This window comes from Tachypleus tridentatus, chromosome 8 (assembly GCF_004210375.1).
Source record: "Tachypleus tridentatus isolate NWPU-2018 chromosome 8, ASM421037v1, whole genome shotgun sequence".
Classification (NCBI taxonomy): Eukaryota; Metazoa; Arthropoda; class Merostomata; order Xiphosura; family Limulidae; genus Tachypleus; species Tachypleus tridentatus.
In genome coordinates, this window is record NC_134832.1 from 36,534,993 (window position 1) to 36,823,350 (window position 288,358).

At 33.6% G+C, this 288,358-nt stretch overlaps 4 protein-coding genes across 16 annotated transcripts; 1 reads left to right on the plus strand and 3 right to left on the minus strand.

Annotated features, from left to right (window-relative positions):
• Nucleotides 1–354: 354 nt before the first annotated feature.
• Nucleotides 355–131,915, minus strand: LOC143222181 (laminin subunit beta-1-like). 3 transcript variants are annotated; one of them, XM_076448259.1, is made up of 32 exons: nucleotides 131,649–131,915; nucleotides 99,355–99,423; nucleotides 86,287–86,524; nucleotides 83,308–83,482; nucleotides 82,440–82,568; nucleotides 82,005–82,268; nucleotides 81,018–81,138; nucleotides 76,002–76,190; nucleotides 75,287–75,466; nucleotides 74,631–74,740; nucleotides 73,856–74,071; nucleotides 60,851–61,009; nucleotides 59,116–59,236; nucleotides 58,643–58,770; nucleotides 57,662–57,851; nucleotides 56,485–56,628; nucleotides 52,101–52,332; nucleotides 51,589–51,752; nucleotides 48,990–49,214; nucleotides 45,817–46,016; nucleotides 38,315–38,411; nucleotides 37,890–38,081; nucleotides 33,272–33,452; nucleotides 32,192–32,376; nucleotides 31,303–31,538; nucleotides 29,621–29,809; nucleotides 25,194–25,382; nucleotides 23,325–23,488; nucleotides 21,818–21,959; nucleotides 13,999–14,175; nucleotides 6,309–6,465; nucleotides 355–1,991 (listed from the first exon to the last, which is right to left on the minus strand). In XM_076448259.1, exons 1-32 carry the CDS (start codon nucleotides 131,731–131,733, stop codon nucleotides 1,852–1,854), a joined length of 5,388 nt encoding a protein of 1,795 aa, XP_076304374.1. In that variant the 5' UTR covers nucleotides 131,734–131,915; the 3' UTR covers nucleotides 355–1,851. The 3 variants fall into 3 exon arrangements, with proteins under 3 accessions (XP_076304374.1, XP_076304376.1, XP_076304375.1); XM_076448261.1 differs by lacking the exon at nucleotides 131,649–131,915 and adding an exon at nucleotides 130,724–130,742; XM_076448260.1 differs by lacking the exon at nucleotides 99,355–99,423 and having other exon boundaries at nucleotides 131,649–131,808.
• Nucleotides 69,563–70,467, minus strand: LOC143222182 (uncharacterized). The gene is made up of 2 exons (XM_076448262.1): nucleotides 70,165–70,467; nucleotides 69,563–69,843 (listed from the first exon to the last, which is right to left on the minus strand). Exons 1-2 carry the CDS (start codon nucleotides 70,327–70,329, stop codon nucleotides 69,688–69,690), a joined length of 321 nt encoding a protein of 106 aa, XP_076304377.1. The 5' UTR covers nucleotides 70,330–70,467; the 3' UTR covers nucleotides 69,563–69,687.
• A 42,167-nt stretch (nucleotides 131,916–174,082) lies between the features above and the next one.
• Nucleotides 174,083–241,962, plus strand: LOC143222183 (uncharacterized). Of its 2 annotated transcripts, XM_076448263.1 has the most exons (11): nucleotides 174,083–174,222; nucleotides 174,693–174,876; nucleotides 176,507–176,686; nucleotides 190,028–190,109; nucleotides 212,313–212,483; nucleotides 213,592–213,685; nucleotides 225,571–225,611; nucleotides 232,108–232,493; nucleotides 235,856–235,942; nucleotides 238,425–238,630; nucleotides 239,243–241,962. In XM_076448263.1, exons 3-11 carry the CDS (start codon nucleotides 176,515–176,517, stop codon nucleotides 239,405–239,407), a joined length of 1,404 nt encoding a protein of 467 aa, XP_076304378.1. In that variant the 5' UTR covers nucleotides 174,083–174,222; nucleotides 174,693–174,876; nucleotides 176,507–176,514; the 3' UTR covers nucleotides 239,408–241,962. The 2 variants fall into 2 exon arrangements, with proteins under 2 accessions (XP_076304378.1, XP_076304379.1); XM_076448264.1 differs by lacking the exons at nucleotides 174,083–174,222; nucleotides 174,693–174,876; nucleotides 176,507–176,686 and adding an exon at nucleotides 187,582–187,793.
• Nucleotides 241,963–261,965: 20,003 nt separating this feature from the next.
• Nucleotides 261,966–270,206, minus strand: LOC143222184 (uncharacterized). Of its 10 annotated transcripts, none has more exons than XM_076448272.1 (5): nucleotides 270,049–270,201; nucleotides 268,579–268,741; nucleotides 268,236–268,398; nucleotides 266,914–268,057; nucleotides 261,966–263,524 (listed from the first exon to the last, which is right to left on the minus strand). In XM_076448272.1, exon 5 carries the CDS (start codon nucleotides 263,504–263,506, stop codon nucleotides 262,832–262,834), a length of 675 nt encoding a protein of 224 aa, XP_076304387.1. In that variant the 5' UTR covers nucleotides 263,507–263,524; nucleotides 266,914–268,057; nucleotides 268,236–268,398; nucleotides 268,579–268,741; nucleotides 270,049–270,201; the 3' UTR covers nucleotides 261,966–262,831. The 10 variants fall into 10 exon arrangements, with proteins under 10 accessions (XP_076304387.1, XP_076304385.1, XP_076304383.1 ...); XM_076448270.1 differs by having other exon boundaries at nucleotides 261,966–263,550; XM_076448268.1 differs by having other exon boundaries at nucleotides 261,966–265,034.
• Nucleotides 270,207–288,358: the final 18,152 nt, after the last annotated feature.

The following is a 288,358-nucleotide window of genomic DNA, read 5'->3' on the forward strand; positions in this document are numbered from 1 at the left end:
TGTTATTTCTTAATTGCTTGTGTTACATGGTGTAATGCCAGAATTAATTCAGTTTGCACTGCATTCATCATGAATTCAGATAGCTCATTTTGTAGTTTAAGCTGAAACAAACAATCCAAAAAGCAAGCTGTGGTCTGTTAGTAAATGCTGTTGTTTGAAATAAATTATTTTTCTTTATGAAACTGGTTCCTGAACAGAGTTCAAAAAGACAAATAATGTTATACTAGCTTGTTACTGTTACTTGTACATTGCACTTTTCATCAAGACAAAATACACATGAAAAGCTTAATAAAGTGGCCTATAGGAAACAACTGCTTTAAAAGCAGTGTTTGTTATATTTATAAACAAGTCAGCTGAACAAACAATTACTTTTTATTAAATGGCTGAGAACACAAGTATTATTATTCACACTGCTGTCTAAAATGTTTGTATCAAAACTAAAATTTAAACCTTTAGCAGTAAAGCTACTAGTAACCAGTAATATTCATAAAAATGACTGAGCTACTAATGTGTTTAAAAGCTTTATATTATGAAATAAAAAATTGTTTGTCATATTTTAAATAAAATCTCTTTGAAACATGAAACCAAACAATTCTCCTTTAAAAACTGAGCCTACATATAAAAGAGGTAGTACCTACACTTTTAAGATTGATTTCAGTTTTCTCTAGTACAATAAAACAAATTCAGTGGAATGAATATATGACAGGGGATACATACAAAATACTGTATCAACATTGAATAGAATTAGAAATTACAACAAAGATTTATTCTAGCTTATTTCTATCAAAACACTTAGGATTATGCAGTAAGTTTTAACACTGCTGTTTTAAGCAATGTACACTCATAGTTGCACCCACATTAGTATGAAATGCACTTCATGAAATGAGCATTACAAACTTTAAATAATGCTTTTACTCATATATGTCATCACAGTAGTAGTAATTATGGAAATTGCATAAGTTACATTTTAGAAAAATTATCTTTTTTTAGAAAAGGTAGTTATGAAAGTATAATGAACAACATGCACATTATCCAAATATCATCATATAAAGTTTACTCTGAATATGTATATGTCAAAAATTTCAATGATTCTTATGGACACAAGCAACAGCAAAGGTTCATAGTAAAGTAGAATATTTATCTCTGTACTTTCCAAGCAAAAGAGAAGTTCTTTTATCCACTGGAACAAACAGTTTTAATGAACTCAAAATCAGGAAGGGTTTTTTCACACACACAATACATATGTATACTCGCACTTGCATCACTTAAAAAATTACATTTAATAAGAAAAAATATAATCTTTAGACTGGAAAGTGATTGGACATTTTTTGCTAGCCTCTTTTCTTAATAAACTATTTATTGTAATACTTCCTTATTTTAGTAACATACTTAATAGTAAAATAATACATAGATATGGGTGCATGTGCTGTCTAATAATGGATGAAAAGGAACTTCATAATTATCTGAAAATGCACAAAGATAGTTATTTCTTCTTACAAGTTGTTTACAAGCACATAAACTTATTCCTTGTAGGTCAAATCTTTTACAACATACAATTTATGTCAATGCAGTACTTAACTCGCATACAGCTAAACTTGAGGTGATAAAACACTGAGATAACCTGCAGGTATTATGGTGTTTTCTTCACAGATATGAAATAATGAAACTCCATTCAGAAAGTTTTAAGCTAGATTAGACTTGAAAATTAACATTACAAGCAATATACAACACATAATGCGTAAGTTGATCAGAGTCTCTTATGACTGAAATTTTCAAAGACCATTTCAACAGCTACAGCTAATTTGACCATCCAATAAGGAATTATTTATGTACTTGTCCTTTTTTTATTTTTTATAATTGGCAATCACGGTAAAAAGCAGATCTTTCTTCAATTGTCATTAAATGGTCCATCATCTGTTTATTTAAATCATCCAAAATTTTGGAGTAATCTGTCAGTTTGTATTCATTCTTGCCAAACTCATCATCCATTGCTAAAAAATATAAAATAGATTTATTATAAAACACCAATCGTCACTCTATATAAAAAGTAATAATTTATATAAAGAACTAAACCTTCAACCTTCTTTCTGTGTAACAGTAACAAAAGTACTTTATGTAGCATCTTAACTATTTTCTGAATTCATAAATATTCCTCATATTTTTTAAGAAGTTTAATTTTTTCACTTTTGTTCTCTGACAACTAAGGTGAATAATAAAATGAATCGTAAAAGATACCAGCAATATAATTTTATTATTATTATTATTTGAGTGCTTACCTTACAATAGATACTCCAATACAACTGTTAATTATCTATTTAAAAATCAAAACAGTTTTTGATTCAGTAAATATTTAATGGATACAGTTCAATGTGTGCATTTAATTATTTTAATGTAAATCATATCAGAAAAAAATCCTTTTTCATACTTCTGTGAAATAATACTCTAAATTAAAGAAAATTCTTCCAATGGCAGTAGATACTGTTAATTATTATTATTATTATTATTATTATACAAGTCCTTTAACATATTTTAATGTTGTACATTTATTTTGGGGCCTACATTTGTCTCAATATAGTCTTTCAATTTGATGCATATGATGTATATTGTGGGATGTGTATTGCATAATCCTGTGTGTTATCTAAATCTGTAGAAGATTCTTGAGAGTAAGAATCAACAATACATGCTTTACAAATACAGTAGCATGTTTTTGAACATTGGTGAATGTTAAAGAGTCTTGCCTTAAACGAATATGCTGAGAGGCAGTAACTAGTACTGGTCAGTTACAACCAGTATGCTACAAGCCTCAGAACCTATATGTGTGATTATCACATATCAATCAGAAAACTACAGAATTAAACCTGGAAACATTTCAAACATTACAAAGCATTGAACTTCAGTGAATTAACCTTGGACATAAGTATTCCTACAAGGACATTAAATATCTTCATCTTTAAATAGTCAGCTATCTGGGGCCAAACAAGCTAGCTAACTTAAGCAAGGTGTAACAATATCAACTCAGAATTAATTTGCTCAGACCAGATAAAAAAACTGGTATTGTTTGTAAGCTTGTAAAACTGTTGTATATACATCATTATTTGCAATAACCATTAAAATATATTTGTGTTAAGAAAGAAAATAGAGTATATCAATCTTGTTGGCAAATATAAATTTGATATACAGAGATTCATTTAACTTTTAAATCAATATTTCTAGCAATTTGAATTTGTAGTATGTAAAGCACATAGTATAATCAATTGGAGACTTATCTAAACAAATTATAATACACAACATAATAGATTGGGGGCTCGTCTGGGAAAAACTATAATACATAGCAGTCTCCATATACTTTCTGCATTGAATCAAAATGTTTCTTCGATGGGAAACTTTACATCAGGGTTGCTAACTCTCCTTGTTAGCCTGAAAATATCCTAAAAAGGTCAAAACGTTGTTCTGTACTTTATTTTAATTGAAGTTTTAATACTCATACCAGCTGTTTTTAAAATAAATCAAGGGTTTGTTAATTTTGGAAGTGCTGTATACCTGAATTTACGTTAGGTTCAGTATTATATTTAGTTATGTAACACTATTTTGTACTTAGTGGCTGAAAAGAAGTTACAAGTATTTTATTTTTAATAGTTAAAGTAGGAGTGTATTGTGATAGATAAATAGAAATAAACCTGTAGTTATGCACTATAATGATTTTACAGCTTGAATTTGCTTCTTGATATAATAAATATTTCACTGATGCAGAGCTGTTACAGGGTTTAGGCTAACTTCATACCAAGTTAAAATTAGCAATCTGTAAGGCCACATTGATGACAGAATGCTATATCATTTTGTCTATGTTTTCAGAGGATTAAAGACAAATTTAGGTTGGCAGAACTTTAAATCTTATTTATTTATGTTGTTTTTGATAATTTACTTTAGACTTTTGGCTTAGTGAGTAGCAACACTTCAAAATAATCAACTCATGTTTAAGTGGCATGGCCTGTGTAAATTTACTGTTACATTTTTATTTAAGACCTACTCTTGTTTCAGTACATTTTTTGTTTTTTTCCTATGTCTTGTATTGCTGGCTGTGTATTGTGCAAATCCTGCCTGCTCTCATAATTTGTAGAAGGTTCTTGAGTGCAAAAATTAACAGTAGATGTGTATGTAATACTAGTGACTGACAGTTATTGTTACCAAACAAACTTTAGTGAATGTCCTAGAGTCTCGTGTGACTGGTACGTAAAAAAAAACATGCCAAGATACAAAAAGTATTATTATTATTGGACAGTTAATCAGTGTTAATCTATAGACCTAAGAAGCTAAGACTCTGATTAACTGGAAAACTAAAGAAATGGACCAGAAGTGTTTATAAATTTCAAACATTACAAATCATTCAATTTCAGTGGATTAATTTTGGATGTTAGTGTTTCTACAAGGACACTGGATGTTGCTGTCAGTGAAAGTTTATGCTTGTAACCAATGCAGGCCCAACCAAGCCAACTAGCTTAAATCTAGGTGTGACAATATCACATTTATTTTGCTTGTCAATCAAACCTGGATCGTCAGTCAAATATTCAGTTCTAAAACAGATACAAGAATTATTGTTGTCCAAGTTTGTAAAATCTCTTGTATATAATATCACTTGTAATAACTACTAGTAATAACAATTATTGTAAATTGTACTGTTTTTATATCTGTATATTAAAATATATTTGTTAAAAAAAGAAAATGTATCAATCCTGTTGGCAAATAATATTTTATTAACTTATAGATTCAAATTCAAATGTTGGGTTATTTGAAATAGTAATAGGTTAACATATGTAACAATGAATTTGAAACTCTTCCAAAACAAATAATAATACATAACATTTTTTATCTTTAATTAGAATCATGATTTGGACTTTAGTTTTATAGCCAATGTGCACATTTGTTTCCAAAAAACTTGCATAACACAGATTAAACATTAATTAATTTTGTATTTGAATTTAATTTCAGGTGTTAATATTTTGCTGTGTGACTTATACTGCTGAATTCTTAGCATTCTACTTGTTACATTGGTTGCATTTCTTGCATATATATTAACTACAATAGTAAAGACAGTGATGAAACAAAATGGCAATCATGAAAATCACCCACTTAAAACCACCTTTAAAATGTCTGAATATTAACAATGACTATTTTTCACAGTATTAGTTGAGTAGAACTAAAGCTTATTGTATTATAAAGCTACCTAAATTGCTATATGCATGTTTATGGAGCAAATTAAAATTTTCACTATTTCAACAAATATTTATCTAAGTGCGTGAGCGAACAAGCGATCTTTCCAGACATCGTACAGAAAAAGACAAACATTATTACTCTAATTTGTTCATATAACTCTTCCATCTAGGGTTCCAATAGAACCTTTCTTGTACAAAAGGAATATTAAATACTAAACTGAATCAGGTATGTGCATGTACTACAATTGATATTACTGATGAATAATCATATAGCTAGTAAAAAAAGAAACAAATATGTAAAATGAGAATTGTTTTCATTTTATAATGACAAGTAGGGATATGTAACTTAACTAATTATAGAAATGTTTAATGCAGCAAAAAGTATTAAAACAAGAAAGTCAAAACTAAAAACTTTATTCTTTCTTTTGGCCAGACTAACATAATTACAGTAATTTGCCAAAGAAAGGATATAATTTTCTTAATTTTAAGTGACTCAGTTTTTGTAGTTTTTACTTTCTTGTTTCAATACTTTTTATATTACTATAGCTAGCTAGATTGTGTGTGCATGCGTGCACGTGTGTGTGACATACACACACACACATGCACATGTATCTTTATAAAATTAAAAATTTTTTTCTATTATGTGCTCACGTGTGTATGTGTGCACGTGCAACTTTTTATAGTTGTTTCCCAGTGGCTCAGCAATTACTCTCAAGTCTTATAATTCTACAATTTTTAGAGATTCTACATATTTATCTCTGTAATATGTTTCTCCCATATGATGGGAAACATTTTAAAATAGATGAGTTTAGAATCAATATTTTGATCAAATTACATTTACTTATACCTTCTGAGAGTTGTGATTACTGCCACTCTTTTCCTTAATAATAACCATATTTTCTTATTTGTTCTTAAAAAAAAAATTCTGGAAGATAGGAAAGTTAAAACATTTTGAAGTTTTGTTTTCTACTTTCATACATAGATATAAAAAACTTATTTCCATCCCTTACCACCTACACTACAAGCTGTGTAACCTGTTTTCTAAAAAGTCAGGTTCCCAAAAAAAACAGTATTCTCCAATTTTCAAAAGTTTCATACCTTGAAGTTCCTTTAACTTGCTATTTGCATCTTCAGCTAACTTCTTTGCTCGTTCTTTCAATTTTTCTGCCCTCTCTTTAGCATATCCACTCTTTTGGGTTTTCTCATGAAGGTCTTCAGCTGCTTTGTTGTACTTTTCATCCAATTCTTCAGCATTCTGCATGAACAAAATTGCTATATTTAAAACAATTTTTATATTACTAATATAGAAACAGGTCTAACTCCCATTTATTTTTATGTTTCATATTGGAGGATACCTTGACATCTACACCAGCAGAACACTACCACCCTACTATGAACTGTATGGTTTTATAGTTATTTTTATTTTTGTTTATTTCATTAACCCACAATTCACCACTCCAACACTTTGAACTGGAAAATGGTGAGGATTCTCAAATTTCCCAGAAGAAAAGGAGATAAAGTGCAGTGGAAATTCCAGAGAAGGAAAATGGGAGGATATACAAATGTGTTGGTCAAATTCTGGCTAAAAACATCAATAGTTAGAGCAAGAGGTCAATAAATCAGAGAACGTAATCAATGAATTTTGTGGTTAAGGAACATAGCAAAAGCCTCAATATGAGAAGTACCCCAACTGAAATCAAAATCTTTGACAACCAAAAAGGATTGAGAGATCATGCCATTAGATAACTGTTGTCTGGACAGAAATCTAATCCATGACAAGAACAAAAGCATCCAGAACATGATATGCAATAATAGGAATATCAAGCATGTGGGCCCAAAAAGCAGATACAATGCAGGTGCTGTAGTGAAGTCAGAATGGGTCATTACTAGGTCATTTCTGACCAGATGAAGAAAATGAACCAAAACAACCTACAGCAAGAAGCTCCAAGACATTGATTAACAGTCAACTTTAACTGGTAGATTACTGTTTAGAGTGAGTTTACCAGCTAGATGACCAAAGAAGATTGATTGGTTGGCATTTATCGGCACAAAGCAATTGGGCTATCTACACCAAATAACAGGAAAGTCAAAATGTGAAAATTGGTGCTCATATACTTGGTGTTGGGCTGTTGATGATCACTGCCAACAGCCCAACACCAAGAATCAGGAAAATCATTCTTCTGCCAGATCCTGTTAAAAACAACCAGAAGAATAGCAAAAAAGGCAGGAGAGAGATGGCGTAGCATCTCATAATAAACATCAAATCCAACTGATGTACTGCCAGACCAATAAAGAGCAAGTTTGAGTTCCACCAGTGTAAAGAGGTGATTACAGTTTTTAACATGATCAGCCCAAAAGGAAAGAGGTGATCATTCTGCCTGAGACCTGAAAGCCATGAAGGTAGGAGAAAAAACAGAAGTGTTGGATGCACAAGAAAAGGTCTCTCTGAGAGTTTCAGCAATGTTCTGTACACTAACAACTTCTAGTCATTGGAGAGCAAAATGGAAAAGGGATGGAAGTCATACTTCCCCTTAACCTTCCAAATCTTGTCCAAGATGATTTTGAAACTGGTGACAAAAAGAGATGTTATTTGTAAACTTAGTCCAAGATCCTTTTTGGTTTTGATGCCTGACATGCCAAGCATGGGCATGAGCCTGCTACTAAATGATGCAGTTAAAAAGAGAAGGATACTACTGGAAGGTATTGCAGGCCCATTCTGAGCCTTCTGTGCCTCCTAGCATTCAAGATTCCACCAAATACAAGGATTATGCAGAAAAGGTGTTGAGGTCATAGGAATAGATTGAGTAGCTGCTTGGATGATACAGTCAGTCACTTTTAACAGTCATTTTTCGATGGGAGTCAGGATCAAATTCCAAGAGAGTAGTCAAAGAGGACCAGTGGGCCTGGTCAAACATCTACCAAGACACACAGATCAGGTAGCATCAATCACAGCCTCTCTCCCTCATAATGACAGAAAAATGATTACTGCCCTGTTATTGACTGTGAAATCTGCAAAAAAAAGTGAGATAAAGGTGAATGGAAGCAGACAGAAAAATCATTGGTAGTAAAAGACTTACTAGATGCATTAAAATAAGAATAAGAACCAATACTGAAGAGAGAAAAGTTGTGATCCAAGAGTATACACTCAACAGTATGACTTCTCCCATTAATACCAGCACCACCTTAGTGGGGATTGTGTCCATTAAAGCCACCCAGGATTATAAGGGGAGATGGCAACTGTTCAACAAGAGATTCTAGGTATGATTGACCACAACTGATGCAGTAAGGGTCCAGTTCACACTTATTAGAATCGTGGTCTTTACCAGTGCAACGAGTACAGTACACAGAACCATGACAAGATGCCTTCAAGAGACAGATAGAGAGAAGAAACAGTGATAGTGTGGCCCAAGGAAACATGGGTGGCTACACCCTCCAAGGGTGTATCAAGTAGCAAAGACAGGTTGGGTTAAACAGTAGTGCCACCGCTCCATAACCTGTCATTCCAGTATAAAGAAATCTGCTGAAAGGTAACTGTAGAGGCACGTTTCGGAAATCTTTATTGTAAGGAAAGACACAGAATAACAGGAATCAATCAAGGCCTTAAATGTTATTCAGATTAGAAAGGAAACCTCAACAGTTCAACTATAATCAAATTTGCCATACTTAGGTGGAGGAGAACCCTTTGGTTTGCAACCATGCTATTTTCCTTTATTAGAAAAAGGTTTGTAGACCTCCATGGATCTTGCCCTTGGTCAAGTGGGGAGGTCATTACCAGCAAATGTAGATTCCAAGACTAAGGGTGCAAATAAATAATCATTCTACATCTCATAGCGACACAAGGCAAATTTGAGCAGAAGCCAGAGCCATAAAAAGTGGGCCCAGTCATTGAAGGAATGGTGGGGACAGAGACAGGGGTAGATGTTGACTTGTCAACTTGCTTATCCATAAAGAGCAAAAGACTCTGCACATGGTTTAAGAATGATTTTGTTAGAGGCGTAAAAAATCTATTTTGAACTCCCACTGCGGCCATAGAAAGTAGTGCAGCAGCATACATCTTTGATGAAGTTAGGAACAATAACTTCCGATACTTGGAGTAAGAAATATTAACCATTTTCAAACACTGCACCTCTTACTTCTCCACATACCTAGGGCAAGAAAGAAAGTAAGAGGGATGTGAACCACCACAACTGATGCAGTAAGGATCCAGTTCACACTCATAAGCATTGTGGTCTTTACAGTGCAACGGGTACACTTCACAGAACCATGACAAGATGCCTTCAAATGATCAAATTATTGACATTGAAAACACCCAGAGGGTTGGGAATTTATGGTTCAGATAACTCACCTTGATAATAGTGGGAGGGCATGGTAATGTAACATCAAAATTAGAACAATGGTAGGCAGTAATTCTGTCCTTATGAGTGGAGATACTTCTCATTGTAGAAACTCCTTGGTAGGAGAAATCAGCAAGGATCTTCAGCTCAAGAATGTTCTTCAAACCCTTCTCAATAATAATCCCCTGTGAGGAATTCAAAGTAACATGGAGAGTAATTACAATGGATATATCTCCAATGTTGTGTGAATTCAAGAGCAGTTCACTGAATATATAATTAAATATATAAATAAAATATATAAGTAAATAATTACTTGCAATGTTCCTCTTTGTCATTAATAAATCTAGATAAAAAGCCCACCACTAAAGGGTGAGAAATGATTGAGGTAAAATAGGGCATATTGAAATTGAGAATGTGGCAGAACAAACCTAGTACAAACCATCAACAGTCTCCATTTGATGAGAGGATGACAAATACCCTGAATAAAGATGAGGAACAGATGCAAAGGCCTATAGAGACAGAAAATTATGTACCACATTGGAGAGTTACAGGCTGGTGGCAGGGTTACAAGTCATGTGTAACAGAAAAGGGTAACAGGGACAAAAAAGAAGAAAAGAAATAGTAGAACAAATCTCTATGATAAAACCCATGGAACTGTAGAGAAAGATTTCCAAAAGGTTAGAATAAATTTAAACTCCCACTGGACCACAACTCTCTGGTTAATCTCCAGTACTATCGGTAACATGCCCAACAACACTGAATGAAACAATAAGATGAAAAATCTCTAAAAGAGAAAAGAGATAAATAGATAAGGACCAGGATGGGAAAGAATAGAGGCATGTTTTGGCTCTAACTGTGACAAATGTGCAATCAAAGAGGAATGGTTCGAGTTTTGATTAACAGATTACACATGTGATTCAAAGTCTCCAATAGAGTATAGAAAACATTACCAAAGAAAAATAATGAAATCCCAAAAAGATAGAGAAGGCAAATATATCCGGAATAAGGTCACATCATGAGCCAGCAAAACCTAACTACAGTGAAACTACACATGTAAAAAAAAGAGCCAAAATGGAGAGGTGGTTGTAAGAAATCATGGAAAACCTTGGAATAGAATAAAACATGACATACTTGAGAAAATATCTTGAAAAATGCCACATTTGGCCTAACTGATTCTGCAGGTGGGGGTAGGAAAAAAGATATCAAATTCTCGTAGTGTGAAAAGACTGTTAAATCTTCATTGGCTCAAACAGATTCAGAATGAGTGAAGCAAGTTCAAAAATGAAAACTGATCCACATAACAGTCATTTTCATGATGGATAGCAGAGAAATCAATTGAAAAGCCTCAAGTCTGTGAGGCCTGAATTTGAAGCCTGTGAAAATAGTGCTGGAAGTATAAATGGGAACATGAACCTCAGAAATCATTGTAGGTATACAAAAATCAAACAAAAGTGTTTGACATAAAATATGCAAATGTGTGAAAGAATAAAGACTAAGAAATTAAATTAAATTAAAAGATTGTTTCAATGTAAAAGAAAAATAATGAAAAAATTCCCCTTTGTAGAAATTGTGTTCTAATAACTTAATTTTCAAAGAACATAAAAAGTAAAAAAAAATGTCAAAACACAAGTAATGCCAAACAAAAAGTAACAGGTCATTAGAATAGAGTAAGTCACATGCATCTCGAGAGTACGTTGAACTCTCATTAGTGAAGGGTTGACAATGATTTGCATGAGAAATGCTTTGAAATCATTAAATTCCAATCAAGGGGAGATAGAAGGCTTGTGGTATGCATGAAAAGTATTTGCATATAGAGGGCAGTACTGAATGATAATATGTATGTGAGTGTAGGTAATGTACTGTATTGAAAAATCTTGTGTACAAGGCCTCCTCATGTATCATTTCTATCGAAAACTGGTCTTGTAGCCTGCTCAATAACTACAAATTTTACCAAATATACACATACACAACTGTTAACCAAATAAGAAACGTTCTCATAAAAAGAAACTACTATTATTACAAAATCAAAAAAAACAAATTGTTTACAGAATTTATTTGATAATGTATGTCTTTTGAAAAACAAGAGAAATGTATTATACCAATGTTAATATGTTTTACAAATACATTACCAGCCAACAATCTTTTAGTCTCTTTGCTTCTCTGTTTTCCTTTTGTTAATAATCAAACATTACAACACAACTTATACGTGTTTTTGACTGACCTCATAATCATTTTGTACGAGTTATATTTTTCATGTTATGACATTTATACAAAACTGGGACTTTTAGCAAACATTACAACTTTTGTACACAAATAATCAGATTTTTTAGTGAAATTATTTTATTAAAAATTTGTACTAATCTGAACATAAAGTGATTTCCAGGTTAAGATTAAAAATACATTTATCTATCTCAAAAATTTCAAATTTCATTTACATAATGTGTACAACCTCAAATAAATTTAAAACTTTTCTTTGCAGTCATGTTCTCTACCCAACTCTTTACAAGGTAAGTTAATTTGACCAATAACAGAAATAAATAACTTCAAATAAATTTTCCCTTTTTCTTTCTAGAATGACTTCAAATTGTAATATCAAACTAAATCACTTTAAGATCATAAGGGTGTATATCTATTTATACCTAAATTTTATTGACTTTTGAACCATGTCTGACTATTATTCTGGTTTTTTTTATTATAATACTCTTATTTGTTTTAACTAATCTAACATTAACTAACAAAATTGTTTCCTATTTTTATATTTTAGTTACTTTCATAATAAATACACAATACATGTGAAAAACAAGAAATAAAGTACTTACCTTGGCCTTTTTTTTGGTTTTAATTCTGTTTTATTCCTATGCTTTTTATACTAATTGTGATACTGAACTAAATGACTGTTTACTTAAATAAAAAATGTTCCAAAGATCACAGAATAATAACATGCATAAAAATAGCATATATCCAACAAGTATCACAATTTTTCTGGCTTTCAACTATGAAAATAAAAAATCCATTAGAAATTGAGCTGAGCTTGTAGATGCGTTTCCCATGGGAATAAAACTGACAACTGTGTGAACATAATAATTATAGCATTTGATTAGGTTAAAACTTGCCTTTCTGTTGGTTATGAATAATACGATATTGAATGTCAGAGAGAAGTTCTGGCAATTTATGCAAAGAGAGAATGTAATAGGTGGGCATGGCAAGAGGGGTCTGATTTTTAATTTGAAGTTTCTGTACTCAAGTAAGATTGAAAACTATACAAATTATGCTTTACCCAAGTTATAACAATATTATAATTAGTAATTTAAATTAAATATCATACTTCTTGAATGTTCATGATGTGCCAAAAATACATTGGTCCAAAAAGTCTTGATAAAACTGAAATAAAAACCCTTATAGCCCAAACACTTTCAAAAGGTGGATCTTTCTTCTTCAGGGGCAATCTTGGAATTCTTGAACAGGTGATAAATAAATTAAAGAAGAAGGGATTCCTAGTTAGTATTAGATATACATGACTGTTTCATTTAAATTTAATATGTAGTTATTATTTAGATAGTTTTGAAGCATAAGTTACATTTAATATTATTTGAAGTAATAAGTTAATCACAGGTTTGCTTAAATTACTACTTACTAATCATTTGTCATGTAGCTCAACTGTTGTGAAATAATGTAAAGTAACTAGAACATTCTAAATTTTTCTTCTTGCTTTAAGGGAGTATTGTTATGTCATAACAGCTTGTAATTTGTAGAACGTTCTAGACCTAAACATGCACAGGCAACCAAGTTGAGCGAAAGAAGAAAGTAAGTGAAAATGAAAATAAGACTAAATTAGTGAGATATAGATCTAGACTGTGTTTGTAAGTTTAGCCATAAATGGCATGTGCCAACTTTTGAAGTGTTATAATCACAGATTGTATATTGTTATAACAGACTAAAGAAGAACAGTTTTTCTTGTCAGTTAGTTTCCAAAGTAACTGAATCATCCTTCATTGACTGTGGCAAAAAAAAAAAAAAAGAGAGAGAGAGAAAGACAATTATTTAAAGTTCTGAATACCATTGTGGTAATCCCTAGTGTAAACTTTTTTGTACATATTTGACTTGTTTTAAATATGTTATTTCCAAACGAATGTATTGCATGCTGTCTGTTTATTGTTGAAACTTATCACCTATAAGTCACAGACATCACAAGTAAAGAATCATGGCCTATATAAGCATCTGACAAATAAAATGCCAATTCTCATACTAGAGGAAATTTGTTTTTTCTTGTTGTTTTTAAATAATATTGCTTTACATAATTTATAAGTTTAAACTTATAAACAAAAATTTGTATGCTTTATTTATTGGTAAACTATGATAAGAAAGTAGTTTAACTTTTGAGTGTAACTCACTAAACATGCACTCAAAAGGATGCTTGTAGTGAGAGGGTTGAGAGTAACAAGTAACTTATTTACCTCTTCTGCTTTTTTAGCTAATTTTTCAGCTACCGAAGTCTCTCGTGTAGCTTTCTGTGCATCAATTTCATTCTGTACAAACTTTTTCTTCAGATCATCTAGTTTATCTTTCAAGACTTCTACATCCTCCATGGACTTGTTAGCTATCTCTTGTGCAGCACCAGTTTCACTTCCAATCTAAAAATGTATAAATATTTTTTCTAATTACTATTTTCAGTGTGGATCATATTTTTTAATAATCTACCTACAGTTCTATTATTGAGGTTTATATATTTTTATCTTTGTACGGTTTAATTACCGATAATAAAGAAACAAAAAGTCACCAGTAAAGTTTTACCTTCAAAAGCCAAACTAGAAAAACATTCAAAATTCAAACACTAATACTAAAGTTCAATTATTTAAAATATAGTGTAAGGTCAAATATTTGTAATACATTGTATTTAAAGATTTGTAAGACTGGTAGAATCAATCTTTATGAAAATAAAGTTTATTTTGAGGCTTTTAGAAGCACTCACCAACAACAAGCTTTGAAAGTTCAACCTATTTGATATAAATTAAAGTAATCTTTGTGTACTTCAAACATTTTATAAAGAGTAATTAAAATACAGAAGAAAAGGATGAAGTAATTAAAAGACAAAAATTAAGGAAGAGTAAGATAATGCAACCATTGTAATAATATTATACAGTCATGTGAAAAAGTTAAGACACCCTATGAAAGCCTGTGTATTTTTGTAACATTTTTGGATATATATATATATATTTAATCTCAATTTCAACAATACTGAGAGATTATAGGAATACAATTAAACAATTAAAACTGAAGAAAAGACTTCTCAAGATCTTCTGTAAACGTAATTCTACAAAAATGCAAGAAGGAAATTAGCAGTCTCAATGGGTATTTGCTAACAGTGTATGGTTTCTTTGGGGTTCAGATTTGTCAGAAAGAAACTTGCATGTTAGGGCTTGAATAAAATGAAAGGGATAGCCATTGTTTATTACAATATTCTGTAAAGTAGGGGTTTCAGTATGAAGAGAGAGAGATATAATGGATGTTACATACTCTACTGAGAAAACTGAGTATAAAGTTACATTTAGCTCTAAGTTTGTGGGAGTGTACATATGTAGCTTCTTGCACAACCAACAAAACAATGTATAGAAAAATATACTTTTTCCAACCTATTGGTTTGATTTGTTTTAAATTTCACACAAAGCTACACAAGAGCTATTTGTGCTAGCCATTCTTAATTTCAGTGAAAGACTAGAGGGAAGGCAACCAGTCATCACCACCTCCCACCAACTCTTGTGCTACTCTTTTACCAATTAATAGTAGAATTGATTGTTACATTTAACACCTCATGGCTGAGAGGGTGAACAAGTTTGGTGGGATGGGAATTCAAACCCATGATATGATCCTCAGATTGTATTCTCAAAAAAGCTTGTAAGTATTGAAACTTTAATCAAAATAAAGTACAGAACAACATTTCGACCTTCAAAGGTTACCCTAAAGATAACCTAAAAACATCAAAACACTTCGACCTTCAAAGGTTAACCTAAAGATAACCTAAAAACATCAAAACACTGTTCTGTACTTTATTTTAATTAAAGTTTTAATACCCATACCAGCCACCTGGAGAATACATTTTTACTTCAAGTGGGTTCCTTGTCATCATGATCCTCAGATTGCAAGTCAAGCACTCTAACCACCTGGTCATGCTAGGTCATTGAAATAAAGAAATTAAAACTTAAATCATATAAAACTTTTAACTGTAATGTAAATTGTAAGGCTGATTTCATAAACAAACATTCATCAAAACTAGCTTAATTTGTTTTTATTGTTTTTTTTATACATCAAACAGATGTTTTGAAATTGTTATCTAATATGCCAATATACCCATATTAGAATTACCCATATCTAGAAAGGGTAAATTACCATTTTTCAGCTTCACAAGTAAAATTAATCTTAGAATGTTTTGAATTTAAATAAACCAAGAATTATTTAATGTCAATACAGCTTTAAGAGAGTAAAATCTATCACCAACAAACTTCTATTTAGAGCTGGTTTGTATTCAGTGGAACATGTATATAACGAAGAATGCTCATAGTTGCAAGGGAGTATATAAATGAAAGTCAGCCCTGCTTTTAATATAACTGAATGTTCAAAACAGTGACTGTCCTTAAGGGTAAATCTAAGTAATTCTTCCAACTATTAGCAATAAAAACTTCTGTATGTTTTATTTTTGTGGAGAAAAGTTTCTATAAGATTATTTGTATAATTTCCTTTATATAATCAATTCCATATTTATTCCATATTTTTTTTAACTTTCTCCACAAAGGTTCAGTCGATTTGACTAATCATGTGACCTTTTTTGTATTTCTATAAAGACTATAGATTTGATACAATTAGCTTTTGATACAACGTGTAGATCTTCATGAAATTTCGCAGTCTTTCAGTACACATTACAAGTCTTTCATATACTAAGAAAACTTATTTTTTAGTGAAGTATTTTTTAATAAATTTAATTAAAGTGATTTTTCATGTTAAGATTAAAAATACTTTTCTTCATCTCAAAAAATCCCATGTTTGGTTGGTTGATTGTTTAGCATTTATTAGCTCAAAACTATCTGTGCCAGCATGACCAGGTAAGTTAAGACGTTTGACTCATAATCTGAGGGTCACGGGTTCAAATCCCCATCGCACCAAACATGCTCATCCTTTCAGCCATGGGGGCATTATAATGTGACAGTCAATCCCACTATTTGTTGGTAAAAGAGTAACCAAAGAGTTGGCAGTGAGTGGTGATGACTAGCTGCCTTTCCTCTAGTCTTACACTGCTAAATTAGGGACAGCTAGTGCAGATAGTCCTCGAGTAGCTTTGCACAAAATTAAAAAAACAAACAATCTGTGCCAAACAACTGGTAAAGAGGTAAGAAAGTAAAATCATTAAAATATGTAAAAACGAATCATGCTAAAACAAAATATAGTCCAATTTTCAAAAATCTTAAGAGTTAAAAAAGACCAGTGGCCCTTAAACATTTTAAAACAACTGAGGTGGACAGTATGACTATTGCAAATGACACTGTTCAAGGGTGAACCTATGGTAAAAATTTATTTAAAATGGTGTTGTCATTCTTCATTGTAATGATGGCATGACAGTAAAATGTGGGCTATTGTGACATAAGTGTCACACAGACCACACATTGGTACATCAGTACCAGATAAAAGAAAGTGATGAGATAAAAAAACTGACAGGTGTGCAGCCTAGACAAAACAACTTCCTCCCACCAAACCTTACAGAATCAAGATGTCCAAAGAACAATAGAAGGTTTGATCTGGAAGAGCTTGTTATCACATTGCTCACTCCAAGTCGACTGCCAACTGGCAAGGAGCAGAGCCGTGAATACAGGACCATAGTCCATGTATGGATCAGGCACAGTTGTGATAGTACCAGAGCAGACGGATTTAGCTTCACTGTCAGCAAGTTCACTCCAACAAATACCAATGTGGCCTGGTATCCAGAAAAACTGGCTAGAAATAGACAATAGAAAGAAATGGGCCATTCAGTTTTGAATATCAATGAGAACAGAGTGAAAACAAATGTGAATGATTCCAGGGAGCTAAGCAAGTCAGTACTAATTGTGCAGTTCATGTACTGCATAGCTTCGATATGATCCAGGGCAAGAGAAATGGCATACAATTCAGCAGTGAGCACAAACTGTAGAGGGGACTCTGTGTGCAACAACCAAATCACAACAAACCATGGTAAAACCCACAGAGTAACTTGATTTCAAACCATCCATGTAAATGGAAATAAAAAAATGGTTCGAAAGGTGTTTGTCGAATAAAAAGCAATACCTCCTATTGGGAGTATCTGCCTTTTTTAGATGGCTCAAAGAAAGGTCACATTTGGGGATGGTAGTTAGTCATGATGGGATGAGCTGATAAGTGGATACGGCAACGTCATTCAAGGACAGATCCAATTCATCCAACCGCATCTGGATATGAATACCAGAATACTGAGGAATAAAAACACAACTCTAGGTGGAATGCTATGGCAAGGATCAAAGTTTTTAAACATACAGTAAAGACAGTTGCAAATGGCAAAGGTATAGGGGAGGTTCATGACATTTGGTATACATGGTCCAACATCTTCAAGGCCAAGGTCCTGACAGAGCCACAGACCATAGACCCATAGTCCAGTTTTGCACAAAACATTGATCCAATCCCCAAGACATGGAAGAGAAGACGCAGAAGATGTTCAGTGCCCTTGTACACTTGACACGTAGCTGCTTCATGTGTGAAATAAAGGTCAGTTTACGAGTCAAAGATAAGCCCCAAGAACTTTACCTCAGGGACCATGGGAAGTACAACTTCTCAGAGACAGAGCTCAGGATCTGGGTGAATACACCGTTGGTGGCAGAAGTGCATGCAAATGGTTTTGGAGTAAAAAAAGGTAAAACTGTTTGCTATAGTTCACTTCAGTATGTGATTGAGGGCGGTCTGTAGCTGTCATTCAATAAACCTGATGCTCAACAACTGACATGAAATGTGGAAGTCATGGACATAGAGACCATTTGCAACTGTAGATGGAAGTTGTCTACTGATGGCATTAATCTTTATAGTGGAATCCTTCAGAACTGAGTCTTGAGTGTTACACTTTTCAAGTTCCTGTGGGAAAGAACAGGAAAGTGTCAAACCCACACAGACTTGGAATCATTGGTTCATTAAAAATTGTTTAATAAAAATAGGTAAACAGCCATACAATCCATGCATCCCAAGCCTGTTTTTTAACTTTCCTTGCCATGTGGCAGGCAAGATTCCACTGAGGACAAGAATACTGTGGGAAATGTGTTAAGGTTTTAGGAATACACTGAGCAGCTGCCTGGACTATACAGTCAGTCACTGCTAACATGCAATCATCTATTGATGGCTTACAGACAATAGCAGGATCATGTTCTGAGAGAGCAGTGAAAGAGGGCCAGTTGATCTTGTCCAACTTCCATCATGGCAGGCAGGTCAGTGGCACTGATCACAGCCAGTGTCTCTCAAAATGATATGAAAAGGATCACTGTAAGAGAAAAGTGAAGGAGAGCAGATACGCAGATCAATAGCAGTAAAAACACTGACTAGGTACATCAAAATAAGTATATAAACCAGTATTGAAGAGAGGTAGGTTATGATCCAAGAGCATATGCTCTATGGAACAACCCCTCCCATCAATACCAACACCACCCCCAGAGGTGATTATGTCAATTAAAATCCCTCAAGGTTAAAAGGGGAGATGGTAACTGCTCAATGAGGGTATCAAGGTCTGACTGATCATAGGTTTCTTCAGGTAGCCAAATACTTCATTATTTAATTAGTGGTGGGATGAATTGATTAATGAGATTTGCACTGTCCCTATCTACTATGTAGCAAAACCATAGTGTAGGCACAAGCTAATTAACTGGCAATGCCACCCCACCATGTCCATCACACAACCTGTTTTTTCTGTACAAAAAAACTGCCAAAGGGTGATTGTATCAGCAGGTTTCAGAAAGGTTTCATATAAGGAGAAACAGATGGGGTGGTAAGAATCAATCAAATACTTAATGTCATATATATTTGAATGAGGGAACCTCAACAGTTACACTGGATCAGAGTGACCATTTTTATTTACATGGAGAAAGAATGTGAAAGGGAGGCCCTACTGTTTTTGACCATATTTTTTTTCTTTATTGGACAAAGGTCTTTTGATCTTAGGGATCCAGACCTGGGTTGAGAGGCAGATCTCTGTATGGACAAATATTCCAGTGACTGAGAGTGTGAATGAATGGTCATTTTACTTCTTGGAATTGCAGAAGAGGATGGACATGAGGAAACACTTGAACCCAAGGCCAAAGGAAGTAAAACTGAGCAGTCACTGAAAAGAGTGGCAGGGAGAGAGATGGAAGTCAACACATATCTGTCAACTATTTTAAGCATGGAGAACAAAAGATTCTTCAGATATTTTGCAAACGACTCTGCTGGAGTACATCTACAAAAATTCAAAGCCAAAGTGGTGTGCTGGTGTTGGATTCCTCAACCACCACGACTCTCTCCTCTCCTTCATAGGTTGCTATGCACAACAAACATGTGGGTGAATGTTTAGATCTGAGAGAAGGTAAATTGAAAATACAGAACCTTTTCTGGAAGATTCCCTCACTACATACAGAAATCCACCTTAAGGGGTAGAGAAGATGCCTAAAGAAAATGTGTCACACTATAGGAAATTCATTATTTTTTAAATATTGCCTGAACAAATGATAGTTAAATCAGGTTTTAAAGTATAAAATCTATTCAGAGTTAAAAAACTGTTGCTTATCTCTGGTGTGTTCCAGGATCATCTCTGTAATATTACTTACATTTGCACAAATGTACACCATTTACTCATGCAAGCCTGCAAAAACATGGGAATATCAAGCAGAACTGGTTAAAAAAAAAACTACAAAATCCACCAGAATCAACAATTCACACAAATGTGAAAACAACAACTACTCCATCTTGATTACAGATTTCAAAGTCATCTCCTTTGAATCATCCAATATTGACCTTTAAATTAAAGAAAGTTTATCTATTATAAATGATCTTTCAGCATTAAATAATAACACTGCTTCACTATAATTGAATCTGTTCTGAATAACTTGTATAACATTGCTACAATTGTTGCACTATTTTATTCTTTCTTATTTATTTGTTTCTCTTTTAGTTTACTTCATCCTTTCATTCAATATTTTATTTATTCTTTATAAAATGTCTAAACTTCTTAAATATTTGTACCCAATTGAACATATCTTACTGAGGATGGAATAAGTATATTTGAAAGCATTCAAAAATTACATTTTTACTGTACACCCATGTATCAAATGTTTGTTATTGTTGCTGCCATCATTCTACTGTTCATCCTAAAGTTATTAATCAAATTTATGATTCTTTTCATGAAAGGTACATTCATAATGAGGCTAAAAAAATTCATATTTAATGCACTTGTAATCAGTTATATATGGAAATCAGGCACATCAATTAAACGGTATAAAACTTTAAACAAATGAAAATTATTTTGTAAAAGAGCAACAAACATTTACATTGTACATTTGTTTCACTGTCAAAAGATACATACAACATAGTGCATTCCACTTTCTCCTGTAAAATTATCATTTGAAGAGTTTGCATAGTAGTACTGTTTTCTTACAAAGATTACATTGATTATCAACATTGATGGTAGGCTGCATTTTGATCATATACGTAATAAAAACTATGTAAAATACATTAATAATTTCCATGTACCATTTTTAAATTAATGTCAAACATTTGAGAATTATATTAAAAAAAAGTATTGAAATGTTTACAACTACTTAAAATTCAATCAATCCTACTTCTTAATTAAAAATAGCCCAGCATGATGGCCAGGTGGTTAATACACTCAATTCGTAATCTGAGGGTCATGGATTCGAATCCCCATCACACCAAACATGCTCGCCTATCAGTCACAGGACATTATAATGTCACGGTCAATCCCACTATTCATTGGAAATAGTCCAAGAGTTGACAGTGGGTGGTGATGACTAGCTGCCTTCGCTCTGGTCTTACACCGCTAAATTTGGGATGACTAGTGCAGATAGCCATCGTGTAGTTTTGAGCAAAATTCAAAAACCAAACCAAACCTTAAAAGGTATATAACAATAAAAGAGAATAAGTCATTCCCAAAACATATTAAAACACAAAACAATGCAGCTTAAAGGTAGTTAATTACAGTCTTTCACACTTCACTTCTTATAAGAGTATAAAAAAGGTCCATCTTACTTGTGCCAAATCTACTTCAGCAGCACCAATGTCCCCTTTAGCTCCATCAATAGCTGCTTTTGCCTTTTCTTGTGCCTCTTCAGCTTCATCTAACAGCTGCTGTACTAGCTGGGCATTACCTAGTATGCCATCTGCATTGATCCTAAACACAAGTTATTTAATTTTGAACTGAAAAAAGCAAATTTGCATATTTTTGAAGTTTGTAAGTTGAAACTGGTTGAATATTTCAAGTAATTCAAATAAAATCCTAAAACACAAATCATTCAAGCAGTTTACTTTAATAACCAGGAATAATTGCTCTTCAACACAATTTCCACACAATTTATTACTGTACTATTTATTACACATAATTCTGTGTAAAGGCTACAAGTTACTGATAAGCATATGGTCACCAAACTTCTCATTAATTTTAAACATTATTTTAACCCTAGTAATGGCAGTTGGGGCACAGCATCAAAATGATTTTTAATAAGCAAATCTGCTGATAATAAGACTCAATACAAAGTTTTGGTGGAATGAAACATCAGAAATATATTTGTATGTACCTGAGCATATTGTACTACAGAGGTCAGAGGTAAAAAGCTGCTCACATGTCTCAAACAATGGTAAAAAACATAATGAAGAAAAATAATCTATGAAAGTAACACAAGTCACGTATACACAAACTGCTTGGACAATGTATCCAGGAAAGATAAACCAACTGTGGAAAGCTGTATGAATAGCACCCTTGATAGAAAAGAATGACAAAGTGTGTGTCCCTTCATAATCATTATAAGAATTGTGTCATTTTCTAATTGTTTGGGTTAAAGAAATATTCCAAATGGTATTTGACATACAAAACTTTTCAAAGGAATTCATTAACATTTCTGGATACTGTTCCAATAGAAAGTTAGGAATCAAAATAGTGGATATAAAAGGTTAGATGAACTCTATATACTACCAGACTAAAGTTGTTGATCCTACACACTACACAGATGTGCTGATTTTATATGAAATTGAAGCCCATGGGTTATGGATTCACCAAGACAAGTCTTCCAGTCATGCATACAATTCAATGTCCCACACTTCAAATAACTGAAGAAAGAAATGAATATTTATCATATTTCACATAAAGATATACTGGTCAATTAATCAGACACAATGCCTATGGATTTCATAGGATTGTACTGTTGAAACAAGCAAGGAAAGATCACTGCCCTTGTACACTAAATGGACTATGATGAGCCCACAGGAAGGAGCACTGTGCTTTGTACATTATATCATTACAAAATTTTGCAATTGAAGCTATACTGCAGGCTATTGTTAAGATGCACAGCCATCAGATTTAGCAAAACTGAGCATGCAACTTAGATTATAACAATGAGGTATGGGTCCAAAATATCCATGTTAAAAACAATATAAAACACATTTTACATATATGCAACTTGAATTTTTAAAAATTATGTAAATTAATAAATACACTGTTTTATTTGCAATTCAAGAATATATTCAACTTTAAGATACTTACTTTGCTTGGTCAGCTCGTTCCTTGAGACCTTTAGCAAGAGCCAAGTCATCCGCAGTGGCATTCAAAATAGCATCAATATCTGTTAGGCTCTTAATAGTGTGATTAATCTGCTGGGCAAGCTCTGTAATTTGTTCTGGTTGGAGGGAAATCTTCAAGTCTAGACACTGGTAAGAAGTTAAACATTGGCTTTAATAATGTACTAAAATGCTCTTCCAGCTTTAAAAATTATAACTGATCAAATAATTTTCTAGCTGCTAGAAGTATACTAGAGAAAAAAAATGGCAGATGATAAAAGTACTGATTATTTGTGGATTAACAAACATTGTTAAAGATATCAAATATAAAGTAGTTACTGTAGTGTACTCTGCAGTATGTGCTGTTGTTGTGCTCTATCAGATTTAATGACTAGAAAAATGATGGATTATGAAAAGGTGTGATTGGGTAATACAAGAGCCATTAGGTTTGAGAGCTTTAACAGCAATGTTTTATTCTTAAAACAGTGTATTGGTATTACTGTACTCTTATCTGTTGAATAGATTAACCCTTCCGTGATGGACTACGTATAACAAACGCAAGTATTTATGCTATAATTTCTGATGCAGTACATTTACCTTCACATAATTTGGTGGATTTTTAGTAAAGAATAAGTCATTTGCACACAAAAAAATCAGATTTTTTTCTAACAAAGAATTTTTACTAAAGGTTTCTTTGTGATAATATTGAGTCTATTTTGTTACCAATCTCAGTGTGAAGCATTTTTCATATTATAGTAAAATTTTCATCCCAAAAAATTAAAATGTTATTTTTCCAATCTCTAAAACCTCATAATATATTTTGAATGTTTATTTTCAGTAAAGGTTTATATACTGTCTGTTATTTTCTCTACAATAATTATGTGAGGTCTCTCAACCTGATCAACCTTGTAACCACTATAAAAAAATATTTGGAAATACAAGTTATGTTTTTTTCATTCTGAAATGACTACAGATTATAACATGAAAACACAAATGTTTAGTCAGTGATGATGAGAAAATCCACTTGTAGAGAAAAATATATTTGTAAAAAATTTTTATATAGAGGAGCGAACAACATTTCGACCTTCTTCAGTGATCGTCAGATTCACAAAGAAAGAAAGAGGTAACTGACTGATAGCTGACCACATGTTTGAAGGGAGTTGTGTAACAACTAGTCATCATCACCCACTGCCAACTCTTGGGTTACTCTTTTACCAACAAATTGATAATGAATTCTCATAATGCCCCCATGGCTGAAAGGACTATTTTAGTCCTCTTCCAGGTTAAATGGATATTTGGCATTTGTCCACCTAAACCTCTTATGGGCAAATTGGCCAGATCACAGACTAATCCATCCCTAATTTATACATGCTGAATAGAATGAGGGCAATCACTCATTAGCACCCACTGGCCACAGTTACTCTTAACAAAATTAATTATTATTATTATTATGGTTATAATGTTCCCAAAGCTGATAATTTGGAGCGTGTTTAACTGTATATCATGCATTGAGCCTTTAATGTTGCCATCTGCAATTCTAATTCCCAGGTTAAACCTAACCCAGATTTAACACCTTCATTAGCTCTAATACTGCTCGCTTGTACAACTGTAATGGTTAGTAATGTTATTTTCCAGGTTTAATACATCTACAAAACATTTTCATATACAAGGTACATATTTCAGATATAAGAAACTTGAAAACATCTTAGAATAATATGCAAAATATCATGTGATATTTTACAATAAAAATGGCAATTCATATAGCTGCAACACACCTAAGCATGAAGGTTCATCTTATGTCAAGATTTTGTGACAATTTTATCTAGATAATTAACAAATACATATTTTTTTTTACCTCTTCTGCCAAAGCCTGTATTTCTGCAGGTCTAGCTCCTTGAGCAGAAAGAAAGTCTTCAATTCTGTCTAAAAGTTCTTCAATATCTGCAGTTGCATTTTCAGAAAAGTTTCTAGCTGATTGAGCATGAGCATAGGCTAGCTTGGCCTCTTCTAGAGCTAAATCAGCATCATTTTTAGCATCTCTTACCTAACAAACAGTCAAAATACCATTTTGTTAAAATTTTAAGGTTTTAATATAAATGATGAAAATGTAATAACGTTTATGTTTTAATGTATGCATCATCATGTTCCGTCCACTCACTTGTAAAAATGTTATAATATAATCATGAGGATTTTATTATAATTAATTATGTCTTAGTATAAACAACATATACACAAAATAACTTGTTTGAAAAGTGTACTACTCCTTATTACTGAAGAACACAGAGCCAAATCTCAATAAACTCATGGTATGTTAGGTACTTATTAGTAGAATATTAACAATAAGCTTATTAAAAAGGAGTTTTATTATTTCAACAAATGCTCAAATGTTAAATATTTCTTAAAATATCCTTATGAGTTGAGGTGAACTGACCTACCTCAAAAATCATTTTGTACTTTTCATAGATTCCGTATTATAACTTTTATTACAGTACGAGAAACTTCACATAACTTTTCAGAGTTTTCTAAACATTACAAGCCTCTTGTACATAAAAAAATTTTGATATTTAAATTAAATATTCTTACTAAAGGTTTGTTCACATATATACATACATACAAACAGATATATGCAAACACATACACATATTTTACTATTCTCAGTACAAAGTTGTTTCCTAAGTAGCACTCAAATTACTTTTCTTCATCTCAAAAAACTCAGATTTCATTTGTCTAACCTCTAAAGCCTCCTGAATAAATTCCAAACATTCTTCCCAGTAAAACTTTATACTTTATCCATTATTTCTTCTACCTTAACTCTAAACAAAGGTCATCAATTTGACCAATGACATAAAAAAGATGAGAATTTGAAATAAATCTAAATTACCATTCTTCTTTCTAGAATGACTTCAGATTTTATTGTGAAACTGCATTTGTTTATTCTAAACAGCTTTAAACTTGTAACAAAATATATCTACCTGTACTTGAATTTTATTGCATTAATGCCCTTTGAACCTTGTATAACTACTACTTGCACTATTGTAAGTTATAAATCAATTCTCAAAGTACAGCTTATGTTATGCTATTGAATTACATTAGGCATGAGCTGCTCATGAACACAGATTATGAAATTCTTGGTTTCATTGTTTAGGCAGAGTATTCATGATGAAACTTTGTAGAATGGACAGCAACTGCCTGTTGTGGAGACACAAGTGTAGAGGACAACGTTTTGAAAGTCTTCCGCCAGCAGGCGAAAGGCGGTAGACTTTCAAAATGTTGTCCTCTACACTTATGTCTCCACAACAGGCAGTTGCTGTCCATTCTACAAGGTTTCATTGCAAGTCATGAAAACCTTTTACTCTATTATTATTTTACCTAATCCAACATTAACCAATGTAAAACAATTCCTGTTTTTACATTTTAGTTATTTTGATAACAATAAATAAAACTTACACATGGAAAAGATAAAGTACTTAACTAGTCCTAATCTTTTTTTCTTTCTTTTTTTTCTGTCAACTTTCAATGGCACTTCCCATCAAACAACTACATATTTACTACATAGTACTGTATAGTGGCATGGTAATGTCCAAATAATGTCTAGCATATGCATAGTAATAACGTACCTTCATAACATTGTGCCACTATATAGCAACTACATAATAACATTGTTTTATTTATGTAGTCAGAACATAACTTTACAACACAGTGCTATTAAGTAGTAATAATTTAAGAATATTAAATTTCACATAAAAAGAAAAAGAGTCCATCATTTGAGTACATCACAAAAGGTAGAAGTAGTGGAGAAACAAACAGATACATAGGAGAATTTGGACAAAACCTGTACCAAGCTATCAGAAAACCCAGACCAGAGAAAGAAAAGTAAGAAAAGACCAGTTTGCTGTCCTGAGTGTTTTAGGGAATAACTTTAAGGATTCTGTATGAAGAATGTTTGAAAAGTTGGAGACTTTCCACCTCTGGTCTGGCTCCAACATTGAAGAGAAGGAAGAATAAGCAAAATTCCAAAACCTTCCACTGTACAGAATAATTATCAGTATGTAAAATCTGAGTATTTTCAGTTTTAATCAATACTGTAGAAATGATAAAAACAACCTATTTAATAATTTTTTAAACATTTTCCATTTTATATAGTTTTGTCACAATAAGCCCAGTTAGTTGACTGACTATGCAATGAAAACAATAGTATTCAGAAAGCATCAGTTAGATAATAACAAAAAAAAAGACTATTTATAAGAAATCAATGATACATAAAGTTTGTATTAGATAATGTACTTTAATACATTATACTTGACCTCACTACCACATTTATATGTCACAGGAATATTCTTAATTTTATAAATTTTGCAGTGTTAAAGGGCTAAAATCTTAGGTTTGATATATTTGACAATGTTTCTGTAAATTGCAATAATGAGTTTATTTTTCAATAAAGGCATGTAAACAAATTCACCCCAAATGCCAGGATGATGAAGTTGAAATGCAGATGGCAGAAACTCTTGTTAACCATGCACCAAGCAAGTGTGTTAGATACCAGTTCCTGATTAAAAATACTTTCAAATAAAGTAATACACTCATATTTGTCAAAACTGCAAACTAATTTACACATAAAATATAGCAACTAAAATGCACAGAATATAATATAGCCAAATTTGAAATGCATTCAAGACAAAAGTAAAATAGAGAATACAATGACATAACTGTTAATTCATAAACCAAATTTGTCAGAGCTTCTCACTGCATAAAAAAAAATATTCATTTTTGGCATAAATTTAGGGGCAACTTTATTAGTAAATAATGTTTATAATGATTAACTTATTAACATTGTTTTGGCATATAATAATATTGTATTCCTTGGCAGAAAAATGAAAATACAAATCGAAAATACAAACCTCAAACATATTGATTTGTAATTTTATTGATAGCTGTATTGGTCTGTCAAATTGAATTGGTCTTTTATATTTACTATCATAAGCCACTTAGGAAATCTCACCTACTCCCACAGCAATAGCCTGATACAAAGTAAATATAGACTGTACTGGAATTATATATAAATTTGTTTTTGTAATTTTTTGTATATAAAAAACTACAATATTTATTTTTGCTACTTGTAATGTTGTATCAAAAAATTTTGCAAATGGCTATACTGAAAGTATTTGTGTTGAACTGAAAGGTATAAACAAAATACTACAAAGAGGTAGAAAACAATAAAAAGTAGCATCAAGTTACCAAAAAGGTAATGGAAAGGTGCTTAAAATGTAGCAGAATGGTAATAAGAATGTACCATGTTGGTATTTTAATATACAAAATTGCTTATATAATGGTAGCTGTGTTACATAATATTGCACCACAGTAAATAAAAAACAAACAAACAAATTCACTAGATATTCAGTACCAAACCATTGCATTATCAATACATATTTATTACATGCATTTACCAAGTTACACCTACTTTTTTATACTTATATTAAATTACACAGGCAATTTCCTGTAACTACCACTATTTTTCTAGCTTTTTAACTAGGTGATAAGAGCCATCACAAGTTCATCTAAGCTAGTCAATGAGTTTCTTTTAGAAATAAAGCTTGTAATGAAAGTGAAATTAGTTATTCTCTGTACCAAAAAACAATGTAATAGAATACATCATTTGACAGATGAAAATTTTGGCTTTATACTGATTTTAAATAATATAGTATTGAAAGTCAAAAATAATTATTGACAATATCTGAAAGACAGGATGTGACAGGCTGGTTGTTTATTTCATGGCTCTGTAACCATAAGCTTGAAGGCTGTGAAAGTTGTGTTTTGCCTGAGCAATGATAACGTTTTAATAAGTAATTTACATTAAAATTTGTACTTATTTGAAGGGTCATAAATTAATTAGAGATGAGAGGATGCCTAGAAAAAAATGTCATAATTCTCATAATAGGGAACATTCAGGATGGGTATGATTTACAATGGCACAATGTTATTTAGTTATTTTACTTGCAAAGTATTTCACACAAACCATACTTAACCTGCATGTAACTTCCTATACAAGAAATAAAAAGGGGTATTAGATTAAATACAAATTCTATGAGCTTTATGTGAGTTTGTTTCACTGCATACTATTATTTTTCAAATAGACCAGGATTATCAATGTATCACTGAATACCTCCAAGAAAAAATAGTTTAAACTATATGCATGAAAATGAAAAAATAATGAAAATTCAAGCTAAGGGCATAAAATTACTGCAAATGTTTGTTGGTTGAGACTAGTTTGTATATATTTCTTACTTTCTCAAATAAATCTTTTGCTGCACCTTCTTTCTGATTAAGAATTTTCTCAGCTTCTTCAGCTAAATCTAGAGCATTATCAGCTTTAGTAACAGCTCCTTCTCCACAGCTAATTCCACCACACTTCTCACAGCCAGCTCCACCACAAAGTGAGTCACACCTGTCCACATTTCCAGTTCCATCACACACCTGTATGTAATATACTGCATTAACTCTTGCATGGTTTAAGTCAACTTAAAAATGAATAAACATTTAGTTATTATCATAAAAGTACTTGAAAAATAAAAAAACTATGTTGTATAGACTGTATTGCATTAAAGATTCAAAGAAACTCTTCCATTTATAATAATTTGCATCAACACTTAATCTTAAACTATTAAAACATAAAGCACAAGTTTTATGTATAACTACAGAAAAATCTGAAGGATGCAAAATGTTTACTATAAAACTTTGCTGCAATATCCTGCTTGAAGTTTATAAAAAGAAAATTTTATTTTTTTAGGTTGAACCTAGATGTTACTCATGAAAAACAGAAATTGTAATACATAATGCTTCATACATATAGACTAAAATTGGCATATATACAAAAAAAAACTAAAGCATATGAAACAAAGTCTCAGTTAAAATGGCAAGAAAAAAGAAAGAAACCATTGATGATATAATGTTATATTCATATTAAAGCATTATAAAAAATTCTAGTTACTTTTATGTGAAACATAACCAGATTTTAACATGGACATAAGACCAGTTCATTCTTGCGATTTTTGTGCAGCAGTGTGAAAATAAAATACAAGACAAGACAGAAATATATTTCATAATTATAGTAAGACAGAAATACTCTTTATGCCCAAGCTTAATTATGTTCTTTCAAATATTTACAACTATTCTTGACTATGGCAAATTACTTTCCTTAGATGCCAGAAATGCTGAATAATATGTTTGTAATCTTAAATAAAATGTTTCAATGTATAAATAAGTATTCCAATAATATTCTTGCATTAAATTGAACAGGGAAAAAGTGAATGTGAAAAGCAGAAAGAAGCTTCAACATATTATAGATGAATCTAATAGTTGAATGTTAAGAAAAACGTGAGGTTTACAGTAAAACATACTTGTTAAACAAAATACTGTAGCTTTCTGGTCTAACTTTCCATTAACTTCAGACAACTTAAAACAATGTTGCAATGTTGATTAGCTAGTTTTTTTTTGTACTTCAGAATGTAAAGTTTCTGTTCATTATATACTGTTCATTAATGTATCTCAGTGCTCTGTTGAAAGCATTCCATATTTTTTACAACACACTTCAAAGACCACACAATTGAAAACAGACCTTATTATCATAAATGTGCCCTTTGTCAGGTGAAGCAGATAAACATAATTAATAAAGAAATAGCATTTTTAGTAATTTTAACCTTTTTATTAAAGATGTTGATTATCAATTACTGTCAAATGTGAACCAAAATTAAGCTAAATTTTTTAAGATATGTCAAATAAAAAAAAGTATCCAAATTCTCATGACTTTCTTAGCATTCCTTACTTTAACAGTTAGTATTGTACAACTAGTCAAGCAGTTGATGCTACATTAATTTCACTTTCACATTTTAACTCCTAGAAAATGTGTAGTTTTAATACTAAATATTGATGATCAGTGTGCACCTTTTGTGATGTGCAGCATAACTTACCATATTGTTGATATCAGTGATACCACCTTCTAGTCTGTCTATTTGATCTGCTATATCATTCAGAGCTGCTTCATTTTCTTCAAAACTTTTATTATAACCACCTTGGGCCTGCTCTAGGAGATTTTCTGTACGACGTCGCTGACGTTCAGAATCATAAATAAGAGGTATTGTATCCTTAACCTGACCCTCAGCAGCCCTTGACCTTCGTTGGGCATCCTTTGTTATATTGAAGGCACCTTAGAAAAATTGTAAACTCTAAAATAATTATTCTAATTAAAATAACAGTAACAGCAACTGTTATCTTAAGAATTATCTAAAAAAATTCAAAGTACAACAAAACAAATACAGAGATAGCCACTGATATACACACTTAAGACGTGATGAAAAATTTCTATTACACTAGCAGGCCCCAGAGAATTATAGTTTGTGACCACAGAATTATGAGAATGCAAAAATCACAGTAATAAATATATAAATCTCCCATAAATAAATACTAATTATTGTACATAAAGCAACAAACAAAAAAATATATACAATACTAAAACACACTGAGTTTGCATGATTTATTTCAATGCAACCATGTTTTATAAAGAAATGGTTAAACCTTTAACTACACACTTTAAACATTTCTTTGCACAGGTCACATTTTACTTAGTTACATTTGAAATTTAATTAAACCACTATTATTAATGTATTGTAATGAAATTAGCATGATCATGTGCATTATAATTCAAAATTTTGTGTTACCTACGTTTTAATTCCTTTTTATTTCCTTAATCATAGGGGAAAAAAAGTATAGATCCTTGATGTCAAAATCAGAAATACACCTACAAAGTAGATACAAACCTAAGCATTTCTCATTATTAAGTTTATCTTGGTGAATTTTTACCTTCAACATTAGCTTCTTGAAGAGCTGTTGCATTGTCCTTGAGGTCTTGTGCATCAGATGTTAGGTCTCCAGCTCTGTGTCGCAAGTCTGCTAAAGCTAAATTTGCATCATAAATTCTATCTGTTGTATTTTTTAAGTGGTTTTCCACATCTTTCAGCTCAGCTTTACTATCTGTTAGGTTCTTTCTGGAAACATATGATTGTAGGGTCTTAACTTTGTTCACTGAATATTATTTTTTTTTTAACACTAAAAATAAAAACCACAAAATTTTGGATACTGATAAATGCAGTATTACACCTTCCATCTTCATTTTAAAATCTGTGCATAATGGTTGGCATATTCACTTAACATCATAAAGTTAATTACTTTATCTCAAACAGCATGGTAGTAGTACAATTTTTTTTTTAATCAAGGTTGATGAGACGATACAGATTTTAAATTACTTTGAAACTTTAATTGAACTGACAAAAATTATACTTCTAAAATGCCTTAAAAATGACACTAAATACAAAAAATTAAATTTTCTTTGTTCAATTATTAAATTCAAATATTAAAATAAAAATGATTGCAAAAATTAAATGATATTGTACCTTCAAATTGAAAAAAAATTTGAAGCCAAGTAAAAATCACTGCTTTTGATTCTCTGCTCACAATTAAAATACCTAATTAATTTAAGATTTAAATCTAACTTTCATATTTGAAATATTTATTCAGTAATACCAAGTCTTTTCATATTAAGTATGTAACTTTTGCATAAATTGCATTATCTTTTTCATTGGTCTAGGAAAACCTTTTAGCAATGCTATTTTAGAGTAAAATTTTATTTCATTGTCAACAATAAACCACAAGTTAATGTTGAGTAGCTCCTTTTGTGCTCAATGCTTTACTTCATAAAATAAAATCCCAGCATTTAAAAAAAAGAAAAGAAAAGAGTTCAGTGCATTTGCATATCCATGAAATACATATAGACGAGTCATCATAACTTTATCAAACAACTCGCTAAATATACTGTAGAAAAATGTTTTAGCCTAAAAATGGTGTGAAAGTTCATCTAAAAACAAATGTATGTCAAAATCTTACTTTAATTCATCTATTAGCTTCTGAAGTTCATCAATATCTGCCCCTGTCACATTAGCGCTATTTAAAATCTCTCTCACTTCTTCCAATTTTTTCTCCATCTCAGAAAACTCATCTGTGTAAGCACCTGTAGCTCCAGTGTCTTTGATATTTTTAGCTTGATCTACCAGTCTCAAAGTACGATCTGTTTAGTTTATGAATATACATGTAGATTAAATTCATGGAATTGTGAAATTCAAGTATTTCACATGATCAATAAGGAGCATTTGATATTTCAACTTATAAACCAATTTGTCCTTAATTTCTACTTTTAAATATGAGTTAAAACAGTGGTTCTTAAACTTTTCACTTTTATGGACCCCCTCACAAGCTCACAGACCTCCATGCTCAGATAGGTATATAAGCTGATTCTACAGTGTATAAAAATGGTACTAATGTAAGTAAGTATACAAGTTAAGATTTTCAAATAAAATGCTAATTTTTGTTTAATGATGATACTATTGTTTATTGTTGTTAACTATTACATAGAAACTTGATTTTTTACATTGGCTGAGAATGAGTCATAGGTTTAGAACAATTCCAAAATAAATTATCACCATTATCCCTTCAAAAATTAATATATTGTGTATAATCTTTGGCATTATCAATCTATATAAATTATGAAATATCCACTGAAGTAAATATACATGAATTTTAAATTATTGTAAACTTTTTTTATGTAAGGTATTCAGTAACAAAAAACTATCTAGCAGCTTAAACTATACTGAAATTATTAGAAACATTCTATAAGAAGTAAAATTTTAACCAGCAATATAAAAGACTAATCATCAAAAGTCAGATGAAACTATTATTATTTACATAAAAAATTCACAAGTAGCAGCAATGATAAACTAAAGATAGATTTAGTATAATTTTATTATAACTCTGAGTATGGGCTCAGTCCCTGGGACTGAGCTCATAACCATTTTGCACATGTTGATATTTATATTATTACTTCTAAATAAGTAAGTTAATGTATACAAAATGATACATTAAAGTAAGCATTACAATGCTTTGATAGGCAAAATATCAGATTATTTGATAACTTTTATTAAATCAAGATTTGTTAAGCAATGCTTTTCTCATGCCTTTTTTCTTTTCACATGCTGTTTTAACCAACATGCAATACAATTTTCAATTTAAGATTCAAAATACTTTCTAAATTCACCAACAAAATCCTTATAATATGCAGATTGTTATCAAACGTTTTTTTATGAGAAAAAAAAATCATATTTTAGGTTATTTTCACTAACACATCTCTGTACAAGTTCATGTAATTTGACTGATCTCGTAACTACTATAAAAAATTAAAATGTAAATTATGCCTTTTTTGTTCAAGAATGACAAGTTGCAACATAAGAGTATAAATGTTTAGACCAAAAAACTAAAATTTCATAACATTATGCATTTAAATATATTTATTAATTTTTATTATACTGATCTTTCAGTCATGCATAGCTAACAATACAGAATTTATAATGATGCAGTGCACATTCATTCATGTTATCATATTCAATAATATAAAACTGATCTCTAGTCTTCACAAAGTAACCTATCTTGGCTGTGTTTTAGTAGACTAATATTATGTAAAATACAGTCACCTTTCAATTATTATACATGTATATATAGATCATTACTATTTACAAACAAATACTTATTTTTCTCAAAACATAGGACAGTAAATAGAGAAATAAATGAAACAATTATCTTTTACAGTCATGACCTTTGTTTTCAGTTGCTGCTTGTTTTGGACAGCTAAGTCTAGAAGTTAACACATGGAAGATGTGAAATACAAAAAAAATTTTTAAGCTTTATATATTTGAATAACCAAAAATCATAAATTATTATATTCATACCATAATTGCATTATAATTCATCAAATTCACTAACAAAACTTTATTTGGGTCTAAAAAATATGAAATTTACCAGCATAAAGGTTTGTCTTGAGAAGAAAGAAGACAGTTATATTTCAAAGTGGTTGAAAAAAATCACTAAGGAGACATTCTGAGCTTTAGATTGATTACTCACATGTCATGTATAGAAGTAAATGTGTGCACATTGGGACTAGAATACTTTGGTCCAATTAAGCAATTGCCCCAGTTATGTGAAGCTGCTCATTAAGATTTAAAAAGGTACATATATGTAGAGTACATTAGACAAGTTTTTTTTTGTTTATTCAGTTACAAAAACATATACTGTACTGTATTAAGCTTTGGCTTACTGTACAAGATCTGAAACAAATGGTGCAAATATACAAAAATATTTATCCTAAAAAAATTTAATTTCTGCACATACATGCATTTGCGTTAGTGTAGTTCTTAATGCTTACTGACACCGGAGAAATTTATCGAGTGTACCCTGCTGTGCTTTCTTAACTGACTACATCTGAACAAAATCAGTGCAGATATTGCACTGTCTACATTGCCTTCTTTCATAAAATAATGTTGTAATCCATCATCAAATTTCCCGGCTTCCAAGTGAGTCACTCATTCAAACTCAGGTGTGTCATCCTCATCACTTTCCTGGTCTTCTGAAGTTTTTTTGTGTTTTGCTGCAATTTGATTAACACTTGCATCTTCACAATCTCCATTCTCATTGTAACAATGCAAGCTGTTATCAATACATGCAAACTCTTCAGAGTTTTAGACATATTGCACTTCTTAAATGGCTTCATTTTCACTATAATTATTGGGCAACTCCAGGACAGTGTTTAAAACCACAGTGAGCAAAGCAATTCTGAATGGTCTTGGTGTTTATTCCTCTCCACTATCAGCAATAAACTGTACTGTTTGTAAAAGATTAATCTTTGCACTTACTTCCTTAGCTGTTGAAGATGATGTCAGCAAATTTTCTTCAATTTCTTACAGGATGTAGCATACCAATTTTCCATGATACAATGTCTTCAAGTTTTTTATGATTCCCATGTCCATAGGACTAAGGGTGTGGTATTAGGTGCAGAAATTCCAATTGTCAAGAAGCAGCAACATTTTTCTTGACTTTAACTGCAATTCAGCATTCCAATTCTTTAGCCATTTCTCAAAAATTACAGATGTCATCCATGCATTTTGTTTGCATGGTACAGAAATGGTAAACTATCATTTCTCATCCTATTAAGACACAGAGGCATAGAATTATTCCTAATAACCAACAGCTTATGCTTATCAATTCATAACATGTTTGAACAGCACAACACAGTCACATGATCCATTGCTTTCTTTGAACCAGAAAGCATGTCACGGCACAGTAAAGTAGCCTTATTTCATCAGCATTGTGGATGTCTTTTCCATAGAATTTCTGAAGCAAATTTGGCAATTTTATTGAATTCCACTATTTAGCACTTAAAACATCAGCACTCCCTCCTTCTCAGTGTGCTTTCTTATATTGAATGCCTAACCTAGATTTCCATCAAAACAACCAACCATCTGCAGCTTTGAAATCATTGTGACCTAGCTTTTTAGTAAACTCCTCTAACTTACTCTTTAGCATTAGACCACTTACATGCACACTTCATCCTTTTATGATGGAGAATCACTGACTGAGAGTCTCCTCAACAATCAACTGAAAAGATCAGAGGGTACAAGCTACAATGTGAAATTATAAAAGTTACCCTAGATTTTAGGGGTGACTGCTGAAGTAGGACCCACATAGTGGTGCAGATACACTGTCTATTAGTCTTAACCTCCATCCACTAGTCTCACATAAGAAATAAAGAACAGTAATAGATATAGAATTAGAAATATAAATTGAAATAGAAGTTAGGAAAGCAAGATGTGGGTGCTCAAGCCCACAATGTCCCCACATCTGTATCACCCTTCACTGCCTGCAGACAGTTGTGGGGAAGATGACTGCTGCTCTCATAGGTAAAGAATTAGTTGAAATAAAAATATAAATTAAAAAATAATGTAAAATACAAAAATTGTAATTATAACCTTCAGTTTGATACCAAACTTCATAGCAAAATTCATGAAATAGTATCTCAATAAACTTTTAAATGCAAGTCAACAAAGATGAGAGCATGGTCTTTCACCTATGACCCATCTGGGAAGGGATAATTCGATCTCCAATAACTAAAACTACAAAAATACAACTATAATATGTGGCACAATATCACTAACATTTATAACTATGTAATACTGCAAGATTGTGGGATGGATAATAAAAATGTCTTTCTTTTTAAGTTTAAATATCTGTCTAGATAGGCAACTCAAAATGTCATAAAAAGAACTTAGAACTAAAGAAAAGAAAACCCCTTTTTTGGGAAAGTTAAAATGAGGTATTAAACTAGAGATTTTCATGAAAAGCTTTACAAAAACTGCGAATGTCTTAAGGTTTATGCACGATTAAAAACAGACTCACTTAAATTTAAAATATTCTAAGAAATAACATACATATAATTTACAGGTATTAATTAACTGTCTAATAAGTCATTTGTGACAAACTATAAAAATTACTTTAAATATTAAACTAATCCATAAAAAAAGAATTTACCATTCTCAGTTACATATAAAGGCCAGTTATAATAACAGAAATCATGCAGGCATGAAAAAGTGACCATGAGAAAAGGACTTGTGCAAATTAATACCTTTCAATTCCTGTATAATTAGATCCCAGTTGTCAAAACATTCTCCACATGGATCACAGTAAGGTGCTCTACCAGTGTGACCTCGTGCACAGTGATCACACTGGTCACCAGCTATACCCTCCAAACACACACATGTACCATTGTCTCTATGGCACTGAAGTGTAGCTGACCCTTCTGGATTACATTCACATCCTGTATGGAAAAAGTTAAATAATATCAACACCACCTAAAAAAGTCAAAAATAATAAATAAAAAACAAAAGAAACATAAAAAATTTGATACAATCAGTAAAGTTCTTCAAATCAAGTTACAGAACAAACTGAGAACAATAAAAAAAACTACATCTATCCCAGTTTCAGAAGCAAAATTAAACATATTTCATGGATGACTTTTACTGAACAAAATTCTGAAGAACTCTTTCTTACGATAACATTGGATAGCTGGATTTCCCCAATAATTTGCTTCACATTCATTACATCGTCTTCCTCCGTGTCCTGTTTTGCATTGACATTGTCCATCAAACTGAAAAGATAATTCAGATTTACAAACATTTGTTCCAGAAACAATAAAAACTCAGGTAAACAGATATAAGAAAAGTACACATAACTTAACCATAACAATTAAAGTTTCATCTTGAATACTCTGCCTAAACAATATATCAAAGAACAATTACATTAACATATGATTGCTGTTTTGTTAACAACTGATGTTTGAAAATGACTGCATAAACCAAAAGTCCACGTAAAAGTTATGGCAAATTATAAATTTTGCTTTTAAAGTATGACTTCTGTAGCTATTCCCCCATGTATCTGTGTATAGCACCTAATATTTAATATATATTTAAAGTCTATGTACAAGATGAATCCATAATTGCTTTCAAAGGGGGAGTCCAACATCTACAAATGATTAAAGCAAGATTTATGAAGATGTTGATTATTACATGCAACACATATACAACCTCTACATTTTCAAATGTAATGCACAAAAACCATCCTATGCCCCATATCATGGTGCTATACAAATAGCAGCAGCAAAATAAAAGATAGATTTCCATAGATTTAGTATAATGTTGTTATAATTGGATCTCTTTTTATTCCTTTTGAAGCAGTTTTGCATCATTTCTTTGTAGATCACAGTCTCAGAGAGTCACAGTCACAATCCCAAACAACTCTCTGCAAACCATACTGTCATGCATAAACATCTTTATTTACACTTTGTTTTGATATGCATAAACCATGTATGCGTTATATTACAAACATTGTTATCATTCTTTATCTTATAATATCTCCAATACAACTCTACACCTTCAAAATTTTATATAAAGTTTAAATAAAGACTGTTTGCACATTGGTTTTCCTAAATTTTAACTGCTAGACTAGAAGGATAACAACTAATCAAAAGCACCTACCATATGCTTGAGTAGTTGAATTTGACTACTACTCTCACAGTTCATAGTGTGTGTTTGCTGCAATTGATCATGAATAATTATATTCACCATCCAATCATACTAACCACATGGCAATGCCTTGCCCACTGTAGTTTCTAATGTCAAGAATTTGTGCTCCAATTCTTTTATACCTAAGTAGCAAATTTCTTGTGGAGTCAGCACTTTTTGGGATGTATATCAAAATCCAATTTTTTTTAAACAACATACCTACAACACAAAAACTCATCAACTAAAATGTACTTAATTGTAGCATATTTGAAATTGCTCCAAGTTAATTTGAAATTTAGAGTTGTATTGTTATATAAAAAATAATGTACTAAAATGGTTGGTTGGTTGATTTAGTGTTTTATGGCACAAAGCAGCTAGGCTATCTGTGCCAAACATCTGGTAAAAAGTTAAAAGTAAATTTAGCAAAATTCATAAAAGGAAATTAAGGTAAAGCAAAACAAAGATAAAAAAAACACATAACTAGCATTAAACCAATATTTACATCTAGTTTACAATGTTAAGAGAAAAACTAGAATAATTCAAGTTGTAAAGGACTTTCTGTAGCATAACTAATTATCATAACTCACCAGGAAGACTAACAGGTAAGTATAAAAACCACTCTAAGTCGCATGAAGTTGGCCTTTCCAGTCCTGGTTCCAAGTTATTTGACATTATGGCCATTTTCAAAAAGAAAAGTAATAAAAAGGTTTCAAAAGATGTGTAGCAAAATTATAATAACAGCTTGCCAGGATGAGCAACAGGTAGTTCAAACAGCAGCACTAGTCACCTAAAGTTGGCCATTCCAGTCCTGGTTTTGTGTTATTTAATGTTACGCCCAATTTCTAATTTCAAATCGAACTAGATGAACTGTGATTTTTAAAAGGGAGCCACATTAAAAAAGGTGTAATGTATAAATTAAAAAACTTAAATGGCATTAAATAGATTAATGGCCTTTAAAAAACTAAAAACATTACCAAGGTGGACAGTGTCACCATCACCAATAACACTGTCTAATGTCATGGACAAACCTTGGGACAGAACATATTTAAAATGGTGCCATCATTGAGAGTCGTAACGACGACAAGAAAGTAAAATGTGGCTTATTGTGATCCGAGTGTTAAACTACACACTGGTGCATCCGTTCTAGATGTAAGAAAACAATGAGTTAAAAAAATGTGACCAATGCTTGGTCTAGTTAGAGCAACTTCCTCTTTCCAATCCTTACGGAAGAATGACGGTCAAAGTCCAATGGAGAGTTTTATTTGGAAAAGCTTGTTTTTGCGTTCCTTACTCCAAGATTTGAATACAGGACCATAGTCCATGTACAGGACAGGCACAGTGGTGATAGTGCCAGAGCACATAGACTTAGCTGCAGTGTCGGCGAGTTCGTTCCCGCAAATACCAACATGGCCCAGTATCCAGAAAAACTGGATAAAAGTAGATGTTAAAGAGAAATGAGCCAGTCCGTTTTGAATATCAGAGAGAACAGGGTGTTAACCAACGTGAGGCAATTCCAGGGCCAGTAAAGAATTAAGCGAGTCAGCATAAATAGTGCAATTGGAGTGCATCTATGTGATGTAGGGCAAGAGAAATGGTGTACAGTTCAGCAGTGAACACAAACACTATAGAGAGGATTCTGTATGCAACCACTGAACAACAACAAACCATGGCAGAGCCCACACAGTCACCTGATTTCCGAACCATCTGTATAAATAGGAATGGAAGGATGGGTCGAAAGATGTTCAGCAAATAGCAGACAGCATTTCCAATCAGGAGTGTCTACTTTTCTCAGATGACTTAAAGATAGGTCATAATTGGGGACCGTAAGAAGCCATGGTGGGATGGGCTGACCAGTGGATAACGCAACTGTGCCTGAATACAAAGGCCAAAAGGAGCAATGGCAGACGGTCTGTTCTAATAAAGTATTGCCCACTGAGGAAGGAAAACACAACCCCAGGTGGGATGCTCCGACAAGGAAAGAAGTTTCAAAGCATATAGGAAAGACAGTTGCAAATGGCAGTGGTGCAAAGAAGATTTATGAGACTATGTATAAGCTCTGAATTGGGGAAGTGCAGAAAGCCCCAGTGCAGAGCTGATAAGGCCAATGGTCTGGCAGAGCAATAGATCAGTGATCCATAGTAGTTTCAATCAAATAAGAACACAATATATCTTTAGCATAGAATGTCGATCCACTCCCCAAGTGGTGGAAGAGAGAACACGGAGGATGTTCAGTGCACTTGTACTTGTACTACATTTAACCTGTAACTGCTTGATGTGTGGTATAAAGGTCAGCTTATGGCCAAAGATAAGCCTCAAGAACTTTGTATCAGTGAAGTTGTGCTGCCTGTGGTCCCTGAGACAGAGTTCAGGATCAGGGTGAATACCCCATTGGTGAAAAAAGTGCAAGCAAACAGTTTAGAGAGAGAAAAGTTAAAACAGTTTGCTGTGATCCACTTCAGCAAATGATTGAGGGCAGTCTGTAGCTGCCACTTAATATTCCTCACGTGAGAGAGAGTTGTTCAGTGATAGCATTAATTTTTATACTGCAAAGTGTGACGCTCAGAACACAGCCCTGAGAAAGTGTCAAACTCATAGAAACTTGGAATCTCCTGTCCATTAAAAATTTTTAATAAAAATGGGCAAATGGCTATGCAACCCAAATATATGGAGGTCTCGCAAAATGCCATACCTCAATGTTGAGAGGCTTATGATACATAAGCCTTCTCAATGTCAAAGAATATTGATACAAGATGTTGTGGTTTGATTGACGTTTCAAGTCAAATCAGGTGGTCCATGGTGGAGCTATTGTCGTCAGAACCCACATTGGGTGGGCAAGAGGTTGTTTGATTCAAGGACCCAAACAAGACGAGCATTAACCATCCTCTCTAAGGTCTTACAGAGACAGCTCCTCAAAGCAACTGAACAGTAGTTCCAAGGAATCTTGGGATCCTACCCATGCTTAGAAAAAGGTGGGACAATAGCCTGGTACCAGGCATCAGGAAAAACATTCTCCTTCCAGATCCAGTCAAAAACAACCAGAAGAATAGCAAGAGAAGCAGGAGATGGATGGTGCAACATGTCATAGTGTACATCATCAGGTCCAACCAATGTAGTGCCAGGCCAATGAAGGGCCAGTTTGAGTTCCACCAGTGTAAAGGGACAATTATAGTCACAGAGACAATCAGCTCGAAAGTAAAGAGGTGATTGCTCTGCCCGATGGTTAAGAAGGTGGAAGAAGAAGCAGAAGTGCTAGATACCTGGCAAAAGCTTTCACCTAGAGTATCAATAATGCTCCACGTATCAGCTACATCCTGGCCATCAGAGAGCAAGATCGAGAGGGGGACAGAATTATATTGTCCACTGATCTTTCAGTTCTTGTCCCATATGACTTTGGAACTGATGGTAGAAGATATGCCAGTTGTGAACATAATCAAAGATTCCTTCTGGCTTTGACGTCTTACCCACCGAGCATGTGCACAGCCCTGCTGGAAAGGGATGCAGTTCGAAAGTGTGGGATATCTACGAAAAGTATACCAGGCCCATTTTTGATCCTTCTGTGCCATATGGCAGGCAGGATTCCACCATGGACAAGGATATAGTGGAAAATGTGTTGAGATTTTAAGAATACGTTGAGCAGCTACTTGTATAATACAGTCAGTTACTGCTGCCACATAGTTGTCTATTGATGGCTTACAGACGATGGCAGGATCAATTTCTGCAAGAGCAGTGAAAGAGGGCCAGTTTGCCTGATCCAGTTTCCACCAGGGCACATGGGTCGAGTGGCATCAACCTCGGACAGTCTCTCTCAAATTATAGGAAAATGATCACTGCCTCATGGATTATTGTCAACCCTCCACAAAAAATAGTGAAGGAGAGCAAATTGAGAGATCAATAGTAGTAAAGGACTGACTTGGTGCATGGAAATGAGTAGAAGAACCAGTATTAAAAAGAGAAAGGTTGTGATCAGAGAGCATACACTCTACAAAGAAACCCCTCTTATTAATATCAGCACTTCCACAGAGGGGAAGATGTCCATTAAAGTCCCCCAGAATGAAAAAGGAAGATGACAACTGTTCAATGAGAGCAAAGTTTGATTGATCATAGGTTTCTCCAGGCAACAGGTAGAGAGAACAAACAGTTATGGTATGACCCAAGGAAACAGATGGCTACAGCATCCAAGGATGTATCAAGTGGCAAAGACAGGGTGGGCACATGCTGATCAACCAACAGTGTCACCCCTCCATGCACTCATCCATCACACAGCCTGTCATTTCTGTAAAAAAGGAAAACGCCAAAAGGCGACTGTATCGACAGGTTTCAGAAATGTTTCCTGTAAGGAAAGACATACAGGATGGTAAGAAGCAATCAGTGTTTTGATGTCATGCAGATTAGAACATAAACCACAACAGTTCCATTGTATCAGGGTGGCCATTTTTATTTATGTGTAGATGAATTGGATGGAGAACCCTTCTGTTTACGATCACATTGTTTTTCCTTACTGTCCTTATTTAAAGAAGGTCTATCAATCTCCATGGATACTGCCCTGGGTCATTTGGGCAGGTCTTTGCTGTTGGAAGAGGATTTCAGTGACCGAGGACATGAATGAATGATCATTTTGCATCTTGGGGTGGGAAAAGGAGATGTATCCAAGGAAATGCCTGTACCTGGCACCAAAGGATGGGGATCTTGGTGTTTGTTAGAATGTATGTAAGTTACAGAGATGGGTGTTGAAGTTGATTCAACAACCTTTTTTAACCATGGGGGTGAAAAATCTTTTCATTTGTTTGGAGAATGATTCTTTAGGAGATCTCACTGTAGTTGTGGAACAAAGTGCAGCAGCATACATCCAAGATGAGGTGGTGGACAGCTATTTTCGAGCCTCAGGATAAGTAATGTGCAGCATTTGAAAACAATTCATAACCTCTATTTCTTCCAACCATTTAGGGCAAGAATGAAAGTGGGATGGGTGAAAGCCATTGCAACTGATGCAATGAGGGTTTGTTTCACACTCATAGGCATCACGGTCCTTGCTACTGCAATGAGCACTCATCAAGGAACCATAACATGACGTCTTCGAGTGCCCGAACTGCTAACACTGGAAACATCATAGAGGGTTTTGAATGTATTGCTATATTCTGCAATTAAAGGTAACCTGCCTTGATGGTGACAGATGGACATGGTGACGTAAATGTGAGAATGAGGACATTGGTCGGCATCATAATTCCATCTTTGCAAGCGTATATGTGCCTCACTGCAGAAACTCCTTGGGTGGAGAAACCAGTAAGAATCTCTCAAGTCCCTCTCAATAATAACTCCTCGTGATGAATTCAAAGTAGCACGAGGTGTAACCTCAATAGGTACATCCCCAATTGCCTTTGAATGCAAGAGGAGTTCACTGTGTTGAGATGTAGATCTTTCCACCAATATGTCACCAGATCAAAGCTTCTTTACTGACTTTGGAGAGCCAGCAAGTCCCTCCAGTCCCTTCTGAATGAAAATGGAAGACATTTGCCCTAAATGTTTGTCTGAAAGTGAATGCAATAAGAAAATGAGATACAACAAGTGGTACAGAATCTTCAAGATGTGGTTATTTACTTATAGACTGTTTTTTCACTAGTTTAAAGATTTTTAATTGTAGTATCCATAATAAAGGAAGGGAAATTTCAGTGCCTACTGACCCCAACCGCCATGGAGCCCTACGATGGGACGCACTATAATGTCAAACAAGGACACTGCCAGGGTTTTGTTAGCCCTATACCCAAACACCAGCATCATATACAATGTCCAGAACACCTGTTGAGAACATCCAACACTGGTACTTGGTTGACCTTAGCCCTAGTGGACCAGCCGATTGACCCAAGGGGGACCACCCCAAGGCTGCCCATCTACAGGAATTCAAGGCCAAAGAGGTGCATTAGGATCCTCTCCTCCCCTTCACGAGTTGCCACACACGGCAAACACATGGGTGGATGTTTAGATCCCAGAGGAAGTAAACTGAAAGAACAGAACCTTCCCTGGGAGGACCCATCACCACGTACAGGAATCCACTCCGAGGGATGTACTAAAATAACAATTTTGAATTATTAATGAAAAATATAGGATAAAAAGGAAAGTTGACAATGATGTCATAACTTTCTTAGTTACATATCACAGAAAAGAGATAGTAACAGGAAGGAACAAAAAATCAGGAAACAGAGATAGGGGGTAATTCTTTCAATTTAAGAATTAGGAAGTTTCCAAGGAAACTAACAAAATAATTCATACAGACACTTAAAAGCTTTTCAAACATAAGCAGTAATATTGAAGTCTAAAAGATATAAATAATAGAAAGAAATAACACACTAGTAAAAGGTTCTAGTTTCTCTAAAATTAAAATGTAAAAAATAGCATAAAAACAAACATATCTCATAATATCAAAAAACTGTTACAACAAACAGAATATTTAAAAATATCCATTTATACACAACATTTTTATTCATTCTGAAGCTTTACCTCATTGCATTGTGGTGCATATGATCCCAGTGGATCACAATCACAAGCCTCACACCCATCACCACTTGCCAGGTTCCAATGATTGGGTGCACATTCATCACAAGCTTGACCTACAACATTAGGCAAACATGGACACTGGCCTATTGTCTGATCACAAGTTCCAGCAGTACTATTTGTGCCCAGTTTGTTACAGACACATTCTAGAAAAGAATCAAGTCATAGTTTTACACAGGATCTCTTAAAGAAGCATAAATAACTAATTTGAAAATAAAAATACTAACTGCAGCTGGAACTTTAAAATTAAAAATTTATTCTTAATATTCTTGCAGTTGTTTTTGAAATCCTTACACTTTAGATATATGAAATGACTACTAAAAATAAGAGTTATAATTTAGATAGTTATATAGCACTACTATTAAATTTAGTTATTTTTAGAAGCAACAGTTTATCACAAGTCTGTACATAACTGTTTACAAATCATACATTATGTAGTTCTATAATGATGAACTGATGATTGTTACATTATTGCAACATATTACTAGAACTTTTTAATCTTCTCTGTTTTAATGGAGTATTATTGCATCATAATATCTATTTGTATGTGCAATGTTCTAGACCTCTGTTCACGCATAGATGCATATCCAAAATGTAGTTCAAAATATAGATCTAAGCTGTGTGATTGTGAATTTAGCCATAAAGAGCATATAGTGGTGCTTTTTAAAGTAAATGTTTTCAAAGACTGTATGTGTTATAATAACAGAATCTAAAAGAATAATTCACCTTTTTTTTTTTAAAGTAACTAAATTTTATTAAAGAGACAGTTATTTAAAGCTATGGATACAACTGTGATAGCCAATAGTGTAACAAGCATTTGTATATGCTTTTGAATTGTTTTAATATATTATTTTAAAACAAGTGAAGTGCACGATATTTATTTCTGAAATTTAATCACCAACAAGACAAAATACCTACTGTAAAAAAAAACAAAAAACAGCCTATGCATGAAACTTGACAGTGATTTTTAATATAGTACAGTATTGATGCATCTCAAGACAGCTTGTATGCGCATTAAAACTTTTATTAAAATAAATAAGAAAACAATATTTTTACATACTTAGGTCATCTTCAGGTTAACAAAATATTACTGAATTTATCTGTTTGAAATGCCCTTTCAGAGCAATTTTTCCATATAAGCTTTAATAACAAGAGAATATTCATTAATTTCTACATTTTATAATATGCTTTAACTCTTTCAATGTGGGCTTGGTTGATCTGATCAACCATATGACCTCATTGTATTCGTTTAGTCTTATTTTGATACTAGTAATTTTTAACATGGTACATATATCTATACAAACTTTGGCACACTTTCAGGAAACATTACAAGTCTTCACACAAAAAAATTCATATGTTCAGTGAAGTACTTTTAATCAGCTTATAAAAAAGATTTTTCTATTAATATAGTACTTATTTTTACTCGTTTGCATGCAAAGTGATTTTCATGTTAAGACTGAAAATACTTTTCTCAATTTCATAAATCTCAAATTTCCTTTGCATAATTTCTAAAACCTCCCAAATACATTTAAAATAATTGTTTTATGTAAAACTTTATATTTGATCTGTTATTTTCTCTACTTTAACCCTATACAAAATTGGTGAATTTGACCAGCCTCATAACCACAAAAAAAGAAAAATATAAATTACCCTTTTGTTTATTTCTAGAATGACTCAAAATTGTAACATCAAATTACATTCATTAATCCTTACTAGCTATAGACTCATAACAGTACACATCTAGTTATACTTGTATTTTACCATTTCATTGCCCTATGAACCACGTCTAATGACTATTATTCACGAGATTAAAAGTTGTAAATCACTTGGGAAAGGTGGAGTTCCCATTTCCCTATCAAATTAAATTACCTATGAACTGCTTGCATGCACACCTTGTGAAAAAAATATTATATTATTAAGAATTATTTTACCTAATATGATCTTAACTAGCCCAGAGATCCCAATTTTTACATTTTATTTATTTTTATAACAGCAAATAAAGAATAAAAAAGAACAATAAATAAATTACTTACCCAAATCTTTTTTTTTGCTATTGCAATGACACTTAAACCCCCCCTTTTTTTTTTATTCTTATGATAATAATGCACTAAATTTTTACTCAATTAAATAATACACCAAAGGAAATAGAATAACAACTAGCAAAACAGCAGACAATTTCTCCTAAGTACCACAATTTTTCTGTATTTTTAATTACGTGACAACAGCCATTACAAACTCATCCAAGCTAGCTGCGACCTTTCTCATGGGAATGAAGTTTTTGTAATAACACAAAAAATTACAATTCTCTCTCCAGAAAACAATATAACAGTGATTATTTTATAAATGAAAATCCTATATAATTAAGAGTAAAAGAGAACCTATTTACAAATCCTGAAATATGTATGTAGCAGGTGGGTATGGAAAAAAAGGTAAATTTTTTTATTTGATGATTCTGTAACCAAACAAGATTGAAGGCTATAAAAATTATGGCTTATTTGAACAATAGAGATTTTACAGTAAGCAGCTCACATTAAATTTCATACTTACTGGAGGGATGCTGAATAAAATAAAGTGCCTAAAGAAAATGTCATTTTTCATACAAGGGGATATTCAGGATCTTTTAAAATATTGCCTTATAAAATTAAGAACTTAAAACTTGTGTACTATTAAAGTATGGGTTATTAGCTATAATTTCATGCTACACTAATTGGTATACTATAAACAAAAAGTAGTTTAATTAGATTTTGAATGTAAGACACTAAAACCTTGTGACATGCACAAAGAAGAATGCCCATGGCAATAGGGTTACTTTTCTTTTCTACAAACTATCCATCTATTTGCAACTAACCTTTTTTTTTTTTTTATACTGTATAATGAGCATACTACATTATTTAAGTCAATTTAATAATTATATCCTATTAGTAGCACCAAATATCTTGATTTTAGGTATTTTTGATGAAAATAAAGTTCACATGCATGTTCAACAAATTATTGGCCAATTCGTTTTTTTCCAAATCATTAATTACTTAATTGTTTATTTGTAATTACATCATGTAGTTATTTTCAAAATCTTAAGCATCAGAAATTTGTCCCCGGTTTAAAGAAAAGCATATACATACCAATGCACTGTTGTCTGGTTGCATCTCCATAAAACCCAGGTTTACAGTGCTCACAGTGATATCCTTCAGTGTTCAACTGACAGAGCAGACACTCTCCTGTGTTAGCATCACAGTTTCCAGGTAAGGTTTCATCGATGTTATTGTTGCATTCACATTTAAAGCATTCACCTCCAAGGGCATTTGGATTTCCATAATAATTGTTGGCGCATCGGTCACATCTTTCTCCTGTAAGAATAATGCCCCAAATACTACTAAAACAATTTAGATGGGTTGAAAATTTTCAAACCAGAAATAAGTAACTGACATTAACCACACTTGAAAAAAACCATAAACCACTAACTGTATTGTAATCATTCAGCTGACCCACTTCTGTAATAAAAGAATCACTGTCTGCTTGGTGAACATTGCAGAAAATTAACATTTTCAACCAGTTATTAAACTGAGTAATTTTATAAATGCACAGAATCCTAAACAGAGAAAAAAGTACTACCTTTTAACACTGAAGGATTAAATAAACTATATGAAAAAATTTGAGTATGCATATTTTCCTCCGTTTCTGCAGTTAGTACAGCAAAATACTACTTTCTTTAATGATTAACACAAGATAATTCTTCTTCTTATGGGTATACAAGCTGCTAATTCTCCTTCCAATGGTTACCTAGGAAAGTAGTTTCTCTTGCAATGATCATGACGAGAACGTTATTCTTCAAGCATATTGCATTAGAAATAATATTTTTTCCTTTGCACTTAATCCTTCAGTTTCTTTGTAATTCTAATAATCCAATACATAAAAGCAGAGTCAAAATAGTTTGGCTCCTCATTTTTAATCCTTAAATGGTGGCCATCATCAACTAATGCTACTACCTACAATATTCCCACTGTTTAAGGGTTAAAAAAAAACCAAAAAAAACACACACACACACATGCACTACTGATACTAGTTATTTCATCCACATGACTGCTACTTAACCTATTGCCAGGTCTCAACTAGTGTCTTAACTGTTTTATTACAGGCTCAGTTGATTCAATGAAGTTTATCACCCTAAACTGTCCTCCAAGTTTACATACAATAACTTTTAACATGTTTTGCATATCTTGGCAAAGTTACACTAACTTTCAGTAAACATTACAAGTCTTTTGTACACAAAAAATCAGATTTTTTAATGATATACTTTTACTAAAGATTTGTTTATGAACAAATTGTTTTTACTAGTCTGGATACAAAGTGATTTTTTTCATTTTAAGACTTGAAGTATCTAAAACCTCCTAAATAAATATCAAATGTTTTCTTCAGTAAACTTTTATTTTATTTAAGCTACCCTATCTTCAAATGCATTTGATCAATTTGACTGACCCTCATAACCATCATACAAAATATGAAATAAATCCAAATTACCCTTTTCTTCTTTCTAGAATGACTGCAAATTTTAAGAGGAAACTTTAGTTGCTTGTACTAAACTGTTTAAAACTCAAGATAGAATACACCTGTTTCTGCTTTACTTTATTTTATTTCCCTTTGGATCATTGTATAACTGATAATCCCACCACACAAGTTGTAAATCACTCATGCAGCTCATATTACTGTATCAAATTACGTAATGAACAACCTGATCATGAGCATGCATTATGAAGATTTATTATTTTATTTCATTTTATCTAATACATTTCTAATTCTCACACTTTATAACAATAAATTAAGAATACCCATGAAAAACAAGAAATATAATACTTATCCAAGTATTTTGTTTTTACTGCCAACTGTTCATGAAACTTAATCTTATATTATACACACATACATACATACATACATATATATATGACACACACACACACACAGAGGAACATTTATGGCACTACTATGATAAATGATTTTTATTTAGTTAATCATATAATGCACATAACAAAATTAATAATAATACAAAAATTATTTTCTATAATTGTCATAATTTTCTGGCTTTCTAGTTATGAAGCAAGAGCTTTTAAAAATTCACCTAAACTCATCAATATAATTCCCATGAGAACCAATCTGAAACTGAACAAACAGACAAGATCTGTGCAGAAAACATAATATGCCACTTGACAAAATAGAGCAACTTTATTTGTTGTAAATAATATAGTATAAAACAGAGATATGTTGGCAAGTTGTGAAAGAGATGCAACAGGTTAGCATGACAAGTAGGTTGATTTTCCAGCTTATGAGTCAGTAAACAGATAAGAATGAAGGATATAAAAATTCATGCTTTGTCTGTGTAGTATGTATTTTATAACGAATGTTTGTTAAAATTCCATATGTCTCAGAAAGATGTGAATAGATTAGAAAAGAAGGAGATATTTAGAGAGTAAATGTCACAATTCTCATACTTACATTAGAATGGGATTTTTTAAATTTGTTTTTACTATTTCTTTATAAAATTAAGAACTTGAAACTTAAATAAATAAAAACATTATTTATTTATTACATTGTGATGCAAAATTTATTCAAATATAATGATAATAAAACAGTTAATTAAATCTTGAACACAACCCCCTAAACAGTCATGACATGCAAACACTGACCTGCCAATAGCCACAGAGATAAAGAATAGTGTTTACTCTGTACCTGCATATCCTAGATCACAAGCACATAAAACATTCTCAGTTCGAGAGTCAAGGTCACATCCTTTAGAATGGTATATTCCACTATCTGGTGTACCAGGACAAGGGCAAGGCCGACATGGTATTTCAACTCCAATTCTTGGATTACCATAAAAGTCAGTTTCACATCTATAGTAACAAAATATGAAATGTTTGCAACTGTGAGAAAATAAAGTTAACATTTTACCAAATATTTTTCAAAGTTAAATAACCAATAAAGTCAAGTACTTTACAACTTACTTATTCAAATATGAATATTATAAAAAAAAACTGTACTTATATAAGTTTGATTACTGAAAATAGCTTCTATTCCAGAATGTATTCTTGACAAATACAACATACAAGACAAGTCATAAGGTAAATATTATTCTCTAAATCATTCAAAATATCCATTTTACTGTAAAAACCTATTTTAAACAAAATAAAATTAATGTTTAACTATCATAAATTAAATACACAATATTTACTTAGACTTACTTGTCACAATTTGGACCTGCTGTAAAATCCCGACAATCAATGCAAAAACCTGTTCTTGGGTCACAAGTGTCAGCATGACCATTGCAGTCACAACGTTGGCAGGTTGGGTAGTTCCAGTATCCAGGCTGACATTCATCACACTGTTGTCCATAAGTATTTGGTCGACACTTGCACTGGCCCATTTCAGAATCACATAAGTTGTCCAATGACCCAATACTGTGGCAATCACAAGCTAAAAGAAAATAAAAAAGCTGCGTAGTTTTTAACTATTGTAAAGTGACTAACAGGTCTTCACAATTTACAGATAAGTGTACTAGTTACTTTTCAAATTGACATTTCTCCTGGTGTAGAGTGTAGAAACATTAATTATATAGTTGATAAGATATACAGCACATTTAATTTCACTGTTTTCCACATTCTGTCTTGGTTGCCAAATTCAGGTAACAATTCATGTCGCAAACCCTGAAAAAAGCATTTTTAACTTTATTAAGTGAAATGTATTAATATTATTTAAACCAAAACCCTCATAATTTTAGTTGTTTTTTTTAACATTACATTCCTTTCACAGAAAAATGTCTTTCAAGTAACCTAAATGTTTTCAGTCAAAATTTCACTTTTAACAAAGCTTATGCAATATTATAAGGAATGTTACAATAGGAATTTTTTTGTTTTCTAAATTTTAATTACTATGTTTCAAAGGAAACCTTTCAAAAAATATTTGAACTACAGTTTTAGTATGATGTTGTTCAAATGCTTCGAAAAATCTTGACTTTAGCAGCAATTTGGTCTTAGCTACATAAGCTTGCAATGTACAAGAGTATGTAAATAGTAGCTATGTGTATTTGACCTAAGCAACACGTGAGATCTAAAGTCCTACAACTTTATTCACTGGAAAAAGAGAAATTTTACAATCCTTGATAGCTGCCACACCCACCTTCTATACTTTGCCTTGAAATTTACAACATACATGTAGTTAGCTCATAAAAGTACATATAATCATTAGAAAGAGCTCAGTTTACACTATACAACCATGAATTTTTTCTTACAACGCAAACATAACTGGTGTTTGATCAACTATAATGCACACTATGTTATAGTTAGAGAGAGTTAAATTGTATTTAGATCTTAGTTTCATATTTTAGTTGATTATGAATTGTGTGTTTTAAAAATAATTCTTTAACAGTTTAATGAGTTTTATAAATGATAGACAAAAATTTGAAAGAAACAAGTGAACTTTACAAACTGCTCCATAAAGCCTAATTTCATGTGGAGGTAATACACCCTTGTGCAAATTAATTGAAACAAGATGGAAAATTACAATTTTTTCAAATTTTTGCATTTTATTTCTGAGAATCCGAAAATTATTCACAAATTAATACATGACACGACTGCCTTTATTTTTCACAAGATCATTAATCCGCTTTGGCATCGAGTCCACAAGTTGACTGCAATCTTTACTAATTTTTGGATCGTGGTACCACACTTCAATTATGGCCTCAATTAGCTTATCTTTCATAGTACAGTCTTTTCCCTGAAGTCTTTCTTTACAAATCACCCAAAGATTTTCAATAGGATTTAAGTCCAGTCCAGTCCAGCACCTTTATTTGCATTGTAGTCATAAAATTCTTCACAAGTTTCGATGTGTGGCATGGAGCCAGATCTCGCTGAAAAATGCCAGATCCATCTAGAAATCTCTTTTTCAATTCTGAAACGACTCTTCTCTGCAAAACTTTGATGTACTGTGGTCCTCACATCATTCCTTCTACGATATGCAAGCCTCCGAGCCATAGTAGCTGAAAAAGCCCCAAAACATCTTCTTCAAGGGATGTTTTACGAACTGATTGATGTGAGATTCTCGAAGTTTCTCACCTGGAGATCTGCAAACATGCAGTCTTCTTTGACCCTGTACGAAGAAATGACTCTCGTCACTGAATAACACCTTCCTCCATTGTTCTTGCGTCCAGATTTTGTATTTCAGACCCCATTGATACCGCTTTTTTTCATTGAGTTGGTAAGAAGTTGTTTTTCGACTGGTCTCCTTGCTCTTCTAACCCAATTTCAAATGACGTAATATTCCTCCAAATCTCAAATATCCCAAAAATAGATCGACTATACTGCAAAACACAGCTAATGTTGCTGACTGTGTGAAAAAATGACTATTAAAGGAAATCAGCAGGTCCAGCGAGCCTACACTGGCTGCCATGCTGAAAATATTGTAAAATAAGCATTTGTTTCAATTATTTTGTGCAAGGGTGTAGGACCTATGTGTCAACCAAACTTTCATGTTCAATGTTTTTTAATCCTGGTATCAGGATGACTGTGTATCCACTGTTTCTTTACTCACTGTTGATTTCATGCTCTGCTGTCTCATTCACACAAAAACATGAAAACTTTGTACAACTAAGCAGTTGACCCAGAAACATACAAAAGACTTTTAAATCTTCACAAAATAGCCAACCATATTACTTATACTTGACCTTATTAAGAAGATTTTCATGTGTGTCCTTCAAGTGAACCAAATGAGCAATAGGAACAGGTGCATATATGTTACCATTGTAAAAAACACCTTTTAAACTTCTTTTGAAGGAATCAATAAGCAATCGCCACTGACTTATAGACTACAGCTTCTAGCATTGGTATTAATTCAACAATATTATTCCAATAAACCTTCTTGCAAAAATATGGTACAAACTCTTTTTCATGATTTCTGGACAACTAAAATGATGTTCCTGGAGAAAGCAAGTTCTTAGTCCAAGTCTCTAGAGTCCTTTGGAAGATCCAAATCTCTCACCAAATCATTAAGTTCAGTTTGTTAAAAAGTTGTGCTTCATCAGATGTTTCAAGTTGAAAACAATCCCCATCATCATTTCTATTGACATCAGATAAAAAAATTTATCAAGAATCTCCAGTGAAATAAGTACAGGTACATGAGGTCCTTGAGCAATAGCTCTTATAGCAGACTGAAGGTTCAGATAAGAAATCTCCCTTTTATATCAAGTGTTGTAGCTAGCCTTGTACATTACATGAGCAAAAATTGCAGTTATGTCTGTGGTTTCTATAATTATTCCAGACCACTGAAATTACAAAACCCAAATATTTTTCTTTCTTTTAGTCCATTGTCTCAATTCTTCATCACAAATCATGTAAACTTTGCATGAAGTCCACAATTTGTCTTGGTCCTCAAGTTTTATTCCAATGTATGCATGATACTCTTTTAACAAATTCTGTAATGTTTTGCATTTGTTTCTTTACAACAAAATTACCACAAATATAAAAGAATATGTTTGGGGTCATTTACCCAACTTATTGTTGCTATAGCAATCAATAAATAATATTAGGAGTAAAAAATAAAGTCAACAAATACAATCCAGAAAGGACATGTCATGCAGCCTGTTAACTAGCAATGTGTTTCTCTTGGATTATAGAATGAGTGATAAGGCTATTATATGATGAGCAGTCTAGAGAAATCTATAGCCAGTGGTTATCAACATTTTAAGCATAACAAATAGTGACTCGATTTCAATGAAAATGATTCACTTATATAAATATATATGTAATGTTTTGTGAAACAAATCTGTACATGACTGAGAAAAATGGATATCATTTTCCCATTTAGCATACAGGAATAACTGTAGAACATGTAAACTTTAAGACAATAAAACCATGGCAGGCCTGTGTAGAGTTAGTGATAAAATGTAAACATTTACATAAAAAAATTTGACATTCATTTATAAAGTTCTAGAGATTATACATATTAAATGTGGAAACAGTAAGATAAAAAAAGTATTTTCATACTTTACTTAAAAATCACCTTGCAGGTGAACTATTCAGAGTCCAAGTGCAATTAACTACATTAGATAAATTATCTTTTATTAGAAATAGCAGAGAATAAAAATTAAATGTTTTACTCTTCTGAAACTTATCAAATTTTTAACAATTTTTTCCACTAGTTTTATTTTTGGAATGAAATATGATGAGAGAGATGTTTGAATGCCAAGAACCTTGGCTGCTGAGTCCTGTATGGTTAAATCATATACAACAGTCATTTTCTGACAAAGCATAAGGTAGATTTGACATTCTAATTTGCTTGGCTAGTCCACTTGTTTGAACTTGTTACTCATACATGAAATAACAATAAATCACTATTTTCATCACATTTTTAAATGTTGATGTTTACTCTAAAAATCTGATAAGAATAATTTTAAATAGTTTATTTTTTATTTTATAAGCTATGTTAGAATCACAATCAGAAATATGCGTTTTAATATGTGCAAATTACACACAATAAGTAATCAAACTAAAAAGAGAAGAAATGAAGCTGTTAGTTTGTTAACACTATTCTAACCATTTTATAAATTTAAAAAACAAAGTAGAAATAACTTACATCTACAACCAGCAGAACCAAATCCAAATGTACCTGGGGCACAGCGGTCACACCTTCGACCTACAACATTTGCTTTACACTTACACTGACCTCCTAGTTGGTCACAAATATTACTGAGTGATCCAGTTTGGTCACAGGAGCATTCTAATAATGCATAATAATTCTTATTACAAATAATATAAATGTGTGTACTGCAACATATAATAATTAACAAAAATGCCTTAAGCACAAGCACACTCCACACCTGATGAAAAAAACAATCTAAAAATGTTTTTTCTCTCACAAAATATTTAGTCTTATGATGTTATAAAAAATAACATGTAATGTGTAATTTTTACATTTTATAAAATCCTGCTCTTTTAATCAGCTGAGAAACTGCTGCATGATTTTTAAGCTATCTTTGTCAAGCTTTATATGCAAAATCAATTGTAAAACTTTAATTATAAAACTTTTCAATTACAACAATACAGTGGTAGTTATTTTAGATTCTAAATCACATAAACTTCCTTAAAAAAACATAACAGTAAAATAAGGTAGTTTCAGTTTTTCTCAAAACTAAAACTATTAAAAAGAGTAGGTCATTTCACCTTTTTTTTGAAGAAATTTAACAGTATTAAAACCGAGAACAAGTAATCATAGATTTTTCTGAAATGCAACATATTCATTCAGCTTAAAATTCATCTTATCTATTAATTACTTGCAATATTTTAGAAGATACTCAAAGATGAGTTGCAGAAACATATTTATAACAGTATTGCACATAACTTTCTTTTGCATTCTATATAAAAACATGCTAAACTAAAATATCTTAAGATTAATTTAGTGCTGTTACAAAGTTTCAAAATAAATGTTATAAGCAGGAGCCTCTTCAACTCTAAAAGTCAAATCAGTGCTTAAATTACAAATAACTTACATTTACATGATTTTAAAATCTGTAAGTAAGCTTCTTCATTAAACGAATATATAAAAGACTTAATTTGCTTCATTTTATAAAACATTGATGAGGAAAATTTTAAAATATACATATTTATACAAGACTTTCAGTATTATATTCTTTCAAAGTCTTCAGTTTCATCTGAAAATTAATCTTTATGGAAATCCATAATAATTGGTCAAAAAACTACAGCTATATTACCTTAATTGTAAATATTATCATATGTTAAGAACTATATTTCACCTTTTCCTCCACCATACACATAGAATCCAATGCTATACAGATATTTCTTACAAACATCTGGAAAAGACGGTCGTACTACTGTGAAGAACGCCTGTCCACAACGGAAGCGTTCAAACTCTTGTCGGCGGTATTCATCAAGTTGAGTACCTTGAAAAAATGGAATACTGTCGATGCGGGGAACAAGCGCAATCTAATTTTAAAAGAAACATTTACCAGAAGCTATGTATGAAAATGCTTTTACAGCCATTCAATGTTTAAAATCTGGAAAGGTGAAATTTATTTTACCACCAAATGACACGCCCAGATAAAATGATTCAACTATGTGGTACTCTTTGATAGATTATTTAGGCAGAGTATTTGTGATGAAACTTTGTAGAATGGACGGCAACTGGCTGTTATGGAGACAAGTGTAGAGGACAACGTTTCAAAAGTCTTCCGCCGGAAGATGAAAGGCATAAGACTTTTAAAATGTCATCTTCTACACTTGTGTCTCCATAACAGCAAGTTGCCATTCATTCTACAAAGCTTCATTATATAGTACTCATTATTTCCAAATGAAAAGTATTATGAAAGAGCAGATTATTTTATTATGTTTTATAATATACACCTTTTAGTTATAAAGTTTACTACAGATGTTTACTTCTTTCTTTGCATTAGCATTCATTACTTTAACAAAAAGTTTCTAAATACCTTTTTTTGTTCTCTTTTAAGTAGATTGACAGAGCAATATCTCTTATATAAAATAGTCTGTAAGGTTATCTGTATGTCTGTGATGCTGTAGTTGATCAAACCAAGTGGACTAAAACAAATAATGTTTTATAATGTAACAAACTTCAAACTTCTGTGAGTTTTGCAAGAAAAGTTTTAATAATTTGTTGTTAAAGTTTAAATATTTTAAAATATGTACATATGAACCTAAATTAAATTCAGACAAACCTAAACCTGTAGTTAAAACTTATCTTGAAAAAAAGTTTTACTTACTGAATCTACTAACACTGTTGCTTTGGGGTTGTCAGTTTCCTTGTCATAGTGCTTAAATTCAATATGCACTTTATAATCCAGTCCTTTCTCAAGACAAGCAGGTGGATAAACAACAGCAAACCTTTCCCCTGTAAATAAAGTATCTAAACTTTAATTACATTGGCAGTGAAATTTGTACTGAAATTTTATTTTAAAAAATCAAACCTTCACTTTACTTATAAAATATTTTATGAAATTTTTATCTGTTTCACATATAACAAGGTTTCTAAATGAATCAAAGAGAACTATTTTTAACATCCAGCATAGATGTTATTCAGCTTATACAACTTAAACAGTGAAGCACTGTCACTAATGAATAATTATAATAAAAATACTAAAATTGAGCCTAGGTTAATCAAATGTATAGAAGTAGACAGACATAAGTGTATATTTTAAAGAAATTAAACAATCTAACTTCAACACTGCATTCTTACCTGATGGCAATGTAACAGTTTTTATGTCATCCTGAGGGATGGTATTAGCACATGGACCAGTAGGGTCAACTGGTCCTGGTCTTTTGATCAAAACCTTTGCTTCTTCCCATTTTCCTGGTAACTGAAATAAATTTTTATAAGCTTTTATATAATGGGATACAAAATCTTTATTAAAGAAATCTAGATTTATTCACCTTTAGAAACTATTTTAACTAACACCAACCTTCTAGACTAACATTCACTAATACATTTCTTTATAGAAAATCATTCACTAATACATTTCTTTATGGAAAATCATTCACTAATACATTTCTTTATAGAAAATCATTCACTAATACATTTCTTTATAGAAAATCATTCACTAATACATTTCTTTATAGAAAATCATTCACTAATACATTTCTTTATAGAAAATCATTCACTAATACATTTCTTTATAGAAAATCATTCACTAATACATTTCTTTATAGAAAATCATTCACTAATACATTTCTTTATAGAAAATCATTCATTAATACATTTATTTATAAAAAAAAAATCTTTGCAATGCAACTAATCTCATATTCTTTTATTAATGATCTATCTAATCCTTTGCTAATCCTCTTAGAGAACCCAATCTTACACTGACTAACCACCTTAAGTAAACATCAGCTTAATTATAATTTTTAAAAAAATTTCTTCATCTCCTTAAGAGTATCTCCTATTAGCAATCTTTGACAAAACGTGAGTGACAAACTTTCACAACAATCCTCATTTCACAACTGTATAAATTGCCTTAAAAAATACACTATAGAAATTAAGCTCTGACCAGCTACCTAAAAGATAAACACTTGTTCATGGATCTTAGAAGGTTCTCTGTTAAATCCTCTATATACACTTTTATTAAATAGTATAGAAAAATCCCAACTTTAAAAACAAAATGTGGATATTATGTATATACAAGAATCTTATAAACTTTTGCTGTTGACCATAAAGAAATGTTTGATACTTTAGCTAAAATGTTTTATTTTGACTTGAATTAAAATGTATATTTCATATCGAAAGGTAAAACACCTAATAATTCAGGAAATAAAATAGCATAAAAATTAACTATAAATTTAAAATTTTAATCAATGTATTGAAAACCTATTAATGCCAGTTTAATTATGAAATTTAATGCTGCAAACACATTATATGGCATGTACTTTGTTCCAAATATTTCAAACACTTTTAAACAGCCATTCTCATTTATTGTGTTGTAACAATTCTGTTTCATTATTATCCTCCAATTTCTATTAACAAGGCTGTTTTAATAACACTTCAATATTGACTCTAAGGTAAATTAACTGTGTAGAAGTAGACTGACAGATAGATAATTATCTATTGTAGAGAAATTCAAACTATTCAACTTTAACACTGTGTTCTTACTTTGTAGTAATGTGGCAGTTTTCACACCATCCTGAGTAATATTATTAGTGATAATTAATTGAGAAGAATTCATTGGTTATGCCATCATTTAAGCTCAACAGTACTTTCACCAGTTTCTATTTATCTTGCATTATGTAATAAATAATTATTTTTAAGTATATAATAATTAAAATGTGTAAAGCACATAAAACTACCACAGACTTTCCCAACAAATTGGGTTCTTTAGACTAGATACAGTATGTTTTTAATTTTTAAATTAACAATATGTATGCATGACACTCTTTTTGTAACATTGGACCATTGGACTCGAGAGAAAAACTTGCATTACCTGTGGTTCATATCTAATGACAATGTCATATTCCAAAGATTCTGGAACATTTCCAACATCAAACACAAGCTCAGATCCTTCATGTACTCTCATGAATCCTAATCCTGTCCATGTAGATTCTCTATCCCCAGTTGGCTCACGCACCAGAACTTGGCAATGCTGAAACATTAACAGAATTGTACAACAGTTAATTTGCTATAACAAAAAAATATGTGATATGTATTCAGAAGAATAAACTGCTTAAGCAAACAGATTATTCCTAACCTAAATTTTGTAATATCTGTTCTCATGTAACCATCTAACCTATAGATGATAATTATAACAATCAACATCCTACCACCAAAGTTAACATTTTTCTTATCTGTAAATGTATTTCCAACAGATACCTCTATAAACAAAATAGCTATCTTCTTCAGCTTTTGTGTGCATTTTGCCAGGAAATTGCAACTAAATGAAAACTTCCACCTAGTCTCATCTGAAATTGTGTGAACTTGCACTACTGCATGAATCCTCCACCAACAGGATTGCAACACACTTCCACATGCTATGGCTCCCCCCTTTTTCATGCACATTAATCCTCATTCTTTGATGAAGCAATGAAGAAATATGCACCAGAAAATGGGAAGGATGAATGAGAACGTGTGAAGATATATATACATGAGAGATACATTTTACATTTGCAAGGAAGAAATATGCTAGCTTCCCGAAAGAAAAAAAAACCAAAAAACTTCTTCACACTAAATAGCATGAATTCCACATTAAGATGGTGAAGGGACAGATGTAAAGTTTACCGAGATGCGATCTCTTCAGAAAGCATCAGAAGGAAGCTCACGGGGTATGACATATCATGGCAGGCAACACCAAAGGGCCACATCTGTGGGAAACCACATCTCACCCACTTAGAAGAGGCAAAGAAGCCATAATTTTGTCACATGGATGAGTGGAATAGGTAAAATGACCATCCAAGAACTCACACACAAGCCATAGGGCAATTAGAATGTGCAATGAGGTTGAGACTCAGACTATTTTTTGTGCTCACATCCTCAACCAGATTCAATAGGTCAAAAACAGACATGATTCCATACAGTGCCCTCCTTCTACTGCTAGCATGGAACCTGTAAAGACGAACAGTAGAGGAGGGCACTGTATGGAATCATGCCTGTATAAATACTTATATAAACAAACATCGACTTGACAGCCCTTTACCTGCTGTTAGAGTAGGGTATGCAACTGATATATCGATGTTATATATATATGTGTTCACCTCAACTGTACAATCACTTATTACAGTCTGTAGGATAGAAATAGAAGAAGACAAAAGCAAGGCACATAAAACCGTCCAATAGGACAAAGAAGAGGAAACATCCTAGAATTAGTGTATCAAAAATCAAAGAAAATGAATTCCAGCCACAGGTCATGAACATAGCAAGTAAAACCCCTCATAATACCAAAAAATAGAAGAAGAGCTGATGCTGAGGTGAAGTGATAAAGTGAGGAATGGGAAGATGAAAAAAACAGTGGGAGGGGCAGAGAAAATAAAGAGATTGATTGATTGATTGATTTAGTGTTTTATGGCACAAAGCAGCTAGGCTATCTGCACCAAACCTCCAATAAAAAGGTAAAAATAAATTAAATGTAGTAAAATACAGAAAAGGAAATGAAGGTAAAACAAGACATCATTGAAAAACAGAAAAAGCATAAAACCAAAAGTTGACACCTTGTTTACAATGTTAAGAGAGAAAGCAGAGTAAAAGAAGTTGTAAAGTAATTTCTCCAGCAAAATGGTAATGATCATAACCTGCCAGGAAGACTAACAGGTAAGTACAAGAACCTCCATCAGTCACCTGAAGTTGGCCTTTCCAGTCCTGGTTCCAGGTTATGTGTCATAGCAGCCATTATCAAAATGTAAAATAATAGAAGTTTTAAAAGACATATAGCAAAATCGTAATAATGAGTAGCCAAATGTCCAGTAAAAAGGTAAAAGTAAAGTAAATGTAGTAAAATATGTTAAAGAAAATAAATGTAAAAACAAAACAGCAATTAAAAACAGAAAATTGCATATAACCGATGTTGACATCCAGTCAAGAAAGTTGTAAAGAACTTCTGCAGCAGAATGGTAATGATCATAACCTGCCAGGAAGACTAACAGGCAAGTACCAGAACCATCATCAGTCGCCTGAAGTTGGTCTTTCCAGTCCTGGTTCCGGGTTATGTGTCATTATCACCAGTACCAAAGGGTAAAGTAATAAAAGTTTAAAAGACATGCAGCAAAAATTGAAATAACAACTCACCAGGATGACTAACAGGTAGTTCAAACTGATAGTTCAAACAGCAGCATTAGTCACCTGAACTTGGCCTTTCCAGTCCTGGTGTCGAGTTATTTAATGTTCTGCCAATTTTCCAATTTCAAATTGAACTAAAGAAAATGAAACTGAAAAGGGAACCACAATTAAAAAGGTGTAATGAATAAACATCCAACACTTAATTGGGATTAAAAAGATTAATGGCCATTAAAAAAACTAAAAACTTTATCAAGGTGGACAGTGTCACCATCACCAATAACATTGTCCAATGTTACAGATAAACCCTTGGAAAAAACATGTTTAAATAGTACTGTCGTTGAGAGTCGTAACGATGACAGGAAAGTAAAATGTGGCGTACAGTAATTTGAATGTTACACAAACTACACACTGGTGCAACAGTTCCAGATAAAAAAAAAAATGATGAGTTAAAAAACTGTGACCAATGCGTAGTCTAGTTAGAAAAACTTCCTCCTTCCGAACCTTACGGAAGCTAGATGGCCAAAGCCCAATAGTGTTTTATTTGAAAAGGCTTGTTGTCGCATTGCTCACTCCAAATGGACTGCCAGCTGGCACAAAGCCGAGCCTTGAAAACAGGACCATAGTCCATGTACGGAACAGGCACAGTGGTGATAGTGCCTGAGCAGATAGATTTAGCTGCCGTGTCTGCAAGCTCGTTCCCGCAAATACCAATATGGCCTGGTATCCAGAAAAACTGGATAGAAATAGCAGTTAACGAGAAATGGGCCAGTCGGTTTTGAATATCAGCGAGAACAGGGTGCGAGCCAACGTGTAGAGATTCCAGGGCCAGTATAGAACTAACAGAGTCAATATAAATAGTGCAGTTGGAGTACTGCTCAGCTTCAATATGATCCAGGGCAAGAGTTATGGTGAACAGTTCAGCAGTGAACACAGAAGCTGTAGAGGGGATTCTGCACGCAACCACTGAACCGCAGCAAACCATGGCAGAATTACCTTATTTGGAACCATCTGTATAAATTGGAATGGAATGATTGTTTGAAAGATGTTCATTAAATAAATAACAGTACTTCCAATCTGAAGTATCAGCCTTTTTCAGATGCCCAAAAGAAAGGTCACATTTGGGGGCTGTAATAAGCCATGGTGGGATGGGCTGGCCTGTGGATTCTGCAATGTTATCCAAGGACAGACCCAATTCATCCAATTGCACCTGTATGCAAAGGCCAAAAGAAGCAATGGCAGATTGTCTGTTCTGAAGAAGTACAGCCCACTGAGGAAGGAAAACACATCCCCAGGTGGGATGCTTTGGTAAGGAACGAAGTTTCAAAGAATATAGTAAAATAGTTTCAAAGAGTGAAGGTGCAGAGAAGGTTCGTAAGGTTCAACGTATAAGCTTTGAACTGGAGAGGTGCGGAAAGCCCCAGTGCAGAGTCGAAGTCCTTGGTGATGAATGAGGTCCAGCGTCTTTAAAGCCGAGAATCTGCAAACTCTCCATTGATCCACAGTTGAGTTTTGATCAAATAAGAGCACAATATACCTTTAACATAGAACATTGATCTGCTCCCCAACTGCCAGTAGAGAGGACACAGAGGATGTTCAGTGCTCTTGTGCATTTGACCCATAGCTGCTTTAAGTGTGGTATAAAGGTCAGCTTACAGTCAAAGATAAGCCCCAAGAACTTGGTCTCAGTGACCACTGGCAGCAAAACTTCACTGATATGAAATTCAAAATCAGGGTGAATACCCCGTTGGTGGCAAAAGTGCATGCAAACGGTTTTAGAAAGAGAAAACTTAAAGCCGTTCACCATAGTCCACTTCAGTACACGACTGAGGGCAGTTTGTAGTTGCTGCTCAATATATCACATGTTCGACGATTGACATGAGATGTGAAAGTCGTCGACACACAGCCCATTCGCAACAGTGAGAGGGAGTTGTTCAGTGATGGAATTTATCTTTATACTGAAAAGTGACACTCAAAACACACCCTGAGGGACTCCAAGTTCCTGTACAAAAGAACGGGAAAGTGTCGAACCCACATGAACTTGGGTTCATGTTCTCCTGTCCATTAAAAAATCTTTAATAAACATGGGTAAATGGCCACGTAACTCATATGTATGGAGGTCTTGCAAAATGCCATACCTCCATGTTGTGTCATAAGCCTTCTCAATGTCAAAGAATATTGATACAAGATGTTGGCGTTGGAGAAAGGCTTCTCTGATTGATGTTTCAAGTCGAATTAGGTGGTCTGTGGTGGAGTGCTGTCGTCGGAACCCACACTGGGTGGGCGAGAGGAGGTTGTTTGATTCAAGGAACCAAACAAGACGAGCATTAACTGTCCTTTCTAAGGTCTTACAGAGACAGTCCATCACAGCAATTGGACGGTAATTTGAAGGAATCTTGGGATCTTTCCCTGGCTTAGAGAAAGGTAAAATAATAGCATTGCACCAGGCATCAGGAAAAACATTCTCCTGCCAGATCTGGCTAAAGACAATTAGAAGGACATCAAGAGAAACAGGAGATAGATGGTGCAGCATGTCATAGTGTACATCATCAGGTCGAACAGATGTACTGTTAGACCAATGAAGAGCCACTTTCAGTTCCACCAGTGTAAAGGGACAATTATACTCAAATAGACAGTCGGTTTGAAAGGAAAGAGGTGAACACTGCCCAAGTCTTGATGGCCAAGAAGGTGGAGGAACAAGCAGAAGTGCTAGGTACCCAGCAAAAGCTTACACCTAAAGTATCAGCAATGCTCTGGACATCAGTCACCTCCTGACTATCAGAGAGTAAGATCGAGAGGGGAACAGAATTGTAGTTCCCACTGACCTTTCGAATCCTGTCCCATATGACCTTGGAACTGGTGGTAGAAGATATGCTAGTTGTGAACTTAATCCAAGATTCCTTCTGGCTTTGACATCTTACCCACCTAGCATGTGCATGAGCCAGTTGGAAAGCGACGAGATTCCAAAGTGTGGGATATCTACGAAAAGTATCCCAGGCCCGTTTTTGAGCCTTCCGTGCTAAGTGGCAAGCAGGATTCCACCACGGACAAGGATATCGTGGAAAACGTGTCGAGGTTTTAGGAATACACTGAGCAGCTGCTTGTAAAATACAGCCAGTCACTGCTGCCACACAGTCGTCTATTGATGGCTGACTCACGATGGCAGGATCAAGTTCTGCGAGAGCAGTGAAAGTGGACCAGTCTGCCTGATCCAGCTTCCACTGGGGCACGCGGGTATAGTGGCATCGACCACGGCAAGTCTCTCTCAAAAGTATAGGAAAATGATCACTGCCTAGTGGATAATTCTCAACCCTCCATGAAAAATGGGAGAATAATGAAGGGGAGCAAACTGAGAGATCAATGGCAGTAAAGGACTAACTACGTGCATGAAAATAAGTGGAAGAACCAGCATTGAAATGAGAAAGGTTATGATCAGAGAGCATACGCTCTACAGAGCGACCCCTCCCATCAATAACAGCACTTCCCCAGAGGGGATGATGTCCATTAAAGTCCCCCAGGAGGAGAAAGGGAGAGGGCTACTGTTCAACGAGAGCACCAAGGTCTGATTGATCATGTCTCTCCAGGGGACAGGTAGAGAGAACAAACAGTAATGGTATGACCCAAGGAAACACGGATGGCTACGGCCTCCAAGGGTGTGTTGAGCGACAAAGACAGGGTGGGCACATGCTGATCAACCATTAGTGCCACCCCTCCATGTACTCGTCCATCACACAGCCTGTCATTTCTGTACAGAGAAAACTGCTGCATGGTGACTGTATCAGCAGGTTTTAGAAATGTTTCTTGTAAGGAAAGACATATAGGATGGTAGGAAGCAATCAGTGTTTTGATATCATCCAGATTAGAACGTAAACCTCGACAGTTCCATTGTATCAAGGTGGCCATTTTTTAATGACGGGTAGGTGAAGTGGCTGGAGAACCCTTCTGTTTACGACCACGTCTTTTTTCCTTACTGTCTTTAGTCGGAGGAGGTCTATCAACCTCCATGGATCCTGCCCTGGGTCGATTGGGCATGTCTTTGTTATTGGAAGGGGATTCCAGTGACTGAGGACGCAAACGAATGATTGTTTTGCCTCTTGGGGTGGGAGAAAAAGATCTATCAGAAGAAATGCCTGTATTTGAAACTGAAGGATGTGGAAGTTGATTCAACCTTTTTAACCATGGAGGTCAAAAGCCTTTTCATTTGTTTTGAAAACGATTCTCTTGGAGGCACAGAGAGATCTGTCTGCACTCCCACTGTAGTTGTGGAATGAAGTGCAGCAGCATTTGTCCGAGATGGAGTGGCGGGCAGCAATTTCCCGAGCCTCAGGATAACTAATGTTACGTGTCGTTTTCAAATGCTGCACCTCTTTTTCTTCCAACCATTTTAGGCAAGAACGAAAGTAGGAAGGGTGAGAACCACTGCAGTTGATGCAATGTGGGTTCATGTCGCATTGATAGGCATCGTGGTTCTTGCCACCACAACGAGCACACAGGGCTTACCCTGGACTAAATTTTTCTGTAGCCAGGCTATTAGCCAAATGATTTTTTTGGTAGCCAGTTTTAGCCAGATAGGTTTGATCAGTATCCAACCCTCCAGCCAGTCACATACGATAAGACAGTCAAAGAATAAATGACAACTAAGTTCTTATTATATATTTTATTTCAATGAATTTAGCATTTATCAAATTTATTATAAAACAACAGTTACAAAGCTCAAAGCTTTTCACACACAAATCATTACAATAATGACATTGGAAGACGAGTCACTAAATTGAAAGTAACTGTTATTACATGCTGCAAAACAGGGGTCTCTCTGGGCTTGCAAACCAGGGAGAAGTTTTGGTCTAATTTTACAAAATTATGGAAAAGTTTACAGTCAATAGCATTCTTTTCTTCTATAATATAATCTGTAAAAGATGACTTTTCCTTGAGCTTACGAAGGGTGAGGTTTGGTCTGTTTTGGGAGACCACTTCTCCCAAGTCTCTCTAGTGAGAGCCCTGCTTAATAAAATATATATCATCACTCAAACATCACCAAACTAAACTTGATAAGTTTCAGTAACATTCATGCTGAAAATTTAAACACAAATTCATGACAAAATAAAAATATATATACATGCCTTGAAGCATGTCATTTTGTTGTGCCTTACTACTCATTTACAGTTACAACTGGTGCCTTTGTTTCAATGATTATATTAGAATATGTCTGTTCTTTCTTGTACTCCAGATCTTAAAGGCACATTTAAAATCAAAATTTCCAGTGTTTGGACCATCTATTGACACACACACGATATTTTCCAGGTTTCTAGTACTTACTGAATTCCTCAGACACATTTTTATCAAATTCTGCTTACTAAAACCTCTCTCACAATCAGCTGTTGAAACTGGAGCTACCAGCAGTCTCTCTGCCAGTTCTACACAGAAACTTTTAATGTCTGTTACAGACTTGCTTCCACTTTCAAAAGTAGATCTAGCAAATTTTGAAAATGATTTCAATTCTTGTTTTGTTCCCTTGTCACCAAAGGTTGACAAATAATCATTGATTGTGTCAATGTCTGCTGAAATGTGTGTCTTTGAGCAGTGGGTTGAAGAAATTTGTGAGGGAAGTCAAAATAGCTGCATCATCATTATCTGAAAACCTGTCATTCAGACTTATCATATTTTCTGTGAACTTATCACATATGTTTTCTGCCTCAGGCCTTTGAACTGCACTGTCTCTTATGGTATGCCCACCAAACTGAAAAGTGTACAATCTATCTGAATCTAACAGAGGCTCAGCTGGCACCTCGTTCAGAAATTTTGACAGCATTTCACCAGATTTGTTTTGTTTCATTTCCTCCAGACACTCCAGTGGGTGAACTTCAGAGAAATTAAGATTTTTCCTCTGAAATGTTTTTGACAAAATGGCTAATGGCTTCAAACAATCAGCCAAGTAATGTGACACATACAGAAATTTGAATGAAGTGATGGTTTTATACAAGCTAAGAGCTTTACCAGAGGTCTCTTCCACAAATACAGACACAAGGCTGGAGTAGTTGGAAAGCAGTGCATCTACTGCACCTTCAAAACTTAACCACCTGGTGTGAAAGATCTCTTTAAACCTCTTTTCTTCTGTATTGATAATGCTCTGCACTGCAGTCAAAGCTGCCATATTTTTTGGCGAGTACTTAAAAAACTTAAAGATGGAATTCATAATATCCTGGTACTTGACAAGATATGGTATGCTGTCAGCTCCTGTGGCACAACTCAAAGCTAGTCTGTGTGCAATACAGTGTGTGGCTAGGACACCTGGTACAAATTGCTTTAGTCTAGTAACTACTCCAGACTTTGACCCAACCATCACAGCAGCAGCACCAGAGCTGACACAACAAATTTTTCACTTCAATACCCTTCTCTGATAACATACTAATGACTTTTGTAAAAATGTTCTCAGCATTAGCTTTGTAAAGTTCACAGATTCCAAGGAAATAGGTCTGTGGTGTCACTGTACCGAACTGATCCATCTCTTGTACACGAATGTAGCTGACAAGATTCTGCTTTACTGAAATGTCTGTACTTTCAATCATGATGCTGAATTTTCCATTTTTGGCTAGTTTGTTTTTTTAAATTTTCTCTCAACACTTCTGCCATACAATCTTGAAAGTCACTAATACCAGTGTTGTTCTCATAGGTAATATGTTGGTCTACTACCAGATGCTGGAGCTGTGTTGCACCCTGGAATTAAAACAAAAAGAATAAATACATAAATAAATAATTTGTGGGAGTAGTAACTCTAGAACATGAATACATAAATCAGTAACAAATTTCATCAAGAACAACGGAGAAATTCCACTTGTAAAACATTAGCTGATAATCCTTCGACAATTTAAGAACATAAAAACTGTATTATATACATAATAAATAATTTGCGAGATTAGTAATTGTGGAACATGTATACATAGATCAGTAACTATAACAAATTTTTCTTTAAGAACAACAAATAAAATCCATTTGCAACAAGAACAGAAAAACTGTATTGTATACATTATAACTTACCTGCATCATACATAGTCTGTTTAGATCTAGAATTAAGGAACCTGGTAGGTCATGCTTTGCTGCAAAATAAACATTGTGCATTGCAGCAATGATGGCAGTCTCACTTTTGTTTGTGGCCGAGACTGTGGCCTTAGTCATCGCTGTAGACAGCTTGGACGCCTCCATTGCATTTCTGTGGTCTGAAATAAATGATAAAAAAATGAATTACCTCATGCATCACAATATCTTTTTTAATGTAATAACACTGCTAAAGTATTAGGAAATAAATTGACATGGGCATATAAAATTATTAAATATAATAAAAAAATAAGTTTAACTATCCAAATAAGTCTCAACATTTACTCAGTCAATAAATACCTTTTGTTTTCTGATGCTTGGTTAGGTTGTCTTTTTTCATCACTGCACAACCAGTTGTGAAAGTGTTTGAGTTCTGTACTTTAATGCACAATGTGCAAAACATTTGCTTTGTAGAGGCTTCATATTTGAGCCAGTTAAATTCATTCAACCATTTTTCTTGGAATGATCGTGAACTGTCAGTTTCAGGTTTGGATTTTTTTTTTATGGAGGCATTAGACAACTTTCACTGTCTAAGGGGCGTTTGGCCTACAAAGAAGCCATTCTGAGATCTGATGAATTCGCTGCATATTGGCTCAATTTATGGAGAATCTTTCCACTAATTAACATTTAGTTTTTTACAAGTATGTGTTTATTATGGTACTGATCCAGTAACTGCTTTTAATTAAACTCACTGGCCAAGCCATGCACCATTAAATAATGTAATTACAGGTGTGAAAGCCATCACACTCTTCGTGGTCGTCCTTTAATTATAGCGCCGCTAATCAACCACATATAAATGAGTTATTCGTGTCAAATCATTAGGTCACTGTTTATTGAACAATTTTCACACGTTTGTCGATCCTGACCATGACCTTGTATGAATGCAGACGGGTTATTAATTTCTATCTGCTTACCACATACTTGCATTAAAAAAACGTTGATGTAGTGAACCAGTCTAGCATTTCATAAACAAACAGTGTTTCGCCAATATATTCGCCAGTTACAATTTTTCTTCGCCAAAAAACAAAAATAATAGCCATTGGCAAATATGGCGAGCGACAGCGTGAGCCCTAAGCACATGTCAGGGAACCACGACATGATGTCTTTGAGTGGCTGAACCTCTAACAATGGAAACATCGGAGGGGGTTTGGAATGTATGGCCATACCCTGCAAATTAGATAACCGGCCTTGATGGTGGCAGGTGTACGTGATGATGTAAATGTCAAAACGAGGGTATCTGTCGGCAGTGTAACTCCATCTTTGCGAGTGGAGATGCGCCTCATTGCAGAAACTTCTTGAGTGGAGAGACCAGAGAGAATCTGCGACTCGGGGACATTCTTCAAATCCCTCTCAACAATAACTCCTCATGATGAATTCAAGGTAGCATGAGGGGTAACCTCAATAGGTATTTCCCCAATTGCCATTGAATTCAAGAGGAGTTCACTGTGTTGGGTTGTGGATGTTTCAACTAATACGTCTCCAGATCGAAGCTTCTTTACTGACTTTGGAGAGCCAGCAAGACCCTCTAGTCCCTTCTGAGTAAAAAGGGGGACAATTGCCCCAAAGGTTTTTCTGAAAGAGAATGTAATATAAGAAAATGAGGTACGTGTGTTACAGATGTTGAAGATTGCTGCTCAGAGTCTTCAAGACGTGGTCGCTTACCCATTGACTGTTTTTTCACTATTTTATTTAAAATTTTTTGAAGGAGGATCCATAGGAAAAAAGGAAAATTTCAGTACCCACTAACCCCACCCACTATGGAGCCCTACGGGGGGACACACTACAATGTCATGCAAGGACAATGCAGCAACACCAGGGTTTCGTGAGCACTATACCCAAACACCAGCATCAGGCACAATGTCCACAACACCCACTGAGAACTTCCAACACTGGTACTTGGTTGACTCTAGCCTAAGTGGGCCAGCCAATTGACCCAAGGGAGGCCACCCAAAGGCTGCCCATCTACAGGAATTCAAGGCCAAAGTGGTGTGTTAGGGTTGGACCCCTCAACCACCAGGATCCTCTCCTCCCCTTCACGGGTTGCCACGCATGGCAAACACGTGGGTGGATGTTTAGATCCCAGAGAAGGTAACCAGACAGAACAGAACCTTCCCTGGGAGGTCCCACAGGAATCCACACCGAGGGGAAATAGAGAGAGAATGAGCCAAGAGAGACATGGGGGAAGATGTGTGATGACACATGACAATGGCTGCTCACAGATTGAGTGAAAAATACTGTACAAGGAACTAGTGGGAAGAAAAAGGAAAATGTAATGAAAGGTGAAGAGAAGAGGATTGGGAAAAGATACTAAGATAGAGAAATAGAATATAAACGTTAACTGAAAGTGAGACCAACAGCAGGAAGAGGAGGAAAGGTAACAGCAGAATAGTATGTATGTGATAGTCACTGATAATAGGGGTGACTAATAAAACTACTGTTAGAGGTAAGAAAAAAAAAGAATGTCCTGAAATATGGAATGAAATATAAGAAGGAGATTGATCCTGAATAAGAATAAGAGTAAAAGGTAAGGTCAAGAATGGAGTATAGAAAGTGTTTTGTTTGTTGAAACATGTCAAGTCAATACAGTGCTGAAGAGAAGAAATAAAAATTCATGAGCAAAAAATGTAGGGGAAGCCACTGTACATGGAAGTACTAGTGGTGAGTTCTGTTGCATGATGATGTCACCATGCAGTATCAAAATTTCACATAGTTATTTTACATGACATTAGTTGGGAGTTTTATACAAGGCTAATTGTTTCAAATCTCACTGGCAGAACGCATGGAAGAGCTGAGGACATTAGTTATTCTGTATGAAGAAGCAAGTATTTTTTTTTAAGAAAATATTTTCCCATGAACTAAATGTGTTGCAATTGTTTATTAACTAACATCCTGGAAGGATAGAATTAAGAACTATATTTTTACAAGTAGTTTTATAGAATATGTAACAGATTTACCATTATATTTTTATTTTAATGCCTATGTTTGTTCAGTGTGGTTTCCATTTTTGCATGTGACATATATTCTTGACAGTATTTTGCAAGTCTCACCTGTTCTTGAAACGTGTAAAAGATTATTGAGTAAGAATCAACAATATTTATTTTATGAAAATGCTCATGTGTTCAAACTTTTGGTTTACATGCTAGGGTCAAGTCATTTATATAAGAAACAGCTAATTGAGAGACAAAAAAAAGAATATTATTGGATAACTACTGTCAGGGTACTATATGCCTCAGAAGTTGTAATTGTGATTAATACAATATTAATTGGAAAACTACAGAATTGGATCAGGATTATTTATAGATTTTGTACATTGAACTTCAGGCATTAGTATTTCTATGAGTATAATAAATATCTTCATCGCTGGAAAAAGTCAACTTGTAACCAGTGCAAGGCCAACCAAGATAGCTAGCTTAAGCAAGATATGACAGAATCAACTCAATTTGCTGATCATGAACCTGGATTGTCGAAAAATATTCAGTATTGTTGTATACAGGAGTTTTACAAACTTACAAACATTTGTAATTACCATTAGTAATTGTTATTACAAACTTTTTTTTTGTATATTGAAATATATGTTTTGAAGCAAAATCATATTATTGCAAGTACATATATAAAGATAAATCATAGTACTTACAGGACAGACTCTAGCAAGTTCTGCTTCATAAACCATATAATCCAGGTTTCCAATAAAAAATCCAGATTCTGGCTGATTACACCTACGTCCCCTTAAGTGACGTCTACAACGGCATTGGCCAGTTACTACATCACAGTTGTTATCAAAAGAACCACCAGGATCACAATCACAAGGTTGACATCCTTCTTCATTGGAACTCAATCCCCAATGCTCTGGCTGTTGGGAGACATAAGACAGAAAATAAGCATTCCACCAAAATTATACATATTATTTACATAATCTGTAAGATAAACAAGTGTTTCTTACAGCACAACTAGGAGGTTTTAGCTATGTATTCAAAAAAAGCTTCCTTAATCAGAAACAATTAAAAAGGTTTTAACTTTGGAGATACAATCCCCTTTTTAAAAAAATCATTTGCTACCAGTAGTTTACCAAAAAAAATCTAGATTTAGGAGACTATATATTAAGGATGTTTTGCTAATTTGCATGTAGCACAACTAACTACAGTAAGTTCTGTTTACCAAAATTACTCAGATTAACAAAATGTTCACACAAAAAGTACTTAGAAAATAATTATACTGAACTGTAGAGACATTTTACAAATTTTTGAACTAAAAGACTTGAGATAGAAATTTCTCCTCTACTGTTTATTCACTTTCTTTAGTTATTGAAATTATTTCTATCCACTTTCTTCAGCTCATCAAATGTAAAGTTTTCATTACATAAAGTTAGTGTTCCTAAGTTATTATGTTAAAAAATAATTTCATAAACTTACTAAACATTGATTACAATCCCTTCCAACCACATTTCTCTTGCAAGTACATTCTCCAGTAAAGACATTACAGCCATGATTACCAATGGTACCAAGTGTGTTGCAAGTACAAGCTAAGGAAGGCAAGACATATTAATTCTAGAACTATATATTAATTCTAGAAGTTAGAAAATGTAGTTCTTCATTCACAATGCCTTTCAACTCATTGTTTACTTCTTTTTACTCGCATTAAACAAGTTTTATTTATTAAATTTAAGAAAATTCACATCATTCATGTGGCACATTCAAAGCTTTTCACAAATAAGACTGTATATTAATTAATGTGAAAATATTTTCCTTAGTTTAACACTGACTTTTTTGTTTTCCAAAAAACAATACTGTTCTTATTTTCAAGAACCTGAACATATTGTGAAAATATATCTTAAAATATGATGGTTCACTTAATACAAGGACAGATAAATTCCATAGTCTGCTGTGCAAATTTCAAGCAATATTAAATTTGAAAAATAACTATTTAGTTATATATATTGATTTCAACTGTAAACCACAACCATTACCAATTTATCAAAAACAATACAAATGGAGAGTTTCTTAGTTACTCATTTACCAGAAACAGACTGCTAGACTGCAAACTTTGACAATAAAACATTTCTACGTACATTCACAACCAAGTGGATTGTCAGAATGGAAATTCCAGTATCCATTTTTACAACTATCACAACGGCGACCCCCTACATTTGCTTTACAATGACAAGCACCTGCTACAAATCCTGCTGCAGGATCAGTTCGAGAGTCACAAATCCCATCATCCAGGGATCCACGAGGATCACAGTCACATGCTACAAAAATAACAAATTCACTTGGATTAAGAAAACATTCAGAGTTCCATGGAATACACAGCTTTTAAATTTCTCATATCTAAGTCTTGGTTGTTAAGTAACTAGACAAAGAAAGTAATTATCAAATTTAAAAACACACACAAGTAAAAAACAACAGTTTTGAATACATCCTGAACTATTCAACTATTCTTTAAGTCATTCTCTTTTTATTCTTGGTTACAATACATTCCCTGATAAATGAAGTAAGACTCATACACAAGTTGCTGTTGTTTTTTGGTTTTTTAATGTAAGCTGCAATTAATACACTTATTTGTATAGTTTTTCAGTATAAACCTAATTCTTAACATTGTTTATTCCTTTTATAGTATTAATAATTGAGCTTTTCTATACATGAATTTTATAAACTCCTGCCAAATGATGATAATGATACTAAATTTATGGAATCTGAATTTATAAACTAAACACAATTACACCACATGTTGTAAGAACAGTCTGAAGCATAGATCAAAACACACATTTTAATTATGATTCTTACCTTGACAAATACTAGGGTCCCAGATATCTAAGTTAGGGTCCTGGTAAAAGAAAGGTTTACACTGTTCACAGTTTCTACCCATGGTATTATGTTCACAATCATCACACACACCACCACTTACTCTGCCTGTTACTTCCCACACAGCTGGATCAAAGTGACATCTAGTGGCATGTCTATTGCAGTTACATTCTGAGAGATAAAAAATATTAATACAAAATATTTCAAACCTATCCACCCTTAACAATGTTAAATATGGAATTAACAAGTGCTTCTTGGATTAGAAATAAATATTTTGATTAAAATTGAAAAAAAAAATTCTTCACAGATATTTCTATCTAATTGCTATTTTTCAGACTTTGCTAATAGTTTTAATAATCAGTTAAACTCATTTAGAATTTTAGCACACATAAACACAGTCAATTAACTTCATCACGTTGTACACTCAAAAATGTAAACTGCATTCTAGGACACAAACATGTACCAATTACAGTTAGAAATTGATAGAATCTTAACTTTTATCCTAAGAGGTGTATTCTATTTCATCACAAGCTCAATATTTATGATTCTTAAATTAATACCTTAACAACAAGTGATGGATTTGTCTATTAATAAGTGTGAAGCCTTTTTCTACACAATAATAGAATACAAACATTATAGGTGTTTAGTATCATCTACTGGAAAAATAATTCCTCAAAATACTTGAACAAGCATTAAAGTTATATAGTATAAAAACAGAATACAACTTCAAATGACTAACAAAACAAATACAATTAATCATCCCATTTAAAAACAAATTAGTTTCAAACTTATTTTTAAAAAATGGATAATTATAAGCCAGTAGAGAAGGAGAACAATATGATGATTATTCTGCTGAATTAGCACAAAATTAAAAAAGACATTTAAAACTAGAAACTAAAGTAAGACAAAAATATATATTGCTGGTGAGACATGGATTATGCTAGTAACCAAAAGACATGAACCAAAATAATGAATGCAGGTTAGCTTAGAAATTAATAATAACTTTGAAATTAAGAAGTTTAAAATATTAAAAAAAACAAAAAGAATATGCAGAAGTAATATAAAAAGAGATACAGAATAACTATAAAGAAAAAATAATGAACCAAAATAATGAATGCAGGTTAGCTTAGAAATTAATAATAACTTTGAAATTAAGAAGTTTAAAATATTAAAAAAAACCAAAAGAATATGCAGAAGTAATATAAAAAGAGATACAGAATAACTATAAAGAAAAAATAATGAATGCAGGTTAGCTTAGAAATTAATAATAACTTTGAAATTAAGAAGTTTAAAATATTAAAAAAAACAAAAAGAATATGCAGAAGTAATATAAAAAGAGATACAGAATAACTATAAAGAAAAAATAATGAACCAAAATAATGAATGCAGGTTAGCTTAGAAATTAATAATAACTTTGAAATTAAGAAGTTTAAAATATTAAAATAAACAAAAAGAATACAGAAGTAATATAAAAAGAGATACAGAATAACTATAAAGAAAAAATAATGAACCAAAATAATGAATGCAGGTTAGCTTAGAAATTAATAATAACTTTGAAATTAAGAAGTTTAAAATATTAAAAAAAACAAAAAGAATATGCAGAAGTAATATAAAAAGAGATACAGAATAACTATAAAGAAAAATTAATGATAAAATTGTATTTTTCTATTTTAAATTATTCTTGAAGATTACCTAACCTTTAGAAAATGGTTTAATCTTTATTTATCACTGGTGAAAAACAAAAACTACAGAAAAACTCCAAAACTGATTATTGGTGAAATAGATTTTTTTTTAAATGTAATACTTGCTTGAATATTGATATTACTGATAAAGAAACCCCAGTAAGTGTTGAGCTTTCTCTGAATTCCTAAATGGATTTATACAAAAACTGGTAGATAGCTATTTTTAAAAATGTAGATTAATCATCTAGACACTTGGGGGAGAATAAAATAAAAGTGTAAGTATTATCTAAGTCTAGAGGCTGAAATGACCATTCTAATACTTAAACTATACTGAATCTAATAAATAAGTATTAATAGCAAATTAATAAACTGGCAAAATGAAGTAACCTATTAACAGGATGTTAAACTGGATTCAGGAAATCTTGCTCAACAGTATATAATATGTACTAAATAGCTCAATCAAGGAAATTGAAAAGACAAAATGTGAAAAATTATTGCATGTTTACTGATATAAAAGCCCAAAGTAGTACATGCAGTAGATAGATTCTTCATTTGTTAATAAAACAATGTCTAGTACAAAATGGAAATGTTTAGGTAGGTTTAATTAACTGTGTATCAAAATCCTTTCTTAACTGCACAAATAAAATTATTCAGGGTGTGTATATGCAATCTAGAAAAAGATTCATAACAGGGTTTACACTTAAGAATACAAAGTATATGCAAAATCAATCTAATAAAGTTTTACTGTGTATTACCAACAAAAATCACCCCCCCCCAAAAAAAAAACACTGATACAAATTTTTGAGTATGAGATCATATTCATTTTAGCTAGAAATTCACAGATAAATTATTTTCATCTTGTTTGATCAAGAATTAGAGAAAAAAAATTCAGTTCTTTTTTTATTTATTTAGCAAATTTTGTAGGAAGAAAGAAATTAGAAAATTAATTTAAAATATTATATAGCATTGTGCAAAAGTATTAAGACAGTGTCAAAAATTAGATTTCAGGTTACTTTCAAAAGAGCAATGGAAAGTATATTACAAGTGAAACATTTTATTAATCTTCATATTTTGTACAAGAGAAACTCAATGAAAGTGTTTGGTTCAGTTAATAGTTAATATTTTGTCTGTGTCCCTCTTTTGGTTTAATAGCTGCAGACAATCTTTCAGGCATTGGTGCAACAAATTTAATCAAAGTGTCCTTTGATAATTTACTCCAAGTGTCTCTGATACACAGTCATAAAGTTTCTTTGTAAATAACATTTTATTTGTAACGTTTTTGATCTATAAAATCCCAGATCTGCTCAACTAGGTTGAAATCAGGACTATGTGGGAAGCCATTACATCATTTGAAAGACTCCAGCAGCTTATTTCTTAGCTAATTAATTTTTACATAGGTTGGATGAATGTTTGTGGTCATTATCTTCTTGGTAGTAAAATCCTTTACCAATAATACACAAGACACTGGGTATACCATGAAAGATCAATATCTGATGGTACTTGCACTGGTTCATTATTCCAACTATTTTGCAAATAGTCCCTGTTGCCTCATATTATATTCTCTTGTCCTAACACTTTTGCACAGTACTTTAATTACCACATATGCTACCTCCCTGCTAACTTCTTTCTATATAGTGAATGCACTGCAGGGAGTTCCATGACAGTTATTTCAGACCCTAAGTTTTATCAGTATGTCCAATGAAGCAAAATCTTTACAGCATGCCCTTGGTACAAGTATATGGGAATTCTAAAGAATGATAAGAATTGTCACCTTGATTCATTCAATTGCCAACAGGATTTAGTGAAGCATTACAATAGTGTTGAAATTTCCGTTCTGTAATGGCATGGAATAATTAGCCCCATAAAATGGAAACAATAACAAAATATTCTCTTATTGTAACACTTTTGCACAGTACTTTATTTACCACATCAAACTTCATTAACACAATATATATTAGAACTAAACAGATTGTCTAATTTAATATAATGAAAACTGCAATGCATCAGAAGAAATGGGATAGTGTGCATAACAGACGCAAGGTGTAGTATACAAATGATACTTATCTGCTCTAATAGCATATACTTCATATCTAGGAAATATTTTCCAATTTTCCCAAGTTCTAATTTTGAAACGTACTAAATGCAATTGAGATTCAGCCAGAAGTGTTTTTTTTTTGTAGTTTGTTTGATTAAGGAACATGTCTACCATTTCATCAGGTTCTGTTTTGAGCTTATGTAAAAATGATACTTAAGTGACTGTTAGATATGGAACAGAAAAACTTGTTTAAGTGCTTGTCTTCTAACCAATCAGCTGCAGAAAGAATGTATTTTGTAATTGCAAGGTTTGGGTCTTTTTGAGACAAATTCATTCAGATATTTGAAAAGAACAGACTCATTTCTGTACTGAAGACTTGCTGGAAAAGTTTCATATATTATATATATCCTGATTTTTTATCTATTCCTTTTGTTAATCTTACGAGTTAATATTACTTTAAATACAATTTATTATACTTTTCTTCATTTAATTCACTACAATGCAATAGTCCATCCAAATGATGGACCAACTTTTAGTTTTATTTAAAAAATAAAACATTTTATATTATTCAAAATTCAACATCACTGACTAAATCTTTCAACAAACCACATCAAAATCCTCTCATTTTCATAGAGATCATGCAGATATATTTTTGAATTACCTCAAAGATAAACTTAATTTGGGTTTGAATTTATTTAGAAAAGGATTTAGAGGCATACCTCAACAAGGGTGATATTTATGTACATTTGTTCTTAGTCATAGATTTTGAATTAACATATGTTACACATGCTTTTCCAGATAATGTTGTTTTGAAATAAATTACACAAGGCTCCTAAACCTCTAACAGATGAAAAGTTAACTAAACTAAACAATAACTATCTTAATTTAAAAACATTTTTAAATGTATGTAACATAAAAGTTGAATGTTTTAATTATTCTTAGAGATGTTACTGATCAAAAACACAAACTATTACTAAATAAATCCACTTCCACCATACGTTTTCCACATCATTTACAGCCCAGTATGTTATCAGTCCAAACAGAAAATAACTTATATTGGATACATAAATATCTCACTATGTTGGAGTAAATAAAGAACACACAAAAAAAAATTAATTTATATTAACTTTCTTGAACTTTCCACTTTCACAGTATATATGAGATCTTATATAACAACTAATTTCTTAAATGTTCAAGAATCATAGACAGCTCCCTGTTAATTATGAAAGAGGCTACTATTAACACTACTAAGTCTATAAAAGAAAACACAACATATTTCACCTTTACAGGCATTGGTCTCCAAACCTACAGCAGGTCTCCATGGTAGGTCATTATAAAAGTCGTCACATTGTTCACAGTTTCGTCCTTTTGTATTATGAGTACATTCACATTTTCCAAAGACCTATTATTAACAGAAAAGCTTATAATAATGATACAAGATGCACAATATTGAAATGTACTTATATGTATGTTTAGTACTACATTCACAAACATATGAAGCCTTATACATTATAATACTTAAAATCAAAATATTACAATTTTCTAATCACTTGAATGTAGTTAAAGCACCAAGCTAAATTGCAATTCATTTCAGGAATTTGAAAAACTAAAATCTGATTTAAAGTATTCATTTGTTTTGATCCGATTAGTAACTGACACTCACAAAAATATATATATCGTAATAACCAACAACTGTTTGATATTTTCAATTTAAATACCAAAAGTTAGCAAAGCATTAGAAATGCTCTTCTTAATTTTTCCATTTTAGGTTCAAAATCTGAAGCATATAAAAAAAACGGCAATCTGCAATTTATACGATATTTATCACAAATTTTAGACCTATTAGTGTGTAATAGTTTCATTGCAAAATTAATCAGTACAACAACAACATAATAGTTTGAAGTTTTGAAAAATATTCCAGTTAATGCCAAGTGTTACATTGATGAACAAAGATTGACATTTGTTTACTCAAACTGTATAAAAAAACTTCTTCAAAGCAAGTGATCATTATGGGTCTAACTTGATAAACATTAAGTCAGTTAGTGAATAGTTTATTAAAAAAAACTAAATTCTACCATCACAGTAAAGATCAATGACCTTTTTGTATTTCCAGAATAAAATCAGCAGCATGACAAAGTCTACTCCTTTGTGAAACTTATAATTTTATTAATCAAAAGCATGATAGAGCTCTGAGCTACAAAATACCATTTTCAGGTTCACTATAAAAAACAATTTTTCTTAAAATTCTGTAACCAGATATACAGTTACCATATCAGGTCTTGATATTTGTTCACCTTCCTCTATGCATCTACTAGCATGGCCATAACATGAACAACTCCCTCTGACAACCATATCATAAATAGCGTAGTAGTATTTTTCTTTGATCTCTTCTCGGGAGTCCAACAGGTTATCACCAAGAGTATGAAGCTTTGTGAAGTTGATTCTCAGGTTTGTCATCTTAAGCAAGTTTTGTACTTCAGGACTGTAAGGATCATGTACTCTAATGTGGGGTGGAAGAACTCTGAAAATGACCTATGATAGAAAAAAAATGAAATCTATATATAATTACAAACATATTTATAATAATTCTGATTTTTCTCACTTTCCCAGCTTTCAACAATGAGCAATTTTTATTTCAGGGTTATATGTAGTATATATAACTCTGGCATAAAAGTCATTATTTAATAGTACTCAAAGACATACCTCTCCTCCTGTGGATGGCTCAACACGAGAGTAGTATGAATCACATATAACATCAGTAATTCTCTGTCTTGGTTGTGTTGGAATGCCAGGAAAAGATTCATGACAGTCATATGCAAAATACTGGTATACCTGTTAGAAAAAAAAAAAAAGTTATATAGAATAGTGTTAAACACAGACTGCAAACACTGAGGTGATTATGTAGGCATACAGGTCACAAAATATTTAGGGCTAACACTATTTAATAACTTCCAATCAAAAATAGGATAATTATACAGGTCAGAACTAGAAAGGCAACAAATTCTTTATGCAAACTATGTAAAACAAAGTTACATGTCTATCATTTTCATAACTCAATGAACTGTCATCAATTATTCACTTATAATGTTTAAATATATACCTACAATTATATGTATACAAGAAAGTTTCAAAATTTTATGAAACAGATTACATCAAAAGGAAAAATAGAATGAATTTTGCACAACATACCCAAACCTTAGATGAAATAATTAAATGTAATCTTCTAGAGAGAGAAAGAGAAAGAAAAAAAAATAAAAATGCATACACAAAACAAACATCCAAAAATGAAGCACAAATCAGAAAGTTGGTCATTATGTAATATGTCCTGGTTTGTTTGTTTTTTTGAGGTACTGCAGGAAGTAAGATCCAAATTGTGTAGAGGGTACACCATCTATGCAGCTCAAAGTTTTGTGATTTGTGTCCCAGTTTTTAAAGAAAGTTTGTTTTGTGACTGCAGTTTGTTTTGTTCTTTGTTTCTATCTTTCTCCAAAATATTACATTTAATTAATTACACATGTATAAAAACACACAAAAATTTTAAAAAAAAAATTAAAGCTTCATATTAACTAACCTCCCACGATTGTCCAAAATCATGTGACCTTTCTATAAGCATAGCTGCTGGTCTAAAAGTTTTAAAAGTGATAATAAGATGAGTAAAATGAAATTCTGCCTCCAGATCCAGCTGAAGTGTAACATTTTCTACTCCATTTTCAGCTTGCCACCATTCAGTCCATTTTCTCCCTATTCTATAGGAGTTATAACAGCTTAGTTACTGTATTAGAATTACATGTTTATACCAATTAAACTATTTACTGGAAAACATTCACCTTATATTTGTTTTCTCAAATAATGAACATAGTTGTGCATTTTACTACTTTATAATCCAACAACTCAACACAAAAACAAACTTTCATCTTTCCCTAGAGTTGAAATCAACTATGGAAACTTAATGTCAGTCTCTTTTCCATGGACCTAAGGTAAATACGGACAAGTAAAATATTGAATTTTATCTTGTGGTGTGACCACGGAATTAAAACAGCCTTTACTTGACATTAAAACTGAATATTTAAACTTCTTTTATTTGTGCTTCAACCATAAAATGATAAGCTTTTACTTTGTACGGGATTTCTTAAGATAAGATTGTGCTGTTGGACCCATGGGTTCGTATGTTCAAGCTGTCAGGATTAATGTGGTGACCGAAAACAAGGGAAACCCAGTGATCGTGATAATGAAAAAAAAGAAATCAAGTAAATTAAAGTTTTCTAAGCATTTACACTATAGTATCCAATAACAAAATCATTTTCTTAGCATCAAATGAAGTTTTAACTCTTATTAATGAAATTACAATATTTAACAATCAATACATTGCCCCAGATTTCTATCACAATTTGACATTTGGTATAAAAATAGAGTATTTTATCTACTATTAATATTATTGCATAAAGGTTAGAATTTGATAAGAAAATTAGAGTCCAAATTTACTGAATTTACTTTTACAATCCGACATTCAATAAGAGTATAATTTCATTCTTTACGATAGACTTTGTAGAAATTGCAAATTATAAACCCAAGATTAAATAAGCTTTTACCACTTTTCTTATCTAAGAGAAATATTAAACTCAGATAAAAACATAAAATCTACTAGCCATAAAATTCTATCTTATTCTTAAATTATGGACAGAACCCTGAATATAAAATCCAAGATGAACACACCAAAAATATAACAAGACAATAAAAATGAGACTGATTTTTTGGGGTAGTCAAGTTATTCACAAATACTATTTATGAAAATGAAACATAGCACTGACAATTTCAAACACTGCAGAACTTTACTAAGCTAAACAAATGAATTCTTTTTCTATTTTTTCTCTCTTTGTTTTTAAATTATTTCACCTGTTTTAGACTTGTCATCTCTGTAACTGCAGTAGCTTAAAATTTTATCTCCTAAATTCTTTGTGAGTTAGCCTATTTGTTGTTTTCTTTTTTTCCTGCAGCTACTCTTCTTTCTATAAGGAATAAGTTCATCTTGAATATTTAAAAATTCATCTTTAAAAATTGCCCACATCTGATTTGTCTCCAAATGATGCAGATAATTTTTGTCAAATCCCTTCAAAATGTTTTTGTGAAATTTGTAACCAAAATATCATTATTCATTATTTCCACATGCAGCAAAACATCAAGTCTAATGGAGAAATGATAATTTGCATTATTTCTAGTACGTTCCTTGACTGGTTGGTGAAAAAAGCCATCTTAAACAGTTTCCAAAAACCTTTCTCACTCTTGGTTTGACTCTAGCATCTCCCAGTCTATACATCTGAAATTAAAGTCCCTCATAATTATGATTTCACTAACAGCTGAAATCTTAATCTTGTTGTAAAATTTCTCACTAACTTCATCAATATCAATTGGTAGTCTGCAACAAAGTTTTACTAAAAGCTTTTTCCCTTTGCTAAATTCTTCTCTTCCTCTTATGCTTTTTGCATTTAGTTTTTCCTGGCCTTCACCAGTCTAGTCTCATTTAAAACTTTCCTTACAGATGAATTAATAGCCTTAAACAAGCCAGCCCTTACTCTATTTAAACATAACCCATCTATTCCAAAAAGCTATTTTCTTCCATTGAACCAATTCCACAAGTCAAACCAGCCTATCTGTTCATCCTTACATACTAACGTAAACCTAGCATTTATCCCTAGTGACCTGCTTATAACATCATCTCCAGAACTATGTCTTGGCAGTAACCCTGACAAAATTAAGCAAGTTATAACAGTTTTCTTTAAATGCCTTTATCAACCCTTTGTACTTATTATCTCCTCTGATCTACCTTTCCCTACATCACTGGCCCCTACATACACTACAAAAACTACATCTGTGTTAGTTCCCTTTATTATATTGCCTGTTCTGTCAGTTATATCTTCAACCTATACTTCTATGTAGTAAAATCTGATTATTTACTTCATATTTACCCTACAGACCATTCTGTCCACATGTTTTGTCAAGGAAACACCTATAACCTCCTTATCATCCACATCCTTCTCTGACTCTTATTTTCCTCCTGTCCAATAGTTCCTCATATGCAGAAGCCAAAGGCTGAAATTTGTTACTGAACAGAACAGGCTCATAATAACTAAATTCACTGCTTTCTACTATAACAGTCCTCAATCTTCTTGAATGTCAATGTTTACAGATATATCCCTTGCATGTAAATGCTTAAGATCCTTCTGAAATCATGCTGCCATTTTCTACAGTTTATGCTTTTCTTTATTTCCTCTATTTTGATTAGGGCAACCTGCAACCTACAATATACAAACGCTATATAAAAAGTGCACTTCTTCAAAACTAGCTTCCTTAAAAGTATTTGCCAATCCTAAGTTCCCAAATAAAACTCACTCGCTGCACCTATTACACCTCACACACTGAACCCTCAAACTCCTACACTAGTCTTAATCATTGTCTTTATATAAATAAATAAAAAATTAAGGCAAAACACAATACAACATGGAAGTCAAATTAATCTTATAAAATTCATGCCAACTCGAAAACAGAACTTTACCTAGAAACAATGTTCTCTATTCCATGATACAAACGTGGTTCATTTTTACGAGAAGGTCTAGAATCACAATAAAAACACTTTTTTTTTTCCTTTAGGTGACTAACTATACAATAACGTTCCACATGGTTCAACCCACAGGTTGAGGAGGCCTTTATTTTATCTGCTCTTCCAATCAGTAGGTTTCCTGTGGCTGGGTAACAACTTGATTCATCACATGCGTGTGGACCCTGAGAATAAACTTTTAAATAGAAAACAATTAAATAAGTATAGTGAAATTAATTCAAATTATTATATAGTTATTAAAAACAATTTCCACTAATCAGATTAAAATTTAAAGATTACAGGCAGTGAATCTTTTTTTTTTTAATAAAACTTTAGCAACTATATAACATATATATCCGGAAAAAAAAAGGGGGGGGGAGCAATAAAGTTTGATTTCACAGTATCTCCCTGAACGATTGATCCAGACGTTATGTATCTAAACAACCAACACTGGAAATTTGTTCAGTTAGATTTTCACAACTTGATGTTATTACTGTTTGTCTGTTTTTGAAATTAAGCACAAAATTACAGAATGGGCTATCTGTGCTCTGCCCACCATAGGTATCAAAACCCGGTTTCTAGCAGTGTGAGACTGCAGACATGCCGCTGTGCCACGGAGAGGTAGTTATTATATGTAACATTAATTCTCTTTACTACCTACTTTAGGTACCTGTCCAATTATTATGATGCCAAATTCGTAAAAATGTTTACTGTAGTGTTATACCTAGGCTTAATCATACGTCCCGGTTTTGGGAGGGTCTGTCTCGGTGTCCCGTCCGGTTTACTAATTTATCCTGGTTGACACTGAACTGTTTCGTGATGTCCCGGTTTTTGATGAAAAGGCGTAAACTCCAAAAAGGATAAACGGAAAATGTTAAAATCTGCATAGAGTCCTCACTTGATGTTGACAAAAAATAATTTTTAAGTTTTCATTTTATTAGTTGATGGGTAGAGAGAGCCATAGTGTTGTAGCATGCAAATTTTCAAAAATATTGCATCAGACGAAATTCACTGACAGCTGATACGGTACCTGCACAAGTATAACGATTCATCAGTGGCCTGCTATTGGGGGTAAGTGCATAATGGCAGCTGCACAAGCGGCAGCATATGCAAAGCCTACTTTGGGTCCGGCATGATCAGATAAGGCACTCGATTCGTAATCTGACAGTCGCGGATTCGAATCCCTGTCGCACCAAACATGCTGGCCCTTTCAGCCATGGGGGCGTTATAAAGTGACGGTCAACCCCCCTATTTTGTAATTGCTTTATTTATTGCAGTAATTATATTAGTCATACGGTGCATGCTGTATTATTTTCGTTCTTTTATTTTATAAATTAATCTTAGTCATAATGTCCAAAGCTGGTAAAAGAAAGTACACATTCAACAGTGAATTGCAAAAATAATATCCATTCTTGAAAAAAAATTGTGGCAAGGAAGGCAGAGTCAAATGTTTGCAGTGTTCATCTGATTTCGCTTACACATGGTGACCGCTCAGACAAAAAAGATCATTTAAAAAGTGCTAAACATACAGCTAGTCTAAGTAGCTGCTCAAAATTCAATAGTTGATGTGTTCTTCAACAAAACTGTGCCTGAAAAGGGTGACTTAACAACTACCAAAGAAGCAATTTTTGCTTATCACAGCTGATTGCTCTTCCAAACTGATAGCAAAAAGTTATTTGAACCAAAGCTCCGTTCTGCCAGACGAAGAATGAGGCTATTATTTTGAATGCAATTGTTCCTTTAGCAGCGGAAAAATTGGAGAGACTTAATGGAAGTCCAATTCGTTTCACTTGCAGCAGACGCTTCAAACCGAAAAGATGCCAAAATTATGCCTGTCATAGTTCGATATTTTTGCCGGAGGAAGGAGTGAATGTAAAACTCATACTTTCAATCGGTTCCTAGAGTGACATCAGAAATTTTGACAAATTGCTTGGAGTCCACTTTAAAAAACATGATTTATCAAAAAATTGTTGCTTATTGTGGTGACAACTGCAATACAAAGGGAAAACACAATGTATATAGTTGACTGAAGAAGGAACTTGGCAGAAATACTGTGGGTGTTGCTTGTGGTGTTCATGTTGTACATAACTGTCTCCAAACTGCAGTTGATGTCCTTCCTATTGAAGTGGAAAGCTTGGTGGTCAAAATTTACAAGTATTTTTATGTGTACATTGTGCGTGTTACACACCTAAAAGAATTCTGCGAGTTTGTAGAAAGTAAGTACAAGAATGTTCTGCAATACGGAGATACGCGATTTGTCTTTGTTACCAGTTGTTGAGAGAATTTTCCAGATTTATAAAGGATTGAAGTCACATTTTTGTTCACAATAACAGTACCCATTGTTGATTTTTTAGAGTAAATGCGGAGAAATGTATCTGTAGTTTGTTCATGGACAACTAGCCTTGTTCAATAAAGTGATTTTGGTTATGGAGAAAACAAAAGAAACTGCAAGTGATGGTGTTACAGAACTTAAGTTGAAAACCAACCTGAAAGAAAGACGAGATAACTTTATTGCCTTCGGTGGCAAAACAACAACAACAAAACTCAATGTGCTAGAGGAAGGGGGAGGATGCCAGGTAGACTTAAGACGGAATTTACCAGTTTTTTTTTTATGATTGCTGCCTGTCTTATACTTAACTGTGGGAAAACAGTTTTTGGTGGTGAGGAATACTTTGTATAAAAAACTGCAGCTGCTGAAAAAATTAACGAAACACTTAGAAATGCTGCAATTAATGTTGAGGATCTGTTTAATGAAGTTGTTTTTCATAAATCTTTCTGTTCATCAAAATGCGACGAGTGGAAAGCAAAAGAATAGGTTGTGAAGAAAAATGGGTAGAACCTTTCAACCACTTCAAAGATCAAAGTATTTCTGTACCTAATCTCAGACAAGTTATGGAGTAAATTTTTTGTTTACCAGGCACTTCTACCCCTGTTGAAAGAGTATTTTTAGTGATGAATAACATTTGGTCTCAAGAAAGAGGTCTAATGAATGAATCAACAGTAAAAGAACTATTGCATTAAAAACTCAAAATTGACTTGATTTGCAGGGAGTTCTTTGAAAATAAAACTTAAATATGTTTTGAAGAAAGTTCATTCAAGTGACAAATTTTGTCACAAAAAGTGTTCAGTGAAAAATTAATAATGAAATTTTAAATATTCCTTGCTTTGCTGAATTTAAATAAATGTTAGAGATATAAACTACCAGTATTTTTTTTTGTGTGTGTGTGGCAGCATCAAAGCTTAAGGGGAGTTAGGTTATAAAAGAACTTCTTTATTATACCAGTGCCGGTACTTGTAAAAAATTGAAAACTGTCCTAGTTTGAGGCTTAGAAATTATGGTAAGCCAAGCTATACCTTAACATTTATTTACTTTAGAAAATATGCTGCTAACGTCTATAATACGAAAAATTCTAACACTTATGAATGGTTTCGTGTCTTAAATATCAAAATATTTCTGTCTGTTAAAAGTATCATTCCAATTACAAGTCTATTATTGCCATTGTTAAGTGTCTAAATCATCACCTAAATCGTCACTGGTTTTAAATGACAATAATAAAATTAATGGCTAATTATCTTGACTTTGGGGATAAGCGTATAAGCCACTAAAAACGATTATCTTGTTTAATTTCTCTAATGCACATTAATGTATAAAAGACATCCTAATACAAGAAATAAACGCCCTTAAACACCAAGTTCTATTACTTGTCTCTATTTATTGGACATTCAAATTTTCGCTTTACAACTTCTTCGAGAGGGTTTCACTTAAACAGGAACTGTAACAGTACAAAGTTCAATACAAAAGCTTTTTGGTGTTTTAAGGTCGTTTATTTTTTAATATTACAATGACTGTCTGCCAATAGTTTTAACACAGATATTTGGCATTTAATGTTTATACATTTTGCCGATAGATGGAACTGTTTAAACCCATACTGTAGAGAATATGTTATAGCCTAGTGTTTTCCAACCAGGGTTGTTTTGACCCCCTTCATCTTTTTTCTTAAATAAATAAATACTGTGATGGGTGCGATAACATTAAAACATTTCTAACACTTTAACTGCAATACTTTTCAATAACCTCACAACTGTTTAATTAAATGCTATTTAGATAATCAAGGATTCGGAAATTCGGTGTTTCGTGGATTTGAACCGCAAACCTCGGAATACAAGTCGAACGTCATAACCACCTGCCCATGCCGGGCTACGAAGAGTAAGTAGTAATTCAATTTCTGGAGACAGAATATGATGAAATATAAATTTATAGTAATGTTAAAGATTTTGTTTGTTTGTTTTTTTGCATTGAAAATATTTTCAGCTCTTAACATATTTAAGTGATCACAGAAGTACAGGGTGTTCGGAAAGTCTGTGCAGTGTTGTATGTTAATAAATATATACATGCACAGTGACTTTCCGAATACCCTGTATATAAAAAGAAGTTTCCCGGTAAACTGTCAGTCTTTAATCGGCGAATTATAGTGTGTTTTGTTTTTATGTGTTCTATTACTGCGCTTACTTGTGCATAATTTTGGCAGTAGTAATTATTAGTAAACAGAAAAATTCCGTATTGCATCGATACAAATCGGTAAGTGTTGCCATATATCTTCTGAAGTTTGCGTGAATAAAGAGGTTTATTTCTTTATGTTTTATATCAAATCTACATTTGGCTATCTTCTGTATTCACCGAGCGGAATCGAGCACCGGATTTTAGTAAATATGATCCGTATACTTACCACTGTCTCATTGGATGACAACATTGAGGAACAGATTGTAAAATGCAAATAAGTAAATAAATAGATAGATAGATATAAACCACTACAGGTTCTAATTAACCTAATGTGAAGTTTCCAAACTTGTCGATAACCTTTATTACTGTTGCTGTTGGTCAGCAAAATCCGCCAAAAATTTCAAGTGATATTTGATGTTTTCGATTTGAATTTTATGATTGAAAAAAAAAAATCACAAAAATATTGATTCCTATTTGAAAGGTTATTTATTGAATTTTGCGCAATGCTACATTATAACGCCAGCATGTTTGGTGTAACGGGGATTCGAACCCGGACACTTGGATTACGAGTCGAGCACCCTCACCATCTGGCCCTGCTGTATTTTGTCTAACAATCAAATACTTTTGCTCATGAATAGGTGATTTAATAGTTTCCAAGTTCGTTATATTACAAAGAGTCTGTATTTCGAGAGACAATTTTCTGAAGTAATTTATTAAATTTCATAACTTGTCACCCGATTTAAAGACTTGCAATGTTAAAACCCAAAGTTCGGTTCCACGAGATGGACACAGCAGAAAGCCTAATGTGGTTTGCTCTAAAAGTAGCAAACAAATATCGTAACTTGTGTTTACACACTAATAAGGATATGCAATTTAGTATATATTTTGCAAATCTTCAAACCAAGCATCTTAAAAACCAAACATATATGCATCGTTAATGTAATTGTTTTATGAAAAAGAATACGCATATACGTTTGTTTTTGAATTTCGCGCAAAGCTACACGAGGGCTATCTGTGCTAGCCGTCCCTAATTTAGTAGTGTAAGACTAGAGGGAAGGCAGCTAGTCGTCACCACCCACCCCCAACTCTTGGGCTACTCTTTTACCAACGAATAGTGGTATTGACCGTGACATTATAACGATTATAACGGCTGAAAGAGCGAGCATGTTTGATGTGACAGGGATTCGAACCTGCGACTCTCGGATTACGAGTCAAGCGCCTTAACCAATCATGCGTAAAAACACTGAAGTTATTAGAGTTATTATATCTATGATAATAGCAATGACTTGTTTCATTAAACAATTTGTTTAAAGCATAGTAAAAAACAATCTACTGTTATAAAAGCAGTTTAGTTGTTCCTTAAAGTGAATAAATTTGTTCGTTGAAACAGTTTTATGAAATTTTAATGATTTTATATATTTTTGATGAGTTAATGTAAATTTTTAAAAGTGAGTATATTATTATGAATTATCTTTCTTAGGAACTTGATATAAATCTAGACTTTCATACTGGTAAATTTCATGAACAAAACCCAATTAAAAATATTGTAAAATATTAAATTTGTGAAAACTAGAAACTTATGATCAGACATCATCGTTGTTGGTCGCCTGTTTTTGCCATTGAGCGATAAAAACAGAATGAAATTGGGAAACAAGATCTTTAAATATTATAAAATATACAGACATCTATATGTAGCAGCGTAGACTAACAACACCGAGTTTCACTTTACTTCGCTGTTCGACCTATTATTTCCTGAGGATATTCATAATCATTATAATCCGAACCAGTAATTGCTTAACATTACAAAATATAAACACGGTCCGGTGATAGAGAAAGTCACCGGAAATAACATCGTGCAGAACCGGATGTCTAGTAATCGTACGTGGGTTGTGTTCTTGAAACAGCCTTGATTATGTCAGGGTGTGGGGAGGGAAAGCTTTTAAATGCAAGTTTAACAACTTACATTTCTTTACTGGAATTCTTTACTGGTTTAGCCTTACTAAACCGTTAACCTTAGAAATATCTATAATGCACTGGGACAAAGATTTTTATCGTCTGAAAAATGCATTTGTATACTGCTTTTTTTTCGGAGTTGAGTTTTGTGATATTTTGTGGTGCGAGACATGAATAAGAAAATACTAACAAGAAAAGCACTGTTTTATAAACAGTTTCTCATCTATAAGATATTACATGAATTTTAGGAATGTTAAATAGTATTTCTCCTATTACAGTTGATAGTGGGAGCAGCACCTACCGTTACAACACGCATCATGACATTACTTAAATATATCCATAAAAATATCCATTACATCAGTACAATATCAGAAAAGTGTCAACATCTTCTGAACAGGTCAAAATGACTAGAAATCTGGTTCATTCTAATGCAAGATAAATGTCGTATGTTATCCCCTTTTGTATCGACCGAACAATTTCATATCCGAAGAAAAACAAAACAGTAGTAGTACGTCACAAAAGATGAATAGTATCAACTTTAAAAATAATTGTTTAGAGATGTTTTATCCTCTAAGCCTTAATAATAAATATAATAGTGTTCTTGTTTTTAATTTTTGATCAGTTAAACCCTGATTATAATAAAAATTTCATACTCTTCCAGCAAGATGTTATCCTCGAATTATTTTATTGGAATAACTTAAACTAGTTTTGTAGTGCAAGAAGTGTTGTCCATGTAATTTTGATCATAACAGATTATTTCATTGTTACTGTAATGAATGTGTTATTCTTGAAATTTTATTGTAATAGAGTATTGTATTATTGCTGCAAGAAGTTGGAGAAACAAGTAGAAAAATGGAAACCAGATTCAAAGAACATAAAAAGTCACCTTCACACGTTTTCGAACACTGCAAGTCAAATAAACACAACATAACCATAGAAAACACTCAAATACTAAAAAAAAGAAACAAACATAAACAAACGCAAAATTAAAGAAGCCTTACTTATACAACAACTCAAGCCCAAAATAAACCAATACAAAGGAACACCTTTAAACCTATATTAAAATATAATAAATAATAATAATAAACTAAATAATATAAAATTATATATTCAAACATTCAGTTACACAACTTTCAAACATGTGGTCAGCTTTCGGTCAGTTACCTCTTTGTCTTTGTGGACCTGACGATGACCGAAGAAGGTCGAAACGTTGCTCTCTCCTCTACGTAAAAAATTTTCTCAACCAAAACAAGCCGTTTTTACATATATTTTTTGCTGGAAGTGTTACTATACGTTTTTATCATAGATACTGTGTTGTTGCCGCTACTGCTGCAAGACTTTTCTTAAAATACATAATTGTTGTAGCTTTAAGATGTGCTATCCTTTGAATTTTGATCAAAATAGGTTAGTGTTGTTGCTGTAGCAATTTTTATTCGTTGATAGTTCCAGAAACATTAAGCATTAATTTCCCGTGTGTGTGTGTGTGTGTGTGTGTGTGTGTAAAATGACACACTGCTGATTAGAAATGCGCTTTACGCAATAACTAATACCCACTTATGAAATTGGCCTTTAAGTCATATCAGCAGTTTATTTATATAATATTTCCAGTGTATAGAAAAAGAAACCGAAAGAATAACATTTTAGGAGCTAGCAAAATATGGGCATTTACTAATGACCTAAAATGGTCCATATTGTCTGAGTGAAAAGTTAGACCAATACAGTCTGATATGACAGTGATTATGACGTGTTATATCCTTACCATATCGTAATTCCCAAGATGGTGGTTATCAACGTATCTCAACAGTTTCTCAGCGTCCTGAAAATGTGCTTGTACCTTACTCTCTAAATTGCATTCGCGCGCTCTTCATTTCAACAAAGACGGGTGCAAATATACTATAATAGATATTTTGTACAATATATTTAAAGCTAAGATATTTTAGAAAGGTCGTACGATAACATTACAAGTTTATCGAAACTATTAATGTTTTGCCGGTCTTCGCTAGTATGGAATTAAATGTTGATCAGAGTACACAGAGATTTAGACTAAGGCTATTTTGAAGCCTTACTTTGTTTCAGTCCATATCGCTACATTCGATTATGATTTTACAGCTGAAAATTCTCTTTTTATTCCTTTGTAGTGTAAAACATAAATAAGAAAAAATTATAAATAACTTCTCTATAAACTATTATATAATAGTTTGAGTGTTAACTAGTATTTGTTCTGTTTCATCTTATACATAAATTATACTTGAACGTTGTTGCTGTAGGAATTGCTATCCTTGAAGATTTTTATTATTACTGTATTTTTTTTATTGTAGTTGTTTTAATAAATGCTATTCTTGAAGTTTTAATGATAGTAGGTCGTTATTCTCTTGTCCAATGTTGCCAGTAAAACGTAGTAATTTCTGTACAACAGACTCACGAAGTTGTGGTTAATTTAGATGCTTATTAAATTGTTATTTAACCACAAAATGTGACAGCAAATTTAACATACGTTTAGTTCGCAACGTATTTACTATGTCTTTCCAAAACGTTTTTGATAATTGTACTTAGTAAAAAGGAATATATACGTTCTAGAAGTAAAATAAACTTCTGTCTCTCTGAATATAGACATATTTAATGAAATAAAAAGGATTACTGTTAGTTTAGTTTGAAATATGCAAAATAAGAAGAAAAAATACCTTTACTTGTTTGTTTTTATAATTTCGCGCAAAGTTACACGAGGGCTATCTGCGCTAGCCGTCCCTAATTTAGCAGTGTAAGACTAGAGAGAAGGCAGCACCCACCGCCAACTCTTGGGCTACTACTTTTACCAACGAATAGTGGAATTGACCGTCACATAACGCCCCCACGGCTGAAAGGGCGAGCATGTTTGGTACGATGGGGATTCGAACCCGTGACCCTCAGATTACGAGTCGAACGCTTTAACCCACCTGGTCATGCTGTGCCTACCTTTACTACGGCGCAGTATTTCTTATTATGCATGCATACGTTTTCTAAAGTTGATGGATATTTTGTTCCTACAAAATGTTTACTTAAGGCACTTTTTTTGCAACAAACAAATAATTAATAGTTTTTTTTTTCTATTTTATGACTCTCGGTCGCAAAAAACCGACCCAAATTTAGAGAGGGAAAAACATCAGACCCGAAAAACGGATTGGAGGCGTTAGACTACGTAATAGTAATCCAATAATACAATTTTTTTCCTTGCGATTAAAAAATATACTCGTAGGTGAAATCAGAATATGCCTCGCCACGCACGTAAGCATAGAAAGAAAGAAGACTTGTTTGTAGATGCTGCTTACCTCTGGATTTATGCTCGAATAAAGCAAATGTTAACTGGAAGTGAAGGAATAATGTTGAAAGTGGAGAAAGAATAAAAAGAAGTACAAGTGCCCTGAAAGATCAAAATCGAATTAGATTAGAAGAAAACAAGGTGTATGATATTGATACTAGATAATATGGAAAGTCTGAAGCATCTAAAATTATTACTGCTATATACAGCTGTATCTGGTATATCCTTTATGGATTTTAAATATGAAAAAAAAAGAAAAGATTCTGAATAGTAGTGTCAAGTACATTATTTTTAATAATCAGCGCCTTCAGGGACGTATTTCAACACTGGCAACATTGGTCGTTTTTTCATTACCGGAGTCTTACATTACCCTGAAAAATAGGTATATTAAATAACAACACTAAATTGATTGGATAATAAATTATATTTGCCCATTCATTTTTAGATTAACCGATAAAAACTATTGTGTGCATATGTAAACGACTTAAGAGGTTTAACATTATTTTATAATTTTTTCATCTTCTATTAAAAATAATTATTGTAACTTAATGTTAAAATACTTAGTAAGAATGTGTGCCAATGTGTGTTAAAACCGACATTTAAAACGCTCGTTTTAGTAAAGAATATACACAACTTGAGATGTGTCATGTGCATTGTCAAAAATAAAAATATCCTACCAAAAGGATGAACATTGTCTTCAGTGTTAGCGTCATCTTCTCTTCCAAACTTGTCGTATATTTCACTATACAAATTCCCCCCCCACCACCACCACCAAAGAAGCATTCCCAAGTCTAGATGGTAATATCGAAAACAGGATTATATGGCTGTCGCTATCTGACAAAGTATTATTATCCAAGTTGTTATATCTATCGGCAAAAGAAGGCCTACTGTAGGAACTTCGAGTATTTAATAAACTTCTTAAAAGAACTATCATAGTGTGTTCTGTTATAATACGAACGGCGAGATGATTCAGAAGATCCTAAATAGTATCGTCTTCTGTAATGAACAGAAGTGGATATTTTTTTCTGCTTTCTTAGATGTGTATTTTACAGACCTTCTGTGGATGTAATCTATTTCAGTGGTTCCTTTGAAATTTAGATTATTTGATGCAGTGGACGATTCCTGTCTGTCTGTGTGTGAAAGTTTTCTTTCATGAAAGCCAGCTAATCTGCTTCTACTGTGTGAAACAAAGCCGTCTCCACGAATTTGACTTTCGCCTGAATGTCTTTCTATACGTCCTTGAAAATTTTAATCCGGAAGCATTTCGGGAAAACTTTGTATTTACCCAGGAGCTCCGCTCCTAGAAAATGCACTAGTAGTCTCGATGTCACCATGCCCGTGTCGAGTTCAAGAGTGAATTGATCCATCACTTAGCTGAATCAGTACGTTTGGTACTATCAACACAAGAACCTTGATGCATCGTACCAGAGTCAAAGTAAGCATTGTCAGCTTCTATAGCTGCGATAACAAGTAATGATGAATAAAAATATTACAGTGATATAATTGTAGTAAGTGATTACAACTGCTAAGAGTAAATCGGGAAATATCTTTTCCTGCCCAGTGGGTTATGAAAAAGCACCAGTTACATCAGACAATAAATCAAGTCTTCAAGATACGAAGGAAAAGTACGACTACGTCACTATGTACTTTACTTAAACATGCAGCGTCTTGGAGATTTAGTAAAAATGTTAAACTTGTGTTAAAAAATATTGGTGATAAAGGTAGTGCATAATAACGTTGTTAACAGATTTCTGCAAATATATTTTAATACTTTTAATGTATAAAAATCACTTGTTTCACAATACTAAAATGTATAAACTGATTTTGACGCTTTTCGACAAGATTTGTGTTTTGATGAAACAAATGTATTTTATAAAAACTTTGTTCAGAGGAATAAAATATGTAATACACACACACACACACACACACACACACACACCAATATGTTACACTTGTTTTATTAAATCATTTGCTAAAAAGTTTCAGTTATGCTGTTTCAACAAACAGTAAATACTTTATTACAGCTTCCATTTATTAAATGAAACTTTAGATATCAATGTGCAGATCTTATTTATTGTTGACTTGTAACAACATAGAATAAGTAACGAGTTTCATAAGTACCTGAAAATCGCAGGCAAAATGAAATAAAAATAAAATAAAAATAAGGTCTTGAAATGGCCGATATGTGCAACTGCGACATGGATCAGGTTCAACGAACTCTTGGAAATATAAACAAACTGTAATCTGAGAAGGTCTGGATTACTTCCTCGTCTATTGAGAATATCTGTTACACTAATAAAGCTAGTTACGTTCGTTTCATTTACATCGAACTCAAAATCAGAATCAGTGAATTCATAGTTAGCAATAATTCAAGCAATACTTCACCCGATATATCGTACTATCAGTGTAATACATTTACAAATACTATAATTCAGTTCCCCTGTCAGTAATGTTTGTAGAATAATGAGCCAATGCTACGACATCTTCGTTTCTTTTATGACAGAATAAATCAACGCTTATAATTTTTCATATTATTAAATTAGATCAACACTTTTCAATAGAATATATTTTAACTTCCTAAGATTGAGTATTGTACGTAACACACTGTTCATTTATTTACGACTTTTATTCCATTAATATAGTTATTAATTTGTGGAATAATGCGAAATCCCAACAAACATTCTGAGTAGAAGGTTACTGAACAAAAATAATTTGTAAAATAATATTTTAATATTACACACATAATCTTCTCAGTTGTATACTTAACAAATTAGTTTGTTTGTTTCTTTACTAATCTATACTGCTACACAACTCATACAAAGTAATATTTCAAAAGAACCAACAATCATGATTTGCAAAATTCCTCTTATTTCCATACCATCCTAAGGCACACGTTCACTCATGACATTAGACAAACGTTGATGGTTCAGAGCGCTTCAATGTAAAAGAACTAATGAAGGTGGTTGAATACATACACACAAATTACTTTTAAAATAAGATTTTCCTATATTTGGTGTGACGGTGATTCGAACCCGTGACCCTCGGATTACGAGTTGAGTGCCTTAACCACCTGGCCATGCCGGGCCTTATAGTTATGAAACCTTATGTTTTTGTTTTCTATTTCACTAATTTCATTTATCGGGCACTAATGTCAAATAGATTAGATGAAATGAAATTCTAATATCTAAATTTTACTTGATTCAAACAAACTTAAAAGCTGAAGCGATTTTTATGCGTTTAAAAAGATACATCACTACATAATAGTAAGATTTCTTACATTCATCAGCATTATATCTCCCTTGGAATCTCCTGTCAACATGACCCCTTTGCCGCCTGCTGGAGGACTCTACAAAAAAATTAAAATAAATATAACAAGTAAATCTGCGAATAACTTAAATTTCTGATGTAAACTACTTTTTATATTTTTTTCACTTTCGTTTAAAATTAAGTACAAAGCTACACAATAGACTATCTGCATGTTGCCTGCCACAGGTATCGAAACTCAGTTTTTAGCGTTGTGAGTCCACAAACATATCACTGTTCCATCATAAATTGGGGCTTTCGCTGCAAAATAAATGAATGTTGTTGTAGAATACTCCGAAATGAATAGCTGTCGTTTAGTGCTGATTCCCAGCTATTATGTGCATAAAAACCTCTAAAAAGGTGGTACATTTATAAAAATGTATTAATTACATTGATGTTTTGTAAAATATCACATAATTATCAACACGTACACTTGTTAATAGCATTCAATCAGACAACCAAGCAACAATTACACTTTCAGTTAACGATTGGTCGCAGAGCTATTTTCAACAAGTTTGTGCTTGTGTTTGTTTTCCTTATAGCAAAGCCACATCGGGTTACTGCTTAGTCAATTAAGAAGAATCAAGCCCCTGATTTTAGCGTTGTAACTCCCTAGACTTACTGCTGTACAACTTTTAAATAAGTGTTTGTTTGTTTTTTCATTTATTGACCAACAGAGTCTTATACGCAAAGTTTCATATTTCTCTCGTCATTAATCTCTGAAAGAATTTTAAATGTTGTTCAATATCATTACCTTACATTCCAGTGACCATGATAAGTATTTAATTCTAATCAGGTATTTATATAATGTCTGATGGATTTTGTGAAGCAGATTATTTAGGGTATATTTATTACTTGAAATTTGGATTGGTCAGGGCTTTCTTTTTGTTTATTTTTGAGTTGGGAAGTACCATAGAAAGATTGTAAACACTGCTTTCAATTACATGCTTAAGTTGCATCTGGGTACTATTAAAAGAGAGGTGGTAGTTTTTATGGTCGTAAAACTGTTTAAAACTAGCAGAAAACTGCAAAACATTTTCGGTCAGATTAATATCTTTATTGCAACAGTACTTCTTTAAATACGGCATTTGTAAAATAATTCTAATCGCAAACACCGAAATCTGCAAGTTCTTTTGTCTTAGTCCGAAAAATTTAAGCCTTTATTAAGTCCTGCCTATATTCCATAAAGAGATAAATTAACAATCAGCTGTGTACGTTTTTTTATTTCAGATTAATAAGGAATAAACTTTACAGTATTTAATATTATCAATAAATAAACTTGTAAATTTTATTGTACGACCTAACGTTATACCTTTATGGCGACGTGAATAGGGCTCCGGACTCACAATCTGAGGGTCGCAGATTCAAATTACCTTATCACCAAACATACTCTTTCAGCCGTAGGTGCGTTATAATGTTACAGTCAATTCCACCATTTGGTGATAAAAGAGTAGCACAAGAGCTGGCAGTGGGTGATAACTAGCTGCTAAATTATGGTTAGTATCGCAGATAGCTCTCGTATAGCTTTGCGCAAATTTCAGAATTTGAAATGAAGTTTGATTGATTGATTTAGTGTTTTATGGCACAGAGCAGCTAGGCTATCTGCACCAAACGTCCGGTAAAAAGGTAAAAATAAAAGGAAATGAAGGTAAAACAAAACATCATTGAAAAACAGAAAAAGCATAAAACCTATGTTGACACCTAGTTTACAATGATAAGAGAGAAAGCAGAGTTAAAGAAGTTGTAAAGTAATTTCTCTAGCAAAATGGTAATGATCATAACCCACCAGGAAGACTAACAGTAAGTACAAGAACCACCGTCAGTCACCTGAAGTTGGCCTTTCCAGTCCTGGTTGCGGGTTATGTGCCATAGCAGCCATTATCAAAGTGTAAAAATAATAGAAGTTTTAAAAGACATAGCAAAATCGTAATAATGAGTAGCCAAATGTCCAGTAAAAAGGTAAAAGTAAAGTAAATGTAGTAAAATTGTAAAAGTAAACGAAGGTAAAAACAAAACAGCAATTAAAAACAGAAAATTGCATAAAACCGATGTTGACATCCAATCTATAAAGTTGTAAAGAACTTCTATAGCAAAATGGTAATGATCATAACCCACCAGGAAGACTAACAGGCAAGTACCAGAACCACCGTCAGTCACCTGAAGTTGGTCTTTCCTGTCCTGGTTCCGGGTTATGTGTCATTATCGCCAGTACCAAAGGGTAAAGTAATAAAAGTTTAAAACACATGTAGCAAAACTGGAACAACAACACGCCAGGACGACTATCGGGTAGTTCAAACCGATAGTTCAAACAGCAACGTTAGTCACCTGAAGTTGGCCTTTCCAGTACTGGTGTCGAGTTCTTTAATGTTCTGGCCGTTTTCCAATGTCAAATTGAACTAGAGAGAATGAAACTGTGAATAGGAAACCACAACTAAAAAGGTGTAATGAATAAATATCCAACACTTAAATGAGATTAAAAAGATTAATGGCCATTAAAATAACTAAAAACTTTATCAAGGTGGACAGTGTCACCATTACCAAAAATACTGTCCAATGTTACAGATAAACCCTGGGAAAAAACATGTTTAAAATATTGCCGTCGTTGAGAATCGCAACGATGGCAAGAAAGTAAAATGTGGCTGATAGTGATTTGAGTGTTACACAAACTACACATTGGAGCATCAGTTTCAGATAAAAGAAAACGATGAGTTAAAGAACTGTGACCAATGCGTAGTCTAGTTAGAACAACTTCCTCCTTCCGAACCTTACGGAAGCTAGATGGCCAAAGCCCAATATAGGGTTTTATTTGAAAAAGCTTGGTGTCGCGTTGTTCACTCCAAGTGGACTGCCAGCTGGCACAGAGCCGAGCCTTGAATGCAGGACCATAGTCCATGTACGGAACAGGCACAGTGGTGATAGTGCCGGAGCAGATAGATTTAGCTGCCGTGTCAGCAAGCTCGTTCCTGCGAATACCAATGTGGCCTGATATCCAGAAAAACTGGACAGAAGTAGCAGTTAATGAGAAATGGACAAGTCGGTTTTGAATATCAGCGAGAACAGGGTGTGAGCTAACGTGTAGCAATTCCAGGTCCAGTATAGAATTAAGCGAGTCAGTATAAATAGTGCAGTTGGAGTGATGCTCAGCTTCAATATGATCCAGGGCAAAAGATATGGCATACAGTTCAGCAGTGAACACAGAAGCTGTAGAGGGGATTCTGTGCGCAACCACCGAACCACAGCAAACCACAGCAGAGCCCACTGAATTACCTGATTTGGAACCATCTGTATAAACGGAAACAAAATGATTTTTTGAAAGATGTTCATTGAATAAATGACAGTACTTCCAATCTGGATTATCTGCCCCTTTCAGATGACTGAAAGAAAGGTCACATTTGGGGGCTGTAATAAGCCATAGGTGGGATGAGCTGACCTGTGGAATCTGCAATGTTATCCAAGGACAGACCCAAGTTATCCAATTGCGCTTGGATGCGAAGGCCAAACGGAGCAATGGCAGATCGTCTGTTCTGAAAAAGTACAGCCCACTGAGGAAGGAAAACACATCTCCAGGTGGGATGCTTTGATAAGGAACGAAGTTTCAAAGAATATAGTAAAATAGTTTCAAAGAGTGAAGGTGCAGAGAAGGTTCATGAGGTTCAACGTATAAGCTTTGAACTGGAGAGGTGCAGAAAGCCCCAGTGCAGAGTCGAAGTCCTTGGTGATGAATGGGGTCTAGCAACTTTAAGGCCGAGGGTCTGGCAGAGCCATAAACCACTGATCCATAGTCGAGTTTTGATCAAATAAGAAAACGATATACCTTTAACATAGAACATCGATCTGCTCCCAACTGGTAGTAGAGAGGACACGGAGGAAGTTCAGTGCTCTTGTGCATTTGACCCGTAGCTGCTTTAAGTGTGATATAAAGGTCAGCTTATGGTGAAAGATAAGCCCCAAGAACTTGGTCTCAGGGACCACTGGCAGCAAAACTTCACTGATATGAAGTTCAGGATCAGGGTGAATACCCCGTTGGTGGCAAAAGTGAATGCAAACGGTTTTGGAGAGAGAAAAATTAAAGCTGTTTGCCATAGTCCACTTCAGTACACGATTGAGGGCAGTTTGTAGTTGCCGCTCAATATATCTCATTTTCGACGACTGACATCAGATGTGAAAGTCGTCGACATACAGCCCATTCACATCAGTGAGAGGGAGTTGTTCAGTGATGGCATTCATCTTTATACTGAAAAGTGTGACACTCAAAACACAGCTCTGAGGGACTCCAAGTTCCTGTAAAAAAGAACGGGAAAGTGTCGAACCCACACGTACTTGGAATCTCCTGTTCATTAAAAAAAAATTTAAATAAACATGGGTAAATAGCCACGTAACCTATATGTATGGAGGTCTCGCAAAACGCCATACCTCCATGTTGTGTCATAAGCCTTCTCAATGTCAAAGAATATTGATACAAGATGTTGGCGTTGGAGAAAGGCTTCTCTGATTGATGTTTCAAGTCGAATTAGGTGGTCTGTAGTGGAGGGCTGTCGTCGGAACCCACACTGAGTGGACGAGAGGAGGTTCCTTCATTCGAGGAACAAAACAAGGCGAGCATTAACCATCCTTTCTAATGTCTTACAGAGACAGCTCGTCAAAACAATTGGACGGTAGTTTGAAGGAATCTTGGGATCTTTCCCTGGCTGAGAGAAAGGTAAAATAATAGCCTGGCACCAGGCATCAGGAAAAAACATTCTCCTGCCAGATCTGGCTAAAGACAATTAGAAGGACATCAAGAGAAGCAGGAGATAGGTGGTGCAGCATGTCATAGTGTACATCATCAGGTCCAACAGAGGTACTGTCAGACCTATGAAGTGCCATTTTCAATTTCACTAGTGTAAAGGGACAATTATACTCAAAGAGACAGTCAGTTTGAAAATAAAGAGGTGAACACTGCCCAAGTCTTTATGGCCAAGAAGGTGGAGGAACAAGCAGAAGTGCTAGATACCCGGCAAAAGCTTTCACCTAGAGTATCAGCAATGCTCTGGACATCAGCCACCTCCTGACTATCAGAGAGTAAGATCGAGAGGGGGACAGAATTGTAGTGTCTACTGACATTTCGAATCCTGTCCCATATGACCCTGGAACTAGTGGTAGAAGATATGCTAGTTGTGAACTTAATCCAAGATTCCTTCTGGCTTTGACGTTTTACTCACCTAGCATGTGCATGAGCCCGTTGGAAAGCAACGCGGTTCGAAAGTGTGAGATATCTACAAAAAGTATCCCAGACCCGCTTTTGAGTTTTTTGTGCTAAGTGGCAAGCAGAATTCCATTACGGACAAGGATATCGTGGAAAACGTGTTGAGGTTTAAGGAATACACTGAGCAGCTGCTTGTATAATACAGCCAGTTACCGCTGCCACACAGTCGTCTATTGATGGCTGATCCACGATGGCAGGATCAAGTTCTGCGAGAGCAGTGAAAGTGGACCAGTCTGCTTTATCCAGCTTCCACTGGGGCACGCGGGTATAGTGGCATCAATCACAGCCAGTCTCTCTCAAAAGTATAGAAAAATGATCACTGCCTAGTGGATTATTGTCAACCCTCCATGAAAAATGGAAGAATAATGAAGGGGAGCAAACTGAGAAATCAATAGCAGTAAAGGACTGATTAAGTGCATGAAAATAAGTGGAAGAACCAGTATTGGAAAGAGAAAGGTTATGAGCAGAGAGCATATGCTCTACAGAGCGACCACTCCCATCAATAACAGCACTTCCCCAGAGGGGATGATGTCCACTAAAGTCCCCCAGGAGGAGAAAGGGAGAGAGAAACTGTTCAACGAGAGCACCAAGGTCTGATTGATCATGTCTTTCCAGGGAACAGGTAGAGAGAACAAACAGTGATGGTACGACCCAAGGAAACACGGATGGCTACGGCCTCCAAGGGTGTGTTGAATGACAAAGACAGGGTGGGCACATGCTGATCAACCAATAGTGCCACCCCTCAATGTACTCGTCCATCACACAGCCTGTCATTTCTGTACAGAGAAAACTGCTGCATGGTGACTGTATCAGCAGGTTTTAGAAATATTTCTTGTAAAGAAAGACATACAGGATGGTAGGATGCAATCAGTGTTTTGATATCATCCAGTTTAGAACGTAAACTTCGACAGTTACATTGTATCAAGGTGGCCATTTTTAATGACGGGTAGGTGAAGTGGCTGGAGAACCCTTCTGTTTACGACCACGTCTTTCTTCCTTACTGTCCTCAGTCGGAGGAGGTCTATCGACATCAATGGATCCTGCCCTGGGTCGATTGGGCAGGTCTTTGTTATTGGAAGGGGATTCCAGTGACTGAGGACCCAAACGAATGATTGTTTTGCCTCTTGGGGTGGGAGAAAAAGATCTATCAGAAGAAATGCCTGTATTTGAAACTGAAGGATGTGGATCTTGAGGTTTGTTGGAATGTATGAGAAGAACAGAGATGGGTGTGGAAGTCAATTCAACCTTTTTAACTATGGAGGTCAAAAGGCTTTTCATTTGTTTTGAAAACGATTCTCTTGTAGGCACAGAGAGATCTGTCTGCACTCCCACTGTAGGTGTGGAACGAAATGCAGCAGCATATGTCTGAGATGGAGTGGCGGGCAGCAATTTCCGAGCCTCAGGACAACTAATGTTACGTGTCGTTTTCAAATGCTGCACCTCTTTTTCCTCCAACCATTTTGGGCAAGAACGAAAGTAGGAAGAGTGAGAACCATTGCAGTTGACGCAATGTGGGTCCATGTTACATTCATAGGCATCGTGGTCCTTGCCACCACAACGAGCACGTGTCAGGGAACCACGACATGATGTCTTTAAGTGGCCGTACTTCTGACAGTGGAAACATCGGAGAGGGTTTGGAATGTATGGCCGTACCCTGCAAATGAGATAACCTGCCTTAATGGTGGCAGGTGCACGTGATGATGTAAATGTCAAAACGAGGGTATTGGTTGGCAGTGTAACTCCATCTTTGTAAGTGGAGATGCGCCTCACTGCAGAAACTCCTTGAGTGGAGAGACCAGCGAGAATCTCTGACTTGGGGACATTCTTCAAATCCCTCTCAACAATAACTCCTCGTGATGAACTCAAGGTAGCATGAGGGGTAACCTCAATTGGTATTCCCCCAATTGCCATTGAATTCAAGAGGAGTTCACTATGTTGGGTTGTGCATGTTTCAACTAATACGTCTCCAGATCGAAGCTTCTTTACTGACTTTGGAGAGCCAGCAAGACTCTCTAGTCCCTTCTCAGTAAAAATGGGGGACAATTGCCCTAAAGGTTTTTCTGAAAGAGAATGTAATATAAAAAAATGAGGTACGTGTGTTACAGATGTTGAAGATTGCTGCTCAGAGTCTTCAAGACGTGGTCGCTTACCTGTTGACTGTTTTTTCACTATTTTATTTAAATTTTTTGAATGAGGATTCATAGGAAAAAAGGAAAATTTCAGTACCCACTAACCCCACCCACTATGGAGCCCTACGCGGGGACACACTACAATGTCATGCAAGGACAATGCAGCAATGCCAGTATTTCGTGAGCGCTATACCCAAACACCAGTATCAGGCACAATGTCCACAACACCCATTGAGAACTTCCAACACTGGTACTTGGTTGACTCTAGCCCAAGTGGACCAGCCGATTGACCCAAGGGGGCCACCCAAAGGCCGCCCGTCTACAGGAATTCAAGGCCAAAGTGGTGTGTTAGGGTTGGACCCCTCAACCACCAGGATCCTCTCCTTTTTTCCACTGGTCGCCACGCACGGCAAACATGTGGGTGGATGTTTAGATCCCAGAGAAGGTAACTAGACAGAACAGAACCTACTCTGGAAGGTCCCCTCACCACGTACAGGAATCCACACCGAGGGGTGAAATGAAGGACGCAAGCGTGCGTATTTAAAGATAATCACGCATTTTTAGGCCAAAAAACTCAATATTATCATAAACCACAATGGTGGTTTATAATAAGGAACACAAAAATTTGTTTAAAACTAATAGAGCATTCAGGCAAACCACTTTAATAAGCAAGCTCCTTCTTAAAATAATGCTCAAAGCCTTCCTTTTAAATAGTTAAATGATTTAATGATTGTACACAATCAAAATTATTATTTCACAATAATTCACAGCTAAATTGGCTGAGTATTTTGTACCAAAACCTGAACGGTTATACTATATGACACTCTGTGGATATCCATGACCTATCTAAAAGTATACATGGTTATAAATACACAGTTGATTGCGATGTTTTTAGGACTGCTTTTGTACTCAACACTTGATAAGCAGGGGCGTAGATTTTTTACACCCGATGGGGGGGGATGATTTTTGGAACCACTTATGTGGACTGTTCAATTTGAAAATTGGTAATCTCTGATTACGTGAACCTGAAAGCTGTAACAATCAGGAACAGAGTAATCTTGTTGCCACGATACTTGCATGTGTACTTAGGCCTACTGACTGATACTTACGAACTATCGTTTAGATGGAAAAGCTTAGAAGCATGCCTTTATTAAAGATGTACATTTCGGCTGCTGAAAAAGCCTACATCTAGGCCTAATTATGTAATTCGATTGGTAAAAACACGAGAATCACAAGAACAAGCACACAATTTGTAGGCCTGTGATGCAATGATACAATTTAACAGATCAAACTGTAGGTGGGATTGTATTCACCATACCCCCACCTGAAATGAAGGGGGGATATATCCCACTCATCCCCCCAGGATCTACGCCCCTGTTGATAAGCACGTGCTTACACGAAAATTCAGACAAAACCATGTGACTCAGTAAATAATCACATTAAAGAATATGAAGTTTTATTAAAACAATGTTTTAGATATATTAGTTTAATGTTGGAAACCTAAGATTCAGTAAGTAATACTATTATGCTCAGAAAAAAATTAAAACAAAGAATTACTGGAAAAAAGTTAAAATTTGTTGCATTTAAAAAGGCTGCTTTTTCTACTGGTAAAATTGTTTACGTACTTAGTGGGAGTTGTAACTTATACATTTGCTCATTACAGTGCATTAAAAAAGACAACATAGAAGATAATTTAAAATTGATATTTTAAAATATACAAATATGGATCGCAAAAAGTAAGCAAACAATGCTGACAGTTACTCAAACTACAAATCTCTATTACGACCACATTATAAAATTATTCCAAGTAATATCTACTGTACTGGAGGATCACACAGGAGTTTTGAATTTTGTAAAAATCTGAGAGAGTAGTTTTAAACTTAATTCGACCTCCTCAGTTTTATCATGCTGCAATATTGTCGAAGTTCTTCAAGGTCCGCCATAAAAATTTCCAGGGTTTTCCTGAAGTGCGCGTTAGTTGGAAACTACAACTCGTGTATTTTCTAGTTCATTTGTTTGGAACTGCAACACGAAATGTACAAAGTTTTGCTGTTGCATGTTGTTATTCGAGTTTGCTGTGTCTTTGTGGATTTCCACAAATATATTTCGATTACTGTAGTAATTTTCCTACTTACGAGGGTGGTGATTCTTAAATTTAGCTGACATAGTAAATGCGGTTATTGTATTTGTGATGATATAATCATTGCCATAAAGAGGGTCCTTTAAAAACAACTTTGGATTTTGTTAATTGTAGTTGCGTATCACTACATGCATTTGTTCTTTATTATCCGCAAGTTCAATATGATGGTTCGGTGGGGGGGAAAAAATGAATGCATCAAACTGTTGAGAAATATGCAACATTCAACTGAACGTATATACGCGTTATGCAGTTTAAATTTATTCACCATAAATGTACATGAATACTACAACAAACAAGATTAGTAAAAGCTGTTAATTTAAAAAAAAAAGGAGGGAATAAGGGTGGTCAAGAAAGTATAGAAACAAATTGAATCAAAATGCATATGCTATATTTTCAAGCTTACAACTAGGGACTTAAAACAAAGCAAAAAAGTTGGAAATAGTGTTATTTTTTCATTCTACAAATCAATTTTTGTGGAGTCGAAATAAGGATAAGTAGTGTAGACATGGAATCAAAAATGGGATTTGTAGCTTGAAAAAATAATGTAGACACTACTTCCAGTTTTCTTAGCTAACTTTTAAGAGTTTCTAATTGTAGGCTCCAAAATATAATTTTTGCACTTTATTAAAACTTGTCTTTGTAGTTACAGACGATTCTTATTTTTTTTTAATAAGATTTTTCACTAATCTTTTTATAATAGATTTAATCTGAATATACCACACAATGTGGCACATTATCGGTCTCATAAAATACACTGCTATCATCATTTATTCGGTAATATTATGACTGAAAACTGATTAATTGCATATTAAGCACTACAAAATCGATTACTATTTTATAATTCCTTTGTGACTGTAAAAACGGAAGTGTTACATATAACTTCGTCAATTTTAAAGTCTTTTTGATCTCTTTTGTTATTCTAAATTTAAAAAAAGTTAAAGAACGATATTAAATTATGAAATAAAATAACATCTGTAAAACAATTAAAAGTTAAGATACTTCTTCTCTTTAAAAAGAAACAAAACCAAAATAGTAGTCTAAATTATATATGCCTGAATGTGTGCGTGCTTTTTATAGCAGTAGTTATCGCACCCCTTCTGCGTCCAAACGATACTGCTTCACTCTGATTGGTTGCCTCAGAGAGAGCGCTGATGTCAAAGATAACCAGGTGATAATTCTAAAAATTCTCACAAGAGAACGTGTCGTCATGGGTGCGTTGCTCGGTCGCTACGACAGTAAGTCATTATGTAATAGTTCAACAACGTTTCACTAGAAGGCGAAACTAACTTATGGTTGTCTGTAATTATAGTTCGATAACAGACAGGCGCCCATGATGGATGACTACTTAATGTTACCACAAAAAAAGTGTTTTTCTTAAGTCACATTAGACTATCGGCTGTGTCCAATTTTTAGTATGATTTAATTAATTATATTCTTGTTGAAACATTTATTGTATGTCATGGCGGCCTAAAAACACATCCTCTTCTTTGCGGCCTAAACGCGCGTTCTCTTCTTCGTGGAACCCCGCTGGTACAGCAGTAGTCTACGAATTTAAAATGCTAAATGTAGGGGTTCGATACCCTTCGGTATAATTTATTAATTAAATCATACTAAAAAGTGGCACTTAACGCTAAAATTTAGTCGATTAAATTTCCTGCCCTAAAAGTACTATATCTAACAGAAGTGATTAAAGATTTTCAGTGATATAATAAAATGTCAGAAACAATATTTAACGTAACGTGATCACAATTATATACGTTTGCTTTTTACCCGACACACAATACCTGTCTGTGGGTTGAAATCATCCTAAAAAGGGAAATATGCAATATTTGAAACTGACTTTGTGCAGCAAAATAATTTTCACGTTTTACAAAAGGTGAAGTCCTGAAAGAGAAAGCGCTTTTCCTTATTATTAACTAGCCTTACAAGGATAAAACGATAATTAAAAATTTTCAGTACCAAGTTGTATTCCCTGTCTCAATCTGATGCATACAATATATTACTATACGTTTAAATCACTCTAAAAATGGCGATATCATGTAATAAAGCTTTTACTTTTATACGACATTTTACAGTGTCAATAAAATGTTTAATGCATAATTAAAAGTTTTACTAGTTTATGACAAAATATTTATACATTATACTTAATCTTTCAAGAGTTTTAAAAGGGTTCACTTCCTCATATGAACAATGTCAAAATATTATTTAACATAACATGTTTGAATTGATTACAACTCAGAAAATCATGTCTAGAACGAACAAACATTTTCACAATACAACATTGTCCAATCATCAAGTGATTGAAGTTAAATAAGAATTAAATGTTTGTAACAAAATCATCCGTTACAATGATAATACTCTAATATTCACTTTACACAAGTGTTACTTCAGAAATCATACAAAACATTTAAAAGTTAAATCAGCCGTTAAATTTACTTATAATTTAAATCCGATCTTCAATATACAAAAGTAATGTGCTTATGAGAAAATGGAGACCACTAAATGTACCACTTGAGTGATGGGCTATAATTTATCAAATCGTTGTTTTTAAAGCATTTTTATTCTGAAATACTGAAAGTCGCCCACGAACTTCCCATGGGAGGTGCCAACAAGATATGCGACAAAATTGAGACATTTCTTTTGACCAAAACTGAGACAAGATGATTCTCAGTTTCGTAAAAATTGTCATACATGACAATTGGTCGGAAAACTAATCAGAAAATTCCCGTTTCTAGTTCGAAACCTATCAGCTTTTGAAGAACCAATAAATCGCGTAATTATTGATTGTGTTAAACCAAAAAGATAACTATGGTGTTTAAGCACTTTCACGTGCTATGTAATTTCATGGCCGTCAAGTTATTTCTTTTCATTACGTTATGTTCCGATTCTTGAAAGTTTATAATTCTTTGAGAATGCATTATATTTAAATGTAATGTTTCCAATGTATATAATATAATTAAAAATTGTCTAACGTTAATTTATAATTCTTTGAGGAGGGAGGTATAAAGGATTTACTATTATGTGTTTATTTTACCATTTAACTTTAGTATATATTTAGAAATGCATATAGGTATTGTCAAAGTCCTGCCTATTCTTTAAATTTGTAAAATTTTCTCGAGCATAAAAGTCAATGTAATTCAAATAATAGTAATTGTCAGTATTGTTGCTAAATGAATTTTAGCTGAAGTTTATAAATCGATGCACCACAAGAGAGTAATAGAATATTGTTAGTTACTTACAGTCAGTACAATACAAGCTTTGAAAGCTATAATTATGATGAACGATTATTAATCGGAAAACTACAGAATTTGACCAGGAACTTTTATAGATATCGAACAATACAAATTTCAGTTAATTAACTTCGAACGTAAGTATACTCTTCGAAAAAAAGAAACGCAAAAGGGATATTTTTGTTATTTTAAAGAGAAATATATGTAATAACGTTACAAGCTCAGAGTATGTGATGTTACACGTGTTAAGGCACTGATTGTCAGACTAAAATGACAATAAAAGTTGTACACTTTGGAAACGGAGGAAAACATCGGATTTTTCGCCAAAATGCATGCGTGTCCAATAAATTTGTTTGAGAGATCTGCATGTTCTGCAAGTGCGACATGTGCAAAATCCCTATAAAAGTGACGGGTTCTCGGTTTTCATAGCTCAGTGTTAAGCCACTGACACGCAATACAGTTACGCCAAGACTGACTAAAGCACAACGCAACAACGCCATCGGTCGCTTGGAAGCAGGCGAATCTCGATCAGATGTTGCCAGAGCTGTGAATGTCAACCCAAGCACCATCACAAGGCTATGGAATCGTCACCAACAACATGGATCAAATCGTGACCGTCCACGATCTGGCAGACCTCGTGTGACCACGCCCGCACAAGATCGCAACATCCGGTTACGTCACCTTCGGGATAGGACCACCACTGCGCGTCTACTGCCTTAACCATACCAGGGCTGCGTAGGATTTTTGATCAGACCGTACGCAACCGTCTACGAGATTCTTAAGCCCCATCTGCAACCCATCATGAACGTCAACGACGTTTCTCAACATGACAACGCCCGTCCTCACACAGCCCGACTCACCACTGTCTTCTTGAGACACAACAACATCAACGTTCTTCCCTGGCTCTCCAGATCACCAGATTTAAACCCCATCGAACATCTTTGGGACGAGTTGGATCGACGTCTGCGACAGTGACAACATCAACCGCAGACTCTACCTCAGCTTGCAGCAGCTTTGCAGGCTGAGGGGACAGCCATTCCACAGGATGTGATTCGTCATCTCATCGCTTCCATGGGTAGGAGATGCCAAGCAGTTATTGATGCTCACGGGGGGCATACTCGTTATTGACGTTGAGTGACGTTAAACTTCAACTAGTGAGCGTGGACTTCGCCTTTGCAGACTTTGGATGTTCAGCAGTGAATGTGCAAAGTTTCACACATGTCATACAGAACTACCCGGAATAAACTTGTTAACAATTTGTCTCATATTTTGCCTTTTGAGTTTCTTTTTTTGAAGAGTATATTTCTACGAGGACAATAAATATCTTCGTCAGTTAAAAAGGCAGCTTATGAGCGACGTTAGGCCAACCAAGCTAGCTAGCTTAAGTGAGGCATCACAATATAAACTCAATTAACTTGCTATTCATGGGCCTGGACCGTTGATGAAATATTCCGTTCTAGATCAGATAGAAGACTCAGTGTAGTTTGTAAGTTTGTAAAAATCTTGTATATAAACCAAAATTTTAGTAACTCTTTGTGATAACAGTTACTCTAAAGTGTATTGTCGTTTGTATACTAAAATACATTTGTGTTAAGAAAGAAAATTGTGTGTATCAGTTTTATTGGCAAATATAAATTTAATACGTATTGATATTCAATTAACTTAATTAAAATTAAAATCTCCGGCTATTTGAAATCTTAATAGTAGCGTACTAGTATATGTAACATAATAAATCAGAAGCTCGGTCCGAGATAAATTTCATGTAATAATATTAAACTCCGATCTAGCACTCGCATATTTGTCATTTAAATATAACACGCGAAGTTAAATACGTAATCTTAACTTCTTGAAGATGTAATCATTTAAAACACAAAGGAATCAGAATCATTTGTCTTACAATGTAGACAAATTTTATATGATATTGAAAGTAATGAATACACTGCTTCTTTCAATGTTTCACAAATAATATAAAATATTTTCATGCGACAGTTATAATAACTAATAGTTATGCTTGTAACAAATATAATAAAGGAACGACATACCGATTACTACTATTTAAAATACCAGATCTTTCAGACTGTTTAAAGTTAAGAAACTAATAGCAAATCGAACGTATACAATCTGGAAACAGAAATTTAAGAATTGCAAATATCGGATACAAACAGTATGGATACTTACGTCAAGACAAGCTTGTTTGGAAGGCGTCAGGTGGTCACACATACATTAGATCCTTCTTCGACTATAAACTTGAGTTTGAACTTAAGAAAGTTGTCGTATGTTTAAATTAACAAGTTTTTCGTAGATCTGTACGAGGAGAACTCCAATTATCTTGGCATATGTGCGTTACCTTTACCTAGCCCGAGATCTTTTTTCTTTTTACCGGAAGAAATAACGCTATAATGACAATATCTACACCAATTTGCTGTCGAAAAGTATCAACGATCACAAAACTATTGTAAAAACGTTTCTCTTCTCTATTAGAAATCTTTTATTCTTTAATATAAAAACTTGTTTCCGTTACTGATAGCATGAAGATTATTATGCTGTCAGAGGGCTTTATCACTCAGACAAAAGTTGTATAAATTGCGAGAAAGATGATACTGATATTCCATTACGTACCGTACCTAACTGATTACACCTTCAAGAAGTCAGACTCTATGAATGTGCGTTATATTTAAGCAACAAATACGCCAGTTCTAAATTATATAATTTTTTTTTTCACTTGCAAAGTGTATTGTGCAATGATAGACAGCAAATCTATGCGTGATATTTTACTAATCTTTACTCATACGTACTGAAAATAAGTTTCGAGCTGTAAGGTAGTAGTGGTATGTGGAGATTAGAACGAAAGGAGACAGGAGTTTGGTTTCCAAATGATTTGTTTCGTATTTTTTGTTGTTAAATGAGTAGACTTTGGTTACTTGTACCTTATATTTTCTTTATGGTAATATACTCAAGTATATATGGCAGGTATTATTACATTGAAATGTCAGTATTTTATAAACTAAGAAGTTTTGTTAATACCATATTAGTATACTTTGAAAATTTATTTACAAATGATTCAGCAAGTTTGTTAAAGATGTGATTTTATATACATATAATGGCTATTTTACATCGGGTTATGATGGAACGCGAGTTTTATATACGAAATAGAAATTTGTTAGAAAGTAATATTCATGATATGTAATTTAACCATGAAAGACTAAGACTGACATTTATTTATAAACTAAAGAAATCTTAGTAAATAGTATCATAGTGTATTTTGAATCTCTTAAATGTTTCAGTAGGAGTTCCCGAGATTTTACTTACGTATACTAAAGATATTATATTAGTCTATGATGAGAAGCGAGTTTCATACAAGAAAATCGCAGGACTCGTGATTTTTATGTGAAAGATAATTCACAGAAATGGCCTTTGTCATGCTTGCCAATGTATCGTTATGTCCAAATATATACATTCACCGTTTCAAAAACATTTGCTATGATGACTACCTAGGAATAGAGCAGTGCCAAAGTTTGAATGTAATTTTACTGAACTCGTACACAACATTTAATTTTATGCCTATTTAGTGGCATATAAAGAGTGACGGCTGCAAAGCTTCACGAGTTTAATTTGTATGGTATTATGTGAATAAACTGTAGAAAATACTAAGATACACTATTTTCAGTATTAGTAACGAATTGTCTAAAGCATAATAATAGTGAGGGCCCCTAAAACAGCGACAGCCGCTTCTTTCTTGATAGTATATTTAGAGAATATTATCTTCGCTCATTGCATAAGTGACCGCGTGATTATATTTGACAAGTTAAAGATCGAATGACTCACGCTATGGTTTGAATGTTTTGTAAACCTTTAATATAAAAAGTCAGTAAAACATTCAATTATTATTTTTAGTTGTAGCAAAATTAATTACGATGATTGTAATATAATTAAATCTAGTCCTGTGATTTGTGTATTTGTAACCTTAAAAAAAACATTTGCAAAGTTTGTAATATATACGTGTTAAATCTTTTTTGAAAAAGGTAACGCCAACGTGGTATTTCCGAAGATAGTTTAGACAATTAGTACGTTCTGTGTGTAATTGTTATTATATTGATTTTCAGTGCGATAAATCCTAATAGAAATGTTTATACAAACAAAAATCATCCTGCGTTCGATTTAAAATACACTTATTGCTGCTGTTAGATAAATCAAAATTGGCCGTTGTCAAACGATTTAAAATCTTTGTCTGGTGTACAGAAATAATGTTTATAAACATGATACAGTTAAACTAATAATGAAATCTCACACATATACAAGTAGAATTGATCTTTCATTTTGTTCGAAGTCAACAGTGTGACAGTATGTCGGGAACAGTATGCAATAATTGTATGGCAACTCAGATATTAAGAATATACAGTTAGGGTTTTATTTAACTGTGTAATTAATATACATAAATAGAGACAATGTTTCATCATTGATAATTGCTTTGTAGAAGGTCCCAGCATGGCCAGGTTGTTAAGGCGCTCGACTCGTAATTCGAAGGTTGCGAGTTCGAATCCCCATCACAAACATCCTCGCCATGGGGGCGTCATAATGTGACGGTCAACCCCACTATTCATTGGTAAAAGAGTAGCCCAAGAGTTGGCGGTGGGTGGTAGTGGCCAGCTGCTTTCCCCATATGTTTACACTGCTGAATTAGGAACGGCTATAGTTTTTGTATTTTAATTGAACTGCGCAAACCTACACGAGAGCTATCTGCGCTAGCCGTCCCTAATTTAGCAGTGTAAAAGCAGCTAGTCATTACGACCCACTGCCAACTCTTGGGCTACTCTTTTATCAACAAATAACAGGATTTGTAAAGTGGACAATATATTTAAAATTGTTAGATAGATAGATAGCGATAGTGTGCTATAATTGACTTATTTGATAAAACTTTTCTGTAGACATGAAATATATTGTAAATACATAGATAACGACAATGCTTTATAATTAACTTTTAATTTAATAAAAGTTTCCGTAAATATACTATAAATGTCACACGTTTAAGTAGAATAAAACTTTTATTTTATTTTAAGTGTACTGAAACTGAGTAATAAATTAATCATTTAAATGTTATATAAAGCACTTAAATCTCAGTAATCAGTCTAATTGAACATATTTAACGATCTTCAGAAGCGAATATTAGAGTTTCTTATTAAATTTATATAATGATTATAGCAATTGATGTTTTGTATTTATAAATGACAAACATTGAATTGTTACGATAATTTTTAATCACTTGGACTTTTGGACTTGCTTGCCAGTTACTGCGGAATAGAACTGATCATTCTAATCCTACGGTTTTTCTAACTGTATATTTTCTAAGTAAAGATGATTTGTGGCTTTGAATATCAATGACAGTCTTATAGGCACTATGACAAGTGTGAATTTTATATATAATCACAGAATACTATTTTGTAATTAATTTTTAAAGTGAAATAATCAAATAATACCAATGATATTCTTGTGTATTTGAAAATTAAGTTTAAATGTATATAAAATTTGGTTGGTTGATTGGTCGGTTGGTGTTTTATGGCGCAAAGTAACTAGGCTATCTGCGCCAAACATCCGGTAAAAAGTTAAATTAAAATTCACAAAGAAATTAAGGTAAAGCAAAACGAAGTTTAATTAAAAACATAAATAGCATTATATCCAATTTTTCTATCTAGTCTACAGCGGTAAAAGAAAAACTACAGTAATACAATTTGTAAAGGACTTTATGTAGCATAATTGTAATTATCGTAACTCGCCAGGTTGACTAACGGATAAGTTAAAAAAAAAACAGCGTTAGACACTTCAAGTTGGCATTTCCAGTTCTGGTTTCGAGTTATTTGATTACGGCCATTTTCTAATTTCAAATCGAACTAGGTATACTTTAATTCTTAAAGGGGAATCACACTAAAAAAGGTCTATTGTATAAATTTAAAAAAAACTTAAATACCATAAAAAGATTAATGGCCTTTAAAAAACTAAACACATTTCTGAGGTGGGTAATGTTACCATCACCAATAACACTGTCTAACGTTACAGATAAACCTTGTGACAAAACATGTTTAAAATGGTGCCATCGTTGAGAGTGGTAACGACGGCAAGAAAGTAAAACGTGGCTTATTGTGACCCGAGTGTTACACAGACAACACATTGGTGCATCAGTTACAGATAAAAGAAAATCAGTTAAAAAACTAGCCAATGCATAGTCTAATTAGAACAATTTCCTCTTTCCAAACCTTACAGAAGCAAGACAACCAAATTCCAACAGAGGGTTTTTATTTGGAAAAGCTTGTTTTCATGTTGTTCATTCCAAGTCGACTGCCAACTGGCACGAAGCCGAGACTTGAATACAGGACCATAGAGTCCATGTATGGAACAGGCACAGCAGTGATAGTGCCAGAACAGATATATTTAGCTGAGGTGTCAGTGAGCTCGTTCCTGCTAATACCAACGTGGCTCGGTATCCAGAAAAACTGGACAGAAGTAGATGTTAAAGAGAAATGGGCCAGTCGATTTTGAATATCGGCGAGAACAGGGTGTGAAGTAACATGAAGCGATTCCAGGGCCAGTAGAGAACTAATCGAGTCGGTATAAATAGTGCAGTTTGAGTACCGCTTAGCTTCTATGTGATCCAGGGCAAGAGAAATGGCATACAGTTCAGCAGTGAACACAGCTGTTGAGTGGATTCTGCATGCAACCACCAAACCACAACAAACCATGGCAGAGCCCACAAAGTCACCTGATTTCGAACCACCTGTATAAATAGGAATGGAAGGATGGTTCAAAGATGCTCAGCAAATAGACAGTATTTCCAATCGGGAGCGTCTGCTTTTCTCAGATAACTTAAATATAGGTCACATTTGGGGACTGTATGAAGCCATGGTGGGATGGGCTGACCAGCGGATACAGAAATGGCAGATCCAATTGTACCTGAATACGAAAGCCGAAAGAAACAATGGCAGATCATCTGTTCTGAAAAAGCATGGCCCACCGAGGAAGAAAAACAAAACCCCAGGTGGGATACTTTGGTAAAGAACAAAGTTTTGAAGCATACAGTACAGACAGTTGCAAACGGCGGAGGTGCGTAGAAGGTTCATAAAACTGTGTATAAGCCCTGAACTAGGGAAGTGCAGAAAGTCCCAGTGCAGAGCCAAAGTTGTTAGTGATAAACAGGGTCCAGCATCTTCAAGGCCGAGGTCCTCGCAGAGTCATAGACCAGTAATCCCAGTCTAGTTTCGATACATCTTTAGCACAGAACATCGATCCACTCCAAGTGGTGGAAGAGACAACACAGAGGACATTCAGTGCTCTTATACATTTGACCCGTAGCTGCTTGATGTGTGGTAAAGATCAGCTTAGGGTCAAAGGATAAGCCCCAAGAACTTTGTCTCAGGGACTGCAGGTAGCTCAACTTCACTGATACAGAGTTCAGGATCAGGGTGAATACCCCGTTGGTAGAAAAAGTGCATGCAAACGGTTTCAGAGAGAGAGAGAGAGAGAGAGAAGTTAAAACCGTTTGCTGTGGTCCAAGGAAACACGGATGGCTATGGCCTCCAAGGTTGTGTGGAGTAGCAAAGACATGGTGGACACATGCTGATCAACCAACAGTGCCACCCCTCCATGTACTCGTCCATCACACAGCCTGTCATTTCTGTACAGAGAAAACTGCTGCATGGTGACTGTATCGGTAGGTTTCAGAAATGTTTCCTGTAAGGATAGTAGGAATCAATCAGGGCTTTGATGTCATCCAAATTAGAACGTAAGCCACTACAGTTCCATTGCATCAAAGTGGCCATTTTATTTACGTGTAAGCGAACTGAGTGAAGAGCCCTTCTGTTTAGGATCGCTTCTTTTTTCTTTATTTTCTTTGTTCGAGGGAGATCTGTCGACCTCCGTGGATCCTGCCATGGGTCGATTTGACAAGTCTTTGTTGTTGGAAAATGATTCCAGCGACCAAGGACGTGAACGAATGATCATTTTGCATCTTGGAGTGGGAGAAGATGTACCCGAGGAAATGCCCCTACCCAGAACCCAAGAAAGGGGGATCTTGCGGTTTGCTGGAATGTATGTTAGGGAATGAGATGGATGTTGAAGTTGATTAATCAACCTCTTTAACCATGGAGGTCAAAAGACTTTTCATTTGGTTTCAGAACAATTCTTTTGGAGGCAGAGAAATCTGTCTGCACTCCCACTGTAGTAGTGGAATGAAGTGCAGCAGCATACCACCGAGACGAAGTGATGGACAGCAACTTTCGAGTCTCAGAGTAAGTAATGTTTTGAATCGTCTTCTAACGCTGCACCTCTCTTTCGTCCAACCATTCAGGACAAGAACGAAAGTAGGACGGGTTAGAAACCTTGCAATTGCCCCAAATTTACAAAAAGAATTGTTTTTCTGTACTCTGTTGTTATAATAAAATATGCAATTATTACACTCTAAACGTCACAACCATACTATTTTCATGGCTAAATTAACGATAACTCATGTCTTTCTTTTTAAATTTCTTATCGCATTTTATACGGATATTTAAAAATAGCTCAACTAAGGCCTAGAAATATTTATTAATTACCAGATATATGAAAACAATGCTTATACTTAAAGGAAAAAGAAAAATGATAAGGTTCGAATAACAAGATATTAGTTCACAATTAAACTCCACAACAAATGACAAATCAAATGTCATACAAACATTCTCGCCCTTTCGGTCGTAGAGGCGTTATAACGTGACGGTCAATCCCACTACTCGTTGGTAAAAGAGTAGCCCAATAGTTAGCGGTGGATGGTGATGACTAGCTGGCTTCCCTGTAGTCTTACACTGCTAAATTAGGGATGGCTAGCGTAGTTAGCCCTCGTGTAGCTTTGCGCGAAATTCAAAAAACAAACAAACAATACACAATTCGGCTAAACGCAATGACAAGCGTTACAAAATTTTATTTTTTTCAGAAAGCAGTAGAACGAGATTCTTTTTCGTAAAGGATGGGGTATTGGATAAATTTGCACAAAAATAAACAATCATAATTTCCGCAGGTGTGTCACTGGAGAGTCTCAAAAACCCCAACAGAGCTCAGGAGAATTGATATACCTTGAAATTGTACTTAGATAGTCACAAGAATTTTTTTTTTTAGTCTAGCAAAACACACACACGATATTCGTCAAACACCAAAAGTTCTCATGCAGACTTGTGTACATAATGGCACTAAAGATTTATATGAAGCTGGCTTTGAGTTAATACTAAATTGTTAGTGGTCGGAGAACGAATGCTGTGTTGAAATAACAGCGAGAATCATCTTTACTCAAGCTATCAAGTAACTTGTATTACATGTAATATGCAGTAAATTTCAGGGCAAAAGGGACTCAGACGTTCTATATATGTATAACCCTATCACACAATAAAAAAAAACCCACAAGAAACGTGTGGTATAAGACAACTATTATGATCATAGGATGGCTTCCGAGTTTTTCCCAAGTGCAAACTTTCAATCCATAGCTATGTGATCTCTCGACCGATTTCAGATCTAATTACAGTTTTCGGCTCAGGAGGTCAAACGCTTTCAAATGATGCTTTGGTCACACCCAAGGTTTCATAGCATATTTATATGCAAAAACGGCTCGTTTGGGTTGAGAAAACACTTTACATAGAAGAGCGAACAACGTTTCGACCTTCTTCGGTCATCGTCAGGTTCACAAAGAAAGAGGTAACTGACCGGAAGCTGACCACATGTTTGAAAGGGGTTGTGTAACTGTGTGTCGAAATGTAGAGGGCGGTATTAGATGTTTGAATATATAATTTTATTTATTATATTAATATAGGTATAAAGGCGTTCCTTTATATTGGTTTATTTTGGGTTTAAGTTGTTGTATAAGTAAGGCTTCTTTAATTTTACGTTTGTTTATGTTTGTTTCTTTATTTAGTATTTGAGTGTTTTCTATGGTTATGTTGTGTTTATTTGACTTGCAGTGTTCGAAAACGTGTGAAGGTGACTTTTATGTTCTTTGAATCTGGTTTCCATTTTCTACTTGTTTCTCAATATAGAAGTCGTGGCAGTTTTCACATTGTATTTTATAAATAATGTTGGTGTGGTGTTTGTCAGTGTAGTTTTACATAGTATGGACCTCAGTTTTGTGCCGGGTTTTGAATAAATTTGGTATTAATTGGAATGTCATATTTTGTTACTAATTTTGCCAAATGTTGGTTATTTGTTTGCTGATGTCGGGAATATATGGTATACAGCAGTATATGGTTTCGTGGTTTTTTGATTCGTGAGCTGTATTTACTTTAGTTGGTTGATTTTGCTTTCTGTCTAGGTGTGTGCGTATAATGTTTTCTACGGTTTGTGGAGGAAACTTATTGATGTTGGTGAAGTATTGTTTTATTTTGTCTAATTCATCGTTAATTTTATCTGGTGAGCATAGTTTTATGGCTGTGTTTATTTGGTTTCTTAGTATGTTGAGTTTTTGTTTTGTTTCATGTGCTGAGTCCCAAGGAATGTATAGTCCAGTATGGGTGATTTTTCGGTGGATTTCTGTTTGAAATTGTGTATCAGTTCTTGTAATTTTGAGGTTAAGAAATGATATTTGATTGTTTTCTTCCTGTTCACATGTGAAGTTGATGTTGGGATGTATAGAGTTAATGTGATTGAAAAAATTAAGTATGTGTTCTGTAGATTTGAATCCCGCAACCGTGTCATCTACATATCTATACCAGTATAGTGGTGGATGTAATGCTGTGTTAATTGCTTGTGTTTCAACTTGTGTCATAAAAATATTGGCTAGAACTGGTGATACTGGGTTGCCCATGCTTAGGCCGTTTGTTTGTATATAGTTTTGGTTGTTGAACATGAAGTTTGTCTTTATCGTGGTGAATTCTATGAGGGTTGCTAACTGGTTACTGGGAATTTCTGTAGTTGGGTTAGGGTCTCGGATATAGAGTTCTAAGGCTAGCTTGCAGGCTTCAGTGGTTGGAACTTCTGTAAAGAGGGATATAACATCGAAACTGGCCATTAAGGCTTTATGATTAAGTTGATTTAGATTAGACTTGAAATTAAAAGAGTCTTTGATAAATGAGCTGGCTGATGTTACATATTTGGAGAATGCCCATGCTATGTATTTACCAAGGTTGTAATTAAACGATTCATATGTGGACATTATTGGTCGTAATGGACAATCTGGTTTATGAGGTTTGGGGATGCCGTATATTTGTGGTGTGCGTGAATCGGTTTTACGTAGGTAGGAATAAAGTGTTTGTGAAATTGTGTTGGCTTTTTTCATTTGTAGTAGTAATTTGTTCAGTTGCGTCTCGTGTGTCTTTGTTGGATTTGTGTGTATTGGTTTAAATTTGTTCGTGTCTGATAGGATGTTATTCATTTTTTGGATGTATTCATTCGTGTTCATTATGACTATAGCGTTACCTTTATCTGCTTTTAGAATTTTTATGTTTTTGTCTTGTTTTAGGTTTTTTATGCAATTAATGTCTATTTTTGTAAGGTTGTTTTTCAGTTTTCTGTTTTGTGAAATTATGTTGATGGTTTTGTGAGAAAATTCTTTGAAAAAAATCGTTTAAGCTGTTGTTTTTAGGTGTTTCTGGAAAATATAAATTTGTAATAATTTGTTGCAACAGCCAACCTTCCCAGGTAAAATTACAAATTTATATTTTCCAGAAACACCTAAAAACAACATCTTAAACGATTTTTTCAAAGAATTTTCTCACAAAACCATCAACATAATTTCACAAAACAGAAAACTGAAAAACAACCTTACAAAAATAGACATTAATTGCATAAAAAACCTAAAACAAGACAAAAACATAAAAATTCTAAAAGCAGATAAAGGTAACGCTATAGTCATAATGAACACGAATGAATACATCCAAAAAAAATGAATAACATCCTATCAGACACGAACAAATTTAAACCAATACACACAAATCCAACAAAGACACACGAGACGCAACTGAACAAATTACTACTACAAATGAAAAAAGCCAACACAATTTCACAAACACTTTATTCCTACCTACGTAAAACCGATTCACGCACACCACAAATATACGGCATCCCCAAACCTCATAAACCAGATTGTCCATTACGACCAATAATGTCCACATATGAATCGTTTAATTACAACCTTGGTAAATACATAGCATGGGCATTCTCCAAATATGTAACATCAGCCAGCTCATTTATCAAAGACTCTTTTAATTTCAAGTCTAATCTAAATCAACTTAATCATAAAGCCTTAATGGCCAGTTTCGATGTTATATCCCTCTTTACAGAAGTTCCAACCACTGAAGCCTGCAAGCTAGCCTTAGAACTCTATATCCGAGACCCTAACCCAACTACAGAAATTCCCAGTAACCAGTTAGCAACCCTCATAGAATTCACCACGATAAAGACAAACTTCATGTTCAACAACCAAAACTATATACAAACAAACGGCCTAAGCATGGGCAACCCAGTATCACCAGTTCTAGCCAATATTTTTATGACACAAGTTGAAACACAAGCAATTAACACAGCATTACATCCACCACTATACTGGTATAGATATGTAGATGACACGGTTGCGGGATTCAAATCTACAGAACACATACTTAATTTTTTCAATCACATTAACTCTATACATCCCAACATCAACTTCACATGTGAACAGGAAGAAAACAATCAAATATCATTTCTTAACCTCAAAATTACAAGAACTGATACACAATTTCAAACAGAAATCCACCGAAAAATCACCCATACTGGACTATACATTCCTTGGGACTCAGCACATGAAACAAAACAAAAACTCAACATACTAAGAAACCAAATAAACACAGCCATAAAACTATGCTCACCAGATAAAATTAACGATGAATTAGACAAAATAAAACAATACTTCACCAACATCAATAAGTTTCCTCCACAAACCGTAGAAAACATTATACGCACACACCTAGACAGAAAGCAAAATCAACCAACTAAAGTAAATACAGCTCACGAATCAAAAAACCACGAAACCATATACTGCTGTATACCATATATTCCCGACATCAGCAAACAAATAACCAACATTTGGCAAAATTAGTAACAAAATATGACATTCCAATTAATACCAAATTTATTCAAAACCCGGCACAAAACTGAGGTCCATACTATGTAAAACTACACTGACAAACACCACACCAACATTATTTATAAAATACAATGTGAAAACTGCCACGACTTCTATATTGAGAAACAAGTAGAAAATGGAAACCAGATTCAAAGAACATAAAAGTCACCTTCACACGTTTTCGAACACTGCAAGTCAAATAAACACAACATAACCATAGAAAACACTCAAATACTAAATAAAGAAACAAACATAAACAAACGTAAAATTAAAGAAGCCTTACTTATACAACAACTTAAACCCAAAATAAACCAATATAAAGGAACGCCTTTATACCTATATTAATATAATAAATAAAATTATATATTCAAACATCTAATACCGCCCTCTACATTTCGACACACAGTTACACAACCCCTTTCAAACATGTGGTCAGCTTCCGGTCAGTTACCTCTTTCTTTGTGAACCTGACGATGACCGAAGAAGGTCGAAACGTTGTTCGCTCTTCTATGTAAAGTGTTTTCTCAACCCAAACGAGCCGTTTTTGCATATAAATTTCTCAACAAGTGGGTTTCTCGTCATCACTGATTATTGTTTTCATAGCATAATTTATTCCAATCCTGTCTGAAAGAATTTCAATTTGAGGGTAGGATGGTAGAGATCCTGATGAGTAATAATTGTATTTGGTATATGCGCGCTGCATGCTTGGTTTTGCTGGTGCACAAGAATATGGCTAATAAAAAAAAAAGAAAAAGGTCTCGTAGGTTAATTTACTACCTAAATTCCTTAATTCCTACCAAAATGAATTGCCCCGACTATTGAGGATTCCCTCTTTTGTCACAATTGGAGCTATTATCTACAACAGAAATACCAAGGACTAAAAATCCATGAGCGTTGGACCTACCTGAACAATGGAGTCTGAAAAGCATAACCACCTAAAGATGACCTAAGAAGGTCGAAATGTATTTTAATTAAAGTTTTAATACCTATACCATCCGTCTTGAGAATACAAGTCTGTTTTTAAGTCTGACTGTTCTACAAAACATATGGAAATTTTAATATATTGCTTCAAAATGATTTTAGATACTAAAATACGTATGTATTATTACAAAAGGTTATTGATTTATCAGTTCAAGCGAAGTTTGTGGTCATTGCAAATGTTTTACTTGTTAACAACGCTGTATAACTCGAGTCAGCGATGGTTGAAAATTTTCATGAACAAGGTTTGATACCCTTACATGTTTCACCACTTTTACATAAAATTATTCAGCCATATTTTTCATCTGGCAATTAGTGGCTTGTTTTATTTTATTCACATTATTAAAAAAGAACAAAACTCTTGGGAAACAATATATAAACAAAAGCAGAGAAAAAAATTGTACTGATAATAAATAAGATAAACTAAAAATTGTTATAAATAATGCAGATTTAAGTTTCATTACCAGATCGACGTATGTTCATAGTATCGTGTAGTAATACTGCACTGCAGGATAGTGTAATAAATACAATGTAATTACTATACTTATTCAAACACTTGTTTAGTACTGCAGCCAAGCCCGCAGGGCAGATTTCCGAACTGGGAAGTCAGTACCCTGAGCCCTCTGAAAACGTAACATCATAGCTTTGTAATTAGGAATAAAAAATTGTAAACAAATTTTTCAGTACCCCGATTGCTCCGAAAAAAAGAAACGTATATTTGACTTTTAAGAATAAAAAACCGTAAATATAAATTTTTTATTGCAATTAGTGTTTTCACTTTTCTAACTCATATAACAGAAGACAAAATAAAATGCAATTAAGCAATAAGTTTTCACGATTCTTCTGATAAGCAAAAGCATTGATCATCTTTTCCATTTTGTTCTTCATAACAAAATTTATTTCCCGTTCAATATTCAAAATGGCGACATAAGGCACTCTTTCTTGTCCAATGGTAGAACGAAAGTAAGTTTTGATTCGACGTAAAGCAGAGAATGATCTTTCAGCAGAACAGGATGTGACTGGAATAGTGCTGAATATTTGCGCCAACAGAGAATAAGTTGGAAAGAGTTGAGAGATGCCATTCTCATAAATCTATTTTGTCTGATTATATCCTGAAGACAAATGTGGAAGGCCAACCACAAATCTTTCTGAAGATAATCGATTCTCGTTCAGTTCATAAAAATCACAAAGTAATGAGACATTATCTGGAGCATCTTTTTCTGGTTACATTATGACAGAAGAGAGAAGACAAAGAATATTTTGATCATTTTCGTCGAAACGAGATTGAATTTGCTCTTTAAAAGTTTGATGAATGGGAAAGAAGATGGCGTCTCTTGCATTGGAGGTTGGACTATCCGTAGACAACGGGTGGTAGCTTACATTAGTTTGGCCCTGGATCTGTCCTCTTCCACATCAGTAACATAAAAAATGCTTCTATAAATAGGCAGGAGTTTGGGTGTTTTGCTTATATAAAAGCTGTTTTGAATAATTGGTGACCTATCAACATGTCCGACTTCGGCGCAGTTAATGAAAACTTTCCTTGTAATTGTCCTGTGCAATCATAAAATAATTATTTATGACTATGTACTGTACAGACGTGTGTAGAAAGTTTCACTGCAGCATCCACTAAAAGTCAGTCGTAAATCTTGAGCCAGCCGGAACTGTCAAGAACACAATTACCATGAATGAATATTTTATTTGTTTCCTCACGTTTGTATTCCATTTATTGCCTAAACTCGATTTATTTTTTGAATAGAATTTCCGGAATACGTGTTTTACGAGTACTTTTAAACTTATCGTCTGGTGGGGTATCATTAGGCCTGGGCACCACATTTCTAGCTGGAGATCAACGAGATCTTCACTCTAAAATTCACCGTGTGTATACTCTACAGTAAACGCGAATACCTGGACATGGAGGCGCGCGCACACACAAACCAAGTACATGCGAAATAAACAAATACTGTAAATAGTCGCACTATAACTACGTTCCTATCTATTATCCTCACCATTGAAGCTACTATATTCTTTCGTCAACAATATCTACGTGCCTTAGTGGCTAATGAGTATACAATGTTGACGAATGCAGTACTGTGTCTGCTGACTTTACTATTGTTTGAAAGAAGAGTGTCACCGCTTGTTAAAAGTGTGATAAATTGCTGCTTTTGTTTTTACGAAAACGTTCGTTTCATCATTTATTTCAAATAGGTTTGTACTACAAATTTAGCCTTTTTATTTCTGTCACATTGTTTTATAAAGTAATTGAAAGGAATCTGACAATGATAAGTGATCGGGTTAATCCATTGGTTGCTTCAACCTTAATCTTCTGAAAGTAGTCTCGACAGGAACTTTGGGGGGGGTCCTCAGTAGGTTAAGTTTCCACAGAAAGTTCTTATCTGGAGCTATCTACCCAACTATTCTTACAGTGATTATATAAATTCACTAGCCATTTCAATGCTGCATGATCTATCTAGAACATAAACATTTGTCCATAAAGATAATGGAAGAGTAACAGTGCTTGAACAATACCCAGTAGTTCATACCAAGTTTTTTTCTTTTCTTGGGATTCAGTTTAAGGTTTTATTTCCTCAATCAATCCAGAAAAACGTTATTAGCTCTTCATAAGTATTATCAGAAGTCTTTTCACGTGTCACCATCATTCAAACAGATCAGTACTAAGTTCCACTGCAGCAGAAACGTTACATAATCTAAATAAAACAAACTGCTGCAACATACTTCCTGCAGTAAAGGCTGTCTTTTTTTTTACTAAACTTGTTGACTTTCACTTGTCAATATTTAAGTTTCAATGTAGAAAAACACTTTGATCTAGATAAAGCATCCAAATTACTGTAAATCCTTGGCAATATGTAAGCATTCTTCTTTATAACTACTAACCTTGCAAATTCACCCCTTATCTTTACAACAGGCTATACCCAAAAACAAATACTCAGTTCTATTACTCCATATTCCTTTATGGCTTCTACCTCTTTAATAGCTTAGTCTTTTTTAAAAGTCGTATGACCGATTCATAAATTAAGGGCCAAATCTCGAATACTTTATGAAATGTTTATTTTACCTAAGTCATCAGATTCACTGGATGAGGGAGTCTTTATATTTAATAAGCAAGTTATGTAACTGCTACTGCTGATCAGTTGCAAGACTTTCAAAATCTCTGGTCATTTGGCTCTTGTAAGAAGGGTGATAAGCTATCCTTATGTAAGGGCTTGGCATCAGATTTCATACATCATTCCTCAAGAATTATCTCTTTCAGTGTTCTTTGGTGTGAAAACACAACATGAGTAGCCTCACATCTTGCAATGTCCCATCCATATTTAACTCAAATTTTATGGTTTGTTGTATTCATGGCTTTAATGATGACATCTTAATTGTTATGGTCCATGTAATTTCTATCAATGATTAATCCAACAGGACACGCTAGTCAAACTGTAAAGCTAGCATAAATTCATATCTATCAATACGTGAAATTAGTTCATAACATACACTCTTCCTTTAGGCCAATTACCTACATATCACCAGCCATAGAGAACTTACCTGCACTAAGGGTAACTTTTAACTCTCCTTTTGCCAACCCCCAAATAACAAATTAATTTATTTCTTCCTGAACAATTATACAAAGTTTAAAAACTGTTGTAACTTGCATGCCTCATTTATAGATATAGCAGTTATACACACTAATGTAAAATAAACTTACTTGTGCGAGATAATATATGCGATAGGTAGCAGGTATCCAAATATATCACTATAAACAAAACTCTGGTCGAAATGAAAACAGTGACTATGTACTCTGTTGATTAAAAAAAAAAACTCTTTCTTCTCTGAACCTCGGGTTTATTACCTACTCTCGAATATACAGGAAAACTTTAAAATTTACTAGGTTTATGTTATTAAACATTTTGATCCTATTGTTGTAAATACGACCCTCAACACAGTCTATTCAATAAACAAATCAGAAATGTAATAATAAATATATCCAAACAGCCTTGTTTACTACCTGTGAAACACTATTTCACGAGTTCACGTAATTCAGTGGTCCAAACATTACAAAACATTATGGTTGTAGTCCACTAGTTATAGGGATAATACTGAAATTAAAAATGTAACTGAATATTTTATATCCGTATAACCGTTAACGTAACTTACATAGATAAAGAAATTTATATTTACGATTCGCATTTGCCCAGTAAATCCTTCATGTATTAAAGCTTCGTTTAAATGCTCGAAATTTTAATTCTGTGCTTAGCTTTAAATGTATGGTTGTTTTATTTTCTAATACGGAGTAATAAATATTCTCCATCTGCGAAAAAAGTTATCTGCTCAATTAAATAGTTATTAACACCTTGTTGATGATCAATAAGAAAGGCTTCTCGATAAATAGTTAAATCTGCTTCCAAATGAGGATATATCTATACTTTTACATTACCGTGAAACTTATTCACCCTAAGAGACAGTACAAGCCTAAATAAACAACTAATAGTTCTATTATTATACCACACATACATACCTAGAACAAAATCAGCAATAACTAGTCAACACAAGTTTTTCCTTAAAATGAAGTGATTCGGTGTCATAAATATCACATCTGTATTTTCCCTATTTTCATCTGAAAACTCTTCTAGTTATATAGCCAATAAAATATTAAAAGTCACAAAGTGTTGATACATTGTTTACACACAAGCTAGGGGTGTTTTTAATCTCAGGATTAAGAGTGTCCAAGTCACTGAATTCACAACAGGAAACTGAAATTTACATCGAAAATTCAAGTCAGGATGGCATATGCTTGCTAAGCGTTTCTGACGGTGACAAGTAATCGGATAGGGCTGACCTCGATGTGCCAACAAGAAAAGACGCCTCCGGACAATGTTTGTAGAGCAAACAGTTCTGGTTCCACCCAAAAGTTGATTGCTCCCACGCAAAGACTGCCATTATGCCTGCGCTACAGACCTTAACTATTTGAATTACACCGATGGAAAAATGACAAATTTAAAATTAGTGAAAAATACGAAAATTACTTTGATATATTTGAAGTCAGTTATGAAAAACTATTAAAATTGACACGCGATAAATATAACAATTTGTAAATACTTGATACAATGTTTTAAACTTTTGAAATAACATTGTTTTTCATCTTAATTATGACAAATAAATATTATAAGTGGGATATTTTACAGTGGGATCAGCACTATAACCTACTAACAGATAAACTGCATTGAGTTACACTTGCCTAGCAATTACAACTAATTGTCATTACAATGTAGTTTATTTACCTTTTTTCTCAAAAGACAAATATTTGGTATTTTCTTAGTTAGTATGCATTCCATACCATCATAGAATTCTTATAATATCTAGTGTTCCCTACAAATTAAGTTGTAAAAATGTGGCACGAACACAAAACAAGACACACAATTGGCACATGGGGATCCACTCACCTGGAATAAATGCAACGAGGACAGCAGAACACACAAGAAAATAGACTAAACCACCCCTTCGTAACTGCTCCCTATCGGCTGCCATCACAATGACTATATTCCTTTACACTACACCGCCAAAGAATACAACAGTTTCTATCAATTCAAATACGTGTACCCAAGTGGCGCCCCCTCGTTAAGAGTCCGCACAGTGCTTATGTGTGAATTCATCCCGCCGGAAATGACGGAAAGTACCACACCAATGCTGCACGCGCTTCCTCTGCAATGCATCACCAGCTAGCGACTTTGGTTAGTTTATGTACCGACAGGAGGAAAGAAAAAAAATTATTCCCAAAATTTGGCTCAAGGTTCTGTATTGAATATAAATATGTAGCTGTTGTTAATTTCTTAACGCTGGACTCCAACCGTTCAAAATAATTTTGTATAAACATAACCTTATAATTAGTTTTGTTTGATTCTGTAATAAGTGTGATCCGTTACACCTCAACATGCCTTAATGATTTTCATCACACAGAATAGGATAGAATAAAAATATGGCACACGAAGCATGAGATAGGTTGAAAAAAGTCAACCTCAAATAACAATTAAGCACGTTGTATCGTTTCACTGTATAAAAACCAACTAAAAACGTCATATATGCACTTACCGTGTGTAGAAACAACAGCTAGGGTTGGGATTATGGTAGATGCGCCTGGTTTCGTGTAAGCTCCCACCGAATTTTTCATTTTTTTATATAGTAGTTTCACCGTATAACAAAATAACGCTGACGAGATGCGGTATTTCATTTGAAGAAAAAAAAGAGACTAAAATTATACATTATTGGTCCCTCTGATGATGTACAATCAGAATTTATATCCTTATATTTATATTCTTAATAACGTTGTAAACAAGTAAAACTGTTATTGTAAAAATTTTAATATTAAACTTTTGTTTTTTGACAATGACTACATTGAGGAAGTTTTAATTTCGTACATTACATTAAACAGCGGGAACGTTGTAGGTAGAAGCATCAATTGATGATGTCGCCGTTTAAGAGTTAAAAGTGTTTACAATTTATAGTTTCCAATCGTCTTTCCATAATAATAATTTTTTAATCATATAATTTTAATTACTTGAATATTTTTCTGCCCTTCTACTCATTACAAATATCCTTTTTTTTTCTTCTTCTAACTTTTTATTTCAATCTTAGCAAAATTTCTCAAAATATGCTTTATTTATTTAAAGACGAAACAACTTTTCTTCAGGCTTCTTCCCTTTTTGTTGTCGTAGACTCGTAAGTTTCATAATGCAATAGAACTCGTAAAGAGGTATAGTGATTTACATTTGAGATTAATTAAACAAATAAATGTTTTAAGCGGTGTTATATGAGTTAATTTTAATCTTAACAAAACAAGAGGTAAGTCTTCTGACATCATCGAACATTAAAGCTTGGAAATCTGTAGTTCATAATGTTAATCCGGTAGGGAGAAAAACATCGTCCTGGTTATATGTGACAAGCTCTTCTTGGCGACGATGCTCCCCATATGTTCTCTATTATGTCACATGTCAAGCGCTTTTTCCTCCCTCGTAGCAACTTCGCCCTTCTCTGATTGAAGTGCTTATCATCTGGTAACGCCTTGGGACTTTTCTTTCTTTTAACATATAAATAATTAACAAATACATTGTTAAACGCTCTTCATTTAAAATAGAAAAAAGTGTTTTAAAATTATTGTAAGTATTGAAATTTTTAATAATTTGAAACAAAATTTGTTATTGGGCACAGTAGAATTAAAAAGTAGGTTCGTAACTTGAGAGACGGTCCCCTAATGAAGACTGTGGCAAATAACCCGGGTCTCTCGGATCGGAATGCGGGTGTAATGTGACGCCGAACTACATCAACCAAAGGGCTTGTCCCACGCTCCTGATGTTCCGTACATGACAAAGAACACTGTATGGGCTTTATATTTAACAAACAAATTAAAGTATAATTTAAATAAACTATTGTGATAACAACATACTAATTTTAAATGTTATTATGTAGGTCACAGAATATGAACATATGATAAAAGCTTTTGTTCAAGTTCATGTATATACGTAGACACACTTTACTACAATATATGATAAAACATTTGTTATTATGTTTCCAGTTTCTTGTATCGTATTATCTTTATTAATATGTACGTGACTTTCATTCGTTTATTTTAATTTTGACCTTAACTTACTTCATTCATCTCAACTTCTTAATAATTAAAAGTTCGTTGCGAAAACCACTGTATCATGTTGTAGTTTAACGCGCAAAACGATCAAACTTGACTACGATAACTGTAGCGTAATATGCCTCAGATGTGATGCATTACAAGAACACTTGCATCTTTACGAACTGTTAAACAGCTGCTACTGCCCTTTGCGAACTATGTTACGTCACAGTGTAAAATCTGCAGGTCTTTTAATTAATTCTAATTAAGTGTTCTGCAAGATTTCTTGACAATCGATAAATAAGTTTGTGCTACAACTAAACATTTTGCTGTTACGTAATTTCAGGACATAATGGCTTAGTAAGAATATACTGAATAACTATATTGTTTGTAAAAAATATTATCATACACCAGGTAAAACGTTATAATAAATTTTAATGTATGAGTTTGATTGTTTGTTTTGGAATTTCGCACAAAGCTACTCGAGGGCTATCTGTGCTAGCCGTCCCTAATTTGGCAGTGTAAGACTAGAGGGAAGGCAGCTAGTCATCACCACCCACCTCCAACTCTTGGGCTACTCTTTTACCAACGAATAGTGGGATTGAGCGTCACATTATAACGCCCCCACGACTGAAAGGGCGAGCATGTTTGGCGCGACCGGGATGCGAACCCGCGACCCTCAGATTACGAGTCGCACGCCTTAACACGCTTGGCCATGCCGGGGCTTATAAGTTTGAAGCTAAGACCAAAACTACACATTGGGCTATCTGAATCTACCCACCATGAGTATCGAAACCTTGTTTCTGATATTGTCAGTCCGCAACTATACGGTTGTGCCACTGAAGGGCTAATTTATAAAAATCACTTTGCTTGTCGATCTTTGTTAAAGACTTGGTAAAAATATAAAAACAAAACAGGATTAGTATTTCTCGTATAAAACTGATCAGTAACGCTTTAAAGATGTTTGTTTATTTTTATAAAAAAGAAAGTAATGTCAGTCCACGTTGTAAATCGTTCTGTACATGATTCGAGTTTCTAAATAGTCAAGTTACGTTTAAAGTAGTCTTGTATGGAAAAAACACATCCTTTTATAACTGAATAATGATTCTGAAAACAAAACAAAATGTAACTATGTTTGTTCAAATAACAGGATGTGGACTATAAGTATTTTTAAAGTTTCAAATGTTTAATATATTTGTGTTTTTTATAAGAACGATTGGCATAAGAATTTCCACAATGATTTATCAATTTTTGTAATGCGTAAATGCTATATTTTGCCACAACGTTTGAGAATTTTTTTCTCGTGACGTTTGTTAAAATGATTTCATAAAATGTCAAGCAAATTCACTGGATTCACATAATCTGTGTTTAAGTAACTGAATTATTTTTAGTTATTTAATTCACTGCAGCTAATAGGCCTGGCATGGCCAAGCGCGTAAGGCGTGCGACTCGTAATCCGAGGGTCGCGGGTTCGCGCCCGCGTCGCGCTAAACATGCTCGCCCTCCCAGCCGTGGGGGTGTAAAATATTACGGTCAATCCCACTATTCGTTGGTAAAAGAGTAGCCCAAGAGTTGGCGGTGGGTGGTGATGACTAGCTGCCTTCCCTCTAGTCTTACACTGCTAAATTAGGGACGGCTAGCATAGATAGCCCTCGAGTAGCTTTGTGCGAAATTCCAAAAACAAACAAACTGCAGCTAATGTATGCTGGTGTTCTTTCTAATAGGATAAGCTACAAATAAGCACTACGTCTTTTTCCACAGGCTTTTTTTTTTTGTTATTATATCTAACACAAAACTATCAAAAGTAAAATTAAATTTTACACAATTTGATATGCACATTTGAGTTGAGCATAAAAAGAGATTTGTTGTTCTATACTAAAATAATTGGTTCTGAAATTTGATATATACTGAAAAAGAAAAAAACTGAAATAATTGGGCCAAGAAATTTTAATTTCGTTATATTTGAATTTTGTAGTAAGGAATGAAGGTTAAAGGGAATTAGCATTAAATACTTGACTAAACGTTTCAAGTTTTATAACGTTAAACACACAGAAGATTCGTTAAAGATAATCAAGGTTAAGTATAAAATTAGATATATCACACGAGCGTTTAAAATGCGAATTTACAGTAACTAAAACACTTCAGTTTTTGTCGTGCCCCGTTGGTACAGTGGTAAGTCTACGTATTTACAACGTTAAAACTAGCGGCTCGCTTCCTGTCGCTAGACTTAGAAGATATCCTAATGTGGTTTTGCTTTTTGTCTTTCCTGAAAATATTCGCTCCCCGTCTTCTAGGTACTCTTGATTTGCACAGAACGGATAGCCGATTGTGTAGCTTTGTGTTCAAGAGCAAACAGAAAACTAAAAAAATATTTCTTTAGTCTTCCCGGTTGATATTATATACATCGCGCTTGTTACGAAAGGTAAATCTGAGGTATCACAAATGTTGAATAAAATATAAATAAGAACAAAAACTATATTTAAATACAATAATTAAAAAGTAAGCGATTGAATTACGTCACTACGTTTGTTTTGTTTCAGAATATAGCTCACTTATAACAATAATATGTTCTCGCACTCGCTTCTTATGCAGAACTCGTAAACTAGAGGGGAGGCAGCCAGTCAACAACAGCAAGTGAGAACTATTGAACTACGCTTGTCTGATCCAATTAAATGGGATTTAATTGTTACTTCTAAACACATTCTCAACAACAAAGTACGACAATATTTTAGCGCAGTGAGTCACGAACCACGAATTATCAGATTCAGGGATCACTAACTACGCGGGTAGGCTTAACGTTTTGCCACAGAAATAATCGATAATAATTTCTCAAGTTCGTGTGTTCGTGCTATAAGAAAAGCACAGCCACATGAGGTTATCTGTTGAGTCCACCGAGGGGAATCAAGCCCCTTATTTTAGCGTTGTAAATCCGTAGACTTTCCTCTGTACTAGCGGGGGGCTTCTCACGTTCGAAAGACAAGTACATTAAAACATTATTTCTATAGAAAGTAAAATCGAGCCTTGGTTGTTAAACAGATTCGAAAATTTTGATTTTTTTAAATATTATTATTTTCAAAAATATATATGTCAGTGTATCTTTAGGCTTATCCTATGAAAATACGGTATTAAAGTGCTCTTATCATTCGAGATTAAAATTAATTAATCTGTTCATTGTAATTTTGGGGATGTTCGAATAAAACAAAAATATTCAGTCACCGAATATTATAGAAAGTTTAATTTTAGTCATAGTAAGATATAAAGAAACACATTTCTCAAATAATTAAACTTTTTACAGTCGTTACAACAGACAAGGTAATTGAAGAATAAAAGTTGCATGCGGTTTTAAAGTAATAAGTTGTCTTATTGGTCAAAGGATGGCGCTAAACACCATTTTATCGTTGAAAAAGACAGAGTTGAACTCATTCATGGCCGTAGCTAATAATGTCTTGACCTCGGTTAAAATTTGAAGTTAAATGTAAAGTACTATTTAATTTTACACTAAATATATATAATATTTAAGACTGGCCTACGTTTTTTTCGGTGCTTGGATCTCGGGTAAATTTTCACTCTAGCTTCTGCTATGGTTAAATTGCCGGATCTTTTTTATTTGAAAATAACACCAATAATGCAATGCAATAAAATAAGTTTATTATATTTATTGAGCAAATTCTGTGATATTAAACCACCTGTTGATGGACACCAAAGGGAAAAGACTAGAACTGCCTGTTAGTAAACGATAATTACAATTAAGCTCTTAGGGATGAACAAGAGGAAATCCCGAATAGCTGCGGGACTTGAACTTTTTTTACGCAGGATTAAAGTAAAATAATGTATGAGACGTTTTTATTAGTTATATTTTTGTGAGCCAGCAATACTAGATTCAGTTTTAATACTCATCGGAATTTCTATCAGCCTATCTTCAAATTGAAATTCTTTAAGGCAGGATTAAATTAAATTAATCTATGATGCTTTGGGGGTAATGAAATACATCAATTAAAAAGGTTTGACCTCCTGAGTCCAAAACTGTAATTAGATTTCAAATTGGTCAAGAGATGATGGAGCTATGAGCTAAAAGTTTGTACCTGAAAAACAAAAACCTTGAGCCTTTCTATGAACTGCTATGAAGCGCTTAAAATATAATTTGCACATTAGAAAAATATTGTCATAACATGGAGGGGTAAGTATTTTGATAATTTAAGACATAAAGACAATTGTAAGAATAGGAAAGTATCGATTGCGTGAGAAATGACAATCTACATTTTTATACGAATGTCCTCAGTTTGTCACTTCACAATGAGTATTTTCAAATTAGATAGAAAAATATTTCGATAAATAACTAACGCTGGCAATAACAACAACAACAAAAGTTTATTGGAATAAAAACTACGCTAAGTTTAAGTAAAAAAAAGCGACAACAAGATATTAAAATTTTCAAACTTTCTTAACCCTAGAAAACATTACATGCATCAAGTTGTCTTAATTTTAGCCACATGTGAATAATTTTACAAAATTTAAGAATTGAATTATTTGATGTTAAGCGCAAAGCTACATCGTATATTTAGTGGTATAAGTCTTTTTGTCTTACCGCTCAATTTTTGAGGCTCAGGCACATTATTAACACGAATAATTTATTGTCCTCTAACCAACTGCGATCGACGAAGCGATCGGAGGTAATCAGAATATAACGACTGAATTATTAGGGTTAAAAATAAAAACTGTTGGAATCGTTAAAAAAGGTAGGGAGGAAAACATTATGTGTGTTTTTAAATAGTTGAGTTCTACACTTATTTCACTACATACTCTACTACGATAGAATAAAGACTGTTATAACTCAAAATTGTTTCTAGGTCTGAAATCTGGTTGTATTTTAATAATGCATTAAATTAATATAAAACTGTGTAACTTGTGCTATATCTTACCCAACAAAAGTAATATTTTCAGCCATATTAGTGTATGTTTGGTTTGTTTTGAATTTCGCGCAAAGCTATACGAGGGCTATCTGCTCTAGCCCGTTCCTAATTTAGTAGTGTAAGACTAGAGAGAAGATATCTAGTCATCACCACCCACCGCCAACTCTTGAGCTACTCTTTTACCAAAGAATAGTGGCAGTGACCGTCACATTATAATGCCCCCGCAGCTGAAAGAGGCGAGCAAGTTTGGTGTGACTAGTATTTGAACACTCGACCCTCAGATTACGAGTTGAATGACTTAACCAATTGGCCATGCCGGTTCAGAAGTTCACATACATACCACATACGTATTAATATAAATCTCAATTATGAATAATCTCATGGAATCTTCCAGAATTTTCAGATCATATGAATGAAAGATTATTGACAGACCACTTTATATACTTAGTACTCGAGTAACTTTAGGAATAATGTGAACAAACAAAAGATTTGATTACTAGAACAAAAACTGTAGAGAAAAAGGTATAACTTACGCTATCGACAAGCTTCAATAAACCTGCGTAAGCTTATTCGTTGTTTGTTACTAAGCGCAAAGCAACACAAAATGCAACCCGTGCTCTGTCTACCACGAATATCGAACTTTGTCAGTTATTCGGGGGTATGTGCATTTTTCACACAATATGTGATCAAGAAGGTCGTTAAATTTCCCTATAGCTACATTTTATTCTGTGTCATTCCAATGAAATAATACCTGGTCTGCCCGCGAGTAGATAATTGTAAAACTGCATCTTGTGGGTAAAAGTGGACAGCAGTTTATTTCAGTGGTAGGCCAGGCGATATTTTGAAGTTTTAACTTCCCTTATATTTTACAATGGAATGATCAGTAACTTGAAGAGCTAATCGTGCTTGGTAAGCCTGACAGGTTAACGGTTTTAAGTAACCTAAGGGTTAGTCAGTTTGGAACAAACTTTGAGGAAAAAAAGAGTTTTATATCTAGCTCTACAGTAAAAGCGACCATCTATCACATCAAGAAAATGCTGTGTTTTTGTTTATATTTGTTACAAATAATGTTTGTTCACTTCTGTTTTGTTGTTTTTTTTACAAATGTGTCCAGACTTTTTTATTCTTTTACGAATTCATTTAGTCAAAAATGACTTTTTAGTAGCATATCTAGTAATGTAAATATATAAAGTTATTGAGCTAAGGATTCCTCAACAGTAGGTGTTTGTGATTTGTTGGCGCCAACTTTGACAATAAATGAATAGCTTGCACTCTACTTGTTTTTAAAATAATATATATATTTGAAACAAATTAAACGCATGTACAAAATACTTTACACTATGAAGATCATAGTTGTATCTTAAACACTGTAACATTTTTTTCTTCCTGTCAGGGGCCCGGCATGGCCAAGCGTGTTAAGGCGTGCGACTCGTAATCTGAGGGTCGCGGGATCGCATCCCCGTCGCGTCAAACATGCTCACCCCTTTCAGCCGTGGGAACGTTATAATGTGACGATCAATACCACTATTCGTTGGTAAAAGAGTAGCCCAAGAGTTGGCGGTGAGTGGTGATGACTAGCTGCCTTCCCTCTAGTCTTACACTACTGAATTAGGGACGGCTAGCACAGATAGCCCTCGAGTAGCTTTGTGCGAAATTCAAAAACAAACAAACAAACAAACAAATTTCAGCCAATTCAATTGCTTTATTGCTTTATATAGTTGACAAACCGAACTATATTTCTCTCTTTTAAATGGCAATTGTATGTATCCGTGTTTAATTCCCTTAAGATGTCTCATGAGTTGCCGCAAAGAATAGAATAGTGTAACGATACAGGTACTTAGAAGTGACTTATGATATAAATTTGGATATTATTAAGCGACGCTATGGGAATGACACTCTACGACAATGTTTTTGTTGTTAATCAAAGGAAGGCGCTATCATTGCTATTATGTCAGTTGATGTATCGCACTGAGACAATTGTTTCTGACTAATTACTTGTTGTTGTGATTAGGATTGAACTGCCTGTTAATGAACGATAACTACCGTTAATTTCTTATGGATAAAAAATAATTTACACCTATTAACAATATTGGCATGATATGAGGTAAAAAGTATTTTGATAACAAAACACAAAAAAAGGCTATATTGTTAGAATAGGAACATATCGTTTGTGTGAAAAATGACAATCTACGTATTTATATGAATATCCTCATATATTCAAATAAGACAGGAAATTATTTATATAATTAGCCAACTCCGAAAGTATCAACAATAAATACGTTTATTAGAACAAAACCAAAATATTTGACTGTTCATAGTAGCACATTTTCTCAATTTTAGAATAATACTACGTCAACCTCTATATCTTAACTTTTTTACTTCTTTCCTTATTCATTAATATGAGACTAATTTCACAGCTTTTGGAGAACCAGTATCAATAATTTGAGACTCAAAGAAATCATCAAAAGATGCTATCTGTAATGTTAACCGTCCAAGATTTGGATATATTTCACCAAATACTCTTCTCAAATGATATAAAGATGGTTACTAGTTTATATGCAAAAACGGCTCGTTTGGGCTGAGAAAACACTTTACATAGAAGAGCGAACAACGTTTCGACCTTCTTCGAAACGTTGTTCGCTCTTCTATGTAAAGTGTTTTCTCAGCCCAAACGAGCCGTTTTTGCATATAAATTTCTCAACAAGTGGGTTTCTCGTCATCACTGATGGTTACTAGTTGTTTCTATGTATGAGAGATGATTAATTTTAACAGTATATTAAAATAATGCAATGCTACGTATGCTCTATCTGGTTCATGGTAGATAATATTTTCAACCACATTGTAGCTGTATTGCCTGTGTTTTGATATTGTCTAACTTATTAACCAGATTTCAGAATGTTCAGATAATGCCAAAGAGGTTAGTTCCAAGTCGTTTTACATACTTATTACTAAAGTTTCACCTAGATTTGAATCACAGCTATTACAGTCACAAAAACTATGAAAAAAAATGACTTACATCATTGAAACGTCCATATATGCCTATGCGCTCTTCACAGAACTAGATTTGCAATAACGTTTAAATCGCTACATTTCGAAGTTTTCAACGAATCATTAACATTTTAATTCATAATTATTAACGTATTAAAAACAACTATATTGTTGTTAGTGAACGGAAACCAAATGGAACTAACAATTTTGTTTATTGTTTTCATCTGACACTTCAGAATGTTATCTTTCCCAAATGTTTACACCTTTAATTACCACCATTGAATTTCATGGTTCACGTCCCTTTGCTGCAAATGTTCTCCCCACTTTGAGGCCATGTGTGTGTTGTGAAAGCCACGGTCAAATCCCACTATGAAAAAACACAAACAAATCCCTGATGAGTGATACCTGTGGTGTTCGTTCATTCCTACATTTCGCTTCTTATTCCGCTACACATTTTTTTTAAAAATCTAAACCTTTAGTTTCATGCACGTTTTCTGGCGAATAAAAACATGCACCACTAAAACTTTATAGGACGTTACTTCATCAATTTCCACATGTTGTATTTATACAGGTAGGCTGACCAGATGCCTACTCATCTAACTTTTCAGTTGATATTAGTAGGTCGAACTTATACATTTTAATTCCTGTTACATATTTACTGAGAGAAGATTCGTCGTCTAGCCTGAAGCTTATTTATATTACCTGATATGTTTTCTATTAGTGTAAATAATAGTATTATGTTTTTCTCTTTCTTTTAGAAGGAGAGAAGGAAAAGGTTTAGGAAAAACAAAATCAATGTTTCAGTGATGACGAGTAAACCCACTTGTAGAGAAAAATATATATATTAAAACGGCTAGTTTAGGTTGAGAAAATTTTCATTTGTAGAGGAGCGAACAATGTTTAGACCTTCTTCGGTCATCGTCAGATTCACAAAGAAAGAATGAGGTAACTGACTGATAGCTGACCACATGTTTGAAAGGGGTTGTGTAACTGAGTGTAGGGATGTAGAAGGCGTGCTTAGATGTTTGATTATATTTATCAATGTAGGTATAAAGGTGTTCCTTTGTATTGGTTTAATTTGGGCTTGAGTCGTTGTATAAGTAACGATTCTTTAATTTCGCGTTTGTTTCTTTATTTAGTATTTGCGTGTTTTCTATTGTTATGTTGTGTTTATTTGATTTCCAGTGTTCGTAAACGTGTGAAGGTGACTTTTTGTCTTCTTTGAATCTGGTTTCCATTTTTCTGCTTGTTTCTCCAATATAAAAGTCGTGGCAGTTATCACATTGTATTTTATAAATAATGTTGGTGTGGTGTTTGTCAGTGTAGTTTTTACACAGTATAGACCTCAGTTTTGTGCCTGGATTTTGAATAAACTTGGTATTAACTGGAATGTCATATTTTGTTACTAGTTTTTGCCAAATGTTGGTTGTTTTTCTGCTGATGTTGGGAACATATGGTATGCAGCAGTATATGGTTTCATGATTTTTAAATACGTGGGATATATTTACTTTTTTTAATTGATTTTGCTTTTTGTCTAGGTGTGTGCGTGTAATGTTTTCTACGGTTTGTGAAGGAAATTTATTGATACTGATGAAGTATTGTTTTATTTTGTCTAATTCGTCGTTAATTTTATCTGGCAAGCATAGATTTTTGGCTGTGTTTATTTGGTTTCTTAGTATGTTGAATTTTTGTTTTGTTTCATGTGCTGAGTCCCAGTATGGGCGATTTTTCGGTGGATTTCTGTTTTAAATTGTGTATCGGTTCTTGTAATTTTGAGGTTAAGAAATAATATTTGATTGCTTTCTTCCTGTTCACATGTGAAGTTAATGTTGGGATGTATAGAGTTAATGTGATTGAAAAAATTAAGAGTGTATTCTGTAGATGTGGATCCCGCAATCGTGTCATATAGATATTAGTACCAGTATAGTGGTGGATGTAATGCTGTGTTAATTGCTTGTGTTTCAACTTGTATCATAAAAATATTGGCTAGAACTGCTGATACTGGGTTGCCCATGCTTAGGCCATTTCTTTGTATATAGTTGTGGTTGTTGAACATGAAGTTTGTCTTCATCGTGGTGAATTCTCTGAGGGTTGCTAATTGGTTGCTGGGAATGTCTACTAGGTAAGGGTCTCGGATATAGACTTCCAAGGCTATCTTGCAGGCTTCAGCGGTTGGGACTTCTGTAAAGAGGGATATAACATCGAAACTGGCCATTAAAGCTTTATGATTAAGTTACCTCTTTCTTTCTTTGTGAACCTGACGATGACCGAAGAAAATCGAAACGTTGTTCGCTCCTCTACATAAAAAAATTTCTCAACCCAAACCAGCCGTTTGTACATATATATAAAATCAATGGTTTTACAGCCATTACTTGTGTTACACCTGATAAATCAAGTAAACAACATTACTGGTAACATTTTTCATGAGAACATTTGAACAAGTGTAACTTATCAGAGAATGATAGGTAACTGATATTAAAAATTAAACCTTTTAATTTCATGTGGTCATAACTTTGCTATTTTAATAAGAAAAACTTTAAATATAATAATAGAATAGCATGATGAATTTACGTTCACGTAAAAACATGACATTGGTTTTTGATTGGTTATTAATAATGCCTAAGATAAAGTATATTTCAAGCAGCTAGTCAAAAAGTAGCTCAAATTGTTTCTAAATTGTTTATACTTGAGAGAAAAGGCAGAAATTAATAAAAAATCTTTCAAAGTTAAAAAAAAATGTTCTTGTGAGTTAAAAGTATTTTGACAGTGGTATGAATTTAAAAAATGATCTATTGAGCAAAGCTCGTGAAAAGATTCCATGGAAAACTGGAGACAGTGTGAGGGTGAACTTCGAAGGCATATATTATATAAACCTTATACGAAGGTTTATGAAGCAAAAAAAAATGGTTATCATTCATAGACGATTGAAACAACAGAAACTGAAATTAATAACATAAGAACACAAGTGGTTGATGTCTAAAAAGGCAGGTCAACTACAATATATGTCGGTATAAATAAATAAGCTCACATGATATGTGTCTCAAGAGAGTAGTAGATTTTATGGTCTTCAAACACAAAAGTTCAAGAAATCTTTCTTCAAGGCTTGGGGAAATAGTTTATGCAGAAGACCAATAAGTTTTTCTCTAACTGTGAGTGAAGCAAGGTAATCAGGACTCCAAACATAAAAAAAACTGGTGAATGAACACTATACGTCACACGTCATACAGCCTTAAATATGGACGGTCTAAAAAATAACGTCTAAAACGAAATTACATCCGACATTGACCAGGTTCTATTAAACACCAAGCTATGAAACTGTTCGCTTAAGAGGGGATGAAACAGCTCATACTGAAAAGGATATAAACCAACGCGTGTTAAACACCAAACACTGAAATAAGTTATTGAAAAAAAAAGATTAGTTATGTCATATTAAATTTCAAGTCCTGAAACTAATGCCTGAAGAAGAGATGAACCATGTAGTATTACACATCACACTCTAAAACTAATATCTGAGGAAGGGATTAGCTAGACAATATTAAACATCAAGTCTTGAAACATTTACCTAAAAAGAGGATAAACGAAATCATATCACTCAACAAACTCTGTTCTTAGTGTTTATAGAGTGGATGAGTTAATTGTGTTAATAACACACTCTGTAGTTAGCGTCTAGAGAGCGGATTACTTAATTGTGTTAACTGACACAATGTACTCAGCGTTGAGAAAGTGGATGAGTTAATTTTGTTAATAAACATACTCTGTAGTTAGCGTCTAGATAGTGAATGAATTAATGTGTTAATAACACAATCAGAAGTTAGCGTCTAGAGAGTGGATTTTTTAATTGTGTTAGTTGACACACTGTAGTTAGCGTTTAGAGTGTATGAGTTAATGTGTTAATAACACAGTCAGTAATTAGTGTATCAAGAGTGGATAAGTTAATTGTATTAATCAACACACTATATAGTCAGTGTCAAGAGAGTGGATAAGTTAATTGTATTAATCAACCTACTCTGTAATTAGTGTCTAGAGAGTGAATGAATGAATTGTATTAATCAACCTACTCTGTAATTAGTATCTAGAGAGTGGATGAGTTAATTGTGTAAATTAACACACTTCGTAGTTATTGTCTTCAGAGTGGATGTATAAATTATGTTAATTAACATACACTGTAGTTAGAGTCTAGAGAGTGGATGAGTCAATTGTGTTAAGCAACACACAGTATAGTTAGTGTCTATAGAGTGGATGAGTTAACTGTGTTAATTAACACACTCTGTAGTTAGAGTTTAGAGAGTTGATTATTTAATTGTGTTAAGTAACACACTCTGAAGTTAGCGTCTAGAGTACGGATGAATTAATTTTGTTAATCAACGCACTCTGTAATTGGTGTCTAGAAAGTGGATTAGTTAATTGTGTTAATCAGCACACTCTATACTTACTGGGTAGAGGGTGGATGAGTTAATTGTGTTAAATACATACTGTAATCAGTGTCTAGAAAGAGGATGAGTTAATTGTGTTAATCATCACACTGTAGTAAGTGTCTAGAGTGGATGAGTCGATTGTGGTAATTAACACACTCTGTAGATAGCGTCAAAAGAATGGATGAGTTAATTGTGATCAACACACTCTGTAAATAATGTCTGGAGAATGGATGAGTTATTTGTGTTAATCAACACACTATAATAAATGAGCAGGGAGTGGCGGAGTTAATTGTGATCAACACACTCTGTAAATAGTGTCTGGAGAATGGATGAGTTAATTATGTTAATCAACACTCTATAATAAATGAGCAGGGAGTGGCGGAGTTAATTATGATCAACACACTCTGTAATTAGTGTCTAGAGAGTGGATAAGTTAATTATGTTAATAAACACACTCTGTAATTAGTATCTAGGGAATAGATTAATTAATTATGTGAATCAACACATCGTCTAGTTAATGTCTAGAGGGTGGATGAGCTAATCGTATTAATTACCACACTCTGTAGTTAGCGCCTAGAAAGTAGATGAGTTCATTGTGTCAATCAACACTCTCTGTACAATTGTGTCTAGAAATAGAATGAGTTAATTGTGCTAATCATGACACTCTGTAATAAGTGTATAGAGTGGATAAGTTAATCATATTAATTAACACACTGTAGTTAGCGTCTAGAGAGTGGATTATTTAATTGTGTTAATCAACACTCTCTGTAATTGTTGTCTAAAGAATGAACCAGTTACTTGTGTTAATTAAAACGCCCGATAGTTAACGCCTAGAGATTGAATGAGTTAATTAAGTAAATTAACACACTTTGTATTTTGCGTCTAAATTGTGGATGAGTTAACTGTGTTAATCAACACACTCTGTAATCAGTGTCTAGAAAGAGGATGAGTTGATTGTGTTAATCATCACACTCTCTAATAAGTGACTAGGGTGGATGAGTTGATTGTATTAATTAACACACTCTGTAGTTAGCGTCTAGAGAGTGGACGAGTCAGTTGTGTTAATTAACATACTTAGTAGATGATGTGTATAGAGTGGATTACTTATTTGTGTTAATTAACACAGTCTGTACTAAGTGTCTAGAGAGTGGATGAGTTAATTGTATGAACAACACACTTTCTAGTTGGTGTCTTTTGGGTGAATGAGTTAAATGTGTTGATCAACACACTCTGTACTAAGTTTTTATAGAGTGGATGAGTTAATTGTGTTAATCAATACACTCTATATTAGTGTGTATAGAGCGGATGAGTTATTTGTGTTAATAAACACACTGTAGTTAGCGTCTAGAGAGTGGACGAGTTAATTGTTTTAATTAACACGATGTAGTTAATGTCTGGAGAGTGGATGAGTTTAAATGTGTTAATTAACACACTCTGTAGTTTTAGTCTAGATTGTGGATTATTTAATTGTTTTAATTAACATACTCTGCAGTTTGCGTCTAGAGAGTGTATGAGTTAATTGCATTAATTAACACACTCGGTAGTCAGTGTCTATAGAGCGTATGAGTCAATTTTATTAATCAACATCTTTAAAGTTAGTGTCTGGAGAGTGGATGAGTCAATTTTATTAATTATAATGTTCTGTGCTTAGTGTCGATGTCTTCAACATTTAGTTCTGAAGAGTGGATAAGATTTGGTTCGAAGAGTGAGAAAAATGCAAAATGATATTTAAAAATTCTGAGTGTTTATCAGTTACGGAAAAGAGTTAGTTCTCAGAAATTGAATCAAAGTCAAGTATTATAGTAGATTAAAATGCGTAAATGATATTGTACACAATTTTAAAATAAGAAAACTATATCTTTATTTCTGTTTAAGTACAAATGTAATTAATAATAACACAATTTCACGAAGAAACAAAACTAACAACCAACTTTCTTCATTATAATAAGAAATGTGTGAATTCCGTGCATTTTTTACTATTTAAAATTCCTCTTTTATCTAAACGTTTAAATTTACGCATGTACACGCCAGTATGAATAAAATATCGAGGAAATGTATAGTAAGTACAAATAACAGGAGGGGCGACCAGAAGAGGTATAGAAAGGGCCCAGAACATCCCTTTGCTAACGTTCTCTTGTGAAAATTACGCACACAATTAGAAGCATATACCTACGAACAATTTTGAAAATTCTTGGTGAGCACGAAATATTCAACTGATGAACTAAAGCAAAGAAGAAATACAAAATACGTACTGATACACGACAATATCTTTACCACCCGCATCGCGCATAACATTTTCTGTAACGTTATTATTTGTTTATAATCTATTGCTTTCTATAATGATACTTTATGTGTAGAACCAGAAAATAAATAAAACGTCAAATACGTTTGAAAATATTAAATAATATTACGTCCAAAAATAATTAACATTAAGAATGTGCAAATTTTTATAAGCTGTTTGTGTGTGTATTAATTATAAGTGAGCCACCAGTTGTTGGAATGACTTTTAAACTAAAAGGAGAAGAAGAAAGAAAAGATGCAAATAATCTTTAGTGTTACACGGAAACCAGTACATTGATTAGGAACTTTAAAGACATAGTGCCACAACACCTCCTTAAGATTAAAAGTATATAATTAGTCTTTATTATTGAATAAAAGACAGTTCAGGTTGACACTGGATTATTAAACGTACTTATTTATATATTCAGTCAAAAAAATTGTAATTGAAGCGCAGTTCTGCTGAGGGTATAATGTATCCACTAGGTATCACCTACTGTAAGATATTCCGCTTGTAAACAGCTTCATAATTGGTCATAGTTTTTCTTACAGGTCATAGTATCTTAAAAGTGTTTAATCACACAGTGTTAGATTTATGAGATTTAGGGTTTACATGCCTCAGCAACAGTTAGATTCTTCCCGGTCGTACTTCGTACTACTTATGGAAATATTTTTCGTATGCATGTGTTACTATTATTTTAAGTTCATCATTTATAGCTATTACATATATATTATTGTCACCAGAGGAAGATCTCTGCTTTAATATTTATTGTATTATCAATTGTAAAAAAAAACTGTTACAAATAGCTTTTGATATGGGATTTACAAATGATGAATTAAAGTAACTTTAGTTACTTTTATTCACTACGAGAAGCAATGAATGAAAACGTTTTAGTATTTATAGATTTTTTTTGCTTCTCTCGTAGTTAATTTTTTCTAATCTTTGTTAAACACGTCTTGTGCTTTGTTAATATGAATGTCAGCAAATCCATTAGTCTTGATTACACTATGTAGCAAAAATTTTGTTCCTGGATCGTATATGTCATTTCTTAATTGTTTATGTTATAAAAGTACAGAAAATGGCTATTATTCCCTTCAAACTTTGCTTTTGTGACCTGGATAATGAAATTTAGAAATTAACATATTTTCTATGTAAAAACAGGCAAATTTGCACATTTTCATTTACATAAGGTGTGAATAAAACAACATATAAATCAAGATTTACATGTATTTATGCTAAAGTTATACAAAAATGTTAAGAAGTGAATAGTGTTTCGAGATTTGCGACTGTAATGTAAATCACTTTTACGTATCAGCCCCCAAATATAGTCTCCTATCATGTTTTCGTTATACGCTCCTTGGTAGCAGCATTCAAAGTCCAATATATCTTGGTGGAAGCGCTCGCCATACTCCTCTGAATATTCTCCCATGTTCTCCTTGAATTTATTAAGATGAGCGTCAAGTATATGGACTCTAAGGGACATCCTGCAGCCCATTTTGCCATCGTTCTTCATCAGAGCCTCAACCGGTTCCACATAATTTTCGGCCTTGTGATTTCCAAGGAACCCTGAACCATTGCAACAAAGCTGCCCCAAGCTTTTTTCCCTTTCTACTGAGCTTCTTGGGAAATTCTGTGCACTCCAGAATCTCCTTTATTTGTGGCCCAACGAAGACATCAGCTTTGACCTTTACCTCAGACAGTTTAAGGAAGAAGTCTCGAAGGTACTTAAAGGCTGCTGACTCCTTATCAAGAGCTGTGACAAATTGTTTCATAAGAACCAATTTTTATGTGCAACAGTGAGAACAACACCTTCTGGAGATCCGCTAGTGGCTCTCACTTAACACTGTGCTTTCCCACAGAGAATTCGGTCCGTTGTGGCCAGTGCTTCCTGTTGTAATGAGCTAAGATAATCCTGCTGTCCCAAAGGCAAAGATAACAGGGAAACTTGGTAAAGCCTCCTTGGTAAAGACCCATCAGGAATGCCATCGTTTTGAAGTCTCCGATAACCTCCCAGCCATACTCATCATACTTCAAGGCTTCTAGCAAGATCTTGACATTGTTGTATTCCTCTTTGAGGTACACCGAAAGATATTTAAATATAAAAGGTTTAAAATTTGTATGATATAAAGTCTTACTATTCAAGCAATCAAAAATTGTCCGTCCTATCTTCTAAATTTTTGTTGTTGTTTTTTTTGTAGTACTCGCAGGTAAAATGAAATCCCCAGGGTTTTTCTTGATCCCCGACAGGCATGGTGAAATGTGCCTTGTGACGTTCACACATTTTAGCAGATGCTGTCACAAAGTACTTTTTCGCTCTTGTCTTCATAAATTGACCACGTACATAGCAGAATGCATCTGGAGAATGCTTGCAGCTTCTTGATGAAATCTCTGACAAAGTCGGATAGGTCTGTGTGTTCACTTAGGCAGCTAGAACTAAACTGAAAAGTTCTAAAAAATTCTAGTAATTTCTACAACATTCAAGAAAGTTCTTGAAAATTCTTGTAAGTTCGATAAAATTCTCTATCAGCTACTCAACACTGAATCTACCTGGAATGTTCTGGAAAATGGGTAAATTTGAAAATTTCATTACCCAGGTCACAAAAGCAAAGTTTGAAGAAAAAAATAGGTCTTTTCCATTTACTTTAGGCATAACCAATTGGGAGATAACACTTTCTGCCAAGAAACAAGAAAAAGTAAAAATTTTGTTACATAGTATTGTTGATTGAATTACTAGGTCAAAGAGCAACTGAAAGAACTATTAGCATCACAGCCATTGCTAAAATTTCTGTTATTGATCTGTAAGTCTTTACATGTGTTAATCTTCATTGATTAATTTTGATTGTCATATAAACGGGAAGTTTCATGCTCATATATTCATAATTATGCTGATTAGCGACAAATACCAATGTTCGGATTGACTCATTTACTTACGAGATGTATAGATGTCACTTCAAGATCTGTCTAAATCTAATTCAATTGTACAATCTTTGTTTTGTTCTTGTAAGTAAACTTTGTAATGATACAACTATTTTATGAACTGCCAATAATAAATATAGTCGTTTGCTTATAGACGTAAGGAGCACGCTGAGTAATGAATTATATTGTTAGAAGTTTATTATTATATGTTCATTAACATTCATACGTATTGTAAGTGACTTAAGACATTGTCCACGAAATGTTTTAGGATTATATATACCATATTAGGCCCGGCATGGCCAGGTGGTTAAGGCACTTGACTAGTTATTCGAAAGTCGCTAGTTCGAATCCCCGTCACACCAAAATGCTAGCTCTTTCAGCTGTGGGGGCGTTATAATTTACAGTCATTCCCATTATTCATTGGTAAAAGAGTAGCCCAAGAGTTGGCGGTGGGTGGCAATGACTAGCTCCCTTTCCTCTTGTCTTACACTGCTAGAATAGGGACGGCTAGCGCATATAGTATTCGTGTAGCTTTGAGCGAAATTAAAAACAAATATACACTATTAACAAGCATTATTTTTCCTATTGACAGAACCTTATGAATAATGTGTGTGTGTGTTTTTCGTATAGCAAACCCACAAAGGGTTATCTGCTCAGCCCACCGAGGGGAATCGAACCCCTGATTTTAGCGTTGTAAATCCGGACCTTATGAATAATAAATTATGTTATATTGTCACTAATTTATATTAAAACCTGTAATATTTTCTTTGACAAAAAAAAAGAAGAAAAAAGAAACGGTTATCGGAAACTTATTACTCTATCTTTGATAAAGGCTTCTGTTTTGGTTGAGCTAAAAGGATTTTAACATTTATTATATTTCTATGTAACAGCTTGCTACACAGCTTACTTGGACACTCTCATGTTCAGTTTAAGTTTACAATTATTAATTTGCTATTTTTTTTATTATTTCGTAAACAAAACTATTTGGATATTTAACACTTTATCTAAGTTATTCATGACCCCGGGTGACACAGCAGCATGTCCGCTGACTCACAACACTAGAAACCTAGTTACTATACCTGTCGTGGGCAGAGCACAGATAGCCTATCGTGTAAGGCCTAGCATGGCAAAGCGTGTTGAGGCGTGCGACTCATAATCCGAGGGTCGCGAGTTCGCATCCCCGTCGCGCCAAACATGCTCGCCCTTTCAGCCGTGGGGGCATTATAATGGTATAGTCAATCCCACTATTCGTTGGTAAAAGAGTAGCCCAAGATTTGGCGGTGGGTAGTGATGACTACCCTCTAATGTTACACTGCTAAATTAGGGATGGCTAGCACAGATAACCCTCGAGTAACTTTGTGCGAAAAACAAACAAACCTATCGTGTAGCCTTGTGCTTAACTATAACCAGTTATAGTTTCAAAATTATATAAAACCTGGTATGTGTATTTTCTGATTGTTGTTTTTAAAATAGAAAAAAAAATCGAACATATATTTTGACGCTCGACATATTTCTTCTTGGAATGACAAATAATTAAACCTCCAAATCACCGACTAGTTTATATACCGCTAGATACTGGTGGCAATCCACATACTGCATCATATTGAGTAGTTTTGTATTTTTGTTTGTCACAATACTTAACGCAATAAAAAAAACTGAGCGAAAAAAATTGGGTGAAATCCTTTATTTTCTGTCTGAAATATATAAGAAATTCCGGCACTTGACAGTATATTTTTTCACGTATTTCGTGTGATTCGTATGTTATTAGGTATCCTAAAATAGACTGACAGAGATGCAATTTGACTTATATAATTTATAGAAATATGTTTAAAATCTGATGAGGCCTGTATGGACAAATCTGGTAGTTCTAAGGGTAAAATATCTACGAAATATTCACTGAAAGTGTCAGTTAGATTTTTCTTCCGTCTTCCTTAATTTCGAACTACTGACTACAGGGAATACAAAGAGAGAGAATCACAAATTGGTTTTCTCATTGAATTGACATACTTGGAAACTAGGTCAAAGTATAAAACTCGAATCAATAACCTGTGTTTTTTAAGGTGTAAATCTAACATTTGATCTTGATTCCCAAAGTCTGTTAGAACATCTAATCAATTATCTACTTCCTATCAAAACACCTTATTTGCGGTTCTCTTATAAAGTAATTTTGTTAACACTTTAATCCGTAAAAAAATACGATTGCAAACTTTAATGTATTCATTTCTGCCACAGTACAATGTTTAACATTTTTGTCTCATTGTTGAGATTATTTACATTACAATCAATCCATTCTTAATTTATAATATAATGGATCGTATTTAGTTTAATTTGATCCAGCAGTGATTTCATTTAAGTCTCAGAAAAATTCAAATTTCTTGTGACGCTAGAAGCCGCTACCTTATATGTTCCTTTTTGATATTCTAGTATTTCGGATAAGGTAAGTGTCAGTTTTCATATTAGTTTGGTTTGTTCTGAATTTCGTGCAAAGCTACACAAGGGCTATTTAAGCTAGCCGTTTCTAATTTAGTAGTGAAAGATTAGAGAGAAAAGACAACTTGTTATTACAACCCACAGCCAACTCTTAGGTTACTCTTTTACAGATGAATAGTGAGATTCACCGTACATAATAACGCTCCCACGGCTAATAAGGCGAGCATGTCGTTTCAATCCTACTTTTCTACATAATATTTTAAAGTCTGATTATTTATTTTTGGTTAATTTCTTTTATAAGTCAAAATGCAAAATCTGTTGGCAATGCAACAATTAGCTGGGGAAAAAAAAAGGCCTACATGTGTTATGAATATTATTAAGCCTGGTTTTTGTGCTAACAGATAACTTTGATACATGAGAAAGTACTTTTAGGTGGTGCAATTTTGGCTGTTAAACATCATTTCTATACAAATAATACTTATTACTGGGAGTCGACATTTACTTCTGACACTGAGCCTGCGCTCTGATACTGAAATTTTACAACGCCACTGCCACGTGTTCCGGGAAACACTTTCTTAAAAACAAAACATCCAGTCTTCTTGAAAATAATTTTTTAACTAAATATTATTTACAAAATTATATGACTCCCGATATTCTATACATACACACATGTACATTGAAAAAAAAATACATTCAGCACTGTAAAATTGTTTTCTCTTACTGTATACTGTCAGAAAAGACATTATATAATCATATAGTCGAAATAAAAATTGTATTTGTTTGTAATTAGGCACATAGTTACACAATGTTTGCCCTGCCCACCACGATTATGGAAACATGTTGTTTCGTTCGAAGACATTTTGCTGTGCTGAAGGGGGGGGGAGAGTGGCAAAAATTATAAATAAATGTTGATAGATGAGCTGATCAAAGAAATAATGGATATGTTGGCGGTTGTACATTATACATCATTGTTTATTTTATGTGTGCAAATATATATATACAACAATGATCGTGGTTTGTTGATTTGCTATCAGGCTCAATAAGTCTATATTGTAAAATATACTAGGTCCGACTTTATGTTAAAGTTAACAGTAAGTTAATTATTCAAAAGAGTCATACTAAAATGTTAGTTAAAGCAACAAAAGGAAAAAAAATACAAGAAAATGGACCTTACAAAACGTTGGCGTAAATTTACATTATTAGGCCTAACAAAAATTTTATTTCCGGTTACCTGACCGACCGTAAAATATTTTTTATACTCCCACCTTAAAAATAATCTCCAGATTGGTCCTTATGGGGAAAGCTCTTTAGATTAATATTTTTCATTTTAATTAAATTATTGCACCAATCTGCTATCGTATTGTTTTCTAAGAAATTATGTCCATATTTCGTTAGTTGGTGTGGTGTTTCATGCCGTCAAGCAATGAGAAGCATTTCATCATAGCAGCTAGAAAATTGGCTGTTGTCTTTAACAAATACCCACACGTTTCCAAAACAAAAGACAGCGTCACAGCTTATTGGAATAGGTACAGATATGAGCAAACATCACTAGACGTTTATCTGGGCGAAGTTTCAATTAGTAGACATACGGTGTAAAATAAATTGAATTTCACTGTGGGCTTAAACCAAAATGCCCCGCTGAAGTTGGAAGTACCAGTAGAGCAAAGGATACTGTGATAAAATATAATCAGCCCAATACTTCGCCTATTTATCCTATTTTCTAGGACGTATAAAATGCAAAAAAAAAAAAGAAATGCCTACCCACTTACCCTAATTTATCTGCATATAATAATAAATAGGGCATGCTTTTGTAGACTCTATCAATAACTACTTTAATTATAACAAATATCAACAAGTAGAGTACTCTTAAAGTGGAAAGTAAAGTAAAATTGTGTTTACTGCATTTTACAGTCTGAACTCACCTTCGTTTTCATGTTTAATTTTGCAATAACAGTGAACTGAAGGCATATAATGTTAAAGTAGGGGTTTCTGGTGGACACAGAACAGCTTGCTTACAAAACAAGTGGGACATCATGTGTGTGTTGCGATTACCCTGTTAAATTCTAAGACTTACCAACAGACTGTTGTACACTAAACGTACCCTATTACCTTGGAAAGTTATCCATTCTTGCTGCTTTGTCAGAATTAAATCTGTTCATATGAGTTTTAAGAATAGCACCATATTCCTTTGATGTCACATTTTTTGTTGTTTCTTTGTAGAGAAATATTTCTGATATTCAAAAAGAAGAAAGAAAAATAATAACGTTCTTTTAACAAACCTAATTTTCAAATACATTCTTTGCGACTTCTTCTTATCTTCTCGATTAAAAGCAAGGAACTGATCAACATGAGCTAGCTTAGTTTAGGAGCCTGGTTCTATTTTTGCATTTTTTTCCATTGTAGGCTTGTGTCTTTTAAGTCCACTGCAACCTTTTTGAAACTGATTACGAGAATATTGACTTATTGTTGACAATAACAATAACTGAGATATTAGTTTATTGGTATATTGTTAATCGAAACAACAACTGAGTAACTTAAATAATGTTTTCTTGTTCAAACACGTGACATCAGTACATTAATGAGTAAAAATACACAGATTTTTTTTTTAATTACGTGCTTTCGATTCTCTTACTGGAGCCCCCATCGGACAACACTGTACTGAAGAATCTATGTTCCTTTTTCTGTGTATAAATTGTCTAAGCAACATATCAAACATTATTTACCATCTGGTATTAAAGTTGTTAACTTACAAAATGCTTAAAACGAATTACGCTTAGTACACATTTAATTACATACTAACACAGTGTTATTGTAATCATTACCGCTTGGTGCAATATTTGTATAGTGTGGACAGTAACTTTTTTTTTTTTTTGAATTTCGCACAAAGCTACTCGAGGGCTATCTGTGCTAGCCGTCCCTAATTTTGCAGTGTAAGACTAGAGGGAAGACAGCTAGTCATCACCACCCACCGCCAACTCTTGTGCTACTCTTTTACCAACGAATAGTGGGATTGACCGTCACGTTATAACGCCCCCACGGCTGGGAGGGCGAGCATGTTTGGTGCGATCGGAATTCGAACCCGCGACCCTCGGATTACGAGTCCCACGCCTTACGCGCTAGGCCAGTGGACAGCAACAAAAACAGGGAAAATAATATCTTATTATGTGTTAGTTGAATCTTGCTGTAGTACCGACTCTAAAAATTATTCGATTAGTTTTTACGGCGCTGACTGTAACATTAACTGATCTTCAACTGTTTGTACACTTTTTACAATACAATAGCTTTAAACAAAGAAATGCAAAAGCATTTGGAGTATTACATGCTGATCTATGTACTTTCACATTTTTCATTTCCTTAGAAACTTCGTTGACCTTGTAACAGTTTTGCACGTATATTTCACACATTGACGAACCAACATTTAGAATTGCTGTAAATATTCCTCTGATATGATCCACATAATCGGCATATATTAACGTGAGATTTATGTTGTAGCATCAATTGTTCACACAGCTAAAATGTTTAGTGTAATTATACAAGGCATCTCGCATGGTTAGGCCAGTGTTTCACAAATGCAAAATAATATGTTTTTCGTAATGAAACGTGTGTTAGTAAAATCATTAACTTTGGAATGAAAGAAGAAAAAAATTGCGTTGCTAGGTATTTAAATATACTCTTTTTTTTTTTCTTGAAAAGAATAATAGACACTGATTGATTTCATCAATTTTTTTTCACTTGTTCCTTAGTGGTATGTGTGTTTTCATCTACCCAAATTAGAAAATAATTGAACTTTACAAAGAAGTTAAAAGGAACTTACAGTCATAGCCCATCCAGTCGAAACACGCGGTACTCTTCGTGACTAGCTTGCGTTGTCCTTTGAAAAACTATCTTACTGTCTGACTTTTATACGCATGAAAGTTCAAGTGTTTATTAAAAATCGTAGTGGTGTTTGGTACGTTGAACTCAGGGGAAGACCCTCACAATACTTTTAACGGCATTAAATACTAAGGTGACAATAGTTTTATTTACACTGGATCGTCCTCTACTCATTTTAACATATACAGAATCCATCTCCTTGGTCTGCTTATGACATCATTTACTAGCAGCTTTCAATGAGGCCAATACTTTAAAGACTTACCGGAGTTGAAAATACACAATAATGACACGTTTGAATATTGCTGTTTTGTTGATTACTTAAATTTAAGTAACTAAACATTAATTCTGATTAATAAGTTAAAACTCAGGGTCATATGCAAAGTCGTAACGATTTTCAAACGAGACCCAAAACGTGAACGCTTTCAGACAGTTCACTATTCTTCTTATGCTTACGCTGGATCGTCCAACATAAATCTCAGACCGTAGAGACCTTTCATTATTGAGTTGCTTGAGCTATCTCGTAATTACATTGCATTTCAGGCCGTAATACATTCAGAAATTATAAAATTAGTAAATGAGAACAGACAAATATGAAGATTATACTAAATATATCTATAACACAATATACACAAATCTAGATAGCGCTCTATGTACAAACGGTCATCTAAGATTATGGAGTTCAACGATAACTATATGTTAAGTTTGATGCATGATAAACCTTAAAATGTGAAACCACAAAACAAAACATTAGAAAATAGTATTGCAATAAATACTATCCCTTATTAAATTAAGTATTAACAGCCTACTCTGTTAAAGTTATCATATTCAGTCTGAGAAAATCGTCCTAACGATTATAATACAGTAACTTAAGTTTCTCACAAAGGGTAAAAATAATGTTTAAGTTTTAATAAAAAGTTATTTTATAGCGAATACAAATATTTTGAAATAAATATTTGGAAAATTCAAATGTTTAAAGTTGATCAGCCGTTAAAGTTAGACTTAATGTGTTTTTTTTCATTTTGACTTAAAAAACTTTATTATAAACGATTGATACTTAATTTTATTTTAATTTTTTACTTGACTGCTAACTCATTTAATTAGGGCAGCCAAGTAAAGCAAGTGTGTATTCGAAGGCTCATGCTAACGAGGTAAAAATACATTTAAAATAATATATATTAATTCCTTTTCATTTCTCGCAAAATATCCAAGAATATATATAATATTTAGTCTGTGAAATAAAAAGTTAAATAAAAGTGTATATGTTGGGGTGTAACGCCTCTTTAACTCCTTCAGTGGGTTGTACGATTTGAGACCTCTGTAGTTGAGACTGGAAAGTTTAATAGTAAAACGGCCGTAGCTAACTAACTCTATTAAAATAATTAATTAATGTATCGTACTATTTAATTTTACACAGTATATAAGAGCTTGTCGTTATTTATTAGCGGACAAATTTTCACTCGAGCTACAAATACAGCTATACTTATATAGAAAATACACAGACATATAAGTAAGTAGATAGGTACACAGATATTATAATAATCTGAATGTGATGTTTTTTAAGTTTTTGGTTATTTTCGTGGGTCGTTTTTCAACTCAGCAGTTATTAAAAATTGAACAACAGACAGATAGTAGAAATGTTTCTAATATATTTACAAACTTGTTTTAAACCTTTGCTTAAGACACTATTTTTTACAAATGTTTTTTTTTTGTTTTTTGAATTTCGCGCAAAGCTACTCGAGGGCTATCTGCGCCAGTCGTCCCTAATTTAGCAGTGTAAGACTAAAGGGAAGGCAGCTAGTCATCACCACCCACCGCCAACTCTTGGGCTACTCTTTTACCAACGAATAGTGGGATTGACCGTCACTTATAACGCCCCTACGGCTGAAAGGGCGAGCATGTTTGGTGCGATCGGAATTCGAACCCGCGACCTTCGGATTACGAATCGAACGCCTTAACACACTTGGCCATGTCGGGCCTTTTACAAATGAAAGCAAAGGAAGTCCTAAATCGTTTACGAGAAGCCCAGTGTGTGAATAATAAAGAAATTGCACAGTTCTAGCATAAACAGCAGTTTCCTTGAAACGTATACTGGGAATACTTCTGTGTGAAAGTACAGAAGCAATATTCTGTGAAGCATAGACTTATTTATAAGTAAAATGTGACATTTGCTGAGTTTAAAAATTAAAAGAAAACTCTGGCTTATAGATAGTAAAAAAAATATCAGTTTCGAAAAATAGTGTTAAAATCTGTTGTAATTGTACTTAGTGCTGATAACTTAAAATTGTTAACAAGTGTTAAATATTTATAGCTCCTGAACTTCTTAATCAATATTAGGATAAAGTATGTTGATCAATATGATAAAAACAGTTTTCTCTCTAAAGATTTATTAGTTCTACGGAAAATATGTGTGTGTTTGTGTGTTTTTATTATAGCAAAGCAACATGGAGCTATCTGCTGAGCCCACCGAGGGGAATCAAACCCCTGATTTTAGCGTTGTGAATCCGTAGATATACCGCTGTACTAGCGAGGGGCTCGGAAAATATGAAACTCTCGTTGTGCATCATAAAAAGTTAATAAGATATTATAAGAATTTGAACAGATTTTAATATAAATATATTTTATAAATCATTTTTATACGATTAAGTAGGTTGTGAAACAAATATTTATCATAAAATCCTTTCATAATAAAGATTGTTTATTTACTGTAACTGTACGACTTTTACAGCTCTACAAACTAATGACGAACAAAACTATTTTGCAGAGTACGAAAAATATCTAGCTATTCAAGTAAGTCGGTTTAGAATATTATTTAATGTAATTCCAAGAGTAGCCTCAGAGTTGGCGGTGAGTGGTGATAACTAGCTTCCTTCCCTCTAGTCTTTAACCGCTAAATTTGGGACAACTGGTGTAGATAACCTTCGTGTAGCTTTGCATGAAATTCAAAACAAAAGGGCGGGTATGTGTGGTGTAACAGGGATTCGAACCCACGACTCTCAGATTACGCGTCGAACGCCTTAACCCACCTGGTCATACCTGGCCTGATAAAATGTTACCAAGTTTAATCATAACGCCATATATTTGCGAATAAGCCTTACAATAGTTTTCGTAATGTTGCGAAACTGATAATGTCAATATTAGTTGTAGTTCTCAATGTAGCCGTTCTGTGTTGTTAAACCTTGTCATATTGTCCTTGTCCTTTATAGTATCAATAAACTTAATTATATCTTCATTTACTCCCAAACAACTATTACTTAGTCTTTTAATTAAAAAATAAATTACTTTAATTTTTTTTACCATATCCCTATTTTTTATGTTTCGTTAAGTCTAACCATGTGTTGCTGAAACAGCTATGTTATGACTGAAAACGTTTATGTTGTTTGTAACGAAGTAATCAACTCTTAAAAAATAAATAATGTCGATTTTACCTATAACTTTTTTCTAGGAATAACGAAATTTGCATTTTCCACATGCTACTTTTTAATAGGTGAATAGTTCTTACCTTTTATTACAGTTGCACTTGTTCCAGATGTTCCACATGAAATAATGGTAGCTGTATTCGTTTTTCTCAATAGAATGTTTATCTGAATCAGTTTGCAAGCATTATTCTCTTAAAAGCTGTCTCTTTTTAAAATTATCAGTAACAATGTATGTGTAATTTCATAGGAAAGATAGCACTGTGGAGAGAATACTTTACATTAGCCATTAACATTTTTTGTATGTTACTAATTCAATGTTAGAATATCTTTAGCTATTCTGTAATAATTCAAAATATTTTATTATTATGTTTATTTCATAAATTAATGATTTTTCAGTTTAACTGTAAAACTTAAGGAAAAATATGGTTTTCTTTTCAAATATAATATGATATACTGAAAGTAATCAGTATATTTCGTAATGTTATGTACTGTATAGGTAACGTTCGACATTTTTAATAGATACATGCAAATTATTAGGTTGGTTTTCTATGTTATATTTTAAAGGAATAGGAATATGTTAATATTAATGTTAAATATTTGTTTCTGATGGCGTAACTAACCGTTTAACTAAGTTTCATCTGAAAAGGAATAGCAATAATTTAAACTTGTTTTAGTTAATTTCTCAGCATATTTTTTTATCTTGAAAATAGAAAATCCTTAGGATATTAAAGCTTTAATCACTTGAGTTTATTTTAAATTGGCACATAGCTTAATTGAATGGTATTCTACAGATACATGATATCAACTAACCAAAACAAGTGAAAATTAAAGCCTCTATTATGATCATTTTCCGTGATAGATGTGTTTAGTTCAAGGCTGAAGATACTGCTAACAGAAGTAATAAAATTGTCAGTTTGTATCTCATCTCTCTACTGAAACATTATAATTCAGGTACACGTTACAAAATTATTCGATTATGTTTGATATTCTTAGGTTATTGAGAGTCGTTCGGAAAACTTGTTAGTGTACTGGTTCAAGGTGAAGAATTTAGTTTCTTCATATTAGAAATTGTGCATAAAACTGTTCTTCATACTCTTGTATAACCGAATAATGGGATTTAGCTTACGACACTAAAGTGCGAAACACTTTTTGTGGGCAATTAGAGACGTCGAAGATTGAATATTAGCAGGGTCGCTAAGCATTGGATAACGCGTCGTTTAGAAAAATGGGATAAATCTTAATATACTGGTTGCGAAATAATCCTAACAACACGATATTTGCTTTGGAAAGTACATTTTAAACATTCTTATTTATCTTTGACTGATAAACTGTCCAGTCCATGAAAAAAACAATCATTATTTATAGAATTTGTCTGTTTACAAGAATAGAGCTAACTTTATTCTGTCGTCGAAGTATAATATGTGAATAGATAAAGTGCTTGATTTTGGAACCATAAGTGAACAAATTTGATTTTATGTAGAAGAGGTAAATTTATTTCTACGGTACTGTTTAGCATTTTGCAAAAAAAAAAAAAAGGATAGAAAAAAAACTTTTACGTAATTACTGTTGTTTAAGGCATTATAAAGTCTTTTTTTTTTTAGTCAGTGCTTTTCAATGCACCCACCAGAAGTTTTTGTAGTTTTGTATTCGCGACAAAATTGTTAAAACTATCTGTTACCATTCCTAATTTTAAACTATTGAGTAATGAACCAATTAGCAGCATCCTGTCATTTATCATCCTCACTAAAGAACTGACTGTTAGTCTTGTAACGCACCTGTATCTCCAACTGAGGGGAATATTTTGCAGCAACTCTTGGTTTCCAACCCGGCTTGCGATCTTTGAAATCCAGAGCTCCGTCAACCTGCGCTTCCGTTACAAGTGACTGCAAAACTAAACATTTAAACATTTTAAACTCACAAATTAACACTAGAGACCAAAAAACAAAAAGAGTTCCTCTTTTCTGGTGAGTCTAAAATCGTATTTGTAAATATTATTTTGATTTGTCTTTTATGTTCTTTTTTTGATATTTTATTTTTATTTTTTATTTCACTTTATTTTTTCTTTATTTAATTGTAACGAATTTAATAACAAACACCACATAAGGAGGTTATGCATCTTTGCGCTTAATATCAAAAACAAGAACTAGCGGGAAATCCTCTAGATATAATCATTTACTTAAGAAGTATTGAAATAACCTCTGCTTTAGCTGAGTCTTTGTAGAAATGTTAAGAGTTTGTTCTGTTTACTGGTCATATAATCACTTATATTCAGGACCATTGAAAGATCATCTATGTATAGTTGCTGAATCAACTTTTTTGGCTAAATTGTTGAGAGGTTCGTTATGTGCTATTTGCACTTATTGGAAGTTATCACATTGTGTTGAGGTGAAGAACTTTTCTTTTCAGATCCGCTGACTCACATTTCTCTACTTTGTGGTAGTGTAAATTATTTATAGAATCGTTAAAAGATCCATGTCATTACGGAATATATTTTAATAGGATCTATGTGTGTGGTCGAAATCATTATTTTGTACAATATTTGAAATATCTTATGTCTGTATGACTGGAATAAACTACCTGGCTAATTTTGATCTGAAAACTGTGTTCATGAAAATTAACCTCTGGTTGTTTTGTTTTATTTTTAACATTACTTGTTTGGTTATTTGTTAGCTATATGATGAATTACTCCTAGAGTACTTGTCTCTTGATCGGGTGAAATAAAAACTCGTTTGTAACAAAGGACAGGAAATTATGCTTTTATGTTTTTTCTTAACATAATAAAGTTAAAAGTGCATTAATATTAAAAAGAAAGACGTATTGTCTCAAACTAATTCTATCAATCTTCCTCATGTTATTCTCTATCACTGTGTTAAGTTTGGTGCTGATAGATAGGTGTATGTGTTTTGTTATAGCAAAGGTACATGTTATTCCATTTCTACGGCTAATAATAAATTAGTTCATCTTACTAAGTCCACCAAGGGGAAATGCTAATAGATGAAGAAATGTGGAAACGTGTGAAGAACAGATACAAACACATAGTGACGTTTGTTTTTATATTGATATATTGCTCTTTTCCTTTACAAATAAATAGGTTTGGATAGGTGATCAGGGGGCTCGACACGTAATCTGAGAGTCGTGGGTTCGAATTCCATCACATTAAACATTTGTTTGTTTGTTTGTTTTGAATTTCGCGCAAAGCTACTCGAGGGCTATCTGCGCTCACATCAAACATGCTCGTCCTTTCATTATTGACGTTGTTATAATGTAACGCCCAACCCCACTATTCGTTGGTAAAAGAGTAGCTCAAGAGTTATCTGTGGGTTGTAATGACTTCTCTCTAATTTTATACTGCTAAATTAGGGGAGGCTAGCGCAGATAGAAAGAACGAAATAACCTTTTACAAACCCATCACCAATAAAAATAAAACGCAAAAAATAATAATTACGATTATTCAAGAAACTTAAATTAATAATATTTTAGTGTATGCGTTTTGTTGTTACTTTTGGCTGAACTCAGTAAAGCTTTGCATAGGTTCTGTGTAGTCTTCCCGTTCAAAACAACCTTTTGACCCCTTAAATGACTTGCTACAATTTAAAATAAAAATTACAAATACTTTCCTGCTTAGTTAGGAGTAACATTCCGTTTAACTTTAATGATATCTAAATTTGAAAACTTTAATATGTTTTAACTCATTAAAAATTCAGGTGATTCAAAATGAACAAGCTATGAAGGATAACTTATGCATTCCTTTATACATTTAATCTCTCAGGTGCTTTGCGTGATATGTGTGTGTGTACCTTCTTCCGGGCTTTGACAGTACTTTTCATGCATCTTATTGGTTTTCCAAGATGAATATTCGGGTACCTTTTGACAAATGAAGGATCGGACTGATTTTGGAGTGAAGTGGTAGTATTATCTATCAGTTAGTCAAAGTGACATTTCTGTAGTTTATTGAATCCAAGAAATTATCATTGGACCCTGTTATATAATGATCCTACTTACTCTTGAACTGTTAGGGCCGGCATGGCCAGGTGATTAAGGCACTCGACTCGTAATTCGAGGGTCTGAGTTCGAATCCATGTCACACCAAACATGCTCCCCCTTTCAGCCGTGGAGACGTTATAAAGTGACGGTCAATCTCAGTATTCGTTGATAAAAGAGTAGCCCAACAATTGGCGGTAAGTGGCGATGACTAGCTGCCTTCCCTTTAGAATTAGGGACGGCTAATGCAGATAGCCCTGAAGTAGCTTTGCGCAAAATTCAAATCAAACTCTTGAACTCCTTGAATCCACTTCTGCTCTCCTATATTTCTTGCGGTATAAACGTTTTGGACACATTACTCATCATTATTTCGGACAGTTACCTAAAGATGACTTATAATTTGTATTGGTTAATAGTACAAATACAAATGTTACAAGATATTTCATTTACATTTACAGATTTCTTAACATAAAAGGTTCGGATTTACTAAATTTCTTATTAATTCTTAATTTTGTAAGTGCTAAACTTCCTTAGCCTTCGTGGTGCGAATAACAACAAACTTTTTCGGCATAATATTTATTATCATTTAGAATACGTCGGACATGATAAGCTTTTCGAGTGCAGCGACGTATTACATGTGCTTAGGTTCAATAAGTGTTTTTTGATTTAAACATTATTGAGAGAAAATAAATATGTAAAAGTTCTGTTGTACGTAATGAGAAGTTATGTCACATTAAAAATAGAGTAAATTTTATGTGTGTAAAATGATATAGGAATGACAGTGCCCAATAAATGCAAACACGAATGTGAACTTTCAATATTAAAATTTAATGTTAAGCTTTAAAATGTACGAGTACAAAATGTTTACGATGTCAGTCAATTCGATCGACCTCGTAGCGACAGTTTGCAATAGTCTGTAATAATCATAATGATATGGTTTGCCTCAACTTGTATTTCCTTGAACATAAGTCCTAAGCACTTAGTTATTCTACACTGATGCCTACCTTGACACGACCATGATATCGTAATAAAGAAACTGCATATCAACAGTCAGGAATATATGGCTTCCAACTGTAGCAATAATTAAACTAAGTATGCACTAGAAATGTGATTTTTTATTAATAATATTTATTACAATTAAGATTGGTTTTAAGTTTAAACTGATGTTAGTGATAAAGTAATCAGAGTTATACCAACTGAAACGAAAAGAAGAAAGATGAACAGTTTAGTGGGTTGGCCACATTCTGATTGGATACCTTAGCGATGAATTTCTTCCTTGTTTTGGGGTTTGCTGAGTATGGAAACAAAAGTAAGTGAGTGGCAATCATCTTTTAAAATAAATCACTTTGCCATTATTAATTTTTAAAGTGCATATTTTTATTATGCCTACTGAGTACGTTGGCTATCTCTAAATACAGAGTCTACTGACTGTAATATTTGTTCACAGGAAGTATGCACTTTGTTTATCTTCTTTCACGAATTTAAAGTTTCTTCAATGTAGAAAAGTTGTTGATTTCAAATCCTAAGAAAATTAGTAACACTTCGAATGATTCATTTGCTTCTCACTGTTGTTACATTGTACAAAACGTTTTAAAAGTATAAATACAATTCTTATGCGTTTTATTAAAAATCGGTGAGTGACATAACGATATAAATTTAACTCACATTTTTATAATCGTTTGATTAATAAATATTTTAACGGTTAAACATCCTTTGGAAAATACATGAACCAAATGCTATTTTTTTCTTTCCTTACTTTGCTCAGACGAAGAAATGGTCTTTTGTAAATGTCGTCAAACCTACGTTAAAACTCTAAAATTTTACGATGATTAATATTATAATCTGCTATAAAATATTATCTATTTCATAAATATACGAAATGAAACACGAGAAACTGTGATGCGAAAAAAAGAAGAAACTGAGGTTTATTTCCTGTGAAACTGCTGAAATTTGAATTATGACAGAGAAATCATGAAGTGGCCACCACTCTTGACTAAAGTCAACTTGTTGTATAATGTTTTACATGCAAATGAATAGAAATTTGACCAGAACCATTTAATATAAATTATTTTTTGATACACCCTCTTTTAGAAATAACTCATTTTACACAGAACTGTGAAATGATAAACATATATTTGGAATCCAAACGCCCTAAGAAAATATATTTTTTAACAGGTGTTGTTGTTTTTTCTTACAGGACTTTTTTTCAATAGCGTTTTCGCCGAATATTTTCTTGAAAGTTATCTATTGTTTATTAGAGACAGCTTTTCTTATTAAAGAACTTCTAATATTGTTCAAATCACGCGTGGATAATTGTGTGTTTTTTTCCAGTGTGCTTTATGACAATAAACTATCATATGCACTTTTTGTGGGTTAAACGATTGTTTAAACGGTTTGTTTGAGAGTTAAACCTGAAGTGCTTATTTTAAACTTCAACTTCTGTTTATGATCGAGCTCAGAACTTCAGTATTTGTTTACAATTATTGATACAAAGATGAAATAAAAATTAGAAAATAAAGCGTCACATAAGAAGGAAAGCGGCATAAGCTGCTATCCTCGGATCATTTAATGACTAGTCTCTTTATAGTAATCAGCTCTGGATTATTCAAGAATGATTATTGTAGCGAAAGTAAGTTTGTAAGCTTGATTGAATACCAATATTTCAGCCATAATGGATATATAATGTACCCCTTAACGAGCTTAATAATAACGATCAGCTTCTGGGTATGTCTAAGAACAAAGTTCTTCATAATAACGAGCTTATTGTTCTGTAGTAATTAATCTTTTAGTAACAACAACTTTTATTAATCCAACAATGAAAATTGTTACAGTATTTAACTAAAACGACTAGCAAATATCCATCAGAATATGATAATGGATTGAGGTAACAGTATAAACTAATCTTAAAAGTCTTTAACTTCAAATCTAACAGCTCTTGTATTATTAGTCCTCATGAAGATACAATGGTGAAATGTTGGCTAAAATAAAAAAAGTTATCATATTCTCAAGAATAATTTTTTCTGATATTATTGCCATAATTTAAATAGAGCAAAACAATTAAAATATTTTTAATATTAGTAATTGTGGTTGTCCATACATCTAGCTAGCTTGAAAATAATTTTAGGGTTTTATAGTTTCAACTGTGAATAAATTATCACTACTAGTAAAATCTGTGAGACGTGAAAAAAATGTAAAAATTTTATGTAATATTTTATGTTAAATCTATAGTGTCAGCCTTCTGTTATGAAGATTTTTTCAAGAGCAAATTGCCATAAAGAATAAAGACCACAATAAAGAGCACAATTATAATATAATATAATCAGTAGTTTATTTAGTTATTGGGAAAAGCGGTAAGCGGATGGACAAAATATATATATATATATATATACACTACATGGCCAAAAATATGTGCTTGTTAAACATTCCAAAACTATGGACATTAATATGGAGTTGGTCATACCTTTGCAGCTATAACAGCCTCCACTCTTTTGAGAAGGCTTTTCGTTAGATTTTGGAACATGGCTGCAAGGATTCGTTCCTATTCAGCCACAAGAGATTGGGCACTGATATCAAGCGAAAAGGCCTGGCTCATAATGGAGTGGGAAGTAGATTAGATAGATTCTATGTATCTGCAGCCCTACTCCTAAAGACAAACAGAATAACAGTTAGACCAGTAGATACCCCGAACAACTATGTCAGCGACCATAGTTGTGTTACTTTAGACTTAAATATAGGTGAAATACAATAAAGAGGCAGGGGATGTTGGAAGCTTAACGTATCTCTGTTAGAGGAAGATCACGTCATAGAGGATGTTAGCACTTTGCTGACAGAGCTCTGTGACACAACAGAATACGATGCTGACTGGTGGGAAGATGTAAAAACCAGAATAGCATCTAGGTTTCAACATCTCGGAAAAACGATAGCTAAAGACAACAGGAAAAAATACATAAAATAGAAAGACAGCTAACCAGCCTATCTAGATTTGCAAACGGACACTCAAATTTTTTAGAATCAATAGAAATTTTGAGACACAAATTAGACGACTTATATAGCGAAAGATTAGAAGGACTCGAAGTAAGAACAGGCATAAGGGATTTAAACAGTGAAGAAACTTTTAATAGTGAATTCTATAGACAGTTCAAAAACAGACTGAATAAATCCAACATTACAGTATTAAAAAACCAAGATGGACAAACTACTACCAACCAGAAAGAAATAGAAGAGATCGTAGTAAAATTTTACAAAGAATTATATAAACTTAAAGATACTAATGAGAGTAAGTGGGCAGAAGTTACAAAATTTTTTCCCTCCCTTTCATCAGAAGGAAACAATCTTGGTGAGCCGTTTCAATTAGCAGAGATCACTACTGTTATGAAACGGTTCAGCAGTAAAAAAGCTCCAGGACCGGACGGACTCCCAGTAGAGTTCTATGAACGTTTCTGGGGCATAATAGGAAAACCTTTCATAGAAATGATTAACAATAACCTAGAAAAAAGTAAGTTACCTCCATCCTTTACGGAAGGCATAATAAGTTTGCAGTGTAAGAAGGACTCTTCGGATCTTATAAAAGATTACAGACCTCTTACACTGAGCAACATAGACTATAAATTATCCACTAAATGTATAAATAATAGAATTGCAAGTGTATTGGATCAATTAATAAAATCAGCCCAGACTTCTGCAACACCCGGAAGAGACATACTTTTTAATATCAATATGCTCCGGGATATAATTCAAATATCTAATAGCAAAGGCACTCCTACTTGTATGATTTCACTAGATCAGGAGAAAGCCTTTGATAAAATAGATCATAAGTTTCTGTTATATGTTTTAAAGAAATATAACTTTCCGGATAAATTAATTAGCTGGATAGAATTAATTTATAAAAAGGTGACAGCTAGAATAAATATAAACGGACACTTGACAGACAAGTTAGAAATTGAGACAGGAGTAAGACAAGGATGTCCGCTCTCTCCAACTTTATATGTTCTAATAATCGAAACCTTTCGTAGTAACGTTAACGCAGAACCAGACATAACAGGAGTCCACATTTCAGGCAATTACGGCATTCAGCAAAAGTGCCTTGCACACGCTGATGACGTAACCCTGACGTTAACTACAGAAAAAGCAACAGGAAAAAGCTTGCTGTCATTAGAAACGTATTGTAGTGCGAGTGGAGCAAAAATAAATAAATAAAATCCAAAGGGTTCTGGCTAGATAGATGGAGAATCAGAAATGACTTCCCCATCCAATATCAGCTGGACAAAACAACCCATAAAAATTTTAGGAATATGGCAGGGTCCATACGACCCAATAGCCCATAACTAGAGCCTCAAAGTTGCAGAAATAGAAGAAAAAATACAAAATTGGAAAGAAAACGAGCTGGCTTATCAAGCTAAAGCACAGGCCGTAAAACAAGTCATATACCCAAGCATAATATATTTGGGCAGAACACTTCCGCCCCCAGAGACGGTAATCAAGAAAATCAATAGGATAATATGCAGTTTCATATGGAATTCAAAAAGAGAACGCCTGGCACGTGAAATAGTCAATCTTCCGACCAACGAAGGAGGCCTGGGTCTACCCAAGTTGGACAACTGCCTGACAGCAGTTTCGATCCAGAACACGTGTAAAATTATGGGGTCTGAACACAACTGTGCTCTTTTCTGTAACTACACAGTTGGTTTCAACGCCAAATTTTACGTATATAAAACCAAAACTCAAGCACTACGAGCAGAAACTCCACCAACCTACTTAAAAAAGGTGATTGCAGAAACGAAAAAGATGACAATAAAAAACCCAGCAATAGAACTACATAAAATCTCAACAGAAAAAAATTACGAAAATTTAACAGATAAAATAGAAGCCAAAATAGTAATCCAATATCCACAAATAAACTGGAAGAGAGCATGGTTCACAACAAGCAACAGAAAAATTGAAAGCAAAAGAAGAGACCTTAACTACAAAATAGCACATGACATAGTTAGCACAACACAGAGATTAAACAAGCAAAGAGTCATGAAAACAAATAAATGTCCGTACTGTTAGCCCATAGAAACAACAAAACATGCTTTTTATGACTGTGCATACGTTAAAGTATATTGGAGGAGAATATCTGACATTTTCCACACATGCCTGAGAAGTTACGCTTCCATGGCCAAGCGTGTTAAGGCGTGCGACTCGTAATCTGAGGGTCGCGGGTTCGCATCCCCGTCACACCAAGCATGCTCGCCCTTTCAGCCGTGGGGGCGTTATATTGTGACGGTCAATCCCACTATTCGTTGGTAAAAGAGTAGCCCAAGAGTTGGCGGTGGGTGGTGATGACTAGTTGCCTTCCCTCTAGTCTTACACTGCTAAATTAGGGACGGCTAGCACAGATAGCCCTCGAGTAGCTTTGTGCGAAATTCCCAAACAAACGATGAAGAAGGGCACCACGGCGGACCAGCCAACGCTGGAGGTGCAAACCTGGTTAGCGCGTGTGTTTGTGTACTTCACATGTGTAGGTGCTAGGACAAATGGCTTATGGACAGTAAAAATAGTGACTTTGACTACACATGTGAAGTTGTGTATTGTGTTCCCCAAAAGTGAAATCAACATACGACAGGAAATTAAAAGGTTACTACGACGAAGGAATTCCACAGTTACAGATGAAAAGGAAACGAAGGTAAGTAAGGTAAGTAGGGTAAGTTTTTTCTATAACCTACGTTGTGTTAACTGGGGTTGCGGGATAGGCTGGAGATATGACCTTTCCTCTTCCCACAGTAACGGTTTAGTTAGATTAGTCAGTGTGTTCTCTAAGCTGAAGGAACGGAGGCGTGGTCCAGGAGATGGTGTTAGGAGGTCTACCCCTAGGGTACGGATTGCATCCGGGGGCCTGACGGTTGGCAGACAGTCCTCGGCGGCAGACGGCGCGGGAAACCCTGCGTGGTTAGCTGTCGAGTTGAGAGTTCGTCATACTGGCGGGTGTTGGGTACGAGGAGGTGAACCCGGAATTCTCGGGTCAGTGACGGGAGCCGACTCTTTGAGAAAGGAAAGACCTACAGGGTCAAGTACCGACTCGGAGTATGGCGACCACACGAACTTGATGACCCGGAGTAACGATCCGAAGTTGCTCAGCATAGGTAAGAGTTTAAATTCCTAGCAGAAATCGAATGTTGACCACAACCGAGCTCCAACGGCAAGGCCAACACGTAAAGTTAAAACGTTGATGTCATTGGCAAATGTAATACTTAAAATAAAATTCGTAATAGTTACTCTAGCACAGGGCTCTGGGTGTCAGAGAGCTATCTTATTCACCCAAACCTCTAGAGTGCTTAGGGCAAACATCTGTGGGAAGATGACGTTGAAAAAACAGGAAACTATAGGTAAATTTTAGTTAGGGTCACGTAAGCGTGTTGCCCACAGAAACATCGCAGCAGGCTTTCCAATTCACCCTAAAGGTGTTCGATGGGGTTGAGGTCAGGGTTCTCTGTAGGCTAGTCAAGTTCTTCCACACTAACCTCCGCAAACCATGGTTGTACACGCGGGCATTGTCATGCTGAAACAAAAAAAGGCCTTTCTCAAACTGTTGTCAAAAAGTTGGAAGCACACAATTTTCTAGAATGTCATTGTATGCTGTATCATTAAGATTTCCCTTCACTGGAACCAGCTTCGCTCAAACCATGAAAAACAGTCCCAGACCCTTATTCCTCCTCCTTAAAACTTTACAATTGGCACTATTCATTCAAGCAGGTATCGTTCTCCTGGCATCTACCAAATTCAGATTCGTCTGTCAGACTGCCAGATAGTAAAACATGATTCATCATTCCAGAGAACGCGTTTTCATTGCTCCAGAGTCCAATAGCGGCATGCTTTACACCACTCCAGGCAATGCTTGGCATTGCTCATGGTAATCTTAGGCTTGTTTGCGGCTGCTTGCCATGAAAACCCATTTCATGAAGCTCCCGATCAATAGTTCTTGTGTTGAGGTTACTTCCAAAGGCAGTTTGGTAGTCGGTAGTGAGTGTTGACAGACGATTTTTACGCGCTACTCGCTTCAGCGCTTGGGGGTTCCGTTCTATGAGTTGCATGGTATACCGCTTCGTGGCTGAGCTGTTGTTGCTTCTTGACGTTTCCACTTCACAATAATAGCACTACAGTTGACCAAAACAAATTTAGTAGAGCAGAAAGATGGCATTTTATGACAGTGCCACGTTGAAAGTCACTGAACTCTCCAGTACGACCCAGTCTACTGCCAGTGTTTGACTGTGAAGATTGAATGGCTGTATGCTTGATTTTATGCATCTGTTAGCAATGGATATAGCTGAAATAGCTAAATCTATTAATTGGAAGGGGTGTCCACATACTTTTGGCCATGCAGTATATATATATATTGTACAGTAGCTAAGTTGCACATGAAAATTTAGAACAGTTTTAGGTTTTGTGAATAATTAAGAGTCGAGTGGTCTTCAGCTATAAGTAAACTTTCTTTAATATAGAGTTCAAGACCTGAATGTCCCATGCTGATGATAAAGTAATTGTTAAATGAGATATTGTGACCTGTGGTTACAGAATGTATACGAGTGGATGAGTGGCTAGGTCTAAGTAATGGAAGGTTGGTGTTTGATGATAAGGCTAGGTCTCTATATTAAACATCTATTTCAGTACAATGATTAAATACTAAAACTTCTACGTTCATGATTCGTGTGTAAATATACGTCTAGTGACTGTAAGGTCATGTACATTGGCTAAACTAAACTCCACTTAAAAACTTAATGACATTGATTAGTTGCTTTTGCTCTAGTCTGTAAGCTCACAACTACTATGTCTAAAACCCCCTTCCGTAACTTCTCTCGAAATTGTAAAACAAATAAACAAGTCTAAATTATTTTATGGAACCCTGTTAAATACGAATTTTAATTTATGCTTATATTTTAATGAGGTTGTTGAAAGACGTAGTTGTGATTGTAAAGGGTCTAAATATATTATCAGATTTTTTTATATAAATTCTGTTAATGGTGATAATTATAGTGATCTGTTGAACGGTATGGTTGTGGTGCTGGCGGTACTCGAAATATATCCGGAAATTCTCCTTTTCACGAACTTTTGGAGAAAGAGCTAGCACTTGTACACCAGAAGGAAGCAGCCTTGCTATTCAGCTCTTCTTTTGTGGCCAATGACTCGACCTTGTTTACTTTACTTAAGAATTTATCAGGTATGGTCACTGAATTTACTTATACGGTTTTATTATTTTGTATCAAAACTTGTTTAACCCATATGTTTTTCTGACATCATGAATATTGAATTTAGAGAAAATGATACAATGATTAAATACTAAAACTTCTACGTTCATGATTCGTGTGTAAATATACGTCTAGTGACTGTAAGGTCATGTACATTGGCTAAACTAAACTCCACTTAAAAACTTAATGACATTGATTAGTTGCTTTTGCTCTAGTCTGTAAGCTCACAACTACTATGTCTAAAACCCCCTTCCGTAACTTCTCTCGAAATTGTAAAACAAATAAACAAGTCTAAATTATTTTATGGAACCCTGTTAAATACGAATTTTAATTTATGCTTATATTTTAATGAGGTTGTTGAAAGACGTAGTTGTGATTGTAAAGGGTCTAAATATATTATCAGATTTTTTTATATAAATTCTGTTAATGGTGATAATTATAGTGATCTGTTGAACGGTATGGTTGTGGTGCTGGCGGTACTCGAAATATATCCGGAAATTCTCCTTTTCACGAACTTTTGGAGAAAGAGCTAGCACTTGTACACCAGAAGGAAGCAGCCTTGCTATTCAGCTCTTCTTTTGTGGCCAATGACTCGACCTTGTTTACTTTACTTAAGAATTTATCAGGTATGGTCACTGAATTTACTTATACGGTTTTATTATTTTGTATAAAAACTTGTTTAACCCATATGTTTTTCTGACATCATGAATATTGAATTTAGAGAAAATGATAGCGGTGTTGGAATGTGCCAATGATGTCTTAGTTTCCATAGTCACTTGATAATTTATGATAACAATGGACGATATGTAATGTGTTTTATGCTAAAGAGTATTTGATGCTATCACTTTGTTACTTAATATATATGATTGAAAAATAACTACCATGACAGTAAAAAGCGTATTAGTTCCATATTAATGTCGTATCTTTAAAAAAATAATTGTACCACTTGTAGAGGGGTACACGTGCACGGAAAACTAATAATTGCGAGATATTGAGCGAAAAACTAGTGTATATCATAAATAAATATTAAAAAGTTGTGTTATATGTATGTAGCTATTTTTAATTTATTTTATTTATTGAAACATCATAACGTGTTTAAAATACTTGTCTAAATCTGAAAATCGTTGATAATGTATTGTTAACAACACAAGCAACTCTTAAAGAGACCTACATTAAAACTACGAAAACTGGTTAATTATAACAATGTATTGTTTTTCTCATAGCAATTATAGGTTAAACTAGATTTCAACATTTTAGCTTACACCGTAAGCTGGTGTTTTCGAAAATGTGGATTTTAACATAAATAAATGTGCTTTTTATATATTGTTCCACATATAGAGCTAGTAGGTTGGGATTAAAGAGATACTTATTTTCTATACTAGATAGGGCATTGAAGTACAAAACTTGTTTAATTGGAGCTTATAACATCTCATGACTGGTTTGCGTATTTTTATAAATTTCTTTTATGATGCTCGCCTCTAGAATATAATCAGAAGCCTCAAACAAACCAGTCTGATGTAATGAATATTTCCATCAAGAGGATAAAACGTATTATTATTATTCACAATTAATGACACTATAAATCTCAATACTTTCACATCTGTATGATGATACTTTGACAATAGTGACTTACAACTTCTTGCTTCATTATGCAAATACTATTTTCGAAGTAAAACTAAACGACAACGAACTTCAAAAATACCTGGGGAACTTAATGAAACATCAAATTCAAAGCATATTATGTCAAACACACAAATATATCAAACTAGGCTATTAAACAATTACATTTCATAGAAAGGTTGAACACTCTTCTTCTGATGTCTTTTTTTTAACTGTAAAGTGAGAATTATTTATAGTCAGGAGTTTAAAACAACTATTGAATAATAGATAAAACAAATCAATAACTCGGTATGGCTTTGATGTTTTTGATTAATTTATTATTTTCTGATTGGGTCACCTCTTTAGACACATTTCTTTAAGTTCAAAGTCCCAGTTTATAGTAAATATCAAATTTTGATTTTTATACACATAAGAGGAGCTTTAAGTTTTTCAAAATAAGACCCCTAGCAATGAAAGAAAAATTAACAAAAATGATTTTAGGATCAAAGAAATTTTCGTAGCAAGAATTTAAAAGAATGCTTATAATTTTCATGTTATGTCAGTGCGATAATGGTCGATAAAATGTTTATGTTATTAAACATAATTACTTGAGTAGACACAACGACTGTTTGTGACCTTCGTTTTAATCTTTTTAAGGCTGTCACATGTTTTCTGATGCTGGAAATCACGCCTTTGTGATTCAAGGCATTCGAAATACTGGAGCTATTAAACACATTTTTCGTTACAATGACCTAGTTCATCTGGACCAACTTTTGAGTAAAATCCATGTTAATGTTTTGAAGATTGTGTCATTTGAAACTGTCCACTTTATGACAGGTAGGAGTATTGTTTGTTGATAAAAGAATAGCTATATAATTGGTTACCTGTGCTGTGTCTACAAGGAATTGGGCCACAGGAGGGCAAGTGGAGATATATAAAAATAAATTTGCAAGTTAATTTTATTATATGTGAACTTGCTTGTTTTTTTTTCACTTTAAACATATGACAAGTTTTACAAAAGTACATAATCTTATATTTCTGCTCACATTAAATGAATTCCAATTTATAATCTATTATTTCTGTATAAATATCTATATGTGAATAATAACTGAAAATAAAGTTAATAAAATCACGAAACCTGTTCTATGATGTCATGGAAAATCTGACTTCACTGTAAAATTAATTCTAAAACAGATTATCTTTATGCATTCAACAATAACTTGTTTTTTTCCTATTATTTTTATTTTTTTACGGTGTTGATAGTGTGCCCTTTTCTAGTAAATTATTCTAGACCATATTTCTAAAGTTCATATAAAGTTTTGTAGCACACTGTTATTTCTATTAACTGAATAATTTATCCTGAATTTAATACATCTCTCTTGGCGATATCTATTATTAAAACCACACAAAATTCGTAAAAATACGGTCAATTGCAATTATTAATAGGCTATTCGTTCAGGTTTTGTAAATGAAATAGTAAATTGTTATTTTTATAGGGCTTCTTTTATGAAACAGGTAAAACAGTGCTAATTCTGAAACTATAGTCACTTGAACAAAAATATCAGATTATTTTTGTAAGCATTTCTCATTCTTTTATACTTATAACATTGTACTTCAGGGTTTAATCCCCATTCTATAACTTTGCACTAAAAACCAATTTTTTCATGTTGTATGTTCTTAATCGCAAAGCTATGCAATGGGAATATCTGTGTTGTGTCCACAACAGGCATTGAAACCTGTTATTTTTAGCACCCGGCATGGCCAGGTGGTTAAGGCGTTCGACTCGTCACACCAGAGACGCTCGCCCTTTCAGCTATGGGGGTGTTATAATATGACGGCCAATCTCACTATTCGTTGATAAAAGAGTAGCTCAAGAGTTGGTGGTGGGTGGTGATGACTAGCTACCTTCCCTCTAGTCTTACACAGAAAAATTAGCAGTGAAAGACTAGAGGGAAGAGAGGTAGTCATCATCAACCACCGTCAACTTTTTGCCAACAAATAGTAGGATTGACCTACTAGGATTGATATTATAATTAAATCACCATACTAAAGACATTTATTAGGGTGGTGAATGTTGATTGAAAGCCTAAGGAATATTTCAGTAGAAAACAATTTCATCGGTAAAAATAGAGTGTTTAAACTTACTTTTTTGAAAAATTGTTGTTTTTTGTGTTTTTTTAACATAACATAGGAATGCAAGTTTTGCAAGAAACCACTGTTATTTCAACAACTTGAGTCATGTGTGCTGTCAGCTTGTAGAAAGCTAAATGGATGCCCTTGGATGATTGCTGCAAACTTACACAAAATTTATGTTTCATTAATGGTGAAAGGGAATTTTTATTTTGGAAAGGATGACTTTTAGTTAAAGGCAAAAATAACTATTATGTTACATATTGCTGACATATATTTCATTTATAAATTACCCTGAAATTAGGTATTATATTAAAATTGTATTATGAAGAAATAAAGAAGCATTCCACATAAGACTTAGCACTTTTGAAAATGGACCTTTAGATATATAAATGTAAACATAACATATAAGTGAACTATAAACTGTTATAAAAATACAAATTGTTACAAAAGATAGCACTAATTATTTTAACATCTTACTGAGTTAATTGTATTTGTAAAAGTAATATTTCAGATCTCATATTTTCATAATTCTTTCTTCATATTTACTTGGGATGCAATTTAACAGCCCATTAACACTCCTACTAAAAGTGGGGCCTAATAGGCCCCAGAGCAACTTGAAAGGTTATTAATATTAGGCTAATAATTTTGTATTTAAATGAAATTGCCATTTAAATCCATTAATGAATGGATTAACGAGATTTCCACTGTCCCTATCTACTATCTAGCAAAACCACAGCCAGGGGAACGGGCTTGGAGGAATCAGGACTAGAAACGTCTTTTCGTAGGAGTGTTAATGTTTCATATGATCTCAGTGCCAGTTTTACTTTCATGAAGAATACTCAATGCATCCTTTGGCTCCATATTATTTAACAATCTTACTATATGAATTTCCTTTCTAGGTAAGATTGTTACTGTTTCTTTCAACCAGAAGTAAACACACAGCAGTATTGCACTGTCATGTAGTCAGAATTTTACTGTGAATCAAATATAGTGCCTTGAAAAGGTATTCATCCCCTGTCAGTAATGTCACATTTTGATGAAATACAAATAATGCAAACAGTTATTTAATGAGCTTGTTTTTATTCAAAACTTTAATGATCAATTACTGTTACATATGAAGAAAGTTGAATAATAGCAAAACCTGCAAAGAAAATACATAAATTGAAATTTGCTGACTAACCTTAACATAGATATAGATAGAAAAGATTATACAACAATATACTATGTTGATTTTTACTGAACATGGATGTTTAACAGTAGAAATATCACTAAATGGTCTGACCAGTTGTTGTAAACATATAAGAATCCTGAAGTACATGAATGGAATAGTTTTTCTATCTCTCCTCTTCTTTTCATAGCTGCAGTGCAGTGTAGATAGAACCACTTTCCCTTGGATGGCTGAGAGATAGCTATGCTTCTGGAACTATTTAAATGAGCACTATATATATATAACATGCACTGAGAATTATCATTTTTTTAAAATAAAATCCAAAATAACTCATCAAATACATTTTTATATTGGCAGAACAAACTGAATTTAAATAATAATTTCTTTTTCTGAGTGAGTATTACTAAAGAAAGTTTGTTTTACATAAAATTAAGAAATGTACACCCCAACCAAATAAAAGGTCCTAAAATCCTAAAAAAACATTTTAATGTCATATCTTATTTTGATATTAAGTTTACAATGATTACTATGCATAATCTTAAAGATTTACTGAAAATCATAATTTACTTGTCTCTATAAATGATCATTACCTGAGAACTGTTTCATAATGATACTCATATTTTTTTGTAATAATTATTTCCTGGAAATAATGGAAAATTATTAAACTGCATATTTAACATTACTGGCTTTAATATTATATAAAATTTAAGGTAGTCTCTCAAATAATAACTGTTGTGTTTTATATTGTATGTAAAACAATAACACTGCCATCACCTGCATTTACACTGTGCATTTTGGTGTTATATATTATGCAAGGAAGTCCCTCATACTAACACTTCCAGCTTTGATATTATAGGCAATGTTAGTAGTTCCTCACCACTTCAAGATTTGTTGTTGTACACAAGAGCAAGAGATTTCCCACAATAACTTTGCAAGCTACAATGCTATATAGAAAGGAAAACTGGTTTACCAGAAAAACTGTTAGTTTTGGAGCTATACACCATGTAGGAGATCTCCACAAATGTTCTCAAAATAATGGCATTCATGGTGCTGTATGTATTGCACGCAGGTCATCCACAATCACACTGTAAGTTTTGACATCATTCAAAATCTATGGAGTTTTTTCATAATATAATCATTAGCTTTTGCGTTGCGCATAATCCGATGAGACCCCCAAACTAATATCGCCAGGTTTGGTGTTATATGGAATGTAAAGGACTCCACCAAAATCAGCATTGGCTTAAAATATAATTATGTGCCCCATTAATACAACAAATTTTGGCATTATATATATTTAAAAACGGCTGGTATGGGTGAGAAAATTTTATGTAGAGGAGCGTACAAGGTTTCAACCTTCTTTGGTCATTGTCGAAGAGACAGGTTCCCAAAATGAAAATAGTCATTCATACAACTCGCGCTGTTATGAAACCATTGGTTGCTTCAGTAGTTAACTGTGTATTGCTGTGTAAGCGTGTATTACAGCCAACATACTGAATCAGTCATATGGCTGAGAATGAATCAGTTACAGTACATATTCATTTAAATTTTATCATTTTGAATAATGTAATCAGATGGTCATATACAAGCTGGTTGGCAAAATTTTCAGTATATCCATAAACACATTCAAAATCCTTTATTAACTTTTCTGTATACTTTATTCTGAAAGTATGTATGCAATTCACAGCAATATTTTTAGGTTTAATATTTCTCAGTAGTCCAAAGTGATAAGATCAAGTATTCCAGTATCTTAAACGTTAAAGCACCGTTGATGACTTACTTATGTAAATATATCTCATTGACCCAAGAGGGGAGTTGAACTAGTTTTGTCATAGGTAAAAGGCAACGTGGATCATGTTTTTATTCATGCTATCTGAATGCTAACAGCTCTCAAACACCAATATTGTACCAAAAAATAAGGAATACTGTGCGTTTATAGTATTTGTAAAATATTACCAAATTTTGTGGTAGAAGTTCACTACTAGCGTGGATCATTCATTGCTGAAATAGCTGTAATTTCTCATTCATTCATACAGTGTATTAGACAATGATTCTGAAAAAAAGTAGAATTTCGTTGTAAAATACAGCTGAAGCCAGCAGCATTAAAAACTGATGCTTTGTCTCACTAGCCAGGGAGAGCATGTACATTCATTGAATGTCTAGATAATGGATACTGTGCAATGATCAAATATATTGCCTTAACAATTATAATTGATTATATAAGCAATGACAATTTTATTTTTAGCCAGACACCAAAAGTGACCATCAAGGAACTTAAAAAAGAGGAGGAGAAAGACCTTGTTATGGCTGTTATGTACCATGCAGCAAGGTAAAGCATGGTTATCATGTAATACATTTTCATAAACATTTGAAAGCAGTTTTTACTATAATTGTATAAAGAGATGAACAGATGATGTGCATATTGTGCCACATGGATACTTACAGAACAAATTAGATACACAATGAAAAACTTTGAAAGAGCTGACGTTTGTTTTTGAAATAATTGGTCTGAACATTTCTGGTATTCTACTTAAAAATGAAAAGGTCATTAACATCTGTTAGTTATTGCTGAGTATTTCAACAAGTGGCAACTGGAACATTCGCAAAATTTTCGATGGCTTTATAAGGTGAAATCACAATTACTAATTCATTGAGAATGAAAGAAAACAACATGTAATACATTTATTGTTTTCCATTAATTTTGATTATATATTGATTTGGTTTATAGAATTAAACTGCCTCCAAAATTTATGAATACTATTGAACATTTAATATTTGAAAATTTCCCGAGTGAGATTGTTGTTATACATGAATTTCATGTTTATTATATTTACTGGTATTATTTTGACTTTTAGGCTTCCATGTGATATGTCTGAATTCAACTTCAGATCTAATACTTGTTCTGCCTTAATTCATTTAGTGATTGAGTTATCTTAAGACTTAATTTCTGCTTATTTTGACTTATGTACTATAATAATGAATTTCAATTTATATTCAATTTGTCTTTCAACCTGCATTGTATTTGATTTTCTTTATTCCAGATTTACCCTGTGTTTCATTAAATTTCCTATTTTTCAGTTTTTATATTATATTATAATTTTTGTTATTTTGTGTTTGTTTTGATTTTATTTAACTATATGTGTTTTTAAGCTTATCCAGCATTTTCTTTTATTGCGTTTGAGGCTCAGCGGGTCCAAGTGAGGATCACAGGTTTGAATTTCTACCCTTCCAAACATGTCCGTCCTTTCAGCCGTAGGGCTGTTAGTCAATCCCACTATTCACTGGTAAAAGAGTAGCCCAAATATTTGTGGTAGATAGCAATGACTAGTTGTCTTCCCTCTTTCATTGCTAAATTAGGGACGGCTAGCAGAAATAACTCTCTTGTAACTTTGCACGAAATTCAAACCACCATATTTGGTTTAAGCTGTATTGTATTTAGAACCATTCATTTTGAGTAAATAATGTATTAAATTCCATTTATGGTATGTTTTATTTGTTTTACCTTATAACTCACTCGGTTCAACTTTATAGTTAATTTCTTCTCATTCAAGGATAATTCTAATTTTGTATTACATATTTACATATTATTATTCTCTGTTCATTTTGTTCCTTTACTTGGGTATTCTTCCAATTCATCTAGTTCTGTATTCCTCCATACGTTTTTGCCTGTATGTGTATACTTCTAATTATTTTTTATTCCATTTAATTTATAATATGTTTGGTTATGTATAATTTTGAGTTTATTCTGATTTTATTTCACTCTTATTATCATATGAGTTCTATCTGATTTTTTCTGACTTAGGTTTGGTTATGTATAATTTTGAGTTTATTCTGATTTTATTTCACTCTTATTATCATATGAGTTCTATCTGATTTTTTCTGACATAGGTTTACTTCGAGTTGCATCTGAGAGTTTATTTTTGAATTTTTATATGAACTTGGCTTTGGATTAGTTCATTTTACCATAGTTCATGCTTATAAAATACTTAAAGTAGGGAAGGAAAAAGTGCAGAAGTTCAAAACTGCCAGATTTCACTCTTCTATAACTCAAATACTTTTAAAAATTTCTGAAACAATTTATGCAAATGTGTTGCATTTAGTTATTTTCTTGTAAATAAGATATAGATATTTGTGGACTTGCTTGAATCTACGCCTCGATTCTTTGAAACATACCACAATGGTCGCATTAAAACAAAGAACTGTTTTAATGCGCTAGGCATGATCTAATGGTCAGTGTTCCAGATTGTGAATTTGAAGACTTAAGACTTGAACCAGTATTGAATACACTCCACATTATAGCCTTGGAGGCATTATAATTGTGGCATTCAATCCTACTGTTTGATTCAGAGTAGCTACATATCCACTGGATAACGTTGAGTGGGTTGCCCTCCTTCTGGTTCTGGCTGTAACTATCTATGAGGAAACAGAAATAATATCTTCATGTGTTGTTTTTTGTTATTTTCTGTCTTGGCTTCCTTCACTCATATGAATACAAATATAAAATGGGAAATTATAGCTTGAAACCCAAGTTTGACCTCAGTAAAATATTAGCCCTGGTTACAAAGATGCCTCTTGGTCAGCAGATCCTAATTGGAAATGGTCATGCTTGAGACTCGGAGATCTCTGAACTAGCTATCTAATTACTAGTTACATAAGTAGTCATTCACAGTGAAAATACCAATGACAAATACTTGGGCTATTTTTATATTATCCTGAAATACACCAAAACTGAATGAAAGATTACAAATATGAACTAACGCTGAGACTAGTATGGTTGACCTATGCAACTAATTTAAGGTTTGGGGATCGAGTATTCAAAGGAGAAATATTGTAATTTTTACGGGTGGAATGAAAAAGTAAAAAAAAAAGATGTGAAGTTGAACAAAAATAAATTATCTACTTAAAGCAAAAACAGAAAAAAATTGATGTTACAAGAACTACTTGAATTAACTGAACAGCCTAATGCATTATTGGAATATTAATAGAATAATCTGTTGAAATGAAATAAATTAATGAACTGTATTTAATTGCAAACAAGTTGTATCTACCAAAGAAAGTGTGAATAAACTTTATATGAGAGTGAACAGAAAAGTGTTTGTCTGACTAGTTAACAGGAGACATGCATACATGAATTGTAAACTAGATGTTTTAAAACCTAAAAGAGATTAGATTTCTACAGAACGCCGTGAATCTCTTATTATCTGAATATCAAAAACCGTTATCAAAATCACATTATCACTAAAATTGATTAATCACAAATCTGGATCACTGGGATCCAGAAGTACTTCTGCTCCATGTGTCATTCATAAAGTAGTCTTATACTCATTGGGTGATGTAAGATACAGTATAAATATACCTGCGAGTTGTTGGTAACTTTCTTAACATAATCCTGTAGAATAAAATAACATCTAGGATTGAATTATCATATGGCTTTAATAGAACTTATTATGTTCTGTATTAGAACTCTAGAGAAAACTAAAAATGGGAAGAGATTATAAAATAGAAATTTTGTTCAGTTTTCGAATGTCCATAGTTACATATATATATCCTTACACAAATATTGAAGCCAACTACAAATATGACAAGGAAATCAATTTAAGCTTTTTCCGTAGCATAAAAATCGCGTTTTATATATTGTGTATACAAAGCGTTCATGTTCTTCCTTCATTCATCGTCTAATTTATCGGAAGCATCTAAAATGATTGTTGCAGCAACTTTACCATCTTTATCTATAAAGTTAATCATGTCTTTCTTGTGTCGTATGTGAATTATAGAAACCATATTAGTGATTTTGTATTTGAACAACATCCTATCGCTCTCTTGCCTGTGCGATACCTATAATATCAGGCTGGTATAAATGACGCACTCTGATTATCTCTATCATCTGAATTAAGAGAAAACACATTTTACTTTAAAAAAGAACGTCTGAATCTTTGTACCGAGAACATTCGATTTCCACTAGTGACGCACATATTATATAGTCCATACGTTAATTTGTATATGGTACTTTCTAATTCATTTGTTACACAAACAGGTCAGTGATTATGTATATTCCTCAAAACACTTTGGAAAATCAAAAGCAACACTATATGCTTCAGGTGTTTTCACATTGATCTTTTTCATGGTAATCCTTTGGACACAATAATTTGTCAGAGCATGTTATGTCATTTTACCAGTTTAAGCAGTAGTGATAACCAAATCAGCTTCTGTATCTTGTATGAGAATAGACCAATAATAATTGCAAAGACAGTTCCCAAATAATCACCTAGGAAAGAATTCTGCAAGATGGTAAATACCAGGCTCAGTAGCTTACACTGCTTTTTATTAGGTTGAGGAATAATTCGTGAGCGTTTTTAAATAATTTCATTCAAGCATTACATGCAAGACTATACAACACTTCAATGCATGAACACATTACACCCAAAACATTTATTATGATACTTTATTTCATGTAATACCTAGGTATATAGTATGCATTGTTTTAAACGAAATTGCAAAAAATTAAATGCGAAAAGCAGATGGTGTCGAAAATGCTCGATTTTGTCCACTTGACATTCCATTTAATGAGCTGAAAATGAAACCAAAAATTAAAGACATATGAAAATCAAACACACCATCTATTAGAGCAAAAAATTATCTACCAAATGACATGAAATATTTTGCGAAAGCGTTTCATTTATGAATATATTTTTTTAACTTAAAAAAACGCTCACGAATTATTCCTCAACCCAATATAATAATTTATTTATTCTAGTGTTCAATGCACTCTTGGAACATTGGATCACTCTGTAAAATGCGTACCATATTCGCCTTTTACAGCATAAATGGCAGATGAGTTTTCATACCAAGTTCATGAACGATATCCAAACTATATAGAAAATCGTCTTTCTACAACATTCGTACAATATGATCGTTAAAATATTTTCAGCATCATTTTGAAATGCGGAACAACGACCGACAAAATGTAACCAGTGTGGGTAGAACAATCACTTATTTAACAAGTGGCTTCTGTTTGTGCATACTTTGGCTTTATCAATGGAATGCATAGTTATTTTTTCTGTATAATCATATTGGCATTATCTAAAACTAGAAAGACAATATTTTATTTGCTTTCCCCTTTTCCAAATAGTTCCATGCAAGATAATGGAGATGATTAGGTATAAACTTTCAGAAATTGATATATCAGAATCCAGATTCAAGGAAACAAAATCGCTCACTAAAATCAAAATGAGCTAAGCGCATTGCTTTCTTCACAGCAAAAATATTTTTAAATCCATAGTTGTAGAAAAAAAAAAGATTGAATAACAGAATATACAGTGCTTTGCAAAGGTATTCATTCCCAGCCAATAATGTCACATTCTGATAAAATACAAATAATATAAACATTTTTTAAGAACTTGTTTTTATTTAAAACAGCTTTTTGTAAGTATTAAAATGATGTCAAGATATGAACATTAACGTCCATCTCAGATATGGAACTCTGCAAATCTTTTAAAGTAACTGTTGGCATCAGAGTGGTATCCCTAACCAATTTCCTGCTTGTCCAGCTGGAAGGATGGTTTGTTTTGTTTTTTTGGATTTTGTGCAAAGCTACACGAGGATTATCTGCGGTAGCCGTCCCTAATTTAGCAGGAGGCAGCTAGTCATCACCACTCACCGTCAACTCTTGGGCTACTCTATTACCAACGAATGGTGAAATTGACCGTCACATTATAATGCTCCCACAGCTGAAAGGTAGAGCATGTTTGGTGTGACAGGGATTCGAACTCGGACCCTTAACCACCTGGCCATGCCGGGCAAAAACAACGTCCGACAAGGTGGTGGAAGGGTGGTGTGAAGCACACTTCCTTTATTAATGATGACATTAACTATATTCAAATGGATAATCAGCGACTTTTAAAAATTGTATAACCTCCTTCTAAGCTCTTTGGTCTTCATGGTTGGTTTATTGTATCACTTTTTGAGTTGTAGCTTGTAAAGATACATCTACTTACCATATCGCGGGAGATGTACCTCCCTTATCACGATACATTTACTCTAAAGTCAAGGTCGGCCACGTTGATCACACACAGAAAGACACCATTACACAAATTTTGTGACCTTTTACATTAATCATTTGCATCTGAACTGATTTAGGATTTTCGTACCAAAAGGTTTAATACTTGTGCAATTGAAAATATTCTAATTTTGTTTGAAAATATACTTTATTTACGTAATATTAGCGTGTTTTTTTTTCCAGCTTTCTTAATTTGGAGTAGATATATAGATTTTAAATCTAAAGTACATTTGAAAGTTTCACGATTGCAAGCTCAAATGGCAACAAAATTTGGAAACTTCGCAGGAGTGTATAAATGGTAAATAAATTGAAAACGAAACAGTTAACTAATTTTTTTCGTTGGTGCTGTATTCCGTTTCACATTAAAAACATAAAACCACCTTTTGAAAACGCGACTGGAAGTGTCAGCCTGGTATTAATAATAAAGTTGGGTTGTACTGTTATTATTTAGTGCTAGTATTATTACAGGAAAAATAAAATTAAAGGAGGTGAATTAATTTATGTTTGGGCTATAATTGATGGAAGAGCAGTATACGCATAAAGTTTGACAATGGATTTTAACAGAGAATCTGTATTGGATGAACTTAACAGTAAGGAAACTTATTTCTGTTTTAATACGTTATTTTTATAATTTATCTTACCATAGCTTCCACAGGTAAAGAAAGTATTTTTATATTTACTGCAATTTAAGTTAGTCGTTACAAGTATACAATTTACACTTACAATTTTCATTTCACTCATTTAGCTAACGCTCTTATATTAAGTTGGCGACAGGTAATGACAGTTGTACATTATGCTTATGGTTTTACATTTAAATTATATTTATACTATTACACCATAAAAATGAAACTTGAAAGGTACAAAAGAACTGTTTTCTCCACTTTTATTTTTACTTTTAGGATATCATTAATATCTAATTTTTAAAATCAGACTAGATATAGAATCAGAAGTAAAAACTTGTGTTATCAAAAATAACAATTTTAAACTTAAATTTAAGTTTAAAGAATAAAATGTGAGAGTGAGTTTACATTACAATTTAAAACCACCATAATATATGATTCAGAGACGAAATTACATATTTACAGTGCATTGCAAAAAATGTGACATTATTGGTACTGGTGAGTAAGTCAGCAAGGTGCTGGCACTGTACTTATGGATATAATTGTACATAAGTTTAAGTCATTTAAATTAAAAAGTAAATTTCAAAGATGTCACCCTTTTTTTTAATTTAATGAAGCAGTAGAATTGGAGTGAAAAGCACAATGATACTGTCAGTATTAATTTGCATATATAATGTTTTTATCAGTATTAGTCTCCCAAGTTGAATTAAACACTTGAAATTTATTGCGTGTATAGATATTACATTAATACTGTCATAAAATCACTATGTGTAGCACATACACTTACAGCATCATCAGATTAGTATATACTAATTGATAAATGTGTGATGTTTTAGTGAAACACAGTATGAAACTACTAATTGTAACAGGGGAATGAATAGTATGTGAGACTCAGAGTGATACCTTACTATAGTAAGTAATCATAAAATCTTATGTTTAACAGTGTAAACATTAAAATGTATTATACACTTTATTTGCTGATATCATGAAATGGCAGGATATGTTCTTGAATAGAGACAGGAATATTCTAAACCAATGAATTTCAAATGATTCATGAGATCCTTAGATTATTACATCACATCTGGAAGATCATACCTTTATTATTTTGATATGTACATGTATAGGTATATATTTCATAGTTTAATAAGTTGCTTAAAATGTAATGTTGCACAATTTCACTAATACTCTTTAAGGCTAATGTTGTTTCTTGTGTATGCTCCAAGTCAGTTAATTGTGTGAAAGTTTAATAGCTTAAATGTTTATTACACCTAAAGTGTGCCAGTAGTAATACTTGGATGTTGCTTGCTTCCTGAGCTACAGATTCATACTTCTTATTTACAATATTCTGTTTTAACATGTGTTATTACCGCTTTTAGCCTCATTATTTGTTGTGACTCTGTGATAGGACCAGAATATGCTCTTGGGTATAGTGTGAGCAGTAAGGCTCAAATGCGGGTTTTAAGGGATTTGTCAGACTGTGAAGTACTGATACATGTCTGAACATTAAAGTTAAGACTTCACAGCTCTCAATTTTTACCACAGCAGTTCTTACTTGTAATTGCAACTAAATTTCCACTTTATTGTATCATCATAGAAAATTAAGACGTGTGAACTTGCTATGCCATTTTCTTTGAATAAAGATGGAGAAACATATGGAGGATCAGGGTAACAGTTGTTTATGATCTGCATATTCTTGTACAATTCAACAAAATTGATTAACAGAAATTTTTAAGTGATTTGTTGTACTCTAAGGTTAGGTATATGTCAAAATGTTAAAAGAAATATTCCAGGTGTTTTATACAACAAATCCATTTATTCTTTCTACAAAATCCTAAAGTTTAAGCATGCAATAAATAGTTAATTCAATTTAAAAAATGCTCTTGTATACAGCTTTAGTGTAATGACTGTAATGTAGAACTTTTTATAGTTTTATAATAGCCATTGTTAAAGTTGTTTCTTCTTTTGGACTTTGAATTAATATTTTAAAATATTCATTTCTGTGTATCTCTAATGTTGTAATAATATTGAATTTATGTATAATTGAGGTGTAATACAAGTCAACATATAATGTATACTTTATTTTACTTCCTTCTTATAAGGATGAAATTTTGTGCTTGGTGCCCTATAGGTTTTGTTTTTTTTCTGTCATGTCTGTCATAGTGAGAGCTTTCATTTTTGTCTTTTGTTATGTCCTCTTAATTTAGAATTTGAAAAGAAAAGACCTCCTAATATACCTATGCCATTGGAAGAATTCTTGAGACGAATTGCAAAGACGGGTGATATTGCGTAAGTGTTTATTTGTGGCTATGTAATGCACATTTTCACAATATTATTATTATTATGATTCTGAATTTATATATGCACTGTTATTCATATAAATTGAATTGAAACAAATGTAAAATGTCAAGAAAAATATATCTAATCAGGTATACTCATTACTAACTTTATTTTTAGTTTTGCACCAAGTATGTAAGTTGATCTGAAGTTATATTAAATGCAGCATTGGAGAAAGGGAGAGGAGAAATAATACAAGTTAAATATGGGAACAAGTGCAAAAAAAATAGCTTATCACCTTTGTAATAATTATCTCTAAGATAATCACTTGCTTTATATGAATAGGTACTTTTAGTATCTGTAGTATCTTTTACAGCTATTTTTTTTCAGTATTTAAAATATGGTTGGTCACCTGTAGTCTTGATGATAAAGAAAGTGAAGCTAATGCATTTTTATGTGCTATAAAATTAGAGGTTTGGTTGTTTCTTTACTTATATTTCAAAACAGTGTCCTTCCATAAATGACAGTTTTTGGGAAAGGAAGAACATTTTCCTAACCCACTCTAAGAAGATTAGAAGAACTTGACAATAAAATACATGTTAGAAATACATGACTATTTCTGTTTTAAGTTTAATGTGTTATGATTTAGATCTTTTATATAGAACAAGTGTTAAATTTAATTATTTTGAAAATGAAAGTTTATCATAAGTTTGTTTACACAACTGTTTATGAATTATACATTATGTAATTCAATAGTTGTTAATTTGCTATTGTTATATCATTGTGTTATATTACTAGAACTTTTAGAGTTTTCCTGTTGTATTAATTGAGTGTTGTTGCAGTAGCTTGTGGAATGTTCTAGACATTTTTTGGGGGTATAAGTATGCTTTGAAAATGGGGATTGATAGTTAGATCAAGACTGCATATTTTGAGTGTAGCCAAAAAGAATCTATAGTGGTATATCTAAAGTGAAATTATGGCAGACTGTATTATAATAATAGTAGAGAAGAAATAATTTGTCTTTTCAGTTGCATTGTAAAGTAACTGAACCAACTGAACAATTATTTGAAGTTCTGGATAAAACTAGTAACCAACAGTGTAACCAAATTTATATATGTTTGTTATGTTATAAGGTATTATTTTAAAACAAATGGACAGTGTGCTGTTTGTTGGTTATTGAAATTTAATACCAACAAATCACAATACCTACTATAAAAATTGTAGCCCACATGTAAAATCTGTCAGTACCAGTTTTACATTTTTACTGTGTTTCATGGAGCAATGGTACGATCCATTGTTAGGCCACATATTACTGCATTTTCACTTCATAAAAATTAAAGACCTTCCAAATCTCTGTTTGCTTTCTAGACCTTCATAAGAATTTTATTCCTTTTTTGAAGTTAAATTTCAAATAGCATTTCTACTATCTTGTTTGCAGTGGTTTTGAAGGATTGATTTTGGTCACCCCTACATTTACTTTCATTTTGAAAAGTTTTTCTATTTGTTTTTTAATACAGTGTTTCAATAGACACAGGAAGATTATACTTACAGCCAAGTTCTTAATACAATCAGGTTCCAACTATAATATTTATTGTTCATCTATTATTAGCTTGTGATTCCTGTTTCATTCTTTACATATGGTTTTTAAAAGAACAATAAATTTCTTTAAGAAAGCCAACTTCAAGGGATAATGATAATTTCGCTTATACAAAAATTGTGATTTTTAATTACTACTAATTATTAATAATAATACAAAAATAGATATTCCATTTGAGACTGTTGCCTTAAGGAAATTGTTTGACACCTTGATTTTTTTAGTTATGTAATGAAAAATAAGAAGAATAACAAGAAATTAAAATTTTTTTGATATAATATTTACAGACATTCCTAGAATTTGTAACTCGGTCATTGCATAGGTATTGTCATAAAAGGAAATAATGTATAGTATTTTAAAATTCCTATGAATTGGTCAACAAATTCAAAAGTTTTTTTACTGTTTCTTTTTGTTAATTGTAAAACTTTTTTTAAATCAAATTACTGATAGTCACTGGAAATTTGAAAAATCTAGAAAAATTGAACATCTTTCTTTAACAGCTAAAGTTCTTATGAATGTAAACCATGTAATTAAAATGTCAGCAATTTTAATGTTTTTCTGTGTTTTACATCATATTAAGTGGAGTTGGAAATAATTTTACTGAAAGTTTGTGCTATTTATAATTTTTATTCTGCATAAGAGCTTTGTACTTTTCATTTTTTGAGAATTATTTAAGTATTGTAGAGAAACTTTATGTTGTGATTCAGAACATTGCATTCTGTAAAGTTGCTGTCTTTACTTGGACTGTGCAACTACTTTATGGCTTCTTTTTCTCTTTGTATTGTGTATATGGATACATATAAACATTTCTGTTCACTTTTGTTGCTGTTTATTCAGACATATAACACCTGTTTAGCTAAATGTTAATGTTGCAGATGTTTTCACTGAAACATTTTAATTAAAATTGTTTAATAGAATTTTCCAAATGAAAAACCAAAATTTGTAGATTAAACAACTATTTTATAGACTTGAAGAGTAATTTCCTAAGTACTGCCTATTATTTTGAATCCTCTAACAGGTTTCTGTAAAATAGCTCCACTGTTAAAGCAGCATACAGACAGATCTTTCCATGCCTCCAGCAGTGTCTTTCTTAAAACAGTATGTGGATAATTGAGTAGATAAGTCTGTCTAATACTGCATCTGTTTCCACTTTTCCAACATTCTTTTCCTTGACTGCCTGATTCCACCTCCTTCAGCCCTGGATTCTGGCATCAGCTGAGGTCTACTTTCTTAAGCCTCGAAATTTAGAACTGTTATTTTTGTGCTCCCCAGTCACTGAAATTTACATCTACTGACAGACCTGACAACTTGCCCCAGGGTAGAATCCATGGAAGTTGACATACCTCCTGTTATGGCTGTAAACTGACAAGTTCTCTGCCCAGTTCTGCTCCACCTATGTAAAAATGGCCTCTTTGATACAATGGAAGTGTCAAGGTTTCTGTTCTAAAGTTGATGATATTGAGGCTTTGATTGATATCTATCATCCTGTGTGTCTTTCTTTACAAGAAATGTTCCTGAAAACTACCATTACAATCACCTTTTGACAGTTTTCCTTGTACCAGAATGACAGGTTGTGTGATGGACTTGTGCTTGGAGTTCCTATTTTTGCCACTTGACACACCCTAGGAGACTATAGAGATTCATATTTGTTTGAGTAACACCATCACTGTTTGTTCTCTCTACCTGTTTCCTGAAGAGACTTATGATCAATGAGACTTTGATGCTCATGTTGAACAGTTGCTATCTCCCTCTATAATCCTGGACATTAATGGACACAATCCCCTCTGAGGTGATGCTGATATTGATGAAAGGGGTCATTCTGTAGAGCATATGCTCTTGGATCACAAACTTTCTTTTTTCAGTACTGGTTCTTATACTTATTTTCATGCATCTAGACAGTCTTTTACTGCCAGTGGTCTCTGTCTGTTTCATTTCACTCTTCTCTCGCTTTTCTTGAAGGATTGATAGTGACTGACATGGAAGTGATCATTTTCCTGTTGTTTTGAGGAGGATTGGCTATGATTTATGCACCTGACCCAAGTGGCTCTCTTTCACTACTGTCTCAGAACTTGATCTTGCCATCATTTGTCTGCCATTGATAAATGACTGCATTGTAGCAGTGACTGACTGTGTTGTATAGGCAGTTGGTTAACCTATTCGTAAAATCTGTTTTCCATGGTATCCTTATCTATGGTGCAGTCCTAACTGCTTAGAGGCATGGAAGACTCGGAAACAGACCTGAGATATCTGTCATGGGTATATCACTCTTTCGAATGATATTGCTTTCCAAGCATGGTGGGTTAGACATCAAAGCCAAAACGAATTTTGGCTTAAGTTCACAACAAGCATCTCTTCTAGCACTAGTTCGAAAATCATATAGGACAAGATTCGGAAGGTCATTAGGAAGTATACTTACCATCCCCTATCAATCTTGCTTTCCAGTAGCTAATAAGTTCTGATGTCAAGAACATCACTGATACTCTCCATGAGAGTTTTTTTTCCTGCCTTTTTGGTCATCAAGTTTTGGGCAAAGTGATTGCCTCTTTCCTATAGAGCTAATCATCTCTATGACTGTAATTGCCTCTTTACACTGGTGGAACTCAATCTTGCTCTTTATTGGTCTAGCAATACACTGGTCAGACCTGATGATGTTCACTATAAAATACTGTGCCATCTCTCTCTCCTGCCTCTTTTGCTGTTCTTGTAGGTTTTTAACTGGATCTTGCAGGAGAATGTTTTTCCTGATACTTGGTAGCAGGATATTGTCCTCCCTTTCTCTAAACCTAGGGAGGATCTCAAAATTTCTCCTAATTATCTCACTATTATGCTCTCATTTGCACCAAACTGTACTGTAGGTCTCTGATCTGTGGTTATGTCAAGACCTCAGGCTTAAAGATGGGGCTTTGGCTCTGCATAGGAGCTTTTTGAACTCCTCCAGTCCACTGAGTCCCACAAACTTCCTCTCCTCCTCCATTTGCAACTTTCTTTGTAGTATGCCATTAAACACTGATCCTTACCATGGCATCCCACCTGATGTTGTGTCTCCCTTCTTCAATGGACTATGCTTATTCCTAAGTAGGCTTATTATATTACTATACCCACCTATGATCTTTGAGTCATCTGAGGAATGAAGATTCTCTCAGATTGGAAGTACTGCCTTCTCTTTGTCAAACATCTTACAAATCATTCTACCACTTTTGAAATCAGGTGACTCTGTTGATCTGCTATGGTTTGTCATGACTTGGTGGTTGCTCACAGGATCTTCTCTAAAGTGCTGCCAAGTCCTTAGATCACATAGAAGCTATACAGTACACAGCTTGTACTACTTACACCAACTTTCTTAACTTTCGCTGGCTCTGGAATCACTTAGCATTAGTTTCCACATTGTTCTGAAATGACTGGCCCATTTTCCTCTATCTTGTATCTGTATCTAGTTTTTCTGGATACTTGGACACTGTGGGTAAGTCTATCTGCTATGGTGCTGTCACAGCTGTGCCTGTCCCATATATGGACTACAGCCCTGTACTGAAATCCAGCTTTTTGCTTGTTGGCAGTCGAGTTGGAGTGAGCAACATCATAAGCTTTTCCAGACCAAAACTTCTATTTTTCTTTAGCCATCTTGTTTTCATATGGATTAGAAGGAAGTCATCCTAACCAGGCTACTCATCATTCTCTTTTATCTGGGACTGATCTACAGATGTATGGCCTTTGTGACACTTAAGTTACAGTAGCCCACATTTTACTGTCATGTTTTCATTACAGTTATGACCAACAGCACCATTTTAGACATTTCTATATTGAATAGTCAGTGATGTCGAGAAACCCACTTGTTGAGAAATTTATATGCAAAAACGGCTCGTTTGGGTTGAGAAAATATTTTACATAGAAGGTTGAAACGTTGTTCGCTCTTCTATGTAAAATATTTTCTCAACCCAAACGAGCCGTTTTTGCATATATATTGAATAGTGTTGTTGGTGATAGTGACACTGTTCAACTTCCTTGTGTTTTTAACTTTTTACGGTCTAATGGCCTTTTAAATCCTATTTAAACATTTATCCAAATTTTGGACATTTTGTTTCGACTTGTTTGGCACAGATAGTCTAGTGGCTTTGCACCAATAAATGTCAATCAACCAACTGTAAGGTAGCACTGAATGAGTAAAACTAAAAGCATTTGCTTATTCTCTACTGATGTCTAGGATTTTGGAAATAGGAAAAAGTATGGTAACAATTACTTTTTGTGGTACATGTTAATATAGAATGTTGATAAAAGACCATTCTGATTTGGTACTTACCCTCTCACAAGATTATCTAGTCTCATTCAGTGCTGCTCTCTGTGTACAAACTTTTTCTTTATGCAGGCAATGAGTGTTGTATTCTGTTCTGTTGGAATTGCAAGATTTAAAGATGTTTTTCATGCAAATCATTATGCATCATCTCTTCATCAATAGGAGCATGACATGCTCATGATGCATTTACTCCTTCTATGTTCATTTATCCCTTTAGCTTGCATTCAAAATTTTATTGAACTAGTATTTTATGAACTTATGTCACACATAAGTTAATTTCTTAATTTAAAAGTAAATATTAAAAGAACACACCTAAATATAGGTTTTAGTGAATTATGTGATATGTTGAATGCAGCACTGTTTAGACGTTTATGATGCCAGAATACTACATCTATAGTTTTGTACAAATTGGAAACTCAAATTACTAATATTAACAATTTAGAATATAAAATAAGAACCTCATATCTTTGTATTTTGCTGAGATATGGCTTATGTACTGAATCAAAATGGTTCCTTATGTACACTTTCTTCAATATGACTTTTGAATAACCATTCAACAGCTCAGAATGTTTTCAGAGTTGTTTCTGCACCATTTTTAATCTTTGATACAGCTTCCACATTCTTTTGATCCAAGATTTCAGTGTGGTAGGTTGTCTTTAATCTGCTCAAAGTTTCATATTTTAACAAAACCTAGATAAATTTTAGTTGGTAAGCTTAATAAATTATAGTGGAATTCTGTGGTATCAATATAGTAATTCATGATGTTTTGGTTATTCAACTGAATACATAAAACCTTAAAAATAAAAATTGATATACTCCACATGTAAAATTTTAAAAGGCTTAGCAACCTATATCCAGCAACAGCCGACTACAAAAGTTATAGTTAGAAGAGATAATTGTTTGCTTTACTTCTTAATTTATTGTTCTATACTTTAAGAAAAATAAGCTTAATAATTTATTTCTAAATAGTAACAATCCATATACATGTACATAATGTATAGTAATTGAAATGTGACTGTACATTACAAAATATTAGTCCATTAAAACACAGTCAAGACAGGGAAGATTAACAGTCAGTTTTATTTCACTGGATAGTTGACCATCAGTGCAAGTTATGTAATGTTTGGTAGGCATGATTGGAAGGTTAATATAATAAAAGTAGTAAAAGTATATATTTATTACTTTTATTATATTAGTGTGTGTGTGTGTATATAGTTCATATATAGTATTATGAGACTTAAGTTACTTATAATTAACATTTGAATTTTCATGTCACAATAAGTAGTCATTCTAGCATGAAAAGAGCATTATTTATATTTATTTTCTAATTTTTTTATGATAGTTACAAGGTTTGTGAAGTGACAGATGCCACATAGAGTATGAAAAATAACAAAGTCTTGCTGAAAACTAACAGTTGAAGAGTATTTACGAGGTTTTAGAGATATCACAAGTAATATTTGAGATTTTGGGGATGAAAAGAATAGTTTTTTTAATAATAACATGAAATTACTTTGCATTAAGACTAGTAACAAACCAGATTATTTTCACAAAAAAATCTGTAGTAAAAATATTTCATTATAAAATTCTGATTGTGTACAAAAAAGCTTGTTATCTTTACTAAAAGTGTACCAAGTTTTATAAAGTTACACTTTTTATCAAAAGCCCATTGCAAAAGGGTTAACTTCTCTTCTTGTTTGGCATTACTTGGTTTCAGAGATTCTCTTTTGTTTATTTGGTAGTTCATGTTTGACTTTGTTTCCTCATGAAGTGATTGTTTTTTTAAATTAATTTGCTTTTGTTTAGCCTGTTTTTTTTTCTATTAATATGTATCAGTTAATTCTAGTCAGTTTATTTTCTGCATTCAAATTTGTTGAAACTTTCTGTGCAATAAATTCTGAAGTTAATGTTAACTCTTTGGAGGTTTCACTACCAACTAATGTATTTTGTCATGCCTCAGTTTTTGGCAGCCTGATGGTGGATTTATCTGCTTTTATACTTCAGGAGATCAAATTTTGCATGGGACAATATTTGTTCCTGGATATTGCTCAGACTCCTCAAGAACAGGTTCTACCTGTGCAGGTAGAAGAGGACTTTGATTTTCTTTTTCTATCACCATATTTTGTCTTCCTTCAAGTTCTCAACCTGATTTGTCTACTAAGTCTGATATGGTCTTTATGGATTTTGTGTTTCAGATTTGTGACATGCTATCCTTTTTCTCTATTTCTTATGCACCTTGTTTTTCCTCATTGCATGAACAATCTTTCCAACCCCTTTTTGGGTCCTTCCTCCCTCATCTGATAATCAAGTTCAAGCTGATTACTTTGCCTAGCAATTAAGCAAGAAGATTAGCATGCCAGACCCACAACAGACTTCAGATCAGTTCACACTTTCCTACCATCATGCTACTATCAGCTGTTAGGTTTCTTATTGATTATTTGAGGACAGCTCCCAAATGATCTAACAGTGTTACCCATGCCCAATATTCTTGCTTGTATCTTACCCTTACCAATCTATTATAGTATCTTTCTTCCATGTATTTGCAATCTGAGGCTCTCTTTAGAAATCACTTTTAGGACATTGGGCAGTTCAATCCCATACCCTTGATTTTTCTTAAACCATACAGTTTTTACTTCCCTTGTCGTTACCATACTCATGCATTCCTTCCAAATACATCATCCTCCCAGGTAGTACAGATAGCCCTTGAGTAGCTTTGCACGAAATTCAAAACAAACCAAACCCTCCCAAATGACCTACTCTTCTGGATTGGGATGTTAATATGATCTTCTGTTCCCTAACTTCACTTCTGTTTGAACCACTTTCCCTGTGTTCAATGTTTCATGTTTACCTTAAAACATATTTTCTTTTTCTCCTAGCGTGTGAACATTGATGATCAAGTTTTTGTTTGCCATTGACTTTTAACCTTCCGTTTACCATCCTACCTATCTTCTTTATACAGATTGTTTCTTTCTTGTAATGACCTTAGCAGGTTGGGAGGGTGATTCCTCCTGTTCTCCTGTTTTCCATTTCCTATATTTATCCCTTACCAGATCCAGATAAGCTTCTCTAACTGGTCAGGCCTGATTATATTGCTTGTACTGCTTTGTTCCAGGGTACACGTTCCCAACTCTTTATTCCCTGGCAGTCTTCCTCCCTTCAAGATCTTTCACTTTATACTCTTACCAGTTGGGTCTGTCTTTTGTTTCTGTCTTCTTCCTGGAATTTATTCTAGGTGTCCTCCCATCAGACCTAACACTTCACTTTCTCTCTTGATTCTTCTCTTTGTTGTTCAGTTGAAGAGATTCTGCAATCAGGCATGTGGATCACATCCATTATTTTCATCTCCTACCATCTTCATCACATCGTGGTTTCATCATTGCTTGGGTTCATATCATAGATTTGCTGGGGTTTTGTCTACCACCACCTGTTGCCATTCTTCAGACTTTGGTATGACTATAATTGTTTTTATTCATACTTTCCTTTCTTCAGGGATCTTTTTTCTAGTTCTTTATCTAACTGTACCTTTGTTGAATGGCACCTGACCAAGTGTTCTTTAACTCAAAATCCATATTGACTAGCAATGTGACTCATGGTTTATCTTCCATGGCTTTGCACACTCATTGTTGAGATGAGGTGTTCCACAACATCCATGTATATTTATGATCTTATGATATTTTATATATGCAAAAACGGCTCATTTGGGTTGAGAGCCGTTTTTGCATATATATTTCTCTACAAGTGGGTTTTTTCGACATCACTGATTATCACATATGATATTTTGCTTCATAAATATGCTATTCCCAGACTGTACCACCCATGAGCTGCAGGGGTAAAGCAGAAGGGGATTTCTGCCCATTCATACCATGTCTGGAGTGAATAACTCAGTACAGTCTGCTTTTCAAAATAGTTTCATGTTTACCCACTGCACTCTTTCGGGTGATGATGTTCCTCTCAACTCCACCATATTTTCAGCCTTTTTGCAAAGATAGAAGTATGAGAGTCCTTACTAATTTTCAGTTCCAAGCTGCTGAGGTATCCTGGGGAAGGAGTTCCATACAATAACCATTCAGTTAGAGAGTAGAGTAGTGGTTTTTGCAGGTGTAGATGAGGTGATATCCTGTTTGCAATAACCAATGACGGTGGAGTGAGATTTCAGAATGCAATTCATCCATTTGATTGAGAGCCCTTAGCATACCACTGGAGGGTTTTGGATTTAAAGTAAACTGATCAGTGTAAGTCTTCACACAAGTTTCAGGTTATCTCCTTATCTTGATTTCCTCTGTCTGTGTTGTGGATCACAGCAGTATTACATAGTATTGTTCCTGTTTTGTCCTTAGTTATTCCTTGTCCTCTCTTCTCACAGGGGCTTTAGTGCCATTTGGATAGTCCCAGCCTGTTTCATGGATGGGGAAGTTGATTGTATGTGATATACATCATTTTGATACTAGATGACAAGTTCTTGGATTGATAGCTCAGAACTAATCTGCATGTCATATCCAGTAATTAGAGTGATTCCTGGTTTGAGGTGAAGACAATATAATCCTTTTCCAATCCTTGTATTGATGTCAGTACCCTGTGGGCAGGTTTTAGATGTAGTTGACTTACCAAGTATGGTTTGCTACTCTACACTTAGGGGCACATCCTTTGTTTACCCACCTTTCTCATTGTAGAATTGAGTTGCAGTGTGATTAAGATTACTTTCCTGCCACATTTTTTCCTACTTAGATGTGCTCCTCATTTTTGCCCTTTTATCTTGCACATTCCACAGTTAGATGAAGAGTATGCCTGGCTCATAAGGAGTGAGAATTCCTTCTTCAGATCTGAATCTCTCATTTGTAATAGTGTCCTTTGGATGCTTTTGGAATTCTAACTAATCTTGTGAGAGGTGTTAAGTAAAGAATTGAGAATCATCATTAAAGGTTTACTGTGAGAATGTTATAACATGACAGTAATAATCATATTCTTGTACACATAATTTTGCATAGAGACCCAGAATACAGTTGTCTCTATTTCCTATAGCCTGAATTATTTGAACACCTACCACTGTATTTACTTCTCCTTAATATAGATGCACTCCTCACACAACAGGTAAGCTTTATTTTTTATTTGTTTTACATTCCCGAATCCTAAATGAAAAGCTCCACACTTTTCAGTAAATAAATGCATACAATACACTTAGCCACTTTGTCAGAAAATGTATGTATATTTTGTAACAGTTATTTCTCTACTAATACTTTACACAGGCGATAAAAACAGTAAACCTTGAGGAGCCTCAGTAGTTGTGACCATTATAATGAAAAATTCCCCATTATTTTCTTATTTGGTAGTCACAATTGACATGATAACAGAATGAGTCTTTGATATTATCTTGAATTTCAGAAAGTCTGATAAAGTATTGTACCAAAGTTGAAACTGTTAGAGTTCTACAAAGATTAATAAATAGCCAACTTACTAATTGGGTAGGAATAGCTAGTTTTTCAGAGTTATATCTAGGGCCGTTTACTTTCTCATATTTATGAAATTGTTATTAATAGAAAAAAATGGATTTTTAATTATCAAAATTCAAAAGATTTATAAAAATATATAAAGTTCATGAGAAAGCTGATACTGAAAAGAATGTTGTTTGAAGTAAAGGAATCTTGATAGCTTTAGGGAATTGGATGTGTGGTTTTGAAAAGAATACAATATTAAAAAGTACAAGATCATTCAATCAAGAGACTGAAACCTAGGTAGTGCATAATTGTTGTGCAAGTAGATGTGAGTAGTATTTTTGGATTATGAAAACTATATGGATGTGATTATAGAGGAATGCATATATTGCAAAGCACTTGACTGAGTGTCTGATTATGGTGACTAAAACCAACCACATTTCATCTGTAGAAAGCTTAGGTTACAATTTTAACTTATCTTGTTGGATCTTGTTTGATTTATTATTACAGGAACGAGCATAAAGTTTGCCAAAATTACTGGACAAGTATTCCCACCCCCACCCCATAGTATACCTTAATCTCACATGTCATAGCTAATTGAAATAAATAAATTTTGTGAAATCAACAGTCAGAAACATGCAGTTGAGGCAGTCAAATGTCTAAATTATTTTGTGAGCTAATCACAATTGAGGTCATTCATAAAATTAATTTATAGTTTATTCATAGAATAATTATTGGTCAAAATAGGTTAGATTAACAAATTATATAGAAAAGCCAGCATGTTTTCTTAACACTAGGTTCCAACAGTGGCTTTTATGTTGTTGATTAGTAACAAAAGCGTAACCTATTATTGTTGTTAGTTTATGTACTGAAAGTATAAAGTGAAATGTAGACAACAAAACTGGAAAATTATCAGGTCATCCCATAAGTGATGTCCAGAAATTTAATACAGAAAGTGCACCATCATTTCTACCTTTGCAGAAGGCTTTAATGACTAAAATATGTAGTAGGGCATGTATAAACATGTTCAGACAAATAAAAGAAGCTAGCTCAACTCCACTTTTTCAGACCATTAATCAAATAAACCCTTATGAAGATGGATGTATCTGAGGAGCACATTAGGCACATTTATGAGTTTCAAAAAGGCAATAGTGCAGCAGAAACCACATGAAACTTTCAAGGTATTAAAGGTGCAGAGTCTCTCAATGAAATAAAATGTCGAAGGTGGTTTCAGAAGTTCAGATCAGGTGACTTACAGCTTAAGTGATGCACCACATTCAGGTTGTCCTGTTGAGTTTAATGATGACTTGCTGCTGGCTGCACTTGATGAAGATTGTGCTGTAACAGTTGAAGAACTAGTACAGAAGCTTAATTCAACCCATTCAACAACTTGCTATCATCTGCTTGGGAAGGTGTCAAAACTTGGAAAAGGGGTCTCCCCCATGATTTGACAGAAGCCAACTTTAGAGCAAAAGTGGACATTTGCACGTCTCTGCAAAATAAATGTAACTGACCTTTTTTGGACAGGTTAGTGACTGGAGATGAAAAATAGATATATTACAAAAATATTAAGTGCCACAGACATTGGCTCAGTACATGTAAAGTGGCTAAAGCACAGCCCAAAATGGACTTCCACCCTAGGAAAGTCTTGTTAAGTGTTAGAAAAGATGTTGTTGGTGTGATCCACTTTGAGTTGCTGCCACTCAATGTAACGATTACATCAGACTTCTAATGTCAACAGTTAGAGTGCTTGAATGTCACACTGAAAAAAAGAGGCCTGCTTTGATTAGTCGTAAAGGTGTTGTGTTACACCAGGATAATACACGGCCCCATACAGCAACATAACATAAAATTGTTCGTAGATTATGTGGTTTACAGTTATTAACTTTTGCAACAGCTGGTCTAATGATTTTGGGGTATGCTTATAATTTCACTACTTACAAGTGCTTGAATAGGTGTGTTGATGGGGAATAGTTACCATTATGAAAAGAACAACCAGATCAGTGAATCAAAAGTAAATGTAGGATCCTTGAAACAAAAGTTTAAATAATTTAATTATGCCTCCCATATCATTGGGCAAACCATTTCAGAGGTTTTGTCTATAAATAAGACTTGTATTTGCTAATCAGTTAATTGATTAGTTCATGTCTTCTACCCTACCTCCCCCTTCAAATTTTTCTTGATTTCATATGATACATTTTCCCTGAAGATTATTTTTCTTTAATTGAACACGGTGTTTTGCTTTATGGCTTCTGAAGGAGCATTCAACTTAAACACAAACTGTAACATATAGTTCAACATTTTGTACTATTATTTATGGTTTGTGTTTTAGTGAAGTTTTCCAAAAGAAGCCGTAAAGTCAAACATTGCATTTCTGATTAAGAAGATGTATGTTTTGGTGTTTTAAGGTTATTTACTTCTACTATTAATATATCTTTTTATACACCATTTTGCACTACCAAAATTGAAGCGTTCTTTTTAAAGAATAAACTGGACATTTCCAACTTAGTGACAGAATTTATAATATTGGCTAAATACTACAGTGTGCTTGTTTTAAAAATATAGTTATGCCATACTGATTTTTGTAATTCAAATGAACTGATAATTAAGTAGTAAAAAAAGGTTTCACTGTTGATAATAAGGTTACTAGTGTACTAGTGTTTCATTTAAAACACATCATGATTGCTGTTAGAAATAATTAAATAGCCACTCAGCCAGGTTATTTATGTAAAGTATTTAAATAGGACAACTATAATCATGTTGGATAAAGTCATCAAAATGTTTTTGAATGTCTACCATGTTATCCATTTATCTTGCCTCTAAACTGTATAAGCTTGCTATATCTCCAATTATATGATGTATTTGGCCTGGCAGGGCCAGGTGGTTAAGACACTCGACTTGTAATCTGAGGGTCATGGGTTCAAATCCCCGTCACACCAAACATGCTCGCCCTTTCAGCTTTGGGGGTGTTATAATGCGATGGTCAGTTTCACTATTCACTGGTAAAAGAGTGGCTCAAGATTTGGCTAAATTAGAGACGGCTAGTGCAGATCCTCCTCATGTAGCTTTGCACAAAATTCTAAACAAACCAAATCAATATGATGTATTTGGTATGTTGCACTCCTTTTGGCTTTTCCTAATATGCTACAGTGGCAGTTTAGCTAGATAGAACTTTACCCACCTGGATAGGACTTAATCCTTAAAACCCATTTTTTTACATATCTATAAAAAAACAAACAAACAACCTAATGCTAGTATGACTATTGGTATGTAGCATACCTACCATAGAATTTTTAAAACTAATCACTCCCCAGTGGTATTAAAATCTTAGTGATATGTGAGGCTGAAGAGAAAATAATTTTTGAGTGCCCCAGTTGTCTCTAGACCCTTCAGGGCTTGTTAGATATAAAACCTAAGTTACTGCCATGTTAGTTTTTAGTATATGATTTCTTCTCATTGAAGAAAACTTCTGTAGCTTTCAAACAATTATAGTTAAGCACACAAATACTTTCACAATTTGCAAATGGAAGTAAGTAAAAGAACATTTAAATAAACCAGTAAAAAACAATTCACTCTTCTATGTTTGTTCTATTATTACGTCATTTTTACACTGTTCAGTCACATTCAAGATTTCTCTATAGCTCCTAGCAGAAATGCTAACCTGAGAATGGCTTTTTGTGTTTCTGATTAGTAATCATAGTATTCATATCTCAATATTAAAAAGTGTAAAAAAATTAAAATTTTTCTAAAAAATGTTTTTGCCTGGGAAGTATTGCACTAGAAAAGTGTTTGGATTGTGCTGTTTAGTTTTATTCAACTCATATCAAAATGATTCAATGTACAGAGCTCAATATTTTTATAAATTTTGGTGATATAAACAATAATATTTTTATATATTAAAAGTGGTACTGTTTATTGAGAAAAATGAATTTTTAAGAACTCCAGTATTTTTGGTACTACACATAAAAATTACATCAGTAAAGATATAATCAAACCCTCATGTACAGTCCTAGTAAAAGTTGTATTTTTGCTGTGAGGAGAGTACCTTTTATTTAAAATTGTGTTCTGTTATATAGAATTGGATGTTGCATGTACCATAGTTATTTTTCTAATTTTTTTTGAACTTGAATACCCCAAATGTGAATTTTTTTTTTTTTTTTAATATAGATTTTTGTATATGGTGCCTGGCACAGTGTATTTATTATTTTGGTCATACACCCAAATAAATAGATGGCTATGCTATTTTTCCAGTATAACAAGATTTTCAAAACTGTTTTTGATTTTAACAACTCTGTATTACATCACTGTTATCCCACCAATCTCTAAGCAAAACCTTTCTAAGGTGCAGATTTGCTTTTGGCTTGGTGTAGCTGGTTCTCCTGCACTGACACAGTGTTGGCAGTACTTGATAGTTTGATAGATTACCCATTTCTCATCTTCAGTCACTAGGCAGTTCAAAAATGAAGCTTGAAGGTATGAGAGTGAAGAAATGTGCAGATGTCTACCCATTCTCTCAAAGTATCTGTTGACAATGTGATATCCATTTTCCCAATTTTGAAACTCTACTAAGTTGTTGCAAATGTTGATGGACAGTGGAAGGAGATGAACTGAGTTTTTGAGCTAATTGTTCAACAGGCACAGCACAATCTTCCTCAAGCATTGCTGGAAGCAGGTCTTTATCAAACTCAACAGGGTTCCAAGTGCTAGATACATCTGTCACACTGCAGCCACCAGTTCTAAACTAACTGGACCATCTTTGACACTTCTTCACATTTAGAATGTCATTGCCATATACTGCTTGAATGGTTCGCATAGCTTTGGTAGAACTTTTTTTTCCCTTGGTGTGGAATCCTGTACGTGGTGAGGGGACCTCCCAGGGAAGGTTCTGTTCTTTCTGGTTTACCTCCTCTGGGATCTAAACATCCACCCACGTGTTTGCTGTGCATGGTGACCTGTGAAGGGGAGGAGAGGATCCTGGTGGTTGAGGGGTCCAACCCCAACACACCACTTTGGCCTTGAATTCCTGAAGATGGGCGGCCTTTGGTTTAATCGGTTAGTCCACTTGGGCTAGAGTCAACCAAGTGCCAGTGTTGGAAGTTCTCAATGGGTGTTGTGGACATTGTGTCTGAGGCTGGTGTTTGGGTATAGTGCTCACAAAACCCTGGCGTTGCTGCAATGTCCTTGCATGACATTGTAGTGTGTCCCCTCGTAGGGCTCCATGGTGGATGGGGTCAGTGGGTACAGAAGTTTTCCTTTTTTCCTATGGATCCTCCTACAAAAAAATTAAACAACATAGTGAAAAAACAGTCAATAGGTAAATGACCATGTCTTGAAGACTGAGCAGCAATCTTCAACATCTGTAACACATATACCTCATTTTCATATATTACATTCTCTTTTAGAAAAACCTTTAGGGCAAGTTCCCCCTTTTTTATTCAGAAGGGACTAGAGGGACTTGATGGCTCTCCAGAGTCAATAAAGAAGCTTTGATCTGGAGATATATTGGTTGAAACATCCACATCCCAACACAGTGAACTCCTCTTGAATTCAAAGACAATTGGGGATGTACCTATTGAGGTTACCCCTCATGCTACCTTGAATTTATCACAAGGAGTTATTGTTGAGAGGAATTTGAAGAATGTCTCTGAGTCAGAGATTCTCACTGGTTTCTCCACTCATTGAGTTTCTGCAGTGAGGTGCATCTCCACTCGCAAAGATGGAGTTATACTGCTGACAAATATCCTCATTTTGACATTTACATCACCATGTGCACCTGCCACCATCAAGGCAAATTATCTAAATTGCAAGGTACGGCCGTACATTCCAAACCCTCTCCAATGTTTCCAATGTCTGAAGTTCGGCCACTCAAAGACGTCATGTCGTGGTTCCCTGATGTGTGCTCGTTGTGGTGGCAAGGACCACGATGCTTACGAGTGTGACACGAACCCACATTGTGGCAACTGCAACGGTTCTCACCCTTCCTACTTTTGTTCTTGCCCAAAATGGTTGGAGGAATAAGAGGTGGAGCGTTTGAAAACGACATAACATTAGTTATCCTGAGGCTCGGAAATTGCTGTTTGCCACTTTATCTCGGACATATGCTGCTGCACTTCGTTCCACAACTAAAGTGGGAGTGCAGACATATCTCTCTGTGCCTCCAAGAGAATCATTTTCAAAACATATGGAAAGCCTTTTGCTTTCCATGGTTAAATAGGTTGATGAATCAACTTCTACACCCATCTCTGTTCCTCCCATACATTCCAACAAACCCCAAGATTCACATCCTTTGGTTTCAAATACAGGCATTTCTTCAGATGCAATTTTTTCTCCCACCCCAAGATGCAAAGCAATCATTCATTTGTGTCCTCAGTCACTGGAATCCCTTTCCAACAACAAAGACCTGCCCAATCGACCCAGGGCACAATCCGTGGAGGTCGATAAACCTCTTCCTAAGAAGGACAGTAAGGAAAAAAGACGTGGTCAAAAACAGAAGGGTTCTCCAGCCACTTCACCCACCCATCATTAAAAATGGCCACCTTGATACAATGGAACTGTCGAGGTTTACGTTCTAATCTGCATGACATCAAAACACTGATTGCTTTCAACCATCCTGTATGTCTTTCCTTACAAGAAACATTTCTGAAACCAACCAATACAGTCACCTTTCAGCAGTTTTCTCTGTACAGAAATGACAGGCTATGTGATGGACGAGTACACGGAAGGGTGGCACGGTTGTCACTCAACACACCCTTGGAGGCCGTAGCCATCCGTGTTTCCTTGGGTCATACCACCACTATTTGTTCTTTCTACCTGTCCCCTGGAGAGACGTATGATCAATCAGACCTTGATGCTCTCGTTGAACAGTTGCTGTCTCCCTTTCTAATCCTGGGGGACTTGAATGGACATCATCCCCTCTGGGGAAATGCTGCTATTGATAGGGCTTATCTTTGACCATAAGCTGACCTTTATACCACACTTAAAGCAGCTAAGGGTCAAATGCACAAGAGCATTGAACATCCTCCGTGTCCTCTCTAACACCGGTTGGGGAGCGGATTGATGTTCTTTGTTAAAGATATATCGTGCTCTTATTCGATCGAAACCTGACTATGGATCAATGGTCTATGGCTCTGCCAGACCCTCTGCCATAGAGATGCTGAACCCCATTAATTATCAAGTACTTTGACTCTGCACTGGGGCTTTCTGCACCTTCCCTGTTCAAAGCTTATATGTAGAATCTCATGAACCTTCTCTGCACCTTTGCCATTTGCAACTGTCTTTACAATATTCTTCGAAACTTCGTTCCTTACCAAAGCATCCCACCTGGGGATGTGTTTTCCTTCCTCAGTGGGTCATACTTTTTCAAAACAGACGATCTGCCGTTGCTCCTTTTGGCTTTCACATCCAGGTACAATTGGATGAATTGGGTCTGTCCTTGGATAACATTGCAGAATCCACTGGTCAGTCCATTCCACCATGGCTTATTACAGTCCCCAAATGTGATCTTTCTTTAAATCATCTGAGAAAGGCAGATACTCCCGATTGGATGTACCGTCTTTTATTTACTGAACATCTTTCGAACAAGCTTTCCATTCCAATTTATATGGATGGTTCCAAATCAGGTAACTCTGTGGGCTCTGCCATGGTTTGTTGCGGTTCAGTGGTTGCGTGCAGAATCCCAGCTTCTGTGTTCACTGCTGAACTGTACACCACATCTCTTGCCCTGGATCATATTGAAGCTACGCAGTACTCCAACTGCACTATTTATACTGACTCGCTTACTTCTTTACTGGCCCTGGAATCGCTTCACGTTGGCTCACACCCTGTTCTCACTGATATTCAAAACCGACTGGCCCATTTCTCATTAACATCTACTTCTATCCAGTTTTTCTGGATACCAGGCCACATTGGTATTCGCAGGAACGAGCTTGCAGACATGGCAGCTAAATCTATCTACTCTGGCACTATCACCACTATGCCTATTCCGTACATGGACTATGGTCCTGTATTTAAGGCTCGGCTCCGTGTTAGCTGGCAGTCCACTTGGAGTGAGCAACGCGACAACAAGCTTTTCTAAATGAAACCCTGTATTGGGATTTGGCTGTCTAGCTTCCGTAAGGTTCGGAAGGAGGAAGTTGTTCTAACTAGACTACGCATTGGTCACAGTTTTTTTAACTCATCGTTTTCTTTTATCTGGAACTGTTGCACCAATGTGTAGTTTCTGTAACACTCAAATCACTATCAGCCACATTTTACTTTCTTGCCATTGTTACAACTCTCAGTGACGACACTATTTTCTGCCACAAGGTTTGTCCATAACATTGGACAGTGTTATTGATGATGGTGACACTGTCCACCTTGATTAAGTTTTTAGTTTTTTAATGTCCATTAATCTTTTTAATTTCATTTAAGTGTTTGATATTTATTCATTACACCTTTTTAATTGTGGTTCCCTTTTAAGAGTTTCAATCTCTCTAGTTGAATTTGAAATTGGAAAATGGCCATAACATTAAATAACTCGACACCAGGACTAGATAGGCCAACTTCAGGTGACTAACGCTGCTGTTTGAACTATCCATTTGAACTACCTGTTAGTCGTCCTAGCGAGTTGTTATTACAATTTTGCTGCATGTCTTTTAACACTTTTGTTACTTTACCATTTGGTACTGGCCATAATGACACAACCCAGAACCAGGACTGGAAAGACCAACTTCAGGTGACTGGTGGTGGTTCTTGTACCACCTGTTAGTCTTCCTGCTGGGTTATGATCATTACCATTATGCTACAGAAAGTCCTTTACAACTTTGTAGACTGGATATCAACATTGGTTTTATGCCATTTTATGTTTTTAATTGCTGTTTTATTTTTACCTTCATTTTTTTTTATGTATTTTACTTCATTTACTTTACTTTTACCTTTAGGCCCGGCATGGCCAAGCGCGTAAGGCGGGCGACTCGTAATCCGAGGGTCGCGGGTTTGCGCCGCTGCGCTTAAACATGCTCGCCTCCCAGCCATGGGGGCGTTATAATGTGACGGTCAATCCCACTTTTCTTTGGTAAAAGAGTTGCCCAAGAGTTGGTGGTGGATGGTGATGACTAGCTGCCTTCCCTCTAGTCTTACACTGCTAAATTAGGGACGGGTAGCACAGATAGCCCTCGAGTAGCTTTGTGCGAAATTCTAGAAAACAATCAAACAAACAAACTTTTACCTTTCTATCGGACATTTGGCTAATTATTATTATGATTTTGCTACATGTCTTTTAAAACTTTTATTACTTTACCTTTTGATAATGGCTGTTATGACACATAACCCGGAACCAGGACTGGAAAGGCCCACTTTATGTGACTGACGGTGGTTCTCGTACTTACCTGTTAGTCTTACCATTATGCTAGAGAAAGTCCTTTACAACTTCTCTTACTCTGCTTTCTCTCTTAACATTGTAGACTAGGTGTCAGCATTTGTTTTATGCTTTTTCTGTTTTTCAATGCTGTTTTGTTTTACCTTTATTAACTTTTAGGTATTTTACTACATTTAATTTATTTTTACCTTTTTACTGGACATTTGGTGCAGATAGCCTAGCTGCTTCATGCCATAAAACACAAAATCAACCAATCATGATTTTTTACTGATTTTTGTTTTATTTATTTCAGAAGCCCGAGTTATCATGAAGGTGTCAGAGAAGCACACAAGGCATATGTTTTACAAGTTCAGAAAAGAAAAAAGTTCTAGTAAAGAAACAAATTGACTATCAAGTCATCCCATATAACTTATGACTTTGAGAATAACTCAATTTGGCCAAGAAATATGTATTTAAACTTATCCTATCCCAAAACAACATTATTTATGGGAGCCTAATAGTTGCCCTGTAAAGGTGTGCTAGTAAAAAGTATACAGAAGCTAGAACACAATATGATCATAGTTTGTACACCCTAAAACCACTTAGTCCCAGTTGAAACCAAATTTACAGCACCCTTGTGAATGTAGATTTCAACAGACAGGAGAATTTGGCAAAGTAATAAATTCTGTAACTCTGACATATTTTCAATAGTTTCTCATACTAAAGAAGAGCATACCATAAGTTAGAATAATACAAAAATGATGGAGTATGAATAACATATGAGAAAAAAAAGATAAAAGGAGCCTTCAACATCAGCATAATTGATAATACACTTGGTCAACCTATTATAGAAGTTGGCAAAATCAGATAAATTAATTGTTTACATTCCTAATATGGGAGAACCAAATGGGTGAATAGATTGAGAAAATCCATGATTCATTCTTAACCACAGTCAGCACCAAAATAGTCCTTCTCAAATATCATGAAGATTTTATAAGTTGCTAATCGTGGCACTTATTTGCTTCTTTCAGCTTTACTGCAAGAACCTAATTCAAGATCGCATTCCAGATTTTGGTATTCCAACTTTCGGATAGATCTCCCAAAGCAGTTTATTAAACCACTGGTTTTTTAGTATGGATCACTGAATGCCCATCCTTCACTATGCTTGATATGAACGGTATCTTATGCTATAAAGATTTTATTCATATTTGGCTTGTGGTTGTAGTTTATATGGCATTGTAAATGCTGAAACTGCACACAAAATCTTGGTCTGTACCTTTAGTATCAGCTTTTGAAAAATTTAGATACATTTTTGCCAGTCTTATTACATCTTTCACTGGATGAACTTCATTTAAACTGATTGTAGAGTGATTACAGAGTGAACTATTGGGGGGTAGTTTATGTCTAAAATATGAGTTGTTGTTTTTTTCATTATTGTAATGGTTTAATTTGCTGTCAGAAGCCTTAGATGCATTTATTTTCAAACTTTTATCCAAAATAAAGATTAGTGAATAAGGCAGGAAAAAAAAATTTTAGAAATATGTTTTAACAAATGGTAAAATTTCTTTTTTAGGTTTCCGTGGTCAAAGCTTAAACCTCTGCTTCGACGAAAGTTAGAGAATGTCATGGATGATTTTTATGAAGCTTATCCTACAGAGGATCTACCACCACTTCCAAATGTTGAAGGTTTTCATTTTGATACCATGAGAAAACGGCTTTTAGATATCTTGGATAGCTTCAACAGGTATGCTTATAAAGATATTTATCAAATGGGAAATGTACGTTTCAGTAGTTTCACATATCTTGCAGATTATATTCATGTTTACTTGTTTGTATAAATTTTTCATTTACCACTTATTTTGGTTTAGGATTCAATTTTTTGGGTATTACATGTTTTTTTCAGTGATGTTTCCTTGAAAGCAGTACACAGGGGACTCTGAGCCTCATTTTCCATTTGAACTGTCAAATGCAAACTACTATGATGGACTGATATTTTACCAAACTTGTTCTTTTGACACATGTAGTTTAAGTAGTAAATGTCATTACATACATTTCATTTTTGTACAATCAGGAGACCACTGGCATAGTATTCTAGTGGGTCCAAATTGTGGCTAAACATTAAACTGCATTGGCAAGCCTTGCTTCTATTGCAAGCAACATTTATTTGCATTTGTTATGACTTATTATATTATGTCTGTGTACAAGTAGGATTACAACCAAAAGTATTATTAATAGTGAGGATACCCAACTAGAATTCAGTGGATTCTAATCATTATTATTTTTAGTTTATGATATTAAGTACTCATTAGCTGCTTATTATATAGGATCAACATCTTTAGTTTACAAGTTAGTTTTTATTAGTCTTCTATGGATGGATTACTTTTGATCAGAAGCTCTTTAATAACAAGTACTTCTCTTATAATAAAGACAATATTATGTAGCCATAAGCTGCAATAAAAGAAATTTGTTCTAACACAGGTTTATAAATTAAGATAGAGAAAAACTTTTTGTTATTTCATGAGGAGAAACTGTTTAACAATTGGCTGCATGCAATGAATAGTAGTTTATGTATTTGATATTTTAGGCTTGATCATCCACATGTACTTCTAATGTTAATTATATTCTATGTATAAGGCTTAAGATTAAAATCTATATCTGATAAACCTTATCTTTTTTTTTTGTGGGTCTTACCTTAATTCAACAGTTACCTCTGCCTTCCACAGGTTGTACAATTCTTACTCTTAACTGTATTTGCATGACACGGTTTTGAAATTATTCTTAAAGTTACATTTGTAAAACTTTATATCCTTTTCAAACTTAAAAGTGTATTGAGTAAGAATTGTTTTTAACAGTGCACCATTCACTGTTCAGAGATTGTGTGAATTATTGACAAATCCACAGAAGCATTACCATCGAACAGACAAATTCATGAGAGGTCTTGAAAAGGTAGGTTTATTTTGTAGTCATATATTCAAATATGAGAATTATTCACAGATTTTTGTTTATTTTATGTTTATTATGCAAAAGCTTGTTTTCTTTGCCATTTCTGTGTAGATATGTTGACTGTATCCCAGAAGCAACCTTTCTACGAGATTTTAAAAATAATTTTAATTCTGGTTTTAAAGCTCCTTAACTGTCTTTCCATAGCCATCTTTTTCTGCATGTATCATGAGGTTTTTATTGAGTTGTAATCAAAATTTGATTAAACTGCTTTATTATTATGGTATACAAGTGAATTTTGCATCAGATGTAGCTAATATTATTTCTAATATAATACAAGTTTTAAGTTCTTAATTTTATAAGGAAGTTGAAAAAAATCCTGAATTTTTACTTAGTATGAGAATTATGAATTTGCTCTCTAGATATCGCTTTTTCTCTAATTTATTTACCACTCTTCCAAGAAGTGTGAAATTTGACATTCATTACAATGTTTTCATCACTCAAACAAAGCATAATCTTTATAGCCTTCATAAATATTTGGTTACAGAGCCATAAAATAGAAATTCGCATCACTTTTGCCACTTCCACTTGTTATATCCTCTTTTTAAGAAAATATCAGTGGTTCTTTTTGACATTTTATACTATATTATTTATAACCATTACAAAGTCAAGGTTACAAAGAGAATTGTCAATTTCACTTTCAGTACAGGCTTTATTCCTACAGGAAACACACTGACTAACTTGTAATGGCTTTTGCCACATAGTTAGGAAGCCAAAAAATTGTTTGCTTTTTGCATGTTACTATTTTATTTTTTTCGGTGTGTTATGTAATTAATAAAAAAAATTATTCAGTACAGTGGTATCATTAGTATAAAAAAAAAAGTAGAGTTAAGTGTCATTGCCAGTTGACAACAAAAAAGGCCCAGGTAAGCACTTGATTTCTTGTTTTTCATGTGTATTATTTACTAATTAAATTGCTAAATAGTAATTAATATGTAAAAATAGGAATTGTTTTAAGCTAGTTAAGGTTATATTAGGGAAAATTAATTATAATAATAAATTTTTCACAAAGTATATTCACAAGTTGTTTGTGTATTACATAATTTGATAGTGTAATATGAGTTGCACATTTGTCAAGTAATTTAAAACTTATAATGGTGCAATAGTAGTTCAACAAAGTTCAAAGAGCAATAAAACAAAATTTAAGTATAAATGGATGTACATTGTTAGAAGTTTAAAGCTATTTAGGATAAACAGATTCATGTTGTAGTTTGAAGTCAATCTAGTATGAGAAAAAGGGTAAGTTGGATTTATTTCATTTTGTTGGTCAAACTGGCCGATTTTGTATGTAATTAGGGTAGATAAAATAACAGATAAAATATAAAGTTACTGAGAGAAATGCTAAATTTACTTAGGTGTTTATAGAGTTTATGCAAATAAAATTTGAGGTGTTTGAGACAAAAGAAAGCATTTTTAATATTAACGTGAATATCACTTTGGATTTGGAGTAGTAACAAAAAAAAAGGAAAAACATGTATAATTTTTTTTTCAAAGACAACTGTAGCAAAAATACTCCATTCCATTAAAGAAATTTGATTTTTTTGTGTACTAAAGACTTGTAAAGTCTGCCAAATATTCTTAAAGTATATATTCTGTATAAAAAGTTGTAATATGGAAACTGTAACAAGTTAAAAGGTGGTCAGGTAGACCAACCTTGTTCTGAGAGAGTTGATACATTTTATTGTTTGTTGAAGCTACTTACATATTAACAGATTTTTTTAGTAAATCTCATTGTGGTAGATGTGTTTGGTTTCTGTGTGCATTCAGTGTATGCTTTCTTTGCTGTCCTTAAATGCTCATTGTATAAAAAAGTTCAAGTAAAGCAACTGGCCAAATATTTTATAAACTACTGTGAATATGAGTTGGCAGCAATATTTGTTAGTCATAATTGCTTCTTAAATCTGTTTGGATATACACACCTTTTAAACTTTCTAAAAGCAACTTACAATGCTTTTGATCTGTGCATTTAAATCAACAATATTTACTTTGTATGGAAATCACAAATATCACATGTATGCAATACCTCTGTTTTTCTAAAAGAAACTTGAAAGCATCATTTTGCTCTGATTGAATGAATATAAACAAGTGGTTCCATGTTTTTTGAAACCATTCATTTAATGTAAGCAGTTCTTTGTATTATGATTTAATTAACCCTTTCAGTATGACTGACCTTATAACCACAAAGTAACTATCAGAGGTTCCATATTATAACTCTCATTATGGTACATGTGTCTTTACACAATTTGACAAGCTTTCAGTAGAACTTACAAGTTGTTTCTACACAAAAAATCATTTTTTTAAACTTAATAATGCAATATGAAACTTGGAGAATTATCAACTGTTTGTAAAAGAGAAAACATGACAGGTAGGCATGGGAAGTGTATTTGATTTTCTAGTGTATTCTAGTGTAAAAAAAGAAGATTGAATGCTAATATAATTACATTTTCCCAATATTATGAAGAGTAACTTATGTTAAAGTCCATACTTCAGAGAGGGGTGGTAAGCAAATTAGAGAAATGAGAAGATTTAGTGAATAAAAGTAACAAATTCTCATACTAGGGGGAGATTAAGGATTTATTCAGGTATTTCCTTCATTAATATTAAAATTTGATTTATTAACCTTTTGCTGTAAATGATGGGTCAAAGGCCATGTCATCTCATTTGTTGACTTGCATTCAAAATTTTATTGAACTACTATTTTATGAATTTATGTCAATAAGTTTAGAATCAAATTGTAGATTATAATTCAAACTTTAATATTATATATAAGTTAACTTCTTAATTTAAAAGTAAATATTACAATAACACTCCTCAATATAGATTTTAATGAGTCACATGGCATGTTGAATGTAGCACTTTAAAATTAGATGTTTGTGATGTCAAAATTCTAAGTATAGTTTTGCACAAATTAAGAATACAAATTACTAATATCAATAAGCTAGAATGTTAAAAAAAAAAAAATTATTTTGCTGATATATGGCTGAGGAACTGAATCAAACACTGGTCTATTCACCTCTTTCCATTTTTTGGAAACAGTCCCTCTAACATATGACATGAATAACCAATTGACATCTTAAAATGTTTCAACAGTGGTTTTCTCAGTCACATTAATCTGTGAAAAGGGTTACTACATTCTTTCAAACAAAGATTTCAAGAAGGTTGGATCTTTACTCTGCTCAAAGCTTCATATTTTTTAAAATATAAATACATCTTAGTTACTAAGCTTAATAAATTACAGTGGAATTTTGTGGTATCAGTATACTTGTTTAACATTTTTTGGTTATTCAACTGTATGTATAAATTCTAAAAAAAAATTGTCTCAATGTGAAAGCTCAAATGTCACAGCAAAAATAATTAATTGTTTGCATTCCTTCTTGATTTATTGTTCTGTATTTTTAAGAAAAACAAGTTTAATAATTTGTTTCTAAATAGTAAATAATCTATATGCATATATAATGTATAATAAGTGAAATGTGACTGTATATTGCAAAATACTAGTCCACTAAAACACAGTCAGGATAGGAAAGACTAAAGGGCAGTTTTGTATTGTTGGATACGTAATGAGTGCATGTGCTTTGTGTCAGTGCAAGTTATGAAATGTTTGTTTTTAATCATAACATGAAATTACTTTGCATTCAGATTAGTAACAAAGCAGACTACTTTCACAAACAAATTTTCAATAAAAATATTTCATTAGAAGTCTAATTTGTTGTATAAAAAATACTTATAAACTTTACTGAAAGTCTACGAAACTTTGTGAAGATATACATGCTGTATTAAAATTTATAGTGCTAATTTGTAGACGAACTCGTATATATTATACCAAGCCCATTGCAAAAGGGTTAGGTTTGTTTGATGCCAGGTTTAGTCTTGTACATTGATAATAAAGTAGTTCAGTTAAATTTTGAATGTAACTCTGGAAAAGGTCATGATATGCTCACTTTGACCTACCAAGACCGAAAGAGTTAAGTGTTTAGTTTTATTTTTTACTTCTTTCATTAGGTTTGCAGTTAGATAATGTACTTTGATTCGTGTAATCTAATGTAAATGGGAAAGAGTTTGAATTGTTTGAAGTAATTTTGAGAAAAAGTGAACATGATAATTTAGTATCAGATTAAAAACTGGTAAATCTAGTGGTCATGGAAATGAGAATATTGGGTTATTATTATTAATATAAAATTTGTATGTTGATGTATGGCTGTATGTTGTCCCATACAAGCTATATGGTTTAAGCTAGCAATTAAATAAAGAATTTAGTTTCTGCTAATGTTTGAAATCCTTATCTTGTATTTTAGCTCATATGTAAAAAAAATATATATTATTGAATAACTTTAGAATCAGTAGAATAGGTTGGGTGTTACAAGAATCCAAGTACTTAACAAATAAGCATTAAGTAAAGTCTAAATAATGTGCAAATTATAAGAAAAAAGTTATTTTTCTTAGGGTGTTAAAAATGGTTTGACAATGACTGCAACTTTATATATATATATCAAACAAAGATGCTGATAACAGAAATATATGCCACTCAGTGTGGATTCATGTATGTGGTGAGGGGATCTCCCAGAGAAGGTTCTATATTTTCAGTTTACCTCCTCTGGGATCTAAACACCACCTGTTTGCCATGCAATTCATGAAGGATGGGAGAGAATCCTGGTGGTTGAGGGTTTCAACACTAACACACCACTTTAGCCTAGAGGAAATCCTCTAGATGGGCAGCTGTGGGACTGGTCCACTTAGACTAGGGTCAATCAACTACCTGTGTTGGACATTCTGAACAGGTGTTGTGAGCATTATGTCTGATGCTGGTGTATGGGTATAGTGCTCACAAATTCTGGCATTGTTTGATTGTAGTGCATCTCCATGTTGGGCTCCATGATGTGTGTGGGGTCAGTGGGCAGCAAAACATTCTTTATTATGGATCCCCCAACTCAAAATAAAAAAATAAAAAAGCAGACCACAAGTAAATGACTGTGCCTTGAAGATTCTGAACAGCAATCTTCAACACCTGTACCTCATTTTCTGAAATTACATTCTTTATCAGACAAATATTTAGGGCAAAGGTTTCCCATTTTTATTCAGAAGGAACTAGAGGGGCTTGCTGGGTTTCCTAAGTCAGTCAAGAAGCTACGTTCTGAGGACATCTTGGTGGAGACATCTACTCCAAAACAGAGCAACTTTCTTTTGCATTCAAAGGCCATTGGGGATATACCCATTGAGGTTACTCCTCATGCTGCTTTGAATTCCTCATGAGGAGTTATTGTTGAGAGGGACTTAAAAAACATTCCCAAGTCAGAGATTCTTGCTGGTTTCTCCACCCAAGGAGTTTTTGCAATGAGGCATATCTCCACTCACAAAGATGGAATTATGACCATCAACCTAACTTTAATGTTTACATCATCATGTTCACCTGCCATCATCAAGGTGGGTTATCTAAATTGCAAGGCACTATATATGCCAAGCCCCCTTGGATGTTTCCAATGTTAACTACTCAGTCACTCGAAGACATCATGCTGTGGTTTCTTGATGTCTGCTTATTGTGGTGGCAAGGGTCATTTTGCTTACAAGTGCAAAATGAACCACCATTATGCTAATTGTAGTGGCTCTTATTTCAGCCCTAGGTAGGTGGAGAAAAAAAGGTAAAGTGTTTGAAAATGGTTAACAACATTTCATACTTTGAGACTTAAATAATTACTGTTCACTACTTTATTTCAGACATTCTGTTGCACTCCATTCCATTGTTACAGTGGGAGTGCAAACGATCCACGTGAAGAAGCTTTTGCTCTGGCTTCTGGCATTTCCTCGGGTCCATCTCCTTCTGTGGACCCTAGATGCAGAAAGGTTATTTGTTCATGCCCTCAGTCACTGGAATCTTCATTTACTGACAAAGACCTGCCCACTCAAGCTGGAGCAGGATCCATGGAGGGTGATAGACTTTCTAGTAATGAGAAACAACCTGGTTGAAAACAGAAGGGCTTTCCATCTAGTTGTTCTTCACATAAGTAAAAATTGGTACTTTATCCAGTGGAACTGTCAAAGTTTCCATTCTAATATGGATGACACCAAAGCAATGATTGATTCTTACCATTCTGTGTGTCTGTTTTTACAGGAAGCATTTCTGAAACCTGCCAATACTGTCATCTTTCGGCAGTTTTCTTTGTATAGAAATGGCAGGCTGTGTGATAGTCGGGTGCATGGATAGACCCTTGGAGGCTGTGGCCATTCATGTTTACTTGGGTCATACTTTCACTGTTTGTTCTCTCTGCCTGTCTCCTGAGGGGACCTTGATACTCTCATTGAACATTTCCCATCTCCCTTTTTAATCCTGGGAGCTTCTAATGGATATAATCCTTTCTCGGATGATGCAAATATTGATGGGAGAGGTTGTTCTGTAGAGCATATGCTCTCAGATCACAACCATTCTCTCTTCAATACAGGTACTTATACTTATTTTCATGCACCTAATAACTCTCTGTCTGCTCTCATTCAGTTTTATGTCATTTCTCTTGTGGGGTTTGAAGGGACTTGCGGGACAGCAATCATTTTTCTATTGTATTGAGGGAGACTGGCTGTGGTCAATGCCACCCAACCTGTGTGCCTCAGTGGAAGTTCGACCAGGCCAAATGCCTCTCTTTCACTGTTCTCTCGTTGTCTGTAAACTATCAGTGTGTGGCAGTACTAGCTGTATTGTCCAAGCAGCTACTCAATCTATTCCTAAAACCTCAACACAGAAGGCTCAAACACAAGCCTGGGATATCTTTTGTATATATCCCACACTTTCAAACTGCATTGCTTTCCAGTGGGCCCATGCACATGCTTGGTAGGTAAGATGTCAAAACCAGCAGAAATTTTGGATTAAGTTCACAACTAGCATCTCTTCTACCACCAGTTCCAAAGTCATATGGGACAAAATTTGGAAGGTCAGTGGGCAGTTTACTTCCTTCCCCCTTTCAGTCTTGCTTTCTGATGGCCAGGAAGTTGTTGATGCCCCAAACATTGCCAATACTCTCAGTGAAAGCTTTTCTCCTGCATCTAGTGCTTCTGCCTCATTCCCCCATCTTCATTGCCATCAAGACACACCTCTTTCTCATTTGGACTGATTGTCTCCGAGTATAATTGCTCTTCATTGGTCTGACAGTACATCAGTTGTACCTGAAGATATTCACTATGAGATGCTGCGGTATCTCTCATCTGCCTTTCTTGCTATTCTTCTGGTTGGTTTTAACCAGATCTGGTAGGAGAATGTTTTTCCTGATGTTTGGCACCATGCTATTGTCCTCCATTTCATTAAGTCTTGGATGGATCCCAAGATTCCTTCAAACTACTTTCTGATTGCTTTGAGCTGTCTTTGTGAGATCTCAGAGAGGATGGTTAATGCTCATTTTGTTTTGTTCCTCAAATCAAACAATCTTCTCTCACTCACCCAGTGTGGGTTCCAGTGACAGAGCCCCACCATGGACCAACTGATTCGACTTGTAACATCAATTAGGGAAGCCTTTCTCAAGTGATAACATCTTGTTTCTATATTTTATTACCTTGAGAAAGCTTGTGATACTATCTGAAGGTATAGCAATCCTGCAATACCTCCACTCATCTGGGTTGCATGGCCATTTACCCATTTTTATTAAACATTTCTTTAATGGACCAGTGATTCCAAGTCCATGTGTGTTCAACACCTTCCCATTCTTGGAGTCCTTCAGAGCTGTGTCTTGAGTGTCACACTTTTCATTATAAAGATTAATAACATCAGTGGACAACTCCCACTACAGTTGTAAACAGTCTGTGTGAGCATGAGGCTTATTGAGCAGCAGCTACAGATTGTCTTCGGTTATTTACTGAAATTGACCACAGCAAATGGTTTTTACCTTTTCTCACACTAAAACCCTTTGCATGTACATCTGCCACCAACAGGGTATTCACCCTGATCCTGAGCTCCATGTCTGAAAAGATGTTCTTCCTGTGGTTCCTGAGGCAAAGTTCTTGAGGCTTATCTTTGACCATAAGCTGATCTTTATTCCATACATCAAGCATTGCATGTCAAGTGTACAAGGGTACTGAACATCCTCCATGTCCTCTAATTTCACCTCTTGGGGAGCAAATTGGTGTTCTGTGCTGAATATCTATTGCACTCTCATTTTATTGAAACTAAAGTATTGGTCTCTGGTATGTAGCTCTGCCAGGACCTCAATCTTGTAGATGTTGAACCCTTTTCACCATCAGGGGCTTTTCACACTTCTCTAGTCCACAGTTTGTACACTGAGTCTCATGAACATCTTCTACACCTTTGCCATTTGCAACTGTCTTTATACTATGTGGCAAAACTTTGATTCTTACCACAGCATTCCACCTTTCCTTTCTTTTCCTTTTTCAGTGGGCCATGTCTTTTCAGAATAGATGGTCTGCCATTAACCATTTTGGCCTTCATATCCAGGTGCACTTGACTGAATTGGGCCTCTCCTTGTATGGCATTGCTGTCTTCACTGGTCAGCCCATCCCACTGTGGCTTATTACCATCCCCAAATATGATCTTTCTTTGAGTTAGCTGAAGAAGGCAGATACTCCTGATTGGAAGTATCATCTTCTATTTGCTGAACATCTTTTGAACCATCCTTCTAATGCCATTTATAAGGATGGTTCGAAATCAGGTGAAACTGTGGGCTCTGCTATGACTTGTTGTGGTTCAGTGGTTGCACACAGGATCTCCTGTACAGTTTCTGGGTTTACTGCAGAACTATGTGCCATTTTTCTTGCCCTGGATTTTACTGTCATGCTGTTTTTAAATTTTTAAGGACCACTGGCCTTTTTAACTCTTTAAGTTTTTAAATCACAAATTAATTAAACGGTATTGTTTTAACATGATTCCTTTTTGTGTATTTTAATAATATTACTTTGAAAACGGAAAAACAATGCTTTACATAAGTATTCACCCCCAAAAGTTTCCATATTTTATGCCCATCTGAGCTTCCAGTCACAAACCTTTCTCCATTTGAGTAGATTGTGTAGATAATTTCTAAAGTACCATTTGAAAGTTTTGACCTAGGAAGGTCATTGTCAGATTAACAGAGTTTGCAACTGACCATTGCTGGGCACATTTTAGGGATGGGAGTATAAACGGGTACGGGATTGTAGGGAACATTGCAGCCAGATGTTCAGTTATTAATTAGTGTAGGTATAAAGGTGTTCATTTATATTGGTTTAATTTTGGTTTTAGTTGCTGTATAAGTAGGGCTCCTTTGATTTTGCATTTGTTTATATTTGTTTCCCTGCTTAGTATCTGGGTGTTTTTCTATGGTTATGTTGTGTTTATTTGATTTGCAGTGTTCAAAAACGTGTGAAGGTGTTTATGTGTAGTCTTTGAATCTATTTTCCATTTTACTACTTGTTTCTCCAACATGTAAGTTGTGGTAATTATTGCATTGTATTTTATAAATAATGTTATTGTTTTGTTTGTAGTTTTTACATAGAATGGACTTTAGTTTTGTACCTGGTTTTTGAATAAATTTGGTGTTTACATGGAATGTTGTGTTTTGTTAAGTTTTTTCCAAATGTTGGTTATTTCTTCACTTATGTCAGGAACATATGGTATTCAGCAGTATAAGGTTTTGTAGTTTGTTTTATCTTGAAATTTACTATAATTTGTTTGCTGTTGATTGTGGTTAAGGTGTTTGAAAAAACTAAGTGTGTTATGTAGATGTGAATCCAGCAATTGTATTGTCAACATATCTGTACCAGTGTAGTGGCAGGTGTAAGGCTGAAATGATTGCTTCAGATTCAGTCTATCATAAAAGTGTTAGCTAGAACTGGTGACACGGGATTCCTTATACTTTGGTCATTTATTTGTAGATGGTTTTGGTCATTGAATGTAGCTTTGGTGGTAATGAATTCTATAAGGTTTCATCTTAAATTTCATATGTAGTTTGTAAAAAAACATGTAAATAATACTGTAGACATGTGGCAGAAGTTTTTTGGGCAGAGAAGTAAAAATTGAGCTTTTTGGTCTAAATTCAAAATGTTACACCTCATGCAAGCCTAACACAGCACATCACCCATTCAACACCATTCCAACTGTAAATCATGATGGTGATGGCATCATGTTATGAAGATGTTTTTATTCAGCAGGGATTGGGAAATTGTCAGGATTGAGGAAATGATGGATGGTGCATGCTTGAATCAGTCAAGAATCAAAAACTGGATCAAAATTCACATTTCAGCAAAACAGTGACACAAAACACAAGGCCAAAGACACACTTGGGTGGTTTCAGAAAAAGAAAGTGAATATCTTGGAGTGGTTTACACGTTTTGACTTGAATCCAGTAGAAACTTTATGGTGAAATTCAAAAATTGCAGCCCATCTGTAGTTCCCAATGAGCTTGTCAGAATTGGAGAAACTTTACCAGAAAGAATAGGCAAAATTTACACAATCCATTCTACAGAGTTGGTAAAAAACTATCCAGGAAGACTCACTCACAGGCTTAGCAGGATGAATATCTCTATAAATTAGCAAATTTCGTAATATATTTTCTGTGCAAGTTTTACTGACACTCAAGCCTCCTTCATACATAAGAGTTTAAGTTTTAACATTAGAGTTTTGAATAAACACAAGTTCATTAAAAAAAAAATTTACATTTATATTTAATCAAAATGTAAAATTGTTGGTAGGGGACAAATATTTTATAGCATAGACAAGTTTCTAAACCCTAATTTTGTATGGATGAAATTTCTAGTATGGGATTTGTGGGATAGGATAGAAAATAGGAGTTCTAGGTTCATTTACAGTTAGATTCTTGGCTGCAGTGGGTAATTCATTAGCATTAATAAAACATTAAATCATGACCTATAATGATAGGGTTAAGATGCTGAATGTGTTTTATACCATTGAGATCAGGTGTGTTAATAGGTTGTTGAAGTCAGTAATTTTATTGTCTTGAAAAGGAATGTAGAAAGTAATGTAAATACATAAAAGGTAATTATAATCAACATTCAGAATGCTGGATGTGTCATTTTTAAATTCTGCATGTGTGCTTTTGATATAAATTTTGCAAGTTTATGGAGAACAGTAGCTAGGAATATCATCTTCTCAAAATAAGAAAATATAAGATTTTTCAATATTTCAACTATTTTCTAATTTCTGTGTTTTAAAACCAGTGGGCAAAACTTAATACACTGTGACTGTGCTATACAGTACTTTTTGTTTTAAAGAATTTAAAGAATCAGTTCATAATTTGAAGATATTGTAGAAGATGTGTTTTACAGATACGAATATGAAATATTGGTCTTTTTTTTTCAAGTCACTTGCATTATTGTATAAAGGATCATAATTTAGTGGTTTGTTTTTGTAATGTGAATATTTTATTGAATATCAGTGAAAAGTACCTGGCTTTGCTCGGGTTATTTGGTTGATTTATTGTAAATGATTATGTCAGTTATTATATAGGGAACTACTTTTATGTATGTTTTTTGCTAGATTGCCTCATTAAAAGATGTAAACGTGTGTGTGCATACAAAACGTCTGTGTTTTGTATGTATGATTTGTAGTATGAATAATCACTTCTTTTCTGTGAGGTTTTTGCTAGCTTTTCCTTATTAAAAAGGTGTTCATGTGCATGGATAAGTAATAATACCTAGGTGCATACTCTGAGTCCACTTAGTATGGATGCAAAACTTCCTCTTGAAGTTATGGTAGTCACTTATACACACATCCTTTTATCGTTATAGATGTTACAGTTTTGTTTGTATCATTGGTACTATGGTAAGGTACAGTAAAAGAAAACTTGTACTGATCTCGCATATACACGTATGTGGAAAGAGTAATAATACCATTTCTGTTTTTCCAGAATATCTTGGTAGTTAGTACAATCCAGCCTACACCACAACAGTAAGTAATTTTTATGTATTGTATTGGTAGGTGTTTTTTAATAACTTAATAACTTTAATAATTGTAAAGTAACTCAATAAGTAGTATAACAAACCCATATTCATATATTTCAAAATCACAGTGCCTGATTCAATTCTCTCTGAGAGAAGAACTTTTATTTGAACTCTTTATATACTATTTTGTATTTAATATCTAGTTTTGGATGTGCTGCCAAAAACAAACAAACTACACATTATATCTTCAGAACTTTATAGGTGTTCTAGGTCTGTTTTATTATTCCTCTTTTGGAAGGAGCATGTTAAATCTGTAGCTTCTAACACTATCATCTTTTTGGAACATGGAGTTTCTTGTATAATTTTAATACAGTAAGAAAAAAAACTGAAAAAAGTTATTCACTCTGCAAGTCTTCTTGGTGTTTTTTTCTCTTTTGAAGCCAATGGTATACAGGTGGGATGACATCTTGTTCCTTGTTGTAGCTGGGTAAAGAGTTATTCCTGAATAGATGGGTGGATGAAACTGCTGGTAGATCCAACCTGGATTATCCTTCAGAACTAGTCTCTAAATTTCTCCACACTTTGAGATTCCTCAATGAAACTACCCAATTGGCTGGCCTCTTACTGTCATACTTGTGAAGATAGTCATGATCGATGACCTTCTCAATTCTGTAAACCACATGAGTAATTCTTTTCAGTACAGCATATGACCCTTCCAAGCACCTGCTTAACTTGTTTTAGACTTTTTAATCCTTAGAGTTCAGCACTTTTTGGAAACAAGTCTGATATGAAGTTCTGTACATGATCCAAGTGAAGTTTCATTGGCATACCAAACCTTGATATAAATTTATTGATAAGTTTCTTTGTAATAGGTTCTTCTTTATGGTTAGAATCAACATATGTTTTCAGCCATGATGTATTGTTTTTCCATTTTGCTTCTGTATAAGAGAACTAAGTACCTTCAATATCAACTCTTTCCAATGGTACTTCAAAACAGTAATGCTGTATCTGCTCATGCTGTTTCTTTCATGGACCTTGTTGCTCACAACATAGTTTACATTCTTTTACACTAATTCTCCACATATCTACAGCACAAAGCTCTGTAGAAGCTTCATCGTCTTCTTAACACTGAACTATCCAACTGTTGGAAGGTTGTTTCTGCCTTTTGGTATTTTCTCCTTTCTGTTGTAATAAGCTCTTTTTGAAGTGTAAAGAGCCCTACTGAGCCCAGTACATCTTTATTTTCAGGCTGTATTGAGCAACTGTTTTCCAAAAGGGTTTTTCTGTACTATTTTTGAACCACTCGGTAATTGATTTGAAACTGTATCTTTTGTGTGAACAATTCCAGTTGGGATTTGTACCATGTTAATTATTCATATCATTGGTATGTCACATCTTGGAAAACATTGTCCTGTTCTTCAGGTTAGTTGTCTTTTCTGTTCTGTGCTTACTTTTCTCACAATGTTTACACTCATCATTTAAACAGTCTTCAAGACAAATACGTTATTATTTACATGATTTCATCCAAGATGATGTGTTATAATATTAAATTTTACTCCTAGAGTTTTTGGAGCTATTTCGATATTTAACCTTCAGGATTATAAAAATTAACCAGCCACTTTAAAACTGCATGTTCTATCTGGAGTGTGAAATTGTGTCTGTACAGGTAATGATGTAAGTTGGTCATGGTTCAAACAACACTGAATAACGTTTTACAAGTTGTACAGTATTACATTTCTACAGTATTCATTTATTTGTTATAGTAAGCAGTTGCACATTCCTTTCTATGTTATAGAAAAAACTGCTTCCACTGCAAAATCATTGAGTGGATCCTCTAGAGTTGGGTATCCCTCCAATGCTTTCTTCAGTTACTTTAATATATATTTGACTTCTCAAGTAGTTTGTGTTGAGTATGTGCTATGTCAGAGAAGGACTTCAGAAAACAGTGACACTAATGATTCTCCTCCCTCATGCACATTGCATTGGTCATTTCTGGACAGAATCACTTTTTGATGGTTCTATAGGTCCCTACTTCTTTCTTTTTGATTATGTGTTCCAGGAAATTGCCTATTTATGAAATAATCCACACTTAAGATTCAGCCTAAGATTCCCTCTTCTCAACCATTCCAGATCCTTCCTTAGCCCTTAAGTATCATCAGAGGTATTTCCATGTGTAATTATGTTATCAAAGTAAATGAGTACAACATTCCAGACAGTTTATACAAAACACATTTCATTATTCTTTGGAACGTAGAAGAAGCAGTACACAATCCAAATGGTAACACTACAAATTGATATAATTTGTTTCCTGCAGTAACAGTTATCTTCTCCGCTTGCTTTATCAGGGTCCAGTTATCAGTATTCACTCATAGTGTTAAAAGTTCTTGTTATCAGTAATCTGTTATTTTGTAAGAATTTGACATTGGTTCTTCTCTTTCTTTCTTCAGAGGAATGATTCTGAAGGTTTTGGTGTGGAATACCACTTGTACAGTGTCGGACCCCCTTGAGATGAATTTTTGTATGTGGTGAAGGGGGCCTTCAATGGAAAATTATGTATTTTCAGTTTATCTCCTCCTTGATCTGAATACCCATCCATATGTTTGCCATGTATGGTGACACTTGAAAAGGAGGGGATCTTAATGGTTGAAGGGTGTCAGTACCACTTTAACCAGTGTTTGGTATTCTTAACAGGTGTTGTGAACATTGTGTCTGGTATTCATAAAGACCTGGCATTGCTACAATGTTTTTGTTTGGCATTACAGTTTATTCTCTTGTATAACTCCATGGTGGTTATAGAGGGATCAATGGGCACTGAATTATTCCCCCTTTGTTATGGATCCCTCATTCCTGAAAAAAAAATAAACTAACAGAAAAGCATTTGATAGGTGAGTGACACCTCATATGGAAGCCTATATTTCACAGTCACCACCCAAGTCTGTTCCTGTATCTCATTTTATAATTTCACTTTCCTTTACTGAGAATTTGTTATAGCAAATATCTCTCTTTCTCATCCAGGTCAGTCAAGTAGTTACGTTTTGAGGACATTTTGGTTGAAACATCTATTCTCTAACCTGCACTCTTTTCCTATGTGAGTGGAGGAAAAAGAGGTATAATGTTTACATACTCTCAATAATATTTCTTACCCTGAGGCTTAGATGTTATTGCTACCCATTCCATCTTAGACATAAGATTCTGCACTATGTTCCACTGCTACAGGAGGAGTGCAGATAGATCTTTTCATGTCTCCAACAGAGCCCTTCTCTCATCATGTAAAGAGTCTTTTGCCCTTTGTAGATGCTAGAGTTCATGAGTCTACATCTGTTCCTGTCTCTATTCCCACCATCACTTCCAGTGACTTCTCTGATCCATCTCCTTCAACCCTAAGATGTAGAACTATTATTTGTTCATGCCCTCAGTACCTAGAATTTCCTTCTACTAAAAGAGATCTGCCCTATCAATCTTGGGCAGATTCCATGGGGTCAATACACCTCTTTATGATAAAGAAAAATGTCATGGTTGTAAGCAAAAGGGTTCTCTGCCCAGTTCATCTCTACCTGAATAAAAATAGCCACTTTCATACTGTAGAACTGTCGATGTTTTCATTCTAATTTTGATGACACTAAGGTCTTAATAAATTTCTATCATCCCATTAGTCTTTCCATAAAGGAATCATTTCTGAAGCCTGCTTTTATGTCAGATTGATAGGTTGTGTGATGGATGAGTTTGTAGAAGTGTGGAACTGCTACTTGATCAGCATGTGTGTGCACCTTTCCTGCACTGATAAATACACCCTTGGAGGATTTAACTGTCCACAATGATTTATAGTACCTATCTCCAGGAAAGACAAACAGACACACTTTGATACTGTTGTAGAACTGTTGCTTTCTCAGTTTTTCTTCTTGGGAAACTTTAATGAACATAGTCCACTATGAGGTGGTGCTGATGTTGATGGGAGGGGTCATTCTGCTCAATGATCACAACCTTTCTTTCTTCATGCTGGGTATTTTACTTATTTTCATTCACCTTGCTATAGATTTGTCTGTCTGTTCTCTTTGCCTTTTTTTTTTTTTTCTACCCTTCATAGGGCAACGATAATTTTCCCATCATTTTGAGGAAGACTGTCTGTGGTTCAACTATTTCCCATTCTTTCAAACAGGAATTTGATGTTCTTCAGGGATGTGTCTTGAGTGTCACCTTTTTCGGTATCAAGATCAATACTATCAATAAACAATTTCCTACTTCTGTTGCAATATCCTATATGTGACCAATTTCCATATTTCTTGTTAGTCATCAAACTTGAGGTTTATTAAACATTGGTCTCAAACTGCTCTCATTTATTTGAAGTGTACTAAAGAAAACAATTTCATCTTCTCCTTTAAAAGCATTTGTATTAAATTTTGCCATCAACAAGGTTTACATTATGAGCTCCTTCTTAATGGTGTTATTCTTCCCATGTTTCCTGAGGCATGTTTACTTTGACCATAAGCTTACTTTCATTTCTTATGTCAAACAGCATCATATCAAATGTACAAAAGTATTAAACATCTTTATTCTCCTCTTTTTCATTTCTTGGGGAGTGTATTGATGTTCCATGTACAATCCAAGCTGGACTATAGGTCTATGGTTCTGACATGACTTTTGCCTCAAAGATGCTTGACCCTGTTCATTAACTGGAGCTGTGACTTGCACATGGGCTTTAAGCATTTCACCAGTTAGAAGTCTGAACATTGAGCCCGGCAAACCTCAAATTGACTGATAGAGAAAAAAATTGTATAGAAAAAGTAACAAAATATAGCATTTTACTGATAAAGATAATGTTTACTATTTGTTTTGGAAGGTTTATAGATTACACAAATTAAATTTGCCAATTTTCAGAAGAAGAAGAGTGTTTTTGATATTAAGATGAAAATCATTTTGCACTCGAAGCAGTTAATATTTTGATTGCATGTATTCATGGAGAAATTTTTAGTAGAACTACTTAATTTAAATATCTGATTTATTGTGTACCAAAGATTTGTAATTTGTACTGAAAGCTTGCCATATTTTACACAACTAGAGAAAGCATATTAAATGTAATATGGAAACTGGTGTTTACTGGGCTTATGAAATTGGTCAGTTTGACTAAGCCTGTAGCAAGAAGGTTAAATAGTGAATTTTTTTTCTTTTCTTTTTTTAAATTTCTTTAAATTCCCTTCCAATTTTTTCCAATTTGTTCTTTGTTTATTTTTCCATTTCTTTGTTTATGGACCTTTCTTAATTTTCTGTTGTTTCCCTTTCTTCGTCTTTAACTTTTGTCTTGTTCTTCCTGATATTTTTCAAGTAATTTCATCATCTCAAGTAACACCTTGCTGTCATTCTTTGATGTAGTGGTTTTGATATTCAGCTGTTAGTTATATCTCAAATATATTCAATATTCTATTTCATTTTCCCACACAATATCCATTGTTGTATTGTTCTTTTTGGTATGTTCTTTTAAATTAACTGGTAAACATAATTCCAAGTCCACTTCAATAAATTAGTTTATTTACTCCTTTTATATTTCTACAAGTTCAGCACTTGTGCAAAGTAACTTGATAAGTGCCAAAGCAAACAGAGATTGAAATATTTCACCAAACCATATTGACAGATTGAACTATATTTTGAAAATAAAACTCTTGTAGTCATAATCTAGTTTTGAATGTACCAGAAAACTTTTTATGTACTGCAGGCCTATCTTATTAAATCATTTTAATTTGAATGTCAACATGAAGACCCTACAACTTACAGTTAACATTTAAATTACAACATACAAATATAGATCTTAACAGTACAAACTGAACTAGCAAAATAATAAATTAATTCCTCTTTAATAAACATTACAGAAATTACATTTATCATATTTCCATTACTGGAAGAACTTCACCCTTTCTTTGTATATTATTATTACAGAAAATTAGTAGACATGAATTGTAGATAACTAAACTTTATCTTTTCAATTTCATAATGCATGAGCTAATGACCAACATAAAATTTATTTAGATAGTGTTAAAAAAAGACTGAGTTCACAGTGAATAAAATACAAGTATTTTATTGTGACTGGTACTCTTTTTTTCTTTTACGATATTACACAGAACAGTTTCTAATATTTTGTAATTTGATATATCAAACAGTCATTTCTAATTTCTTGCATCAGTGATAATTCATTAGTTTCAATGAACTGAAAATACTTAAATATTTTTTACCATTCTTCAAATTAGTTCTAGAGAAGTGAGAAAAGATATAATTATCCTTAACATTATATACTTGTTCAAAAAGAATTGTATTCTAAAAGGCCTGGCTCTGTGGTTAGTGCTTGTAGGATTATATGGATGCTAGTATTTAAAGTTTGAATATTTATATTACTTATTCTGTGAACTTTTAAATGTGTGTGATAGGAAGAGCACATTAATACATCATAGAACTTAGTATTTTCAGTTACAGTAGTTTTACAATTCTTCAACTCTTTATTGGTTTCTTTATTTCAGCTGGCATACAGAAGCCAACAATTCTGTTATGGTGAATGGGATTGTGAATATAGTAAATGGAAGGGATAATAACAGTAACCTAGTGTTACATACCAACAGATCTGCAGGTGTGGATGAATCACAGGTGGACAGTTTTACCATTGGTACTGTACTTCCTCCAGTATCTGTAGGTTTAGGAACAATGACCAGTACAAAACGAGGTGAAGATCGATTAGCAGTACCTCTGCACAAAGAAAAGAGTGACACTTCTGAAACTCTTTATTCTGCAGAAAAGCATGTTGATAGCAGCATGGATATCAGTGCAGATAAAACAGAGATTGCCTCTACCGAATCTCTGTCATCACCATTGAGAAACATTAGTGACACAATACCAGAACACTCTGCTGGTAAGTTTTTAATAATTGGTGTTATGATATTATGATGTTTGTCCTTTTAGCCATGAGGGTATTAAAATGTGATACTCAATTCCCCTATTTGTTGGTAAAAGAGTAGCCCAAGTGTTGGCAATGAGTGGTGATGACTAGATTTCATTCCTCTAGTCTTACACTGCTAAATTAGGGATGGTAGTACAGATAGCCCTTGTGTAACTTTGCAAAAAATTCCAAAACAAACAAACAGTCCTAATAACTAAAATGAGGTAGGATTATTATTTTCCTTGGTTGATTATAAAACCTTTGAGTATAGAGCTATACATACGACACATAAGCCTCCAATATTGTAAACACACTTATGAATGTCAAAAACAATGTTAGATTGTGTGGAATAGCATGTCTGAAAAGTGTATACATTGTGTGGTTGCAAAAAAGTGACTGGTAAATAAATAAATTTTCAGTTTCTGAAATTTTAAACAATACAGCTATATTAACTTGTATGATACATTTTCATACACAAAACATAAGATTAAAAATGCAACTTTATTCTAAAGTCATGTACCTTGAGTGTGAAAACAATTTCTTATTTCATACCATTCTAAATTACTAAGAATATATATATTTGTTTCTTGAATTTCTGGTATAGGTGTGGGTATTGGTTGAAATCTTGCTATGGTGCTTATTGAGTGGTTTGTTCATTTATTAATGAAACACAGCTTTGAAACAGCTATAAAAGTAAATATGATTGGATAAAGCAAGGTTAGACTGTTACATCTAATGAAGCAAAGTAAATATACAGATTTAAAAAGGTTTTTTTTTATAATTTTGTACATGTTTTTGTTTGTGAATTGTTAAAGTATTTCCGTTAAATTATGCCAGTATTTGTTTGAAAACTACAGAAGTTTTCTTTAATAAAAAAGCATCAAAAACTAAAGCTTTTACAATTTTAGAGATGTGTTGAATTGGCAACAAAGAAAACTATGAGTTTAATGTAGTAACAAAAGACTAAAGTGTTTTACTTTTTGATCGATATATTGTGCTGTTTCTTTGTTCCAATTTTTCAGAATGAGTTTCATATTATTATAATTATGAAATACAGTCAACATCAAACCAGTTAAGCTTAGTTAAATGTACTGTTTAGATGACTTAATCTATGCATATTATTTTTATATTTGTCCTGTTCAAATACCATACATAAATAACTTGGCTAACTGGTTACTTACTTATTTATAATTGCAGTTGTGGTGTGTTTTCAATTAATATATATTTTTTTTATCTTTATTGGTGATAGTAAATCATACTTTTATTATTTCATTACTAACTTATTTGATTTATTCTTAAGTATGAGATTACTGCATTTTTTAAAATCAAATAAAATGGTAATTGCACTTAACATTTCCAATTGATTTGTCAAACTGGAAATTTTCAGGTTATTTTATTCTAGAATTAATGTCAAAATGCTGAAATGGTAACTTTTTATAAGATGTCTGTCATATGAAAAATTATTTATATACAGAAATCTCTGGTAATACTTATAATGAAAGATGTAATAAGGACCTGAGTAATTAATAAGCTCTAATAGTATATTAGTACTAGGTATAGTAATTGTGGTCAAATATGCCTGTATCCATTTCAGAAATAACAATGAGTAATGGTAGTAAGAAATGCAATAAAAGTTTAGTGCAACTTGTACAACAAAAAACAAACAAATATAACTATCTGGTATAGTATGACCTCGTATTCTTTGATTTCATCTGTTGTCTCTCCAGTAGATGAAACACTGTGAATTTAATTAATCATTAATATTTTGTACTAAGTACCTTCTTTCAACAAAGGGGGAGATAAGGTATATAAAAATAATTATTTCTTATATAGTTCAAAATGGCCAATATGAGCTGTTCATTATGGAAATATATTCTCTCTAGCATAAATATTATAAAGAAAATGTTGAACAAATACCAGCAGCACAACTGGAATATGTACATACCTGAATATAAGAAATATATATATATATGTGTGTGTGTGTGTGTGTGTGTGTGTATTAGAAAGAAAATTAATAATTAAGGGATTATGAAAATTGTCCTTGAAATTACTGAAGGGTTTAGTTATTTGCATACATGTGTGTGTGAAGTATCAATATTTTGTACTTGAACAAGCTTAGAACTTGTAAAATGTGTATATAATAGCAGCTTACTGGGTTATATGGGTCATAGAGGTAGCAGTTAAATAAAGTATTATAGTTACAAACTTTTTATGATTTAAGGTATTTTTACTGTTATTAAAAATATTAGCTTTCCTTCCTCATTTGTTTATTCAAATATTATGAGCCACACTTTCTAGCAGTTACCAGTTATACTGGTATTTGTTTGAATACACCAACTAATATACTATAATATAATAGGTAGTTTATTATGTAGCTTTGTGCTTAACTACAAACAAACCATGGTGTTAATTCATTGTTCTGTATGTAAAACATCCTTAGTGTACTGTTAACAGACTGTGTTATATGTAAGTATCCATGTAATAGCATTAAAAGATTAACTGATTTTACTTTCATCATCTTTGCATGAGCTTGTGAACATGTAATTGTGCATTCAACAAATTTAGACTCCTTAAGCATTTCTAACATAAGTTGTGAGTTGTTTTAATGTGTATTTTAGGTGTACAAATAACAAAAATATCTAAAACCTTTAGTAATTTCAAAGACAATTTTCATAATTTTTGTTAAATCCCTTTTCTTTCTTTCTTTTTATTTTTATTCATCTATTTACGATGCTGTTTTAAACTTTAGTTGATGTTTAGACTTTAATCCCATATATTACCTTCCATCACTCTGAAATGTTTCCACACACATACTTACATATCTGATTGCTAAGTTTTCTGGTAATATTTAACCTGTAATTTACTGCAAATTAATATGTAAAGCAGTTATTTTTAAAACAAGTTTTAAATACTAAAGATCAGTGATTCTGCTTACTATTCTCACACTGGGGAAGGTCTTGCATCCAAGCCATTATTAATCTTAAACTAAGGGACTAGTTATTTCTGTGTAAATATCTAATTAATTTGTTAGTTTAAAAAGAAACAAAACTTTGAAAGCTGTCAGTCACATTAGTGATGTCGAGAAAACCCACTTGTAGAGAAATATATATGCAAAAACGGCTCGTTTGGGTTGAGAAAATATTTTACATAGAAGAGCGAACAACGTTTTGAGCCGTTTTTCCATATATATGTCAGTCACATTGTTTCTAAAATAGTGTTGGAGAATATTGAATTAAATAATTTCTGTTTTAGCTGTAGTTTTTGAGATATAGAATCTACATACCTTTTAGTTTGTTTTCTGTTATGTATCATTAATAATTCTTCTGTTTATTTAGTTGGAGAAACTATTGTTTTTGAAGACTTACCTCTTGGAAACAGTGCAGATATTGTGAAGGAAAAAACTATTTCTCCACCAGCTGTTGGTAAGTGTCAGAGGTTCTTAGCAGCAGATTATAAACTTTACATTTCTTTGGTTTATTCATTTTTTTCTCTTACTTAAATGTGTTTTAAATAACAAGACTGATATCTTGTCTTATATTGTCAAATATGAAACTAGTGTATCTTCAGTTTCATAATTTTTATTTGAAAATATTTAATGAGAAATTGCAGTCAGTATTTGTGTGCTTTATTTCTGTTTATAGAACATATTACACACCAATGTAGAAAAAATAAAAAGACTGTCACCCAAAATGTCCTCAATTTTTCCCATTTTAGTTATTAAAGAATTAGGTATGGCCTAGGTTATAGGTCTTTATTTACCTGTGTTTTCTTTTTTCTGCCCTTTAATCTTATCAGATTGTTATTTTATTGTAATATAGTGGGAATTTCTGTGAAATCTGATAAGTTGTGTTACAGTAATCCCACCTTGCACAACTGAACTGATTTCTTTACATTTCAAACTTAAACATGTTTCAAAGAGATGGAAAGTTACTACTTTCAGAGTAGGCAACATTTATGAAATAAAATCAAACATATCAATATCCATATTAACTCTTTATGACAAAGAGCACCTTTTTGGTGTCAAGTGTACACCTGTTTATTAAATTTCAAAATTTAATTAAAAATAATAGTTTTAACACTGTTTTAACAACTGTTTACTTAAAAATATTTTAGAATTAGTGCTTTGTCGTGTTGTAACATTTATTTCATAAAATTTGCAAAGAACAATGAAAAATATTAATTTTCATTTTTGTACAACCCTGAAAAGTATTTGTTAACAGCGTATTTATAAATTTTATTTTGTTAGGATTTTTCTTCTCATCTAAAAGAATAAGTTTGTATTTTCTAAGAAAGTATCATTCCTTGAGAATGTAATTATCAGTATTTTGTTTGTCATAGTTTTTCTTCTGTTTCTTTCTATATTTTATGAACATATAGAGAAAAAACAACAATCTTAGGTTTGATAATTTTAAAATAAAGCATGAACCTGTTTTAAATCAGGTCTTCCTTATAAGTGATGTCTTTTGTTTTTCCATCACTGACAAGAATAAACAGGCCCTTATGAAGAGTCAATGAATACCCATTCTGGCAAACAGGATAAGCCTAGCTTTATTTCTCCCATCATCCTTCTTCAAATACAAAAATTTCAAATGTAAATATGTTCAATTTGCTTTAATGTGAATTTAATATATTTTTATGAATATTATAGTGTATTCACATTGATGTATGAACTTGTATCAAAAGAAAAAAATTCACTTCCAGAAATCAAACCACCTGGAGAAAAAATTAGAATAAAGCATATTTGCTGACATGACTTAAATCTCATTTTACACAATAAGTATTATAATGTATGTTTTACTGTTTTTGCATAGTCTGATTTATGATAAATAATGTTATTTTATAGGCTACACCTACTATTTTCTTTTTTCACACACACACACACACACACACACACACACAATATTCCAAATCTCCATACATTTCTTTGCTGTGTGATAATTTTAGTGGATGCATAATTAATAATCCATGACTAAACTGGCCAAAATATTGTAATCTTAATACATTAAACAAAAATCCATGGTCAATCCATCTTCTACCTCTAAGAAGTGCTCTGTCAGTTACACTGACTTGACTTTATTCTGTTCACATATTCTATTTTATGGCAGATTGCATAATTTTATTTTATAGGCATAGGCTTGCTGGGTTTTTTTTCACACACAATATTGTGATTTCATAGATATTTATTTTGTGTACAAAGTAAAATATATGTTGTGTTAGTTAATGATCTATAGCTGAATAGGCCTGTAATGCTATATTCTAAATTAAATGTTAACTCAAACTTGTGAAAAAATGTCAAATCTGCATACAATTTATTCATGTAATATATATGTTAATGATGAAGTTACAAGTTCAACGGCAGATAGCCATGTATATTAATGAAAAATTGTTGTTTTGCAAACCTTTATGCAAAAGAAATGTGACCTTTACCTCCACGTTCAGTGGCAAATGGAAAGATTTTGAGTTTTGTATATAGATATGTGTGTGAACCAGAAATAAGAAACATTGGGCATTTGTATACCTGGTTAGAATTTATTACTCCTCAATATCTCCACCAGCCTACTCTCAGAGAGAAATTCTTTTAGGCAGGATTAGAGTAAATTAATCTATGAGATTTAGGGCATGGTCAAATACATCAGTCAAAAAGATTTGACCTCCAGAGTCCAAATTTGTAATTAGATCTCAAATTGATCAAGAGATGACAGAGCTGTTAGTTAAAAGAGTTTGTACTTGAAATAAAAATTTGGATTCTAAAATAAAAGGAATTTTTACATTTCATACCTACACTTAAAAATTGGTATCTCAGTGCTCAGTAATAGTTGGTAAATGATCTTATGTAACAGTTTCTCAGTTAACCAGTTGCTTTTTAATTGTTCTCTTATTATTTGTGTTTTTGACTTTAAATAGGCACACAGCCCAATCAGATGGAACAGGAGGCAGCAGAACATTTATGTGTCAAAGATAAACATAATCATGATGAAGTGGTAGAATCTGAGATGTCTGAACAAAATAATATTACAGACCTCTGTAATGAAGATGTTCAACAAGTTGGTGATGATACTGGAACATTATTACACACTGAAGAGAAAAACTTTAACCGAGAGAAAGAAAAGGTAAGTCAAATTAAATTTACCAAAAGAACATTATACAATCAGAAAAGCATCAGCAACCAAGAGGAAAGAGAAGGTAAGAATTCTTACATATGCCATGAAACTCAGAATAAGGTAATATTGACCATGAAAGAATGGAATATTCTTTTAAATTTCTTAATAGGGGAAGGGGAGACTAATTCATTAAAAATAATAAATTCTTAGTAAAGACAATAATGAAACAATAATTCACTAAAGGAAGACACTATTATTGGCAACTTAAAAATAAAATGAGTCATGTGAACTGTACCAAATCAGGATATTAATAACATCACATTATGGTAGTAAGGAAGACTAACTGTATTATCTTTGGGGAAGGACATTGTGCATTGAAGTAAGTACTGGGTAATTAAAAAGAATACATTTTAAATATGCCAAAACTCTAATGTTAGGGCACTTGGAAGTTCTGGAATAGAGTTCTTAATGAAATTTTATTATGCTAGTTATAATTTGCTAATAAAAATGTGCGTATTTCATGTTAGAAACTTAAAGTTTGAGCTCAAGTGATAAACCAAACTGAATCCTTTCCATTTGGTATTTGTAAATATTCATTTTGTAAATGCTTATATTTTGCAGATGTCAAATAAACAAGAACAGGAGTCAATGGACATGGAAGGTGAAGAAATGAAGGTAAGTGAATTCAAGAAGGAAACAGAAGTTTCTTCTGAAGAGTCTAAGGACAAGACCCCATCAGTAGCATGTAGTACTGTTTCAAGTGAAGAACCAATGGAACAAGACTAAAAAGATCACTATACATAAGCCTCAATATCTAGCTGTATGGGTCCTGCAATTTTATTTGAGCATTTCGTTTTTGCACATTTTTGTGGTGTAAATTTTCTTCCAAGCCATTTTGCATCAGACAGGTTACAGGAATATTCTAGGTATTTTAACCTCATTACATTAATTCTGTTGTATGTATGGACTGAATTTTTTAAATCTAATTTTTTTAATAAAGAAAAAAATATTGGAGATAATTTTCTAACACCAGTGCTCTTAATACATAAAGTAGAAATGGATATTTTAGACTATAAATATGATATTATACGATTTGTGTGCCAGCAAGTTTTTCTGATCCTAAAATAAAAGTAAAACAATATAATTTTAAAGCTGTCATTTTTGTCAATTGTAATCACTTGCAAACAATAACAACTATCTAAAATACAGGTAAACTTGCATGTAGGTTGTTACATGCTGTCAAATCATATTTTTAATCCAGTGTTACTCACATGTAAAGTTATTTCCTGTGATTTGATTTCTCTACTTTAACACAGTCAATAGTCTTAAATAGTTTTCAACAGAATCAGCATTTTTAAATTTTTATTCTTTCCCAAATATGCTTTGATAAATTTTGGATGTCTTACATTAAAAAATAACATTACCAAAGTTTAGTTAAGATATAAGAAACTTGTGGTAAGTTGCATGTACAATCTGGTGCAAAATTGCATTGAAATAAAAAGATTTTTCCTTAACCATCCTGTTGAGGTAAAGCTTTACCTGTAAATATTAAATTTGTGTTTATCAATTATTCACTGCAGTTCTGTGAGTCATCTAAGCTTTTCTTTGGTATCAAATTTATTTTCTTGTTGGAAGTATTACTTGTTCACTAAATTTGCAGTTTAGCTTAACTTTTATTTTTGTATATGTTGAGAAGTACTAATTTTTCCTTGTCATCTGTATTTAAGATTCTTCTCTTGTTTTCCAATATAATGTTTCATGAGTTGGAAGGAAATTGTGATGCATATTTTCATTTCAACTAACGGTAATTTTGATTCAGTTTTATACATCTATCCATGTCTGCCTAAACTGCTATTAAAATAATTCTGTCATTTTTATTTACATGATTTTTTTACCAATTAGCATCAAATGTATTGGCTAAAGAAGTTTTGTGTTTAAAACAAAACAACTTTCAGCAACATACTTTAGGATGATTCTTACTACCCTAAAGTCTCGACTGGTGTACTTACTTGGGAGTTATGTCTTTATCTGTATTTAGAAGTGTTTTGTGGCAGCACAGATAATTTACAGTTTAGCCCATAGCAGTTGTACTTGCAACTGTAAGAGTTAGAGATATGAAATTAGTCTGTATTGTGAATTGGTTTTGACATACGAAATCCTTTACAAACATATGATGATGACTCATGAAAATTAGTAAAAGTAAATAATTCATATTACATGTAAATAGTTTTAGGTGGTGTAAAATCAATCCAAAATAAACATTGAAGTATTTTTGATCTACTTAATTTTCGTTTTATTACATACACAATTTAATATAAGACTGTATAAATGGGAATTTTAGAAATATTCAACATCTTTTTACAACTGTTTGTATATTAAATGTTAAGATGGTAAAATTAGAAGTTTCAAAAATATTTAGCAAACATTTGCTGCTGTGTGTAAAATTAATGAAAAATTTAAATGCCATTTTGTATTTTATTTTCAATCAAAAGTATAGATAGATATAGTTCATATAGATAATACAAAAGTACATATAGACAATTGGAGGTTTCGGTAGTGGTGGTCCAGTGCTTGTGGCATTGTTCATTGTTTATTACAGCTGAAACTCTCCCTATAAATAATTAGAATACTACAACAAATTCAAAAAACGTCATTTCAGTGTGACCAAAATATTTTGTTTTGTGAGACTTAGTGTTCACACTATACAAGTGTATTAAATCTAATAAAAATATAAATATAATTCTATAAAAGTATATTAATTTTCCAAATTATTACAGTTACTCTGAAGCTTACTTAGAAAATTTGTGTTGTTGGGACATACAAGAAGCATACTGTGAATTTATGTTCTTATATCATAGAATATATCTTCTTTATTCTAAGTTTGTGTAGTTTTTACATGTGCATTGTCAGAAAAGGCATTACGTTGATGACATTATAGCTGCCTGTGTTCTTTATTATCCTGTTGAGATCACAGGTGTTCTGCTTAAGGAAGTATAGCTCTGTTACCATATATTGTGAATGAAGGTTGATAGCAGTGTTCTTTAATAGTAGGTCAGGTGGCATGTTATAATTACATCCTTCCCTTTCTTTGAATGAGAATGATAAGTCATATGAGTGGGTAGTAATACTTACTATGAGTAAATCCAAAATTAGTAATTACAGACTTGAAAACTGATGTAACATGTTTACCTGTGTTAGTTCATAACGATACATCTTGGGGAAAGAAAGCCAGTCTAATCAACCTGACAATCCAGTGAAAAGTGACTATTCTGCATTCATAAGCAAGTAACACACACTGTTTTGTGTCACTGATGAATAAAGATCATTTCCATCGTGTGTTATGCATTGTCTAGTCTCATTTACTTTATTCAAACTTAATTATATTTGACTAAATTCAATGTCACTGCATGAATTATCCTGCCAATCCTCCTGTCATATAGCATACTTACCTAATACAGTTACAACAGAAAGTGTTCGTACCCCTGAGTCTCGAGTGTTTTGCTCATAACTTAAAAAGTGTCACGAGTAGGGTAATAGAAGTTTAATATATTACAAATATTATACTAACACACATCTACATAAATTTTTATGTAAATTATGTGACAAATAAAATGTTTATAAAGAAATAACCAAAAATAGGAGGAGCAGAAAGTGTCCGAACAGTTCGGGAACGTGTGAAAAAACTGATATTCCCATAACAATTCTGTTTAGTTTGGCGAATAAACAACATTATACCATTCCACAACTAGACACTGAGTTCATAATTATTGGAATTTAGCCAGCAAAACATGTACTTCTGGCAATTTAGCACTGTCTCTGTTATTATCTGCTTGGTCATCATGGTGAACAGGAAACAACTGTTCAGTGATTTAAAGAAATGAATTATTGTAAAATACAAATTTTGTGTGTTTATATCCAGTATTGCTACACAACTTAATGTGACGAAATCTACTGTTCAAAGCATAACTGCCAAATTTAAGCTTACAGGATCAACTGCTAACCTCCCTCGTTCTAGACGCCCCACCAAAATTCCAGAGAGAACCAAGAGGAAGGTTCTCGGAGAAGTTAGTAGGAACCCTAGTTTAACACGTAATGACAGACATACAAAAATTGGTAAGGGAAACTGGGGTTGAAGTAAGCACCTTTACAGTTCTGAGTTCAAAGCATGCTGCCCTCATAGAACTCCATATTTAAAGCCTGTTCATTTAGAAGCACGATTGAGGTATGCAAGAAAGCATGTAGATAAACCCTTTACCTATTGGAAGAGTATTCTTTGGTCAGACGAGACTAAAATCGAGCTTTTCGGCCACAATGATGTTCGCAATATTTTCCATAAGAAGGGGAACAAAATCTTCCAAAGAACACCGTCCATACAGTTAAACACGGAGGTGGCTCAATCATGCTATGGGGTTCCTTCAGCTCTTCTGGTGTAGACAGACTTCACCATGTCAACGGAATCATGAAAAAAGAAGGGTATGTTGATATATTAGGCACTTATATCAAGAACGATGCTCGGAAGTTGCAGCTCGGGCATCGTTGGATCTTCCAGCACGACAATGGCCCTAAGCACACATCGAAATATGTGCAATCCTGGTTGTAGAGGAACCATATAAGCTTTTGAGTCGCATTTTCTGGAAATAAAAAATAGTCATGACTGAAAGAAAGGGTTAGTAGCTGAAGAAAAACAGTTGTGTGAGAAAGTTCTCTTAGTCTTCTGACTTTCACCAAGGATATAAAAGTTTATGGGTCTGATCTTTCTGCAACTGCAGACTTGCAAAGATCAATTTAGAATGATAGATGGGGCAAAAATGGGGCAATAATAGATTGGGAAAAAGGAAACACTGGTAACTGAGAGTTGCCAAGGTGGAACTACCAGCCAAAATAATTCAACCTTAGATCTTGGCTAGCCAAGAAAGACAAAATATGCTGCTAGTGGACTTTGTAAGTCAGAGCTGTTTCCCTGGCATTGTGAGATAGTGAGCACCAATTGAAGAAGATCATGCACCATGGGGCAGAACTATACACATAATATTATTTGTATCTCAGCCAAGCAGTGTTCAAGAATCCACAAGAGAAAGGTTTGGCCACCACCAAAGGTTCCCAAGGATGAAGGAGAGCAGATTTTTTTCTTTGACTTTCAAAAGATCTGGTAGCTGTTTAAAATGACTGGTCTCAGAAGGAGGCAATTGAACACCTAATTCTGATTTGGATGGCCTATCACTGAACTGTATTACTTATTTTGAAGAGGTGCAATTAGAAGAGTTGGATACAGATGTGCCGAAATTGCACCGCTAATTAGTCCCATGAAATAATTGAGAAATTTATTATTTGGAGTTCAAGGTTAGTAGAAGGATGCTATTGAGAGTCTGCCACTTATGCAGACAGTATTCTAGGTTAGACAATGAGAGCACCACCTGGGTGTGAGGAATATCCTCACTCTAACAGAGCCAATTTTGGAGTGATTGTATATGAAGTAGTAACTTTGGTAACAAGACAGGAAGAGGCCTACAGCTGCAGCTGCTACATTTTGAATGGACTGTTCTACCTGAGAACTAATTTGCCAAGATTGAGTCAGGTTACTTATCTACCACAGTGCTGAGATGCAAGTGCACTGGTTTTCAGTGAATGGGCAGGAATATCGTGACCCTGCCTCCCCATGGTTTATATGTTGCAGCCTATGCTGTTTATGCTATTGTCTGGACATCACCTGGAACAAAAAGAAAGGTGTTTCTGCTTTGTTTGTAATATGTGGAGTCACTGCTGAGTGAAATTTCCACATTTTGCTGATCAGTGTGGTGGGTAAGGCTGTTGGTTTTAACTGATAGCTCAGGAAATCTAGGAGAGTCAGGAGGAAGTAGTAAATGTAGAACTACAGCTATAGAAAACCAGTGGAGTGAAAGTAAGGTCATGCCTAGGCACTGATTTGAAGGATTATGACAAAAAGCTTGTGCCAAAATGTTTTGTAATCAACTCATCTATTTCATGGCTAGTTGGAGCCTTTTACGTAATAGTGATGGTACAAGGATGAGAGACTGAGTTACTGATTGACACAGGAGCAGCCAGAAAACTGTAAAATCAAGCTTTTCAAGTGAGAGCAGTGCATAACAACTTGGTTCTGCTAAATGGCCTTAGATCAGACATGAGTAAAGATGCAAATTCTTTGCTGTATCTGGTAAATTATGCTCAAAGAATGAAAGCAGTTGTCTCCAACCTTGGTCCTAACATTGAGATGGACATGCAGTGGAAGTTTTCAGTCTTTTACTTATATAACTTGTGAACTGTTTTTCTGCTGGAGAGGTATCTGATCAAGTCAATGAAAAAGTACACTGCATGAGGGTATGTAGCAGAAGGAATAATAATACAAGTGATGCTCTGTGGTTCAACTTAGGCAGAGTCTACTGCATCAGTGTAATAGGTATGAAGCCTACATATAAAATTGTTTTATGTCCAGAAGGCAAGCATCATTAGCTTGAGTAGTTATCCATCCAAAAAAGAACTGAAATCCTTGTGTTGTTTTGTGATTATGGATTTTACTATACAGCTTTATAGTAAAATAATCATTGGTGTGGTAAATAAAGTGGAAGTGGCAGACTAGTAGTAACACTAGGGTTGCATCTGTCATACTGTGTCTGAAATAGTAGGTAGCTCCTAATACTGGACTCATTGCAATAAAAGCAACTCATTAACTTGTTGGTTGAGTAGCCCAATGTATCTGTGGGATCATATTTCTGATTGGGTCAAACAACTGACTTTTCACAACATATAGTTAATGCACATCCTGTCAAGCAACTGCTGTGTTGGACATCTTAGAGCATGCAAGATATGGCCAGAGTTTAGGTATTGTAGATACTGAAGGATGAGATCATACAACCTTTTGTTTAGTTGCTTTTTTATCATCAATAGTGATTTTCAGAAAGAAGGAAGGTATGTCAAGGTTCTGAGTTTATTTGAGTGATTTTAGATGGATGTGTGCAATAAGTTGCATTGGTGCCTTCCCTTTATTATTATTATGTTAATGTCTGAACATGTTGGAAGGTTCCAGATGGTTAAACACATTAAATCTGGCATCCAGATACTCACAAGTTAAACTTAATGACAAGAACAGACCTAAGACTGCGATCAGTATGTATTACGTTCTGTGTCATGCCATTCAGCCTGTTTGACAAGCCCACCACACTCAAGAGGCTTATGAAGTAAACACTAAAGACACTCCTGATCATCATTGATGTTGATGATATTTTGGTATTCAATTGGACATTTAAGAGTGTACCTGAGAAACTGAAACCAGACAATATATGCTTATGTACATAAAAGTGGAACTTCTTGCTATAGATAGCATTTACAGATGCTGTTAAAACAACACTGATAATAAATTGAGCTTAATCTCTGATCACCTGAAAAGTTTTCCTTGGTTTTGCATCATATTATTGAAAGTTTGTAGACAGTCTCTCAAGAATATTGGCACAATTGTTTGCTTGCAATTACTGAAGTTCACTTTTAATAGATTGAATAATGAAGGCAAACATTTCACTCATTGTAAGATGCACCTCCAGTGCTGACATATCCTTGAAAAGACAATGAGTTCTTATTGTATGCTGATATGAGCAGTAATGGAATTTTTAAAATTTCTCATGGTAGTGTTAGTGAAGGGTTATGTGCAGCATTTTCATTTTAAACTTTCCCTTCATACAACCAATGGTCCTTAGCATCTGTACTTTGAGAGGAACAACATTGTGTATAAAATTTCATGATGTAGAGTGATCCTTTTTCTTGAATGAATTTAGGATTATATATTATATGAATTTTTGTGAAAGAAACATCTTTCCCTTATTGCTATTGTTGAATATAAAATTAGATTTTGTTTTAAGTACCATTCAATCTCTTTACTGCAACTCAGTTGAGTTCAAATTATAAATCTTTGTCTGTTTGAACCTGTAATTATTAACAGGTCTATTCTTGTAACTAATCCACTTAGTGGGGATGCCTGTACAAAAAAGGACCTCTTAGAGAAAGTTCTGTCTTTTCAGTTTACCTCTGGGATCTGAACATCAATCACGTGTTTGTGGTGTGTGACAACCTGCAAAGGATCCTGGTGGTTAAGAGGTCCAACCTAAACACCAGCATCAGACACAATGCATACTACACCTGTTGAGAATGTCCAACATTGGACATGATCCTCGTCCAACAGGATCATTCAATTGGCCCAAGGTCACATTTTTACAGAAATACAAGGCCAAAGTGGTGTGCTCATGGTGTTGCTGCAGTGTTTGTGTTTGATATTGTAGTGGGTCTCCTTGTTGGACTCCATAATTGGCACTGTATCTTTCTTTTATTATAAATCTCTCAAAAAATAAAACTGTAAAAAAACAGCTTATTGCTGAATGACCACATTTTTAAGACTGAGCAGTAATCTCCACCCCATTCTGCACCTTTACTTCACTTTCTCATCCTCCATTCTTTGTCAGATAGATTAAAGCTATATTCTAGGAACATCTTGGTGGAAGCATCTACACCATGACATACCAAACTCCTGAATTTTAAGGCCATTGAGGTTACTCCCCATGCCACACTGAATTCTCTTCTAGAAGTGATCATTGAGAGGGATTAGAAGAACATCTCCAAGTCAAAAATCCTCGCTAGTTTCTCTGGCCAACAAGTTTATGCTGTATGCTGTATCTCCACTCTCAAAGACAGATTATCTTAAAAACCAATCTTCTAATTTTTATGTTTACATCACTATGACCACCTTTTTTAACTGTAAAACATTCCTAACCTCCTTCAATGTTTCCAGTACCAGCAATTTAGATATTCAAAGGTATTATGTTGTGTACTCATTGTAGTGCAAAGATCACAATATCTACAGATGTGAACTGTTCTGGTTTTCACCTCTTTTACTTTCATTCTTACCTTAGATGGTTGGAGGAGAAACAGTTAACATTTCTTACATCGACACTTGAAAGCTATTGTCCTCAACTTCTTGGATGTATACTGCTGCACTTTGTTTCATTGATATAGGGGAGTTCAGACAGATTTTTTGTGTCTTCAAGAGTCCTTTTCCAGCCATGTAAAGAGTATTTTACCCTCTATGGATAAGCGAACTGACAAATCAGTGTTTACTCCTGTCTACCTAACTTATTTTCGGTGACTACCTAGGTCCACCTTCTTTGGATCCAAAGTGTGGAACCTCTGTCTACTTGTAGAGACCTGCTCATTTCACCAAGTACAGAATCTATAGAGGTCAATAGACCTCTAATAAATTCATATGTTGTAGTCGTAAACTAAACAATTTTCACACAGTTCTTATCCACCTAAACGAAAATAGCCACTTTTATACATTGGAGCTGTCGAGGTTTCCATTCTAATCTGGATTACATTTAGGTTTTGACCAAATATGTCATTGTGTGTCTTTACTTACAAGAATCATTTCTAAAACCTGGTGATAGAGTCACCTTCTTTCAGCTGTTTTATTTATATTGGAATGACAGGTTGTGTAATGGAGGAGTGGCACTACTGGTTGACCAGCATGTGCCCACCCTGTCTTTGCAGCTCAATACACCCTTGGAGGCTGTTGCCATCCACAATTCTTTTGGTTGCATCAGTACTGTTCATTTACTCTACCTGCCTCCTGGAGAGACGATCAATCAGACCTTGATGCTTTTGTTGAACAGTTGCTGTCTCCTTTTTTTAATCCTGGGAGAATTAAAGGCTACAATCTCCTCTGAGGTGGTGCTGATATTGATGGGAAGGGTTGTTCCATAGTGTATTCTCTTGGATCACAACATTTCTATCTCCAATACTGGTTCTTACATCTATTTTCGTGCACATAGTCAGTCTTACTACCATTGATATCTCCATCTGTTCTCCTTCTTGTTTCTTAAAGGGTTGCCATTAACCTAAGGAACAGTGATTATTTTGAGGGAGACTGGCCATGGTGGATGCTTCCGACCTGCGTGTTTTTGGTGGAGGTTAGACAAGGCCAAGTGACTGTCATTTACTTCTCTTGATTCTGCTGTTGTCTGTATGTCATTGATAGATGTCTGCATTGTAGCAATGACTGATTCTATTGATTAGGTGGCTGCTCATTCTATTCCTAAAACCTCCACACGTTTTCCATGGTATCCTAGTTCATTTGTGCCAAAGGCACAGAAGGCTCACAAATGGGTCTGGGATAACTTTTGTAGGTATCCCACACTTGAAAATCACATTGCTTTTCAGTGGGCCCATGTCCTTGCTCAGCAGGTGAAAGACCAAAGCCAGAAGGAATCTTGGATTAAATTCACAACTTGCATCCCTACTACCACCAGTTCCAAAATTATATGGGACAAGATTCGGCAGGTCATTGGGTAGTATACTTCTGATTCCCTTTCAATCTCGTTCTCCAATGGCCTGGAAGTTACTGATGCTTAGAGCACTGCTGAAACTCTCATAGATATTTCCACTTCTGTTTCGGCCATCATGTCTTGGGCAGAACAGTTTCTTTTCTTTCAATCCAATCATCTCTATGACTATAATTACCTCTTTACACTGGTAGAACTCAGGCTTGCTCTTCATTAATTAGTCTGGCAGTACATAAGTTAGAGCTGATGATATTTACAGTGAGATGTGTGCCATCTCTCTCCTTCCTTTCTTGCTGCTATTCCTATGGTTGTTTTTAACTGTATCTAGCAGTAGAATGTTTTTCTGTATGCCTGGTGCTGGGCTATTGTCGTCCTTTCTCTAAGCCTGAGAAGGATCCAATGATTCCTTCTAAATATTATCCAATTACTTTGAGCTGTTTCTATAAGTCTTGGAGAGGGTGGTTAACTCTCATCATGTTTAATTTTTGGGAATCAAATAACCTTGTCCACTCAATGTGGGTCTGAAGACACCACTTTACTGTGGACCACCTGCTTCAACTTTAAACATCTATCAGGGAATCCTTTCTCAAGTGAAAACATCTTGTTTCCATTTTCTTTGACTTTAACAAGGCTTAAGACACTACATGGAGGTATGGCATTTTGCGAGACCTCCATTCGTATGGATTTTGTGGCCGTTTACCCACTTTTATCCAGAACATTTTAATGGACTGTTCTTTTCCATTGCAACTTGAATGCTCTAGACTGAATTTGCCAATGTTTTATTTTAATATTTAAACATCCACATTTGAAGATTTCTACGTAAAAACAAAAAAACATTATGGCAACAATACATATGGGTGTATAATTACTTCAAACTTAGAATGCATTATAGAACAAAAGTTTGTAATAACAGTAATGTTAAAACAAAAAATCAAAGTGGAAAAAATGGTCTTTATGCTAAATAACTTCTGTCAAGTTTCTTGACACACTCATAGTCATAAAATAAATACTGCAAAATAAAACTAAAGTTGATTTTGCTAGACCTCCACCTAATAAACCAAGAAGAGTTTTCTCTGATGTTGAGAGCAAATCTGAACAGAAGGGAAGTTAATTTCTGTATCACACTGTTGTAACATAGAAGTTGTGAAGTGTATGAGATGGAAACATGCATGATAATTTCAGACACCACCACTGAGTTTCAAATATCTTGAATATCTGTAAAAGGGAAGTATATAACATTTGAAGTGTGAAACTATAATTGGAGCAATAAAAATAAGGAAGTTTTATGTAATGAAGAGAAACCTACTTGAAGTAAAAATGTATCTCAAGATCTCAAAATACTTCTAAATACTAAAAACCTTGGATTATTCAGTCTAGTCTAGAAAATCATTGAAGACAATTTGGTAACCCAAGAACATCCAGAAGAAGCATTAATCTGTTGTAACCTGCAAGTAAACCACAAGTATGTGCACTGGATTTACATTTCACACTTAATAAATATTATTCATTTTGTTTCACACTTGTGTCCAGTCTAATTTTTTGTCTAACATTTTGATCTCTATTTAGTAGACCTACACGACAGCTCTAACATACATTCAGTTAGTCTGAATATATCACAATATCTAGAGTAGTGACAGTTCAGGTACTATAAGAGATTTTGTTTCATCATCATATGTAAATCACATACTATCAGCTCCACCACCTGAAACTGCTGTGATAAGAGTTGTGTATGTCAGGCACATCTCCTACTGCATTGTCATTGCAACTGTTCCACAAGGCAATTAACATTCCAGCAATTAAAACAGTTTATTCACCTGTAACATCCATACAGAGATCTAAGATGACACAAAAGTTTCTGGAGACACTTCGTCTATGATACATGGAAATTCAGTTGAAGTGAAACAATAACAACAAAGAACTGATGTACAACAAGCCAAGTTATGAGTGGAAGGAATGTAATACTTATGTTCAAAGATGTAACAGCTTCTTTCCATAACTATATAGTGTAATTATTGCCAAGAGAAATATATGTTTCTTAGTAAAAAAAACAACTAACTAAACATTACGCTTACCTTGAAATGGACTGATTTTTCCTTCAGCTTTTAACTTTATTTATCAATCAATTTAAATCAAAAGAATGATAACAGTTTGCAAGTCAGATCACTTAAACTATAAATGTACTGTAAGGGGTAACAAAGATGCAGATTTGCTATAAATGTTACCAGGATATCCATAATGGAGCAGTTCCAAATGCTGTAAATGAAGCATATTGATATAACTAAAGCCAAAATCCATAATGATACAAATTCTTCATCATCACCACACCACAAGCATTGTCAAAAAACTATCTAACAGCAGTTAAACCAGAACAGCCTCAATTGGTTCTGGACTAGTCACTGAACTAATTCCCAATGATAAAAAAAGACAAAGAAAAACAAACCAGTTTACAAAAAAAAACTATCACTCTACCCATTTGCAACTATGTAAATTATAACAGATAAAACGGATGCATAGCAAAGCATTCAGGAAAGTTGTAGGTACTATCATAAAAACTTAAATTAACCATGAAATAAACTTTTGAAAGAGAAATAAAGTAAACAAGTTATGGAAGTATTATAAACATATATTAGTAATAATCAGCACAAACATAAGTTTTATAAGTTGTTTTGATATTAAAGTTATAGAAATTAGCACCAAACTAAATTACTCATATTATGTGCCATGTTTAAGTGAACATAAAAGTAAGCTATACAGATGTTAAATTGGTAGAGGGTAAGATCACCATAAGCTATATTGTATTTAAGTTATGCAAGTTTGCATCAACTTAATTTAAATTAAAATGAAAATATGTTTCATACTAACATTAAAATATGAAATACATGTATAAAGCCCACCATGAATTATTCCTAAAAAAAAGTTATTGTCAACTATGCAAGTTAAACAGGTATTTTAGTTAAAATACTTACACATTTAGAAGGTTACGTTTAACACAACAATACACCACCACACTTGTGAGTCAATTTGGTATACAACATGGGTTAAAAGTAATAGGACTTTAAAGTATTATAAATAAAATATTTTTGTTTGTTTTTTTCAGTCATTACAGGGACAGTGGCAGCAGAAATGCTCATTCTTGGAAAATAAAATTCATAGCCATGTCAAGATTTGTCCTAAAGTTTTCAAAAACATTATCAAGGAGATGGTGAGAGTGTAGTATTCTCAGAGAAATTATTAGTGACATGGTTGGTTGGCACTTATTGACACAAAGCAAGTAGGCTATCTGTGCCAAATAAAGAGTGAAAATGTAAAAATGAATTAAGTTAAAACTAAACAATGTCAAATAATTCTGATTAAAGATTTAAATAGAATTAAAAAGGCCAATGGCTCATAAAAATTGATCATTAGAGTTCAACAGTGTCACCATTGTTAATGACACTGTCCAGTGTTGGGGATAAGCCCTTAGAAAATGTGTGTTTAAAATGGTGCCATCACTCAGAGTTGACACAGCTGTAAAATATGGGATTGGGATATAGATCCCATTTGTGGCAAAATGCATGCAAATGATTTAGGAAAAAAGTAAAGGTAACACTGTTTGCTGTGGTCCACTTCAAGTTGCAACTGAGAGCAGTCTGAAGCTCCCACTCAATAAGTATCCTGTCAATAATCAATGTGAGATGTTGAAGTCACTGATATAGAGCCCATTTACAACAGTAGGAGAGAGTTGTGCAACATTAATCTTAATGGTGAAATGTGTGACAATTAAGACACAGCCCTGAGAGACTCCAAGGTCCTGTGTAAAAGAACTAGAAAGAGTCAAATCTTTATGGACTCAAAATTGCCTGTTCAGTAAAACGTTCTGAATAAAAATGGCTAAATGGCCACACAACCCATATGAATAGAGGTCCCACAAAATGTGGTACCTCCACGTAGTGTTTTAAGCCTTCTCAAGGTAAAAGAACATGGAAACAAGATGCTCTCTCTTGAGGCAGACTTCCATTATCACGGTTTCAAGTCCAGTCAGGTTGTTCATGGTGAAGTGCTGTCGATGTAACCAACATTGGTTTGGCAAGAGGAGGTTGTGTGATTCAAACAACCAAACAAAGTGAGCATTGAGCATTAATCATCCTCTCTAAGATCTTACAAAGACAGTTAGTTGAAGCAACTGGGTAATAAGTAGAAACAATCATGGGATCCTTCCCAGACTTAGCGATAGAAAGGACAGCAACCTGATGTCAAAAATCAAGAAGAACATCCTCCTGCCAAATCTGGTTAAAAACAACCAGAAGAATAGCAAGAGAGACAAGAGAAAGATGACACAGCATCTCATAGAGAACATTATTAGGTATGACTGATGAAGACAAGCTTGAGATCTACTTGTGTAAAGGGGCAATTATTGTTGTAGAGATGTTTGGCCCAAAAGGGAAGAAGCACTCACTCTGAATTTGACTTGATGACCAAGAAAGCTGGAAAAGAGACAGAAGTGTTGGAAAAACAAGAAAAGTTCTCACTGAAAGTATCAGTAATGCTCTGTGCATCAGTAACTTCTTGGTAACTGGAAAGGGGATGGGAAGAATACTGCTCACTGACCTTCTGAATCATGTCCCAGAGGGCCTTGGAACTAGTGGTAGAAGATATTCTAACTGTAAACTGAATCCAAGATTCCGTTTGGTTCTAAAGTCTAACCTGCTGAAAATGGGCACAGATCCACTGCAAAGCAATGAGGTTCAAAAGAGTGGGATACCTACAAAAGGCATTCCAGGCCTATTTCTGAGCATTTTGGGTCTGTTGGCAGGCTAGAGAACATGAACTAGGATACCATGGGAAATGGGTTGAGATTTTAGGTATAGAATGAAGAACTGCTTGAACAATTCACTCAGTTACTGTTACTATACAGTAGTTACTCATACAGCATGGATGAGTTCTAAGAGAGAGCTGAAAGAGAGCCAGTCAGCCTAGTCCAACATCTATTGTAGCACTCAGGTCTAGTTGCATTGATCACGGCTAATATCCTTCAAAACGATATGAAACTCATCATTGCTCTGTGGGTTACTGTAAGCCCTCCAAGAAAAATGAATGGGAACAAACAAATCAGTTGCAATAAGAGATTGGTTCTGTGCAAGAAAATTAGTATAAAAGCAAATATTTGAGAGAAAATTTCTGATCCAGGAGCATAGATTTGATGGAACGACATCTCTCACCAATATCAGCACCACCATAGAGTAGATTGTGGCCATTAAATTCTCCCAGGATTAAAATGGGATAGCAACTCTTTACTGAGAGAATCAAAGCCTAATTGATCATAAACCTCTCTAATAAACAGGTAGTGATCAAACACTGATGGTATAACCGAAGAAAACAGATGACTGTGACCTCCAAGGATGTACTGCATGGCACAGACAAGGTGGGCATGCACTCAGATCTGACAGGGGGAGATACAGTCCCAGGTTCAATTAGGGGGCATGGCAAATATGGAATAAAGAGCAATGTATTCTAAATTTCATAATATACTTCAGGAAAAATCACAGTACTGCAAGAAATTGCTTCACCTCAAAACATACCTTTTTATTTAAAAAATGTAAATTCTAAACACATTTGGTTTCTGCTCCCCAGAAAAATTATTCATATGCCCATGAATTTAAGAATGCTTCAAAAAGGGGCCCAGTGGCACAATTATCCCTAGGCTCTACCTGCCTCTCAACATCCCTGCATGTGCCAGTCAACCAGCAGTACCATATCTTTATGTTCTTGTCCATTACACAACCTGTCATTCCAATAGTGGAAGAAAGTGCAGCAGTGTATGTCTGTGATGAAGCTGGAGACAACTACTTTCGAGCCTCCAGATAAGTTTTTAACCATTTTTAATTACTGTTCTTCTTTCTCCTCCATCCATTTAGGGTAAGATTGATAGTAAGAAGGGTGGGAACCACTACAATTAACAGTGCCCACTTTGCACTTGTAGGCATTATTCTTAGTATTTGCTACCACAATGACCACATGCTACAGAACCATGATGAGATGCCTTAAATCGACCAAACTACTGACACTGGAAATATTTGAGAGGGTAGGAAATTACAAAAGGAGACATTTGCCCTTAAGTTTTTGGCAGAGAATTGAGAGTGGGAAAATAAGGTAAAGGTGCAGAACAGGGTGGAGAATACTGTTCAGTCTTCAACATGTAGCCATTTAACAATTAGCTGTTTTTTAATTATTTTAGTTTTTGGGACTTATAATGAAAGCAGAAAGATTCAGTGACTTCACCCACCATGAAGTCCTATGAAGGGATGCACTATAATGCCAAACAAGGATGCTGTAAACATTCCAGGGTTTTGTGAACACTATAGCGAAACAGCAGCACCAGACACAATGTCCACAACTGCAGCTAAGAATGTCCAACAATGGTATTCAGTTCACCCTTGTCCAACAGAACCATCTGACTGACCCTGAAGGCTATCCCAAGGTCACCTTTTTATAAAAATTCAAGGCCAAAAAAATGATATTTCTATTACAGAAGTTCATAGAATACATACTCCTAAATCCATTCAAGAAAAAGTCAGAATCACTTTAGGTCATGAAATTTTACAATGTTATCCCTCTCAAAATACAGGTGCTACCCTTACCACTGGTTGCGCCACAGGAAAGTTAAAAATGAAAATGCTGCCACAGAACCAAAATATATCTTTGAGAATTTTCAAAAAATACCTAAGTGATACACTTACTTTGGTTGTTTATAAATAACACATGAAATAATTTCATTACTGCCAAAGGCATATTTCCTATATTTTGAAATGTGCTAGGTAGAAATTACAAGCTGGGCCCAATAGTAGCCTCACAACTCAATTTACAGACCTATTTTTTTTCTTATAATTTGTACTACTAGGGTAGCTTAAACAGCAGTATTCCAGTATAAAGTGATATTAAAACTGTAGAAAAGATTGTTTTGGTGACTTTTTCTCTTCATAAATATCTTGGATGGTCTTTAAAAATTGATAATGAAAAATATGAAGTGGTGCACTTACAGCAAGGCATCATGGAAGAGACTTTCACCATCATGTTAGAGAAAAACTATGGCCATAGAAAATGAAAGAGGAAATAGTTGCAAGTATTCACAACCTCCTAAATCTGTTTGGTGAATACTCAATTACTGTAATGAAAAAAAAATGGTTTAAAATTTAAGCTTCAGTTTCCTTACAAAAGAAAAAATACATCCATGCTTTAAATAATGTAAACAAACTACACTAGTAAATTATTACCAGTTAAAAACAATATGTTACTAAGAAGGACATAAAACCTTAAATTGGTCTTCTGTGCAGTGGATGAACAAGAAGCTTGCATAATTAGACAGACTATGAGAGAATGAGTGGCTGTATCATAAGACTGAAAATTAAAACTTAAATATTATTGTTAAAAGTTTGAGTTTTTTGAACATCAGATCAAACCTTGCTCTCTGACAGAATTACTTATCTGAAAAAAAGTTGTAAACTTGATGTTATGCGTTGTTATTTCTTTGTATTTTTAAACTGTTGTATATATACTCTTCAAAACAAGAAACGCAAAAGGGATATATTTGTTATTTTAAAGAGAAATATATGTAATAAAGTTACAAGCTCAGAGTATGTGATGTTACACGTGTTAAGGCACTGATTGTCAGACCAAAATGACAATAAAAGTTGTGCACTTTGAAAACGGAGGAAAACATCGGATTTTTCGCCGAAACGCATGCGAGTCCAGTAAATTTATTTGAGAGATCTGCAAGTGCACATGTGCAAAATCCCTATAAAAGTGACGGGTTCTCGGTTTCCATAGCTCAGTGTTAAGCCACCGACACGCAATACAGTTACGCCAAGACTGACTGAAGCACAACGCAACAATTCCATTGGTCGCTTGAAAGCAGGCGAATCTCGATCAGATGTTGCCAGAGCTGTGAATGTCCACCCAAGCACCATCACAAGGCTATGGAATCGTCACCAACAACATCGATCAACTCGTGACCGTCCACGATCTGGCCGACCTCGTGTGACCACGCCCGCACAAGATCGCAACATACGGTTACGTCACCTTCGGGATAGGACCACCACTGCGACATCTACTGCCTCAACCATACCATGGCTGCGTAGGATTTCCGATCAGACCGTACGCAACCGTCTTCGAGATTCTTAGGCCCCATCATGGTAAACGTCAACAACGTTTTTCATCATGACAACGCCCGTCCTCACACAGCCTGACTCACCACTGTCTTCTTGAGACACCACAACATCAACGTTCTTCCCTGGCCCTCCAGATCACCAGATTTAAACCCCATCAAACATCTTTGGGACGAGTTGGATCGACGTCTGCGACGGTGACAACATCAACCGCAGACTCTACCTCAGCTTGCAGCAGCTTTGCAGGCTGAGGGGACAGCCATTCCACAGGATGTGATTCGTCATCTCATTGCTTCCATGGGCAGGAGATGCCAAGCAGTTATTGATGCTCACGGGGGGCATACTCGTTATTGACGTTAAACTTCACCTAGTGAGTGTGGACTTCACCTTTGCAGACTTTGGATGTTTAGCAGTGAATGTGTAAAGTTTCACACATGTCATGCAGAACTACCCAGAATAAACTTGTTAACAATTTGTCTCATATTTTGCCTTTTGCGTTTCTTTTTTTGAAGAGTATATATATATATGGATGTGAAAGGACTAAATGGACTAACTTTCTTTTTATTACATTAATAATGATTACTCTGTAAAAAAAATAAGGAAGGTAGATTTTTAAAAACTGTTCAGAATGTTTTTTTATACAACTTGTCAGTAAACCTACTATGAACAATGCTATTTTAGATTTACTTATTTACTTCTAATAAAGAAATGGTTGAAGGTGAGTAGATTACAGAACATCTGGGCGCAAGTGATCATCACATATGAATGTCAAAAATGAAATTTTGATTACAAATTTTGAAGGGATCCAACTAGATGTAACTGTTGTAAGCGAGGTAACTAAATTAATCAAAGATACTGATTAAATATGGAAAAAGTTTATACATTAAGTTTTGAATATATAAACATATTTCTTGCAGAAAAGGATGCTGACACAGGAAAAAGGGATGAAATTAAAGAAAAACATTATAAATTTGAGAATTGTACCTTCACTGCTATTACTTTTTCAATTCATAAATATCTTAAATATCAGAGGTTATTGCTTGTATAAATGAGAGGAAGGAGTTTTATCTGAACTTTCAGAAAGCACTGACGACATCCATATAAAATGATTGTTTGAAAAATAAAACAACCACTACATATGTGAGGGATAAGTAGGCTCAAGGATAGAAAAATAGCTGGATGGAAGAAATCAGAAAGTTATTATAAATGGAGTTCAGTCAAACTGGATTTTGGTCAATAGTTTACAATGTCCTGATGGTTATAGATGTTGGTGGGTGTGAGAGGGATGCTGCTGCTTTACAAAAGGATTAACATTTGTAGGTGGGTTGGGTATTAGAATATATTATGTCCCTTATTATTTGTAGAATTTTATTATTGTTTTAATTTGTTACTTAATTTGAGTAGCATCAGTTCCTAGAAATTATCTGTTAATACAACTTTTATTTGGCTTTGAAATTATTTTCCTGAGGAGGAAATGTCCTCTGCAGTTGCACTCGATGTGAATGAAAAGAGGTTTAAAACTTGGTGAAAGGAACAAGCTTGATCTACACCCTTGTGCAAATTAATTGAAACAAATGGTCATTTTACAATATTTTCAACATCGCGGATGGTGTCGGCTCGCTGGACCCGCTGATTTCCTTTAACAGCCATTTTTTTACCGTGTTTTGCAGTACGGTCGATCTATTCAACATCGCGGATGGTGTCGGCTCGCTGGACCCGCTGATTTCCTTTAACAGCCATTTTTTTACCGTGTTTTGCAGTACGGTCGATCTATTTTTGGGATATATGATGAGATTTGGAGGAATATTACGTCATTTGAAATTGGGTTAGAAGAGCAAAAAGACCAGTCGAAAAACAACTTCTTACCAACTCAATGAAGAAAAAACGGCATCAATGGGGTCTGAAATACAAAATCTGGACACAACAACAATGGAGGAAGATGTTATTCAGTGACGAGAGTCATTTTTTCGTACAGGGTCAAAGAAGTCTGCATGTTCGCAGATCTCCAGGTGAGAAACTTCGAGAATCTCACATCAATCAGTTCGTAAAACATCCCTTGAAGATGATGTTTTGGGGCTTTTTCAGCTACTATGGCGTCGGAGGCTTACATATCGTAGAAGGTATGATGCGAGGACCACAGTACATTGAAGTTTTGCAGAGAAGAGTCATTCCAGAATTGAAAAAAAGATTTACAGATGGATATGGCATTTTTCAGCAAGATCTGGCTCAGTGCCACACATCGACACTTGTGAAGAATTTTATAACTACAACGTGAATAAAGGTGCTGGACTGGACTGGAAACTCTACGGACTTAAATCCTATTGAAAATCTTTGGGCAATTTATAAAGAAAGACTTCGGGGAAAAGACTGTGCTACGAAATATAAGCTAACTGAGGTGTGGTACCGCGATTCAAAAGTTAGTAAAGATTGCAGTCAACTCGTGGACCCGATGCCAAAGCAGATTAATGATCTTATGAAAAATAAAGGCGGTCATATCATGTATTAATTTGTGAGTAATTTTTGGATTCTCAGAAATAAAATGCAAAAAATTGAAAAAAATTGTAATTTTCCATCTTGTTTCAATTAATTTGCACAAGGGTGTAGAGGTGTTCTCAAGAAGACTGGTATGGGTAATAGAACTTTATTTAAAATAAAGTATAGAACAACGTTTTGACCTTCTTAAATCATCTTCAGGTTAACAAAGACATTTTGAAACTGGCCTGTAAATGACCTAAGAAGGTCGAAACGTTGTTCTGTACTTTATTTTAATTAAAATTCTAATACCCGTACCAGCCGTCTTGAGAATAAATTTTTACTTCAAGTGAGTTTCTCGTAATCACAAATTGATTCTAGATGTTTCTTTCTTCAGGAACAATTATCTTTGCTATTTTGGGATAAATTACTTGCAAATTTGTAGGTGGGTTGGGTAAATACATGGCTTACACCTTTTTAAAAATGTATGAATGGGTAGGATTCTTTACAGTAGGCATCTGCGAGTTGTTGACAATAAATTTCAATAATAAACTGATAGCACATAATCCACTTGCTTTAAAATAATAAATTCAAAGCAAGTGAAATGTATATACAAATGTTCAGTACACAGCTAATCATCACAATTGTATCCAGAGCTTTAAGTAATCCTCTCTTGCTGTAAGAATCCACACAAAATCGTTCACTTATTTAAGAACCCAAATGGCAAGATAAGTTATTCATCGTTAATTTTGTCTTACTTTCACTAACAAAACTTACTTGCAGTAGCTTGGTTGTTTATATATATGTATTGTATAACTAAGGCCTAAAACATTCTACAAACTATGAGACATTATGATGTAAAATACTCACTTAAAGCAACAAAAACCATTCAAAATGATCAAGTAATGTGATACCAATTCACATTAACTGACCTATGCAACAAATGATTCGTAAAGTTATGGAAGCAAACTTACCATAACTATAGCTTAATTAAGCTTACTTTAAAACTCACACAATATAAACTAAATAATACTCTTACATTAAACTTAAAATGAACAGTCGTGTATACCTAACAATCGCAGATCATTTTTAATTGTAATAGATGTAAGGTAATTTGAATTTGAATTACAATTTTAATGTGAATAACATCAACAATGTTATGGAAGTAGAAGATCTTGGTGTTGTAGTTGTTTGGTCTCTTAAATTATCTAAGCAGTGTACCATTGTTATTAGGATTGCAAATAGGATTTTAGGTTTTACCTACCAACAGAAATATAAAATACAATTTACAAGCTTAAAAAGGATATATTTCACTCTAAAGGTCAATGGTTAAGGTTACATTTTGAGTACTGTATTCGGTCTCGGAATTGTTCCTTAAAAAAGACACTGAATTGCTGGAAGGAATGCACAGAAGGGCAACTAGAATGATAACTTGGATGGCAAACAAGGACAAGTTAATATCTCAGAAATGATGGTTAAAAATGGTAGGACTATGGAGACAAATATAAATTTACACAAGGTAGAAATCTAAGGATCCTAAGCTAAGACTTTTATTTTTCTAACAGAGATATTTGACCTTTGAAATGGTTTTCCTTCTGATGTGGTGAATGCAGTCAATTTAAAGGAATTCAGTAGATGGCTTGATAAATATTTGAGAAGTAGAGGCTGGCATTGTGTTTCTTTTTAGTTTTTACATTAACATTTGCTGGATGGGAAGGCCTTTACTGTCCTTAAATTTTATATAAATCAACAAGTTCATCTATTTATATTACTTTAATCCTCGTTATGATTAGATAATGCATTTTAACCAAAACACATCTAAAATTGGTATTCAACTACAGTTAATGTGTATGCATTTTTGTATGACCTACTACATTACTTAAGGAAAAATTTGAAATCAAAATGATATTACATTTGACTTCGAAAAGATGTTTTAATTAAAATAGCCAATATAAATAAAATTTACAGTAAAATTATTAAACAACAGATGTATTTTAGTCATATACAGAAACTAAACTTGGAAAAAGATTATGTGTTTTAGCTTAATATAACCAATTTAGCAGTTGGATGAAAGGCTATTTGAAGCATGAAATTTTCGACATAACCAATCTACAAACTGGTTTTAAGGGAAGCTTGGAAATATATAATGCATTTTAATTTAATACAGTTGACCTAATGAAAAGATTTAATCCAAAGTTGGGAACAGTTAATATGTTCAGTTTGATATACCTAACTTAGCATTAGTGTTTAGAAAATACTGGGAACAGATTACATATTTTAACTTCATGTAAATAAATTAACAATGATATTTAAGCAACTAGGATATAATACTGTTTTTAACATAGCTAGTCTAATAACAGTATGCAAGCCAAAGTCTGGAACAAATATTGAAACTTTTGTAAAACATAAGAAAGACATCTAAAGATGACATTTTATTTACAGCTGGAATACATCCTCTATTTCAATAAAATACAAGCTACTATCACAGTAGTAGTTAAACCACAGAAAAAGTTATAGAGTATGTCTTAATGCTAAACAAACTGATTTAATAATGGTATTTAAACCACAGCTAAATCTATTTAAGATGATGTATTGCTTACTGGTTTTCTGTTAAGTATATATAAATATATATAAAAACACTACATAACTGTGGGTCTTCAAACAAGTGAGGTTAATAAGAGTATGTAAAGAAACATCTGATGAAATTTTTCATGCAGAGATTCTAATTTAGCAGAGCTACATAAATTACTTTCAGTTTTTCTACAGAATCTTAACTTTATTTTCAGGATGGCACAATCTTACTGCATCTACATTTAGCAGACTGATGCTGCATATAAACTTACATAAATACGAAATAACAGAGAAAGAGTTACAATTAAGATTTTTTTTTTCAGAATTAACACTTAGCTCTAACAATCATATGTAATAATAATTATCACAGAGCTTCATAACGTAAGGCTCAACAGAAGTTTAACACTCCTGTTAGTATGTCACACAATGCAAACCTGAAAAAAAACAAAAAACATTTTCATTCGGGTTCATACTTTAGAAATTTATGTTGGAGTTACTTTTACAAATTAACAACCTTTGCACCTCTTTGAATATCAAAACAAACTAAACTGTAGAAGTCAACATTCAAAACATGAATGTACATTAAATGTTTTTTCCAAGCTATATAAATATGAATTGAAGTCAGTGTTCAATAATGTTTAAGGCTAAGTAAATATAACTTCAAAAACATTTTTCAAAAATAACAATTTTCAAACAGCATATATTGGTGCTGAGCCAGAACTAGAAGGAGTAAATGTGAATTGTCTTTGACTACAAAACTGCTGCTTGTTCCTTCCATTAGAAGCTGGAGAATATCCTGAAATTGAACAAGGTGGTGGTACCTGGTGTGGAAAACACTGAGCAGAAGTGGAAGTATTTACAGTTCCAAAGAAATGTAAACTGGAAGGTTCCTTGGTAGGGTATGTAGTTCCACTTCCAATGAAAGATTGTTGGTTTGGTTGTTCACTGGGAGGATAAGTGGTATCAGTTCCATGTAAAGGTTGGCTTATTTGTGGTTGAAAGTATGTCTGAGGAGGTCTACTGACAGAAACTTGAGAATGCTGTGGATTTGTAATTGACAGTTGGTTTTGTAGTTGTCGATGCTGACTTTCCAATAAGAGTGTTTGTTTTGCTGACACAAACAGCCACATTCCTGATAATGTTGCTAGAAGACCTAGAAAAACAATCACTGGTCCAATTATTTTTTCTAGTTCCGCATCATCTTCAACAGGAGGGTTATCATATGAATGGAAAGTTTCTTGATAGGCAATTATACTTACAATGATCCCAGCAATAATCTGGAAAACACCAATCATTTTTAACATTCTTCCACACCCCATTCTTCTGAAATGTCTAATATTTTGAGAGTATTGAAAGTGGAACATGCTTCTTGCTTTATCAGACTAGCAGGAATAAAAGTAGATTTATTCTGAAATTCAACAGAAATTAACAATAAATACTTACATTAGTAATCAAATTTCAGTGGTGGAAAATAATCAAAGTGAATGTTGTCTGAAACAGGCTTTCTGTTCACATGCAAATTAAATGTCATCCCTTAAACAATGTACAATTTTAGGGTCAGAAAAACAGAAAGGATTTCAAATGCTTTTAATGTTATTTAATCAATAATGTATGTTCCATTATTATTAATTACTTCCTGCCAATGATTCACATGCTTCTGAATGCCACTTCTACAAAATTCTTGGTGTTTGGAGGAAAAGAATGTAGAGAAGGTAGTTTTGACATCTTCATGTGTTCCAAGCTCTTTTCCATCAAGACAGTTCTGCAAACTTCAGAATATATGACAACCAGCTGGGGCAAGGTCTGGAGAATAAGGAGGATGTGGAAGTTTTTTTCCCAGCCTAGCTCTTCAATCTTTGCTGTGTTGGGCCGTGCATTATCCTGGCGTAACACAATACATTTACAATTGATCAAAGCAGGCCTCTTTTCTTTCAGTGTAACATTCAAGCACTCTAACTGTTGATAACAGAAGTCTGATGTAATCGTTACATTGAGTGGCAGCAACTCAAAATGGATCACACCAACAATATCCCACCAAATGCTTAACAAGACTTTCCTAGGGTGGAGGGTCCATTTTGGGGTGTGCTATAGCCAACGTACCTGCACTGAGCCTTTGTCTGCAGTGCTTAACATTTTTATAAAATATCCATTTTTTCATTTCCAGTCAATAACCTGTCCAATAAAGGTCAGTTACATAACTAGAGTGCTGGGAAGTGCAAATGTCCACTTTTGCTCTAAGGTTGGCTTCTGTCAAATCATGGAAGACCCATTTTCCAAGTGTAGACACCTTTCCAAGCTGTTGCAGATGACGGTGAACTGTTTGAATGGGTTAAATTAAGCTTCTGTGCTAATTATTCAACTGTTACAGCACAATCTTCATCAAGTGCAGCCAGTAGTAAGTCATCATTAAACTCAACAGGATGACCTGAATGTGGCACATCACTCAAGTTGTAGTCACCTGATCTGAACTTCTGAAACCACCTTCAACAATTTCTTTCATTGAGAGACTCTGTGCCATAAACACCTTGAATGTTTCGTGTAGTTTCTGCTGCCTACTGCCTTTTTAAAACCCATAAAGCATTATATGCCTAATGTGCTCCTTAGACACAACCATCTTCATAAGTATTTATTTTGTAGATCATTATGATCTACAAAAGTGGAGTTGGGTTAGTTTCTTTTATTTGTCTGAACATTATTTTACACGTCCTACTATATATTTTTGTTATTAAAGCCTTCTACAAAGACAGAAATAATGCTCCACTTTCTGTATTAAATTTTTGGACATTACTTAAGGGATGACCTGATACATAAATTTTTATTAGTGCATCATTAGTAAAAGCCTTTTCTTTGGTCAATGTTTGTCCAAGCATTCAAAACAGCTCTCAAGTATATCTACAACAAAGGAAGAAGACACAAGTCAACAAACTTAGGTTAAAAAAAGGATCAAACATAAAAATAACTCAGATACATAAATTATTCTTTAAACAACTTAAGTGAAATTGTATTAGAGAAAAAAATAATTTGTAAATGTAGTAAAACTCCTCTGTTGACATTTCAAGTAGCTAAACTGTGATGTATTTGATGACTTTACCTGCCTCTTATGAATTGATATATTCTTGTGAAATTTTTATTGGAAAAGAAAAAAAATAATATTATTTTTTAACATAAAATTCCACCTACATTTTAAAGAGAACAAATCAATGTTAAAATTTATGTTTGGGGTGTCACGCTACAATTGTAACAACAACACAGTGGGAGTGTATATTTTCCTTTAATACTTTTTGTAAGTTTTCATACACTAAAAAATCTACCGATCCTGATAAAAGAACTTTTTGTGTTTAAGTTCACATGCAAATATTATTCTTTCAACTTACTATTTTTGGATTTCAGAGTTCAGAGAGTAAACAGTAATAACAGTAACAAGTTATTCCATTTTGAAAGTTATGCTAACAGTTTTTAACAAATTTATAACTATAAACAAATATATATAACCACTTGGTCTACATTTTTCTCTCTGTTTCAAAAAATATAACTTTTCAACAGCACAGTAATTCTGGAATAACGTGAAGCAAAAAGAAAATTATTTTAAGTGATAAAAGACTGATCAAATCTTACTTTTGGTGAATTTTGATAATGATATTGTGTTATTTTCCATTTTATAAAATAAAAACATAAAAATGAAGTAAGTTGAAGGACACTTGACCCAGAAATGACTCCACTTAAATCATATACCTGTTTCAATAAACCAGAAGTTAATAATGCCAAGCCTTGTTTTAGTGGAATAATTTGAACAACCATGTGACTGGTAGGCACAACTAAAAGGTAATATGCTTTAATACTGCATAGACAAATAATATCTATGGTTTTAATTCCAAAATTCAAATCATACCTCACAGATATAATTAGGAGTTGCATAGTACTATAATGTACTCAAAACCACTGCTAACCTAGGAGATAAACATGTTAAGCCTATTACAGAGGTAAAAGAATTAAAAGCAGTTACCACCTTCAAGAAAGTACATGCAGTACTATTACTTACATATATACATGTGCAAAATTGGGAACCAATTAATAGAAATATCGAAGGTTATGGTACAGTTTAGGTATTAAATTTCAATGAACTTTCCTGGATTTTATCAGTCATTTGTATTTGTAATCATTTGAAGAAATGATAAAACCCTATGATAGTGTGATTTGGATAACTATGGAATCTGAACTAAGAATTCATTTGTGCAATTAATTGTGGATAGTGTGTTTGCTTACCTTAATTATGTATCAACTATTAATTAATACTAAGACTCATTATACATACAATTATTGTCAAGCACTTTGTAATTTAATATGATACATGACTTTATTTCACTTACAGTCTGTATTGCATGACCAATAATTAATCAAGTCACATTATCTACCAATATTTTGACTTTCTAAATTAAAAGCTACATTTGGGACAAAATGAAAAGTTACTCAATCTTTGAACTTCATGCTTGTGCATAAAATTAGTAACCAAGCATAAAAATATACTTTATGTATGTTAAACAATCAAATAATAGCGAGTTTTCTGATGCAAACTGTAATAACTATTAATATTTACTTGTATTGTTAGTAACACCAACACTGCATCCAGTACAAGTGCAAATGCTTAAAAACAGTGCTAGTAGGAGCTATGTTATTAATATCATTAAACTGTTATTAACTATTCAACATAAAATATGTATACCAAACTATGTAAAAAAAAAAAAAGTCTACACGTTCAATGAAGAAAATATACTTGATAACTAGCTGTTTCGAGCAGATTGTGCCAAAACTTCGTTTGTACGTGAATTACATAAATTATGATAAAAATATTTCAAACTCTAAATATTTGAAATTAGTTCACACATGTTCTGTTAGAGGTAGTTCTTGTACAGTTTTACGAGAAAATTATGAAACACACCGGCACAATCTTTTCATATTTTTGCCGAAAAATTAATTTTCGGTACATTTTACGTTAGCCGCTCTCTAAGACTCTGATACTAACTAATGTAAATTTAAAAAATTGGGTAAATGTATGTTTAAGCAAGTTATAGTGGGTACAGCAACTTATTTAGAATAGGTCTGGGATTTTAATGACTACTGGAAAAGTCAAATTATAACGAATCAACGAAAAACTATTACTGATGTAATTTGGCAGGGAAAAATGAAAAAAACAACAAAAAACAACTGTTTAGGATCATCTAAAATATTACACCTCGGATGATTAAGAGGTTAACAATACAAAATTTTTTCCACAAAGTACTCATGGTGCAAATATACCTAACACGAATGGCATTTTTTTTATTAACTCAAAAGGAGAAGGTTTATTTTTATTGCTTTATACTAACGTATATTAATTTGCTCTCGTGCGCTTCAAACTATTGAACTTTCGATATTCTCGGATACACTTATTTCATGTGGTAACCGCAATTGCAAGATGATTTATATAAAATATTAAGTGCAACTCAAGTCTGAATTTCTATGACACTAGACCCAATGCAATATGCAAAACAGATTTTGACAGAAAATGTATTATGAATAAATTTTATTTTTTTAGTTCAATCGAATTTGAAGCAAAGTGGATAGACACAGTGAAACATTCTTTATTTGACACTATAAAACGATCTATGATAAATAATTATATTTTCTAGCACCTGAACTAGAGAGCTCTTTAATGTAGCAGAATACGTCTTAATCTATAAATTTAAATGTGAAGTCTGTACTTTTATCTCTTATTTCTATTCTTGGTTATTTCTTTCGCAAATAAAGAGACTGTATCCTCGATGTATCATCTGACTTTTGAACTTAAAACATCATTCTCTATTTCTACAAAGTATTTTCAACTTTTCAGGAGAAAGTACAAGTGATGGCCTGGTTAAATAGCCCAGTTCTGTAAGTAACTAGAGTGAGAAGAAAAAATTCAAACCTTAAACATGGCATCGTCACTATACGTTCTAAATTCAAGATTCAAATTAAATTTCTGTACTTTTATCTCTTATTTCTATTCCATACTGAAAATATATAGCTATATATAAGAAACAATAATACTATTCTTCTTAGAAAGCAGGCTCTACCCACACGATTCTTGGTTATTTCTTTCGCAAATAAAGAGACTGTATCCTCGATGTATCATCTGACTTTTGAACTTAAAACATCATTCTCTATTTCTACAAAGTATTTTCAACTTTTCAGGAGAAAGTACAAGTGATGGCCTGGTTAAATAGCCCAGTTCTGTAAGTAACTAGAGTGAGAGGAAAAAATTCAAACCTTAAACGTGGCATCGTCACTATACGTTTTAAATTCAAGATTCAAATTAACTTTCTGTACTTTTATCTCTTATTTCTATTCCATACTGAAAATATATAGCTCTATATATAAGAAACAATAATACTATTCTTCTTAGAAAGCAGGCTTTACCCACACGATTCTTGGTTATTTCTTTCGCAAATAAAGAGACTGTATCCTCGATGTATCATCTGACTTTTGAACTTAAAACATCATTCTCTATTTCTACAAAGTATTTTCAACTTTTCAGGAGAAAGTACAAGTGATGGCCTGGTTGAATAGCCCAGTTCTGTAAGTAACTAGAGTGAGAGGAAAAAATTCAAACCTTAAACATGGCATCGTCACTATACGTTCTAAATTCAAGATTCAAATTAAATTTCTGTACTTTTATCTCTTATTTCTATTCCATACTGAAAATATATAGCTCTATATAAAAGAAACAATAATACTATTCTTCTTAGAAAGCAGGCTCTACCCACACGATTCTTGGTTATTTCTTTCGCAAATAAAGAGACTGTATCCTCGATGTATCACCTGACTTTTGAACTTAAAACATCATTCTCTATCTCTACAAAGTATTTTCAACTTTTCAGGAGAAAGTACAAGTGATGGCCTGATTAAATAGCCCAGTTCTGTAAGTAACTAGACTGAGAGGAAAAAATTCAGACCTTAAACATGGCATCGTCACTATACGTTCTAAATTCAAGATTCGAATTAAATTTCCCAACACTTTCTTCGTGAAAGCTAAAAAATATCAAAGTGGAACACAAGACCATGTGTAATTAGCACACGAAGTAATTTCAGTACTACACAAGGTGGATTTCTTGTACAAGAAAATCTGCAAATACTCAAAAGTATTTACTTCTGTAAATCTCAGTAAGCTTAACAGTTAAAACTTTCCAAGTTGAAAGAAAGAGGAAATGCAGCACTTTCACAAGCACCACAATATTTCAGGACAGTATTCAAGGTCCAAAACATCCATATATGAAAATTGATGTTTTATGCTTTATTTTATATTTATTTATTTGGATATTATATTACTTTGTGCTTTAAATGTTTGCTGTTAATGTCTGATTTTGTTTATAGGTTTGGGTCTACGTTTCAGTAAAATTTAAAACTCACATTAATTCATAAAAGTAGGCCCAGCATGGCCAGACGGTTAAAGCACTCGACTCATAATCCGAGGTTCGCATATTCGAATCCCCGTCACACCAAACATGCTCGCCCTTTCAGCGTTATAATTAGGTGGTCAATCCAACTATTCGTTTGTAAAAGAGTAGTCCAAGAGTTGGCAGTGGGTGGTGATGACTAGCTACTTTTCCTATAGTCTTACACTGATAAATTAGGGACGGCTAGCGTATATAACCTTCGTGCAGCTGTAGGCGAAATTCAAATCACAAAAGTATGCCATTAAAACGAAATTTTCTGGTCTTTACTACCTTTGAAACACTTAATATTCCTGTCATCAACCACTTCTTAATGAAATAGAAATATAAATGTACGCACTACAAATCTACTCTTTAGATAATAATACTAGATAAACAGGAGATGGGACAGAAAATAATATGACAGACAATAATTCTTTCCTCTTTGCCAGATATCTTACCAGGACGAGTTCGGGGTGGAGACTGAAATAATTTCTCCTGACTGAAACAACTTAATGCTTTCTACAAAACGCGATAGTGTCATTTTTCTCAGAATGCGTGTATACCCACGTCACAAAAAGTCACACCAAAGTGAAATAGGCATAGCTGTTGAATTCTATCGCTTCAGTAAGGACAATAGAGGGAGGCGCTACTCTTGTCACACATATTTATAAATTAGTTGGACGGAAGTTACGCAAATTCATGATTAATGAAAAGTTATATTATGGCATTAAAAGTTGATTCCTTTATATGTAATTGTAAAACAAAATCAAGTAAACAACAATAAAAATACATAAAAACAGCAAAATTAAAAAATTTCTGTACCTCCGCATAGACCAAATGAACCTCCATAAAAATATTAAAGAAGATCCGTCCAAACCCTGCGAAGTAGGTACATGGTTTGTTTTGAATTTTGCGCAAAGCTACACGAGGACTATCTATGCTAACCGTCCCTAATTTAGCACCGAACTAGGGAAAATGACCGTAGCCTTGTAACGACATCATGGCAGAAACGACGAGCATTTTTGTGCGACGGGGATTCGAACTCGAGATCCTCAAATTACAAGTCGAGCGCCCTGACCAGTACTATTATATTTATATAGATATAGCGGCGTTATCGTTACCTTTTGCTTTTGAAATTGACATTTTTCATGATATATTTGTTAATGGATAATATAAAGATGAAAAACGCAAATCTATTGGTAAATGGTAATATTAGAATATATTATGTCCCTTATTATTTGTTCAATTTTATTATTGTTTTAATTTATTACTTAATTTGAGTAGCATCAGTTCCTAGAAATTATCTGTTAATACAACTTTTATTTGGCTTTGAAATTATTTTCCTGAGGAGGAAATGTCCTCTGCAGTTCCACTCGATGTGAATGAAAAGAGGTTTAAAACTTGGTGAAAGGAACAAGCTTGATCTACACCCTTGTGCAAATTAATTGAAACAAATGGTCATTTTACAATATTTTCAACATCGCGGATGGTGTCGGCTCGCTGGACCCGCTGATTTCCTTTAACAGCCATTTTTTTTACCGTGTTTTGCAGTACGGTCGATCTATTTTTGGGATATTTGATGAGATTTGGAGGAATATTACGTCATTTGAAATTGGGTTAGAAGAGCAAGAAGACCAGTCGAAAAACAACTTCTTTCCAACTCAATGAAGAAAAAACGGCATCAATGGGGTCTGAAATACAAAATCTGGACACAACAACAATGGAGGAAGGTGTTATTCAGTGACGAGAGTCATTTCTTCGTACAGGGTCAAAGAAGTCTGCATGTTCGCAGATCTCCAGGTGAGAAACTTCGAGAATCTCACATCAATCAGTTCGTAAAACATCCCTTGAAGATGATGTTTTGGGGCTTTTTCAGCTACTATGGCGTCGGAGGCTTACATATCGTAGAAGGTATGATGCGAGGACCACAGTACATTGAAGTTTTGCAGAGAAGAGTCGTTCCAGAATTGAAAAAAAGATTTACAGATGGATCTGGCATTTTTCAGCAAGATCTGGCTCAGTGCCACACATCGACACTTGTGAAGAATTTTATGACTACAACGTGAATAAAGGTGCTGGACAGGCCTGGAAACTCTACGGACTTAAATCCTATTGAAAATCTTTGGGCGATTTATAAAGAAAGACTTCGGGGAAAAGACTGTGCTACGAAATATAAGCTAACTGAGGTGTGGTACCGCGATCCAAAATTAGTAAAGATTGCAGTCAACTCGTGGACCCGATGCCAAAGCAGATTAATGATCTTCTGAAAATAAAGGCGGTCATATCATGTATTAATTTGTGAGTAATTTTTGGATTCTCAGAAATAAAACACAAAAAATTGAAAAAAATTGTAATTTTCTGTCTTGTTTCAATTAATTTGCACAAGGGTGTAGATGTGTTCTCAAGAAGACTGGCATGGGTAATAGAACTTTATTTAAAATAAAGTATAGAACAACGTTTTGACCTTCTTAAATCATCTTCAGGTTAACAAAGACATTTTGAAACTGGCCTGAAAATGACCTAAGAAGGTCGAAACGTTGTTCTGTACTTTATTTTAATTAAAATTCTAATACCCGTACCAGCTGTCTTGAGAATAAATTTTCACTTCAAATGAGTTTCTCGTAATCACAAATTGATTCTAGGTGTTTCCTTCTTCAGGAAACAATTATTTTGCTATTTTGGGATAAATTACTTGCAAATTTCTTGTTGTTTAAACCACATTTTTAAATGTCCAAAAATAACAAAACGTCACTTAAATTAACATTTGCTGAACTTTAATCACCACTGCCTACCAACTTTTCTTGATTAGAGCGTTCGATTCACAATTTGAGGGTCGCAGGTTCGAATCCCTGTGATACCAAACATGCTCGTTCTTGCAGCTGTGGGGGCGTTATAATGTGAGTGTCAATACAACTATTCGTTGATAAAAGAGTAGCCCAAGATTTGGCAGTGGGTGGTAATGACTAACTGCCTTCCTTTCGCTGCTAAACTAGGGACGGCTAGCGCAGATAGTCCTCGTTTAGCTTTACGCGAATTTCCTAACAAACCATCTTCTCTGAAAATTTTAAACTTATAATTGGTTTTATAGTTTCTTTGGGTTTGAGTTAGACCTAATCCAAGTCAGTTTAAATCATGTGTGAAAATCAACTGAGATAACGTAAGCCTCATTGACAAAAGCAGCTTGGAAGCTTTTCTCAATTTCTTGAGATCAAAGTACTAACAAGTAGCTTGCAAGGTTGGAGTGCTTTACTGTAAGGATATTTCAGTTTTGTCAAACATGCGTTAAGTATTGGAAAAAGTAGTCCCATATAGGTTTTACTTCCATTTTGAGATAAATCCAGCTATAAAGCACCTGTCGCTGGCCAATTTTTTATACTAGTCGAAAGCCAGGTGAAAGATCTTTAATAATTACGGACATGCCTTTCTGTGTACTTCACGAGGTTTTAGTGAGCTAGGGTCAAAATTCAGTTAAACTAAGTTATTTTACGGGATATGAGTAAGTATACCATAAAAACGTAGTTAATAATCAATATTTTAAGAGCATATGCGCTTTAAGTTCTTAAATTTATAACTTACAAGGTAATATTTAAAGCAAATCCTGAACTTACCCAAGTGTGAGAATTTTTCTCTAGGAATCCCTTCTTCTCTAATTTATTCACTGTCCTTCAAAGAAGTACAAAATTCAACACAAATTTCTTATCGTAATTTTCTCAAGCCGGTTCAGATTCCTTGACCATATGAGATTTGTAGAGTTTGATCAAGATATTTACAGAAAATGTCCGGACAGACAGACATAAGCATATTATTTATAAAGATTAGGACTAATATGTATTATATATATTATTTTTTAATGTAAGATGTATTAATAAACAAAATGCACAACATATACTATAAAAATATTAGCCTGAATGTCTTGTTGGACCCATTGTCAGTAGTGGTTTTGGTAATCTTGTTTTCAAAGCAATATTTCACGTGAACTGATTCCATCCCTAGGCAGTTAAATCACAACTTAGTAGCCAGTGAGACGGCGGCCAGCACGTGCTGCATGCCCCCTCTTTAAGCCGTCTTGGTCAATTCAATGCACAGACATGCCTAGACAGAATTTGTAAAAGTAAATAAAACTGAGCTAATGAGTACAAATTCTGTCCTGAGGCTTATTTCAAGTCTCATTCTATTGTTAGATGTTTTAAGTGTCTAAAACAATATTAATTTTTACTGTCTGTAAAATGTAAAATGTTAACAATTTACTACAACATACATTTTTACCAGGCGCGAGTTATTCTAATCGCCAAGCATGTCTTTCAATTAATCTTTTATGCAAGACCAAGGACATTAAAAGCTTCTGTAACATAAACATAGTATTTTTTACCGAATTCCACTTTATAACCTTAGCTAGCTAATTTATACGGCGATGCAACCTCGCGTTAAATGTTATTTTGACGGAATTACAATGGAATTAAGGAAAAATAACGCCTGGTTGCAAGAAAGCAGCAACTTTATCACAGAATACGCTTGGTTGTTTCTCGTCAGCAAAATGCAGTGCAGATATAATTACGTACAACATATTATAAAAAATACATTATACAAAATTATGTAATACTGTTATATATTATAAATTAAAATATATATATATATCACTTACTATTTCATTGATAGCAATATGATATTATAAATCACGATTTATAGTAATATATATGTCTTGGATTTTCTTATCTAGTTATTCGACATGAAATATAAACTTGCTGTTTCATACGAGTTTTTTTTGTATTACCAACGTATGTATGTTTTCTTATTGCAAAACCACAACAAGCTAACTGCTATCTCCATCGAACTCTTGCTTTTATCGCTGTCTTACCGGGGAACTATATTGCAAATTGAAACGAGTTAACCAAAAAAGGTTTCTGCTAGAACCGTCCTGTTCAATAATTTAATAAAACACTTAACAATACTTCTAGATTAAATTTTTACATGAAAATAAATTAATAAACCTTCTATGTTAATGACAAATAAAACTAAACTAAACGTATAAATAGTAAATACTGAATATAACAAACAAAGTGCGCTTTATATACATATTACACGGCATTATGTTATCGCTGCACATCAAATCGGTTGAAGATCTGTTTTTGTATTGAAAAGGCAAATATGTTTGGTGTGACGTGGATTTGAATTTGCAGCCGCCAGATTAGGAGTCGAACGCCCTAACCACCTAAATCATGCCGGGCCGGTTGGATATGTCAGATAGCATCTATATGCATAATATTATATAGATACAAACATGAATATAAATGTACAAATTTACAAAATACAATGATATACAATATACAAAGAATTATAATTTATACTTCCTTTTAAATATGCAGTGAATAGCGCTTTGCGTAGAAGAAATATGGAGCGAAGCTATCTTCAGTTGCTATGAATTTTCAAATGTAGCGGTATCCATTAGTCGCTCCTAGAAACATAGCGGTGTTACGCACAGCTCTGGAAATACGAAGGATATACTATTCATGAATAAACGACATACCAATAGGTAATATCACTGTCAAAATCTATATAATGTATTTCATTATACATTCCTACAGCAATTTTTCCACAGAAAGTGAGGTATGAGATATCAAAATAGAATGATCGAGAGCAGTATGTAAGTACAAGAAAGACAATTTATACGCGTTCGATAACCAAATTATTATTATTTAAACTACAGGAAACATTTCGAGTGAACACAAAATATTTACCTTTCTAAACACAGATTGAAAGGTAACAATATAATACAGTATATCCTTTTCCACTTGTCTTCAGACTATCTCAGCTGTTCCTAATTCTAAAGCAAAATTTAAAATTTTAACACTACACACTGGCGAGAAAGACAACACAAACATTGAATAATGATCTGTTAATTGTTTGTTTGCTTTTGAATTTTGCGCAAAGCTACTCGAGGGCTATCTGCGCTAGCCGTCCCTAATTTAGCAGTGTAAGATTAAAGGGAAGGCAGCTAGTCATCAACACTCACCGCCAACTATTGGGCTACTCTTTTACCAACGAACAATGGGATTGACCGTCACATTTTAACGCCCCACGGCTGAGGGGACGAGCATGTTTGGGGTTGCTTTGCGCGAAATTCAAAATAAATGACAAAACACTTTAACCACCAATTTATAGTATTATAATAACATATTTGGTTAGGTTTGTTTGTTTGTTTTGAATTTCGCACAAAGCTACTCGAGGGCTATCTGTGCTAGCCGTCTCTAATTTAGCAGTGTAAGACTAGAGGGAAGACAGTTAGTCATCACCACCCATCGCCAACTCTTGGGCTACTCTTTTACCAACGAATAGTGGGATTGACCGTCACATTATAACGCCCCCAAAGGCTGAAAGGGCGAGCATGTTTGGTGCGACCGGGATTCGAACCCGCGACCCTCGAATTACGAGTCGAACGCCTTAACACACTTGGCCATGCCGGGCCTATTTGGTTAGGAACATTTATAAATTTCAAACATTATAAACCATTTAAGTCCAGAAAGTTAACTTCGGAAATTAGTAGAATACGGGGATATTTGGCATCTTCGTCTTTGAAAAGTCAGCTTGTAAACAGCATGAGATCAGTCAAGAATAGAAAGCTGGTTAGCTACACTTCAAGTGACTGGTACTAATATCAACTTAAAACTAATTGGCTTATCGTGAACCGTCGATGAAATATTCTGTTCTGTGGGTAGAGATTTTAAAAAAAATTAGAAAATAATCACGTCAAAGTTAAACTTCAGAAAATACTGTACTGATAAATTAGATTGGTTATTTTGATACTATGTGATATGGATATTAAAAGTTGCAAATATGGTTCTTTTTAATACTACTAATAATAGCGTAATAATACTGCTACTAATAGTAATAGTATTTCAGAACAGTAAGTTTATATTTACCTGTTAATAGTAGTATACTTTTAATAAAAGTTTTATAGCAGTAGTACAAGCTGGGAGTGTGACTGTAGGCTGCAGTACTAGTACATTAATGTATTGTTACTTCTATTTTGATCATCTCTTTTAGTATTTTAAGTTGTTTAGGACGAAAAGCTCTTAAATAAAGAGCGTAGAAAGTTAATTTCAATAAATTGTTAGAAATTGGATTCAAATGAAACTGTAAAAATGTTATTATGCATTATCTAAATGGTTTATTATACTAAAGTAAAAATGGTTATCTGTTTCGCTAAGATAGTAAATACCACAAAAAGTTTTATTCTACTTCTTGTAGTTTTTGTTTTTCCCATTCTACTGCTTGTTTTGATCTACGATTCATAGATCCTGAATTGTTGTTTTTGCTAAAAAATTAATATTTTATAATAAAGTTCTTAGTGTAAGCGCTGCAATTAGGATATTTTTTGTTTACCTTTTTCTTGGTGTCTTTAAAATATTGTAAACAAAAAAAACTAAAACATGCATTGATACGTTTCGTTTTGTTTAAGTTACAAATATATAAATAAACGTAAAGACTATAGCTAATATTTTGATTAGAAAGAAAACAGTGCGTGGGAATTATAATATATAATATAATGTACAATAAAGTAAATTATTTTGAAGTTTTCAGTGGGTACCAATAACAAATATTTTAGTGGATTCCTTCTTGAATTTATAAGATGTGAATCTATTTTTAAAATATTTTTAATTTTCAGTGTTAACTGAACAGCAATCATAAACTTAGAAAAACATTAAGCAAAAATAGCACTACAGGCCTGCTGTTTGATTGCAGACAATACTGAACATATAAAAGTAAAAGGTAGATCTGATTGGGGTGTCTAAGAATGTTAACAGGTTTCTTTAGTGCTTGTGCATCTTTTTTCTTTTCCATACTTAATATTGGTAAGAATGGGAAAACAAGAAGACAAAACAGAGAAGTTAGTCTTTGGAAAGGGTTGTCTTAGATGTAGTAGATGCAAATAATGTATGGTATGGACTGATAAATATTGAGATAATAAGATATGAACTTAAGTGTTTTATTTTTATTTTAAAGTTTAGTGTAGTGAATGGGACAGCCTAAATAGATCAAGAAGCTCTTGGGGGTCTTTTAAATTTACCTTGTATCCTCTACTCTTCTTGCATGTTGTTGAGGGTTGGAGAATGATGGAGCTGGAAGCTGACTGAGCAGTGGCTCATATAAATTTTTTCTTTCATTGCTTTGGAGGTGACATTTAAATACATTTATACTTTGCACAGAAACTGCTTTGATTGAAAGAATATTCCATATATCTACAACTTTTTGAAATAAAAATATCTTCCTTAAATCTAATATTGAGCTGTGGTTATATATTTTATTCTGGTGGCCTCTAGTTATAGAATTATTAAATATAAAGAAAGCTGCAGTGTTTAATAATTCAAAGCTTTTAATAACTTTAAAGTCATTCCCGAAATAACAGGTTTCAAGTGCAGCAAGATCCAGTGGTTGATTTAAGGTTGTGTGGGCCCAGGGTTTAATACTTTTTGTGGGTCCTACATACCATGTAATTTTACATAGAATAAAATTATCATTAGCCCTATTAAGACTGTAGGCCCTGAGGCTGAGCTCCCTCTAGCCCCTACCTAAATATGCTAATAGGAAGATGTAATTTCTGTAACCTTCTTTTATAAGAAAGGTTTTAATAACCTGTTATCATTTTCCTCTGAACTATATCTTTTTGAGAATATGAATGATATATAGCATGATGCAGTGGTTGATTTGAGGTTGTGTGGTCCCAGGGGCTAATAGTTTTTCTGAGTTTGGTATTAAATTGTAGATTATAATTCCAATTTTAGTATTATACATTTGTCACTTAATTTAAAAATAAATAGTAAAAAATTCCTAAATATTGAGTTTTGTGTGTCAGGTGGATGTTGGTTGCAGCATTAGTTCAAATTAGATGTTTGTTATGTTCAAAAACAAAGTCTGTAGTTTCTTATATACAAGAACCTCAAATTATCAGTATTTACAAGCTAGAATATAAGAATGTCTTATATGTTCTATTTTCTGAAATATTAATATATTTAATGAATCAAACAAAATTGCCCTTTTCCATTTTTGAACACACTTGGCTACATAGACATAATTTGCCCAGTGATGTGTGTGTATAATCACCCAAATAGATTTCAAAAGATAATATAGATAAAATAAAATAAGATACAGTAGTGTAAGATAAAACATGAACACAAAAGTGTTCCATTATTTCAGAAACAAGGGACACTTATGTTTACTTATTTGCTCAAAAAGTCTGATACTTTAGTCTACTTAAGGCCACACTGAACATGTTGCAGTTAACAACATTTCCTTCTCACTCTGATTAATACCTTGGTTTTATCCATAAATAAGTTTTGGAACTTATTCAAGTTTCCACAAAGTTAAACAATTTCCTCTTTCATTACATCACTTATGATCAGATAGATGGAATCCTTGATGGGTCCAATGACAGCCAAAAGTTTTCTCTGCAACCGTGGATGCAAGTGACTAGAAAACTGCCCAATGGTCTTTAAACCTGCTCTGATAATCAAGCCACATTTCCAAGTTCGTTTTTTACTTTAATTTTCAACATAAAGTTCACATTAGAACTTTATATTTATATCTCTTGACGTTTCTTGTGGGACTTCTTCTTCTTGTTTTTCTTATCCCTTATTTTGTGAAGAGTGTAATGATTTTGTCTCTCAAGCCGTGTGGCAGTGAGTTGGTAAAATTTTGATAGACAAAGCACCACAACATTATATGCAAGAAAGCCTTATAAATGATGCCATTATAATGAGGCAGTGCTGTATTCTATATTTGTGAAATAAATTAAAATGCTTAATTAGATAATATGAACAATAAAAGTTTTGTATGTTACAAATAATAATCATCTTGAATGAAGTTTCATTTGTACTTCTTTATTCAATTTGTTGTACTTTGTGCTGCTTAGAATGACCAGTGAAGGTTCTTGATGACGAGAAACCCACTTGAAATAAAAATGTATCTTGGAATGGCTGGTATGGGTATTAGCACTTTTATTGGTAAGCAGAGAATAGCATTTCAACCTTTTTAGGTCATCTTCACATTAACAAAGAGCTATCTCGTACTTAAGACATGTATTAGAACATGAACTGCATTAGTATATGATGGAATCATCATACAACATTAGCTTTCTATCAGTATAAATATATCTGGAGAACTGCTACAACAACCATGAATTCTCAAATGATAGTGAATACTACTACTTCACCCAGTTCTGGTGTTGTCTGTGGTTGCAGGAGGCTCATTGACTGTGGAAGATCTTAACATCATAGTTCATTGTATTGTGGGCTCTTTAATACCTTTCTTGCCTTGTCTCTCTCTTTGTATGTCTGAAGTATTTTCTCCTTTATCTGAAGTTGACCATGCAGATGATGACTTTGATTGCCTCTTTCCTCCTCCTAGGTATGTATGAGGTTTCTCTTCACTTGTTAAGGATGGTATTCCTCCTCCAAATCTCTTTGTGAACTTGATTACTTGGGTTTGTTCATTACTTTCCCTTTCTCCTGTGTCTTTTGATTCCTCCATTCCATACAACATGGTTCACACTGAGAATCATTCGGTTTTTCCTTCTTCCCCAAACATACATATTTATATTGGCAAATTGCTGCATCAGCTTCATTCACACATTCAAATGCTCTGTCGTCTTTCACTCCATGGTTACTGTGCTATAGATTCCCTTCTATGCATTTGAGGATTAATCTCGTTTCCAGTAACACTCTCTTGTACTCAATTTTCCTGTTTTCATCTTTTTTGTTACCCACCCTCTTGTAATATCTTATCTGAAGCCCTACATCACGATCCTGATAGAGTTCCTGGTTTCCTTCAGTCATCTGTTCTTGCCATGGAACCCTTCTTCTTCCATAGATTTCCTGTCCCCTATGCTTATCAGATTTATTCATAAGCTCATCTGGATAATCTGTTCCTCCCTGTATAGAAATACTTGCAGGCCATTCCATGTCTTATTACATCAAATCTGTCACTTGACTCACTGTCTGGCCTTGCACTTTTGACAACCCTTGAATGGGATTCTCAATACTAGAATGTGTTTTATGTTTATGCCCAACATCTTTATTTCCTACTATCTCACCATCTAGTGGTTTCATCTCTCTCAGGAAACTGACTACCTCAAGTTGCCATTATCCAGTCAACTCACCATCTTTAATCATTAAGTGCCTCCTTTATCCTTGTTTTCTTAACTGTTTATATTATTCTCCCATTTCCTTCTCAGAACCCACATGATGGCTAATGTTGATTCACAGGGAACACTAACTTCTATAAATCCACATCATGTCAGGGTAATGGAAAATACTAATACTTCCTGCCCTGGCTTCTAAAGTGCCCACTGTTGAAATGGAAGTTTTGTAAAACCATTATAGTTGTATGTATATATATATATTTCATCATCCATTCTAGGCTGTACTTTCCCTAGATTATCATGGAAAAAGCCAGCACCAAGTAAATATCTGCCCACTTCCATGGCTTTTGCATGCCAGCTTTGCAAATTAAATCTTGTGGTGGTAATCTGTTGCACTTTCTACAGTAAAAGACCTCTGTGATAGTTAAGTTCATTAAATCTGGGCATTCCTCCGGGGTCTTCTCCAACAAGCACTTTGGGAATAGCGTGGGAAACCCTTGTAACAACCAGTTCCTAGCCACCTGGGTGGTCAACTTAAATAGTTTCTTACTTGTTGTATAATCCCTCCAGAGAGAATCTTAGTGGGAAGTAGGACTAGGGTGTCCATGTAAGAGTAGTGTTGTATGCTATTTTCCTGGTAGTTTGACCAGCCAAATAGAGCAATGTGTTCCACTTCTCAGTCTCCATTTTTTTTGTGTATAAAGTAAGTTGTAAAACAAAACCTGTACCAAACCATGCAAGCTGATCTCTTGTCCAAGCCACACTACACTTTATGTACCTCTGACCTGTTAGGTGCAAATGGTTGGTTGGTAATGTATTTTTTGTGTTTATTCCAGAAATACATGGGCTTATTTTGCCTTCCTCCTTCTGTCTGAGTAATGTGTATACCATGCATGAGGTGGGCATGTTTCCCAGGATTGTTACCCCTATAGTAATCTGCTGTGGGCTTTCCTCTTTATTCATTATATACCTCTTAAGGAAGTTCATCTAGGTTCTCACAATTGCTACTGCTCTTCCATCACATCAGTGTAGGATTCTGGCTATTGTATGAAAAGCTAAGTGCATTGTGTCAGAATTAAACATTTTCTTAATTAATTTTGTGTTTGTAATTCATAGGTGTTGAGGCTATAGAACATTATTTTTGCAAACCATTGATGTCGAGGTTGTAGAGATATCTAAAAGGGCTAAGTGATAGACATAAATATCTGCGACCAGGAAACAACAAAAGTAAAATCACGTGAATGAGGAGTTGGGTGTGAGAGAAATTTAAAAAATGTAAAGTTAACCATTGTATGAATGAATGACCTAATGATTGATGTGTTAGAGTGAGATTAACAGTTGGACATTGATAAAAGGCAGATGATTATCAGAAGTATGAAGAGCAGACGATTATTGTAACTTCAGGATAAAATTGTGGAAACTAACATGATAGCATAAGTGAATCGTACATAGATATTTTTCTACAAAAGTAGAGAAAAATAATTTAGCTTGTTTTTTTAATTCTAAAATGATCGAGTTAGCTGTTCACTTCTGACAAGAAGAAGTGAACTATACAGCATGTAAAATACAAAGATGATCCACACTGTGTAAAGAATGTTTGTACATATGTTTAACTTGTTTTGAATATATATATTATTTTAAAAACAAGTAGAATGCATAATTTATTACCAGGTTAGACACTTACTGTAGAAGAAACCTTAGTGCAATACATTACTATACATGTACTACTAAACACTAGTTTCCAGCATTGATATATCATTATACACTATATATGTGAAAAACGGCTCGTATGGGTAGAGAAAGCACTATGTAGAGGAGCGAACAACATTTCGACCTTCTTCATTGTGATCCTGACGATGACAGAAGAAGATCAGAACATTGTTCATTCCTCTACATAATGCTTTCTCTACCCACACTAGTCATTTTTTACGTATATAATTCTTTTGACAAGTGGGTTTTCTCATCATTACGAATTTAACATTATACACTGTTCTTTACTTTCATTCAGAAGTTCTTTTAGACAATTAATAATTACTCTTGCAATATTGAAATGCTATCTGCCACAGGTTTGTCCAGCTAACCAATCAATCTGAGTTTTTCTACAAAATCATAGTGTCATTATCACAGCTAATAAGACCAATGATTTTTACACAAGTTAATATACTTTTAACAAGGGACCTTTTGATCCTTCAAGGCTATCCCTGCACATCCACCTTGAGAATAGTAAAGATTTAAAGCCACACTAGTTTTTCTGGAAAAATCAATTCCCCTCTTAATGGGAACCTGACCTGTCTTTTTCCTTTTACAAATCTTAAAATTATGATCTGATACATCCCATGTATTTCAAAATACAACACAAAAAAATTAGAGGCCTTTATTCTATGGATTATCCAGATAATATTGTAACCTTCTTCAAGATCACCTCTTACCTTTATTTTCTCAAGTAAAAATATCTTATTTATTTCATAAAATAACCCTCTTATTTCAAGAATCATCCAATAACTAAATACTATTTCTGACATGAGGAGACAAAACTGTACAAAGCAATTTTGTGGAAAGATAATTTTTTCTTTTGACTGTGGCTGTACATATATATGTGTGTGTGTTATATTAGCTTAATTACGAACATCAAAGCACCACTTCAAGAGCTTTTCTGACTTAACTTCTACGATAACAGTATACTCTTTTCTTTTTTCTTCAGTCACACTATTGAGTGCTTTTGCATCTATGTTTAAACATGATCCAAGTTATAACCCAAATGCATTTCTGTGGACTGAAATGTAATTAAAAGTAATTTGCCAATATTTGTTAAAATCTTGTCAATTGATCCAATGCAATATGTAGTACCTCAATATCCTCTACAAAGCTAGAAATATCCAAGTATTGAATGTCTTCAACTAACTTTATTAATTATGTCTGTATTAATATTAACACAAGTAAGAAAAAGCAAAAGTCTGAGAATTGAACACAGAAGCATTTCACTAATAAAAAAGGGCCTTGTTTGACTGGACTCCATTAATAACAACCTTTTGCATTTTTCATACCTCTACCTATTTGATGTCATTAATTAATCTTTCCTGTGTGGCACCATATCAAGAGTTTATTGAAATTCTAAATACCATTCCATACCCTTTAATCCATCCAGTTAATAAGTACATTTTTGAAAAATAGATAACTTTGTTAGACAGGATATCCCTTTAATGAATCCTTGTTGACTTTCATTTATAACATTATGCTAGGGGGAGACTTGTGCTTTACATACAAAACTTCTTTTTTTTTATGGTATATTGTATTTGAATGCATGAAGTTTATAAAATGTAAAGGAGATATGTAGTTAACCCTTTCACAATGGGCTTGGTATAATAAACATGTGTTTATTTACACATTTGCACTATAACTTTTCATACAGCTTGTGTGTCTTCATAAAATTTGGTAGAATTTTAGTAAAGATTACAAGTATTTTGTACAAAAAAACAGTTGTTGTTACTAAATATATGTTTGTGAAAGTAGTGTGTTTCATTACTGGTCTGTGTGTGAGTGCAAAGTGAGTTCATGTTATGATTAAGAAAAACGAAAACTATTCTTCATCCCAAAAATCTTAAATATTATTTGTGTAATCTCTTAAAACCACCTAAATACATTTCATATGTTTGTTTTCAGTAAGACTATATTTTGCTATTTTCTGTACTCTAACTAGGTAAGGTTTGTCACTTAACCAATCTTGTACCCATCATAAAAAAAATTAGAAAATATAAATTATGCTTTTTTCATGCTAGAGTGACTACATATTATAATACAAAAATACAAATGTTTAGTCTAAGCATCATGTGTCTCATAATGCTATATATACATTATTTCTTATTCTGTTGACCTTCCAGTCATGCCTAGCTAACATTACACAACTTGTATTGATGTCGTGCATATAAACTCATGTTACGTATCCAGTAATATAAATCTGACCTTTAGTCTTCCCTGTGTTTTAGTGGAATAGCATTTTGTAATGTGCAGTCACGTTTCATTTATTATACATTATATATGTATTAGATTATTACTATTTAACAATAAATTATTCAACCTATTTTTATTAAAATACAGAACAATAAATTTAGAAGTAAAGCAAACAATTATCTCTTCTCACTATGACCTTCAAACTGCTGCACAAAGGTTTCTGAGCCTTTTAAAATTTCAGACATGGAGGATATCAAACAAATTATTTTTTAGGTTTTATATATATACAGCTGAATAACCAAAAATCATAAATAACTTTGCTGATACCATAGAATTCCACTATTATTTATTAAGCCCAGTAACCCAGTGCAGCTTTGTTGTTCTCTCCTTATCAATACCCATACCAGCTGTTCTGAGATATAGACTATAGATACAACTTACCTTCATGAAATCTTGGTTTGAAAGAACATAGTAGCCTTTTAAGAGATTAAAGTAACTGAGAAAACCTCTAAGGGGACATTCTAAGCTGTCAATAGATTATTCATATGTCATATATTGTAGTAAGAGTATATAAAGAATCATTTAAAAAAAAAAAAAGAGTTTCTTATCTTATATTCCAGCTTGTCAGTATTAGTAATTTCAGTTTCTAATTTGCGTGAAACCATAGAAATAGCACTTTGACATCACAACTACCTAATTTTAAACAGTGCTGTGTTTGACATAACATATGACTCACTAAAATCTATATTTGTGTATTTTTAATAGTTACTTTTAAATTAAAAAATTAACACATATATAATATTAAAGTTTGTATTATAATCTATCAGTTAATTCCAATCTTATTAACATAAATTCATAAGATAGCAATTGAATAAAATTTTGAAAGCAAGTCAACAAATGTGATGAAATGACCTTTGATCTGTGACCCATCATGAAAGGGTTAATGTAATTAAAATAGTTAAGTGTCTTGCCCAGATTACTTGTGTATGCCTTTAGGTATGTAGAGTACTGAATGAACCTAACAGCCATGCAGTTTATCTCAGTGAGTACAGTGGTGAATGGTATGATAAAAATAACAAATGGACTGACTTAAGAAATGCAAGATCAAGCAACTCTTTTCAAACATGGGTATTGGGGTCAAGTGTTAAAACTCAACAGTACTGGTACTCTTAAGTTTCCAAAACAATGACTTTTTTTTTGTACACTCTAGCTTTTTCTCAAGCATCTGCTATTGAAATTTTGCACTCACCACCAGCCTTGAACTATCTCCCATTTTCTTGTTTTGACTTGAATTGCAGCAGTGCATGATGTAATTATCATGCAGTAATAGCATTTCATCAAAAGGAGGGCAACACATCCTTCATGCAGGTCCCTAATAAGCACTTATATTCAAAATTAGCTTCATTCTTAGACCCAGCACTGTTCTTACCAGAGGTGTTTAATTTTGCTCTTCAATTTTGAAATATTTTCCACAACTTTTGTATTTGATTTAATTTAGTATTTTTTATTATTTTTGTTACTCTCTTGCTGTTTCTTCTTCAGTGCATGCCTATTCTTCATTTGAGACTTATAGGTGATTAATGATTCCAATTTTCACTTTATTAATTTCTGAACAGCATTACACTACATGGTGTTTTAGGTTCACATTTCACATTATTTTTCAACCTAGCAAACTTCTATTTTTGTAGCTTCTTCCTGCTTATAAAGACAAAATTTTTCTTGAAAAGAGACTTGTTAACATCCTCTACTAGAGTTGTTGGCAGAACTCAAGATACCATGCAGTTTTATACCATGAAACTCCTGACAACTCCTAACTTCTCTGTGGTTACTGGAGTTTCATTTTCTGTGGAAGATGTTACTGCCAATTTTCACCAGTTCTTTCCACTTTCTGGTTTTTCTTTGGCTTCATCATTGAGTGAAGTTGAGGAAAGTGTCATTTCTTTTTTTTTTTCTGATTGTTTTGGGTTTGTATTATAGTTTCCATTTTATATTTCCTATATTTTATCACATTTATTATTTCATACTGTTACTGTACTTTTTTTTTTTTTCTCCTGTTACGTCACTTCTTTTCTCACCATCATTTATGTTCTTCCCAACTTCATGCTCTTCATTTCCATGACTTTCCTTCCTTCTTGGATCTTCAATTCCTAGAATCCCTTCAGTCTGAGTGAGAGATGACTCTGTCTCCAGTGTCCTTTACCAGGTCTCATCTCTGTTTTTACCTTCCCTTTGCTCTATTTATCCACTGTTTTATTATTATCTCTTATTTGAAGCCCACTACTAGGATTCAGATAGTTTTTCTGTGGTTGAACCTTTTTCCTATTTTGACTAGGATCTTGTCATTATCACCTAAATGTTGTCTCACATGGTTTATTGTAGTTAACTTTTGTTTAGGTGTGATAGCTATTTCTTTGCCTTTCACCTTTCTTAGTCCTCCCTAAGTAACTTGCATTTCTCTCCACTCTTTGAGGTGCCTCCCATACATTTTTCTCACTTTTTTTACTCCCCTTAGTTCTACATTCCCATGCATTCTGTCATGTTTCTTGGTCTGCCCTCATTCTGTTTCACATTTTCTCTTACCATCCCTCTACCTCCTCTCATGTCGTCTCTTTCTGAGAGCTGGTCTTTTTACATCTTGCCAATAACTATATCTCTTTGGATCTAGTTGGCTGTGGTCTTTGGGGAATTTCTTTTTTTTTTCAACCTATGGGCTCACTTTTCAGCTGATTACTGACTACATTCTTTTACCCACTGTCTATCGCTTTGTTTTTCTTTCTCTTTTTTCCCTATCCCTATGTTTTTCCTCCACATTTCAATAATCAGCACCTCTCTATGTCATTTAAAACTAAGAGCTCAAACAAGACACATCATTTGAGCTTTTGGTTTTGAATGGCTTAGTAACAGGATCACTTACCATCTTATGACTCTTCCCATGAATAATGGGGAATTACATCCCCTCTTCATATTTCTTCTCTGCACCACTTCTGATGATTCCATAGCTTCAGATAAGATATTTCTTCTTATTATAAGGTTGTTTTCTCTCAGCTTTTAGATGATATCGTGAATATTTTTTTACATTCCAATAGCCCCATCATTGTAACATTTCATTTGGTTTGCTTACCACAATAATGATATACCAGTTTTGGGCTTTACCCTTTGACATGATTTTTGTTCATTATGTTTTCATCTTTAGTCAAGTCATGAGGGAATTTGTGCACCACATTCACAGTTTTAGTATTCATTTCCAAAATGTACTTATCATCTGCTGACACTATAGCTATTTCTTGATATCCATGGTTTCTATTCTTTGCTCATCTAAGCATTGAGAACACTTGCTTCCAGTCTTTTATGTCCCACTTAAATGCCTTAGGCAAATTCTGATTTGTAAATTTCCCCACCAAATTCAATGTGCTCTCTATCTAGGTACTGTATATAAACACCTCATACTAATAATGTATTAACTTTTTCTTTAAAAAACATTTAACATGGGTTTCTATCAACAGAAGCATTGTGCTTATTTATTATTTATGTTGTGAATTTGAACAAGGTTGGAATAACTAGAGTAATGTAATCTTTTCATTTATAATTATACATTACACTATGTAACAAAATTTTTACTTCTTGTTCCTGGGCAGAAAGTGTTATTTCACAATTGCTTATGCCTAAAGTAAATGGAAAAAACCTAT

Bases quoted from the DNA above. Each gene is read 5' to 3' on its own strand.
- LOC143222183 (XM_076448263.1), top strand. From the start codon at position 176,515: ATGTTTTCTGATGCTGGAAATCACGCCTTTGTGATTCAAGGCATTCGA. The intron at 190,110-212,312 runs GTAAGTGTTTAT...TTTCTTTTTTAG, and splicing joins GCAAAGACGGGTGATATTGC to GTTTCCGTGGTCAAAGCTTA. The intron at 238,631-239,242 runs GTAAGTCAAATT...TATATTTTGCAG, and splicing joins TTAACCGAGAGAAAGAAAAG to ATGTCAAATAAACAAGAACA.
- LOC143222181 (XM_076448259.1), bottom strand. From the start codon at position 131,733: ATGGCAGCCGATAGGGAGCAGTTACGAAGGGGTGGTTTAGTCTATTTT. The intron at 81,139-82,004 runs GTAACTGTATAT...TGTTAATAATAG, and splicing joins AAATATCAAGACCTGATATG to GTCTTTGGAAAATGTGAATG. The intron at 38,412-45,816 runs GTAAAGCTTCAG...TTATCTTTTCAG, and splicing joins ATGCACCACAATGCAATGAG to TTTGATGGACAATGTCAATG.
- LOC143222182 (XM_076448262.1), bottom strand. From the start codon at position 70,329: ATGGAGGCGTCCAAGCTGTCTACAGCGATGACTAAGGCCACAGTCTCG. The intron at 69,844-70,164 runs GTAAGTTATAAT...TTTTAATTCCAG, and splicing joins ACAGACTATGTATGATGCAG to GGTGCAACACAGCTCCAGCA.
- LOC143222184 (XM_076448271.1), bottom strand. From the start codon at position 263,506: ATGTTCCACTTTCAATACTCTCAAAATATTAGACATTTCAGAAGAATG.